The 246,582-nt window shown below is 40.3% G+C and overlaps 11 protein-coding genes across 18 annotated transcripts; 8 read left to right on the top strand and 3 right to left on the bottom strand.

Moving 5' to 3' along the window:
- Positions 1-5,203: 5,203 nt before the first annotated feature.
- On the bottom strand, positions 5,204-22,401 carry LOC115780684 (uncharacterized). 2 transcript variants are annotated; one of them, XM_030730018.1, is made up of 4 exons: positions 22,166-22,401; positions 9,747-9,937; positions 9,026-9,175; positions 5,204-6,734 (listed from the first exon to the last, which is right to left on the bottom strand). In XM_030730018.1, the coding sequence occupies exons 3-4, from the start codon at positions 9,171-9,173 to the stop codon at positions 5,647-5,649; spliced, it is 1,236 nt and encodes a 411-aa protein (XP_030585878.1). In that variant the 5' UTR covers positions 9,174-9,175; positions 9,747-9,937; positions 22,166-22,401; the 3' UTR covers positions 5,204-5,646. The 2 variants fall into 2 exon arrangements, with proteins under 2 accessions (XP_030585878.1, XP_030585879.1); XM_030730019.1 differs by having other exon boundaries at positions 9,747-9,899.
- Positions 19,000-36,553, top strand: znf362a (zinc finger protein 362a). Of its 3 annotated transcripts, none has more exons than XM_030730015.1 (9): positions 19,000-19,104; positions 22,303-22,366; positions 25,393-25,633; positions 25,902-26,027; positions 29,896-30,220; positions 30,448-30,672; positions 34,182-34,260; positions 34,359-34,517; positions 34,610-36,553. In XM_030730015.1, the coding sequence occupies exons 2-9, from the start codon at positions 22,304-22,306 to the stop codon at positions 34,727-34,729; spliced, it is 1,338 nt and encodes a 445-aa protein (XP_030585875.1). In that variant the 5' UTR covers positions 19,000-19,104; position 22,303; the 3' UTR covers positions 34,730-36,553. The 3 variants fall into 3 exon arrangements, with proteins under 3 accessions (XP_030585875.1, XP_030585877.1, XP_030585876.1); XM_030730017.1 differs by lacking the exon at positions 19,000-19,104 and adding an exon at positions 19,641-19,804; XM_030730016.1 differs by lacking the exon at positions 19,000-19,104 and having other exon boundaries at positions 22,340-22,379.
- Positions 36,554-58,081: 21,528 nt separating this feature from the next.
- Positions 58,082-64,200, top strand: LOC115780765 (N-acetyllactosaminide alpha-1,3-galactosyltransferase-like). Its single transcript, XM_030730164.1, has 4 exons — positions 58,082-58,089; positions 58,533-58,628; positions 63,235-63,372; positions 63,516-64,200. Exons 2-4 carry the CDS (start codon positions 58,555-58,557, stop codon positions 64,198-64,200), a joined length of 897 nt encoding a protein of 298 aa, XP_030586024.1. The 5' UTR covers positions 58,082-58,089; positions 58,533-58,554.
- Positions 64,201-66,238: 2,038 nt separating this feature from the next.
- Positions 66,239-89,170, bottom strand: LOC115780768 (coiled-coil domain-containing protein 30). The gene is made up of 19 exons (XM_030730169.1): positions 88,828-89,170; positions 84,869-85,042; positions 84,657-84,777; positions 84,243-84,454; positions 84,053-84,148; positions 83,487-83,652; positions 79,308-79,379; positions 75,903-76,018; positions 74,866-74,970; positions 74,113-74,211; positions 72,091-72,201; positions 68,924-69,021; positions 68,693-68,819; positions 68,414-68,526; positions 68,018-68,159; positions 67,682-67,818; positions 67,480-67,597; positions 66,632-66,693; positions 66,239-66,548 (listed from the first exon to the last, which is right to left on the bottom strand). The coding sequence occupies exons 1-19, from the start codon at positions 88,840-88,842 to the stop codon at positions 66,332-66,334; spliced, it is 2,301 nt and encodes a 766-aa protein (XP_030586029.1). The 5' UTR covers positions 88,843-89,170; the 3' UTR covers positions 66,239-66,331.
- emp3a (epithelial membrane protein 3a (MAM blood group)) lies at positions 87,916-103,722 on the top strand. 2 transcript variants are annotated; one of them, XM_030730168.1, is made up of 6 exons: positions 87,916-88,140; positions 98,993-99,103; positions 100,328-100,444; positions 100,731-100,833; positions 100,965-101,105; positions 102,472-103,722. In XM_030730168.1, the coding sequence occupies exons 3-6, from the start codon at positions 100,367-100,369 to the stop codon at positions 102,645-102,647; spliced, it is 498 nt and encodes a 165-aa protein (XP_030586028.1). In that variant the 5' UTR covers positions 87,916-88,140; positions 98,993-99,103; positions 100,328-100,366; the 3' UTR covers positions 102,648-103,722. The 2 variants fall into 2 exon arrangements, with proteins under 2 accessions (XP_030586028.1, XP_030586026.1); XM_030730166.1 differs by lacking the exon at positions 87,916-88,140 and having other exon boundaries at positions 98,950-99,103.
- fam83e (family with sequence similarity 83 member E) lies at positions 103,671-106,114 on the top strand. The gene is made up of 4 exons (XM_030730165.1): positions 103,671-103,692; positions 103,772-104,495; positions 104,820-104,966; positions 105,986-106,114. The coding sequence occupies exons 2-4, from the start codon at positions 104,034-104,036 to the stop codon at positions 106,112-106,114; spliced, it is 738 nt and encodes a 245-aa protein (XP_030586025.1). The 5' UTR covers positions 103,671-103,692; positions 103,772-104,033.
- Positions 106,115-106,491: 377 nt separating this feature from the next.
- Positions 106,492-110,728, top strand: LOC115779953 (uncharacterized). Its single transcript, XM_030728860.1, has 12 exons — positions 106,492-106,624; positions 106,913-106,972; positions 107,078-107,128; positions 107,205-107,264; positions 107,364-107,414; positions 107,616-107,675; positions 107,775-107,825; positions 108,481-108,540; positions 108,646-108,696; positions 109,085-109,271; positions 109,362-109,568; positions 110,381-110,728. The coding sequence occupies exons 1-12, from the start codon at positions 106,527-106,529 to the stop codon at positions 110,546-110,548; spliced, it is 1,104 nt and encodes a 367-aa protein (XP_030584720.1). The 5' UTR covers positions 106,492-106,526; the 3' UTR covers positions 110,549-110,728.
- A 2,148-nt stretch (positions 110,729-112,876) lies between these two features.
- On the top strand, positions 112,877-120,508 carry utp3 (UTP3 small subunit processome component). The gene is made up of 16 exons (XM_030730110.1): positions 112,877-113,055; positions 113,312-113,399; positions 114,884-114,940; positions 115,032-115,088; positions 115,182-115,302; positions 115,403-115,471; positions 115,557-115,678; positions 115,788-115,940; positions 116,038-116,109; positions 116,520-116,560; positions 116,640-116,736; positions 117,456-117,593; positions 117,701-117,837; positions 119,393-119,456; positions 119,968-120,075; positions 120,243-120,508. Exons 1-16 carry the CDS (start codon positions 113,039-113,041, stop codon positions 120,330-120,332), a joined length of 1,431 nt encoding a protein of 476 aa, XP_030585970.1. The 5' UTR covers positions 112,877-113,038; the 3' UTR covers positions 120,333-120,508.
- On the bottom strand, positions 120,381-131,006 carry ppcs (phosphopantothenoylcysteine synthetase). 2 transcript variants are annotated; one of them, XM_030730111.1, is made up of 4 exons: positions 123,873-124,012; positions 122,284-122,824; positions 122,102-122,205; positions 120,381-121,075 (listed from the first exon to the last, which is right to left on the bottom strand). In XM_030730111.1, the coding sequence occupies exons 2-4, from the start codon at positions 122,819-122,821 to the stop codon at positions 120,746-120,748; spliced, it is 972 nt and encodes a 323-aa protein (XP_030585971.1). In that variant the 5' UTR covers positions 122,822-122,824; positions 123,873-124,012; the 3' UTR covers positions 120,381-120,745. The 2 variants fall into 2 exon arrangements, with proteins under 2 accessions (XP_030585971.1, XP_030585972.1); XM_030730112.1 differs by lacking the exon at positions 123,873-124,012 and adding an exon at positions 130,881-131,006 and having other exon boundaries at positions 120,500-121,075.
- On the top strand, positions 130,075-212,048 carry foxj3 (forkhead box J3). Its single transcript, XM_030730109.1, has 12 exons — positions 130,075-130,294; positions 162,857-163,355; positions 192,698-192,772; positions 195,879-195,965; positions 197,457-197,558; positions 201,240-201,368; positions 204,383-204,557; positions 206,399-206,902; positions 208,273-208,374; positions 208,949-209,140; positions 211,252-211,350; positions 211,473-212,048. Exons 2-12 carry the CDS (start codon positions 163,035-163,037, stop codon positions 211,583-211,585), a joined length of 1,899 nt encoding a protein of 632 aa, XP_030585969.1. The 5' UTR covers positions 130,075-130,294; positions 162,857-163,034; the 3' UTR covers positions 211,586-212,048.
- An 11,402-nt stretch (positions 212,049-223,450) lies between these two features.
- Positions 223,451-238,532, top strand: prdm2b (PR domain containing 2, with ZNF domain b). Of its 3 annotated transcripts, XM_030730108.1 has the most exons (9): positions 223,451-223,565; positions 225,434-225,551; positions 226,414-226,517; positions 226,786-226,938; positions 229,333-229,459; positions 229,905-229,907; positions 231,578-231,682; positions 231,799-236,309; positions 236,771-238,532. In XM_030730108.1, exons 2-9 carry the CDS (start codon positions 225,437-225,439, stop codon positions 236,786-236,788), a joined length of 5,136 nt encoding a protein of 1,711 aa, XP_030585968.1. In that variant the 5' UTR covers positions 223,451-223,565; positions 225,434-225,436; the 3' UTR covers positions 236,789-238,532. The 3 variants fall into 3 exon arrangements, with proteins under 3 accessions (XP_030585968.1, XP_030585966.1, XP_030585967.1); XM_030730106.1 differs by lacking the exons at positions 223,451-223,565; positions 225,434-225,551; positions 226,414-226,517; positions 226,786-226,938; positions 229,905-229,907 and having other exon boundaries at positions 229,335-229,459; XM_030730107.1 differs by lacking the exons at positions 223,451-223,565; positions 225,434-225,551; positions 226,414-226,517; positions 226,786-226,938; positions 229,333-229,459 and having other exon boundaries at positions 229,593-230,164.
- The last annotated feature ends 8,050 nt before the right edge of the window (positions 238,533-246,582 follow it).

Here is a 246,582-nt window from a genome sequence, read left to right as displayed (position 1 = left end):
CGCTCTTTTTCATTACCGTTCCCTATTTTGACTGTGTCTGAGACTCAGGCGTGTGACATGATGAATAAAAAAGCTGTCTGCTGGAGTTCAGTGTTCCCTCACCGCGGGTGAGCCACCGTTTTCAATGCATCCTGTTCGTCTGCCATCTGTGATGCATCTGAATGATGCATCGTTAAACAGCAGAGAAGAAACAGTCATGTAGGCTTTTTTTTTTTTTTTTTTTTAAATCTCGACCAAAAAAAAAAAGTTTACATCTGAGTAACATTCTGCGTCAAAAACCCAGGAAAAAGTTATTTTTGTTTATGACTTTGTGCCTTTGTCCTTTCTTCTTTCACACTCCAAAGCAATTGAGTGTTGTTTCCTCAACAAACGGTGCAGTTTGAAGCGGTGCCATTGATTCAGAGCAGACCCTCAGGACAAGAGGCTTCATATTCTCAGCTTTGACTCTGGGTACTTTTCTCAGCTCACTCCTGTGATTAAAGACATTTTTATCCGAGGAGAAGGTGTCCAACCCGTAATAGACATTTTTCCCAGAGGGGAAAGTGTCCATTAAAAAGTCACTGAGCTCTCCTTTGAGAGACCCGTATCTGATTCCAGTCTGATGTGGCCCTCCTGAGGCAGGAGTGTAGGGTTTTTAATCTTCTAAGTGATGGGGAAAGCAGAAATGGAGGCTCACTTCTGTCATCATTTTTTCCCTCCCCACTGAAGAACAAGAGCTTTAGCCATAATGCTGGTGGCATGAACAGATCCATCATCCATGTTATTATGCAGTTCATGTTCATGGATTATGTGCAGTATTAGGTTAAATAGGACTCTGGGATCATGATTGTGCTGTAAAAATTAAAACAGCCACAGGATTTTACACCATCTCACTGCTGAAGGGATTAGTTCAACATCTATTTTGTTAATTGATTAATCACTGAGGTCATTTATCAAGCAGGAATGCCAACCATTGTCTGCTTCCTGTTTCTCAAATGTGTGGATTTCTTTTCTCCTGTTTAGAGGTGTGATTGTTAAAGTATTTTTTGCATTTTGGACACAATTCTCCCATACTGGCTTCTCTTCACCAGCTCCCTCTTACATCCAGAATTGAATTTAAAATCCTTCTCCTCACACGCAGTACAAGGTCTTGAATAATCAGACCCCATCATATCTTAAAATCCTCATAGTACGTTATTATCCTAATGGAGCAGTTCGCTCTCAGACTCTCAGCGGTTCCCAGAGTTTCTTAAAGTAGAATGAAAGGCAGAGCCTTCAGCTTTCAGGCCCATCTCCTGTGGAACCAGCTCCCAGTTTGGATTTAGGAGACAGACACCCTCTCTACTTTTAAGATTAGTTTTAAAACTTTCCTTATAGTTAAGAGTGGATCAGGTGACCCTGAACCTTCCCTTAGTTATGCTGCTGTAAGTTCAGACTGCTGCGGACTTCAGGTGATGATTCTTGTCTATATACTACCCCAGCACATCACTGAACTATTGTCTTCTCTTCCCCTTAGTCTGTGTTTTGTCCTACTCCCCCCCCCCCCCAAAAAAAATCCCCCTCAAACAGTCATAGCAGCCCCCCCCCCCCCCGATATTTTGGGTGGTTTTCTTCCTGTTAAAAGGGAGTTTTTGTTTCCCACCGTCACAAAGTGCTTACTCATAATGAGTTGTTTGATTGTTGGGGTTTTCTCAAGCATTCTGTCAGGTCTTTACCTAAGTTAAAGTTCCTTGAGGCATCTGTTGTTTTGATTTGGTGTGATATAAATAAACTTAAATTAAATTGAACTGAAGTAATAAGTAATAAAAAAAAAAAATCTTTGCTGTGCAACTTGGGAAACATCAAAATGTTGCATGTGCCTTCATCGTGCCTCAGAAACCGAAAACAGAAAAGGAAAAAAAGTTGTGTAGGTGAAGCAGAGGATTACTCATCTACAGTAGCTGTGAGCAGATAAATCACTTGTGGGTGTCTTGTTAAGGCAATAAATGGTTGTGCCATTAGAAAGAAAATTATCTCAAGTCTTGTATAACAATATGGTATATTAATCTTTTTTTTTTCTCCTCACAGATCACAGTTTCAGGGCTGAGGAAATTCTATATGAATTTTCCTCAGAATTTACCCACCCACTTATATAAAATAAAATCCTCACTCACTCACACTCTCTCTGACACACACACACACACTTTAACCAAGAGAGAAATTGACCTTGTATAATCTTGCAAGAGTCAAGTGCATTTGTCTGCACGTCTCACAAGGACCTTGAAAGAAGCAGTGTGAAGGCCTCTGGCTCAATCAAAGGTGAGACAATCTGATACCCCTTCATCCAGAGTCCTCCTCCATGCCTCTCCTGTTACATGCTGAGGCACTGAACATGGCAAGGTCTTGTTGGCTCTTGTTGTTGTAACAGAGTGCCCTCTGGTGTTGGCTCGTGGCCCCACTCTTCATGTTTCGGCCACCAACTGGTTGGAACAGAGACCTGATTCAGCAGGATGTTACATAGAAGCAAAGCAATAGTAAGAATACCAAAGAAAAAAAAAATTTTTTTTTAGCCTGTTACATCTCCTCTTGAGAAGAAGTCTAGAACCCATAGACATCACCCAATGCTGCATTTCCTCCCTCGAGATGCTCTGTTAGGCCTTTTCAGCAGCCACCCTCAGTTGTTGCATGTTTGTGGGTTTCTCTGCATCAATTTTTGTATTTAATGAATTAAAAGCTGCTCTGTTGGATTGAGATCAGGTGACTGACTTGGCCATTACAGAATATCCCAGTTCTATGCCTTGCTTTTGCAGTATACCTTGGGTCATTAGCCATTTGCACTGTGAAGCACTCAGCATTTGGCTGAATCTGTGCAGAGTATAGCCCTGCACACTTCAGATGTGATGATGTGACTGTCGCATAATCATCAAGCAACATTAATGACCTGGTTTCACTGGCAGCCATACATGCCCGTGCCATAACATTGCCTCCATCATGTGTGACATTCTGTTGCTTCAGATGAGCCATTTCTCTCCTCCTCCTTATTTTTCACTTCCCATCTTGGTTTGATCTCTCCAAAGAACAGACACTCTTGTTCTTGAGTGTAACCAGTCGTTTGCAGCTTCTTGTAAACCTTCTATATTTCCATTCACAAAGGTGTCTCTTGATGCTATGAAGAGATTTTCTTAAGCATGGAAATAATTCTGTCTTCATCCACTTTAGCTGTCTTCTGTGGTATTTCAGGTCTTTTGGTGTTGCTGAGCTGGCCAGCGCATTCCTTTTAAGAATGTGCCAGATTGTTAATTTGGAAACTCAAAGTTTTTCTGATCCCTCTGATAGATTTTTTTTTTCTCAAGCTGATAATGGCATCCTTCACTTTCACTGACGTCTTTTGGACTCCATGGTGAAAAGTGAAAAGCTTCCAAACGCAAGATAAACACTTGAAATCAACTCCAGATCTTTATCTGCTTCATTTGTCATGAAATAACAAGGGCCCCTGGCCATGAAACCGCCTGCTAATCAATTATCCAATTCTTTCTGAGCCTCTGTAAATGGGAGACTGTATATAAAATTGCCTGCAATTCCTAAAACAGTTCATGCAATACTTTTGTTAAATCCCTTGAATTAAAGCTGAAAGTCTGCGCTTCAGGGATATATTGATGATATGGGTAAATATGATGGGAAACAAAGTGTGATTTTTGTTTTTGTTTTTTATTCCACTAAAATTCAGCTTGGAAGCTTTTAGCTATTATTAATCACCAATGAAATTAGTGGGGTGGACATAATTAATTTAATTTTGGTAACTGAAGGGGGCACGCCAGAAAAAAATGAGTGAAATTTTGAACTAAAGTGGCTCTATTTGTGAAACCGGTCCTAGGGTTTATGTTCGTTTTTTTTTTAGAAATATGCTTACTCTGGACAGGAAAACCCTCTGACCTTTTCTGTCGAGATTTAGCTACGTGAGCAGTCAGATGCATGCCTGTTAAATATGAAGATACAGCCAGAGGACTGAGGTGGTTTTCTTTCTAAAGCAGGGGTGTCAAGTATACAGCCTGCAGGTCAGAACCAGCAGACAAAGAGGACCCATGAACATAAAGGAGTTTGACACCACTTGTTTAAAAGAAACAAAATCTGCTTGTCAATTATGCCTAAAAGACACTAATAGCACCTTACATTTTGTTTGTTTAGCTAATCCACACAAAAGAAGATTCTTCAGTAGAATCACTGACTTGAGCCAGGTTTTAGTTTTTGCAGTGACTTGTTGCCAGACAACCAGATGAAAGTCAAACAGATCACAGACAGCAGAAACAGACAACACAGGAACAATGTCAGGTGTTAATCGGAGAGCTTAAGAGGGGCTGGCTGGCAGTCTTCTTTGGACAGGTCGCCAGCCTATTGCAGACTAACACAGACAGACAACTATTCACACTCACATTCATATCTATGGGCAATTTAGAATAACCAGTAACCTAACCCCAGTAACTGCATGTCTTTGGACTGTGGGAGGAAACCGGAGTACCCGGAGAAAACCCACACAGACACGAGGAGAACATGCAGACTAGACACAGAAAGACCCCGGCCAAGGTACAATCGAACCCAGACCTTCTGGCAAATTCTGATCTGAATGTTTCAACAGATATTGAGACTCATGAGACCAGGGAACATTCATTTCAAATCTTCTATTGGCCAATTTTGTTGAGCTGGTGTGAACTGTAGAATCAGTCTCCTGTTCCTAGCTGACAGGAATGGAAACATGTGGTCTTCCGCCGCTGTTATCCATCTGCAGCAAGGTCCAGAAAGAGAAGCTCTTCTGCATACCTTGGTTACAACATTCTTTGAGTGTTATCCACCAGCTTGAAGCAGTTTGGTCATTCTCCTCTGACCTCTGGCATCAAAAAGAGAACTGCTGCTCACTGGATATTTTCTCTTTTTCAGATCATTCTCTGTAAAATCCTGGAGATGAGTGTGTGGGAAAATCCCACACTCAGAAACCACAGGTTCAATGCTACACAGTGATTTTATAAAGTAACTGTAATATACAGTTTATATTACGGTTATAAAAGTTATAAAAGTAATTGTAACATAAAGCATAAAGTGGTTGTAACTTCTGAGTAACTAAACTGCAGTACTTGAGTTCACATACTTCAACTTTAGTTTAACTCCTCTGGAACCAGCTGATTGATGAGCAGAAACAAAACTACAAAGAAAACTAGAAGAATTCATGGTGTGCCCTCAAACATTTATTGTATTTATATATATATATATACAGCTTTAAACAGGCATTATGTGATGCAGTATCAACAGAGTCACATTAATTCATTCTATTCATAACTTTCAAAAACAGCATTTGCTCTTGGATTAGTCTTATTTAAACTGGAGTAGCTTGTTCTGTAATGATAAATAGCTGCAGATCCCAAAGCTCTGAATAGTAAAGAAAGGCCTTCAAGCCATCTGTTCCAGTCATGGTTTTGAGAGTCTTTCTACCAAGCACGCCTTGACCTGCCTGCTCAGCTCCTTTCAGCAGTTTCCACATATTACTCCTCACATGTGAATAGCTGCTCATAAATGTGTATTTGCACTCCATTCAAGCCAGTGTTAACAGGTAGACCAGCTGTCTGCACGCATGTAATCTGATGACTGTGTCGCCAACTGCCGCCAATCAGGTTCTCTTTTTTCCTCATTTCGCTGGTGTTAAATTAGTGTTTCAGCACCAGGGGTGGATGTGTTTCTTGTGCATGTTGCAGACGAAAGTAAAGATTCGATACACAGCTCCAGCAGTGTCTCTATAGTCCTGATCAGAAGAATATTCACGCTCAGGTTGAGAGGTAGGGTAAAGATGGAGAGCACACATACCAACCCTGTTATTACATTCACCCTGAGGCACGGAAAACCCCACTGTTGCCATCCACACTGGCTCCTACATTGTGAGTCCACGTGTTCTTCTGTGATAAATGTCAGATATATACCTCTCTTTGGCCTTTCCTGCTCATGTCCTCCCCTCTTTCCAGAAAAACACATTGAAGAAATAAGGACAAAGTCTCCATGGTTGCAAACTGTCATCTGCCAACTGGTCCAGGCCCTATGAACAGTGCAGCTGCTCTCTGTTTTCTCTGGGTCAACATGCTGTGCTGGCTCAGGCACTGACAGCCCAAGTTTTATAGGCTTTAAGGGTGCAGACAACTCTGGAACAAGATCTTGGCAGCGACAGTCACCTTTATTGCTGACTCTGGACGTCTGCGCATGGGCTCGGTGTCTTCTTTGAAGGCCTGTGCTGCTGGTGGTCAGAAGGAGCAGGAGGAAAAGGAAGGCCATGGCCCAGCACAGATTCAAGGTGCTGGGAATCGGGCTGAACAAGTTGGGCAGACATCTCACAAGGGAACTGGTTGTGTGGAGACAGGCAGCAGCCCACACTTCTTCCAGCTTCCATTGCTGCCTGACATTGAGGGCGACAATGACCCACACTGACAGGCAGCAGAGGTAGCCGACAACATGAGACAGCCTGTCTTGATCTGAGCTGTTGCTGTCTTCCTCTCCTTGCTCCTCTGCATCACAACACTGTCCATCAGACACTGCCTTCTGCCTCACTGTCCTGCGAGGGATGGCAACATGAGGCCACAGTAGTCTGATCACAGTCTCCACAGTAATTAGAGGCACAATCAGGAGCAACACCCCTCCATAGATTTGGCTGACAAAGAGCAAGAAGTGCAGGGCAATAAAATCACCTGATGTGGTCAGTTCAGCCAGCCAAGACTCAAAGATGCAGAGGCAACTCAGAAAGACTGCGAAAAACACAAAACACAAAGCAAAAGTGTCAGCGTTAATGAGTTAGATAATTGGATCAGATTAGAGCAGCCATTTGTGAGTAGACCAGCTAACTGGATATTAGAAACAAACAGAAACTAAAGGGTTGCTTTAATAAAGTTGCTTGAAATCATATTCTGTCCCTTTATTAAAGGTGAAGCACCAAGAGAACCCTTCATCCTAAATTATGGATAATGCAAAAGCCCACACCCACTGACCAAACAACAAACACAGGCACCAAGCCTAAACCAAACATGTTTTCACACATGCACTGCAGCCATGAACCTTTCAAAACATTGCGCAGTGGAGCTGCATGTGAAAACTCAAATGTCCAAATTAGCCAAACTGGAATTAAATGGGTTTTATTCTAAAAGCTCCCCCGACACAAAAACAGTTTGAGCCCATGTGAGAATAACTCAGTTAAGTGCCCTGCCTTCTGTATGTTCTCCCAGTGCACCAGCCAAAACCAAATGGAGTACTTAACCTAATCAGAAGGCATCTGATGTAAAGCATCTCCTATCGTTTGCTACAGGTAAATAAAGTGACTGGTTCTCCCAACATTTCACAATGTGAAATTATCTCCACGCAGTTCCAGCATCGCTGCTTATTGCATAACTGCAATTTGCATTCAGTTTTATTATAATGAAAATTGCACATTTTATTCTCGATCTGCCAGAAAACTGTGAAAGTGTTTGTCATAAGTTCCAAAAAGTAAAATAGCAGCAAATCCAAACCCCAAGATTACATTAATTATTTCATCAGTTACTATCATACAAGATGAAGAGTTAATAAACACCACTGAGTTCATTTGCTTAGCTACTGTACATACTGTGCGACACTGGGCTTCTTTCCTTGAATACTTTTTATATCTTTTTTATATCTCTTTTTTTTAAATGTATACTTCTGCAGAGATACATGTGCATTTATTTGTTTAGTAGATAAAGATGCTTTGATATTACAGTATGAATCACCTCATGAAATATAAACCATTATTACAGATTAAAGGCCCCAAATCACCCTACGTGGTGGCTTTGGTTGTTCCAGCTGATTAGACCTGCTCAGGTTGGAGTTGTGAAACCACTGCTTGTATTTACCTAAGATCTCTTTGTACTAAAGAATGAGTTGTAACTTGTCTGTTAGGAAGCACCAGCTCCCTTTCTTAATACATACAGAGGGTCTTTTGCATTTGTTCAGTAAAAGCAAATTCAAATAGATTCACCTGTCAAAGTTTGGGTTTCTTGTGGTGGGTGAGTAGGCAGGTTCTCCAATTTGATTGGAAAAATATGAGAAAATATTTTATTTATTTCAAATGTGCAGTATTTATAATGTGTCAATCTATGAATTGAGACACTGTTGCTGGGAACATTTGAAGAAGTTGTTTATAAGTTTGTCAAGTGTTGCATAACTTTGAGTTCAACGGTAAATAAACATATTAAAAGTAATTTTAGGGCAAAAATTTCCTCCATTGTTCCATTTTTTTTTTTTTTCTGGAGGAAAAAAATGACATTTTCATACCTCCTGCTCACTTCTGCCAGCATAATGCCCCCCCCCCCCCCCCCCCCCCCCCCCCCCCCCCCCCATGCTTCAAAATGCTCCCTTAGTGCTCACTGTCTAACAGTTTCATCAGAAACCTAATAGAAATTTTTTCTTCTAACAACAGAGACATCAACAGTCAACCACAAATGCTGCTGAAGCCTGAGCAATAATCATGTTCCCAGCCAGCAGATCCCAGGCAGAACAGCAGCAGCTGTGATCAAAGCCTGTGGCTACATACTGTCACATCGCAGCCTTTGGCCATGAATGTATCATGTGAAGCTTCAGCATCTCTCCTTTCTGTGGAGTCTGCAGAGCATTTATTATAGAAAGCACAGTATATTACAACTGAACTGGATCAACACACCACCTGTCCCTGTAAGGCACATTTCAAGCCTAAATGGGATGTGGTCAGAAATGTGCATTGCCGCACCTGTACCCACACCCAGCAGTGACGTCAGAAAGACCTCTGGTACACCTGTGAATCACTGCTGCAGGGTGAGTACTTAAACCACTGGAGGTCAGTAAAACCAAGATTCTCCAGGGAACTTGGGTTACTTTAAAAAAAATTATGTCTAATTAGTACTCTTACTTGGAAACTTGATGTGAGTTGTTGGGAACACCTTCTGATATTTTTAGTTAAAGGGTTAAAGCAACTCTCAACTTGTGTAAGAGAGCTGTGGGGGTACTTTAAATACTGGCTTAGAGCCCTGCAGTGACTTTATCTAACCCTCACCTGTGACCAAGAAGTCTGTGAAGATGAGGAGGCAGCAGCAGCAGAAACTGACTGGGCTGTAGGAGTCAGACAATGAGGGCAGGAAGAGAAGACTGCAGGCCAGTTTACATACACACAACACCACTGCTCCTTCCAACACACCCTCCATGGCTGCAACAAAACAGCACACATGAGTTAACACATAAACGGGTTTTTTTTCATGCCCCAGGAAGGGAGAGCTCAGGAATGGCAAGTATTCTCAAGACAGTGCTAAATACTTCTGTAGCTCCTGTAACATTTTATATTAATTAATATTTTACATGTTCGTTCTGGTTATTCCACCTCCAGTGTTTTGGCTCAGTGCGCCACGATCAATATTTTTCCTGTTTACATTAGCAGTGAACTCTGGAACTAAAAGCTGTTTACAAATGATTGAAAGGAAAAATCTAGGTATAAGTTCATGTCATGTCGTGGGTAAATATGCATACTTAAAAATGTATCCAAAAAATGCTAAACACCAGGAAGAGATAAAATAAATGCAGTGGAGCTTCTCTGTAATATGAACAACTGAAAATGCACAATAAACTTTGCTATGACCTGAGTGGCAACATATCCACTTCCTGAGCATGAAACTGTTTCATCCTGTATAAACACGTCCACCACCTCTACCACATGGCCACAGAAAAAAATCTAAATGACAAGCAGATAGTATAAATGCACCGTGAAGTTCATTAGCTCTTACCTGTGCACACAGGAGCCGACAGAGCTGCATGTCAATATGAGCTTCAAATTCTTCATCCGCTTTCTTCACCTCCCCCTTTGCTCCACCCTCACGGGGATAATGAGCCTCCTCCTTCCTCCCTCCCCTTCACCTCCCCCTCTGTTATCCCTGCACCTGCACAGTGGAGGTGAGAGGACTGTGAGGGTGTGGCTCTGTATGCGCAGACAAAAAAAACCTGTTGAACTTCTAAGTAACCAGCAGCGTTCGATGCAAAGTGCACGTCCGTGTTTACATATAAAAAAAAAGTTTATATAAACAGGCTGTCTGTGTAGATTCTCAGTCATCCAGGTCATAGTAGTCTTTGGAGCTTGAAAAAGGCGACTGGACTTCTTTTTGTTTCTTGAAGACGTTTCACCTCTCATCCGAAAGGCTTCTTCAGTTCTCAACCAAAAGGTGGAGAGACCCAGGTATTGAAACCCCTGTGGGCGTAGTCCCCTGGAGGTGGTTATGACCCTCTATTGATCATGTGCGTGAACACATGTGCCCAGGTGTGAAGGGGGCGTGGGTCATATTTAATCAGTGGTTTCAGTTGAAACCAATTTAGGACTCCGCTCCATTGTTTCCTGTGGCCTATTGAGGTCACTGGACCAAAGGTGTGAATGGGGGTTGAGACGTCTGGGAAGGGAGCTCAGGACAGCACTGTAAGCGGGGGAAAGTTGGTGACGTAATCCACCTCCTCTGTTCAATGATGGTTGTTCACAGTGGACAAAGATGGCTTCTTTCACTCCTCTTTCAAACCATCTGTTTTCCCTGTCCAAAATGTGAACATTGGCATCCTCAAAAGAGTGCCCTTTTTCCTTCAGATGCAGATGTACGGCTGAATCTTGTCCTGTCGAGGTGGCTCTTCTATGTTGTGCCATTCGTTTGTGAAGAGGCTGTTTGGTTTCACCAATGTAGAGGTCCGAGCACTCTTCACTGCACTGAACAGCATACACTACATCGCTGATCTTGTGTTTGGCGGGTTTGTCCTTGGGATGAACCAGTTTTTGTCTTAGGGTGTGACTTGGTTTGAAGTATACTGGGATGTCATGCTTGGAGAAAATTCTTCTGAGTTTCTCTGACAAGCCTGACACATATGGGATGACAATGTTGTTCCTCTTGTCCTTCCTATTCTCTGTAGTTTGTGTTTGGCCTTCATTCCTGTGCATCTTAGCTGATTTGATGAAGGCCCAGTTGGGGTAACCGCATGTTTTGAGGGCTTTCTCAATGTGTGTGTGTTCCTTATGCTTCCCTTCTGCCTTAGAGGGAACACTTTCCGCACGGTGTTGTAGGGTCCTGATCACCCCAAGTTTGTGTTCCAGAGGGTGGTGGGAGTCAAAGAGGAGATACTGGTCTGTGTGTGTGGGCTTCCGGTAAACTTCAATGTTGAGGCTTACATCTTCCTCGATAAGCACCACACAGTCCAGGAATGGTAACTTGTTATCTCTGGTGTCCTCCCTGGTAAAACGTATGTATTTATCCACTGAGTTAATGTGACGAGTGAAGGCTTCTACTTCTTGGGTTTTGATTTTGACCCAGGTGTCATCTACATATCTGTACCAGTGGCTAGGTGCCATCCCTTTGAAAGAACCAAGAGCTTTACTTTCCACTTCCTCCATGTAAAGGTTGGCTACAATGGGAGACACTGGGGAGCCCATGGCACATCCATGCTTCTGTCTGTAGAATCCATCATTGTATTTAAAATATGTTGTGGTAAGGCAGAGATCTAAAAGTGCACAAATCTGATCTGGGGTGAAGCTGGTTCTGTTCAGTAAGGAATCGTCTTCCTGTAGTCGTCTTCTGACGGTCTCCACTGCCTCAGTTGTGGGTATGCAAGTGAAAAGTGAAACCACATCAAAGGACACCATGGTTTCATCTGGATCCTGTACAAGATTCTGGACCTTGTTAGTAAAATCTGTAGAGTTTTCAATGTGGTGGGGTGTGATGCCAACAAGCGGTGATAAGATGGTGGCGAGGTGTTTGGAAATGTTGTAGGTGACCGAGTTTATACTGCTGATAATGGGTCGAAGTGGGACTCCTTCTTTGTGGATCTTTGGGAGTCCATAAATGCATGGAGTGGCTTCTCCAGGGTACAGGCGGTAGTAAGTGGGGCGGTCAATGGCTTTTTCCTTTTCAAGTTGTTGCAGGCAGCAAACAACTTTTTTTCTTGTAGTTGCTTGTGGGATCACGTCTCAAGACCTCATAAGTATTGTTGTCACTGAGGAGTGTAGTAATTTTGTTGTGGTAATCCGATGAATTCAGCACAACCGTGCACCTCCCCTTGTCGGCTGGCAGTATGGTGATGTTTTGATCCTTGCTTAGGGCTGTGATGGCCTTCTTCTCCTGAATGGTGAGGTTGGATGGAGGAAGTCTTGCACTGGAGAGAGTGGCTGAAACTTTCATCCTGATCTGTTCTGCTTCAGGATGAGAAAGTTTGGTATTTCTTATAGCGGTTTCTGTTGCTGTGATGAGGTCTACTATAGGAAGCTGTTGTGGGGCTATGGCAAAGTTGAGTCCTTTGGCTAGCACATTTTCTTCTGGTTTGGTGAGGACCCTGTCTGATAGGTTCTTCACCCACTTTCCTTGGTTTCCATTGCTTATCGTGTCGTCCTGTTTGTTAACAGATGAATGGTATGCCTTGGTATGCCTAGAGGGTCATAACCACCTCCAGGGGACTACGCCCACAGGGGTTTAAATACCTGGGTCTCTCCACCTTTTGGTTGAGAACTGAAGAAGCCTTTCGGATGAGAGGTGAAACGTCTTCAAGAAACAAAAAGAAGTCCAGTCGCCTTTTTCAAGCTCCAGAGACATATAAACAGGCTGTTTATATACTGTTTATATAAACAGTATATAAACAGCCCTGCATTATACCCAGCCTGTTCGTACTGTAGTATACTAGTTATAGTCAATTCTGTTTTATTTATATAGCACCACATCACAGGAACAGTAGCCTCAAGGTGCTTTATATTGTAAGGTAAAGACCTTATAATAACACAGAGAAAATCCCAACAATCAGACAACCTCCTATGAGCAAACACTTGGTGACGGTGGGAAAGAAAAATCCCCTTTTAACAGGAAGAAACCTCCGGGAAGCGCAGCCATCTGCCGTGAGGGGAGGGAGACGGGATAAAAGACACACTGTGGAGTAGAGCCAGAGTTTAATAACAATGATTAAATTCAGAGTGGCGTATAATCACAGAGTGAAAAAAAAAAAGGTAAGTGAAGAAGACACACTCATATTGTCACATATTTTGGGAAGCCCCCAAATCCAAACTGGGAGCTCATTCTACAGAAGAGGGACCTGAAAGCTGAAGGATCTGCTCCCACTCTACTTTTCAAAGGGTACTCTAAACGCCTACATGCAGCATGTCTTAGAAAGTTGGATTAAACTCCAGATCACAGAGAATACAAATAAGATTTATTATGCCTTTCAATGCTTTTTTTTAATCACTTGATCCTAGTCATGCATCACAAGTGATTAGTTATTAAATCAGTTTTCAGTAATAGTCTGTTTGGGGAAACAGGATGGTCTTCTAGAACCAACAGAAAGACCTTGAACAGTACATTATTTATCTATAACGCCTAAACTGCCTAATTACCTCTGCTCTCTGATAGAGAAAACTGTCACAATGAAGTAGCATCTGACATCAGATGCTACACTTAGCTTTTCAAGCACATCAAGATGAATACTCTAAAACACAACACAGCTATCTTTAGTTATATAGAAATCCACTCGTTGAAGTATGCAGCACAATGATACTTTCTCATCAGCTACTGCATCTTTTTCTTATCTGTGAAACCAATGAGGTCATTTTTATAAATAAGCTCTAAATGTTCTGGATAGGAATCCCGAACACAGTATCAGCACTGTGATATCCTTAGTAAAAACAAAACGTTTACTTTTCAGAAGCTCATCTTGTACCCAGATGTTCATCTTGTCTTTAAAATAGCCCACAACACTGCACCACTAAAAAGATTTGTACAGCTTTGTTCTGAACAGATAAGCAGAGCTTGAAACACTCGGGTTGAGTGTGGATTGTCCCAAAAGAAGCTCGCAGAGAGTTTAAAACATGCATAGATTCATTTACAGGTTTTTATTTTTCCTGGTGCAAAAACAGATTTTTTTTTCAGCATTGAACAAATGCAGGATTTTAACCTCTATCACCCTGATTTGTATTAAGATATTACTGAGGGGGTCTTGTTATTGAAGGGGATAACATATGAAGGTTTTACACTGGGTGGGAATGGTGCTGGAGTGTTTTCGTACGCATACATACATATGCATGCCTGATTATATTATTCTATGCAGCTCTAGTATCTCAGATATGCTTTGTATTTCATAGTCTGTTTAAAATTGACAGCATACAGCAATAGGATGATTTAAACTACTACTACTACTACTACTACTACTACTATAGAGCCTGAGGAGATGGGCTAAAACCTGAAGGGAAAAAAGTTCAGAATTCACCAAATTAAAACTAAAATAGAATTAAAATGAACAATAAAAACTTTGATATTTTCTGAGATTGAAGTGAAAAATTTCCATGAAAAAATTCATCACAGCACAGACACCAGCAGATGGCCAAAGATTATAGTTGGATTTAACCCTTAATCAGGCGAGGAACCACATTGGGTTTGATTTGCAACACAACAATAAAAATTTTTGGAAAAACAGTTACAAAAGTAAAAAAAAAAGAAAAAAAAAAAGTCTTATAATATCTTTCAATGGCAGAGTAGAGTTGAAATTTCAGTGTTTCAGTGGGTGCCTGATAAACAGTTGAAGAAAAACTTGTCATCCCCATATTATAGGAACCATCTAAACTTACAGAAGCAACAAACAAACAAAAAACAGCTTATACAGAAGAAAACCACACCAACAATAATGCCTTAGACTTATATAGCGCTTTTCAAGGTACTCAAAGACCCTTTACAATTCCATGCACTATTCATTTGCGCCTCAATCATACTTGGTGGTGGTACACTACTAATGTAGTCACAGCTGCCCTGGGGCAGTCTGACAGAAGCATGGCTGCCAATTTGTGCCTACAGCCCCTCTGACCACCACCGTGTCTTAGATGAGACCATGTCTTCCATGAGATAGTCTTAAACTGCAGTGAAATGTAAATCTAGATTAAAAATAAATAAATAAAACTAAGTTTAGTAGTTATTAACTGTGCTTACAGGAGCATACAGAGGAACAATGTGATCAATGTGAGCTTCAAATGTCTCATCGGCTTTCTTCACCTCATTGATTTCTGCTCTGTAACTCTACTGGAAGAACTCAACAGTCAATTTTTCCTCATATTTTTTAAAATCTGTGGATTTCCTGAGTTTTGGAGGCCCTAACAACAGATTCATCTGACCTTGTGAAAGACCACAAGAAGCTGCAGCACTCCATTTACAATTCATTTCAGTTAAATGTGATTTTAAAGACTGTGGTGAAGTGACTGTCTCGCAGTTTTCTTTCCTATGATTACACTATGCAACTCAATTTTTGTTTTGAAAGTATTATATCATAATTATTTAAAGCTAAGAGAAACAGAATATTATTCTTTTCAAACTGTGCTTTTGTGACCAGAACAATGACATTTGGAAATTTTATTATTTCCCATAATGAATCAGCAACACATTTCCAAAAATTAATGTTGATTTATACTTTGATTTTTGCTTAATTTAAATTTAAATATGATGAAATGAGCCACTTGAGATGGTTTGAGCATCTGACTAGGATGTCTCGTGGGAGACTCCTAGGTGAGGGGCTTCAGGCATGTGAGATTACATTTCTCAGGTGGCTTGGGAATAGCTCGGTGTCCCCCAGAAGAGTGGGAGGAGGTGGCGGGGAGAGGAGTGTCATGGGTGCCTCGGCTCAGACTCCTACCCCCATGACATGAACCTGGGTAAGTTGCAGAAAATGGATGTGTAGGTGGATGGCTGGATGCATGAACAGTGTAAATTTATTCTTCCCTCAAAATAACTCAATATACAGCCAATGTCTAAACCAGCGGCAACAAAAGTGAGTACACCCATAAGAGACTACACCTGTAAATGTCCAAATTGAGCACTGCTTGTCATTTCCCCTCCAAAATGTCATGTGACTCGTTAGTGTTACTAGGTCTCAGGTGTGCATAGGGAGCAGGTGTGTTCAATTTTGTAGTACAGCTCTCACACTCTCTCATACTGGTCATTGAAAGTTCCAACATGGCACCTCATGGCAAAGAACTCTCTGAGGACCTTAAAAGACTAATTGTTGCTCTACATGAAGACTGTTATATAAGCTGCACACAGACTACTTTTCATTGTGTCAAAGTATCATTTTTTCAGTGTTGTCCCATGAAAAGATATACTTAAATATATGCAGACATGTGAGGGGTGTACTCACTTTTGTGATACACTGTATGTGCTCCCCCTCTGTATTTACCAGCAGTCAGTTCATTTGAATGTGCTTTGTTTTCCTCTGGTTCATTTCAAAGATAAAAGAGGTGGCGTCCTCTTGACATATGCATTTTACATAGATTTGAATGTTTATATGTTTGTGCGTATGCTAAGCGCAAATATATGTTTTAGGAAAGACAGCGCCTATGTTAAGAAATGAAACACATAAAATAAAGAATAATTTAACATTTTTCTTAAGCTTTAAAAAAAACCAAAACTTCAGTTTCAAGTATTTTGCTTGAAATGGTGGATTAAAGAAAATGATTAACTAACACTGCTAGTTTAGAGGTAAAAACAAAACGCAGTAATATAAAAATCCTGTCATAAATCATACCTCATCATCTTATTAAAGCTCAATTTTATGTTGCTGGATATTATTAAATTATCACCCAACATTCACCCTACTTTTTACTAGCAAAGACAAAAAGCTTGAAGCATTGCCTGCAGCACAGTGATTCAAATAAATAATGCTCCCCTGTAGACAGCAGAAAAGGTAAGAAACACATTCTGCTGTGTACACAATCTTATCACAAAGTAAACAACTACTGATGGCGTGGTATTGGCACCTTTAAACAGTGTACAGTCATTAAGGATATGAGGATATGTGCTTTCAAAGAGTGTTTGTCAAATATGATGCAGAAATTTAGAGATTTTCGTATCTAAAGCTCAGCTTACAGCATGAAGTATATGTTAGACCCACCACAGACCATCACATTCAAGCTCAGGAACAAATGTAGCTTTTGTAACTGTTCTACACAGGTTATCAAATTTGATTTGTTTGACCCTGTTGCAGGAACAAAGGTAACACTAAAGGCTGTGACAGTGTGTGGTGTGATGGGCTGGAAAAAGTCAAAGCAATATGGACAAAATTCTGCATGTAGTGAAAGCTAACAGTGATTATGCAGCTAAAGAAAATCATTAATGTTTTATAAAAAAAATACGCCTCAAAAATTTCATTAAAATTCTACAAAAAAGCATGGCTCTCACAGCTGCTCTGACAGGTGTGTTTCAGTGGGGCAGGTAGAAGCACAAAGAATAAGTAAATAGTACAGTATGTGGTACAAGTATAACTACACAGTATACTATCACCAAAAAAACAAAACAAAAAAAAACAGGCCAATGCTTATCAGCTGTAATTCTTTGTTAGAGTCTTCCAAACCTCTATATGTCTGGCTGTCCACAAACTCCTCCTACACAAACAGGATGCCACCAAATATGGCTCACGGGTACATTTTAGGCCCCTAAATTGATATCACATTTCATGACTTCCTCAGGTGCCCCAGAAACCACCTATGAATGGGCTAAAATGACACCTAGCTCCTAAGACACGTTATAAAAGCATCACAATAACATCTAATCTATATCCACAAAACATGAACTACATATGATATATTATGAGATGCCCAGCAATCACCTAACAGCAAACTAAAACCACAGACCAAACAATACAGTAACACGGGCATGAACTGGTAAACTTAAATTATTTTATCAGTATATCAGTTATACTTGCAGCACATAGCAATGAGCAAGTCTTCTTGGATTTTGTTCTTTTTAAAATGTATTTTACACATTTTGTTTGAGTGACATGACAGATATGTAATGCTTTACAGAGACTCTTTTTTTCTCAACTAAAATCCAAACTCACTATCTTTGAACTGGTCTCCCTAAAACTCATTTCTGCTTAGTGATGTCACTTAAAGGAACAGTACAGCATCTTGGTCCAAAGAATCCATGGACTTCACAGGGTGGACCATGATCCTGGAGCCTATCCCAGCTGTTATAGGGCAAGAGGCAGCAATTAACCTAACCCCACTACGTGCATGCCTTTGGACTGTGGGAGGAAAACGGAGTACCCAGAGAAACCCACGCAGACATGGGGACAACATGCAAACTCCACACAGAAAGAACTTGGCCAAGAACTTAAAATATTTCTTTTTAAAAACTGATTGGCCAATTCCCAATGAAGCGGAATGCATTTATGCTCAAAAAGTCTGAGATTATTGCAATATTTGCATAGTATTACATCAAATGGATGTAATAAATGGTCAGTGTGCTTGAAAATATTTAAAATGCAAATTTTTAATTTTAATTATTTAAAATAAAATACCTCTGAAATAGTTCTTAAGTCAGTGAAAACCACATTGACATTTTTATACTGCTTCAGTTTGTCCTTTAAATATTGAACTGTTACTGTCACAGACAGCAACTTCCATTATCTCCACTAATAAATGACTAATAAATGACTGATAAGTGAGTATGGAGCACCTTCACCTTCACCATCAGCTGAAGCTCTCTCGCTCTCTCTGTGGCAGCAGTGCCATCTCCTGCTGAGCTAAGCACAGAGCATATTAGCAGCCTGTCATACTGCTGAGAGGATTACACTTCATGTGTGTGCATGACCATCATGATCTCCTACACACAGGCAGCAGCTTTTACAGACCATGAAACAGATTACACCTGCACAGAACAAATCCCACAGTTAGGCTGCACACCTACTACTCCACCTCTGCCTCTGTGACGGAAATCAATAAAACACAAATCGAGCTGTTTTATTATTTGTGTGCAAGACTCACCACAGTATATTCACATGCAAAAAAGAAAAAGACAAAAAGGAAAAAAGAAAAAAAAAGGAGTATGACTACAACAATCACTGTACAGTTAAATATGAACTTTCCGAGGTGTATCTAACGCTACGACGCAAATGCGAACACATCTGCAAGGAAGTCAGATGCCAGAAAATGGGTTAAAAAATCTGTTTGAGCGCAGTGTTTTTACACTGAACAATTCCTCGCCTGCAGCACCCAGAAGTGAACAGCAGGCGACCCGGAAGATTTGAAGCCCGACTGAGAGCGAGCAGAAAGAAGAGTCTAATCCTTTTTTAAAAATATTTCCTCCCTCGCTGGTTCAGGTATGTTGGCCGCTCGATGCATTTTCTCTGCCTCTTTTTTGCTTTTTTTTCCCCCCCTCTCTCACACGCAGTTGCTCCGTGTCGCTTCGTCACCGTTGCTATTTAAGTCATGCAAAAGTTAGAATTAAAAAAAAGAGCATTTGCAGCGCATTAATGGCAAATAATCACTCCATTTCGGCTCCGGTGCAACTAAAAGCTTTCACGGCGCGTCAGGATTATCATCAATGTTTGGATTTATGGCTCAGCAGCTGCAGAGCGTTTGACCAAAGGCATGATGATTGTTGTAGGAAGTGTCAGGGTTTTTTTTTTTTTTTTCCTCCTCCTCGAGCCGGGCTATTCAAACCTGCAAATCAAAGTAAACAATCATTCGTACGCTTAATGCAAACATGCCACTTGCAGATGCGTCGCAGCAGCGTTTAATCACATCCGGAGAATTATCTGCTTATAATATTCGGATCTGCAGAATATGGCGTCCAGTGCTTATAAAAATAAGACTGGGCTGCCATTTTTGTTTTCCTTTTGTCTGAAATTTTTTAATAAACTGTCTGAGAATGTGGGAGAGGCGGCGGACAGACCGAGGCAGCGCAGGATCGTTTCTCTCTGGAGGAAAAAGGCTCGTATTTAAAGCTGCTCAGGTTAAGATTTGCACAGCATTTGGCTCGCTTTTTGTTTTTATCGGAGGAATAAATCAGCCGAGCGGGTACAGAAAGGGGAAAGTTAATGCCAAGTTTTGTTTATGGGAGAAGTTAGATTTCATTTTAGAAGCAATCTCACAGTCTGGTGTCTGTTTAAAGCTGAAATAATGCGGTTTAAAGGTAGTTTTCTGGATGCAAATGACGCCACTGTGGCACCACCTCACTCTCACTGACTAACCAACTGTAGGATTGTTAGGATCTAACAACATATGCAGCTATATTTGTGTATTTACGTAATAACAATTCATGCAGAATTAACAGCATGAGGCATCTTATTGTTTTCTGGACCCTTAATAAAGCTTTTAAAGTTGAAATAAACTGTTATTGAGCCTAATTAATAATCCACTCATTGTTTATATTATATAAGCCACTAATAAAAGCTGCATGATTTCTGTTTTTTTTTAGCTTATATTCACCACCTTTTTCTCTTATTAATTATGCTAATTGCTTACTAAATAATCATGAATTTCACTTGTTTTAATAAGTATCCAGGTATAAATGTTAATAAGCCCATAATAAGGAATTTGAATCTGCCAGGTCTGCAGCTGTAAATATTAATATGTTTAAGTTTTAATAACCTCGTAAATGTCAGAAAGTGACAGCCCAGATCTTATTATATTTAAGGACTTTTAGCTGCTCTGTAGTTAGTTAAGTACCACATTAACCTATAAGGGTCACTGTGATGTGCAGAATTTTGTGTCCAAGTGCATCATTTCTGCTGAATAAATTTGACAAATAATTTTATAACATTACTTATTAAGTTTCATTTTCGCTATTTTCTTCAAACCCATTCATTCATCAATCAAGAGAGACTGCAGGACTTAACGTGTGCACAAGAACTTCTTTCCCAAGCACCTGCATAACTTGGATGTGCGAGTCGTTTTCCTACCAACTGGAAATAATTACAACTCTAACATGCCTTACTGAAATACTATTTTAAAAAATGAAACTATTGTGGCCAAAATTGGCACAGTCAGCCCTTAAGTAAAGCACTGCAATCCTGACTTTACAGGATGTAAAAATTAACCTACTGACTGACTGCTGACGACGGAGTATCTCGCTGCCATAGCGCACGTTTTCAGTGTGTATGTAGTATGAAGTATGTCACTTCAGAAAGTGACACAAAGATGTCCAGTGCCAGACAGACACCCAAGTTGAGGCTGCTGTCTTAAGACAGAAATGGTCCAGGAAGTGAAATGTATCCCCACTGGCATCATTAGAGAAATATTTTGCGGGGTGCACTGTACGCTCATACCCCTGAACATATCAGCTTTGTTTCTCTTGGCTCGCAGATGTGGACTGTGTTCTGCCTCTGCTAAGCCAAACAGACTTAGGAATGGGGATGCGTGCCAAAGCATGCAATGCGAAATGTTTTAAAAAGAACTTCATACAGGGTTGAAAAGAGAAGTTATGGAAAGAAAGGCCTTCGGGTCACAACTTGAGCAGTTAGTAACTTTCTCTGCCTCAAAAATAGGAGTGATTTCTCTCCACCTGGTCAAACAAGCTACTCAATAAAGCAGTGTGCTTATTTTCAAGCCTTTGCAAATCAGGTTTATGCCCACACTGTGCCATCATAATCAGACAGGAAAGAAAACAATTGAGGTTAACAGCTGGGTCATTATCAAATGAGTGTAGAATGTGGTGTCCATGCAGCAATAAAAGTATTCTGTGTTTATAGTTGGATTACTGACCGTTCTGGTTTAGGCAGTGGCTGCCTTTTGGGTCTTGCTGTACTCTGTGTTGAGAATGTGCAAACTTTGCTCTGTTGCCCATCAGACCCTTAACCAGCCGGGGCCCCATGTGTCAAGGAGGAGACGGAGAGAGAGAGAGATTGTGATCTGAGCCACTTTGCTTCTACCATTTCTGTTTTCTCTGATAACTGTTCCTCTAGCTAGCTGTTGTAATCGTGTGCGAGCCTCTCTCTTGGGCAGCATGCCCATCATGCACACTTGTGCTTGCAGATCTTAATGAAAACTCTGACATCACTCACAAAAAAGCATGTCTAACTCACTGACTGCTACTGGAAAGCATCCTCCCTGCTATCGGTGATGAAGAGAAAGCATGAGAAAACAACATTTTCTCACACACTTTTCAGGAAGCAGGAGGACTAATACAGGATTTCTTTGAAAATGCTGTCACAAGACTGAAAAAGGAGTATCTCAAATTATCTCATCTAACAGTCAGCTGCAGCTTGGGTGGAGAGCTGCTGACAAATGTTTTAACCGCTGTTTGCTACACTAACGACAGGCCCACACATAAATATATAGGACATTGTTTTACAGGGATTCTCACAACAATGGTTTCAAACAAGGCAAATCTGAGGAGCCCTAAATTGATTATCTTAAAAAAAAAAAAAAAACACTCACCTGTGGAACCAGGGATAAGGTATCAAGTAGACCTGAAAATCCTTGTCTTACAAGTCTGACTACAGATATGTCCTTAGTACTGATCAGCATTTAGAGCAACCTTCACGTTTTTTATAACCCGTGTGTATTTATTTCAGGATGGCTGAACCCCGCTTTAACAACCCCTATTTTTGGCCTCCCCCTCCTACCATGCCTGGCCAGGTGAGTGACTATGGTATTTGCACTTGTTTCTGCACACTTTAACACCAGACCGTAAATCATTGTCATTTTTTAATTCTTAGAACATTTTTGCTTTCATTTAAATTTTTTTTTAAAGATATAAATAAAATCCAGTACTCTGCAAAAGCCACCCTTCATTTCTTTATATTTTGCTTCCAAGGAGCAGACTTTCTAGGAATCAAGTGGTCTTGATCAATAGTTCTCCAGGCTTTCTGAAGGTCTTTCAGATTTTTTTTCCCCTTTGGATATTGGCTACTTTTTTAGTCCAGTCCAGTCCAGTTAACAATGATCTATGAATCAATTAAAAATAAAAAATGCACCTAACTCAGGGGATGAGCCAGTGTTGTGTCTACACATAACAGACAACTTAGCAAAGAACCAATTTTAAAATGTATCTTTAAGCTACTGGTTGCAAAAATAGATGATGTGGTCCCTTTTCTTTAGATGACTCTAAGAAAAGTGCCAAAGATAATCAGTTTGACAGGCGAAGAAGCCTTTCTTAAGGAGGAGAATTAGGGAGAAAAGGCTGAGGGATGCCAAATTACACAAGAACTAGACTGAAAATCAGTGGCAAGGTCTTATGGAGTGACCATTGAATTTTTGGTTCAATCAGAGGAGAGAAGGTCAAGAGAGCGGTACAACAATTAGTGTCTACAGCCATCTGTAAACCACGACAGAGGCTCTGTCATTGTTTGGGTCTGCATTTCAGCCAGTGGTGTTGGAGACTTTGTCAAAATTGATGGACTTATGAACACAGAAAAGTACTACCAGATTTCATTCCACCATACAATACCATCTGGAAAGCATCTGATTGGCAACAGCTTCATTTTTCAGCATGATAATGATCCCAAACACATTGCCAATGCAGTAAAATGAGAAAAACACACAGTAGAACGCCATCAGTCATGGATTGGCCTCCCCAGAACCTGGACCACAACATTATTGAAGCAGTGGTACCGACTTTACAGAAAAATGGACCAAAAGGTAGCTAATATCCAAAGAAGAGTTTTAAATGTCTTTCAAAAAAAACCTGGCAAACTATTCCTGAAGACTATTTAAAGAAATGAAAAGAAAGCTCAACTAAGGAAGTTAGTTTTGAAAAGTGAAGGCGATCACAACAAATACTGACAAGCTTGTTACAATTGTAGAAAATATGTTTTCAGTTTATATACTATATATACATGTATACTTACACACGTTTCAATAAGTCACTCCACCTATCACATTTTGTTTTTCTTACATAGTTAGAATAGTTTTGAATATTTGTTTAATAAATATGGTACTAAAACCAGAAACTATTTAGCTTAGCCTACCATAACAATTTAACAAGCAGGCAAAAATAGCTAATTAATCTGTGTCCAAGGGTTTAAAAAATAAAAAATACACCAGCACATCTAAATCCTTAACTGGAGACATCTAGTTAAGCTAACCTGATAAAAAGGGGACATTTAAAAGCACAAGTTTTGGTTTTAAAGATGGTTAGCACTAGGGCTGCAACGATTCATCGACGTAATCGATGACGTCGACTACAAAAATTTGTCGACTTGGAATTTCATCATCGAAGCGTCGTACTTTGTAATTGCAATACACTAGATGAAGATATGGGGGCAGTATTGCCTCCATTGTCTGCCAGCAACAACAATACCAACGAAGAAGAACATAACGAACAAAGTAACACTGGTGGAAAAGAGAGGAGGGTGGAGAAAATTAAAGAAAATGGAGACAGACTGTCAAAGGTGTGGGAGCATTTGACAGAAAACAGAAATAAAGCTGAATGCAGACTGTGCAAAGCAGAGCTTTCCTTCCACGGCAGCATCGCTGCAGTGCTGAGCGTTTAAAACGCCGGCACCCTGGAGCTGTGACGTCGTTAGTGCGTCGTTGATACCTGTTAATGTTTTTACAGTAATGTTTCTGTTTACCTGTCGGAAACAAGCTCTCATGGATAATGTTTGCTAAGCACCGCCATTTCAGTTATGTTGGCTACCGAGTGAAGGACAATAGGAGCAGCAACGTTGGCTCCTATTTTTTTTCTCATTAATATCAGCGTTCATTCTGAATAGTAAACCTCTGTATGAACTGAATCGTCTGTAAACTTTTCAGCTGTTTTGGATGGAAAAATCTTTTTGATTTAATTTGAAGCCTTATTTGAACTTTTGGACAGAGGCCATTTTTATTTATTTGCACATGATATTTCATTTAAAAATAAAAATTGCATTTAGTTTAATATGCATTTTTTATTTGATATTTATTGTGATGGTCACATTAATGTTAAAAATAAATTTGATTAGTTTCAAACTCGTATTTTTATGGGTCATTATTTTAATTGTGAGAAGAGAACAAGGTGATGTTAACAGGTGGGCAGGCTTGAACAGGTGAGTTAAGACTGAAATAATCGTCGCCTAATCGATAACAAAAATGACAGATAATTTGACTACCAAAACAATCTTTAGTTGCAGCCCTAGTTAGCACTGAACCATTTTATAGCTTAGCATTGTAAAACCATAATCTGCTTTATTTACACAGGTTTTTCTTTATTTGTTTATTGTAGTTAAACGGGTTTGACATGCTAGAGAAAGGCTCTTTTCTTCTAATTTGGACAGAGATAGCTTTTATAACAGTCTGTTAGCTCTGTCTACATTGTTAGCATACAGGGACCAGTCTCCATACCTGAATACTGACAATAAAATGGCTAAAATGAAAGAGTGTATCTCTGAATGACTCAATGTGAATGAATGTTACAAACCTTTGATCGAAGTGGTTCGAAGAGGGAGTCACTTAATATTTGATTTTTTCAATTATTTTTTTCTGCTATTTTCTGTTGCTTCTACCTATTCAGGCCTCTAGATATTCCTAAAGTCTTATATTTTCTGGTATCTAAAAGTCATTACAAGGCTGGAAACCACAGTCATGTAATATCAAGTATTAGCCATAAGAGGGAACCATTTCCTCATGAAATGACTGAACTGATGGCTGTTCTCTTGTCACAAATGTTGTTTTCTGGCTGTCAGCTGGATAACCTAGTATTGATCAATAAAATCAAGGAGCAGCTGATGGCGGAGAAGATCAGACCGCCTCATCTGCCCCCTGCTTCAGCCCCTTCCCAGCAGCCCCTGCTGGCTACTTCTAGCCAGCCTGAAGGCGGCCAGCACGGGATATCCAAAGCCCAGCAGATGCCGGTTCTCCATAACCACAGCCCCTCTCAGCCTGATATCGCCCTGCACGCCCGCCCTGCCTCCAGCTCAGTTACAGGTAGTCCAATTATAAGTTCACATCAGCTTCCACAACCTTAAGCAAAACATCAGTGGACTGTTGTAACATGCTTTACGTAAAGGGAAGTTTTTTTAATTCTATCTGCACTGAGTTTGAGATACTGTCCATCAAAGACTTCTGTATAGTTAGTAATGAAAAGTCCATCCACATATCTAAATGTCAGGAAATTACAGGTAAGACTGTACTTACACAGCCTTATGATGATTACTGTCATTATATTTTGTGTCTGTTTGTACATGTTTTTCAGGTCGTATTCTTGGAGATGTAAACTTGAATCTAGATGACAAGGCAGCTATAAAAGCCAGAGGGTTATGGGAAGACTGGCATCTGCGTCAACTCATAGATCATCCTTCCAGGACAAACCATGTCTCAGGTAACCATGCAGATTGTTGCAAGCTTTATTGTTGATTTAGAATTTGTATTGCCAAAAGCATTTGCTCGTCTGCCTTCACACGCATATGAACTTGAGTGACATCCCATCCTTAATCCATAGGGTTTGATGTCAGCCCACCATTTGCACCTATAACAGCTTCAACTCTTCTGGGAAGGTTTTCAGCAAGGTTTAGGAGTGTGTTTATGGGAATTTTTTGACTATCCTTCCAGAAGCGCATTTGTGAAGTCAGACACTGCACTCATGTTGGATGAGAAGGCCTGGCTCGCAGTGTCTGCTCTAATTCATCCCAAAGATGTTCTGTTGGGTTGAGGTCAGGACTCTGTGCAGGCCAGTCAAGTTCTTCCACACCAAACTTGCTCATTCATGTCTTTATGGACCTTGCTTTGTGCGCATCCCCAAACTGTTCCCACAAACTTTGAAGCATAAAATTATCCCAAATGTCTTGGTATGCTGAGCATTAAGAGTTCCTTTCACTGGAGCTAAGGGGGCGAGCCTTAACCTGACCCCTGAAAAACAACCCAACAATCTGCACGCCTAGGTGCTTGGTTTTATGCATCTGTGGCCATGGAAGTGATTGGAACACCCGAATTCAATTATTTGGATGGGTGAGTGAATACAAGTGTGTTTACAACGTTACAATACTTTTGGCAATATAGTGTATATTCTCTATGTAGAAAGCTAAATCTAAACACTGAGACTGCGCAGCTTAATTGGATAAGTTGTGTTTTAAGACTGAAGATGGGAAGATGGGTCATCAGTTACAGTTCTCCCAGTTTATTACAGGGGGAACGGTATCTAATGGCTTTATGTCACCCATCAGATACCGTTCCCCCTATAATAAACTGGGGGAACTGTAACTGATAACCGAATGACAGCCATCAGATACCGATTTTTGCCGCGTGAGCGGCGCGGAGCAGCAAGGAGACGGCGGGGAAACAGTATCTGATGGGGAAACGCGACTCGACGGAACACCGGCGTGCAGCCACTATGTAAAGCGCAACTTCCTCTTTCCGGTCTCCGAGCGAGCGTTGCAGGAGCCTCTCTCCCTCTACCGTGTGGGGTGTCTGGTCCCTCCCACCCTGTTGTTGCGACTTCCAAGAAAAAACCGCTTACAATCAAAAGCCGGCTCCCGCACTGACCGGAAATGCAAACGTTTCTCAGACGCATTAAACCTAAACGAGCTTGTTTTGAAAATGTAAGAAGTAGAAAGTACAGATACTTGTGTAAAAATGTAGTGAGTAAAAGTAAAAAGTTGTCAGAAAAATAAATACTCAAGTAAAGTACAGATACCTGAAAAATCTACTTAAGTACAGTAACAAAGTATTTGTACTTCGTTACTGTCCACCACTGGTGATACTCAAACACAGTATTTCAGCATAAACACCTCATACCAACTGTCAAGCATGGTGGTGGAGGGGTTATGATTTGGGCTTGTTTTGCAGGCACAGAACCTGAGCACCTTACAGCCTTTGGGTCATCCGTGAACTCCTCTGTATACCAAAGTATTCTAGAGTCATGCAGCAGGACAATCACCCTGAGCATGCCAGCAAATGTACAACAGAATGGCTGAAAAAGAAAAGAATCAAGGTGTTGCAAAGTCCAGACCTCAAAATGCTGTGCTGTGCAGTGTTAATTTTGACAGAAATTTTTGATTTAGTTTTAGTCATAGTCTTTTGACAAAAATATAATTAAGTTTTAGTCATAATTTAGTCATCTGAATAGTTTAAGTTTTAGTCAACGAAATTATCGTAAGAATATAGTCGACTAAATCTACAGTCGATTTAGTCAACTAAAATATAAAATGTAAATGCTTTTTCTTCAGGTCTCTTGAATTAGTCATTATATACACTTACACAACATTAAACGTTTTTTAAAAGTTATGTAATATTATTATTAATATTAAGATTCACCTGCTTCCCACACACCTGATCATTAACACCACCTTACTGAGATAATACGAGCGTTTTACAGCAGGACACGCTCTGAAAGGTACAAGGCTAATCACCACGGTGTGGACATTTTATCTAAACGCAAACGCTAAACTGGGAAAAAAAACACTTTACCCTGCATGACATTAAAATGCTTACATTTGCATGGAGATATGCGTGACTGGTTTGCAGATGTTGTTTAAGATTTGTCGTGTTTTTACCCGAGATAGTCGCTCCACATGGTTTACACATTGTTTTGTTTGTCATGGCATCAAAGGACAAATGTGTCCATACATCGGCTCTTGTCTTTCTCCCTGCTGACATTGTTTACATAACTTAGTTCTATCGGAAGAAAGGACAAATCACAGGCTTGTTTGGTTTAGAGCAAATTTGTGCAACTGTGTGTTTGACTGGATGTTTTCCTAACTTGTCCCGCCCTGTCACAAAATTAAATCAGTTCTGATTGGATGCCTTCCTAACTTGCCTTCCTGCCCTTTCACAAAATTAAATAAGTGAAAGTGATTGGATGTCCTCCCGCCAAGCATTTTCGTCTCGTTTTTATTCGTTGACGAAAGTGTCAATTAATTTTTTTTAAAAATCATTTTAAGTACTTTTTATTTAGTTATTGTCTCGTTATCGTTATGAAAAAAAGGGTCGTCGACAAAAACCATGACGAAAATATTTCGACGAATGCCTGCACACCTCAATGAACTGAAGACACAATGCAAAGAAGGCGCTTTATATTGTAAGGTAAAGACCCTACAATAATTACAGAGAAAACCCAACAGTCAAAACGACCCCCTATGAGCAAGCATTTGACAACAATGGGAAGAAAAAAAAACTCCCTTTTTTTTTTTTTTTTTTTTTTTTTTTTTTTTTTTAAAAACTCCCTTTTAACAGGAAGAAACCTCCGGCAGAACCAGGCTCAGGGAGGGGCAGTCGTCTGCCACGACTGGTTGGGCCTGAGGGGAGAGAGACAGGACAAAAGACACACTGTGGAAGAGAGCCAGAGATTAATAACAAATGATTAAATGCAGTGTGGAGTGGAGTATAAGCAGAGTAAAAAGGGATGAATGAAAAGAACACTCAGTGCATCATAAGAACACCCCAGCAGCTTAGGCCTATGCAGCATAACTAAGGAATGGTTCAGGGTCACCTGATCCAGCCCTAACTATAAGCTTTCCTTTTCAAAAAGGAAAGTTTTAAGTCTAATCTTAAAAATAAAGAGGGAGTCTGTCTCCCGAATCCAAAGTGGAAGCTCGTTCCACAGAAGTGGGGCCGAAAGCTGAAGGTTCTGCTCCCATTCTACTCTTAAGTATCCTAGGAACCACAAGTAAGCCAGCAGTCTGAGAACAAAGTGCTCTGTTGGGGTGATACAGTACTATAAGGTCTTTAAGATAATATGGGACCTGATTATTCAAGACCTTGTATGTGAGGAGAATATTTTTAAATTCAATTCTGGATTTAACAGGGAGCCAATGAAGAGAAGCCAATATGGGAGATATGATCTCTCATTCCAGTCCCTGTCAGTACTCTAGCTGCAGCATTTTGTATCAGCTGAAGGCTTTTCAGGGAGCTTTCAGGACAGCCTGATAATAACGAATTAAATTATCCAGCCTAGAAGTAATAAATGCATGAATTAGCTTTTCAGCATCACTCTGAGAAAGGATGTTTCTAATTATTGCACAAATGTAAAAAAGCGGTCCTACATATTTGTTTATTTAATATATATATATTTAATATATTTAAACTTAAAATGCTGGCATACACAGACCTGATGATGAAATATTAAATTAAAAAAAATTATACCCTTCTGTGGTGTTATTACAAAATATATTATTGATTTTTATCCTCTCTGGATTTATATCAGCTTAAAGGCAATAACTTTGCAGTCCTGTCTTCACTGTGCCTCCCATTAGGTGTGGCGCTGGCATCCAGAACAGGCAACCTCAGCACCTCAGAGATCATTACCCCCACCACGCCCACTTCAAGCAGCCACAGCCGGCTGGGTGGAGCTCCCTCCCCTCACCTCATCTCAGGGTTGACCGGCCATGGGATGGAGCCTATGAAAAACAGTGGTGGACTTGTGGGACTTCTCGGTCCTCCACCAAAGGAGGAAAGAGGACGTAAGAAAATAAAGGCAGAGAATGGGTCCTCTCTTTTGGTGGTGCCCTACCCATTCCTAGCCTCAGGCAATGACCAGTCCTGCGTCACCATCACTGCCAAAGAGGGAAAAACCTACAGGTGGGAAAGGACATATTTTTACAACAGCTTGTTTCATCTCAGCAATAATATAAAATTGAATTTTCTTATAGCTTTAACATTCAGAGCAACTTTGGTAAACTCAATTGACTTTTACTTTAAGTAGTTACGATTACTTTTGGTAATCTCACTTTTGCTGGAAAAATATTGAATACTGGATCTCTGTCTCATCTTCGTGTGTTCTATTTGTCCCTGTGTTTTTGATACAGGTGTAAAATCTGTCCACTGACCTTCTTCTCTAAGTCAGACATGCAGATTCACTCCAAAACACACACAGAGGCGAAGGCTCACAAGTGTCCTCACTGCACTAAGTCCTTTGCAAACGCGTCCTACCTAGCCCAGCACCTGCGCATACACCTGGGTGTCAAACCTTACCGCTGCACCTACTGTGAGAAATGTTTTCGCCAGCTCTCCCACCTGCAGCAGCACACCAGGTCTGACCCTTGAAAAAAGTTACAGTGTGTGTGTGCGTGTATGTGTGTGTGTGTGTGAGAGAGAGAGAGAGACAGCTGGTCTTGTAATTATGTTGTTATCCACTAAAAACATAGAGAACATATATTCTGTTTTGCAGCATCAGTCCTCTTAATAAGACAGCTGGATCTGTCCCCTACAATTTACTGTTTCTTAATTAGCATAGCTAAGCTAACAAAATGTAAATGATGTTAGAGAAAATATATACTTGAACTTGACATATTATTTTGTGCTTAGGGTGAACTGACTTTAAATAGTGAGCAGGAGCTGACATTTGAGGCTTTTGTACAACCCAGTATTCAGAAAAGTTGTGATGTCCTGTAAAATGTACAAGTATACACTCACTTTATTAGGTACGCCTCTTCAGTTACTTGTAACATAAATATCTAAAACGAAGCACTCCTGGAGTGCAAATCTCTGCTGCTCTCTGGGCAGTATTTACTTTTAAGGGAATAGTATTGTATTTTGTATATATTCATTTTGCTTTCTGTGTTTGTTTTAAACATACTTACATATTAAAAATCAGATAAGGGTAGCATGACTTTGATTACACAAACATTATTATCTACTCCTACATAATCGTACTGATTTGTAAATAACTGGACATGAAAAACTTGAGCTTATTATATATTATACTACAGTATATTTCTAATTAGGCTGCTCATTCTCTTTCTCTTAACAATACTTTGTTTAAAAATATCTTCCAAAATGAGCTCTATAGATTCTCTTTAGGCCCCCTTGTTAATATTTTTGCTTTTATTTTATTTATTTATTTGTGTTATTTTTCATCCATCCATCCATTCGTTTCCACTTATCCTGAACAGGGTCACAGGGGGCCTGGAGCCTATCCCAGCTGACATAGGGCGAAAGGCCTGTACAGGTCGCGAGCCTGTCGCAGGGCCAACACAGAGAGACAGACAACATCCACACTCACATTCATGCTGTCATTCACACCTATGGGCAATTTAGAGTAGCCAATTAACCTAACCCCAGTAAGTGCATGCCTTTGAACCAGAGTACCCGGAGGAAACCCACGCAGACATGGGGAGAACATGCAAACTCCACACAGGGGGAGTTTGCACCTTGCTACGGGGGGCAAGGTGGAATTGAAGTTGCCCGAGAACTGCCTGACACCCAGCAAAGTTGTGTGTGAGTCTAGGGTGCTGTTAAAATTGAGGGGACGGATGTGACATGAGCACCCAACCACTGGTCATCAGTGCTCATCCACACCGACCCCCCTTGAAGCAGATGGGCGAAGACCACACCAGGTCCACTCCTGTCAGCCAAGAGCAGGAAACTGAAATTACAATTTGCATAGGCTCACCAAAATTGGGCAAGAGAAAACTGGAAAAATGTTGCCTGTTCTGATGAGTCTTGAATTCTGCTGCCACATTTGGATGGTAGGGACAGAATATGGCATAAACAACATGAAAGCATGGATCCATCTTGCCAACAGTTCAGGCTGGTAGTGGTGTAATGATGTGGGAGACAGTTTCTTAGCACGCTTTTGGCCCCTTAGGATCATCTTCTGATGGCTGCTTCCAGCAGGATAACACATGTCAAAAACCTCAAATCATCTCAAACTGGTTTCTTAAACATGACAAAGGCAAAAGGGGGTCCAACCAGGTGCTAGCAAAGTATACATAATACAGTGGTTGCTGTGTGTATATACAAAGAAAATGCATTGTTTTTCAAATCATTAAGCAAATGTCTTTAGTTCCAAGACAACAGGTTGAGACTGAGATTTTTTTTTAATGTTCATTCTGAATTCGATGCACGCATCAAAAGACTGAAAGGATGTGTAATGCTAAAAATTAATCACCTCCTGGAAAATCTCAAAACTAATTAGGTTTATTGGCAATGAGTCATGAACACGATTACATAAAGAGCATTCTCGAGAGGCCGAACTATCACAGTTCCACAGGGGGTTTAGCACAAAGTGAGAATAACAGGTTAGCGAGGTGTGTTGAGCATGGAGTTTTAATGTCATAAAGGCAGTTTAATTTTTAACCTTGAGAGATAATTGTACAAACTTATACTGAATACGTTCCCTGGACCAGAGAAAGTTATGTTCAGTTTCTGTGTACAGGCAGCTTTAAAACCACCGAATTAGCAGCAGTTCTTTATGAGCGGTATAGATTTTCTGCTGAGGGAAGAGGTTTTATATATGCAAATCTGCTGAGTTGTATAGTTACTGTGCAGTTACTGTAGCCCAAACACTGTTTATTTATATTTATAATACTATACAATGGGGGAAATAATTATTTGATGCCCTGCTGAATTTCTAAGTTTGCTCACTTACAAAAAAATGACCAGTCTCTAATTTTTAAGGATGCTTAATGGTGAGAGAGAATATCAGCCAAAAATGAGGGAAAAAAAAACACATTACATAAAGGTTGCTCTGCCTTCTTGAGCAGGAGGACCTTACAGTTGCTGCAAGATTTCAGTCACAAGCACCTCCCATGTAGTTTTGGGTTGATCCACCACTTTTCTCATGATCATCCTCACCCCATGAGGCAAGATCTTGCATAAAGCAAATTTTATATTTCTTCCATTTCCGAATTATTGCACCAACAGTTGTCACCTCCTCACCACGGTTCTTACTGATGGTCTTGTACCCCATTCCAGCCTTGAGCAGGTCCACGGTCTTGTCCCTGATGTCCTTTGACAGCACTTTGGCCTCGTAGGGAGTAGGGAATATCTGTAATTGACCGATTGATTGATTGTAAAGTCTGTGTTAAAATAAAACTACCATAAAAATTAGAAACTGTTTATTTCTTTAGAATAGAATAGAATAGAATAGAATAGAATAGAATAGAATAGAATAGAACTTTATTGTCATTGTACATACAACAAAATTAATCATTATACAACATATTATATAACGACATTCCATCATAATATAACGAAATTGCATTCGGAACAACCATCCAGAGAAGAACAGACAAGACTAACATAGGGGAGATGGGTGTTCGCAGCCGCTGCCACTCTCTTTGTAAGTGAGCAAACATACAAATTCAGCAGGGGATCAAATAATTGTATCCCCCACTGTAAGTTATGTCCATTTTGATTTTTACAAATGCTAAAGTAACATATATGACTCCTTTATTTTACTGTCAAATCCGAGTGCACTTGAGTATCATGTTGAAGTGTTTCAGTTTACAGTTTAAGAGCTCTTTCATGCAGCTGTTGCATTAAAAATAAATGGCAACATTAAAAGCAGTATAATGAATATATAAACAAGATTGATCATCTTCTTTGGCATTTGTGTTTTGCTGTCATTTTTCCCTACTCCCTACCAGGCTAATCTGACTGCAGTAGGTGGCACTCGATCAGTCTATTTTTGTGCAGAAGAATCAAATGCAGATGTCCTTGTAACTTGAGCAGTCATGTGAATTCATTCATAATTAATTTCCTTGCGCATATCCCCAAACTTTCTGTCTGACCTGCTGGCTCATTGTGTTAATTCCAGAATCCATACAGGGGACCGGCCTTATAAATGTGCTCATCCTGGATGTGAAAAAGCATTTACTCAACTGTCTAATCTGCAGGTAAACATGAAATTCAACAGACAGTAAGGTGCTCCCTTTTTCAAACATGTCTAACAACCGTTTTTGTGTGTATATTTGCTTTGCTTTTCTTTCTGAAGTCTCACCAGAGGCAGCACAACAAAGACAAGCCCTTCAAATGTTCCAATTGCTACCGTGCCTATTCAGACTCTGCCTCGCTTCAAATCCACTTGTCTGCACATGCCATCAAAAATGCCAAGGCCTACTGCTGCAGTATGTGCGGCAGGTCGTACACCTCTGTGAGTTTCACTCCCCACCCCCGAGTCATATTTTTAAGTCTTAATTAACGAGCAGTAGCCATACCTAAAGGCTTTCATCTGCTTCTTTTCAGGAGACCTATCTTATGAAGCACATGTCTAAACACACAGTGGTGGAGCATGTGGTATCTCATCACTCCCCTCATCACAGGACAGACTCTCCCACCATCCCTATACGGATCTCCCTCATCTGAGCCTTTCACACGACTCCTGCCCTCCAGTTTTCTGTGACATTGTCACTTTGGTCCTCTGATGAACCACACAACCCATTAACAGGATCCAAAAATGTGCCAGATTGCCAGTATTTTGTGAAGAGGTGCTCTTTTAATGAGTATATCCTCCTGTCCTTCCTTGCTGACCAGATAGTATTATCGGGGGGGGGGTATCCAAAGATGATTTCTCAGCACTTTCAGGCCTGAAAATGACAGGCCTAAAATTTCATTTTTCTATGTGACTTCACGGGAAAAAAAAAATGCTCCAGGCAGCTACATGGAAAATCTTTTTAACCTTTTTTTGTGTTTAACAGATTTGTCTTTTTTATACAGTCCTTTAATTTCTTTACTCGAATCTTTACAAAATAAATATATTTGCATCAGAAATAGTCTTCCATTAGCTGGGCGGCCAAGTTAACATAAAAGTGGATGCTTATATAATGTGTAGCTGTTAATGTATATCATGCCACATGACCATAATACACACATTAATAATGTGTTAACATTTTTATGTCATTTTCAGCCTGCTGCCAAGTTCAACCTGACCTGCTCATTAGCAGATTTAATTTTAATTTAGATTTTTTTTGCAGAGTTAAAATATGCTCAAGGCAATCCTGGAGAACTCAGTTTAATCTGGTAAAGGTTTAAAAGTCCCAAATGATGAGCACTATTATGAAGTGTGTCATATAAAGGCACTAAATAAACCTCCATGCCACTGAAAAATGAAATATAAACCGTTGTGCGAGGGATGGATGAGGTTCTGCCTTCAGTAGTGTTACAAGTATGAGGAGCAATGTTTTTTACTCCACCTGTAAAAAAGCAAAAAACCTCACCTGATTTAAATTTGGTCACTGTCACCTTCAAGGTTATCTTCTTATTCACATCAAGGCCACTTCCTATGCTCCTGCTAACTTTGGATTGCTCCCTCTAAGTACTCATATGTTTCCAGTACCACAGTTTAGGTTACTACCAATACCTGGATGACTGAGACCCAACACACACACACATATACACAGTTCAGATTGTTTACAGCGAATGTTTTCTTTAGACCTCTCAGAAAATCACAGCAAAACGCCAGTGAACGTGTGAAATAGATGAGTATACTCATGCTCTGAACCTGTTGCACTACCTTGGGGTTTGAATGCTTCCATTAAAGACTAACAATTCTCAACATGAAGGTCCATTTGACATGTATAATATCTGTGGCGTTGATGGGCATTGCTGATGGTCAGAACAGGGCTTGCAGGCCAAAATGGAAGTAGTGCCGTACTTTACAAGTAGATAAAGAACACAGTGGCCAAATTTAAAAGAAGATAGGCTTTTGCTTCATATGGGCAGAGTTATAAAATCTCATGATCACACATTGTAACCCAAAAATGTGTTACTCTCATTTTAAGTTAAAATATGCCTGTATAATCACTTATCTTGCCAAATCTATATTTGTGTTTTTTTTTTTTTTCTATTGTGTGCACTTTGTTTTTTCAGTTTTGTATTGATCTGGTTTTACAATGAACAAATGTAGTGGCAAGACTTACACCACCATTGTGCTGCAGAGAGATTTTTTTTTTTACTTTCCAGAAAAACATTGGTTTTAAGCTTCTTCCTTTTGGTTGTGTAATGCAAGCATCGATTTATTTGAACATGAATTTTTCCATTGATTTATGAATGAATATTTTGTCATTTTATATCCATCTAAGCCTTAACTTTGTTACAATTCTACATTTCATTTTGCTGTTCGTTTTACATTTGCCTTTTATCTTATAGCATGACATATACTGTAAATAAACTATACCTACTGTCAACCCATTTTATAGTAAATAGTTGCATAAGTCTTTTTTTTTCCCTTAACTTTTGTGGTTGCATGCAATCGACCAAAATAAATCAGGTCAGAATAACAGAGTTGCAGTCTTACATGCCTCTCTGCAGCTTCTCTCTTCCTGTGCATACTGCATAGTCTGCACAGTCTACATTGTCTGGTTCGAGAGGAGTGGTAGACATGCGTCGTGTGATGGGAGTCACTTAGTCTTGATCTCAAGCAGTTCTTGTTTAAGTTCAGAAGAGAGAAAGTCTGCACACACAAATATGTGGAGTCAAACAAGCTGAACATTTTCTTTGCAAATGTTTGTATCTCTGGAAACTTGATGTTATCCAGCTGCTGGTGTTGTGCCAAAAGGTGATTTCCAAGGTTTCTATGTGGCTTCTTTATGTATAATATATTTGCCTAAAAAGGTATATTGGGCTCTTTAAAAAAACAACAACTTTATTTTAAAAGGTAAAATGTTTGAGATAGGTCCGCGACACATGAACATAAACATATAAACATACCAAGGAAAAAATAAAAGTCGCATATTAACGTGGAGCATGTATGTAAATAATGAGAACAAAATAAGAAGTAGGAGTAAGAAATAGAATAGGTGAGTTAGCATTAGAGGGAGAGTGTAACGTGTGATTGTACGCATGTATGAATATATGTATGCTTAAGTGTGTATGAATTATAGGAGAAAGTGTGTGTGTGTGTGTGTGTGTGTGTGTGTGTGTGTGTGTGTGTGTGTGTGTGTGTGTGTGTGTGTGTGTGTGTGTGCGCGCGTGTGTGCGTGCATGTGTATGTGTGTGTGAATGTATGTTAGTCTGATTTGGGGTGATCAGCAAGAGCAACAATCAACCATACTATGGGATTAAATTTGTCTCATTATTATTCAAACAAAAAATCTCAATCAAAAAAAAAAAATTGTGGGCAAAACTTTCAGAAATGTAATGAAATATTTCTTTTGTAAAACTTTTTTTTTTTTTAATTCAAATTACAAAAGTTTTGTCTTAAAACTATTTTTTTTTTATTCAAATGACTAATTTTTTTCTCATGAAAAAAAAAGTTATTTGCAAAACCTAAACTTTTATTTGCGCATGTCAGAAATCTTTGGTTACGACTCTCTAACTTTTGGTTTTGATGGTCCCTTTTTTTGGTTGTGGTGAGTGTTTTTTGAACTCTCGGAACGTGAACATCCTGGGGCGGGCTTCCATAAATGTTCGCCTGTCTTTATGTTGAATCCGTTAACTAGTGCACCTTTGTCGAGTTGCATTAAGTGTGGCAAAATACCAAATATATGCCATGCTGTCACTGCATTAAGCAAACAGGACCCCCCCTAAAAAAAAAAAGCTAAAATATACAGTGTGTCGGGTCGTGGTGCGGCTCTCTCCCGCTGCCCCTCTTACCAGGCGGAAGTGAGACCAATGAAAACCAGTGCACCTTGATAGTAATTCCACACTTTACAAAAACTCACTGGAGATGAGCAGGTTTCGTTTCCAGGATTTATTGAAGCACAAAGTTAAACAAAGCACAAGAAAGCCAAAAGCCCTCCCGAGAGTGTGTGCCTTGGTGCCGTTGCAAGGGTGGCAGAGGAACAGCAGAAAAGTAGAAGTCCAGAGTTTAACAGAGTATAAGAAAGCAAAGAAGCCCTCCCGGGAGTAAGTGCCTTGGAGCCGCTGCAAAAGGGGAGAGAGGAAGAGCAAAAAGTGCGCTAAAAAAGAGAGCTAAAAGAGCTAAAAAAGGGCCTAGAAGAGCTCTCTCCCAACTTTGCCTCTGCCTTTTATTGCCCATACTCACACCTCCCCCTGCTGTTATCAGGAACAATGGGCATAGAAGGATGCTCCCAATCCACTCTGAGTTTGATCCTCATGCAATGGCTCCAAGACTGTTCTCCGGGCTGTCATAAACAAACAACTGTTCCCACGTGAAAATACCTCCCATCGGAGCACTACCCCGCCCTTCTATCCATATTTTCACAAACTTGAAACACTTTTAGGGCGGTCTTATCTCAATACTCCCTTACATTATTACAGTAGCTTAGGTGGAACTTCAACCCCCCTTTTCAGGACACACACTCCCCGCTACTTGACCTTCACTCTGGCAATACTGTGTCAAAAGTGCACTGTGTACAAAGGTGAGCCTCTAAATATGAATGAGTGCAGTACTACTAGTGGAAAAAACCCAAGGTCCTGGCTTAGGAGGCCTCAGTCCTTCCCACTCACCTAAAGCATGCAGTGTTCCAGTGTGTGAGTGACAATATAAGTGACAAATAATATATAGTGTGACCATTAATCCAGTGTGTGTGATTAATATATGTGACAAATAATATATATAGTGTGACCATTAATTCGGTGTGTGTGATTAATATATGTAACATTACATGATATAAAAATATTGATAGAAAATACTGATGTTGAATGATAAAAATACACCACAAGTGCTGCAACGTTAAAAGGTTTACTGTCTATATTAATGTCAAATAACTGACATCTTCCAACAGTTGTTTAGAATAGTGTTTTAAATACTGACTTAAAAGCTATATGCCAACCCATTTCCATGTTATGTGATTCAGTTTTCTTTTTGCTTTCTACTTGTGTCCATCTTTCTCAGCAGCAGCCCACCTAACAAGCATGGCACAGTCATCAAGACATTGCAGTGTGCCATGCTGTTCCAGTAATAAACAAAAACTCTGTATTTGAGTTCTCACGATTTTCCAGTGGACGCAGAAATATGTGTCTGTTGGGGGAGAGCGATCATGGGCCAAGTTTTAAAATCTTCTGTGGAAGCACCCACGTATGCAGTCAGCACTTTTCCCCAGAGGATCTAGATACATCAGCCAGTGGAGAACCTGGATTAGACAAGCAGCCGTGCCATCTAGATTTTGCTGGAATGATTGGGGTAAAGTGAGGAGGACAGTGTGTGACAGTGTCTAAAAGGAGACAAACCAGTTCAGAGCCTCCCTGACCTTTAAACTCACACTGGATGGACATTCATTACTGCAAGCGGCTGTTATAAATGAAATCTCTATATATCTATCCTGTGCTCTTTTTAATAGCTATTAATGAATGAATTGATGTGAAGGATTCTGTAAAATGTTTTGAAAATAGCTTGTCTTGAGTGATATGCATATGTACATCTTTTACATTTAAATTGCATATTTTTGTACATTTTACACATCTGACAATGGAGCATGTGGAGGAGAAGAAATGCTCAAATTAAAGCTTCAATTGTGGAACAAAGAAACAAGGTTTGTGGCAGTTTCTTGCAAACATTTAATAATTATATTAAACACTGTACATGGAGCAATGATGGTGAAAAATGTGTGATCACAGGTAATTATCACAGTTCGCAATTTAGGTCCATTTTGCATTGTCAGAGAAAATGTATTTACAAAAGGCATATCAAACTCATTTCAACATTAAACTAGATTCCTCAGGGTTTACAACTTAAGAAGACATCCATGTAGATGTCATGATAGAAATGATCAAGCCTCTGTCTCATTGAGAGGATATGCTCCTCATCCCCCCTCACGTTCTGAGAGTTCAAAAAACACTCACCTCAACCAAAAGAAGGGAACATCAAAACCAAAGAGAATTGTAACCAAAGATTTCTGACATGCGCAAATAAAAGTTTAGGTTTTGCAAATAACTTAAATTAAAAAAAATAGTTTTAAGACAAAACTTTTGTAACTTGAATAAAAAAAAAATAGTTTTACAAAAAAAAATATTTCATTACAATTCTGAAAGTTTTGCCCACAATTTTTTTTTTTTTTTTGATTGAGATTAGTTTTTTTTTTTGTTTGAATAATATTGAGACAAATTTAATTCCATATGGTTGGGGTCTCCCTCCTTCCTCCTCTGGGGTGTGTGCGCAGTTGCCATCGGGATGTGTGGCCTCCTGTCTTCTGAGCTCCTAGTGGGCCGAGGACAGGCCGCGTCCCCTGGGTCCTTCCCTGTTCGCCTCTGGATCACGGGGGGTGTGGTTGCAGTTTCTTGCCCCCACTGAGTACGTTCCATGACAGAGGCACATACACACATTATTTGCAAGCAACAGCAGGATTGTTTGTGTGTGTGTGTGTGTGTGTGTATATGTATGTGCATGTGTATAGATGTGTGGATGTGTGTATGTATGTATGTATATCATTCTTTGATTATTCTTTTCTCCCGTTTGTTTTTTTTCTTTCTTTTTTTTTCTCTTTCTCACTCTTTTTTTCCTACCCTTTCCTTTCTACCTGTCAGGCCTGGTGTAAATAAATAAAATTAAATTAAAATACAAACACTACGCTGCAGTGGTTTGAATCATATTTATCTAATAGACTCCAGTTTGTTCATGTAAATGGGGAGTCTTCTTCGTACTCTAAGGTTAATTATGGAGTTCCACAGGGTTCTGTGCTAGGACCAATTTTATTTACACTATACATGCTTCCCTTTGGTAGTATTATTAGAAAGCATTGCATACATTTTCATTGTTATGCAGTGTTAGGATGACCGTAGCGGCTGAATTAAAATAGGAGGCTTGAGGCAGAGGTGACGTGCTGACCCACACCAACATTTATACCAGAAAACGTAACAAAACTAAAACCAAACAGTGCAGCACAATGGTGGGCAGGGTTCCAACAACAGTCTGATCTTAACTGGCAGCCTTTTATAGACTACTGCTAATTCACCACTTGAGCCTAACCATTCTCTGGGGTACACAAAAAACTACACTAACAAACTAAACACACAACTTAACTAGTTAACTTTATTAACATCAAAACCATACTACAAAACACAAAATCTATTAAATAAAATACTCCTCCAATAGACCCACCATGCAAAATATACAACTAAATTGGTAATTGCTTATTCAATCCCCTTTTCAATTCCTTGGTATAACCTGGAACCTTTAAAAGGCTCTCAGGAACCTGGGGGCTCTTTTGGGCGGAACACCTTTTGGAGAGAGCACAGGTAAGCATCTCATAATTTAAATGTTTACCATTTAAAAAAAAAAAAAATCAATAAATGCTAGTGACGCCCAAATGAAGCAATAAAGCAGTACTGAACCACTTTGCCAATTGTATTGAACATGGGTTAATTCATTCAAAGGTTCATTTCAGTGACATCTAGTGGTGAAATAGTAGACAACAAACACTGTCAATATATGTTCAGCTGATTCAGTAGACATGTTGACTAGTATCTGGGATTGAGATTGGGTATGCTTTAGGAAACAAAGTAGGTGCAGGGAAGGTGGGTTGTGCTTGTATAACTCAGACAGTCATGAAATTTGGGGATGGGAATTCAGAGGTTTTTATTTAGGAATAAGAGTTTCTCCACTGATTTTGGACTGATTTTGCTGACAGCTTCTCCAGCTTTAGAAATATCATGTTTGAGGTTGCACATTATGACCAAATATCATATCAGGTTCTATTACAAATAAAGATGGATGACTGTGTATGGTGTGTTACTGAGCAGAGTGCTGGGAAAACATGGCATTAACTGGGTGTGCTTGTGTAACTACCGCTTTTGCGTTAATCTTGATACGACAGCGTCCGTCATCACGTTGAAAGAACGAGCCAGCAAAGGTTGTGTTTAATTCATAACTCAGCAGTAACTGATGGCCATAACAACGCTAAAACTGCGCGAGTATGAACCTGGCTGGCTGTCTCGCTCTCGCTCCTTCACTCGTAACCAGCGAATCACCTGAACCAGTCAGCTGATTCACTCCGAGAACGAAGCAGTTGCTGCTTCGGACGTCATATGTCACGTGATTTTTTTCATCCTGAAGCAAGCTTCGAAGCAGTGGTTCTATGGAGTTGGATGCCCAGGGTTCGAAGCACGGTATCAAAGCTTCGGATTCACTCATCACTAATAAATGCCAACCATTAAAACATTAATTCTATAAAGGTTAAGATGTAGTTCCTATTTTACCAAACCTGCCAAAGTAAAACATTTGTTCCTAGGCAGACCTTCACCAGTACCAGATGGGAGACTGCCAACAGGAATCTACAGCACAAATAAAACATGTTAAACCTTTAATGTGGCTGCATTCCTTTACTTGTATGCTAAAACCATTTGTGCATATTCCACCCTAAACATGTAATGAAGACCTTCATTACATGCAAATAATACCCAGCTTTATCTATCCATGAAGCCAGATGACACACATTAATTAGTTAATTAGTTAGCAGGAATGTCTTAATGACATAGAGACCTGGATGACCTAATTTCCTGCTTCTAAATTCAGATAAAACTGAAGTTCTTGTACTCGGCCCCACAAATCTTAGAAACATATCTAACCAGATACTTATGCTAGATAACATTACCTTGGCTTCCAGTAACACTGAGAAATCTTGGAGTCATTTTTGACCAGGATATGTCCTTCGATGCACATATGTAGGACCGCTTTTTTGCATTTGCCAATATTTCTAAAATTAGAATCATCCTTTCTCAGAGTGATGCTGAAAAGCCAATTCATGCATTTATTACTTCTAGGGTGGACTATTGTAATTCATTATTTTCAGGCTGTCCTAAAAGTGCCCTAAAAAGCCTTCAGCTGATACAAAATGCTGCAGCTAGAGTATTGATGGGGATTAGAAAGACCCATATTGACTTTCCTTCATTGGCTCCCTGTTAAATAGAATTTTAAATTTTAAATTCTTCTCACATACAAGGTCTTGAATAACAGGCTCACACTTTCTAAAATATAAAACAGAACTTCTAAAAATATACAGAAAATAAAATAGAATGTATAAAAAATACATACATTGTTAAAAAAAAAGTATATAATGTATTTTGCGGACCATAAGGCGCACCGCATTATAAGGCGCAATATCAATGAACGGGTCTATTTTCATACATAAGGCGCAGCGGGTTCATAAGGCGCCAACAGGCGCATGATAAAACATATGTAGAGCAAAACAAAAGCATCAGGTAAGTCGAACTTGATTCAACTCATTCACAATAACTTAGAATATTGTTCAGTTGTAACAAATACAGAAAAATACACTCACATTTTAAATCATTCATCTTCCACAAATCCATCAAATTCCTCATCTTCAGAGTCTGAGTTGAACAGTTCGGCATCAAGCATGCCGGGTTCCCTCTCGTCATTATCCGAGTCAGTCTCGTTGTTACTGTTTTGTTTTGGTTGCGTCACACAGCAACCATTTAATTTTTAATAAAAGGGGAACTTTTGCTGGCAATCTCTTGCCTTCTTCTTCAACATCTTAACAGATGCTACAATATATTCTTTATTAATGAGGGTAAGAACAAGTCATTTCTTCATTTTTTTATATAAGCCCTTCATAAATCCTGTGCACCATTATATTTACTGATATAAGCAAAGAAAAAACATTAAAAAATGGAAATCCCTTTTTGACACAACACCAGAAACCTGAAAACTCCGCTGTCACTGTGTTTTGTATACATACAGCGCTCGTACGCTTTGGCATCGAGGAGGACAGCACACTCACCCAGACCTCGATTCGTTCTTTGGCAACTTTTCAGACAGCCGACAGCGAGTTTTGTAACACAAAAGTTGGCAACAGCGCCGATCGCCAGATTACGCACAAATATACGGGCCAGCATAGATGAAAACAGGCCGGGAACATGTAGAATAAAATCCATCATCTGCGGTTTCTGCGGTTTACTGCATACGGTTTCCATTTTTGAAACAATGCTTCCACTTCTTGCTGAATTTATCTCCGGCGGCTTTGGCTGCTTTCCACACCTGCCGTGCTGCACTCACAGCTTGTTCCTGTCTAATTTCGTCAATAGTGTCATTTTGTGAATCGATGATGGCCTGTTTTAGAGAATTCAATGAGGTCTTTGAACTGATACGCCAGACCTGAGGCCTTATCGCTGACAGGTAAACAGGTTGTTTATGAAGGAAGACACCTGAAACACTTGAATTACAAAAGTAAGCATTTTACTGAGGGTGCTATGAAGGATCATTGATTCTTTCAGTTCTCAACACAAACAGACACAAGCTATTTTCTTGGGGTTGCTACAGGGGTGCTATAACTTTTTCCAGGGGGAGCTATACCACAAACCTAGCGCCCCCCGGCCCGCCACTGAGACCACGGAATGGTGCAGTGGTGTGGATGCCTCGGCCATCGGCGGTCAGACGGCAGGACTCAAATTAAACAGACCAATCGACATTTTCTAACTATTTGAAAAGTGTACGGTCATTTACACTCTGGAAAATGTCAATATTTGTTAAGCGTCCCTTACCAAAGTCCCACTAAAACATTTTGACAGATTTTTGAGCACAGTGTACCACATAAAATTGGTTCAAGGTCAGTAAGCGTAACAAGAATTCATACATAAGGTGCACCGGATTATAAGGAGCACTGCCGATTTTTGAGAAAATTTAAGGATTTTAAGTGCGCCTTATAGTCTGAAAAATACGGTACATATAATAATAAAGATACGGCACTTGGTGAGTGAATATTGGATATTACACATTATATGGGTGATATATATTGTCTTTAGTATTAATGATATAAATATTGCACAGAGCTGTGGGTATTGCACAGTTAAAGAGGGTGTGTGTGTAATTTCTGGTGGTGATTGCTTTGGCAAAGAAAGTGTTCTTGAGTCTGTCTGTTCTGGCTATGATGCACCTGTAGCGCCTGTCAGAGGGCAGCAGGTCAAACAGTTCAAAGGCAAGAAAGACCTCATAGTACCATATCACCCCCAAAAAGCACTTCCTTTTCAGACTGCTGGCTTACTTCTGGTTCCAAGGATACTAGAATGGGCAGCAGAGCCTTCAGCTTTCAGGCTCCTCTTCTGTGGACCCAGCTCCCAATTTGGATTTGGAAGATTTGGATTCTGGCTCTCTTCCACTGTGTATCCTTTGTCCAGTTTCCCTCCCCTCATCCCCAACCAGTCACTGCAGATGACTGCCCCTCTCTGAGCCTGGCTCTGCTGGAGGTTTCTACTTGTTAAGTCAAAGTCAAAATTCTTTATTTGTCTCCCTTGGGAGAAATTTATCTTGGTTTAAAAAGAAGAAGAAGAGGGTACCCCTGCACAACAGAACAAAACCAACCACTCAATCTCATAAATACAAAAAAAAAAAAAAAAAACAGAATAATTTACATAAAAAAAATAGAACTGTAAATATAAAACCAATATACATTTTAATCAATATACAATTTAAGAACCTATACAATTTGCTATGTGTACTTCATCATGTTAGCTCATTGATTGCCTTAATTGATAGGGGTATAAATGAATGTTTGTACCTGTTGTATTTACATAGAGGAACCCTGTACCTCCTACCTGAATTCAGCAGCACATACTCTGTGTGCAGAACATGGGAGCTATCAGTCAAGATGCTATTTGCTATTGCTGTTCTTATTAGATTATGGATTTGCGTTTTGGATTTGACTGTTAGATTTCCAAACCAGCTAGTTAGACTGTACCGGAGTACTGACTCTATTGTTGCTCTATAGAAAATTACCATTATGTTTTTGCAAACTCCAAATAGATGGAGTCTGCGCAGAAAATGAAGACGCTGATGAATGCTGGCAGACACCGTGGCAATATGTGTCCGCCAGCTCAGGTCACTATCAATGTGAACACCAAGGTATTTGTATGAGGTCACCTGTTTAATGGCTTTATTGTGTATGATCACGGGGTTCTGGTCACTAGCTGATCTGGGATCCAACAGCATCTCAACAGTCTTGCAGATGTTTATGTGAAGTTTATGTTTATCACACCAGGTCACAAACCTTTCCATGGCAGCTCTGTGGGTGGAGTCACTGGAATCCTTGGTGAGCAGACTGAGAATGACAGTGTCATCGTAAAACTTCACAATGTGCTGATTTAACATAGAACTGACAGTCATTTGTGTACAGGGTAAATAAGAATGGTGAACTGATGCATCCCTGGGGGGCGCCAGTGCTGCTTACCAATGTATCTGAAAAAGTAGAATTGAATTTGACTTTCTGTGGCCTGTTGGTAAGGAAAGAGTGGTACCACCTGATTAAAAAGGGGTTTACATTCATCTGCACCAACTTTTCAAGGAGCATGTGCGGCTGAATTGAGTTAAAAGCTGAGCTAAAATCAACAAACAACATTCTAGCATATGTACCGGGCTTTTCAAGGTGCTTTAGAATAAAATGCATTAATGTTAACATGGCATCATTAGTACTACTTTTTTGTGTATGCAAACTGATACCTGTCTAACAGTGGCCCTACGTCAGTTCTGAGTTCATTTATCATGAGTCTCTCTAATGATTTAGAAACATTTGAGGTAAGTGCGACAGGCCTATAGTCATTGTCCTCCTGAGGACATGCTTTTTTTGGGAGTTTTTCCTTCCCACTGTCGCCAAACGCTTGCTCACAGGGGGTTGTTTTGACTGTTTGGTTCTCTCTCTAATTATTGTAGGGTCTTTACCTTACAATATAAAGTGACTTGAGACAACTGTTTGTTGTGATTTGGCGTTATATAAATAAAATTGAATTGAAAAATTGACTTCAGACAGATCAGTACTGTTTAGATAATCTCCTTTAAAGAACAAACGGTTTAGGGTTGGTTAAAAACCGCAGATGATTCTTTTTAGTGACTATTACCATTACTGGATCAGTAAATTACTGATCATAGCTCTGGTTTTACTTGGTCTATCAACACAATTTGAAAACTGGTAAGTAGTTTGAAGCGTGCACTTTTGATACAAGTTGAAATGGAGATTCACTGATGCTGCATCCTGCTGCAATATCATCTTAAATACACAATGTCATTTGGATGTACTAGCATGTCCAAAGACTCCAGAGGACCAAGGACAGGGATTTTTCTTTTTTTTCTTTTTTTTTTACCTTGATCCTAGAATCAGGTGATCCAGGGGTCACTGGCCATCTTTGAACTGGTAGTTTTGCAGCAACTTTGTTAGCAAATAGACAAACACAAAACAATAACCCACTCCCCTCCAGGGGCAGGGTAATTAGGGAGAGTGGAGACAGCTGCGGAGAACAGATCAACTGAATCTAATTATCAAGGCAAGGAAAGTAAATCTGAACATAACACACACAAGACGAGACTAAACAGGAAGTAACTAAACAAAGGAACATCTAACATAGAGCTGTAAATATGACATGAAGGGAAATGACCTCGGGGAACTAACTATGAATGATAATAATTACAAATAAAGAAAACATGAGTGACATCATTGAAAACAAAATAGGCTAAACTAAGGCTAAAATACAAAAAATCTAAATAATACAAATAAGGAACAAAGTAAGCAGAAAATAATAAATCAAACTAAACTCAGAATGCAGGGTCAAAAACCCCAGATCATGACAGCACAGTTAGGGGTGGGAAGGCAGCTGTTGATCTAGTGAAACTGTTTGAAGATGAATACAGCTGCCTTGCTGAACCACAGTTCTCTTTGTTGCTATAACTTGATTTTTTTTTTTTTTTTTTGGCCACAGCGGCTTTTATTGACAGTAGAGAGTGACAGAAAATGGGGGAAAGATACAGGGGAAGACACGTGGGCAAATTGGCAATGTCCGGGACACGAACCCCCGCCGCCCACACCACAACACGGCATATGTATGTGGTCCCCAGCTTCACCACTAAGCCACCCAGATGCCTTTTTTTTTTTTTTTCCAATTTCGGAGCTCATTTATTTATTTTAGAATTACATTGGAAACAAAAGTTTTCGTATGTATTAACAGCATTACTGTCATAGTCCTCCTGTGCTGGTTTGTCTTTTTTTTTTTTCTTTGGAGTCTCTAATTCTCCTTCAGTCCAGGATTAGGTGAGAATCAAATTTATGTGCCTTCTGGGTGGAGCTGGATTTCCACACCACGATCACCTGCTTTTTATCAGTCTTGTTAATGACCTGCATTTAAGGACCAACTCAATCACCCAGTTTCTGCCAGATTCTCTGCTTCCTTTGTGTGGCAGTCTGCAGTGTTATAATAGTTTTGGATTTTATAATTTAGTTTTATTTTGTTATAACTTTTTTCTCTAATTCAGTTATTTTTAATTAGTTTTTAAAGTGGTTTTGCTAGTTAATGCTTAGTTTCAGTTTTCTTTAGTTTTAGTTTTTCATACTTTGTCAGGTGCAAAATTCAAGGTACAAGACTAACTATTGTGTAAGAAGATCTCAAGCTATACCATTAAAAAGAAATTGTATTCAACAACTAACTGTTCCCATTATTTGCGTGTAATGTGTGCTCCCAGCACAAGGGTAAAGGATGAGAGTCTACAGCAATAATGTTTAAGCACAAACTGGCAGGTTTTATTATGGTTAAATAAACAAAGCATTTGGAGGTACTGCTGTAGCGGTGTTAAAGTATGAAAACTGTACTATTTTTACTATTGTTTGCTCTGTCAAACCTGGACACAAGCACAAGCACTTCGAGGCTTGAATTCTTGATGCAGCCAACAAAATAATCCCCACATGGATCTCTCTATCTCTCTTGTTTCCTGCACTCTTTGGTGTGAGTGTCTGGTTTCACACACTGTGTCTGCTGGGAGGGGGACAGAACAGAATAATCCGAGCATGACAAAGTTTAGAGGAGCCAAGCTTGTGCTACGGCTCATGGTGCAACAATCTGGTGTCGAATTGGGAGAAGCTCCAGCCTCTTATAGTGAGGATTGAATTAGCACAACAGCAAACAGGTAAGTAATTAGGTGCAGGACCACAGGTGCTTGATTAAAGGGGTGAAAAACCTTTTGCGTTCCCTGTCTCTGGGACACAAAGCAAAATCTCCATTCACACATCCACACTCACACAGATAGATGAGGAAAGAAAGCAAAAGATGGGGAGAAAGAAAGAGAAAGGGGCAGGCCAGGAGGACAGAGGACCCTGACATCATTTAAGTTCAGTTTAGTTATTTATAACTGTTACAATTCATTATGAAAATTTAGTCATCAAAAAAAAAAAAGAAAAAAAAAACACAAGATGCTGAAGCCTATCTGCTATACAGCAGTTCATAGTAAATTTGCTTCTATGACATTTTGACATACAGGTGCAATGCTACTTTTTTTTTTTTTAAGTACTACGCTACCATCATGATGATGATGAAAGAGGTTTCTCTCAATCCTTTGTGTTCAGGGAAAAAGCTAAATGGCTATACACAATGCTCCATACTGTTAGTTACCTGCCTGCCTCTGGGTTTTTGTTTACAATAAGCAAAAACAGTGCAGCATTACAAACCACCTTGCAGGTGGTCTTTTTCCTCCAAGCTCAGGTCCTTTACCAGAGGCCTGGGAGCTCGAGGATCCTGCGCAGTATCTTAGCTGTTCCTAGGACTGTGCTCGGATGCTGTTCCTGGAATCGGCTGGAGCTGCAATCCCAGTTTGGGGGGCCACTGCCCCGAGTGTTCTGATTACCACAGGGGCCGCTGTTACCTTTTACCATTTTTTCCTGATATTGGCCACTCATTCTATCTGCCAGCGGCACATGCCGTGCAGAGGCCTGTCCTTCCATGAGGGTTCTTGTTCTTGCTCCTCTTGCCTCAGGCAGTTTCTGCTGCCCAAGGAATTAACTAAACACCTGATCAGTTGTAGTCATCTTCTAAGCAGTATCCTTCCTACTGCTTAGTATACAGTCTCGGGGTGCATGGAGGTAAAATCCTCCATGCATCATCAGGAGCTTTCTTGTCTTGATGTCAGTGGCTTCACCAGCAGGGTATATGATGACAAGCAGAGCATATGTGTTGATTGCCCAGATCTTGTTCTTCCCATTCAGCCATCTCCTCAGGACTTGTCTTACCATCTGCAGGTACTTGGCAGTTGCAGCTTTCCTAGCAGCATCGTCATGGCTCCCCTTTGCCTGTGAGATTCCAAGGTACTCGTAGCTATCCTAAATGTCTACAATGTTGCCTTCTCTGTATTGTATGTATTGAGCTATGTGCCTGTTCACCTTAGCTGTTATGATGCCTGACGGGAGCTTCCATGTTGTACCGAGGCAGGTTATTGGCTGGTAGTTGGATGGGACTGGTCTGTAGATTTCAGGAAAACTCCATGCTGGCAGTTTGGGACAAATTTCACACAAACTGACACATATGCAAACACACACACACAAACATGCATATATATAGAGAGAGAGAAAGAGCTCATTAAACAAAAACACTTGTGGCAGCTTTTCTTTGTTCATAAATTAATGCTCCTTTGAACTTTAAATAATTTTTCAAATCTTCAAAATATCACTTTTGTTAATTGAAAATGTGCATGCACATGTGCAATTATTGTCCCATTTCTTGTACTCATGCATCTTGTCTTTCAGTTCTAAAATTAAGAATTAGTGTGGGTTACAAAATGATTTAAGGACATTTTTCAAATAAAAGATGTGCTACATTAAAAACACATCAGAAGCTGAGAGGTACCCTTCATTTAGTTACTAGCATACACTTCCAAAACATGCATTGGTGCATGCTCACATATCTGTAAAGGCTCCAAAAACACTGAACAATATATGTAGACATGAAAGTATTTTCATGTTTTATGATATTGGCAGCAGTGATGGCATAGTTACCTTGAAAAAGTAATCTGATTACTGTTTATTCCTTTAAAAAGTAACTTAGTTACTTTACTGATTACTTAATTTTAAAAGTAACTAAATTAAATTACAAGTTACTTTATTAGTTACATTCAACAGCTACCAGTATTTGCCAAAAAATGATCATCTGTATTTAAACAGCTGTAAATGACTTGTTGACCTATAATCTGTGAAACATGTGTCAAACATATTTCTTATGAATGATATCAGGTCATTTTGAGTGAGAAACAGCATTTCTATCACTAGGTAGATGTTGCAATCAGTTTTCAGCAAAGTTACTTTTATATATTTGGTTTTTATTAAGGTAAAAACTGTCATTGACATTAAAAATATCTTTTTAAACAGAAATCTGGCTAAGAAGACTGCAGAAATTGCAACAAATATAACATCACAGTTCTTTAAAGATATTTTAAGTGGCCAAAAAGCCCTGGATTATGTAGGTACAATAACACAGACTCCTAAAGATTCTTGCAAAACAGGTTATTTCTTCATTTTATATATAAGCCCTTCATAAATCATGTTGACTGCACTCTATTTACCAATATAAGCAAAGACATTACACAGAAAAGCACATAGAAACAGGATCACTTTTTGGCACAACTCCCTTTGCCGTGTTTTCAGGATGGAAACTGAAGCATAAAGCTAAAAAAACAAAAAACTAAACAAAACCACATTTTATAACACGGTTAATTAAAATTAACAAAAGCTTTCCAGCAACGGAAGCGTCTGCGTGCAAAACGAAAGTTTTACGCACAGTAGTGTCTGTGTCTTATACAGTTAAACAACCAAAATTAAAACAGTAATACCATAGAAAGTATATATACTTACATCAGCCTTTGTTCTTCATAGTTTTGGATAGCCAGAGGATAACAAAATTATATAAATGAATCCGAACTCTCCGGCAGCATGTGTCAGCTGACCAAACCATAAGTTTCGCGTAAAAAAAAAAACCAAAAACCAAAAAAAACTAGGAGCACCAGCACACTCTACATATAAAAACGCCCCCAAAAAGAAATTGCAAATTTTAACCGAGTTTTTAAAAATCAGAAAAGCTGAAAGGATGCAATTTCAGGCCATAAATTCTTGCCATGAAAATAAAATCGTACTAAGACTGAGACCTTCATCTCGTTCGCACATGACAATTACATTTAAAAAACACAAATGCTACATAGCTGTGCTGATGTTGTAAGCGCAACATTTTTAGATCTAATTTAATTAAAAATCTCACTAGTAACACCTTTTGGTTTTAAACTAAATTAAACCAAATTTAAAAAAAATTAAACAATTAAGTCGCCAAAAGTGATACGACTACTTCTCTCTTTGAGCATTTCGGGTTATTATTTCATCCGCTTTTGTATCTTAAAATTCGTCATCCATCCTTATCCTGCTCGGGGTCGCGGGGTGGGGTATCCCAGATGGAATCGAACCACCTTCACTTTTTTGTTTTTAACATAAAACATACATAAAAGACTGATGATTATATAATTATTCATCTTCATTCAAACCCATTCCCTCGCTCATTCAGTTACAGACACTCAAACACAAAGATATCTTATTACACGACTGTCAGCCAGTCACTGTCATCAGCATTTCCTGTTATGCCTAAAACTACAGGAAAACCCTGCTCTACGCTCTTTATTTTAATAGTTGTTACTTTGTTTAAAAAATTGCAACAGATTAGATTCCTGAATTCAGGTAGTGACCCCAGTAAATTCAGCTGGTGACCCTGAATTGGATAAGCGGTAGAAAATGGATGGATGGATAGATATTAACTGTATTTAGCCTGACAGAGAGACTAATCTGCAAGGTAAAGAGAAAATCCAACGTGCGAAAAACAAACAAGACATAAAACGCACGAGAAAGCTGTTTCTAACATTAGGTCGTCATAAAAATACCACCCTTTACTTCTTTAATGTTTCCGATAACGATTAGATCGTGTTGAATTCACGATAACAGCCAACATAAGCGCCGCAGCCGTGCGAAGCGACTCTTCAGTGGGAAGTTTTTAGTTTTATTGTGGGCCCACGCTGGGGAAAACAACAACAAAATAAAATAAAATAAACAAAAACAAAAACAAAAAACGAGCGATTGCTTGTCACAACCGCGTTAGATCTTCTAATGATATTTCTGCTTATAGAAGAAGGGCGTGATCACATGTTCCGACGAATCACTGCTGTGTGGGAGTCACACTTGCGAAGGAAAAAAAAAAAAAAAAAGAAAAACACTGAGCAACCTGTGGACGCAGGCTCACCCAAAGCTTTTTTTTTTTACTCTGGAGAAAAGAAATATGTGCATATTACTCTCTTCGTATCAATAAAGTTCAGTGGCGCATTTATGGTGAGGCTTAAAAATATGAAAGTTTGTTTCCACCACTGACGGACAGAATGGCATCCAAATAACAACAGCTCTTTTTTTCTGGTGGCGGAAATATTATACACTTTGCACCTATCTTTGAAATGTGCAGTTTTAAACCTAATTACAACTCATTTAATACAGCCTATATAATTTTAAATTAAATTTTATTTGTTTTCTCTTCTGTATTGAAACACACAGATCACGGACAGCGGAGACTTGCAGCACGGCTCACACCGCTGTTTTACCGCTTAGGGTTTCTGTTATAGCGGCTGGTTTTGAAGCAGGTGAGTCCATTAGTGTACAGCGGAAGACATGTTCTCTTCCTTGAAACTCAGCCATTCCCTCAGGCAATTAGTTCTACCTGCAAACGGAGTGGGTCTGCAGTTTGTCACTGCGACACTGAATCTTCTAAATAGATAGTTTTCTGAATACATGCATACTTTAAGGTAACAGCAACTCACAGGTGGGTTATTAACACATTTTATCTCAGTATCTTTTGGGATTTATTAGTTCACACTGCGGTAACTTAACAGCGATGTGGATGTTTAAGTTTTTCATTACCAAAGTCTATGAATTGGTGTAATTTAGAGTTGAAATATCAGCAGAATTATGCTGAGGGGGTGCAGTGACCGTTTTGGACTTGCCTGGACCCTGAGGCCCAGCTGCAAGGCTGACTGTCGTCTGCATTTAACTACAAGTTCAACTCTGTTTGAAACGTATGGAAATTCCCAGGCCCCTAGATGCATCAGCAGTACTGAGAATGGTGTGTATGTATATATTAGTGGAAGAGGCTTTGATAATAAAATGCCATAAATCAATGAAAGCGGTTGAGTCAACAGTCCTCCAAGCTGTATATGCACTTAATGTACTGTTGGTTAGATAAAAATTGTGCTAGTCGTTTTAACCCTGCCCCCTCTGTCTTCTTTCCGGCTTCTTGATGGCAGACACTGTGCTCATTGTGAGTTGGAGATTTTCTAGTTGCATCCGATTTTTGCAGTGCAATTTTTAGGGTGAGTGGTAATTTTAATAGTACTTAACACTGTGCTGCAACCTCCATCTGACCCCTTGTTTCCTTACCAAATCCCTACTAGGACCTGTGGATGTTTCTTTGGTAATTGGTTTCTGTATAATCAATAAAGCTGCTTCTAACAGCGCTTGTACTGGACATTTTTGACTGTTGTCTGTGTAGATTCTCAGTCATCCAGGTCATAGTAGTCTCTGGAGCTTGAAAAAGGCGACTGGACTTCTTTTTGTTTCTTGAAGACGTTTCACCTCTCATCCGAAAGGCTTCTTCAGTTCTCAACCAAATGGTGGAGAGACCCAGGTATTTAAACCCCTGTGGGCGTAGTCCCCTGGAGGGAGGCTTCACAAACGAATGGCACAACATAGAAGAGCCACCTCGACAGGACAAGATTCAGCAGTACATCTGCATCTGAAGGAAAAAGGGCACTCTTTTGAGGATGCCAATGTCCACATTTTGGACAGGGAAAACAGATGGTTTGAAAGAGGAGTGAAAGAAGCCATCTATGTCCACTGTGAACAACCATCATTGAACAGAGGAGGTGGATTACGTCACCAACTTTCCCCCGCTTACAGTGCTGTCCTGAGCTCCCTTCCCAGACGTCTCAACCCCCATTCACACCTTTGTTCCAGTGACCTCAATAGGCCACAGGAAACAATGGAGCGGAGTCCTAAATTGGTTTCAACTGAAACCACTGATTAAATATGACCCACGCCCCCTTTACACCTGGGCACATGTGTTCAAGCACATGATCAATAGAGGGTCATAACCACCTCCAGGGGACTACGCCCACAGGGGTTTAAATACCTGGGTCTCTCCACCATTTGGTTGAGAACTGAAGAAGCCTTTCGGATGAGAGGTGAAACGTCTTCAAGAAACAAAAAGAAGTCCAGTCGCCTTTTTCAAGCTCCAGAGACTATTTTTGACTGTTTAAAATTTTTTTAAGTAATGGCCACCTCCTGTGTTTTATTTATATAGCCCAAAATCAAAACAGTTCAAGAAGATCAAACTCCGGTTTGGCAGATGATCTGCTGCGACAACTCCTAAAGGGAGCAGCTGAAAGACGACAAACATTTTGGTCTCTATGGACAGATCTTCCCTTCATTACAAATCTGGGCTTTTTTTTGTTTTGTTTTTTGGATAAATTCTTCCATCTGGATACAGGAGTTAGGGGTGTTGTCATGTGTCCTGACATAGGCGTGAGTAGATGGTGTCTGCTAATCCTCCCCTCTGCTAACTCAACTGGATCTCTCTACCATGGTTGTAGTGTTGGTGCTGTTTGAAGCATTTTAATGGACTTATCTGACAAATATTATGGTCTAGTCCTTGAACTTTGTGCTTCAGGTTTGTTGAGTATGCTATATGTGCCTTTTCATTGTACCTGTGCATCTTGCAAATCACACTTGTAGTGCTAGTTTGTAACTTGGAAATGCCACTCTTATGTCCACATATGGTAAATTCTGCTGGTATGTGTGTTGTTGACTGTCCTGTATATGGGCTTTTCTGGTGCAAGGGAGGTTACTCAGTGTGGGACTCAGGTCATTTTAGGTTATGAAATAGCTGGTGCTGAAATGTGGGGAACTCACCCACGCCACTGATGGATTTTGCTTCATCTGTTGATGAGGGTAAGGCCCCAGTCACACAGGCCTAGAGACTGACACCCTGGCAACCTATAGTCACTAGGCACCCTCCTTGAATGGTTACCAAGTGATTGTTGGAGGTTGCTGGCAGCCGCTGGGTGGTATCGGTAGCAACGAGACACTGCAATTGCTGTGGTTCCTAGCAGGTTGCAGTGGTTGCCCAAAGTCTGCATGAAAGGCAGCAACTTGTCTCACCAAGCAATAGTGACTTTTGAGTTTCACTATTGTTCAGGTCACAGGTAAGTGTCTCCTCTAGTGACTGGAGGTTGCCAGGGGGTGACCGATGTCTCTAGGCCAGTGTGACTGAGGCCTAAGGTGGACCAAACCCAGATGCAAAGTTCTCAAGTGTGTATGTTACCAAAAACATCAAAGTTCCCAAATGGCTCAAAATTCACACCCATCATTCACACCACTGGATAGAGCCTTTAAATAAAAACAAAATGACACCATCCCTGTTAAAATTGGTTTACAAAGGAAGGAGTTATGGAAGGAAGTTATGACATGACAGAAAGTAATTTTCTTCTCTTATTTTATTGCTTAACTGAAGAAAGTCTGTGAGCTCTAGAAAGCCAAATGGCCATAACTTCCATATTTCCCAAAAGAATCAAATGAAATTTGGAATGTAATTAGTTTTTAGTAAGGACATGTCAGTACAATTTTCAGATTAATCATAAAATATCCTTACAAAAATCACAGATCATCAAGCATAAAATGCATTAAAATTTATAAATTAAATTATAATTGTCAATTTAAGATGTTTTTACAGCATGATGATGCAATATATAGGAGATTTCATGATTACGTGTTGGTTTAATTAGGCAGAAATTGTGCATTTTTCATTGATTTTTCTGGCAGCCATGAACCAGCCGGTCAGGCCTCCTAAATTCCGGCACTCCAAAAGCCACTTTCGCATCTACTGTATAGATTTTAATGGAACTTCATTAAGAGAAGGAAAAAAGGCCGGATTAAATTCCTACATAGCTTTGAATAAATCCCATATGTCTGAAGTGTGACTTTGTCGACTGAATGGGAGCCAAATCTTCGATGGGACCAAGCGGACTGAAATCTTAAACTGAACAAACTAAAATGAAAAACGAGGCAGAAGTGGAGGAATTCCTCTACGTAATACCAGAAATTCAAAGGAAATAACCCCTCGCAATCCAGTCAAAACCCTAATTACAGAGAGACCCCTGTGCCGTAGTTGAACGCTGTGCGCGCAGGCGGGTTGGAAAAACCAACTGAGCGCATAATCGGGGATTGTAACACACCTACATTTATGTTTAAGCACATGGGTGCAAAGTCCTGTGGATTCCCAGTCAGAAAATCCTGTAGATGCAACCACTAAACCGACTAAACCATCCCAGGTGTGGTTTCCTCTACCTCACTTTTCATTATGTCACTCATAGCAGCAGGTGTCCCCAAGCTGATGAGTTGATGCTGACCATGGGTGTTTCTTAGAGGGTCTGCTGGTGAGGAAATGTGTTCCTCATCTAGTTTGATGCTGTTTTTCCAGGTTGTAGTTCCAGCAAAGCTTAAGAATAATGTAGACTAATCATGATGCTGTGGCTAGACACTTAGGTGTATGGAAGTAACTGGGTGATCACTGGAGCTAATTCTTCGGTGTTTGTAATTACCCCAGCATGCTCTAGTTTGCTGAAAATTACCTTGATTAAAAATGATATGTATATATATAATATATATAAATTTTTTTTTTTCCTCAGAGTTTCTAATTCAATGAAACCCACAGCTACTTTATTTTGTCACTTCTCAGGTTATTTCTTAGTGTTGTCTGCTGAAGTTGAAGTGCTGTCAACTATGAGGTAACTTGAGCAAAAAAGATTTTGTTTACCATTTGTGTGTTTGCCTGTTAAGAAACATTTCTGCCCAGCTAATGGAATAAATGTGTTTGTGGTTAATCTCTTGGCTTTGTGCCTGCAGATGCATCCAGATGACAAAATGCACTTTCAAACGTTTGCTTTGGTTTCCAGTTGCACTTTGTGTTCTCTACTTCATGTCTCCACCTTGGCAGTGAGTACATTCAAAAATAAGAATCTGTGTTTTAAATTTTGAGAAATTTCTCATATACTCAGCTGCCATTTTAATGCAGTCAAAAACGGCACTCCTACAACACAACCACATGGATCCAACAGGTGGGATCATTTTCAGAGAATGCAGAATGTGTTGCTTTTGACTATTATTGTCCACTCTGTTTGTATCACTTTTGTTAGGTAAATTACAGAAATACTACTACACATTACAATGAAATATCCTCCAAACTGTTCAACAGGCCTTAATCTTAATCCTGTTTTTAACTCCAAATAGGTAATTGGACTAGATGACATTAATTTCAACAAGGTGCACTTGGTACATTTTTAACTCAGCACAGATCTATTTGTTAGGATTAAAATATTAACTTATTAATTATTGTGATGGCATATTTTTCCCCTACTATAATATGCTTTTGATATCAGGTTACTCACGCGTTTCCTGCCTATGAGCAAATGCTCTCTGGAAAATGCAAAGATGCTAATCCAGGACAACAGCGTTGATGCCAGCCTTGACCTTTGGTAAGACAATTGGGGCATACAGCACTACTGTTTCCTCACTTATCCTTATTCTTTCCAGCCTCACAAACTACTATAGATGTCTGCTGATATGTTGTAAAGCTACACGTAAATGGCAAAACTCCACCTTGGGTATTTGCTTTCTTTTAGTAGATAAAACCATAATCTCTTCAAGATACCTGCTTAGCTATTTGCAAAACACCCACAACCATCCTATCCTTACCGTTTTTGTCAAACAGGTCTCGCTCTTCCCACAGGCAGTAATACAAATTCAGACTCCATGTCACATTCATCCCTGAGAAACTGTATGCTTATACAAAATTTTCCTTACACATATAAGTGAACTTTGGCTTTTTAATGAACATTGGAGTGCAGCAGTGTCTCAGGGCATAAAATGTGCTTGTGTTCTTCATATATTCTGTGCTGACACATTTTTGAAATAATAAAAATGTATCTACTTTTAGCCAATGTATATTTATGTCCTTTTTCTTTTTTGTTTTTTTTTAACTCCCAAAAACTTAACTGCATCATGCGTTGTGGAGATGAAGACCCGAGTACTATATATTAGTGTTGTAGTCAAGACCACCTAACCCGAGACCGAGACAAGCCCAAGACCAGAGGGTATCGAGACCGAGACAAGACCAAGACTTTTAGGGCCCAAGACCAGTCGAGACTAAGACCAAGGGAGGGCGAGACCGAGATAAGACCAAGACCAGTGCCTGACGCTGCATGACCCAATAAAATGTGAAACATGATCAAAATCACTTCTCAAATTGATCTGAAAGATCCACATTCCCATAAAATCATCCTGATAATAAACACTCACAGCTCAAATAAATATAACCATCTTTATTTAATACTCCTGGGTGACTTCCATCATTTATCACAGAATGTAAAACAAATATTCATATAGTTCATCACAATAGTCATAACTTTTCTCTGCCTTTCATAAACAATGCATAAAGTTGTGTTGTTTTTAAACCAACAATCTTTGTAAAAATGGGTGCTTTTTCAAAACCACATAGCTAAATGTGTAAAACTGAAAAAATGGCAAACACTCATCGACAGTAAGAACTAAAGCCTTTAATCTTATACAGATTAAAGCTGCAGGATGTAACTTTTATAAAAAATCTGGTTTTTACATGTTTGTTAAAACTGTCACCATGTCACGACAGTATGAGACCGATAATCTGCGGAAAAAATGGAGCTCCTCCACCTCCTCCCTGAACCGCTCCCAGTCAAAAACAACCAATCAGAGCCAGGAGGAGGGTCTTACCACTGTCAATCACTCCTCGTGTATGCTGCTCAATGTAGTTGTGTGCGATACTTCAAGATTTGGTATCGATCCTATGCCAAGTAAACACAGGGCCATTTCACCGATACTGATACCAATACTTTTTAATAATTATGAAGAATTTCCATGAAGTTTTAACTGGTTTGAGATTTTTTTCCTTTGGATCATTAATTAGTTAAAACCCAGGATAGAATTGGGCAAAGTTTATATGTAAGTAGAAAATACTTTATCAAAATAAAAGTTATTGTTCTGAAACAATAGAATATTAACAAAACAATTTTCCCCATACATTGATGTCTGGATTTTTTTTTTTTCATAAATTAAGTGTACAAAGTCATCACTCAAGAACAAATGCAAACTTTTTTCCAGGTAGATCGTTCAGAAAGTATTATAAAAAAATTTAATAAAAAATGTCCATTCACTAATTTTCTACAAATTTAAATTTTAATTTGATTTAAATGTTTCATAGCAAAATCCCCCCCCCCCCCCCCCCCCCCCCCCAAATAAAATATGTTATATGTTATGTGTCACATGCCAGTATAACAAAACACTGTGGGCAGGGGAGGAGCAAAGTGTGCCTGCTCTGTGCTGTGACAGGAGCGACACTTAGACAGTCAGCTCGCATCTTTGATGAAACCGCAGCACTGCATACAGGAGAGAAACTGGAACCAAAGCATCGATCTCATTACACTGATATTGATCAATACCAATACCAACGTTGGCATCCATATTATCGATATTAGGATCAATCTGCCCACCACTAGCTCAACGTACTAATGGCGGAGAAACAACTTACTTATTCTCTGCCGTTACCATTGGTGGTGGCCATGGTAACTTCAGGGTTCTAGCAAGAAATATTTCTCACCCTAGCGCTAACGCTAATGCTAATTAGTAAGCTAATGCTAACCGCTAAATGCCGCTCCCACTTGTTAATTGAATGATGGGGCCTAAGATGTAACTGGAAAGCAGTAATCAGTAATGTTTGTTCTGTTTGTCTTCTTGGATGGGTGTTCTGTTAACTGTAATTTCCCCATTGTGGGATCAATAAAGTATCATCATCATCATCATCAGTTTTTTTGGACGTGTAGTTACATTTCTTGAGGTGCATGTCAGGTTTGGTTCAGAGAGGATTTTCAGTTATGCACAAAGGACCTCTAAAGAACTCTAAATCAGGCCTTATTAGATCGATAGAATGATAATTTTTGCATATAATCCAGAAAAGTTACATTTATATATCAAGCATTTAATGTGTCCCAGAGTGCCGTTTCCTTCCACTGTGTTTGCAGAAATCACATAAAAAAACATACACAACAAAAACATAATCCAGATTCCTCAGCTGCTAAAAGCATTTCCTACATTTGAATATCAGCCACCATGTTGTGAGCATAAACTATCACGTTTTTAATGCAACAATAGGAAGTGACATCATCTTGCTGGAAATTTTGTTATTTTATTCTTGAAGGCCTCTCATAGCTTTACTGGTGCTGAAAACTAATGTTTGACTATGGCTTTCTGAATACAAGTAGGGCTGCAACTGTCAATTATTTTAGTAATCAAGTATTCAATTGATTACTCCGTCAATTAATCAAGTAATTGGATAAGAAATAATTTTTCATTTTAACAATTCATCAGCATACTTTAATTTCCGTACTGCAGATGTTTTCTCTGTGTGAAACAAACAGGGTGGATGGAGCAGCTACAAAGTTCTCTGTTGCTGATCAGGTGGTTGATAAATAACATTTTGACGGATCCCCTCTGTACTGAAGGGGGTGGGGGGTGCACCGAACGATTGCTAGTGCTAATGGCAGCCCCCCTTTCCCCAGTACACTGTGGTTATAGATCTGTTCTAGTGGCTACAGCTGACGTAAAGAGAAAATAACAGCTGACATCCTCTGCACAACACACGCGCGCACATTCAAATATGCGCACTCACAGCACAGAGAAGTGGGGGCGTGGAAAAACATCTCAGCTCCACTCGTGTTAAAGGGTCGTTTTTGTTTTTGTTCTTTTCCAAATGACGGAAATCTGTTACAGTGATGGAGAACTAATGTGGAGGAAATGCTCCGCTTACACGGAGACACCTGAGCTGCAGAGTTGAAACGAAACATCAAAGCAACAAATTTGTGTCGAGGATTTTTAATAATCAAATTGCGTTACTCCAAGAATCGTTGCAGCCCTAAAACTTGCATTACATTTTTAGTTTGTGTATCAAAATACATGAAGGTTGGTATTTACCTTTCATGCTGGGATTTTTTTGTTGAATCGGAAGCCTGAAATTTTCCTTTGATCTTCATTTTCCCTCTTACTTCTCTTCATGTTCATGCCGGTTGTTATTTCGATTTATGCAGCACACGCATGACCATAGTGAGATCAAACGTGCACATTGTGAATGAAACTGTCCGTGCTCTGTGGTAGATTGCAAACTGAGGTGAAATGATACAGGCGTAAGCAGCGATAATAGCAGCGACCTAGCCGGGGCGGAGTCTCTGCTATTATAAGTGATCAAATATATAAACACAAAGAAGGGAATTGGGGAAGACACTGGTGAACTAAATCACAGAAGACAACACACATGAGGCAAATCAAAGGAACATTAACTCTCAAAATAAAGCAGGAAGTGCAAAAGTTAAATGGGAAAACACCAACGCTTGAATAAACTTAACGAGACTTTACACAAGAGGAAGGAATACTGGGAGGAATCAAACTCTAAAGCTACTCAGAAAGAAGAACCCGGGCTAAATACAGTAAAGGGAAAACACACGAAATATTAAATAACCCTGAAATCACACAGAAATTTTAAATAAAATTACAAAGTCCAAAAAGTTTTAACACTGGGAGCTGACCCAGGACCATGACGAGTAAATGTGCTAGTTTAATGGGTCTAACTTGAACAGTATGCATCAATGGTGTGACTTTGAACATCCTAAGTTAGATTATTGAGTTATTGCATTCATGAGATTTTCAGAAAACTTGACCTATGACCTTTATCTTCAGTTCAAGATCACAGAGATTCAATCTCATCTGAGATTTTTGGTAGATGCATTTATGGTATGAATTTGAACACTCTAGGTCACATCATTCTCGAGTTATGGCCAACATTAAGTTTTTGTAGAACAGATGCAACCAACCCCAAAGCTATGACAATAGCTTGACTTTTTCTTTTAAACAATTAAGCTAAAAACTGTTAAAACCAAGTGATAATGAATACAAAACAAATTCAACAAAAGAAAAATTCCAGAAAATTGGGTACAACCAGTACAGGAAGTCTTTGTTTAAAACTGATACATCTGTTTAAATGGTGTCTTTCTACTTCAGGTCTCGAAGTGACGTTCAAACGTGCACAACTTGGAAAGCTCCCATTATCTGGAAGGGGATGTTTAACCCTGATCTTTATGACCAGACCCACAAGAAGGAAGGGTCATCTGTTGCTCTAACGGTGTTTGCCGTGGGAAGGTTTGTTTTCATATTACTATGACTGTTTGAAAATACATCCTGGTCTCCTAATTGCCATTTATTTAGTATATTTGAGCCTAACTCTTAACTGTTAAGACTGTGAAGTAAAGCATCAACAACTTTTGTCTCCACTACCACCAAAGGTACCTGGATGAATACCTCAAGACCTTTCTGAAGTCCTCGGAAAATCACTTTATGTTGGGTTTGCCCGTGTCATACTATGTATTTACTGACATGCCAGAGAAGGTGCCACACATCAATCTTGGTCCTCAGCGAACCCTGAAAGTGATCAAAGTGCACAAGCACTCCAGGTGGCAGGACATCTCAATGATGCGAATGAAGACGATCACAGATGTCATAGAGTCGGATATTCGCCACCACTGCACGCATGTCTTCTGCTTTGATGTAGATCAGGTGTTTGTTGGGAGATTTGGCTCCGAAGCCCTTGGAGAGTCCGTAGCTCTGCTCCATGCCTACTTCTACCGCTTTCCAAAGAGTTTCTTTTCTTATGACCGCAACCCAAACTCCAAGGCTTACATGGAAACTGGGGATTTCTACTATCACGCCGCTGTCTTTGGAGGCACATGGAAAAGTGTAAAAGCTCTGGCTGAGGCCTGCTACCAAAGCATCATGGAGGATAAAAAAAATAATGTGGAGGCTTTGTGGCATGATGAAAGTCATCTAAACAAATACTTGTGGATGCACAAACCCAGCAGGGTGCTTTCTCCAGAGTACTGCTGGGATATCCAAATTGGCTACCGGAGTGACATTCAAGTCACCCGACTTCTATGGGCACCAAAGCAGTATGATAAACTACGCACACCTTAGTATGTATTGGAATTACACACAGACACATGCAAAATCAGCAATTGTAATAACATGAAAACTATATGAAGAAAATGTTTGACGTACTCATGCTTCCTGAATCACACGCAAGTGACTTTATTCACCATATCAATTTAAAAGCAAATGGCTAAGTAAGAACCAGGGCTAAAAAAAGGTAAACTGATACTAAATGTAAACCACAGAGAATACAGTCACTTTCTGTGATTGGTATTATTATGGTAAAAAAAAAAATGGCTGAAAAATGGTCACCTACCCAGTAGTATAATGACAATATGGAGGAAAAATGATCTAAAGAATTTTCTTAAATTTCATTCTTCCTCTTTACACCGACCAACCACCCTTCAGGATACGTTTGCTTATGAGAACTCAGGTCAATGTTGATGCAGATCTGTTTATTTATAATCAGTGAGTCCAACACTACCCTTAAAAATTACTGAAAAGTAAAACAAAGGAATTGTATATACATTTTCATGTCTTTTTTTTTTTTTTCTAAATTATAAACCTGCTCCATCAATAACTTTCTACATCTGTATGTCTTTTTTTTTTGTTTGTTTGTTTTCCCAGCTTCCTGTCTTTGTGTTTATGTTTGGTTTTGTGTGTGTGTGTTTTTTTTGTTTGTTTTTTGGGTTTTTTTTCTTTTTTGGGGGCACAAACTTTGGGATTTTTTTTTTTTTTAATAAATTAGTCATATGATTTGTCCGTATTTACTTTTCACTACTGATGTCACATTCATTATGTAAGCTGCATTTAGTGTCCATAAAAGTATTAAGTACCTTATTTAATCCCGTAGTTGTATATTATTTCCCTTTGGTAGGTCTGTGCTCTGAATAATATAGTTACAGTTTTTAAAAATAATCTGTAAAACATGAACTGTGAATCAAAGGTTGAAGATTTATCAGCTTGTTACAAGTGTACTATTAATTGGTGTTAAAAATGCTGGAAAATGACTGCCCTATTTTCTATTTTTATACTGTCAGCTGCATATGAAGTTCTTTTGTACTTCATTAGAATTACATTTACAGGATGTGGCACTCTGTAAGGATACCATATTTCAAAAAGCTGTTTGAGACATGTTTGTTTCTGTATGTAGATTGCCCTTCTGCAAAAGTAATGGCTGGTTGCATTTTTTTAATTAAAATATAATAAAATGAATATTTGTAGGAATTTGTTTTTTGTTTTTTAAAGAGAAATATACCAGGACCACAATCCTGAGCCTTCTTGAAGGAAAGTTGCATGTGGAAAAAATAAAGGTTACAATTTAGTGAAGTTGATACTATCACTGGAAAGACTGAGATTCTATAACTTTACATTATACAATTTTCAGGTTAGACCAGTATGATGTACTATGACCTCATTAGAATCCTCTATTGCTGTTGCTCAGTGCAAACATATCACTAGCTTTGTGCAAGTTGTTGGTTGTCCAAAGTGAACTTCAGAAACTCTGAAACTGAAGTCAGGAGCATTTCATTTCCTCCTATTGGCAAATACTGTTTATCTGATCATAAGTCTAACATTTCTAAACTGTGCACTAGTGATGATAGATAAATTTGAGCACTATAATTTTAATTCTTATGAATTTACTTCTCATTATATAACTTTACAGTTTAAAATGGAGGTGAAGTGTGAAACTGTTGCTCTTTGATGTAAAAATCCACAGGATTTAGCAATAGATATGAATTCAGACTGATTTACTTGAATGAATTTCAAACTAAGTTTAATTGTTTCTTCTATCCATCCATTTTCTTCTGTTTATCTGGGGCCAGGTTGCGGGGGCAGCAGCCTAAGCAGAGTAGCCCAGACCTCCCTAACCACCTCCACCAGCTCATCTGGAGGGACGCCAAGGCGTTCCCAGGCCCACCGAGAGATCTAATCTCTCCAGTGTGTCCTGGGTCTGACCTGGGGGCCTCCTCCTGGTAGGACATGCCCAGAACACCTCACCCAAGAGGCGCCCAGAAGGCATCCTAGTTAGCTGGCTCCTTTCGATGTGGAGGAGCAGCGGCTCTACTTTGAGCCCCTCCTGAATGGCTGCACTCCTCACCCTGTTTGCTTCTTGTTATTTATTAATTTAACTTACAAATAAAAATGTTTATGATCACACTCTAGAATGAAAACCTTAAGAATGCAGACTGCTGAGGGCAGCCAGGGGAGCTGGGTGGTCCAACTGGTGCTTCTGTGTGGAGGTCAGGTTCAGGTAGCCCATCTCTGCCGATCGACACAAAGGCTCAGACGCACAACTGTGAGGGTAAGAAGTCACAGCTATGTGCTTGGAGTGACTGCCATGTATGCCATCCAACAAGCCCCGAGCTTCAGACAGCTCCGGTGAACTCATACTGTGGACGCAAAGTTCAGACATTTTATAACGTTTTATTTTTTCAAACAAATGATTTTGATCCAAGTTCTGAATCAGACCTACCTTAAAGACTGCTGAGGAAGAGACGTATAAATCTTCTGGTGATTTGGCATTTTCTTTAGTTTCTAATCAAAAGAAGAATACTGCAGATAAATATTAAATTATTTTAAATATAAGAGAAGCTTTCTCTATGAAGACGCAGGACACAGTGAAGCTGTAGTAGTGAGGACTGGTCACTGTCAAACACTCCAATATTGGATTATATTCCAATTAAATGTAAAACTACCAAGGCCCATATCATAACTTTAGTGAGCTTTATGATACAATCTCTCTAAAACTAATGGATATTTTCTGTCAGCTTTTAATTTTGGATTATAATGATAATTTAAACACAAAGCAGTCCAGATTGTACTGCAGGGTGCGATCTTGCAAAGTTGCATCTGAACATCCAGTCAGTGAGTCGACTATAAACTCCTCTGTATATTAAAGTATTTTAGAGTCAGATGTGAGGCCATCTGTCCAACAACTAAAGCTTAGCCAAAACTGGATCGTGCTATAGGACAATGATACTAAGCACATCAGCAAGTGTACATCAGAATGGCTGAAAAAGAAAAGAATCAAGGTGTTGCAATGGGTGAGTCAAAGTCCTTAAGAGTGAGTGGGGCTTTTTACCTATCTATCTATCTATCTATCTATCTATCTATCTATCTATCTATCTATCTATCTATCTATCTATCTATCTATCTATCTATCTATCTATCTATCTATCTATCTATCTATCTAATCAGAGAGCTTCATGGATCTGCCTTATGGCAGTCAAATGGAAACCATGAAAATAATAACAAGAGCATTGGTAAATACTCACTGTGGCATGTATATAAAATAAAAGCAGATTCAAGTGTGAGTGATACCTCAGCAAAGTGAAGCAACTGCACATTCTGCAGACTGCGTTCCAGGACAGCTAGCTGGTTGGACATTTGGAATATTTGGCTTCCAAGTTTCTTGTTTTCCATCTCTAAAAATTCCACCCTTAAGATCAGAACAAACATCACATAACATAAGGCATAGACCGGATGATTTATGATTATCAGTGAATTTCAGTAGTTGCAGCACCTGCATTTGGATAAAGAAGCTTTCAGATTACTGTCCTTCTTGTTGTGCTCCTCCTCATTCAGCTGTTGTAGCAGCTTCCTCCTCTCAGACAGTAGTTTTTCATTCTCCTCAGTTATGCTTATGACAAGCTCCTTCTCCTGAACATGAAGAGATAAAAAAGATTTAATCATGTTTCTTAGTCACTGAACCAATATAACAACAAACAGGACACAGACAGAAGTTAATTATTTAGAGAACATAAAACATATATTAAGACACTGTAAAAAGAAACGCACTGAATATTACCGCCCCACCAAAAAAATACTGATTTGTTTTGTGAGTATAGTCTGGATTCACCTTTGCCAGCGAATGGGAGCACAAAGACAATTCTCTCTCCAGACATTTTATCTTCTCATCGCGCCATGTGGTTTCATATTCTAATTTCTGCTTGGCTCGACAAAGTTTGGCTTTGTGTTTTTGCTTCATCTCATGGAATTTACTGAAGAAAAAAAAAAACAAAGGTTGGTTTCATAATGACAAAAGATCCCTACGTGTTTTACTGTGCACAGTATACTTTGCTAGAAGCGACACCGTCATATATTGTCGTAAGCGGTCCCAAGTATTAGTGTTCCTACAGGCTGAAAAGTCTTTGTTTGCTCAAACATACATATTTATCATAATTATATATAATTAAACTAATTTTATAAAACAGAATTTTGAATGTATTGTTCACAATGATATAAGTCAGATCACCTGCGCTCTTCATCAAGGCATTTCAGGGTTTCACAGATCTCCTTCTTAAGTCCCTCACACTCGTCTTGGGTGGACAGGAGAATTTTCATTGCTTTTTGACTATCAGGACATGCCTACAGTCCAAAATAAAAGCATCAGCACAGACAGAAACTGCTGTTCATCTACAGCTTGCTGTTCGGACTGAACACACTAAAGGCAACAGTTTCTTCCCTTTAGTAGTGGGGAGTAGTTATAATGAAATGAAAGCAGGCTTAAATATATAAGAAGACCTGGTAGTACCTCTTGTAGTGTGTCTTCTCTGTATGCCATTGTCTGTAGCTCTGTATCCTCTGTCATAAAGGAGTCATGTGAGCTGGAGTAAATGTTTACAAAAACAAGGTGATCTTCTATTTCTTGCTTCAGCAGCCTTCAAACACAAACATGGACACACATCAAACTTAAACCTTCACTTGCAGGACTGTTCTACTGAAAAACCTGAGAGCTAGAAGGTACATGAACTGAATATTCTACTTTTGATCCTGGAGGTTGTGTTCATTGGTGCTGATTTTTGCTGTAAGGTTATCCACATTGTTTTGGGAACTATCAAGGTGCTGCTGAAGTGAACGTATCTAAAAGGAGAAAAAAACAAACAAAACAAAGGCTTTTTTTAATTTAAAAATGACTGACTCCTTATCTGAATCCTCTCTATATTCTCTGAATATGTTGATTCAGTCACTACCGGGTCCTTCTCCAAAAGGCAACCCATGTGAGCACTGATCATATTTTGAAATCTCTGTAGGTCTGAAACAACTCACTCACCCTGGACTGGACACATAAAAAGGTTCAGGCCCCCGAGAATGGCTGCGACCACCTGGCAACCACCAGTCACTATTCCCTGACCAGTTGCGGGTGGTTGCTGGCAGTCGCAGTGAAATCGGTAGCTAAAGCTGCAGTCATGCATGCCTAGAGGCTGGGCAGCAACCCCCTGATAACCACATTTGCCAGGGAAAAATGTGTATTCCCTGATCGGTTGGTGAATGGTTGCTGGAGGTTGCTTGTTGTCACAATTTACACTAGCGACAGCATTGTTGCACTGAAAACCTCCTTGTGATTGCTTTTGTTGCTAGCAGATTGCAGTGGTGACCTGTTTGTCTGTTTTGTTTTGGGTTTTGATTGCGGGTTTGGTTATGTTTTGCTTTCTAGTTCCTTATGTTCTCCCGGTGTCAAGTCTGCGTCTTTGTTTCCCTCTCCGGTCTTCCTGTTTTACTTTGATAGTTGTCTGGTCCCTGTCTGTTGTATTCAGTTTTGTTTCCCCTGGTCTCGTCTTGGTAATCAGCGTCACCTGTGCTCCCACCTGTTTCCTCTTCCCTCATCAGTCCCCCGTGTATTTAAGTCCAGTGTTTTCAGTACCTGTTGTCGTCATCATCTAATGTTTTCCTTGCTGTGTGTTTTCTGGAGATTCAAGTTAAGTTTAATTTTGTTATACATTCTGTGCCTCTGGTCCTGTCCAACCCTGCCCTTAGTTTGCTCTGCCAGCCAATAAAGCTGAGTTGTTATTTACTTCCGTCTTGTGTATCCTGCATTGGGGTCCTCCTTCCTGCCTGCCACACAGACGTTACATGACACTTGTATATTATATTCATTAATTACACACAGACTGATATATTTCAAATGTTTGTTCTTTTTAATTTTGATGATTATAACTGACAACTAATGAAAACCCCAAATTCAGTATCTCAGAAAATTAGAATATTACTTAATAACAATACAAAAAAAGGATTTTTAGAAATGTTGACCAAATGAAAAGTATGAACATGAAAAGCACTCAATACTTAGTTGGGGCTCCTTTTGCCTGGATTACTGCAGCATTGCAGCGTGGCATGGAGTCGATCAGTCTGTGGCACTGCTCAGGCGTTATGAGAGCCCAGGTTGCTCTGATAGTGACCTTCAGCTCTTCTGAATAGTTGAGGCTGGCGTATCGCATCTTCCTCTTCACAATAGCCCATAGATTTTCTATGGAGTTAAGGTCAGGCAAGTTTGCTGGCCAATAAAGAACAGGGATACCATGGTCCTTAAACCAGGTACTGGTAGCTCTGGCACTGTGTGCAGGTGCCAAGTCCTGTTGGAAAATGAAATTTGCTTCTCCATGAAGTTGGTCAGCAGCAGGAAGCATGAAGTGTTCTAAAACTTCCTGGTTTTTATGTATATGTGTATAGTGTTTTTCTATTTTATTTTATTCTATTCTATTTTTAGTTTTCTGTACTGAGCTGCTGTAATGCGCAAATTTCCCCGTCGTGGGATCATTAAAGTTTTATCTTATCTTATCTTATCTCTTAGACGGCTGCGTTGACCTTGGACCTCAGAAAACACAGTGGACCAACACCAGCAGATGACATGGCACCCCAAACCATCACAGACTGTGGAAACTTTGCACTGGACCTCAAGCAACGTGGATTCTGTGCCTCTCCTCTCTTCCTCCAGACTCTGGGACCTTGATTTCCAAAGGAAATGCAAAATTTACTTTGATCAGAGAACATAACTTTGGAGCACTCAGCAGCAGTCCAGTCCTTTTTGTTTTTAGCCCAGGTGAGACGCTTTTGACGCCGTCTCTTGTTCAAGAGTGGCTTGACACAAGGACTGTGACAGCTGAAACCCATGTTTTGCATACGTTGGTGTATGGTGGTTCTTGAAGCACTGACTCCAGCTGCAGTCCACTCTTTGTGAATCTCCCCCACATTTTTGAATGGGTTTTGTTTCACAATCCTCTCCAGGGTGCAGTTATTCCTACTGCTTGTACACTTTTTCTACCACATCTTTTCCTTCCCTTCTCTATTAATGTGCTTGGACACAGAGCTCTCTGAACAGCCAGCCTCTTTAGCAATGACCTTTTGTGTCTTGCCCTCCTTGTTCAAAGTGTCAAGGGTCGTCTTTTGGACAACTGTCAAGTCAGCAGTCTTCCCCATGATTGTTTAGCCTACAGAACTAGACTGAGAGACCATTTAAAGGCCTTTGCAGGTGTTTTGAGTTAATTAGCTGATTAGAGTGTGGCACCAATATTCAATATTGAACCTTTTCACAATATTCTAATTTTCTGAGATACTGAATTTGGAGTTTTCATTAGTTGTCAGTTATAATCATCAAAATTAAAAGAAACAAACATTTGAAATATATCAGTCTGTGTGTAATGAATGAATATAATATACAAGTTTCACTTTTTGAATGGAATTACTGAAATAAATCAACTTTTTCATGATATTCTAATTTTATGACCAGCACCTGTAGTAGTGCTCAGAGCAATCACAAGAAGATTTTCATTCCAAGACCATATACCTTTTTGGAAACACTTTCACCCAGTGACTGAAAGCAACCTACAGCAATCACTCATCAACTATTAGGGAATACATATTTCAAATGAAGGTTGCTGGGGGTCACTGACTAGTCTCTATGCCTGTGTGACTGAGGCTTCAGACATGTACTGACTACAGCTTCTTTTCCTTTAATTTTAACACAAAAATGAACAAGATAAAAAAATGTATAAACCACTATAAGCATATAATGAGCATATAATATAAGCCATATAATTCTGTTCAGAGAAAATAAATATTCTGCTATGTTCTGCTATGTTTGGTTTTTCGATTTTTTGAATAGAGAGGTAGTCTTCTAACATAATGCTCACAGACCTGCAGTGTGGGACTCACTTTAGCTAACTCCTTTGCTTTGTCGGCTTGAAGCTGCAGAGCGATGAGCTGCTGCTGTTGCTCCTTCAGGGCTGACTGCAGCTGCGCCACCTCCTTCTGCAGAGACTCAATCTAAGATATAACGCAGATCACTATAGTCACTATAGGCACATTGTCTACAATCATGTAATGCATTTTAGAGGTCTGATTAGAAGTTATTATTTGATTATAATAATACAGACACCAAGGCTTTCTGAGGTTGCTCAATTCACCTTGGTGTAGGTGTGTTTTCAGTGCTGCTTGTTGTCTGTCAGCAAGATTACAATGGATAGATGATGAATAACCCCAGGTATTTTAACTCATCCACCTTCAGTACTGCAACTCCTTCTATCTTCACTGTTACACCTGTCTCCCTCTCATTCACACACATGTACTCTGTCTTGCTTCTACTGACTTTCATTCCTCTTCTCCCCAGAATGTTCCTCCACCTCTCCCTGCTCTCTTCCACCTGCTCCCTACTCTCTCACCCATAAACATCATAGTCCATGGAGATGGCTGCCTGACCTCATCAGTCCATCATCACTGCAAACAAGAAGGGGCTTAGAGCAGATCTCTGACATAATCCTACCCCCACCTTGAACCCAACTCCTATAGCATGCCTCACATACTTCTCTGCCACTCCTGACTTTCTCACCACAGTTCAACCACAGTTCCTTTCTTGGCACCCTATCATATGCTTTCTCTAGATCCATAGAAGCACTCCTTCTGACCTTCTCTGTACTTCTCCATCAACACTCTCAAAGCAAACATCACATCCACACTGCTCTTTCTCAGCATGAAGCCATACTGCTTTCAACAGCTCTTTCCCATATCTTCATGTTATGGATCATAAACTTTATCCCTCTATAGTTACTTTCCCTCTTTTAGTTACATCTCTCTCTTGAAATGCTATATGATAAAGTTCGCTGTATTCCCGTCAAAGTCTGCTCTGCGGTTTGTAGTGTTGAGGTGTGTTGAGAAACCAAAGTGCAGAACACAAGCAGTACAGATAGAGTAACAAAAGACAGTTTTAACAGTTGATACATAGTCTCTGGATCTTGAAAAGCAACATTGTCATCCCTTATGTGGCAGGCTTGTCAGAGAAACCCAGAAAATTCTTCTCCAAGCATGACATCCCAGTATGCTTCAAACCCAGTCACACTGTAAGGCAAAAAAAAAAAAAGGACAAAACCCCCAAACACATGATAAGCAATATAGTGTATGCTGTCCAGTACAGTGAAGCGTGCTCGAACCGCTACACTGGAGAAGCAGACAGCCTCTTCAAAAGCAAATGGTACAGCATAGAAGAGCCACCTCAACAGGACAAGACAACAGGGCGCTCGTCTGAGGATAACAATCTTCACATTTTGGACAGATGGTTTGAAATAGGAGTAAAAGAAGCCATCTATGTCCACTGAACAACCATCATTGAGCAGAGGAGGATTACGTCAGTAACTTTACCCCACTTACAATGCTGTCCTGAGCTCCCTCCCCAGGCGCCTCAACCCCCATTTCCTTTGTTCAGGTGACTTCAGTAGGTCACTTGATACAATGGAGCAAAGTCCCACATTGGTTTCACCTGAAACCACTGATTGTAATGACCCACACCTCCTTTCACACCTTTGTGTATGTGTGAACAATAGTGGGTTACAACCACCTCCAGGGGACTACGCCCACTGGGGTTTAAATACCTGGGTCTCTCCACCTTTTGGTTTGAGAACTGAAGAAGCCTTTCGGATGAGAGGTAAAATGTCTTCAAGAAACAAAAAAGAAGTCCAGTCGCCCTTTTTTCAAGCTCCAGAGACTACTATGACCTGGATGACTGAGAACCTACCCAGACAGTTGATACATAAAAGGTAAAAAAGGGGCACACTGTCTGTAAGCCTGTGTGACTGGGGTCTTATTCACTAGATCTTACATTGTCACCATGATTGTCACAGATCCAAAATTGGCTGACTAGTTAATGGTCACATGTCTGCAAAACCTCAATTTGTATTTACTTACAGTTTCCTCTTTTTCCAGAAGGTTTCTTTTCTCTGTAGTGAGATTCTCTTGTAAAAGTGTGCAGGTCTTGTTGCTCTTTGCCAACGCTGCTGTTTGAGCCTGAAAAAGATGACAAAACAAAACTGTACGTTTGAAGTGAAAAAACAGAGGCCTCTACTGACAAGAGACCACTGTGGAAAAAATCTCTTTTATCCAACCAGTCTGTACTGTGTGTTGTAGGCTGACTGTACTAGGATGGGCAGATATAATATTATTCATGTATTTATACATTTAACTTACTTTGGCTAATTCATTGGCCTGGTTGGCCTGAACTTGCACAGCCAGGAGCAGCTGCTGCTGCTGCTGTAGGGCGGACTCCAGTCTTTCTGCCTTCTTCTTTAGAGACACAACCTGATAAAATGTATGTAATGTGTGATCCGCGAGCAAGAGCTACATAAATAAAACTGCTAAATGTATACTCACTGCTCACTTTATTAGGTACACTTATTAAATTGCTTGTTAACACAAGCAATAAACAGTCAATCACATCGCAGCAACTCAGTGCATTTAGGCATGTAGACATGGGCAAGATGACCTGCTTAAGTTCAAACCAGGCATCAGAATGGAGATGAAAGGTGATTTGAATGATTTTGAATGTGGCTGTTTGTATGACACTGGCTGGTCTGGGATTTTCAGGTAAGAAGCAAACTCCACTGTAGTTCCTGAATACAGGGCCCCTCTGTTACACTGCTAGGTTTAAACAACGAGACTTACATCAGTCACCTCCTGTTTGGCTGGAAGCTGTTTAGTCAGGAACTGCTGTTGCTGCTCCTGTAGGTCTGCCTTCAGCTGCACTGCCTCATCCTGCAGAGACACCACCTGAGACAAACACACAGACAGTACAGTACGCCTCCAACAAATGCTTATTTTCACTGTTCATTATTTCTGAATTATTTTATTTTTAAAGAATCAATTACTCTATCTACAAAATATGATGGAGTGACAAAAATTGGATTTAAAAACCTCCTATTCATAAAGGCTTTCATGCTGCATTATCATGCCAGAGCCAGCTACTGTAAACACAGCACTGACATTTGTACAATGCTTGTTGTATGCACTGTAGTTTATTCACAGCTTAATCTGCAAAGTCAAAATGACAACTGAGAACATTGCGACTTGTTTTTCTTTAACTTACACACATTTTACTGTACAAATGAATAACAGCAAATAAATATGAGCTGTGCATTAAACAGATTTACACATAACAGACAAGCAAAGAACCAGTTGTAAGATATATCTTTGCTACTAGCAGCACGTCACAAAAACATATCATTTGTTACCATTTATTTAAGCTGAATCTACAAAAAAAAGATGCCAAAGATAACAGTTTGACAGGCATAAAAAGTATTTTTGCACCAACAAGATGATTCCCAAAGTGCTATTAACTGAAAACTTGGCATATGTCATATATGTAGATCTTTCCACCATGCAGTACCATCTGAAAAGAGTCTGATTGCCAGTGATCCCAAACACAGTACCAGTGCAGTAAAAATTGGGGGATAACACACACAATTACTGTCAAATGAGAACAAAAACAGCCACATTCCATATAAGTCATAAAGACCCATCAAATTAAAGCATCAGTTACAGTGAAGTCTGTGTTTTGTTTTGCTTTGTTTTTTTTTGTGAACCAGTAAATGTAATCCAGTGCTCTTCTATCAAATTCAAAAGATATTTATCTGAAATTGTGGATGATGAAAAATTCTTCCTTGTATTTTCTGTAAATTACTTTCTTCTAGCAGGTAACTTACTGTCTGCTGCAGAGAAGTTTTCTCAGCATCCAAGTAGCGAACCCTGTTCCTCAAGGCTCTGATCTCAAGGTCCAGACGGTCATTCAGCTCTTTGGTCTTTCGCAGTTCCACCATTTCTTTAAAAAAAAAAAAGAACAGTCATTTACTCATTAGATAATAATAACACATGCTTTGACTGTTTTCATACATTCTTGTCAGTGTAACTATGATAATTTTTTCAAGCTTTATTTTTATATATATATATGATTAAAGATGAATTTGCATTTTTTTCAAGCCTGTACTACCTGTTGTGATCATTCCTTCTTTAAAGATAACTAAAATGGTTCCTGTGGAAATGAAGGAAGCAAAATCCTCCCAGTCCACATGTTGCACAAACCGATATTTTCAAAGTATTTCATGCTGGTAACGGCAACACGCAAGCAGCAGTTGAGTGTCAGCGTGTACGTGTAAATGTGAACTTCATGTTGTTTTGTATTTTTTTTATTATTATTATTCACCTGTTTAGTCTCTAGCGAGGGAAGCAAGAATGAGTCACTTTTGAGTGGGTTTTTACTTCTCCTGGTTGTTTTATGCCACTTTTTCTGCAGGCTCTGAGCACCAGGTGCCTATGGTCGTGATTTCCTCTTACTCCTGCGTGACTCCAGTAAGGGCACCGTGGATTCTGCAGTTGTCCTGCTGATAACACACTGAAGAATTGCAGACCGGACCATCGTTGGATACCTCTCCCTACGGTCATCCTAGTCAACGTCTAGTCTCTCCGCAATAAAATGGATGTGCTTCAAGCCAACGTCAAGTTCCTGGTGGAGTATAAAACATCGTCTCCTTGCCTTCACTGAGACATGGCTGAAAGAGCACGATCCACCTTCTGAAGTGGAGCTGGATGGATTCAGCATTTCCTTTCATGTAAACAGAGACCCCACGGTGACCAGGAAGTCACTCGGTGGTGGTGGTGGTGGTGGTGGTGGTCTCTATGTCAACAAAAGTTGGTGCAACACAGTTGTCATCAGAGTCACTGTGTACCTCTGATATTGAACTTTTATCAGTTTCCTTATGCCCCTTCTATTTGCCAAGGGAATTTCCACAAATATTTGTAACTGTTGTCCTTAAGGCTGATGTGGACACTGCGACTATAGTCAATACAGTGAACCAGCTTCAGGGAATTTCACCGGACACGCCAAACTTTATAATGGGCGTCTTTAATCATTGTAAACTGGGAAAGTCCCTGTGTAACTTTTATCAATTTATCACCTGCCTGACACGACTCACTTGATGCCTTGTTCTTTGTTACGGCTCAGAGAAAGGAGCTTATAAATCCCTGTAGAGAGCTCCGCTCGGTGCGTCCGGCCACTACAGTGTTTACTTGGTCCTGAGGAAACACAAGACTGGGACATTTTTACACATTCTTGCAAAGATTTGGATACACTCACAGAGACAGTGTCTGCTTACATTAAGTTCTGTGAAGAGTTGATTATTCCTCAGAAGTGCATTGTTGTTTATCCAAACAATAAGCCATGGGTCTCCAAATCTCTTAAGAGGGCCATTAATCTATGTAATATTATTTTCAATCTAGGTGATGAAACCCAGTACAAAAAATTACAAAACCAAGTGGAAAGGGAAATTAAAATTGTCAAGAAAAATTATAAGGTCAAAGTTGATTGCGTGCTCAAAGCGGGTAAATCTCGGCTTCAGTGAAAACTGATGCTGAGCTGTCAGCTGAATTAAATCATTTTTAGAATCATTTTAATCTCAACGATTTTAGCGATGAGCTGGAAGTTTTTAGGAATGGTGTTCTTTTTAATGAAAATTCTGATTTTTAGCCAGATCACAAGTAAGGTAAACAGGAACAAAGTTGCAAAAGTTTCTCGTGACACGAAAGGAAAGGAAGAAAGGAAAGGAAGCGTCCTGGTCCTGATGGGATTGGAGTTTGGATCCTTAAGAACTGCTCTGAGCAGTTGGCAGATATTTTTTGTTTGACTTTTTCAGCATCCCTTCAGCTCCACAGTGTCCCTCGCATTTGGAAGGACAAATTAATCGTAATTAAGTTAATGCTCCAAGATCACTAAACAACTACAGACCAGTTACACACACTTCACTTGTTATGAAAGCATTTCAAAGATTTGTAAAGGAAGCACTGTTGACTGTAGTTCAGGCTGAGCTGGATCCCTTATAGTTTGCTATTTATTGACTTTTCATCCGCTTTTAATTGTAGTCAGCCTCATATTTTAGCACAGAGGTTGAAGACCCATAACATCAGTCCCAGACTAATACGTTGGTTGGTGGACTTTTTAACAAATAGGTCACAACATGTAAGGGTTAATGGTGTTTTATCAAATGCACTCCCCTCAAGGTTGTTTTATCACCTCTTTTATTTGTTTTATACATAAATGGTTGACTCTGTCATCCTCTCTTTAGTGAGCAATGGAGACCCTGACCATGACCCGGTGGTTGATGGTGTCATACAGTGGTGTAAGTCTTCTTTCCTTGATATTAATGTCAGGAAAACAAAGGAGATTATTTTAAATTTTGGTTAAAATCCAGTCATCATTTCTCCTGTAACCATTAACAATCAAATAGTTGAGGTGGTTAGTCAGTATAAGTACCTTGGCACTCTGATTGATGATAAACTCACGTGCAAGAAAGCACATCAGAGACTATATTTTTATTGTAAGCTTTGAAATTTTAATGTTGACCATACTTTTACGAGACTGTTTTATAGAATCTCTTTTAACTTTTTCTTTTATGTCTTGGTGTGGGCTTTTAAAGGCTTTGAGGAACAGAAATTGTCTCCAGGGAATTGTTAAACTTTGCAGAAAGATTGTGGGTTTTTCCCTGAACAACCTGAGGGATGTGTACAAAGTCAGGATCTTAAGAAAAGCCCGCTCCATCCAGGCTGATTCCAGCCACCGTCTTCATGGCCACTTCAAGGTTACTGCCCTCAGGCCACAGATACAGTGTATCACAAAAGTGAGTACACCCCTCACATGTCTGCATATATTTATATCTTTTCATGGGACAACACTGACAAAATGACACTTAGACTACTTTTCATTGTGTCAAAGTGTCATTTTGTCAGTGTTGTCCCATGAAAAGATATACTTAAATATATGCAGACATGTGAGGGGTGTACTCACTTTTGTGATACACTGTATGTGGTGCCACGGTCAAGGACCAAGAAGTTCAAAAACTCTTTTGTTACTATGGAAATAAGTTTATTAAATAGCATGCAGTGATTATTTATTTATTCTTATATCTGTGAGATTGCAGTTGTGTTTTGTTGTTGTTTTACTGTCACTGTTAGCTGCAAAACTATTTGCCCCCCTGGGGACAATAAAGATTTCTTTGACCTTTGATACTCAATACTTTGAAAACTGTTTTTCAGAATACAAATTAAAAAACAATTCTCACCATATTTCTTCAGCTTTGCTACCTCCTGTCGCAGCTGCTCCACCTCCTGCTGTGCTGACTGCAGCTCAGGCTCTGAAAAACACATCAGCTAGAGTAATCGCACAGTTCTCTTTGCAAAGTTAAGTTTTTATTAGAGCGGTGTAAAACTTCAGTTTTATTTCTGAGTCTACTTAGGTAAATATATGAATAACACTGATATACAGTACCAGGATTGGTTGAGGGTCTGTGGTGTTTTTTAGCAATCATGGCTGATTGGTTTTAGGATAAAAGAAAATAGGGCAGAATTATCACCTCATGGTTGCATGCTTGCACCAACAAGATTGGTTCCAGTTTACATCCCTGTATATCGAGATGCAGATAATCCATATCAAGTCCAATCCACACACCACAAGGGAACAAGCTTCACCTGGCCATGAAATGGCTTGTTAGCCAATTGTCCAGTAACTTTTGAGCCTCTGAAAATGGGGGGCAGTGTATAAACATGGCTGTAATTCCTAAACAGTTAATGCAACACTTTTGTTAAACCCCATGAATTAAAACTTAAAGTCTGTACTTTCATCACATCTTGATTGCCTGATTTAAAATCCATTGTGGTGGTGTATAAATGCAAAATTGTTTAAAAAAAGGGGGGGGTCAGTGTCCAAATACTCGACTGTATAAAGTCAAGACTTAGATGGCACCTCCTGGTGTTAAATGATGCCCAGAAATGGGCTTTTAAAGTACACTACAATGTCACAGAGAGGTGATATTTTGACTGTTTACATAGGAATTTTATTACCTGTCTAATTAGACATTAATTAGAAATTGAGTTACAGCCAAAAACATGATTTACACTGTTGGAGTTGTTACAAGAAGTAATGTATCACGCATTACTTGTTAATTTTTTTTGTGTTGCATTACGTAATTATTCCCTGGACAGAGTAACTTCTAAGAATTTGTTCAATTAGTTTTGCATGAGATGAGCTGTCACGTAATTACTAGTAAACTATTAAGCATAGGTGAAACCTTTCCCCGCATGAGGAAATACAGGATTTCTCTGTTAATGTTTAATTACTAACACAAAGCTGACTTAAAACACTGCACACATTGTGATGATTCACTTTGGGCTATTTAATTGCCAGAACTATTTTTTTTTAATTTTTCAGACACCTCCCCCCAGATATTTTTCCGTTGCCTAGAGTCAACGTTGTGCAACAATGGTATAAAACTGCAGAGAAAATTATTAACTCATAGATCATAACACAAGTGTTACAGAGCAATAAAAACACCAGAAGTGTTTCCAAACATATCAACAAATGATGAAACAAAGAACTGAAAAACACTTGAAACATATTTCCATATGATTTGATATAGGCTCAGGTTCGTATGGCCCATTGTCATGTCATGTTGATTCTCATGTTGTGAGACATTGCTGTCATTCTGTGTGTGAACCTTCACAAAACAGTTCTTGTATGCTGTAAAACAGAGGTGCACAATATATTTTATACAGATTGCTTTTAGTGTTCTTGTGCACCCAGGAACTCTCCATCTTCCTTTGTTCTCACATATTGTTGGCCATTGTGATGTACTGTCCAAGTGGATATCATGACTAGGAATGGGGGCCATGGGTCCCTGCTACTTCCTCTTCTCCTCATACTTTTGAGATATCCCACCTCTTGCTTTTATTTTTTTGATTTGCACAGACTTTGCACAGAATTGCACACACTTTGTGCAATTTGGGATTTGAATCCATACACATGCATGCAGTCACTTTTTGTCATCCCTTTCTCAGTGCAGTCCAGTCTAAAGAGCAGCCAGCATGTCACCACTGCCGTGTATATCAAAGTAAAGGCAGTGGTACCACTTTTTTGAATGTTAGGGTTACCTTACCTTACCTAAGGTGCCCTAAGTCTAAGCCTATAAGTCTCCCTCTAGAAGTACCCCTTACTGCGCAACGTTTCTGAAAATGCTAAATAAAAAAAAATCATAAAACCTGACAAAATCCCTCTCTACAACTTCATAAACACTCCTGTATTTTTTTAAATTTAGGTTTTATGTCATTTTAAATGATTACTAGGGCAATTATTCTTACCTTCTTCTCACACCATGTGCTGCTCAGACAGTGTGTCAGAAAAGGATGTCCCACATTCAAATCATGCTTGATAGTGACTCCAACATGTTGGACTGAAATTTAATCCTTTTTAAAACATTCTGATTGGTTTGCATCATTTAAGTTCACATGTACTGGGCATTTGGCTTAGAAAAACATTCTGTTACCCCAGGGCAACGCTGTGCTGTAGAGGGCTAAGTTAAGCAATGTCAATGAGCTCAAGTAGCTCATAAATGTCAAGTAGCTCATCCGGCTCAATGATGCAATCGCTCATCCGGCTCAGGATCCATCACAGCTGACAGGTTACTGACCTCGACCGTGCGGACTCATTGGGCACCACTGTGTCAAGGTTTGATCAAATTGTGTCCAGTACTCTTGGAATTGCAATTCTTGTGAATTGTGGAGGGCCAGGCAGACAGACGAAGGACGACGAACCCGTCGCCATGGCATAAACTCGTTGGTCCTTCAGCAGGATGAGCTAAAAACCCACCCCAAAATGCATTTCACATAAAAATGTTGCAGCCACAACCATTAACATCACTTTGGGGATTTGGTAGTTGTGTGCGATACTGCAAATTTTGGTATCAATCTGATACCAAGTAAATACAGGACCTGGATTGCCTATACCAATACCGATACCAATATTTTTAACTTATAAAAGGTAGCTTATATAGGATTTATGAGATGAATCAGGGTTCTAGCTAGTGGTTGATCACCCGGTGCTACACCTGGCTGAGGTACACTCATGCTAGGAAGAGAATTTCATCTGTTAGAACAGATCACTATTGTCACAGTTAGCTAGCGGGCACTGCCATTAGCACTAGCAAGCAGTCTTTTGGTAATATTTGAATGTCTGAACATAGTCTATAGAAAACGAGTCTGCTGAAGTAACGCCTAAGACAACCAATAACACTTTACGTTAACTAATGCTGAAAAACCGAGGAGTCACAAATGAAACATGACTTTCACCACTATATGATCTACCTGGTTATTCTTTGCCTCTCTGAAAGGACTGTGACAATGGGTTCTGTCTCTGAGATGTGGGTCTGTGTCTGTTTTTTTTTTTTGTGGTATTTCATGTTGCCACAGTAGAGAACGTCCTTCCAAAATGCAACACTATTGTTTTCATTTACAACTGTAAAGTTCCTCTATACAATGCTCCACTTTCTCACTGGGTCACATGACCAAAAGACAACTAAATACAGCAGAGCATGGAGGAAGTGGCAGAGCAAAGTGTGCCTGCAGGAGACCAGGTGTCTACACAGAAATGTCTTCCTTATGATGAGCGAGAGCAACGTACTGAACTTACAGGAGACAAACTAAAGCATAGATCCCATCATGCTAATATCAATCCGATAGCAATACCAGCATTGGTATCAATACTATCCATATTTGGATCAATCCACCCACCCCCTAGGTCTTGGCTACAGGCTTTCAGTTAGCATGCTGTCTGTGCAGACACTTGTCAAGAGTCAGTATCATGTTAGCAGCAGTGGGCAGCTGTTTCTGACTTTGGTGCAGTTTGTACTTGTCTGTCATATTCTTGTCCTTTCATGCAATACTAAACAAAGTAATGTCTCCAGCCTTCAAAAGGTGTAGACTATTACAGTATTTTCCTCTAGCCTGCACAAGAGCTGAAGCCAGCTTATTTTAGTATAAGCGTGCAGGAAAACATGCGGTTTTTTTTCTATTTGCCCATCCTGCAGATAACTGAAGAAGGCATGTAACCCTAGTAATAACATAGTTGCTTGATTAGTTATTGTAGTGTGATTACTGAATTTAGTAATGCTTTAGATTACTGCATTACAGAAAAATTAAATACAGTAACTTTACTTGGGAATGCCTTTTACCAAACACTGGTGTATTGTAAGGTCAAGATAATCACCTCAGTATTTAGTTAAAGTAAATGTCTGCCCTCAAGGCATCCCTGAGATACTGCATTTCCATGATGGGGCGGACATAGTGATCCAGCCACAACTGTACTTAGCAGACCCATAAAAAACACAGAGACAGCAAGCCACTATGTAATCTCCATGAGAAATCACTTTGAGAATGACAGCCTCCTTATATGACTGATTAATATCTCTTACCATACGCTTTCTGGGTCAAATGAGCAGACTCCAGCTCATCAGTCAAACGCCGGATCTCACTGTGCGCCATTGCCAGCCGGCGGGAGCCCTCCTCCAGGTCTCGCTGCAGGCGGGAGCACTCCCTCCCTAAACTGCTTTCCTGGCCAGCCAAAAATCTGGCCTCAGCCTGGTAATACAACGCACATCAACTTACCACATGACCAATACAACAATAACTGACATGGTCTAAAAGGAACTAAGCAGAAGCAGGAACATCAGCATAAATGTTTAGAAGTACATGCAAGAACAGGACACCTTGAGAAGTGCAGTGGGTCAAGGCGCATCAGTCGAGTAGTACCTTGAAATTCTTCTGTCATGCAAATTGCCTAACCTCTGCTGAGAACAGAGCTAAATAACACTGGAACAAAAAATAGAGTTTGTGGTTAATGTGGATGCTGGTGAATGGATAACATGCAAAATCCTCATGTTTATACAATATACAAAAACTAAAGTCAGCATCAGTTCATAAGTGCAATTTTAGTGTTTGTTAGTATTTAAGGGAATGTCCTAACCAATGTCATACGTACAGGAATGAAAGTATGTTTGCTCTGTGAAGATTTGTGAAGCCCAAAGAGTTTTTTCCATGAGCTCCGCCCATGACGTGGTGCCCCCTTGTGGGTAGCCTGTGGAATAACAGTGGAAGACAGTATCATAGTCTAAGAAAACAATACGCATGTTGGCCATATGAAACTGAATTTGTGATGTTCTTCCTCTAACCTGGAGTATGGTGGTGCTCATCACCTGTGCTCCTGTCCCTGCTTGGTTGGCTGTGTTTCCATCACCCATCTCCTTGTCTGTAAATTCACTTGTCTCAAGCAGGGAAGCCCTTTCCACCAGGAGGTAAGCCACCTGCTCACTAGGAGTGCTGTGAATCAACTCTGTGAGACCCTGCTGGTATAGCATTTTAGCCACCTCGCTTATCTGGGCATCTGATAGAGGAAACAAGGGAACGTAAGGATGTTTAAGATGATAAAAGAATAAGGACACAAAGAGTCCTTTAACATGTCAGACAAAAACATATATATGGCTGATAGCATGCAATAAAGTGAAAACTCTACATTAACAAAGAATTTTGCCAATGGTCTTGGAGTACTCTACTCTGTATATTGTGTAGGTAAACAATTTTCCCACCTTGAAGTGATATTAGGCGCCGCAGCTGCTCCTTAAGATGATCGTTCTCATCTTGTATTTCCTGAGCCAAAACATCTTTGTGCTCTGTAAAGAATCGGATCTGCTCCAACGACTTGCGTACCTTACAGATAGAAAGAAAGACAACCCTTTGGTAGATAACAGACTTTCTCTCTTACTGTCAAACCCTGATGTCCTCAGTAGTGATACCTTACCTCTGTCATCTCTGCAAAGTGCTGAGAGCGGTGGGTTTCCAGGTCTCTGGTCACTTTGCTCAGATGGCTTCTCGTGTGCTGAAGGGCACGCCATAGCAAACACAGCTGAGCCTCCTTTGAGGAGTCAGGAGCAAGGCCCTCCTCTATACACCAAGTGGAGATCTGCTCCAGCTCCTATTAGTGACAGTAAAGGTGACATGGGACTGAGGTTACTTAAAACCACCTTATATATATATATATATATATATATATATATATATATATATATATATATATATATATATATATATATATATATATATATATATATATATATATATATATATATATATATATATATATACACCATGCTCTGGAAGATTTTTACTGTCTCTTGCTACTTGGATTGTAGTAAGAGGTTTGGTAAATACAGTCATGTAAAACAGAAAGTTTTTCCAGGACTCTAAACAATCCAGTGAAAAACTAAATACACACCCCGTGGTTCAGCAGCTTGTAGAACCGACTTTAACAGTAATAACTTGAACTAACTGTTTTCTGTGTAACTTTATCAGTCTCTCACATTGTTGTGGGGGAATTTTGGTGCACTATTCTTTACAGTGTTGATACTTTGAGGTCTGCAGGTATTTGTTTATGCAAATGAAGATGCCATAACGCACAGCACCAAAACATGGTGCTGTGCGTTATGGCCAAACGTCTTCAATGGGAAGAAATATATTTCATTTTTCCCAAAGAGGAAAATACAGCATTTTGCTAATGAAAAAAGGCAAACACAATGGGAAAGTATAATTAAAAATAAAAATAGTGAACAACCCTGTAGGAACTTAATGTATACATTCAAGACACTTACATTCAAATTTACTAAACCTGAAAACAAACCTTGCCTTGGTTAAATAACACTTTACGCAAATGAATGAGGGAAAGGGAAATCTCTGAAATCAGAATCACCCCCCAAAAATTTATCCATACAGCTTAAAGTAAACAGGACCATGCAAGATGGCAGTTTCATTGTGGCAAATAGTTTTAATGATTATTATATTAATTTTGCCCTGAGCTGCAGAAATCTATTCACCTTTGGTTTTAATCAGTTAAAGTACTTTAACCCTTAATCACATAGATGATGAGAAACTAAGTAAAATGATCTCAGCATTATCAAACTCAAGTGCAAAAGATATCTTGCGGCGTGACACTTTTTCCTAAATAAATATAAGGACATTTTAACTACTTTGATTACATTATAAATCAATCACTGCATGAGGGAATATTCCCTTAAAAACTGCCATTATATATCCTATTCATAAATTAGGTGACAGACAGGAAGTTAGTAACTACAGACCAATCAGTATACTACCCACCATTTCAAAACTGGTTGAAAAGGTTTTAGCTGAATAAGTGATGGCACACCTACAGTAAATGAAGTAAATCTATTGCATCTCATGCAGTTTGGTTTCAGAGCTAACCACTCAACAGAAAGCATGCTGCGACTTTATCAAAATCATTAAGGCAAGTCTTGATAAGGGAGTGGTGGTGGGTGCAGTTTTTTTGGACCTGCATAAATTTGTACAGACATGCTCTGAACAAACGAGTAGTAACCAGGTCCACCACAACAGGTTACTTTAGTGTGCTTAAGCTATAAACCAATTAAAGCCTGTAATGTGCTTCCAAAGAATTAGAGAATTTGTATCAATTATCTTATCTTCTCTTGTGATGTGAAAAAAAAATGATTTTGAGGACTCAGCCTTGTGAGCATTTAATCTCATTATAATTAGTTTTTTGTTCTATGGAACTCCATTTATATGCAATTAAATGGAGTTATATTTGTGTTAATCTTTTGTTATCATGTGCCATATATGTGAGTATGTGTATCTGTGTTTCACTGATTGATCTTAACTGTTTTCTACCTGCCCATGAACTACAGATGGAAACTAGCTCATAACTAAATCTGGTACATTTTCCTTTTATGTGATTGTGTATATAATCTATAGCAGGGCTCTTCAACTCCAGGCCTCGAGAGCCCCTGTGCTGCAGGTTTTAGATGTATCCCTAATCCAACACAGCTGAATCACCTCCTCAGTATGCAGTCAAGTTCTCCAGAGTCCTGCTAATGACTTCTATATTTAACTCAGGTGTGTTGAAGCAGAGACATATCTAAAACCTGCAGGACAGGGACTCTCGAGGCCTGGAGTTGAAGAGCCCTGATCTATAGACAGAAGAGGTTTCCTCCTTTCAACCCTTCCAAATAAGCCATAGTTATTCAGTCTTTTTCCACCTTTCATGACCTTTAACATTTAACATGCTAGCTGTAGCATCTGGCATGTAGTGCTTGTGTTTTTGCAGTTTCTCTGAACACTGCACAGTCTGACCTTGGGGTGAATTTGCTGGCATGTCCATTGCTACAAAGACTGTGGCATTGTGTTACCACACACATGAATTCTCCAGACCAGCAAACTGATAAAGCTTCTGCTTTTAAAGAGGTGCTCACACTTGCGGATGATTAATTAATCAAGTGCATTTGATTAGCAGCACCTGGCTGCTACTTGCTCTTAACTCCTATGGAAGCAGTAAGGATGTACCTATTTTTAACTGGATGGATATCTGTGGAAACTGTCTTTTTCACACGACTGTATTAACTTTACTCAACAGTATTTTCAGCTTCAATTCAGTTCAATTTTATTTACATAGCCAAATCACAACAGTCACCTCAAGCCATTTTATATTGAAAGGTAAAGACCATACAATAATTACAGAGAAAATCCAGCAATCAAAACAACCCCCTATGAGCAAGCACTTAGTGACAGTGGGAAGGAAAAACTCCCTTTTAACTGGAATAAAACCTCCGACAGGGCTTTATAATGCAATTGTGATATTACAGAAGTATTTGCAGTAAACATCAATCAATTATCAGGGTTCAGGGGTATCAGGGTTCTAGCCAGCAGTTGATTGCCCGGTGCTGCCATGCTGAGGACGTCTTGCGCTGGGCTGAGAATACCAGACTCTCTCTTACTTGATCCCTCCATTATAGGTGGACCTACCACCGGGCACGGCCAAATTCGTTCACAGTGTGCACATGCGATCATGCTAGTCCTGTTCACGCTTGATTTCGCTGGTGTGCAGAAAGCAAAATGGCTAGCGTGAACGCGAGGGCGAAGAAGAGGAAAAGGGGAGCTTAAAGGACAATTTCAGGCTTCCTATTTAACATAAAACCCCAGGAGCTGTGAGAGGCCTTAGAGAAAAAGGTCAGGCTGACACAGCCCGCAAGGATTGTGAGTTCAGAGGTGAGTTCCGGTTATGGTAAGACCCGCATAGACCCTACGCAGAAGTCTAATTCCAGCCTAATTCAGGCCTAACTGTTCACCATCACTAGCATTAGCAAACTAATTAGCATTGGCTTATAGGTAAAACCAGCTAGAACCAGTTTTTGGCAAAGTGACGTTTATATATCCTTTATTTCTCCAGAAACATCGGCAGTCATTTTTTGACATGACCATCCTTCATGCTTTCATTTAAAAGAAACTGATGACACAAGCTGCTGTGTGGAAACGCTAACCAATAATGTTTTGAAGCAGTCAGATGTTTATGTTCCTTCACAAAATCAGCTGTCTTCTCTCTGTGCTCAGTTGTCCTCAGCTGTTTTATCCTGTGGAGACAGCTGGCATTAACCAGCGTGTTTGTTGAGCTGCTGCTTCTTCGTCGTCTTCTTGGTCTAAAACGTGGCATAACTTGACAACAAAACAGAAAAATAACTTACTTTATATGTGCGTTAATAGCTCTTTACATACCCCTTTCAGACACTTTTTTTCTACAAGGGAACTCAATGGGAATTCAATGATGCCTAAAGTATCTACAACTTTTGCAGTTGTGGGATGCTGCAGCCATATGAAAACAAGCTGGTGGTATTTTATTTTCTGTTGGTATTTTCGCTAGCTAGCCTTGTAGTCGCTGCGAAGAAAAGTTAATGATACCTCCGCTTGATCCATTTGTCCTTCGGTGACGGAAAACAAAGCTCAGTCTCACGTTTTAGCCTTCATTTTTTGGCCGCAGTTGTTTCAAACTGTCTCTGAAAATCCGCTCTCACTGGTACCGAGACAGACGGTAACAGCGTGAACACGCGTCGTTTTCTTCCCGTTGTTGTAACGGTATGCCGCGAAGACAGAGGAGAGCCCCTCAGACAAAGTCCGGGATTTAAAAAAAACACACACACGCTAGCGACTTTCACGATGTTTTACACACGTAAACATAATGTGGGTGAATGCTGGAGGGATGTGCTGACCAATATCACCTTCCGCAGCGTCTGTAAGTAAATGCGGGTGGGTGGTAATATCTTACTGCAGTGGTTCCGAAAGTGTGGGTCGTGGCCCAAGATACTGCAGGCGGGCCGCAGTAATAACAGAAATGCATCTTGAAATTACTCACAACTATGCATAGTTGCATATTTATATAAATGTATTTATTTAAAAAAAAGATTCAAAACTGGTAATAAGATGTGGTTAGTTTGTGATATTATTCATTACTCTGACCTAAATTTACTGCTCTATTGAAGTTTGTGTTCCAGTGGCAAGTGGGTCACATATTGGCATTATCACTTTATATATGAGTTTTTTAAGTGGGCCCCAGCATTCCTGATTTTGGGAACCACTGCCTTATTGTAATAACTCTCTGTAATCCTGGGTTTTCCATGGGTGCCTGAAGGCATCAGGACAAATCTTTACCAACATGAGTAGTTCAATGTCACTGCTAAATATCAGTACAAACATGTAAGAATACATTTTATACTTTTCATTTAACATGTTTGTTGTTCAAGTCAATTACATTAAGATTTAATTAATACTTCACACTAGTGATGAGAAAATGAAGTTTTTGTGAAAAACCACTTGAATCAGTTGTTTCAAAAATGGGTTCATTACTCAAAGCTTCAATTATAGCGCCCTCTCCTGGAAAAGTGAAATGCTTTTAATTACACATAGGCATGCACACACGCACGCACCTCAATGATCTGAAGCATCTTTGCATTGTTTGAGGCATGCACGTTATGGCTGAATATCATGATATCAGGTTCTATTTACAAATAAAGATGAATGAATGTGTGTGTTGTGTTATTGAGTGCTTATGTCCGCCAAGATCTTCAAGGTCAACTTAATGATTTATTGATTGAAAATTGACAAAAAAAAAAAAACCTTATAACTTAAAAACTATAATTCTTAAAGTGTAGTGTGTATTGTCAACATATGGGAAGTACCGTATAAAGATTTAAAATATCATGTCACATTTGACCTCTGACATCTCCTTCATGGTCAACAGATTGATCTGAAGGTCAAAGCAATAATAATACTATATAGAGCTATTTAAAACTCTTTATTATGCATTTACAACATATAGGTAATGATATATGAGGATTCTAAATATCACATTACTTTGGACCTCTGACCTCTTCTTCAAGGTCAAACTTTCATTCTTTTATCTTTAAAACTATTAAAATTCTCCTGCCTGTGTTTTTACTGGCACCATTTAGGAAATGATGCTGGTATATGGGGATTCTAAATATCACAATATAGTTTGCATCCTAATGTTACATTTGACCTCTGAACTCACTTTGACATCTTCTTTTCTTTCAAGTTGACCCCAAAATGTGTTATGTCTCTAAAGAAAAGTATTGTCAAGAGAAAGAGAATGAGCTGCCTGGTTAGTTAGAAATATACTGAAGTATAATATTATAATATAAGCTCAAGTTATTCATGGCCAGTTATTTAATACCTATTATCCATGACCTTCTGTGACATGATCTTTTTGGAATCTGATTTTTATTACACTACAAACTTCTTAAAGCATGTTCAAAAAGAACAAAGAAAACAAAATGAACATATTGTAGTGCTATCAACACTGATGGCATAATTCACTTTTGTATACATGTCCGGTTATGGTTATGGTTAGGTTGTTTGTTCACCGTCTTTAATGTTGTGATTCATGTAATGGTCGCGGTCTCTTTAAGAGTCCCGATGACGTTTTTTGCTGTTGGTGTTTTTTTTGGCTAGCTGTTTTTCCGGTGTTAATAAACACGACTCACGGAGTCTTAAAGTGAGAAGTTTCCCGTTCGTTTTTCCACGCAAGGTTAACTTCCACACTGGTGACCCCGACGTTTGTTACTGGACGTATCCAGATCACCATGACCGCCAACGCTGTGTCTCTCAAGCTACCCGAATTCTGGGAATCGTCTGCTTCAGCCTGGTTTGCTCAGACTGAGGCACAGTTTGCCTTACGCCAGATAACCGCCGACGAAACTAAATACTACTACGTGGTATCGGCCCTGGGCAGTTCTACGGCATCGAGAGTGGTGAGCCTTCTGACTCACCCTCCTCCAACAAGAAAGTATGAAACTCTGAAGGAATACTTACTGCAAACATTCGGACTGTCCGACGCAGAGAGGGCCAATAGGCTTTTTTCTCTTCAAGGGCTCGGTGACAGCAAGCCCTCGGAGCTCATGGACCGCATGCTCGCTCTGCTCGGTGACAATAAGCCGGATTTCCTTTTCGTACACCTTTTCCTGCGCCAACTGCCTGCCTACGTGAGAGCCGCTTTAGCCAACACTGTCAGCACTGATTGCAGAGAACTGGCTGCGGAAGCCGACAAGTGCTTCCTGGCTAGTCCGCAGCCTTGCGCGGCTGCCTCCCTCCCTGCCGGTGATTTCTCCGAAGTACGGGATGATCACACGCTCGTCGCAGCAGCAGCCCCGCGTCGGCAGCCGTCTTCCGGTTTGTGCTACTACCATGCCAGGTTTGGCTCCAAGGCCAAACGATGCCGCTCTCCCTGCAGCTTCAGCGGGGTGGGAAACGCCAAGGCCGGCGCTCGTTAGTGGCCGTGAGCGTCGGCCATGTCGGCAGGCTGCCCTTCATCCACGACTCCATTTCCGGCCGGCGTTTCCTCTGCGACACAGGGGCGCAGCGCAGTCTCCTGCCTGCTTCACAAGTGGACGTTGTAGCTGACACCCACGGCCCCCCCATGGAAGCCGCTAATGGCAGCCCCATCCGTACGTACGGCACAAGACATGTTGAACTGTGTTTTGGGGGGCAACGCTTTGGCTGGGACTTTGTGACTGCCAAAGTCGCTGTTCCCCTCTTAGGGGCAGATTTTTTGTGTGCATATGGGCTGTTGGTCGACGTTAAATATCAGCGCTTGATCAACGCCGTTACCTTCTGCTCTTATGCATGCACGCTCGGAGCCTCTGACGCAGTACACCTCTCCAGCCTGCTCTCTGTCACGGACAGTTTCCAGCATCTACTTGCTGAGTTTCCAGCACTCACACAGCCCACCTTCTCCTCTTCCACAGCCAAGCACGGTGTCGAGCATCACATTGACACCACTGGCCCGCCTGTATACGCTCGTGCTCGGCGCCTCGAGCCAAGCAAGCTTGCCGTGGCCAGGGCGGAGTTCGAGTCCATGGAGCGTATGGGGATTGTTCGACGCTCCAACAGCCCTTGGGCCTCCCCCCTTCACCTCGTCCCTAAACCCGGAGGGGGCTGGCGTCCTTGCGGGGACTACCGACGGCTCAACGACGCGACAACGCCTGACCGCTACCCAGTGCCACACATCCAGGATTTTTCAGCGCACCTGGCCGGTACGGTCATTTTTTCAAAGGTGGACCTGATCAGAGGATACCATCAGGTGCCCGTACACCCTCTCGACATCCCAAAAACCGCTGTAATCACACCGTTTGGATTATTTGAGTTCCTGCGCACACCATTCGGCCTCAAGAATGCTGCTCAGACTTTCCAGCGGCTCATGGACTCTGTGCTACGAGATCTCCCTTTCCTGTTTGTGTACCTGGATGACATCCTGGTGGCCAGTTCATCACCTTCAGAGCACCTTGTGCACCTTCGCACGTTGTTCGAGCGGCTGACCGAGCACGGGCTCATCATCAATCCAGCCAAGTGCGAGTTTGGCCTGTCCACCATAGACTTTCTGGGGCACAGAGTCACGAAGGAGGGGGTCGTTCCTCTTCCGTCAAAAGTCGAGGCCATCACCACTTTTCCACGCCCAGTCACTGTCAAAGCCCTGCAGGAGTTTCTAGGCATGGTTAATTTCTACCACCGTTTTCTCCCTGGGGCCGCCCAAACCATGCGACCCTTATACGAGGCCCTGAAAGGCAGCACACCCAGACAGCCTGTGGGCTGGAGCCCGGAAAGAGACAAGGCTTTTGTCGACGCTAAGTCAGCCTTGGCTAAGGCCGCCATGTTGGCCCATCCAGCCTCCTCCGCCCCAATCGCACTTACCACGGATGCCTCGGACTACGCAGTCGGGGCGGTTTACGAACAGTGGGTGGGTGATGCTTGGCAGCCCCTTGCCTTTTTCAGCAGGCAATTGCGCCCCAGCGAACGGAAGTATAGCACCTTCGACCGGGAGCTCCTTGGTGTATACCTCGCCATCCGACACTTTCGTTCGCTGCTGGAGGGACGCCAGTTCACCGTTTTTGTGGACCACAAGCCTCTGACCTTCGCCATGTCCAAAGTCACTCAGCCATGGTCTGGCAGGCAGCAACGGCAGCTGACTTACATTTCGGAATTCACAACGGACATTGCACACCTTTCCGGAAAGAACAACCATGTCGCAGACTGCCTCTCCCGTGCTATCGCAGGGGCGGTGCACCTCGGTTTGGATTATGGCAGCATGGCAGCTGACCAGGCCACAGACACGGAAGTGCAGGCTTGCCGTTCATCCAATACTGGGCTGCGCCTACAAGATGTGACATTCGACGAGGCTGGCACCACTCTGCTTTGCGACATCTCCATGGGCCCTCCTAGGCCTGTGGTGCCTGCGAAATGGAGGCGACCCGTTTTTGATGCCATCCACGGCCTCTCGCATCCTGGAACCAAGGCCTCACAACGGCTGGTGGCAGCCAAGTTTGTGTGGCATGGACTTAAAAAGGACGTGAGGGACTGGGCAAACACCTGTGTGGCATGCCAACGTGCCAAAGTACACCGCCACACTAAAGCGCCACTGGAACAGTTTCGAGTGCCGGAACGGCGGTTCGACCACGTCAACATCGACCTAGTCGGCCCACTTCCACCCTCGCAGGGTTACACCCATGTGCTCACTATGGTCGACAGGACCACACGGTGGGCGGAGGCTGTTCCTCTCTCATCCATAACATCAGCGGATGTGGCACGGGCATTTATTGGCACCTGGGTGTCCCGTTTTGGCACCCCTGCAGACATTTCCTCAGACCGTGGCGTTCAGTTTACCTCTGAACTTTGGAACGCTGTTGCAGCGAGCTTGGGGGTTAAACTCCACCGCACCACGGCCTACCACCCCCAGAGTAATGGCCTCTGTGAACGTTTTCACAGGTCGATGAAAGCCTCCTTGCGGGCCAGCCTGACGGACAGTTCCTGGGCGGACAAACTCCCATGGGTCATGCTGGGCATCCGGACAGCACCTAAGGAAGACCTCCAGGCCTCCTCCGCGGAGCTGGTCTATGGCCAGCCGCTGCGGGTCCCTGGGGATTTCGTCCGCAGCACCACGACCCCTTGGTCAGCTGCACTCCAGCGCTCCAGCCTGTTGGACAATGCCAGACGGTTTGCTCCACTTCCTACTTCCTGCCATGGTTTGCCGAACTCTCACGTCCCCAGGGGCCTGCAGTCTACGGGCTACGTTTTCATTCGAGTAGATGGTCGCCGCGGACCCCTCCGGCCGCCTTATGAGGGCCCCTTCCGTGTCATGGGCACTGGAGACAAGCACTTTGTGGTGGACGTGGGGGGCAAAGCGGAGACTATATCCGTGGACCGCCTTAAACCAGCTCACCTAGATCCGGCTGGGCCGGTCGAGTTGGCGCTGCCCCCAAAACGAGGTCGGCCCCTGACTAGGCCCCCTTTTCCCGTTCCGCCTGCCCCTCAACCATGCCGCAGCAGAGCCCCTCAGCCGGCCGCTGAGGACGCGGTTCTGCCTCCTCCCGTTCGGCGGAGCCGTGCCGGGCGTTTGCTTCGCCCACCACGCCGTTGATGTTTTCTTTTTCAGGTTTTCTGTTGTAGTGAATTCTGGGGGGGCATGTGTAGTGCTATCAACACTGATGGCATAATTCACTTTTGTATACATGTCCGGTTATGGTTATGGTTATGGTTAGGTTGTTTGTTCACCGTCTTTAATGTTGTGATTCATGTAATGGTCGCGGTCTCTTTAAGAGTCCCGATGACGTTTTTTGCTGTTGGTGTTTTTTTTGGCTAGCTGTTTTTCCGGTGTTAATAAACACGACTCACGGAGTCTTAAAGTGAGAAGTTTCCCGTTCGTTTTTCCACGCAAGGTTAACTTCCACAATATACAAAATACAATACTATTGCCTTAAAAGTAAACAATTCCCTTTAATGCACTTTAGTTTTCATTTTCATTTTATTTAACTAAAATGTGTTTTCACATCTAGTTGTAGTTTTCAGTTTAGTTTTAGTTAACTGTGATGACCTTGGTCACATCCAGATGTGATCAAATGCTAATAAAACTTTGAAGATATAGTTTGTGTTCTTACCTTGACTGTGACACGCTTGCATTTTTTACAGCGTGCTTTAATGCTGTCGTTCTGAGTCTGAGATATAAACATACATTTACTTCCCTGTAATGCCAGAGCAGGGGAAGAACGGTGTGCAAGACAAACAATTCAAACTCCTGACAGTCTAACTGCACAGTGAAGTGTACTAATGTAAACAGTCACACAGCATACAGACTTATAAGGTTACATGTAGCACCTGTTTTTTAAAATTGTGTAAATAATCAGTTTAAATATTTTTGTCTCATCTTTTGGTTAGCAAAAATTAAACACATTTAATTTCCCCAATTTCTGATTTACAAAAGTAGAAAAACAGCAGTTAAAGGAGAGTTCCAAATGTAGTTTGAAGGCTTAATAGAAAAAAAAAAAATCATCATTTACTAATTTTTTCCAGCTGTGTTAGTGAACTGAAACTAAAGAGTTTTACTCAGTGATGTAAGTTCCACTTCGAGCTTCCTGAATGTTTCAGATTAAGAAATCATAAGTATTTGGCTCAGGATAGTTTATTTTCCTATCTTATGTTACTGTAGTGACTGTTATTTGTTATGCAGATGAGGGATTATTTTTTGTTTGTTTATTAGAGCCACTTAGCACTGATGTGTGAATCATTCAAGCATAAAAAAGGCACCTAACTCAAGGGATGAATCTGTGCTTTTGTCTACGCATAACATACAGCTTAGCAATGAACCAGTTGTAAAGTACATATATCTGCCAAGTAAGCACTTTGTTACTAGCAGCCTGTCACAAAAACATTTCATTTGTCCCCATTTATTTAGTTGAATCTACCAACTATGCCAAAGATAACACAGTTTGACAGGCATAAAAAGTATTTTTGCACCAACAAGGTGATTCGCAAAGTGCTATTAGCTGAAAACCTGGCATTTCTCAGCATGGTGAGCAGTGTATCCTACAATTTGAAAACCCAGATATGTGGCCTTTCAGTAGATCTTTGCTGAAGCCTCATCAGAAATGGCCTCAGTGGAATGGTGGCTGACAAGAAGCCATTCTTAAGGAAGGGATACCGTGAGAAAAGACTGAGGTATACCAAATTACACAAGAACTGGACTGAAAGTCAGTGGCAGCAGGTATTACAGGTCAGGTTCCAGTCATTGTCAGCATGTATGAAGGAGGTCAGGAGAGTGGTCCAACAGTGAGTGTCTACAGCCATTGGTGGAGGCTCTGTCATGGTTTGGGGCTGCATTTCAGTCAGTGGTGTTGGGGATCTTGTCAAAAGTAACAACTTAATTTGCCAGCATGACAATGATACCACACAAACTGCCAGTACAGTAAAAGAATACCCAGATAGAGAAACAGTCAATGCAGCACTATGAGTCAAAGATTGGCTTCCTCAAAGCCTCAGAGTCAAAATTATTGAAGCAGTGTGGGATCATCTTGAGAGAGAACAGAAGAAAAAACAGCCAACATCTAAAGAAGACCTTTGAATGTCCTTCAAGAAGTCTGGAGAGCTACTCATTAAGAAATTAGAAGAAACATTGCCTAAGAGAGTTCAGACTGTGTTAAAGAATTCAGTTCAATTCAGGTTTATCTATATAGCACCAAATCACAACAACAGTCACCACAAGGTGCTTTATACTGTAAGGTAAAGACCTTACAGTATTCCGGAGAAAACCCAAACAATCAAACGACCCCCTAAGAGCAAGAACTTGGCAAGGGTGGGAAGGTAAAACTCCTTTTTAACTGGAAGAAACTCTGTTGAATCATGCTCAGGGAGAGGCAACCATCTGCATAGACTGGTTGGGGGATGAGGGATAAATAGAAGAGAAAAGAGAACATAAGGAGACAGGACAAAACACAGACTGAAGGAGAGAGAAGACAAGGATTTAATGACATGCTGCAGTGGTGTATAAACACCTGGGGAGTGAAAAGAAGTAAATGGAGGAGAAGTGCTCAGTGCAGCACATGACGTCTAAGCCTCTGGCAGTATAACTAAGGGATAGCTCAGTGTCACCTGTCCCAGCCCTAATTATAAGCTTTATCAAAAAGGAAAGTTTTGAGTCTAAGCTTAAAACTAGAGAAAATGTCTCTCTCCCAAATCTAAACTGAGAGCTCATTCGACAGGAGAGGGGCCCGAAGGCTGAAGGCTCTGCCTCCCATTCGACTTTTCAAAACTCTGGGAACCACAGGTAAGTCTGCAGCCTGGGAGCATAAAGATGGTCATACCAAGCACTGACATTCAAGCTTATTAGAATTACACAAACTCTGTTTTTGCCTTGTATACTGTATTTCCATGTGTGTTTGCACATGTTTCAGTAAATTGCTACACCTGTCTCTTATTTTTTTACCAAAATCTAAAGAAATGAAGAGGGACTCAAGACCTTTGCACAGTGCTGTACTTTAAACATTAGGATTTTACTTTCACAGACTATGATGTCCTTAATATATTAAGATGGTGCTGTAATTAACAGCACCTCAATGAACCACAGCAGTGAATTCCTACACATTAGTACAACAGTAAAAATAATCCATCACTTTTTTTTTAATGTATTTGGGATTTTTACTCTTGATACTACTTTAGATACACAGACGAAATAATACTCAATGCAGATAATATCTCTAAGTAAATATTGAGTTTTGGCCTTCTACTTAGAATCAGGTGTATGATGGTAGTGACAAGTCTAAATACTTCCTCCACCACATATAGGTCATGAAATAATACTTACAGTTTGTTATAGGCATCTATTATTTCTCCAGTTTACTAACCACTAACAATTTTGATAACAGGTGACAATACACTAACAATCAATGTAATGAACAAACAGATTTTGATTTAAAAACAAGCTTTTTTTTTTTAAGCCATGGTAACAGGATGAGGCAGGGAGTCCAAGTGTCAGCTGTACAGTTGGAGGACAATTCCTTCTGTCACTAGAGTCACAGATGCCCCAACAGCTACAGATGAATTGTTATGTGTGTTGTGTATTCTTTTATTATAATGCTTTTAAAACAGTGTCCCATCAGTGACGCAAAGTCTGTTTCCTGGCAGGGCAATTAAGTAAACTTTTACCACAAATGACGTCACTTATAATGAAGAAGAGTTTAAGCGCAAATTATTATTGCCTCTAGGGATTTAATTTAGGATGAAACACAGTGTGTTTTATCCCGGGTGGTCTGAGATTTCCTGTACATTCACAATCAAAAGTGGGCAGCAATCAGCCCTTATTTCCTGTCCTTCAATCACCTCACGTAGGAAGTAATGTAGTGGTGTTCATGGCAAGCTGCTCAGCTGAATGAACACCACGAGCAAAAATGCAGCTCTGGGACACAAATCTGGCTTTAAGAATAAAACGATGTGCCGCCCACACAAACGCTGTGCAATCTTTGTCATTCTTCAGTACACCCTCTAATGACCGTAGTGTTGTTGTTATTGCGTCTCTTATTTTCAGTGCATATGGGATGTCTGCAGAAAGCTGTGGAGAATATGCTCTGTGTTTGCACGGGTCCGCAGGAATGTTATTTTTGGTGCTGAGTTGGTCCTGACCACAGATTTGAGGGGGAGGGCAGGGAAAGTTTGGAGGAAATGGCTGTTCAGAACTCCTCCTATATCAAACTCCACATTCCTCATCTGTGCCCTTCTCTCCTCCGTGTAGGAGAGCTAAAACTTCTGCACGAAAAGAAAAAAGCAGAGATTGAGGATAGCAGCCCCTGAGGAAACAATCAGAGGATCTCTGAAGGTTCCAGACTCTAACGCTTTGAAACGGGTAAGAAACAAACCTCTGTTAAGTTGGATTACGCAGAAATTACTGTCTGACACATGCAGCTATAGTATGATGAGACTTTTTATCTTACCATGTCTTGTGATATGCTTGTGTTTTGTACTTTACTGCTGTCGTTCTGAAATATGAGCACAACATTCATTTCCCAATATGACCTCCTGACAGTCTAACTTCACAGTGAAGTGAACTAATGTAAACAGTCAAGCGATGTACAGGCTTTTAAGGTTGCTGTATATAGCGCCTACTTTTCAAAATTGTGCAAATGCATCAGTTTTAGTATTTTTGTCTCCACTTTTGGTTAAAAAAGTGAAACATATTTAATTTCCTCTATTTCTAATTTACAAAAATAGAAAAAAAAAACAGCAGTCAAAGGAGAAATTCTAATGTAGTTTGCAGGCTTAATGACATTATTTAGTCATTCTATCCAGCTGCATTGGTGAACTGAAACTGAAGAGAATAACTTTATGATGTGACTTCCTCTTTGAGCTTCCCAAATGTTTCAGATTAAGCAATCTTAAGTATTTGATGGATCAGGATAGTGTTTGTTTTTCTCTCTTCTGTTGCCGTAGTGACTGTTATTTGTTATGCAGACGACAGACTTGATTTAAAGATTTGATAAATTCAGTGAGTCATTAAAAAAAATTTTGCCTGTTTTATTTGTTTTGAGCCATTCCCATGTGACTCACTAAAAAAGCCTTTAGTGGCAATAATCATTTGAGAAAGTGTTAAAAACTTTATACATTCATTTGATTTTCATACTTTGTGCATATCCAGATTTTTTAAAAGGGGGACAGTATTAGACCATGAGCATCAGGGCTTCATGTGACACATTTGTTTACAGATGTTACGGGGTGCAGATGTTTTGATGTACTCCTCAGAGACTGGATAGAGTCTAAAGATACAGCATAACTCCCCTACATCCACTCCCTTCTGTGTGGTGTGCTTGTTCCTTGATAAATGGGCGGCGATTGTCAGTCCAGATGCAGAGATGGATGATGAAAGCACTCAGAGTTTCCTCAAGTGGCAGACAAAGAGTCCAGTGTTTTAGGCCACAGAAATCTGCTGGTCTTTTTAAATTATATAAAAAGAAAGGAGGGTGTTTAGTAATGGTGAAAAGTATGGCAATTTAAATAGGATCGCAGTAATCTGTTTATTGACTAGTTATAAAATCTGTTATGAACTAATCATTTTACTTCACAAACTTCACAGGGTTAGTTGCTCGGCTCTTCCTCACATCTCAGAATAGCCATGGTCTTTCTGCTCATCTCCCTAATCGTGCTGCACCTGGTCTCCTTGGCCATGCTCCTCATTGCCACCCTGGAGAAGGTGAGACGTGGAAAATGGTGTTAAATCATGCTTCCCCTCTTCTATCAATAGATGTCGCTGTTACTTTGTGTTTTCTATGAAGAGAACCAAACAAAAAGTGGTGCATATCAACACACCAGCTGTGGGTTTGTGCAATGTGCCTTTCTGAGTAAATGTCTTTGAAGCCATCAATACTAAATTAATTGGGTGACTCTGCATACTTTTAACTGATGTCTGTTTGTCTTTCTTTCTTTCTTTCCTTCTTCCTTCCTTCCTTCCTTTCTCACCTACCCATCCCTCCCTTTAGTCCTGGTGGGTTTGGACCGAATCAGAAATCACCGACCTCTGGTACAACTGCCTTTATGATAATGCCACAGAAACGTGGGTGTGTGCTACTACTGATGAAAGCGGTATGAAAGTATTTCTCACTTGTTTTCCTGGAGCCATGCTACAGTTAGCTCACATTTTTCATTTCTGCATGATTGGATATTGCATGAAAGTTCAAATTGCACCATGCTCTTCTTTTAACTTGTTCTTTCAGACTGGCTGCAGTCTGTCCAGGCCCTCATGGTCCTCTCTGTGGTCTTCTCCTCACTCTCCTTCCTGGTTTTTCTGGGTCAGCTGTTCACCGTTTCCAGGGGAGGCCTCTTCTACTTCACAGGCCTTTGTCAGGCCTTTGCAGGTTTTTGAAGACTTATTCTTTCTTTTGCAAGGATAACCTGTGAGAATTTAACATTTTCACTCTCTTATGGCAATGACAGCTTAGCTAAACTTACACTTATATTAATTGGACTGGACACTTGATTAATTAAAACAGCTGTTTTGTTATGCCTTCTTATTTTTAATACTTTGTCCATCATGTTTTTCCTCCCCTACATGTGGCAGTTTCAGTTTAACCAAGATAACAGTTTTCTTATCATCAAACCTTTTTCTTATCTGATCAGCTCTCCAAAACATCAATGAACTGGTCTGGCAACCGTTTCCGCAGCCAGATGGTTGCCATAACTATAAAAACACTTGTATGACCCACACTGTTAAAGCATAATCCTGCTACTGAAAGCATTCACTAAAGCATCAATGTGCATTAAACCACAGTTGGAAATACAGTAGTCCTTAACAAAGTCAGTATTAGCTCCTGTCTTAGTATCATTTGTTTAAAACTTAAGAGTGTCCAGCTTTTTTTTTTTTTTTAAGTGCTTTTGGCCTTTAAAAATCAACTTATTACCCTTTCCCATATTTGTTAGTTTCATGATGTTGCAGGTCTGGATGCTTATGGCCAAAGTTTCAAATAATGAAGTTAATATATGTGCAAATAATTCCCACAAGCCTCGATTTCAGATAATTGCTCAATTTCAGACTTTTTTTTTCCCTCTGTGTTTAGCACTTAAACAGTGAGATTTTAGTTTGAGACAGGCAACCAGTCCAAACAGCACATAGACAGAGACATTGCACAAAGGTCCCGTGTAAGATAAATAAGGATTATTTTGATTTGTGAATCACACAATGCTACTCTAGTATGAATTAAAGCTGGTAAAGCTGGTAATGAGAAAGATTGGTTCACTTTTTTCTGGCCTTCTTTCAGAGATCTATGCTACGTCTTTAGGAACCAGTGAGTGTGAGGCAGCTCAGGAAGGCTGGAAAGCACTGAGATAACACATCTAACATATCTAGTCCTATCATGGACTATCTTAATAAAAAAAAAAAAAATGAGACAAAGAGTACTATTTCTAAAAATAAAAATGTTGTACTGATATTTCTTGGAGTCATTAGAAATGTGCATTAAAGTAATATTAAATGTTCCTCTTTCCTCTGCCTACCTCCCACCCCACCACCCACCCCACCACCCACCACCACCACCACCACCCTCACTGAGTCTTTAGGACTTTTGCTTTCAGTACTGCCAGAAAAACGCATACCAGTAGCAATGACAATAATAACAGATGACTACATTAGTGTGAAAAAAAACGTATAAGTAAAGGATCATTGCAGTGTTTAAAATGTGATTTATTTATTTGCTTACTCACTTATTTTACTTGTGACTTTTGCAGGTTTCACAGACTTTGCCGCTTGCCTCATCTTCACCTTCCACAGAAAGGAGATTTTAAATGACCCCAGAGACTTGAGCAAAGGACAATTTGGCTACTGTTTCATCCTGGCGTGGGTGTGTGTCCCCCTGCTTGTCATAAGTGGAGTGCTATACGTCCACCTGCGCAAGAAGCAGTGAGGCGGGAGGAAGCAGTAATGAAGGCATCTTATTTGGAGTGTGATGCCCCTTATATCTCTCTCGCCATCTGCTTTCCAACAGTAAGCACACATGAGGAAATAAGATGACTGAGAATGATGCGCTTCTTTAAATGACGCTGCTCTGTTTTCTTACCCCTGCTTAACTATGTGGTATGTTGGACTTCGAGGAAACAAATTGGTTTTTGACGTAGAAACACAAGGAAATAAATGCATGAATTGTTGGGTTTATTCTTTTATTTTTAATATTTTGTATGCAGCCACTTATTAAAAAGAAAACACACTCAGTGTTGTCACTTGTGAAGCTGTGCTAAAGAGCATTCCTGCATTTAAAGGGTTAAAGTTGTGCAAGCCGTCTTTTGTTTCTAAGTAAGTGCTTTGCATGTAATTCAGAAAAGGTGACATAATGTTTGAACGCTCACCAATGTGTGGCATTCACTGTTTATCTTGCTGAAGAAATCTCAGCCAACTTTCTACAGAACAGAAGAGGAACATCTCAAAAATTCAATGATAATCCTTCTCGGTGCTATCATGTTTCACAAACACAAACAACTTTGTAAAAGTACTTCCAAAGAAATAAAAATGAAACTGCTTGGATTGCACCAGACGCCGTTTGATGCGGCTTCAGATACAGTTTTACACACTGCCGATAAACTTACCCATCAGGCTGAACCGGTCCAGAAAGAAAACTGTGAGGCGTAGAGCAGCCTCTCAAATAAAGAATGCATGGCACTATAATCCATCACACGCCTCACACACGTAGATGCATATTGTTTAGGATCTGTAACGAGCAACACGAGTCTATGTATAATCCAGCGTATGACAGGGAGATAAAGAAAAGTCTTGAGTGAGCATCTGTGCACCAAAGCAATCTGTCAGCTGCACAGAATGTCTGGAATCTGAGAATTATGTCAGCAACAAGGAGTGGAAGGGTTAATTTAAATTAGATGACATGTAGGGGAGGTGACGCATGAAGAACCACAGCTTAGGCACGATACTTGAATCTAAGAGCCTGAACTATCCAGGAGGTGAGTGTCACAGCGCGTTAATTTATTTTTTAAGCTGATGCACAATCAAACATATCAACCTGTTTCTTTTGTTTTTAAGGAATAAAAGTACAAAATTTACTCGTGTTTTTTCCTGATTGAGTGGAGACTGTGAGCAACATCAAGATATCTGTGTACTGGAATGCTTTTGCCAAAATGGAAAAAGAGTGACTTTTTCTCCCGCCGAGGAGTGAATGAAAATATCCGTTTAACTTGACTGAAGGGCAACATGAGTTGTTCTGGGATGGTCTTCTCAGCATACATCTACAAACAGTAGTGGGGACTTTGAAAGGTAACACTTATTCCAAGGCAAGACTGCGGTCATGTCAAACAACGAGCAGAGTCTGGATGAGGATGCAGTTTTCCTGCCAGTGGACGAGTCCTCCCCAGAGTTCCTCTATTGTGAGAGGGAACGAGGAGCAGTGGAGAAGCTCCTGAGTGAGGGACCAGAGGCCTTCTACTCCTCACTTATCAAAGAGCGCTCGGGCTGCTTCTTATCATCTGAAGAGGTCAGCCAGTTACCTAGGTGGGTTCAGAACTATCATTTTAATGAGCCACAGGTACAACAGGAGAATGGAGTGAAGAGCATCTCAGAGATCGAGGACTTTTGTTCCAGCTACTTTCCTTGCCACTCAGACCTGCCAGTCCCAGACCTGGAGTTGGGCTGGCCTGAAAAATTCCCCCTGGTGGAAATACCAAGTGTCACAGTCCACATCAGCCCTCCTGCGGAAGGAGAACCGTCTGTCAGAGAGATCATCAGACGGCACTTACAAAAAGCCAGACAAGTACGCAAATATTAACTGGATTAAGTTTTTATGGATAAACACAACTCATCTTTTCACATGAGTAGAGATGAAGTACTCAATACATCCAAGAGGAAACTTTACTTTTTACTGACTTACTTAGTTGTATAACACTCAAATCTGCACTAACAATTTTACACTTTAAGCCAGTATGATTTTATGGCTTCAGTTTTACTTATTTTAGTGCCTGAACACTTGTCCACCACATTTTCCATTTGATTGTCAGTGAAAAAAGCGGAATAAAGAAGGCTTTAGTTAAAAAACAGGCTACTTATTTTTTTTTTTTTTTTTTTTTGTACCATGCAGCTAATTGCCATTGTGACAGATGGATTGACAGATGGTGCAATAATTGGAGATTTACACGGTGCTGCCTCTCGGGGCGTCTCTGTCTACATCATCCTGAACCAAAGGTCCATTCAGGAGAAGTTCTTGCTCAACAGGCTCCAGCAACAAGTGAGTCAACACCTATAAATCAGCACACACCTAGCAGCCATCCTCAGCACATGGCAATAAAGAAAACATAGATTTCAGTCAGACAGCGCGGCCCGTTGTGGAATAGGATATTTTCATTTGCTGTTTCAACAGAGTCTTCAGTTATTATTACCTCTCTGTTCATTCATCCAATATTTTTCACTATAATGTACTATAATGCAGGCAGCTGTCTCATACTGACATCCTGACTCCTTATGCTTAATGTGTTGACAAATTTGACCAAGCTGACAGAGAAAGAAACTAAAAACAATTCCTATCTATCTGATGCTACTTTTGTTCGATGTGTAAGCACACAGTATTTATATAATTAGTTTGCCCTAAAGTCTAGTTTTTGCTTTTTTTTTTTTTTTCTTCAGCTAACAAATATTTCTCACATTTAATTTTATCATTTAGGTTGAGTTGCTTCATATGCTGCACACATGCTGTAGCTCACAAGCTGCAAGTGTGTCCTTTTGTTTTGGCAAGCTGTTGGTGGGAATGTAACATTGAGCCGCACAGCTAAACTGGTTGTACAGCATTCAGTGGCATCTGTGCGTTTCTTTCAAGTAATGACAACATTTCCATTAACGACGAGCCAAAGGCAAAATTCAAGGCAAATTTTAGTCACGTCTACTAGCTAAAAAATGGTTTTAGAAATAGTAATGCTGGTTGGCTGGTCCAGGTTAAGACCCTGTTTACACTTCTGTGTAGTGCTCTCCACAAAACCCATTTAAATCCAAGTGTAAACACGGTCTTAATGGACCCCCGCTGCATATAATTTATACATTCATTCATGCATCCTCAGAGGACAAAGCCTACATTTGTTTGCATAGATTATCTCACCTTAGAACTCAAAGCACCTGTTAACTACGTCAAGATCTCGGTCTTGTTTACATATTGTACCTGCAGTACTTATTACACACCTGTTCACATCAATGTAATGATTAAGATGTTGTCAGAGTCACAGTTTTCAGTGATATACAACTCTTGTGATTTGGCAGAACATACGGGTCCGAGTTATTGGTGGGAGAAGTTTTGGTTTGAGGGATGGAAGAAAGGTGGTTGGAGAAATGAAAGAAAAATTCCTTCTGCTGGATTTAGAGACAGTGATTCATGGCAGCTACAGGTAAACACACTTGGCATCCATCTGTTTATATGTAAAACACACACACCCACACACACTTGAAAGAGACTTAAAACATTGTTGCTGAACTCTGCAGCTTTACATGGACAGATGCCCGTCTGCACCGGCAGCTGATCACTGTTCTGAAGGGACCGGTTGTCGACTCATTTGACAGGGAGTTCAGGACCCTGTATGGTAATTCATTCCCAGTCCCTACTGCTGTTAGTCATGTGAACTGCTACCATCACCAAAAAGACATTTCAGCTCATAGACTCCAGAAAAAGACCTCTGTGGGTCCCGAGATTACCGACCCTCCATCCCCAACTGCTGATTCCCCTCTGGACTGGGAAGTACTGGGTTTTTTTCCAGAAGACACCAGTTTGCCAGCCAGTTCTCTTTGTTTCCATGAGGAAATTGGGATGCAAGAGATGCCACTACAGAACAGCATGCTTGCTAAAAATACGGCTTTTATGGATGGATTCACTAACAACCAGAACCATTCTGTGGATGAAAGAAGGTATTGTTAACTAAACCAGCCTCAACACCATTACTGAGTCCTAGAATAAATATATCAGGATACAGCAGACACATTTAAAATTCTCATGGCTAAAATCTTTGTTGCGGCCCTTAACCAAAACTTTAGTTGGTTTTCATGCTTCATCTTTTACTGAACCTTATATTACAGATTTTTAATCCTTATCCTTATCCTTTCGTATGATTCTTGGAATAATTTCCAGAATGGGAAACAGCATATTTTCAATATTTTGTGCTACAGGATGTTTTTAAAAACATTTATATTTGACAGGTTATATGAGAACCTCTCTCCAGTGCCAAACGAAGTTGTAGAAAAATCACCAGTTTTCTTGTGAGTGTTATTAAAAGCTATGCTATGATTAAAGCTATTAGCTGTCTATGTTCTTTTCATGCTGATATTTTACACAAACTTTTGGGACTGTGATTATTTTCATAGGAACACAGAACCTTTGTCAGTGGAGCCAGCTACTTCAGAGAGAACAAAAAGGTAAGATTTACAAGACACTGAAAAAAAATATTTATGCTATTTTTAGGATGTTGTTACAGATTTTTGTTTTTGACAGGATCAAAGAAAACCTCTCTTCAATGGCAAACAAAGTTGTAGATAATTCAACAACTTTCCAGTGAGTCTTATTACAACCTATGTTATGATTAAGATTATTAGTTGATGTTTCCGTGCTGATCACTTACACAAACATTTGGACTCCTGATTATTTTCACAGGAACACAGAACCTTTGTCAGTGGAGAAAGCTACTTCAGAGAGAACAAAAAGGTAAGATCAAGAAAACATACAGAAAAATAATTACTTTTAAAATGTCATTTCCATATATATGAACATGATAGATAGATAGATAGATAGATAGATAGCTAGATAGATAGATAGATAGATAGATAGATAGATAGATAGATAGATAGATAGATAGATAGATAGATAGATAGATTAGAATATTTACAGATGTTTTGTATTTGACAGAATCAAAGAAAACCTCTCTCCAGTGCCAAATGAAGTTGTAGAAAAATCGACAATTTTCAGGTGAGTGTTATTAAAAGCTATGTTATGATTAAGACTGTTAGCTGTCTGTGTTCTTTCCATGCTGATTATTTACACAGACATTCTTGATTATTTTCAAAGGAACACCCAAACTTTGTCAGTGGAGCCAGCTACGTCAGAGAGAACAAAAAGGTAAGATCATCAAGGCACAGGGAACTATCACGGTTAGCTGTGTGGTGGGCAGGAGATGGACCCACGATGCAGGACTCAGAAACAGAACTCAATGTCAGCTTTATTGCCGAGAACAGGATTTACTAAGCTGGACGGGGCCAGCAGCACAAACTAGAACACGGCTCAAAAACTGGATTCCACAGGAGAGCACACAGTGGGCAGGCAGCCACAGACAACAATGCAACAAGGAACAAAGGGAAAAGCAAACAAGATATATTCAGGGAATAATGAGGGAACAGGCAGCAGGTGGGGAGCACAGCTGCGGGTAATCCCAAAGACAAGACAAAGAATAAAACTAAACACAGAGAACAAGAGACAAAGACTGACAAAGTCAAACAGGAAACATTTAACAGAGTCACAGACTTGGCGAAAGCTGAGGGGAGGCAGGAACAAATGAAGATACAAATACACAGAGATCCAGACAGGACATCTGAACAGGATACAGACAGATAATAACTCAACTGGAAAGCCAGGGTAAAAACTTCAGAACAGACAAAATCATAATAAAGAACTCAAACCCATGACAGGGAACAATATTTACATTATTTTCAAAATGTCATCTATACATACATATGCACATATTAGTATTTTCTACAGATGTGTTTGTATTTGACAGGATCAAAGAAAACCTCTCTCCCGTGCCAAATGAAGTTGTAGAAAAATCGACAATTTTCAGGTGAGTGTTATTAAAAGTTATGTTATGGTTAAGACTTTTAGCTGTCTCTGTTCTTTTCATGCTGATTATTTACACAAACATTTGGAATCTTGATTATTTTCACAGGAACACAGAGACTTTGTCAGAGGAGCCAGCCACTTCAGAGAGAACAAAAAGGTAAGATCATCAAATGTGTATACTATTTTTAAAATGGCATGTCTAATTATATTATATTAATATATTATATATATTACCTGTCTAAGCTTTTCATCCATGCTAAGGTTTTATACACAAGCATTTATATATATATATATATATATATATATATATACAATGTCATATATTATATATATAATCACGTATTGGTTATTTATTTTGTAATTACTGATGATTGCATTGTGTGTGTGTGTGTGTGTGTGTGTGTGTGTGTGTGTGTGTGTGTGTGTGTGTGTGTGTGTGTGTGTGTGTTGTCCTTACATTGTTTTTTAAAATTACATTTCTGTTCTTTTATATTCAAATGGACTAAAATGTCTGAAATAACATTTCTCATTTTTAATTCCTGCAGGATGGACCACCACCCCATAGAGAGGAGCAAATTGTTACATGGCAAAAGTACAAACAGAACTGGCAATAAAGCAAAAGCACCAACACACAGACGTGACTCTCTTAAGACAAGAGAGCCTCCTACTGCAGAAGAGGACAGTAGAACAGATCATGTCATGCCAAAAGTGGAGAACAAGCCATCTTCTAGAGTGAGTAACGGGCTTTTTGTTTTCAAAACTCTCAAGATCACCTTGATATCAAACTTCTGGCAAAACTGAGATACATTTCTCTCCTGTCAGATGCCAATAATCTTGAGTGTGCAGAGAACTGAGAGCTACAGCTCTCTGAGTGACATCCTGAAGAATATTTCACGGACCAGTTCAGGACTGTTTAAGAGAGACTCAAATACTATACATGCCCAGTCCATGTGGGATCTGAGCCAGCAAAGCACAGCTACAAGTCATGATAAGACAGAAGTCCCAGTGCCGAGGTATTCCAGGACCAGTGTAAGTGTTTAGATTTGGTGTATTTCTCACAATTTACAGAGATATTTAATGCATATAAGTAATTATAAAGGGTTGTTTCACCCAAATTACGTGTTACAATGTAAAACTTCATCAGTGGCAGAAGAAATAATTTGTTTAATATATAACAGTATGCATCCCTTTTGCCTGTTCATAGTGCCATATTATACCAAAAGAGCATTTCTCAGACTGTAGATGTAGTTGTGGTTCCCAGAGTTTCTTAAGTAAAGTGAGAGGCAGTTCCTTCAGCTATCAGGCCCCTGGTATATGGGACCAGCTCCCAGTTTGGATTCGGGACACAGACACCCTCTCTGCTCTATAGATTAGACTGAAAACTTTCCTTTTTGATGCATTTCTGCTCCGCTCACCTCTTTCACTCCACAGGTTTTTATACCACCGCTGCAGGCCATTAAAGTTTCTCATCCCTCTCCCTTACTCTGTGTTCTCCTTTTTCCTTCCCTTCAACCCCAGCTGGTCCTGGCAGAGCTCTGCCCCTCACTGAGACAACAAGGTGCTTTATTATTTACAAAATAAAGCACCTTGTTGTTGTGATTTGGGGCTATATAAATAAATTGAACTGCAACTTCCAGTGGTTTTTGTATTAAAAGCCATCATCTTGAAATTGGTAATAAGCAACACTGAAACATACTGAAACATCTGTATTGAGGTTTTTATCGCTGTAATAATTACCCCCAGGTTGGGAAACACTGTAGCATTAATTTTCAATTAATTGATCTGTGACAAGTCAGTAATTGCTGCTCATACTTTATTTTGTCAATCTGTTTCCTTGACAGTTTTACACAGATCCAATGACACCCGCTCTTGCTCTGATGGAAAAGAGGAATGATAAGGTGAAGGCGACATTAATGCCCAAAGAGAGGCCTCGCAGCTACAGTCATCTCACTGTGGACTGGAGGAAGCCACTGTTTAAAAAGGATGGAGGAACAAGAGAAAAACATTAGTGATATTTTGTGGCATGTTCTGTCACAAAGCAAAGGCACCCGCCAGCAGTGGATGGTTATGACATTTGCAGTGTTAATTACTTAAACTGTAAGCCAAAACAGACAGTGACTCCAATGAAAAGCATTATTAACGGGTACAGTGTGCACATGTTTTAGCTTTCCCACTAAATCTGATCACAGGTAAGATGTTTTACATGTGCAGTGACTTATTAACATGTAAAATATATTATTGCTGTTCACCATTAAAAGATGTCAACTGTGTTATTTGCTAAATGTCTGTTTTGATTAAAATGTCTATAAAAGCTGATTTTACTGAGCCCCCAATCATATGCACTCACCGCCACTTCATTAGTTACAGCTTGCTAGAGCAGGGTTGGACCCCCTTTTGCCTTCAGAGCTGCTTTAATTCTTTGTGGAATAGATTTAACAAGGAGCTGGGACATTTCTCAGAGAATCTCCCGTTCGACCACATCCCAGAGGTGCTCTGTTGGATTGAGATCTAGTGACTGTGGAGTTTAAACGATGTTCAGTTGGTACCAAGGGCCCCAAGAATGTATCCACCACCATTACACCACTGACACGAGGCAGGATGGATCCATGTCTTTATGTTGTTTACTCCAAATTCTGACCTCACTATCCATATAGTGCAGCAGAAATTGAGACTTGTTAGGCCAGACAACATTTTTCAATGTTTTATTGTTTAGTTTTAGTGAGTCTGTGTGAATTGAGCTCACTTTTCTGTTCTTAGCTGACCAGAGTGATACCTGGTGTCGTCTCCTGCTGCTATAGCCCAAACTCAGAGTCACCTAAATCACCTTTATTCCTCATTCCTGAGGGTCAGTTTAAACTTCAGCGGGTTGTCTTGACCATGTCTACATGCCGAAAGCAGGTGTACGTAATAGAGTGTACATATAAGAGTGGAAGTAAAGTAATTTAGAAATAGAGAGTGACTCATAGGTGACAAAATCACAAAGGCAGAAATATGGGGTAGATTTTGGGTTGAATTATTTTCCACATTAAGGTTAGGAGTTGATGCAATTTTATAAAAGTAAATCATGAAAAAGAAATGTGAGATGAAAATAAGGTCTATGAGTGGCATGTTAAACGTGCTGATCAGATTTATAAAGGTTCAGTGTAGAAAGAGACAGGAGGGGTGCGTAGGGCGGGTTTGCTCTTTTGTTTTTTGTTTTTTTGTTGTTGGTGCTTTTTTCATGGGATTACAGTACTTGACCCAAAGCTTAGTTCTTAAAGATAAAAAAAAAAAAAATTTTACAATTTTTTTTTTTTGTTTTCCATTGCTTTGTTTTATTATATTTTGCTGTTTTCACTGCCTTAAGGCATTGTAAACCTGCATGGGTTTTCCTGTTTTTATCCTCTGTGTTAAACACACTGAGTTTGGATGTAATGAAATGTGCTATGTAAATAAAATTGCTGTTACAGGCTTTAAGGTAGCACAGGATAACAGAAACTATGCAGAATTACATGAAGGTTGCTATAAGAAAAACTTTATATATTTATTTATCTTTTTTAAATAAATCCCACAATATTATTTGGACTTATTGGGGGACAACAATGAGAAATTTGTATTTGAACATCTTTAAGGAAAAAAAAAAAGAAATGCACACAAATCACCTCTTTAGACATCCTCACCATCAAATACAGATTCAATATTTTCAATCTTTTTAACAGTTGTTTTATGTCTGGTCATATTGATTGTTTGTTTTCATTCACTGTAAATTCCAGTAGCTTTCCTTAGACTTGTATAAATGTGTTAACTTTACTTGGAAATTAAGAATGTTTGCTTTTTACTAGTTTTTATTAAGTTACTGTCAATTTTATGGTGAAAATAACAGTTTCCATGAGAAACCAAATTATGCTGTGTGACTTTTTATATGCAAGCAATGTTAGCTTGGCAGACTAAACCTGTTGACACCATGTTCACGAAATGATGTTACCAAAAAATGTTACACATATGTCATACTGAACTTCTACCTCCAGTGGTGTAAAGTACATTTTCAGATGAGCAGTGTCAGGTGTTTTAGAAAGGAGAGAAATAAATAAGCACATTACTCTACTTTGAATTGTGTTGTTACCTTTATGTTTGTCATGGACCTGATTTTAATTTTTCTCTGTGCTGAACACAGAGGCACAAGTACAAAAATGCACTATCGGCTTAGTCAGTTCATCAACCTTGTAAAGATGGTGTAAAATCTAACAATAAAAAGGCAGATATTTTAGACAGAATAAAGAGAAAGATGACTCTCTGGCTGGAGATGCTCCAGGACAGCAGGGGGCGGTAGGTGTCTTTCATGTGACCTCTTAGACTCCCGTTTAAACCAAAGAGGATGAAGACGTTTCCCGTAGCACGTGGTGTCCTGTGTAGAAATTAGATGTCTGCAGCTTAACAGCTTTCTTCAGTTTTAGTCTGCAGTTATACGCACAGAGACGTTGTGCAGTGGTCGTTGTGTGTGTAGCTAGTTGTGGTTCATCATGGTTCGAGCAAAACGGTGAGTTTGGCTAAAGTGTATCTGCGTGTTAGCTTGTTTTTATATCCTCTGCTCTGTTTCTCTGGGTTTTCGTGGGGTCATAAATAGTGCATTGCGTTGTAGTGAGCATTATGTCCTCTGATAAGTTGTTAGTTTTGGCTCATAAACCTGCAGATACATGATTTTTTTACTCCGGTCTGCGGTGATACGGGGAAATAATTCTGGTATTTGAGCACAAATTTGAACTTTTCTCTGTTTCCTTTCTTTTGCTGTTTAGGGGTAAACAAGCACAGAGGCCAGAGAAGACAGATGTCTATGATGAAGACGACCCTGAAGCCTACAAGGACATGCCTGTCCCTGATAAGGTAAGACATGCAGTGGCCAGATGTTTACAGACACTTATGGGTATGAATGTCAAGGTAATTTGGGGATTTTAATCATTTTTTGAACTGTTCCTTTTCCAGGGTGTAATGATATTAGCATATATATACAGCATAGATCTTTTATGACTTTAAAAAATAAGAATTGGCTGCACAAGTTTGAATTTATTCAGGGTTTTTTTTCTAATCCACATAGGGTCAACAGTATGCTTACATCCCATTAATATTTGGTTAAATGTCCGTCAGCAAGTTGCACCTTGTCCTGACACTTGTGACTGTGGCTCGTATTAAAAGGTGCTTTGAGTGTTCAGATGGAGTAGGAAGGTGCTATATGAATACCAGCACATTTAAAAGTGTAAGCCAGATGTGACTTTTTAGAAATTCTTTCAGCTCACCCGCTTACTTTTTTAAAATTATTGTAAGTGACCCAGAAAATCTTCCAGTTGTTTTCTACTTTAAAATGAATACTGTAAAGGATTTTGACTTTTACTATAGTATTGACATTTATTACTGTGTAACAGAACTAAATGGAAATGGACTGTATTTATGCTCAATTTGAGCATTCAAAATACTTTCTTACTGCAATCCTCATTCACCCATTCACATACACACTGATACAAGTACTTTTATGTAGACTAGGTGAGCCAGGGATCGAACCAGTGATCTTTCAATTAGTAGACAACACGGTCTACCTCCTGAGCCCCAACTACAGCACCCAAGCATACTGTACAAAAGTCTTGAGCTACCTCTTACCTCTTTATATTTTGCTTTGAAGGAGCCAGGCCTTGGAGCTTTTTAAAGTGGTCTTGAGCAATAGTTCTCCAGGCTTTTTCAGGGTTTTTCAGAGTTTTTCTTTGGATATTGGCTGCTCTTCCACAACCACAGGATATGTTTTATTACATGGCTGTTTAATGGTTGCATCAGTTCAGGTTAAATAACCTGTTGGCAGCTGCAACATATTAATCAGTAATTATCCAGTGGATGGCTCTTGCCTTGTTGCTTAATTCTATCCCGGTGGTGACTTTTTTTCTTTTGTTGGCCAGGCAGCCTGTTTTTAAAATATCAAATTTGATCAAGTATATAAGTGAATTGTATACTTAACATAAGTCAGTGTGGCCCTCAGAGGAATAAAAGGTTGCTGTCCCCTAAATTACAGGATGGCTGGTGGGAGTTTAAAAGGGGGGAAAAAAAAATATTAATCTGCAAATAAGACAGTTAAAAATTAAACTGTCAAATGATAAAAAGATTTAAAATCTTTCTCTGAACAACAGTTTGATAATACCTATGCTGAGCCGAAGAACTGTGACCAATGAAGGATAAAGTAAATAATGTCGAAGGCCCCTGCGATCTCACATTGTGACTTTAACATGACTGTTCATCTCCCAGCTCTGCACCAGAAAAGCCTCTCGCACATCAACTCTGCTCTGTTGATTTTTGTTCTCAGTGATGTCTTCTCTCTTCTGTTCCAGAAATCTGCGACGTACACAAAAGACAAGATCGATGAGTTCCACGATGAGAAGATAGCAGTGAGTTCCACTCTTTAGTCGTTGTGTGGTAGATGTGCGGTGCAACAGTTATGTTCTGTAACATTTTCGTGCTCCGGTGTCTTCGCCACAGAAACTTCTTGCTCGGGGTGTTCAAATGGAGAGTGACCAGGAGGACGTGGACGATGAGGTAACGTCTTACGTGTTTGTTTAAATTTAACTGCAGGTGAAAAAAAAAAAATGTTCAATAGAGAACAAACTTCAGATAATTGGATTTTCACAGGAGGAAGTGATGCCCCTGGATGTTTCTGAGTCAGAAGAAGAAGAAGAGGAGGAGGAAGAAGAAGAAAATGAGGAGGATGGGACAGATATGGAGAGTGATTTAGATGGGAAAAATGAGGAAGGTAAAGATGAAATTACTTCTTTCTTCTTTTTTTTTTTTTTTTTTTTTAATGCTCATTTCATTTTGAGCCTGTCTCACTGTGTTTATGATGTCTGCCGCAGAGCTCCCTAATGAAATGGCCTGGGGCAAGAAGAAAAAAATGTTCTACGATTCGGATTACGTGACCCCAAGTAAGCACCTTTTAATGTCCAGCCATATTATTTGTAGGATTGTATTATATTTTATCATGCGACATTTTGATTACTATTATTACAGAAGGGAAATCACAAGAAGAGTTGGAGGCTGAGGAACAAGAGGAAGAAGAGGAGGCCAAAAACATCCAAAAACGTTTAGCTGCAAATCTGAGTGAGGAGGATTATGATTTGAACTTTTTTCAGGTATTTGTACTTTAAATCTCACCTGTTGGCCTAACAGAGATGATGATGATGATGATAGAAATGTCTTTTCTAATGATTTTTCTTGTTATATGTGTTTGCCTGAATGAAGGGATTTGCTGTGGAGAAGGATGAAAGCAAGACTGAGGAGAAAGAGGAGAGGATTGTGAAAGACCTGAAGCAGATGTCTCAGAAAGAAAAAATGAAGCTTTTGAAGAAGGAGTCACCGGAGCTGCTTGAGCTTATTCAGGACTTCAAGGCAAAGGTGAGACATAAACAGAAAAGGCACAGTGTCAGATTTAACAAGCCCTTAAATTTTAAAACATGCAGTTGACGTGAATTCTTCCTGTTTCTTTGTGCAGCTTACTGAGCTAAAGAATGAGCTGCAGCCTCTCATGCAAATGGTTAAGGACGGAAAGATCCCTGCAGGGAAGGTGAGTGCACTTAGATACATTTCTCTCATAGTGTTGCTTTTAGCTGTTAGAGGAAACTGTTTGCAGTGAGAAAACTCTTCCAAAAAAAAAAAAACTCAGCTCCAAACAGCAGACAGATGTGAGAGGCGAGCTGACAAACATGAAGCGAGCTCAGGGGTCCCCTAGGAGATGGTAGAGACTAAAATTGAGCTAACAGTGATTAGTTCAGTAAGACTGACGTCACAGTCTGTTGAGTGATCGTATAATATTTTGGTCTGTACAGTATGCTAATAGTTAATCCTCATTTTTCTTCTGTGTTGGCGTAAAATATTTGAACATTTGGTGTAGACGTGTGTTTGAGTACAGAAGAACATGTCATCAAGGTCATGTGGTTATAAAAATCTAATAATAAAAATCTTTTTCTCCTAAAGGGTGCCGACTATCTCAAGACAAAGCAGCAACTTTATCTGAAGTAAGTTGTGATTAGATTGCAGACCCGTATGACAGACTGTCTCGGCCTGTCGCTGAATGATGTTTCTCTCCCGCCGCAGTTACTGCACAAACATCAGCTTCTACTTGGTGCTGAAAGCAAAACGAATACCTGCTCACAACCACCCTGTGATTGAAAGACTGCTCACCTACAGAAATGTAAGTCCACATGCTGATATTAACTCCTGGGTCCATTCTGTCTTGGTGTACATTGATAAAAACTGAACAACTTCTCCAAGATTTGGTACTAAAGATGCAAGCACAGTAAATAAATATAAGCACAAGTACAACCATCAGGATTTGTAGGCTTAAGTATGAACTCTCACAGCATTTGTGAGCCCTGGAGCCTAACCCAAGAGGCACGTTTAACAACCCCGAAGTCGATTAACTTTGGTGTGGGGAAACTCAGTTTTCTGATTAGAATTGCTCTCTTGATGCAAATATCTGCAGGTAATCCACTCTGATATGCACTTTGATGTTAATTAAATGATCAGCATCAGACAGATACTTCAGGCTCAGCAGGAGGGGAAGGAGACAGAGCAAAACCCAGTTTTTGTCTAAGAAAATCTGCATGTGAGGAGTTCAGGTTCACAAAGAAGGAAGTCAGGGGTTAAAACAATTGCTGTTTTCGCAACTGATCAACCAAGAATTTCCCTAAATTCTTCTTTTACCCTGTTTATAGACTAGTTAACAGAATGTGCTCATTGCGTTCGTTAGCATCCATTTATTTCGTGATATTTCACTACATTAACACTCAAAAGCAGCATCAGGAAGAACACGATCACGAAGTATCTTCAGGCACACATACTAGAAAACTAATCACAAAACTTCCACAAAATGCAAAAATGTCTTACCGAGTCTTTAATACCTGCCTACAGCTCATCAATGAACTAGGTGAGGTAGATGCTCGGCTTGCTCCAGAGTTTCGGCAGCTACTAGCTGGGGGAGAGAAAACTAAGGCCACGGGCAAACAAGCTGAAGGCAAGAAGTCCAAAGTCTCAAATAGGAAGGAAAAGGTGAGAGCACTACATTAATAAGCTTAAAGGACTTCCTCGGATTACCCCTAGTGCTGATGTTTAACTTGGACCTTGATCGCTAATGAGTGTGTGCACACTGGATACAGGAGTCTGGGGAAGCTGTGCATGAAGGTGAGGAGGAGTCAGACTCTGACCTGGATGAGGAAGAAGCTTTGAGGTTCTACAGAGAAGCAGAGGAACGGTTGACACTGAAGAGGAAGAGCAATAAACCACAAGATGAAATGTAAGTATACACTTTGAACTTTGACCCTCTTATATATCTGAAGTATAATGTACAGGAAGTGTACTCATGAGATGTATCGTTTGATGTGCAGAGGACTGTGGGTCAGAATAAAAAGATACCATGCTCACTTGCATGTTGCAGAATGTGACCCAGTGCAATAGGTAGATATCCTGGCGTGGCACATTTGCCATACTGCGTACTGAGAAATGCTATACCAGATTTCCTAAGCAGGGGCGACTGGAATGGAAAGTTCTCCAGATGATCTACCAACAACCCAGTTCATCAACAAAGACACAACCAGTTTATTTCAGTAATGACCAGCATTAAAGGAGCACAGATTAGCATGTTTAAAAATGATCAGATCTGATGGAGTGAGTAATGTACTGACAAATATAATCGCGTGCTCTGGATTTACACGTGTTTCTCTCTGAAACCAGAGTGACAGTTCAGATAAATGAGAGGCAGCTGAAGGAGAATCAATATGTTTGTGATATAAAGGCGAATTCTTCTGTTAGAAACTGCTGGGCACTGAAAGATCCTGAAGACTGAGACTCAGGTGGAGCAAAGATTTATCCAGAGGAGAGCTGTGTCATTACAAACTATTCCACTATACACACCTGAAATCTTTGTAACAGCTGGCCTGTACAGTGTTTAGATGAATACAGAGTATTATTTACTGTCAGCCCCCAAGCTCTTTGTGTATCACTAAACCTAATGTTTTCTTTTCTGCAGACTGAGTGAGGCTGTAGGTACTTAATTAAAGTCAATACTAGATATTGTAGCACTCAGATATTAACACGTGCCCATTAATAGCTGCATTTTGACAGACATTTCAGTTTAGAGGCAAAGCTGAGATGGTTTGGACATGTGCAGAGGAGGGATCGTGGATATATTGGACAAAGGATGTTGAATATGCAGTTGCCTGGCAGGAGGAAAAGAGGAAGACCACAGAGAAGATTCATGAATGTAGTGAAGGAGGACATGCAGAGGGTTGGTGTGGCAGAGGGACAGCATGAGATGGTGGCAGTTAATCCGCTGTGGCGACCCCCTAAAGGCAGCAGCCGCAAGAATGTAATATTGCCAACAGAGAGAAGAAAAAAGAATAAACTACATGAAAGTCACTGCACACACTGCTAAAAGACATTTTCATTGTGTGCGTAGAAATGCAACTAAAAGCCTGAAATGCTGCAAACCACTCTACTCACTCTCAAAGATGTCTGTATCCCTTCGACGCAACACGTTCAATTCAGTTCTGCTGTTTCATCAAAACACCAGTATTATAATATGTGCAGAAATATGTGGGGCTTGGCTCTAAACATGCAGGGTGAGGGAAATGTTCTCTGGAAGGTAAACTCTATTACATATTCAATAAGCCATAGAAATACCCCTGTCCACACCTTTCAGCACCAAAATGACACAGTTCCTCTGTAGTAAATTCCGACAGGCATATTAAATTGTATGGTATGCACCAGGGTACTGGAATACACCCTATGATTCAAGCTTTTAACAGGTAAAATCAACCATAGAACTAAAAAAATAAAACAATGTGTTGCAGGATGGAAGAAAATGAAGATGAGGAAGAAACTGATCCAAACGCAAAGAGAGGAATCACTTACCAGGTACTGAAAGACACACATGAAACAGGAGTACATACAGTGGATCACCCAACTGATAAGTGTAGCATAACACCACAGTGAACTGTTGACTGTTTTTGCTAAATGCTGAATTAGTAATATAAAGGATTGTTTTTTTTTATAAACAGTTAAATTTAGCAGGAGCATAAGTCTTTGCATGTGGACTAACTTGTTCACACATGTAGGAAGAAATGTCTGAGGGTAAATTGTACAATGTAATTAATAATGGAGCGCTACCTGCTGGGCAACCTCAGTAGTACATGAAAGATATTGTATCCATCTGTAGTACAAGAAAGTAGATTGCAGTCTGTGTGTGTATCAAGTTGTTTCACTACAGCTTTAGAGTGTTTCCCTCAAACTTGCTTGTTTGCATCTCTGGGTTTTACTGCTTTGAGTTTCTGGAACCATTTCTAGATCCATCTGTTAGATGTTTTGTTCAATGCACAGTTCATTTCTGAACTGCAGTACTAATTATGTTTGTCTAATAATTCCACAGATGGCCAAGAACAAGGGGCTCACACCAAAGAGGAAGAAAATTGACCGTAATCCCAGAGTCAAGCATAGAGAGAAGTTCAGAAAGGCTAAAATCCGCAGAAAGGGCCAGGTTTGTATTCCACACACAGAAATGACCGTATTTATTACATTGTTGAAGTGCATCACAAGGATTACAGCCACTGTCTGTACTCATCAGTCTGAATCAGGAGGATATGCTGGAATGTCTCACACATTTCTGTGATGAGTGTTAAAAATTGTTGCTTATCGTTTTACCAGGTCCGCGAGGTTCGTCATGAGACGACGAGATACAGCGGGGAGCTGTCTGGTATTCGTGCTGGTGTCAAGAAGAGTGTCAAACTCAAGTAACCGAGACCAAAATATGCTGAGACAGAAAAAGTACCAGTGAACTGGAATTTTCAATGTTTATTGTTGGGGAGCCTTGCCGGTAAAGAACATAATTATCTAACTGTCAGTCATTGTTTGAAAATCTTGAAATATTGTTCTGATTACTAGAAAGTGTGAATAAACATTTTAAAACCTGAATATCCTTCCTGTACAGAGACAGCATGTCATGCTTCAAGGCTCATTCTTAGAGCACACAAAAAACAAACTAGGAAGACATGACTTACAGTCACTGCTAAGGTTTTGCAACAGTACAGCATACTGAATATACAGTAACGTCAGCAGAACAAGCAGGTATGAATTATAGCCGAACACAAGCCTAGGATCAGGTAAGAACACAGTCACAACTTAAAGCTGCTCAGACGTGCAGATAATTTCTATAAAACTACTTGTTGCGTTATGAACTTCTTGTGTGCTGATGTCAGGTTGCTCACTATCCTCGCCTCTATCTCCACCTCATTCTTCACATCCTCCTCAGTGAGAATCAGCTCAGCCTGACTCTCAGGGGTCACCACCACCACATAACCCCGCCTAGAGTCCAGTACGTTGGCCACCACTGCTTGGTGCCTGTAGGTTTCCAGAGCTCGTCGAGCCTTGTCTAGCAGGATGGTCGCATCTGTCTCGAGCTTGAAGGATGTGACAAATGCCTGAGGTGCCCAGTCTTTCACCAGTGGTGACAATATCTTGGGGACCATCTTCATGCTCAGCTGAAGGGCAGAAGAAATATTCTCATTACTGACATATACACAAGATTAAATTCAGCAACTCAGAGAAGCAAAGGCAAGCAAAATTAATACGTGAAACAAGAACTTATAGATTTAAACCAATCTCAGTTTAAGGGGCCTGAAGTAAAAGCCAGTAGGGACAAGGTAAATTTTTAACTGACAGCAAGATTGGAACTCTACCAAAGGGTCTGCAAGCAGAACCTGGAGTGTCAAACTCTGAGCTTCAAAAACAACAGGCGACAAGCTTATTGCTTTATATGTGGGCAGAGCTGCTGGTCTGGAGTCCACCAGAGGCTCTGTGTGGCTGTGCTTGAAGCAAAGTGTGAATTAATGCATGCTGTTTTAGGTGGGCATGTTTGCCACATTCACCAAGATAAATATTTGACCTAATACATTCTTGAAAGGGAAATGAATATGTACTAAACTAATGTGTACTCATTTAGCTCTGTTTCTTGTTTGAGGGATCACCATTAAAACTTGGGCTTATTCCCTAGTGTAAATAGACTGACATTCACACACACACACACACACACACACACTCACACAGTGGGTACCTCCTGAGCCACAGCCACCCATGTTTGGGGTCCAGACATCTCAACGACAAATTAACTGATTTCCTGTTGAGATGTTTCAGCCTGCGCCCTGTACTACGAAGTGAGTTCAGCATACCCAGGGTATCTTTCTCTTATCTGGATTCACTTACCCTAACATCAGCAATCAAAGTGAGCGGTCACACAAAGCTGGTTATCAGCTCGCTAAGTTAACCCAGAATTTCCCCTGCACTGGCAGCATCCGACCAATCACAATTATGGATACATGTGCTGACAGCAGAGTGGCTGATTTTACAAAGGAAGATTAAACTATATTATGGGAAAAATATGAAACGGTTAAACACATAATATAGACTGAAAGCAACACAGCTGCTGCAGAAAAACCAGCAGGGTTTGTGTGTATGTCAGAGGAAATGCAGGCCACTAGCAGCATTCACTGTCATTTTTTAAAACTCACTTGAAGAGGTCCGTTGGTAGACTGGATTTTGTGTTCAGGCATCTCAGACGCTGGGATGTAGAAATCAGACACTGCTGCAGCCAAGTAAAACATGGCCTTTGATCCTAAGAGCAGAATAAATATTTGTGAGCATGTTTTGAACACTGACAGAGCCACAACTTAAAACTCTTAATTCCTGTTACCTATTGTGCTGAGTGCCTGGGCTGCTGCTTTGAGTAGGTGCAGATACTCTGACAGAGTGTTGAACTCAATGGGCAGAAGTAGTCTTCCTTCTTTCACCTCATGGTATCGCTTCAGCACTTGGGCAATGTTCGGAAGCACCTGCTGATTAACCACCACTTCACCAGCATTACCTGGTGCTCCTCCATCTCCACCTTGGAACTCCAGGGCATCCAGCATGTTTATGGTTAAGAACATTCGTGTGTAGGGATAGAGCGAGCGATGCCTGTGTAGGAAAATGACTGCATAGCCGGAATCTATGAAATACTCTGCAGAGGAGGCTCCTCGTCTGCCGCTGCTGAAGTTATCGAGGAAGCGAACAGTGCGGGACTCCAAGGGAACCTTGGTGCCTCCTGAAGTGATGAGAACCACCTTGCGGCCTGCTTTTGCATGAAAACTGGCAAAAGTAGCCATCTTCTCTTTGACCTCCTCCACGTGGGAGGGAACAGCAAATTCTTCTGCTAACTTCCCATCAATAGACGATATTCTGGGTTCAGCCATCACCTGACGAGAGAAGGAGGCATCATTAAGAATGATTCAGATGGAGACCAGCAGTCAGTGCGCCAGGTCTGTTTTCAAAGGGAACTGCAGACTCACAATTTTATGGATGTGCAATTCTAATTCACACTGGGCTTACTTGAATAAAGCTGACTGGAACATAATGCAGATATGTACAGTGGTTAACAAAGTTATCAGAGCACTTTTCATAAAAACAAAATACAAATATTTTAGAAATCTGTCAAAAATTTGTTTAAAACTAAAAATTAGATTATTATTAGTCAGATAAACTGAATTCACATTTTTATACACAAATTTGAGTTGGCACACTGACTTCTCTGAGAGGTAAGAAAGTAATCAAGTGCAACATTCAATCACCAAAACTATTTTTTTCTGTTCAAAAATACAAGTAAATAACTGTAATTTGGCAGCTTAATAAAAAAAAATAATAATAATAATAAGTAGGTACACCTTACTTGCACTAATGGAACAAGTTATGCAATTGTGATGGTTTAAATACTCATTTTTTTGTCATTTAAGTTTTATCTGGGGGTCAATAAACACTCATCATCTCCACCCGCTGACTCTGCAGGTCTCTGTTCCCCAAAGAGCTCTGCTTAGTTCCTCGGGGCTGAAAGTGTTTAAAGATGAGTGCAATAACTTTCAGTGTAACATTTTACAATCTGTTTTCATACTGTTATAGTCTATAGTCACTATATTTCTTATCCTGTGACTTATCTTATATTAATGTATTTCTTACTAATTCTGCTATATTGTCTATGTATAAAGGTGTTTGTCCCATATTCTGTGGTTTCCAAAGGTCACACCTGACTAATGAGACGAAATAAACCCACAACTCTCTGAAAGTCTTACGAGGACTGTTTGCTTCGTTCAGTCACCTGTATATAGGTTTTTACTAATACTAACAGGGTAATGTTGCATTAATACATATTCAAATATCATGAGGCGTATGGGTGAACTTCAAAGCTGAACACTGAAGAAAACACAGTCAGGAGTTCAGATATTTAAAAAAGATGACACGACGTAACGTTACCTGCTGCCTGTCGGTAATTTGCCACTGTGGTAATACCTTAAATAAAACAAAAACGGCGTCACAGACTTTCACAGAAAATTTAAAATAGCCCACTCTGGATATTCGACACCCCTAGACAACTTGAGGACTTCCTGAAACCACCGAGGCCAACTCTTTGGTGTTTATTAATATAGCACAACTCCTCTAGCTCCCCTAGCGGCTATTCGCGGCACTGCATTAAACAAACGAATGGTAGTCTACTTTTGAGTCAGCAGTGCGTCAATTATTTTTCCCTCTTGCATGAAGTGTCAGACTGTATGAAACCTGAGCATCAACAGAGAGGACAAGGGGAATTTCTCTCAAAAAGGGGATCTTTTTGCACTGGACTGTCCCACTGAATCAGCAGATGCAGTCGACGAGCAAAGAGCAATGTTAAATTGACCTTTGTGTGTCACTAGTTTTACAGTGAACAGCATCACTGAAAGCTCCTTTTCTTTGGATATGGGTGCGCATTTGCTGATCTAATTTATGGTGAGTTTTGATCAAGTTTTAAATATGTGCTTTCTGGTAGGAGAAAAACACATTTACTGGAATTTCTGAAAGATGTGTTTTCATATTATGTGGAACTTGTTTCTTACAAAATTATTCACCTGTAGGTCTTATTGGTGTTTAAATCTGAGATAAAGATGAATATAAATAATAATTTAAACCAAAAACAAAGGCATTATATATCTGGAGTGTTTTTTATTGTTATTTTAAGTTTTAGAAAACACAGATATGTTCTTATAGTTTAAGTGAAAAGTCTGCTTTGGTGAATGGATTTTTTTTTTTTTAGTTTTAGAAATCACAGGCTACATTAGACTTACAGAAAATGTGCAGAAATGTTGGTTTTATTTTGTGTTTTAAAAGTACTTCATAGTATTAATGCCATCCGAGATCATTTGGATTTAAAATAAATTTAAAATAAATTATTGTATGTATTTCACCCCTAAAATGTTTGAATGGTTTCATTATGAACTCGGTGACAAAAATAGCATTTGCCTATCACATGTCATTGATTGTATCTAATGTGGGTTTCTTTTAAACCCCCACAAGAAATATAAGCAACATTTCCATCCTCTGTAGAAGATGTAAGTACAGAATAACCAACAGTCAGTCATATAGTTGTAAAAACTGATGCTTTCATAGACTATTTTGTCAAACGTGTAATGGCAGACATGTAATCCTGGCTTCATTTACATGGTTAAAAAGAATAGTTCATCAAAATGTTCTCAAGTTGTTTTGGTTTTTTTTTAGCAATAAAAATGACAAGTGACAGGACTGACATTCATGGATTGTGTTGATGCAAGAAAAATTATGTTTTGTTTTCTTTCTTTTATTTATTCTGGTATTTCTATTTCTATTTCTTATTATGACTTCAATGTTAATACAATATTAGACAAATGTGGTCAGTTTAAGCCAAATGCAAAACAAAAAAAAAGGACCTAAATCAATAAAATAATTTTACAACTGATATAGTCCAACATTTAAAATGTCAATCTCAAAATTTTTATTTAACAATTCATTAAAAAATAAATAAATAAATAAATCATTCAACAATTACATGGCCAGATACAGTATTTAATAATAATTACTGAATCTCAGTTGGGTAGAAAGCACCTGCAATCAAAGCTGTTGTCTATGAATAACAAGTAGAATGGGAGGCAGAGGCTTCAGCTTTCAGGCCCCTCCTCTGTGGAACCAGCTCCCAGTGTGGATTGGGGAAACGGAGACCCTCTCGATTTTCAAGATTTAGACTTAGAACTTTCCTTTTTGCTCAAACTTATAGTTAGGGCTGGCTCAGGTAACCCTGAACCCTCCTTTAGCCTCACTGCAATAGGCCTGGGCTGCTACAGGGTTCCCATAATGCACACACATCTGCATGTTTAAACACCACTCTGCATTTAATCATTAGTTTTTATTAATCTCTGACTCTCTTCCACAGCATGTCTTTTGTCCTGTCTCCCTCCCTTCATCCTCAAACAATCGCAGCAGATGGCTGCTCCTCCCTGAGCCTGGTTCTGCTGGAGGTTTCTTCCTGTTAAAAGGGAGATTTTCCTTCCCACTATCCTGCTTCCTCACAGGGAAGGGGGGGGGGGGGGGGTCATTTGATTGGTGGGTTTTCTCTGTAATTATTGAAGGGTCTTTACCTTTCAATGTAAGGCGCCTTGAGGTGACTGCTTATTGTTTTTTGTCGCTATATAAATAAAATAAAATAAAATTGAACTGAATTGAATTGAAAGATCCAAATTTACAGTGTAGTATCTATTTGTATGTCTGTCTCAAACAATACTTTGCTATGCCATGCAGTACAGTCAAAGATGTAGACACAGTCACTCACACTTACACATATAAGCGGGTGAGTGTGTCTAATTTTTGTCTGTCTGTATTATGTGTAATAAAAACAATACAGGTAATAAAAAGGAATAATGCCATTCATCTGTATGGCCCTGTCAGTGGACTGTGACAGGACTCCATGAGACAGGGCCTCAAAGTCAAACTGCCATTACTCAGCCTGTTAGCATGCTAGCATCAAAACTCTCAACATGCAATAAAAAATAACATATATTATCACTCAATATCCTGTTTTACCTCGGACATGAGAACAGCCACAGTGATTTAAATATATTTTATTGAATGTGTAAATGACATGAACACTGTGGAATTGCTGGGACTTCTTATATAACCATGTATAACTATTACAACCGTTAAACACTGTCCTTTCTGCTATATCATAATCATCATAATTACCATTATTAGATGGTGGTGGAATGGTGGGTGGAGTTAGCAAGTTCCTGACAGTTCTCCGGCAGTCCAAAGACATGCATTTTAGGTTAATTGGTGATTCCAAATTGTCCATGGATGTGAGGCAGATAAAATGCTTGAAGTGTGTAGAATAAAAGCATTGTACGAATGTATGGTTAAAAAATGTGACTTGTAGTTAAAGGACTTTAAGTGGTCAGACTAGCACAGCACTATATAAATGCAAGTGTTACACTGTGACCCTCCCAACCCCTCTTTTAATCTCAGTTTGCTTTGAGCTAGTTTAAGCTCATTTATCTCAGAATTAAAATGTTCTGTTTATTTTTGGATTATTTAATTGTATTGATGGGCAGCATGGTGGCACTGTTGCACTGTTGCCTCACAGCTAGAAGGTCTGGGTTTTAATCCACCTTGACGTGGGCCTTTCTGTGTGGAGTTTGCATGTTCTCTCTGTGTCTGCGTGGATTTTCTCCGGGTACTCTGGTTTCCTCCCACAGTCCAAAGACATGTACATAGTGGGGTTAGGTTAACTGGTGATTCTAGATTGCCCATAGGTGTGAATGTGAGTGTGAATGGTTGTCTGTCTCTCTGTGTTAGCCCTGTGGCAGGCTGGCGACCTGTACAGGGTGTCTCCCTGCCTCTCACCCTATGACAGCTGGGATAGGCTCCAGCCCCCCCCCACCTCCTGTTTCAAAGATCAGCAAGTGCCTGTCTCTGTGGGAACCTGGGCAAATGTGGTGGGAACACAGATAGGATTTCATGACATTGTCAAGGTCCCCCATGAATTCTGCCACCAGTGTCCCATAAAAAGTACACACAACAGACAAGGTATGACAGATTCACAGTTTCAAGACTCCCTAAAACCACCATTTCCTTGATTTTATCCACATTGGTGGGTCAGTTTCAGTGCACAAAGATTGGTAGCACCTGTACAACAGTATACATTTTTAAAAATGTTTTAAATATTTTTGTGTTTGTTGGGTCACTTTAGAAAAAAAAGTCCAGGCTAAGAAAAATATTTAGGAATTTTTTAACTGCTGTCAAATGTCTAAACTGGCCAAACCGTATGTAAGGGTTAAAAGTGTATTGCACTTTTTTAATGGAATATTTTATGTAACTTTGACAGAACAATTTATTTTAAGAAACTGAGTATAAATTCTTAATTTTATTCAAGTGATGTGAATGATAGCAACTTGTATTTGGTGGGTTTTTTCTTTTTTTTGTTTTTTTTTTAAATAAAAAACTGTTTTAATATAACCAAACCAGGACAGGCACCCTTTGTTAAAATATCCAGTTTTGTTTGAGCCTAAAGCGGCAGATCATAAGCTGCAGAAGGGCAGGGTAAGTCTTTGTTTCTATAAAGCTTTTCTTTTAATGATTATCAATCTCTTATCGATTGCCTTGTCCCACGTTTTTAAGATTTATTAGCGACAGTCCCGTGATCGACCCGCAAGAGGCGCTGCTGCACCGCTGAAAGGACAATTACAGTACTTCGGCTTCTACCTTTACGTGCGTATTTGATTGCATTGTTTTTTCCTTATCAGTTTAAGCGCCCGTCATGCACGTTTGTAAAAACGAAATATCAACTCTCTTACTAGATAAGAATCAAGACTCAGGCAGGTCGTTTGCATAGCTAACAGAATATAACAGTATTTTGTAGGTGAAAATAACTGAGAATAACATTATATAAAAAAAAAAGAAAAAAGTAAAACAAATAAATAGCTGATATTTTACATTTTACATTTTTTTAAAACCCAAACAAGCAAACAGACAAACAAAAAACAAAACACACATACACACAAACCAAATTGATGTAGGGGTTATTTTTTTTTTTTTGCACTGAAGATGCCATGCTGATATTTCTCCTTTGATTGTCTCTGCAAGCCTGCACGTTGAAGTAATCGAGCCTTGTGAATGGAGTTAGAGGACATCAGTTATTAGAGAGCATAAACCCGTCACAGTAATTAACTTATTGCAACACTTTGGGATAAGAACTTACAAAACAAGCTAGAAAGACAACTAAATTCTTTACATACAACAACTACACCTTACACATTCCCAGTTTTTTTTTTTTTTTAATTTCTCCAGTATGAAAGTCAACAAGAGACATGAATGAAAATTAAGACAATGCCATAATAAACATCTCCTTCTGGGGCTAAAATACTGGATATGAGGGCTTTGAAGCGATTGAGGACACTGAGGTCATTGAGCACATCAGTGTCATGTTATTGCTGGCATTTTTCTCTTGGAATTTATGGTGCAGTTTACATTGTGCAATAGACATTATAAATAGTTTTTTTTTTTAGCTCGCTATATTTAAATAGGCGTGGACCACTTCCAGGTGCTCACATTCTGCTGCAGTTAAAGTGTGATTCAGTACAGGATTAAGATTAGTAACACCAGTGTGTTGTTTTTAGGTCACTTTTTTCTTTTTCAGCTGTGGTCCAGAGCTAAACATGTGCACCTTGTGCGTAGATTATTCTGTCTCATGCCGATTCAAAACACTAATGCTTCTTTCAAACCTGACTTTATCATTTCTCTGAAACACCTACCCCTAAAAGATACATATTTTAATTAAACCCTTTCATCTGACTTTTGATCTATAATTCCTGTGGGTATCACTTCCTAAAAAGGTATGCTTTATACAGGTTTCGCAAGCAGTAACCAACTGCAGTTTCAGCAGTTAATAATTACTTCATGTTTTAGAGATAAATCAATAATAAGAGTAACTTTAAAAAAAAAAAATCTTCCAAGAGGCGTTTCTCCTGCAGTATGAGTTTGTATTGATCAGAGAGACTATTCTTTGAAATAATCTCCTGGTGATTTGAACCGAAATATTTCTATTAACAACTTATTAACGTGTGAGCTACCTGCAGACTTGACGGCTGCCAAAATTTATAACCCATTTACTACAATAAAGGCAGCATACACCCATTAAATAGACCTGGAAACCCGTTAGAGTTCGCGGTCGATGAGTAGGCTATAGTTTTAATAAGTGATTTAACCTTTAAATAAGTATAAATAAAGCCACTCGTTACTACTCACACCGTTTATTAAAGGTGACGTGCGGGACCATGTGCACTGTATTCTACGTTTATTCTGTGATGTTGCCCTGTGCTCTTTCAGTCTCTTGCCATTACATTAGAGCACACTTTGAATTGCATTTACTCCCAGTGCGCTTATCACTGATCATTTTATTGATTGAAGTGCGTTCGTGTGTGCGGGAGCTTTTTCCATTGCGGGCGTGTACATTTAACCGCGCGCTAGTTTCTGTGGCGGCAGGGGTGGGGAAAGACAGGGAAAAAAGAGAACCTCATGTGAGCTGTCTATGTGAAGTAGTTCCGGGCACTTAACCCAAAGAGGGGAGAGTCCCGGATGTTGGCTCGGCCGCCGAGAGAAAGGCGAACGGGTGAAGGCGGAGGAGAAGCTGAAGAGGGACGCACGGCACCGCAGGCAACCGGCGAAGCCACGGGTCACAGCGGCTCTTCGCACAGGACGATAGCGTCAGGAGCGCAGGACATCCCCAAGGGGGAGGGCAACCCGCTATCCGAAGAAGAGGAGGCGAAGGAAGGGGAGACAGTTACTCTGAAAACTACCGTGAGGATTACAGAGAGCCACCGTCACAGCAGCTTTCACCCAGAGTAAGTGAGCTACACGGGCATGGAAGTTGAACTAAGGCCCACGAAATGGACGACTTTAACGGGGAAGTAAGCTGCACTGAAGTTGTGGGGATTGCGCCCGGTGAACAGGCCCCGACACACGGCTCTCCACTCGCTGTGTCGGGGCGTGAGGGGACTCCTTTTTTTTTCTTCTTCTTCTCAGGGAGCCAGTCAGTGTTTCCCCCGTGGTCAGTGTCAGTACACCCCGGCCGTGCTGCTGCAACTCTCCAAGTTGACAGCTCTTGCGTTAGCCTGCTAACACCGCCGTGCAACCGGTGACAACTGCCAGGGTAACTTTGACAGCTAGCCAGTTTTGGTAGCCAGCTAACTTTAGCAGAGCGTTGTGGGCGCTTTCTCCGTGGCCAGGGGTAGGTGTGTTTGTGTGTGTGTGTTTTTCCTCGCTTTAGGTGGCTGTATAACGACCTACCCCCCCCTCCCCAGCCCTCCACAGCTATCGTTAGCTAGCTGTTTGGTATGTGAGACGATGTGTGTCCAGCATGGAGTGAGTGTGTGCATGAGCCCCAGTGTCATTTGGCTTTCCTGCGTGCTCTGACGGTATTTGACTCACAGCTGTTGCAGTGTGTTTTCTCGTCTGTCAATCGTCTGCTTCTCGGGCGAGGTAATAAATTCCTCCAGGAAAATAATGATCCTCGCATGAAACCCTTCCCCAACTAGTTGACCTGTGTAAGAAGGGCGCAGGATTGTCGTGTGGCTGGGCAATCAACAAGTGCAAAGCGTGTTTCAGGTGCATTTTTATGCCTCTGATTTTGATCTCCAGTCTCTGTGCCGCTCTGTCCTGAGATGGCTCAGACGGCGTTGCGGTAAGTCTTGGGTTCTGTGTGCAGGAAATTTCTCAGGGCATGCTTTTTCTTATCCTTTTTTGTTCTAGTACTGAGTTTGTGATTGTTCAGAAAAGACACAGAAACAAACAGCTGTGACATTTGCCTGCAGTTGTGTATAAAAACGGCGCCTTTCCCTTTTATCCTGACTACCTTTATTAAAAGATGGATGACTGAACTCTTAATTTGCCCCGCTGTCAATTTGTGCAGGCTTTTTCAACGAATTCAGTGTGTGTTATTGCAGAGATGGGCTTGCAATGAGGTGCAAATTACTACTGCGCTAATCATCATATATTCTCAATTTAATTTGCCATAAAGTCAGCAAAAAAGGTTAAAATTTATGACTAAAACCAAGCATTATAACCCCAACCCTGCCAGTCCTTATGCTTCAACTAACAAAATGCCCATAGCGTTAGTCAGCACCCACAATCAAAGGTCAGACCTGGTTTGCTTTCTTAATCACCCATCCTTTAAATAGCAGGCCCACAGAGCTGTCTGGATTGAGGCTATCGTGCATGCAGCTCTATAAGAGACGTGGTGTTTAAGTGTACATGGTGTTTGATGTTGTTCCATCCAGGTCAGTAAGCCAGATTAGTTTCAATAAGGATATTGTCTAGAAATGAGCATGCATATTTAACCCATCATCTTTATCATTAAAGTTTCAAGGAAATGACCACTAAAGAGCATGGTGGAAAGTCTTAAGTTATAGAAGTCAGCGTGATGCTGAAACTATACTTTGGCGCTTGGTGCAATTCATTAAAGTCAGATTTTTACAAACGGTGTTGATTTTTATAAGCAAGATCTGTCAGTGAGCTGTGTGGCACCGGTAGTTTTTAGCTGACTTGAGAAAGACATGAAGTACGGCTAATGCATGCTTTTTACTGAGTGCTTGCAAAAGTGTGCACTACAGCGCGCACACATACACCTAAAAGTCGCTCCTTAAAGCACTGCTCTAACATCCATTTAATTTCCTCTAAGTTTGTAAGCAATGCTTTGTTCGCCTCTGTTTAAAGCTGAAAATGCTGGGCAGGCTCAGACTTGGGAGGTTCCTGCATGTACATTATGGTTTAGTGGTTTGACTTTATTTGCAATTTGACATTAAACTGAGCCTGGTTTTGGGAGTTTTATTCATCATATTTAAAAAAAAAAAAACAGCCCTCCATCTTTTGCTGAATTGATTGACTAGTTTGGGAGAAAGTGCAGAGCACATTACACACTTTAACATAACCATTTTTAAATGTGCATGGGAGGATGAGATTGAGGTTCATGGGTTTTTTTTTTTGGTTTTTTTTTGGAAGTGTCTTGCCTAATGGTTAAAAAAAAAAAGACACCTACATCAACAAGGTCTTCTGCTTGTGCGTGTGTTTGTGAGAGATGACATCTATCATCTCTGAAGAAAAATTAATTTGTCCTCATCTGCAGAAGACAAGGAACATAAACGTAAAATATTGTATTGCAGATGCTGTTCTGCTTGGAGGTGTATAATTTAATAGACTAACTATAATAATGACATGATATTGGGATAATTTTGATATATGTCAGGGGTCAGAAAGCCAGGATTGTACTTTGAATTTAGAACAGCTTTTTACTTTTTTGAATACAAGCTCATTTGGTATTCAGTATGTGGCCCTGTGCCTAGCTGGTCTCATTGAGAGGCTTTTTAATTTCTCCCCTTGTTGAAGTGATTATTCAAATGGCCATCCGTGAGGTGCAGTTATCAGACTCCTGGTGCTAGTTGAGCCTGTGGCAACATGAAGGCCCATCACAGCCCCCCCCCCCCCGCCCTGTGTAGTTGGACAGCACCCAACAGGTACCCTCTGTTGCAACCCCTATTAGATGGTCACATCTTCCCCCTCAGGCTGAAAACCTTTTGTGTTATGCGATTGGCAGATGGCAATTTATTCATGAGGACTGCTGGTGCTGTGGGTCAGAGGGCTCTGTTTAGTATTTTTACAATGACTTAGCTTTGGTCTGAATCCAAAGTGGGCTTGTTTCAGTCTCTCTCTGCTCTGGAATGTGAAGTTATTTTAGGTTGGAGATTTTTTTTTTTCCCTTCTCTCCTCACTTCATCGCCCATCATCTTGTCCTTCAGCGTGTTTTTCTCCTTGAATGAGCGAAAAAACAGGATCTTCCTTCTCGTTTCAACAGCTGTTTGCTCTGCATGGAGGCCGGGCTCAGATGAACTGACTGGACGGTTTTTGTTGGAAAAATTCTTCCCGTGCTCTGCTTATATCCGGCGTTGAAGTTTCGCTCTCATGGAAGCCGTGCTGGTGAGAAGAGACTGGCTCAGTCTTCATTAGCAGAGCCGTGCATCACTAGAATGCAGATGAGCTATGAAGCCATTCATCTGCTGGAAATGCCTCCCTGATTCCAATTTGAATCTTGTTTGCAGTCACATTGTGTGAGCCCACTTCTCCATGTTAAAGAAGTCTCTTTATGTGAGAGATCAGAGGGGGATAATTGCACTTAAGTGAACCTCATTTAGTGCTGGCCAGAGCAATTACAGTAACTGCAGTTCTAGGCATTTTTGGGGCCTGGAGCAGCTGTCATTGAGTCTCTGTAGCTGAGATATCAAATGGTGAATAGAATGGCATTGGCATGGCATCATGGGAATGCCATATCCTTGGATGGATTTTAATTAGTTTTTGCAGGTTTTTGCTCAGTGCTTTTTTTTTTTTTTTTTTTTTTTTTTTCCATCTGAAGAAAAGCATAATTAAAAATGACAATTAGAAATGCATTATTTTAGTAATGATTGAAAATAAATTATTCTCAAGGTGCTGTAAGGTGAAAAAAGCCAGCAATGTTTCTTCAGGCAAAACCCCCTGGGCTTGAGGGAAATGTTTTATCATTAATGTTATTCAGGAGCCAAATTTTGAGTTTTGCTCAGCTGGGTGCTTTAATCTATTTTTGCTGTAAATTAATGAATTTTTAAAGAGCCCCTCGCTGGATATGGGTGGATGTGGGAATGCAGCACTGGTTCAGTTTTCAAACAAGCCTCTCCTCCACCACCGTTACCCCCACCCCACCCCTTCACCACCCACCCTCCTCACGGGATGGAGAGAACGAATTTACTGAAGCACTACACTTTTCATTTTTTATTCATCCAGCAATCCACTGTCTAGTTCTCCTCATCCCACCTCCTCCCCGTCTATTGAGTTGAATTTGTCAGTGAACTAGTCCTGTATGCTCCAATTCATGTCCTGGAGTTGGGTGTAGATGTGAATCAGCGAGGGAGGCATGAAATACTTAAAAAACTGGCTCGTTGCCTCATGTTATCAGTACATTTGCTCAGATACATGTTTTATCTGAAAGTGTTTATCCGTTTATTTCCCCTCTCTGACTAATCAGGGACCGTGTCTTTGCAGGGGAACTACAGTAACTACCCACACTAGCGCTTGCTGGGTAAGTTTAGAAAGTGGAGGAGAAATGGGTGGGGTGGGTGGGGGGTTGGTGGCTGGTGGCTGTTTCTGTGAGTCATTATAGCCTTGTGTTAGCAAGAAAGATGTGTGTCACACACAATACACACCACACAATACACAACACACACAAAAAAAAAAAAAAAAATATATAATATATAATATATATCTCTCTCTATCTCTCTCTCTCTCTCTCTCTCTCTCTCTCTCTCTCTCCTCTTCTCCTACTCTCTCTCTCTCTCTCTCTCTCCCTCCTTCCCCCCTGTCTGTGTGTTTGTTTTGTTTTGTGGCAAATGTGTGGTGTCTGTGTGTTTTTTTTGTTTATTTATTTTGCAGATTTACTAGAAATGTTAATCTGATCTTATCTTTGCATTGGGTTTGGTTCATGACCAAGTGTTACGAAAATATGTTAGACAGTTGTACTTCACTAGATGTGCAAAGGAAATGGGGGACTGCAAGTCATAATGACATGTAAAACAAAATATTTCTGAGTAAACGCAGTGTGTGTAGTAGCTGTGCCTTTTGAGATTTTACTTACATGAGTGCTAATGAATAGCCAAATCCTAAATGAGTAAGATGGGCCTCAGTTTTCAGTTCCTTGATGGATTTAATAATTCATCATATTGTTTGCTTTGTCCTTGAGTTTTAATAGGCCCTCGGTATCAGTGTAGGTTTTTTTTTTTTTTTTTTCTTCCCTTTTTTGCTGGTTGCTTAGTAGAAGGAGTTGATATATGATTCACACTCTTAGGAGACCTTCGCGCTTTGTGCGGGAAGGAGAGCTCGCTAAGCCGACACAGCTTAAGTAATAAGAGTGGAGCTTTCATCCTAGTATTTTGGTATCTGTTTTAATCATTACATTGGCTCATGTGGCAGATATAAAATCCAATTTTAGGCAGAATTCCTAGAGAACAGGGAAATTTTTAAACTTAATACGGTAGCGCCTACAGCTGACTAAACAATGCAGCTTTTCCTGCATATGAGTTGCCACAGAACTTTCATTTATGACATAGCATACGAATGGCGGCAATAACTGCTGCACTAAAAAGTCTCTTCAAGAAATGACACTTTAATAACATGGTATTCCCAGATGTTACCTTCAACTCTTGTCTGTGGACTGCATGCATGACATGGCAATTTACAGGTGATAGCACAGCAATAATACATGGAGAGCATAACATAAACCAGACTTGATTGAATATGATAATCTGTCTGCTGTGCGAGGCAGCATCTGGTTCACAGGCACAAGCATACATAAACCACTTAAGATCTACAAATTTACAGCCAAGGTGTGTTAGCTTGCTAAAAAATGGTCAGCAGTGTCCTGTGCATAGTACTTGTTTGTTTACTCGACAGTATTAATGTCTTGCAATGCAAGTTGCAATTCTATCTGCCCTCATAGGTTTATTGGCTTTATTGCATGATGTGTGTTAATGCCATAGTAACAATAGAAGAAAAAATATTTTCCGTGAGGGTGAACACCAGTCTGCAGACTGCAAGAGGAAGAGTCAGAAAAGGTCAGTTTTAATTTGGTGCACAATCCTAAGCTTGATTGGTAAAGTTGAATGGTGAGGGCTTGCCACATCACTTAGGTTTGTACTCTGCCAACAGTAAGCTGGTGGGTGATGGATCATGAAATCACAAGACAGAACGTGTTTCAGCAGTCTATTTTTTTTTTTTTTAACCAGACCTGAAGGTTGTGTTTAGCTTCTTCATTTTCTGTGTTGTGATTTCTGACATTGTTGAAGTGTTCTTGTCCAGAAATAGCTTAATGCAGAAGTTGGAGACCGTGTGTGATGTGGTGTGTGAGGCTCATGATCTGTAAGGACCAGTGCCAAATTCTGCAGATGTGGTGTGTTAGTTGGGGAGGAACTGCGGTGGATCTGTTAGATTCGATGATTTAACACTTCTTCATACCTCTTGCTTGTGCCTCATTATCATCTGCATGCTCAGCAGAAGTGCACGTCAAAACCTCTCTGCTATCATCATTTGTTGCTCTTTTTTTCTGTGTGAAATCTGATGGATTAGCCTTAGTACTTGGAGCTTCCATCTGTGATTCAGAAAACCCCTAACAGAAGCCAAGGATTCTCTCTGTGGAGTTGGAGGAAATGTTGATCTGTGTGTGGACCAGGAAAGCCACACATGATGACTTGCTCTTGCCCCATCGTTCCCTCCTTCTTGCTCTCACACGTAGCCTGGGTCTTGATTATGGTTTCATTTTGTGTCTTCCCTTCTTTTTCTCTCTCTGTGCCATACTCTCCTGTGCTCTTCACTTAGCAAACAACACGTCTGCAGAGAATTCAGAAGAATGCATCTTGTTACTAGATGAGTCATACTTCCTCTGGCCTGCATGCCTCTCCCTCAGGGTGGATGAATGAGAGGGCGGAGAGGTTAGCCGGAGGAGGGGCTCAGTGGCTGAAGCAACATGGTCTGTGCCAGTTGTCCAATGTAATTAAGAAGGTATCAATGCATTGGTCACAGGACTATGAGGAGCCTACATCAGTGCTGTCTCAAAAAAGCAGTTGTCCCGAGGTGGCTACGTGACTGACACCTTTGACCAGGCTGAATCACTGCCTTCAAAAAGTAGTTGTTTGGAAATCTCAAGCTCAGACCCCCATAAGTTGGCCATTCTGCCAAGGTGCTGTGGCCCTGGGAGAAGAGCCCGGGGCCTCAGTTCTGGAGAGAAACAAGACTGCACCTGCAATTTGAGAAATCTGTCTCTGGTTTACTGAAGGAAATTTATATGGTAGAGTGAGAAGACTGTAGACGAGTTTGCATGCAGTTACTAGGCTTTAATGTTCCTCAGGAGGCTTGACTATGGGATAATTCTTTTTGGTGTAAATTTCAGATGCAGTTAAGTGTCTAACACTGGTTTACTGGTTTTAATTTACTAAACATATGCTTTCAATTTGGCTTAATATCACTTTGTATCACAAAATGCAAAAAACTGAAAATAACTTTGATTATCTGTATAAAACTGATGAAACTATCAGTATTCCATTAGGCCTCTCCCAGCTCTTGCTCTCTCTCCCATACCTGCTCTTCTTGGTCCCCTGCCAAAACCTGTGACTCACAGGAGACTGAGTGACCTACTTTTTTTTTTGTCTTCTAGGAGTGCCAGGAGATCTTTCTTATTTGTGAGACAATACACTGGGTAAATATAAGTCAATTAAAATGCACTTAATACACCCATTTTTGGATTTAAGCACCTAAAGGCTGTGTCAGCATGGTGGCCACCTCAGAGAATCCCTTTCACTATTACAAGCAAAAAAGAAACGTAGTAAACAGTCAAGCTTTGATATCTCATTAGAAGCAAACTGAGTTTAAGGCCACACTGGCGCCCATCAAGCTAATTTAAAATATAACTCATTTAAGTGCTCTCATAATCCTGCTGTATCTGTGTGCTTTTATATTGCTCATTCCCAGTTTATCCAGGTTGTCAGAGATTATGGTTTCTACATGTAGACAAAGCATTTATACAAAATCAGTGAAAGCTGTCTCAAGGCCTAGTCAGTTTATTTTAGTAATGATAGAGTTTTAGCTGTACTGTAAAGGTAAAGTTTGAACAGTTGCTTTTTATATATTCCACTGATTAGGCAGGAGATAAAAAGTTTGGGTACAGACACATTCTCTCAAATGCCTGGTTTACAGTTTGCCCACCTCTGAAAAAGAAAACAAGGATGGGATCAAAAGCCATAGGATCACTGAGATGGCTTGAGCTGGTTTTTTTGGAAAAATATGCCGCTTTGCACCAGATGGAATTTCCACTTTAATCGCTAATTGCCGTTTTTTGGTCGTGTTGTCTCTCATTGATGCAGAAACAAGCTGTGCAGTTGAATGTGCTGTCTTGGCTGCTCTTTTTCCCTTCTACAAGGCTTGGCTTCTTTGATATGTCAGTTTTGTGTTAGTCTGGCCGCCTTCGTCTTGACACGATTGGCCCCGCTTGCTCCGACCTCCTGGAAACCCCCCAGCATGCCCGCCCCAGGGTGTGTGTTCATGTCGTGTCATTTTTTCGGCTTCCTCTAAAAGACTGCCATGCCTTCACTTCCCTTCTAGTTTCCCTCCTCTTATTAAGATGCATAAGGCAGAGCAGTGTTTGGTCTGAAAGGCTTAGTGCTGGGGAGTTACTGGTGTGTACAGTGGGGGGTCAGGGAGGGACAGTAGGCATGGGGACTTCAATTACTTAATGTGTGCTGTATGGCCTGGCCAAACTCATGCTAAGTTCTGCAGACAGCTCACACTACTCTGATTTATGCCTTTTTGTGCGAGTCTATTCACAGAAAGTCAAAATGATGCTCTGACAAAAGTGACTATAATTGGAGGGGAAGAAAATTATGAAGTCTTTGGTTAATGCAGATTGCTGCTTGAGTTTATGCCTGATAATCCCTATTTAGTCATCTGAAATGACTGCCTTTTTGAAACCTCATTTTTTTTTTTTTTATCTTGTCTTTTCTCCAATGAATTTTGTCACACATTTTCTTCTTTCTTTGAGGTCCCAGTGGTGAACCACTTTGATAAAGCAAAGAACAGATCAACATGCCCGACTGATGGTCAAACATTTTACTCTCTGTGAAATCCTCCAGGCGCCTTTATAAAGCCCAAGCCTAGAATTTCTCAGTCCAGTGGCACACCTACAGTTACCCATTTACTTCAGTATATAATCAGCCTGCTATAAAAGCATGACCTTGTATTTGCTGGTTGTGTGGGTCACTAGAATATTGCTAACAAACCAATAAGCATGGCTCAGAATTGACACTAGTGGTACTGGTTAGGGGTGGGTGTAACCCACAATACAAAAAATTACAATACATTGGTCTCTAACAATAGTATCATAACTCAGGGATTTTTGCAGGGACATCTGTGTAACCAAAGCACAAAAAAAACCCTAAAAAAAGGCAAAAAGTATAAAGCAGGTATTCATTCACTGCCATTTGGTATCACTCTGTGTATACGCTTATGGCCACTTTATTAGGTACACCATGCTAGTACTGGATTGGACCCCATTTTGCCTTCAAAACTGCCTTAATTCTTCATGGCATAGATTTAGTAAGATGCTGGAAACATTCCTCAGATATTCTGACCCTAGCAGGACTTGACACTCATTAGACCAGGTAACATTTTTCCTGCATTCTATTGTCCAAAATTGGTTAGTCTGTGTGAATTGTAGCCTCAATTTCCTGTTCTCAGCTGACATGAGCAGCACCTGGTGTGGTCTTCTGCTGCTGTAGCCTATCTGCTTCATGTTTTGATGTGCTGTGCATGCACAGATGCTCTTCAGTATACCTTGCGTTGTAATGAGTGGTTATTTAAGTTATTGTTGCCTTCGTATCAGCTCTAAGCAATCTGGTCATTCTCCTCTGACATCAAGACATTTTCACCCTGAGAACTGCCACTCACTGGATATTTACTCTTTTTCAGATCGTTTTCTGTAAACTCTAGTTGTGTGGGGAAAATCCCAGTAGATCAGCAGTTTCTGAATAACTCAGACCAGCCCTTCTGGCACCAGTAACTGTGCCACGCTCAGAGCCACTTAAAACACATTTCTTTCGCATTCTGATGCTCGGTTTGAATTTGAGCAGGTTGTCTTGACTAGGGATGTATGTGACTAGATGACTAATTGTCGCTGTTGTCACTAGTTGGTACTAGGGCTGCAACTAAAGATTATTTTGGTAGTCGAATAATCTGTCAGTTTTTTAATCGATTAGTCCATTAGTCAACGATTATTTGAATCTTACCTCACCTGTTCAAGCCTGTGCACCTGTTAACATCACCTCGTTGTCTCTTCTCACAATTAAAATAATGACCCATAAAAATACGAGTTTGAAACTAATCCAATGTATTTTTAACATTAATGTGACCATCACAATAAATAGCAGATAAACAATGCATAGTAAAGAAAATGCAATTTTTATTTTTAAATGAAAATATAATGTGCAAATGAATAAAAATGGCCTCTCTCCAAACGTTCAAATAAGGCTTCAAATTAAATCAAAAAGATTTTTCCGTGCAAAACTGAAAAGTTTACAGATGATTCAGTTCATGAAGAGGTTTACTATTCAGAATGAACGCTGATATTAATGCGAGGAAAAAAAAATAGACAATGTGACTGCTGCTATTGTCCTTCACTCTTTAGCTAACATAACTGAAATGGTGTTGCTTCGCAAACATCATCCATGAGACCTTGTTTCTGACAGAAACATTACTGTACAAACATTAACAGGGTATCAGTGCCAGACATGACAGGCTTTAAAAAAAAAAAAACAAAAAAAAAACAGGTGATCAACGATGCACTAAAATGTACCCATCCAGAGCTGACGTCACAGCTCCAGGGTGCCAGCGTTTTAAATGCTCACGCGTTAGAGGAAAAAAGATTTTTCCATGTAAAACAACAAAAAAGTTTAGACGATTCGGTTCATGAAGAGGTTTACTAGATTTCCTATTCAGAATGAGTGCTGATATTAATGAGAGGAAAAAATAATAGTACATGTACATTAATTCTACATGTTCCTGATATGTTTTCATCTATACTGGCCCGTATATTGTGTGTAATCTGGTGATTGGCAGCCACCACTTTTGCCAACTTTTGTGTAAGAAAAATTGCTGTTGACTGTCTCAAAAGTCGCTAAAGTCTCTAATGGATGGATCCAGTTTGGGGTGTGATCCACACCCCACCCCCCAGTGCCGAAGCGAGGTCTGGGCGATGCCATGGCGTACGACGGGACGCAGTACGAGTGCTGTATATACACAAAACACGACAACAGAGGAGGATTTGAGGTTTATGGCTCTCTCTCAAAAGTCACCAACGTTATCAGAAAAAGTCGCTAAATTTATAATTAGTTGCTTTTTGGGGGGGGGGGGGGGGCTCTCTAGAGGGTCTGAAAAGTCGCTAAATCCAGCAACAAAGTCGCTAAGTTGGCACACTGGCAACCGGTGTTGTCAAAAACTGCAGCTTTTACCATCAGAACATGAGAATGTTCTTTATGACTCAAAAGGAATTGATATTCATGAGATAATGTTTAAGATATGCTTGACAGATTATAGGTCAACACGTCACTTACAACAATATACATACCAGCAATATTTTTTATTTTTTGGCAAATGCCGGAAAACACTTTTGGCAGAATACTGTCTATTCAGTTGACAAATTGCTTCACTGCCACTGTGTACAGTGTGGCGGCATGTACATTTTTAAAATTCAAATTCAAAGCAGTTTATTGCGCCCGATTAAATTCTAACATATAGGTATATCTGTTGTATCTGTAGTGCAGCAATAGTGTTTTTCTTTTTAATGGAAAGGAAACGTTTTTCTAGCATCCAAAGCAGCAGCGCTTGTTCATGTAACTGGGAAACAGCTGGAGGAGCCCTTCATTAACCACGTGATCAGCAAGTGTCAACATGAAGAAAAGAGAACTTCCGCTCCATCCACCGTAGTTTGTTTCACACAGCAAAAGATCCGCAGTAAAATCTATGGAAGTTAAAATATGCAGATGAACTGTTAATAAGACAAAAGTATTATCCGATTAATCGATGGAATAATCGATTTGAATACTCGATTACTATAATAATCGATAGTTGCAGCCTTAAACTTGATATAACACATTTTTGGCTTTACTAGTTAGATCAGTCTTCACTGGTCATCTTTTTAGTTATGAAGTAAACAGATTTATTTCAGGCTTTAAAGATTCTCTAGGACCTAAATATCAGTTGGTTTGCATTGCATTACTCTATCTATCTTTGACTACTGAGACAACATGATCGTGTAAGTGAACAACATAGAGGATGTGGCACTACATGCCACAACAGAAACTGACACGTGGCAGAGAAGTCATCAGATGTCACTTGATTTGCATGTTAGAGGGGACCATTGAGCATTTTGGTGGCACTTTTCCTGCTCAGTAAAAACACAGTATTTGCACGAGAGCAGTCACCAGATTAACTTAAAACAAATTTCAATGAACTAGGGGTTTGAAGGGGTTTGCTTTACCTTATTTTGACTATGCCACATTTTGCCCCCCCAGCCCCATCTCAGGTATACAGTTCTGCCCTGCAATAAGGCCCAGTACAAGATAAATAACTATTAATTTGAACTATGACTCATACAGAGCTATTCCAGTATAGTCCAAGGATTGAAAACATGGAGTTGAATGTTAAAAAATAAAGATTAAAAAAGCCCCTCTAGTCTATTAATTATGCATTATACAGATTCTATTTTTTAATCTCAAAAATGGTGTAGGTTGATAGTGTGCAGCTAATAATAAATTTAACTTTTATTTATTTTTTTAATTTATTTTTTAATTGAGTATTAGGTTGTTAGATATTTTGTTATGAGCTTTTTGTTGTCATGGTTGCAGCAGGGTGCTTATGACGTCACCGTTGTCGCTCTGGGACAGTATAAAACACCGCAGTAAACGCTCTCAAACTGAAACACTGATTTGTCATGTCTGATCTGTCATTTATTTTCTGCATGCAGATTTTGGTTACACAGCCAAATCACCCTGCTGTTAAAAAGTGTCACAGCTGTTATTTAAGTATTAAATGTTGTAATAAATGTGTTTCTGTAAACACACCCTTCTTAGTCCTTTGGCTAACTTTGCCATAAGTCAGGGTTAAAATATAATAATATATAATATAAATGGACTATACAGGGAGTTAGTAACTGGCTGTTTTGTGTTGGGGCCTTCAATCAGCAGTTCTAATCCTTATTTGGCAATCAGATTTCCCTTTTCTTTTCTTTCTTTATAATTATCATTTTACATGTTTGCAGACTGGCAGGTGATGTCAGTTGTATTTTAAACATGCATCTATTTTTTGTCCAAATAAGAATATGGATATGAAAGTCTTGAAACATAAATAATTTCCCCAGTTCTCATTTTTAATTCTCCTTATTTTATTTATGTGCTTAGTAAGCCATCATATACTTATGAGTCAGAGCGGACTGAGTAGGATTTTCCTTGTCGTCGTCGCTCAAAACGACAAAATTAGACAGTTCATCTTTGTTAGCTTTTGTTAAACATGTTAAAATATGAAAATGATTCTGATAAGTCAGACTTTTTTTTTTTTTTTTTTGAATGGCTTTTGCATTCAGTGTTTTGTTGTTGCGGTTGTTGCAGTTGTTTTTAAATAACTGCATTGACTTCTTTGGTTGGTGGAAAGCCATGCAGGTCAGATCTGGAGCTTGCATGCTATAGGACTGTCTGCCCTTCTCTCTCTCACTGACTCATGTTGCATGGCACATGATTCACCACTTTCGCCAAGTGAGTCATCCTGAACAAAAGCACCTAATTTTAAGGGGCCCACAGGCAAAATATGGATCTTTGCTGGTACCATTTTTTTTTTTTTTTTAAATAGTAAAGTATGTAATATTTGTTCATTGCTGCTGACCAAGATGTTTGCAAACTTGTTGATTTGCAGCAATAATTGGTATGATGGCAGTGTTTAGTCTTTGCTTTATTGAGCACTACCTTTCCAATATCAAATAAGACAAATGGATAATCAGTATTTTTTTTTTTTTTCAATGGAAAAGTTTAATTTTGCAGCTTTAATAGTCCAAAACTGAGGAATGTGTTTGTAGATTTAATGCATAAAATAGATTTATTAGGAAAGAGAAATTGAGGTGCAACAGTTTAAGAAGGAGCATGTCTTATTTTTTCATCATCCAGGTTGGGTTTAGCTGTGAGACCTAATGGACAAATTGGTATCCCATAATGATCATATTTAAGCTAATTTGTAATCCTGTATATTGGCTGAACATGGTTTTTGGTCTGTTGGCAACGAAGTTGCTCTGCAGTGGAAGTTGTTTCTTGGTAGTTGCTTTAATTTTGCGCTGGCACCAAAAGACAAGTCAAGAATAAAAACATAATAAGCAAATAAAAACATTTGTGTCTGGCACATTTGTTAGTATAAATTGCAGTGTTTTTCCATAACTTAGCCTGTTTCTGTGGTGGTGCATGGACATGTGTAAAAATACATTTATTGGGTGCTCCTCTTCATATACTTTAATAAGAATAATAGGTTACTATAAGTGGCTGTCTCTCCAGTGAGATTCTCATCCCATGGATGGACTCCATTTCCACTGTCTTGGATCGCTGCTAGCGATGGTAGTACTTGTTCTGTTCTGCAGCCTCAGTGCGCACAACCGGTTTTGCTTAGAGTGGCCCTGCAGCTTGGAGTGTACCTCCAGAGCAGGACAAAGACTCCTGTCACCAGCTGCAGCCCAAAATGCTACAGGCCATCCGAATGCGGGACGAGACACTCACTGGAGAAGCAGTTGTGTGATATTGAGGACCACCAAATGGGCGGGAAGGACTAGGGATAGCACCCCCCCCCCCTTTTTTTTTTTTCTTTTTTCTTAAAGCACGGATAGTGTTTTCTCTGAGGGGATTAAAATTAAAGCGCTAAAATGAATTGCCAAATGTTCAGCAGCTAATATACCTGGATGGCCCGCCCAAATAAAGTCTGTGTGGAAACACTCCATCGTTCTTAGATGTGTGATCTCTCAGTGGGATAGGAGACTGACTGCACAATAACACAACTCTTCCTTCCAAGTTTAGCAGCCTTGAGGTAGACATTTTTATTTTTTCAACTTAACTCCTGCATATAGATATATTTAAAACTGAATACTGTGGAATGTACATTCTTTCTGGGGAGTATCTCTGAGTTTGTTTGCGTATAAGCATGCTTATGGCCCCTTTAAGAAGCCTGCGTTTGTTTGCTGACTGTGTCTGGGGCCCAAACTGGAGCTCTTTCTGTCAGATGAGTGAAGCACTGCAGAGGCAGCCACTGGGAGTTCTGTTTCATCTCCTCTCATACTGATCTGGAGCAGACATGCAATCCGCTGTAATGAGCGCAGCCTGTGTGGTGGTGGTAGTGGGGGGGCGAGGAAAGGGGGGATGAACTCAGGAATTTAAGCTGGAGAAAGGGAAGGTGGAGGGAAAAAAGGTGAACCACAGACAGCTCTGCCAGATAGCAGAACATGAGAATTTAAGAGCTTTCAACGAGAGTAATGTCAGGAGCGTTGGAAGTGACAGAAAGTCTTCCCGCTCAAATCAACATTCATTAGCCTGCTGTGGCTGCACTCTTCCCTTTGGTGTTGAAACACGAGGTAAAGATGCAAATGGTGCCATGTTAATTAGCCTTATCTTTTACAACCAGCAAGACATGGTGTGAAGAGAAAAAAACCCAAAACGCTTCATCATCACCACCATTAGCAAATGTAATGAGGCTTTTATATAGATTCTGCTTAAAGTTTAGCTTCCTACAGTGCTTGTAGTGGATGTGATCTTCTGGTTTCCAGATTTCTAGGGATTTTCAGTTTACTAAAAAGAGACAAACATTTAACTTAACACAACAACAACCATTTGAGTGAGGAGTATCTTGTGATTAGAAGAATAACACTAATAGCTTCAAGATAAAATCACATGATTGGACAAAGCACTTTCCCTCTGTAGATTCTTTAACTATCCACAAGCTGAATGCTATATCTAATGATTTATGAAGTTAAATACACTGCTGTTGACTGATGTGCATTAGGAATATTTCAGCTGCCATCCTCACTGCAGTCTGTAAAGTGCATCATAAACCTCATTAGTCTGTGCTGGGCTGTCCAATAGCTCCTTGAATGTAATTTTATTCACTCATAAAGAGGTAAATCTCTGGTCAATGTTGGGGTGCTTTGGCCTGTCCTCCATCCAATAATGTAAAGCACTGAAGACTTAATGAGCTCTGCAGATCAATCAGAGGTTACAGGCCCTTCACATAAACTGAGGCCTACTATATGATATAGTTTTTAACATCCGTATAACTCTTTCTGGCTTTCAGATCCTAATACACCAAAAAACTAAATTCTAAGATCTTCAGTTGAAAACTGGGGAAGTAAAGGGCTGTTCCACATTTCAAGAAACATGAAGATTAGGCAAATTAGACAGATAATGGATTAAGGCTTTGTCTGAGAAAACAGTGTGGTGGTGGTGTTTCTTGTAACGCATGGTTGTATAACACGTCAGAAAGGAGACGTGCAGACTTTGAAAGAGAGAGACACATGAAAAACTAGGCTTTTTTTTTGTAATTCTGAAATTCTGTTGCCAATAATCAGTGTTTCCTACAGAATTGGATTATATTTGTGGCAGTTGAGGGACAAGGCACACTCGCACACAAAAGCACGTGCACTTTGCGACAGGAATAAAATGGCACAATGATCAGCTGCCTATCCAGTAAGTTCCTCATCCTGTTAGTGAACTCTTAAGTTTGCTGACCTCTAACTTCACTGACTAAGATTGCATCTGGTGATAGTGTCTTCCTGCCTTGCAGCCAAGGTGAGGTTAGAGTAGCTGGACCAGCTCTCCACCTGCTTCAGGTTCAGCTCACAGTGGGTCTCCAGAGCAGAACAAGCAATATCATCACCAAATGCAGTCCAAGATGGTGGAATTGGGAGTCCATCTGACAGCTGAATGACACCGAAGGCTGCCACAGCAATGACCTGGCCATAGGGGAACACTAGACGGGAAGTTAGCTGGTTAGCAGTGACTGACCTTTCAAAATAAGAGCATGGAGACTGTCCAGTAATTAATCACAATGTTCTTTGACAGATGAAGAACTAAAAAAAAAGTTGCAGTCAGTATCTCTGAGTGGCCCAGCCAAGTATAGTTAGTGTGTGGAAACAATGAATAAGTTGAAATTTGTTTCTCTCTCTCGCTCTATTTGGCTCATCGTCTTTTAAACTCAGATTAAAAGTCAGTCCCATACAGCTAATTGTTGTTTAAACAGTACTAATGTAGATTTACCTATCTAGTAATTGTACTGATTCAGCCAGGCATTTTTATTGTAGTCAGAATGACAGTGCTATATTTTCTGAGGTTTTTGTTTTACTCCTACTAGCATTTACTTGTCAGTGCTGCTCCTGAACTCCAGGTGTTAAGTTGTTTGCCCACTGGAAAGTAGAGCTTTAGGAAAACAGATTCTGTGGGAACTTCACTGTGTACTGCAGTTAATTTGCACCTCAGTTTCTCAAGAAAAGCTGCAGCTAAGAAGGCCTGCATCTGTGGGATTAAGGTTTTTCTTTTTTTTTTTTTGTTTTTTGTTTTGTTTTTGTGTGTGTTATACATGACACATAGAATCAATAGACAGACTAGGGAGTTCACTGATCAGTAGTGCTAATAAACGCTTGTTTCTGAGGTATTTGGCGTACAACATTAGTATGGAAAGAAGTCTCCCCACACATACCTTCCTCCACTAAAATGAAGAGTTCCTCATTGGAAACACCACAGCCAATTTCACAATAGTAGAAGAGTTACTCCTTTTGGCTCTCCTGTGTGACAACACTCTCAAATTGTTGTCTGACGACTTCTTCTCACTGGAGGGAGTTCCTGTGTTGCAGGGGGTTGGGCTATCAGAGGGAGCATTGGGTGGGGACAAAGTCAGAGTTCCTGAGGGTGTTTGAGGCAGCTGTGGCCTGTATTCGTGTCACTGGCTGACTTAGCAGGAGGACCATTGCTCGTCCTGTAGTTTGACTGGTTAAGGGAAAATAAATTTGCCTGTGTGCAACATTTGGGCTCAGGCTGATGTGTGACTCAGAGTTGCAACTTGTGTAATGATATTCAGTGTCTTCAATAGCGTCTTGTATGTTGTAACCAGTGCCGTTGATTTGAAAAGTGTGATTACATCGGGCATTCATCTGCCTGTGAGAAATGTCCTTTTGTTCATACTGTAGAGTTGAGTCAGCTGCTTAACAACATCCTGTCTGAGGAGTTACTTTATGATGGCTATGTTAATCAGCGAATGAATGGAACTTTTTAAGTATCATGCCATCTTGTGGACTGTTGCTCAGGGGGATCATAACATACCTTTGCAGAGTAAGTGCCAGTAGAGTTTACAGTGCACCACTTTCCTTCATGCAAACACAACTTCGACTCATACAACAGTCCAAGTACTTATCTAGCTTCCTGGTTGTGTGGGTTAAGTGTTAAAATTTATCATTTAGATTTATCCTCTGCTAAACTGTTTGACTCTATTAGGTTGTTCTTAGTTTTCCTTTTCCAGTTGCTCCAACAGCAATTTCACCATAACCACAATTAAATTATCAGTTAGTTTTGTCATTCATCTATATATAGAAAAATGTTTAAATTTAAACAAACTACACAATAGATGTCTATTTTAAGGCTATAAATTGTCATAATGTACACACATCAACCTCAGATGAGTCACATCTTTGCTTTATTTTGGTTTCTCTGTTGTATCAGATTGCCAAGATGTGCTGTTAGCTTACTTGTGCCCAGACAAATGCAAGTAGCAAATCCATTATTTGCCTAAAAGCTTTTATTCAAAGGCACCAGAGGCTGAGTGCCAATATAATGAGTTACCATCAGATCTCTTCTTGTCAGGTAAGAAGTGGAAGCCAAATACTTTTGACTCTAGCCTAACTCACGTGTCTGCTGTTTATAGCGTAAATCCACTGGTTTTGTGATGACTGTTGTGGCCTCTTGTAAGGCAGTAACCTACATCCATTTCTTTGCCAGTAGGTGTTTTGACTGCAGAGCTTAAACCAACAATGACTGCTGTTACCTTCTCCACGTTGCCCACACCCAGATAAATAGCAACATTGTCTCCAGGAAACCAAATTAATTGAAATGATCTGGAACGCAGCAGAGTGAAGAGAACAGGTATAGACACCGACTGCTGTCTGATTCACATGAAAACAAATTCCTGGTCCACTCATTCCTGGTCCGGCTGCAGTCTCAGTTTCATGTTTTAATCTGCTGCACTCGCCTTAATCATCGGTAGACACAAACTAAGCTGGGTCCAAATTATCGTGGAAGTTATCTGGAGAATGCCCAAGGAATTTATTGGCTTGTTTAAACACAGACAAGCCCCGGTGATGCAAGACACAGCTGATTACACTGCTTTCATACTGTATTCTGCAACAGTGGCTAATCTGTTTCTGTTGTACATGTATGTGATGATTATGATCAGGGTTTAACTTGACTGCATGATTTTATGTGGGGGAAAATAAAAGCTCGTTAATATGTGTGACCTGTATATTATGTATTTGACAGAGAGATTCCCGAGTCTGCAGATATATAAACCTTCAGTATGTTGGTGGCTAAAATGTCTTGGTAATGCTGAAGATAGAGAGTGAAGAAAATATGAAACTATTGACCCATGACTTCTCAGCCTGCTAATATGTTGTGGTGTTGTGCAACTTCCAATGCAGTGTGCATTATCACTCAGGGGAAAGGGCACAGATTTATGGCAGGTGGCTGCCTCTCAGCAGTATGGCCTGAAAACCTCAATCGGAGTTTGCTTTTATTTCCTGTGAAGCTTTTTCACTTGGTGTACTTGCGAAAGCCTTAGATTTGTAACATACACATTCACTCATGTAAGTGTTTACATGCTAAAAGCCATGTCTCAGTATGAGTGGGAGAGTATATATGCTATATGTTATCACTGGGCCGTGTTATTATCTGCAGGTACAGCATAACTCCAGGAGCATTTTAAAGAGCCTGTACGGAGGCGCAGTAAACCAGTGAAATGGGACATGAGGAGTCAAAGAGCAGTGCCTTCAACAGCTTAATGATGTAGAGGCATCCAGCTCTGTCAGGCAGTAAACTCTTTAATATGCTGTTAATTATTTCTGAGAGATTGAATATTGATTAAAAAGCAAAATGGTTTTAATTATAACCCCCAGTTCTAGTGGCATCCTAAATGAAGACGATTTTTAGGCTTTACGTGAGAGGAACATCTAACAGATCAAGCAAACCGCAAGCTATTTCAGCTTTATTTGATTTCTTTTTTTTCTTTCACTTTGTACTCTGAGTTTGAAAGAAAATTCTGTCTCAGTATAACTAATGTTACAGCTCCTTCAGTCAGCTCCAGCTTTAGAGCTGCCAATGCTCATCCACTGTCTTTTGAATTTGAAATTCATGACCTCATTCCTGCTCTTTGTTGCGTACGGAGAACACGCATTGCCCACACAGGTAATTCCTTTAAATCATGCTTGGGTTAATCTAGCATGCTTTCTCTTTTAACATTTCTTCGTCACTCTTGAAAGTGTGCTCCTAGACATGTTTCACTTTTATCCATGATATATGTCCGAGCTGAATAAGTGGGTAACAAAAAAAAGAGGGGGGGGGGGGGGGCTCGAAAGAATCATTGTATACTTGGCAGACAATTAAATGTGTGCTAATCTTTAGACCTAATAATCTTTTGTAATTTTCATCATATTGGAAATACTTGACCATGCCTGTTGTCCAGGGTTAATTTCTATTATTGATCACTGTAACAGTTTTTCATTATAAATTGATAATTATGTTAAATTATAATCTAATAGATTGACTCGCAAAACTGTCCATACAGTTAACTGTCACATAAGATAAAGAAAGGTGCAACTTCCTCACAATTAAGAAGCTCAAAATCAGTGATTTTTGTGATATTTTTTATTTATATTTTATTTTATTTTAAATTTTATTTTTATTTATTTTATTTTGCTATAAAAACAGGTTAATTGATTATTGAATCAGCAGTCAGTTGATTTAATGAATTTTAAGTCATTAATCATTCTTGACCGTCCTACCTTTCTTCGCCTAACTCCTAAAGAAAACCTACTCAGGTGGTCCAAATCTTTTCTGTGGACAGCTTATAGCTTTCTGATCCCATGCAGACAGAGCTCACTGCTCGCCTCAGAGACTGGTTCATCAACACAGAACAGGATGTAGCCAATACTTGACGAGGATAGGCCCTCAAGATTGCCACCAAGTGCTTGGCCTGCCAGCGCCTTAAGTGGTCTATTTGTGACTCAGCAGCAGAATCTTGCTGGCTGCCATGCTGGCATAGAGTCAACCTCTCGAGGGGGGGGCTGTGTTAATGTGGGCCCCCAGGCCGTGGGACTGGGGTAATTGGGCCCGGATGGTCAGTGTCAGGGCACCCCTTCCACCTACAAAACAAAGGCCACCTCCCAGGCAAGCTGTTAAGGACAGAGAGACAAATCCCTCCTGATCACTGCTCTGATTCATTGGATGGCCTTATTCAATTACTGGAACATTTTATGTTTTTTATATTGACCTGCAGTTTGCACAATGAACTTGAATCTTGTGCTTGTGTGCTCTCCCTTTATCTGCCCATATCTCTCTATCCTTTTATCTGTCTTTTTGTCTACATGTCCATCTGTGCACGATGGCAACCACCAGTTCTATCACTTAGTGGATATAGGCTGTTAACTGATAAATTGGAACGGGCGTGTGTGCTTTTCCATTCTCTCCTTTTTTTTTTTTTTTCCTTCTCTCCTTCTTCATCTTAATATCACATCACATACAAAAGTAACCTTGGAGAAATTTGGAAATGGTGTCAACTAGTTTGTCCTGAAGAGCGGCTTCAGCTCCAGTCTTCTGTGAAATCTATTAAACAATGTCCCATAATTTTTCCCTTCTGAGTAACTCCAACATATGATAGATATATGTGCATATAAACATATAAAGATGCTTGGCCAATATTGGAATGTTTTTGCTCTGTAAATATCAAATCTGTTGGGCTCTAATCTAAATAAATCCAATCTAGCAAACCCACATTAACATGGAACGTCATGGTTGACTGCTGAGAAGCTGAGGACAGACAGCCAGAAGCAGCTCTCTTGATCCCCAAACAACTCCCAGATCTTTGACTACTATGATCCTCTATCCCTTTGCCTGACTTGACTGTCTTTCTGTCAGTTTGCAGCAGCTGGATACCTCCTTTTCTTTACCACATATTTAGAATTCCTTCCTTTATTTGACACTGTCTAATAAGACAAAGGTATCTCTTGCCTTTTTAAGGTTTGGTGGGTTTAAAGGATCTTGAGGTTTAGCTTTGCTTTGTTGACAACTCTCTCTCCTTGGCGTTTAACTGCCCCACAGCCACAGTTGCGCTCCCCATTGATTGGCAGAATAATTATGGACTTGATTTGTTCAACCACAGGCGAAGTGGGATTGAGGGAGTAGGGGAGCAGAAAGAGCATGTATACCATTTTTCTTTTTTAAGAGCACAGCAGAGAGGTCTGCTCGCCTGCATCTTAAAAACCAACTTGAACAAAACGTAACCTACTAATATAACTGACACGTAGATTGCACTGTAAAACACACACGCTTGTGCACAGCGTTGAGAGACCTCAGTTGGCGACTGGCTCTGCTGTAGGCTGCAATAAGCTGAATAATGTGCTCAGCCGTGTGAGCAGTGAAGCGATAATTGACACATCCTAAAAATGCAAGTAAGGACTGGGTTATTAATGCTTTCTTCCTGGGGGTGGTTTCAGCGGAACCATTAAGCCTTTAATTGAGAAGGAAGACTGACATTAAAAGCTGTTGCCTTGGCATTGCTGGTACCTACTTTTTGTTTTTTAATGAAGATGAGGCTTAGGGTGGTTCGCTGCATGATTACAGAGCTCACGTGCAATCACAATACTCAGAGACACTGCTATTTTAGTTTGAAAGATCCTTAAAATAACTCCCTAAGTCCTTTGCCTCCAGGGATGGAAAAAGTGAGGAGTCTCTCTTTGACTGAAGGGCAGGTGAGCAGAGAATTCCCACCCCTCCCTGTTTATCCCCCCTGCAATCGCTAGGAAAACAAGAGCTTCTCCCACGCTGGATATAAAGCCGTTGATATGGAAGGTATGACCCGGGTTTCGGTCGAGAGTACACATGCCAAAGTCTTGTTACCAGGTTACATCACTGTTGTTGTTGTGAGTGCTTGTGCCAAATCTTCAGGCATAACAGAGGGAGCACACTTAGCGATTCCCCCTCCCTTTTGCCAAGTTACCATCACACTACGGGAAGATTCTTGTCATAATGAACACTCTCTCTCACTTTCCCTCGTCTCTCCCTGTCTCGTGCACGCTCTCTCAAAACATGCCAAAGTCAGGGCAGCATCTAACAATAAGTGGTGTAAATATTTATTGTAATTTGTTTGAATCCTAGTGACATTGTTTTTAATGCTGCATTCATCATGCTTCCAGTTCTAAGGTAGCACGTACAGCAGCACAGTCATCACAGGCCTTAATGGTTGTGTCTGTAGCTGAGCAGACACATGCTGTTGGAGTGTTAGCTGTGACGGATGCATGACTGCAGTAAAAGGGGATTAATCGCGGAAATTGCAGATAAGTGCAGGAGAGCGCTGGTCTGGTGCCTATCAACAGTCTTCTGTCTGCAAGTGAGAGTCAGAATGTGAGCAGAATAGCCTACTCTTTTCTCAGAGAGGAAATGATGACAGTAATGCACAGGTATTTGAGGGGAAGTAGTTCTCAGTAGGCAGCCCGGTGTTCTAGGTAGAAAATAAAATGGGCTGACTGTGGTGTAGCCTTATTATATAATAGGAAAAAGTGTATTTTTTTTATTAGTGCACGCATTTGTCATTCTATAGAAACTCAAGAGGAAATGGCAAACTGAAAACTTATAATGGCAAAGCACAGCCTACAAAGGAAGTTAAACATTTTAATACTTTAATGCAGCACTTTAATACAGCCTATTTTGTATCACTTATGTATATTTACATATTTCTAATGCTTACCAGTGACCTGAATAACCTGTGATTATTAGAAAAAAAATGTTTTTCATTGGTGAAAATCTTTAAGTTGTACAGTTGGTAGTCACTACCAGTACCACTAAATTCTCAAAAAAACAAAAAAAAAAACAAAGCAAAATATTTCAAGAGTAACTTTTGCTCAAACACACTGCTGCACACAGTGTCCTGAAAATGCACCAGCAGCTATGTTACGTTATATTTTGAGAGACTGAGTCATACAGTCATAGCAGCAGTTATGACCTGATGCTGCATTAGCCTAAACAAGTTTAAATTGTCCTAATAAACTTGCTATAACAGTTAGGACTATCACAATTCACAAACAGCAATGCCAGCAAACAGGGTTTTTAACTGCACAATGGACCAAGTCTGAGCACATTTCCGCACCAATGCCGATCCATAAATGCACAGAAGGCCCAGTTTGCATGCCTTTAGTTGTTGAAGGTGCATACAGAACTCTCCAGAAACACCATATGCCTTTTGTGTTGAGTTGGAGTTTTTCATTCACTGTCATCTACAATTTCATGCCATTTATGGTTAAGTCTTAACTGCATTGAGGGGTCAGGCTAATGAGATTCATTGTTAATTAATGTAATCCGAGTTCTGACAAAATGTTAACAGGAGCTGAAGTTTGTTGCTTCCAGCTGTTTCTAGAAGCCTTTCTTCTGAGTTTATTGCACACTCGCAACACAAAACAGCATCACAGTCCACCTGTAAGCCTCTCCAAAGCCAAAGAGTTCTGCCCATTTATACACATGGCACAACAGTGGTAACCTCATTATGTATAAATATCCCTGACAAAGAGATGGGATTGATCTACCAGCAAATTACATTGTGATCTGCACTTCAGGTGCCGTTTACACGAGACCGTTTTCATTTTGAAACGGTGTCGTTTTGATGCGTTTCGGCCTTGCGTTTACACGACAACGGTGTCGTTTTGATGCGTTTCGCCCTTCTGTTTACACGACAACAGAGTGAAAACGATGTGTTTCAGAAACGGGGTCCAGAGTGGAGCGTTTCAGAAACGCACCGGCTTGCGTTTTCGTGTAAACACTTGAAACCGGGGTGATTTGAAAACGCTCGACTCGCACATGCGCACTATGGTTGCGACGGCCAGTTTTCGCGCACGCGCAAACTGATAAACAGTACTCGCGGATTCACGAGTGCTTCTTATGCTTTTCCTGTGTTTTTACCGTTTTGTAATTCAGCGTTGTGTGCAGCAGCGATCCAACCTCATCATCGGTCCACACAAAACCTCTCACATTGGCCGTTTTGTAAGTAATGAACAATTTGCCGCACTACCTACTGTGTCACTCCACGCATGCGCGTCTTGCGTAAACAAACTGCAAAGAGAAAACCAACGCCAACTTGTGGCCTGGCATGGGAACTACATCGTTTTCATCGTTTCACATGTCCTCGTGTAAACGCGGATCGTTTCTGAAACGCCATCGTGTAAACGAAAGGCTGAAACGCATCAAAACGACACCGTTTCCAGTGAAAACGGCTTCGTGTAAACGGCACCTCAGACTGGTGAGCTGTTTGCAAGCTACAGTTTAACAATCGTCTCATTTGTTTACTAAACTTTATTAAAGTATTTACAAATGCGTTCCCATGACTACATGGCTTCAGTTATCAAAAATAATATCAAAATATAGTCACTAAGTTCAGAGAACTCTGACATAATGCATTATATATCTCTGATGTACTGTCAGATATCTCACTGTACATAATATCACACTAGTGCTGTGGCTCCTTCTGTCAGTGTTGTGGGAATGTTTGAATGAAGCCCTGAGGAGCATTAATATAAAGGCAGTGATAGCTCCATGCATCTGAAACAGGTTGTGGTTTCGACAAAGTTGAACAGACTGAAAGGAATCAGCTAAGGTTTTTGAAATGTAACCTCTCCAATTCACCCCAAACTCCAGACAACATTAATTAATGGGCTTTAGAGTGGTTGGTAAGTCCATCCCCCAGACTGTGCGCTAAGCTAGGCTAATTGCTGATTGGTAGAACCACCCATAGATATTTTAGAGTGGTATTGAGCAAGTGACCATAGGTCCCAAGTTTATAGCTTTAATTGTACAGGATTTATGTACCACATTCACCTCAAAGAGGACAGTATAGAGTCACATCTTAGCATGTTTTTTACTCAAATACTAAAATTATAGCCTTTTGTCCTCAGTTCCTGCAGTAAGCACAGACATGGTGACAGATCCTGCTTTTGATATACACACTCACAGGTAAATGATATGCCATTTGTTCAGCCACACATAGTAACCTTTTATTTTTCAGATTTATTGACCTTGATTTAATAAGAGAAATGACAGATGACAAACCTGCATGGTGTTTCAGTTAGAGTAGTTGTTCTTTATTTGCATTGCTTGTGGTGTGCGTGTCAGTTTTAAGTGCTGCTTCCTACAGTAAATCCACACTAAACTGTATTTTTTTTTTTAATGCTTTTTTCTCGATAGGAAAAAATAACTGTAATTCAAATAGTAAAACTCATTTTAATTCACGTTCTGCCTACTTCCCTTTAGTGTGCATGCAACACTTCTGCTTCAGTTAGTACTTCCCCTTTTTTGCTGAATGTCCTGCCTGAGTTTCATTCATTGGCACTGATGCAGTGTGTGTGACAAGAGCACAGTGACCTTATTATAGGATATTTTGTGGGTAGGTTTTTTTTTTTTCCTTTTCCCCCTCAAAATGTCAGTTCAGTCTTATTAATCTAGTACCAAATTACAACAGTGGTGATCTTGACTCTTTGTATTTTAAGGGAAAGACCTTACACTATATTTTTTTTAGTTTGAATTTGACACTTGTCTTTCAGGAATCGTTCATACTTGTTGCAGTTGTTGAAACTGAGGTTGTAATTGCTGTTAAAGCTCTTTGCTGAGTAGGGACACAGCCTGAATCTTTGTATGTGGGTCGTCTCAGTTTCAGAACTGTTTAGCCCCTAGAGTACTGGTCACAAAAGTGAAGCAGAAATGGTTGTCACATTGACATGGTTGTTCAGGGTCCTTTCTTGTCTCATATTTATTGACACAAATCTCAGTTTGTATGCCTGTACAAATATAATTATTACCTCTATGTAAGGCTTTACTTAATAGGCTGGTTAGGAATTATTGGATGACATTAAACAAGTAACAGTTACTCAGATGAGACCAAAGCTGCCATATAAACATCCTGTTGCCACTGTTACTGACCTCTCATTACATTATCAATAGAGGACATATTAGAGAAGAGGCATTGTGTGAAGTGCAGCATCCCAGCACATAAATGTAAATGTAGTAAGACAGCTGAAGCTTACTGCACAGACCTTACTGTTATGTTAGCCAAGCTCTGTGCTGAAATACAGTTTAAACTTTTTTTTTTTTTTTGTAAACTCAGAGCTTATTTTGTGTTGGTGCAAATAGCTTTTGTGTAAATATAGGTTTAGGAATGCGGGTTAGAAATAGTTTGGGTAGTATTTGGATGTAATCTGATGCAAATTAGCCATGTGCTCATGTAGCTTATGCTAATTAGCCTTAAGGAGCTATGGTGAGTTATGCTTGGTAAAAACACACTGGTGTGTACGCTCTAAAGATTTAGTAAAGAGTGAACTGGGACTGTATCCAGATATTGGAGGTTTTTTTTTTTTTGTTGTTTTTTTTTTCTTTTCACAATCCAGTATAATCTGTGCTGATTGGTTCGTGCATTGTGTGTTTTGACCACATCTTAAGACACAACTGTTTACAGTTTTTTTGTTGTTGTTGTGTGTTTTTTAAGAAGCCTGCAGTGAAATGTGCTTGTGGTTCAGAGAGTGCCCAGTTTTGAAACAAGTTCAAATATTCCATATTTTCTTACCCTCACATTCTCATATCTGATCATTTGCTGCGTAATGTGGTAGAGTATGGAATTGCCTATATTGGAAAAATACAGTGTATCCCCACATCTGATTTTGGAGAGAGACGATTGTTTAACTGTCCCAGCAAACACTTGTATGAAGTGTATTAACATCATTACAGATGCGTATTTACAGACACGCGCTCATTTATCAATGCTCCTCACTTTCTAACTTGCAATTAAATACATGCTTACTGTCATTGTGAAAAATGTTGGAAGATGTTTAAGTGCCATTCACTGTAGTAATATCACAGTTGAAATATTAATTTCACCCTGGGCCATGCCATTGTTAGGGTGGTACTAAAATTTTGAGTGCTTGCTAAGTGCAGACATGATTTTGCAATAGTGGTGATGGGAGTACAGCACTGATTTTTCATGACGCAGTTGCTGACTGGCAACCCGGTACATGCTTGCCTAACATGCTGAAGTTGACGTAATCTGCTGTGTTATGTTGAGTAAACCCTGGTTGTTAGTCAGCTTGTTGCCTCATTGGGGATTCTTGAATAAAAGAGATCCTGGCACATGTATAATAGCCATGCTGTCAGTCTGATTGAGGCACTTCAGTCTTTGTAGCTGAGACACCAAACACGATCACTGATTTGCTGGTCAGCGCTCTGCTGGCAGCAGGACTGTTGATAAGTCTGTCAAGAAGTTGGTAAAATTAAGATGTTTCAAATACGCTTTCAATTTTCCATTCAGAACTAATCTGCCATTAATCCCTGGAGGATAAAGAAGTGTTGAATAGAGAATAGATTTGACCATCCATTTCTCCCTCTCAGCGTTTAAAAAAAAAAAAAAAAAAAAATACTCTTGGCACTCCATTCTAAAAACAAATTGAAGTTGAGAGAGGGAGAAAGAAGTTTGCTTTTTTCTTCTCGGTGATGACAGTGACAGAACCTCATTTTCCTACAGCCAGATCAAAGTGGCTCCATTGTGTGGCATTGCAGCCTGTTCCCTTGGGCTCTTAAGGATACAGACTGAACTCAAAGACCCCTTGGATGCAGAACCATTTGCCCTTTCCACTCTGTACCAGGCCGATGCCATCTAGGTTGTGCCCTTCACGCCCACCCCCAGTGTTACACGTCCTCTGGCTTTTCTTGTCTTCCCCGCCTCCTAACCACTCCTCTGGCCACCCACAAATCTGTTAGTGTACGTAATCAGACAGTCCTCCATGATGCAGCAGTGGGCTCGGGCACATCCCTGCTTTGACTGTCCCACTGCCTGGATAATGAAGGCAGCTGGGTGCCCTTCTTACTGCCTTCTTGTGTTGCGCTTCATCATTCCTGCCACAGCACAAGGTTTTCTAATTAAGTCACCATCTTGGCCCTGCAGATTATGTAGCAGCTGGATCATTAGCGTGGAGGGTCAAATGGCATGTGTCTCCATGTATCGGGCGGAGCACTTTTCATCAACCCTTGTCTCAGTCTCCTCACCTCTGCTGGCCAACAGAAGGCTCAGGCTGCTTCTTCCGTACTAGTCCCACTCATACTGAGTATTTTGTGAAAACATTTACATTTTCATCACAATGATGCATCAGGCTGCAAATTCATCAGTTATACCTAAATCTTCCTGTATTTTTTTTTTTTTAACTGCATCTTCTGCAGACTTTTAGAAATATTCTATAACATCGTTCTAATACAACAGTAGATGTGCATGAGCATTATTTGTTGTTTCTCTTCTCTTCTTATTTTTTTTTTTTAGGGTTACTTACTATTATACACAAAATCAGTTTTTGTTTGCAAAATCAGAAGTTAAAAACCCAAAGCTGGCGCACAGGTACCTCTTAGATGCATCTAAAGGTTCTTATTTGTTAAGGCATCGCCATGTTGCCTAGCAACCACCTACAAACGGGCTAAAACGACTCATTTGTAGTATTTATGCACTTCCAACACCTTTTGAAAGCATTGTATCATTTTAATCTCAGGACAGTAACATCTAGTTTGTATCAACAAAACTTTCATTACGCGTGACATATTGTGATGTCACCGTGTTGCCTAGCAACCACCTAACAACAGCCTAAAATCACAGGCTAAACAATACTGCAGCACAGGCATTTTGAATGTTCTTTATTATTTGTGTTGAACTGACACTTGACAGTTAATCAAATAGTGGATCGGCAGAAAAGTAGTGAGGTGTTTTGACAATTAATTGTTTTAAATTCCTTCATAGGAGAAATTGTAAGATGATGTAGTTTTATCTCATCATTCATGTGTGTTTTGTGCCTTCTTCCATTTCAGCATTATAAGCAGAATATCTGTTACAGGGCAAAGCATGACATGATGAAAGCTAAGTATATGGGTCCGGTTAATCTGTAAAGGAAATACTTGTCAGATTGATTGATGATTAAAATAATAGTTGCAGACCTACTTAACAGTGTGAATGTCAATTAAATGGGCTATTGACTGAACTGAGATCAGCTTAACAATACCACATAGTATTTCAAAATGGACTGGTTATAGAGATGGCACGGCACTGATGTAAAATCTGAACCCGAGGCCCAGTACGATGTATGTGTAGATTAATTTTAAAATCTAATCAGTTTTATATTTCAGTGGGCTTCTACTCAAAGAGGGAAAATTACTGTCAGCAGCCTGAGAGTCACCTGCAGTTCAGTTACAGGGTGGAGATGCCTTATATTTGTTTGTATGATGAGGAACTGTTATTCACCATTAGTCTGACTCACCTGTCAGCATAGTCAGTCAGCAAGCCTCCTCATTTATCAGTTCACTCATGACTGCAGAGGTTGGGAGAGAAGTTTTCAGTTCTCCTGTGTTTTTTATTAAGGCTCTTATCCATTATTCTGAACATTCATGATGTAAGTGCTAATAAAGAATAAAAAGAACAGATTAAAACAGATTAAATTGAAACTCTATTCAAAATATGTTTGAGTAAGGTGACAGTGTCAAGGGGAGAACAAAGTATCAAAACATCATCTTAAACTTTTCAATCTCCAACAAAATGCTTCGTTGTGTTCCTTCATGCTCTCTGTGTTACAAATGCTCAAGAGTTTGGCTACACACACTTTGTTTCAGAGCCAAAAAAAGGCTCAATCAAAAGTAGCTTCTTCAGTCATACTTTTGAAATAAACTAGCATAAATTCAGGGTAAGCCGCTGTTCTGTCAGATCGACCTGCCCCCCCCCCCCCCCCCCCCCCCCCCCCCCCCCCCCCCCCCCCCCCCCCCCCCCCCCCCCCCCCCCCCCCCCCCCCCCCCCCCCCCCCCCCCCCCCCCCCCCCCCCCCCCCCCCCCCCCCCCCCCCCCCCCGAAAATAAAAAAGTTTTTGTTACTCAAAGCATCCTTAATAGGAATAATATCAGTTTAATAGCAGGCGAGAAATGGAAAGAATACATTTTTTAATGCATTTTGCTTAGAAAAACTTGGATTAGAAACTTTACAGTGGCTGATGAAACCTGACTCTGATTATACTAAGGGAAGATTAAGACCCAGTCCCCCAATCCATTAATGATCTCCCGCAGACGGTTTTGGTTTTTCCTTTCTCCGAATTCTGTTTGGATGTGAGGAAATGCCTTCATCATCTGCTCTGCCTGTCTGTACTGATAGCAGATATTGAATTGGCTGCTGGGCACTAGCTAACCCCCACTGTGAGAGATCAATTGAAAGGGACAGCCATATACTGCTTCTCACAAAACTGCCGCCCAATTTGGGAATTTCGTACTCTTCCTGTTGCATTTCAGATGGTAAGCAGACCAGCATATAAATTATGTTTTTTGTATGTGTGTGTATCTTGCCATGTTTTTTGACTCGCTCATTAAGTAAATGGATATAAAACAAATCTGAGATTTCAAAAGATCAATGTCACTAATGGAGTAGATATTTTAATACTTCTAAAATTCCATTCAGACAAAGTGAGATTCCCTTTTAAAGAACGTTTTGATAAAGACAGGTTAATATAAAATGTGTAAGTTTGATTAATTATATTTAGCAAAATTATTAAAAATATGTTGTCAAATATGTTTAAAAGTTTTTGAAAAACTGGTTGGTCTGGTATCACAAGGGTGCGTGCCCATACTGCACAACCAGTGTTTCTTTTGGTTTTTTTTTTTTTTTTTTTTTGGAAAGATACAATATTTGACCTATTAAGTGTTGTCAAGACTGTTATTTTCCAGCCTGACATGCACTCAGACTCTCACATGCTCTCTCACACTAACACAAACACAGTTGTGTGAGCGTGCTTCGTCAAGAGAAAATCCCACAAGTTGGTGAGGATTCCTTGTTCTCCAGATTGCTTTTCCCTCAGCCAGATTGCAGCTTCATTCTGTTCATTTTCCCCCCTCCCTACAGATATACCCCCTTTCACCTATCTTTGTAACTTTAGGCTGTTCAACTCTGTCCCTCTATTTTAAGACGGAGAGGGCAGTGTGCCGAGAGGGACTGGGAGACGGGTTGTTACGGGCTGCGTGACATGCACAGTGACGAGGACCGTTTGCAAGATGACACTAGCTGGCCTGTTTACCGCAGAGGCTCGATTCTGGGGGAGGAAGGGGCGGCAGGGAAGGAGGCAGACAGGGAAGAACAGAGAGGGGGTTTACTACCCTCAAGAGAGTCGGAATTCCTCCTGAGCCATTCCCCCATTTGGCTGGCAGTTGTGAAAACAATTGCCTGGCATTTACACTCTCTGTGCAGATGGAGTCCCAGCTATGAGTCAGCTTTCAGAGCAGCAAGTGGTGGAGAAAGTGGTTGGCTTGTGATCTCCTGCCACAGTGAATATAAGCATGCTTTACAAAGGCACTTGGTTTTTATATTGGGCAAACTCCACAGAGCTGTTTTCTTCTTTGCATTTCCAGTGTTTATTTTCTCCCTTTAACACAGACTGGTTGACTAATTTAAGCATGTCTGTTTGTTGTTTCTCTATAGCTGTGATCTCCAGAAGATGGTATGCTGATGTCCTGAGCTGAGGGAGCCTTGACTTCATCCCCCGCTCGCCTTTGTTATTCCACACCTGGTCTGCTCTCCATCAGTCACAGAACACCAAAAGCAATCACCAGCACCTTCTCATTTTCCCCACCCCCCTTCCGTCCAGCCGGTCGTCACCATGACGTCGGAGCTGGAAAGCAGCCTGACCTCCATGGATTGGCTCCCTCAGCTGACCATGCAGGCGGCCATTCGCAAGGCTGATGCCCAGAATGCCCACGGGCCAGGCATGGGAAAGAAGAGTGCCCTGCTCGATCCTAACACCACGCTGGACCAGGAGGAGGTGCAGCAGCACAAGGACGGCAAGCCGCCCTACAGCTATGCCAGCCTAATCACATTTGCTATCAACAGCTCGCCAAAGAAGAAGATGACACTGAGCGAGATCTACCAGTGGATCTGTGATAACTTTCCCTACTACAGGGAGGCGGGCAGTGGCTGGAAGGTGAGGAAAAAGAAACTTTTACTCTTAATTTTATGGAGGTGGAAAATGCCGTAATTCTGGTTTTAGCTGTATTTTTAATTCTTGGACTAAAGACACTGCTAGTTATTTAGAGCTCTACTTTTTTTTTTTGGTCGTTTCCTCACATTTGTTGACTTTGATACATTTAGAAAACCAGGTAGAGTATCATTTAACAGACATTCCAATTTGATATAAACATATTAATTCATTTGGCTGACCATTTGATTTATCTCACTTTCTTAGATTCTCCTTTGACCTTACATTTTCAGAGAAGCTGTTGACATCATTTGGTAGAAGAAATTATTTGTCTTAAATTGTTTGGTGGGATCTGAGCAACTTAAACAAAGTGAGATTCCACTGGTAATCACCATTGTCACTTCTGAGAAAGCTTAGAGAGAAACTATGAGTGTGCCAAATCACACTAAGTGCCTCAGTCCTCTGGATGAAAAATGGTGCAGCCCTGAGAGAACCATATGAAGTGTAAAACCCTGGATTAATATTCAGGGAAGTGGCCCCTATCTGTGCGAACACAGACTAAATAGCCTATTCATGGGTGGTATTATTCATTGCAGATGCCTTGATAGGAGAAGGCCATTATGCAGAAGGAGAGAGCCAGTGCTGTGTCATCATCTCAAGGAGCCCATGATATACCGAGATGAAGCTATGCTGATTGCCTTTTAAAGGGCCCAGATGGAAATTGATATTAGAATGAGTTTTCCAATCAGTCGACGTTTATTGGAAATAGAATCTTAGGCACTGCTTTATTGCAGTCAGACAAGATGTATGAAGCCCATTTCCTGGGGCGACAAGATCTGGCATGTGTACAGGCTGCACTGAGGTGTGTGTGTGCGTGCATGTGTATGTGTATGCGTGTAGGTGAGGGGGAGATGAGAAAGCATGTGTTATTATAAATGGATTGATTTTAGCTTTTGTGGCAAGGCCCCTTTTGTAAGGAAATGAATTGTTTTATTTTGCAGCCTTTGTTTCCTCTTTTACCTTCATCATCCCTTATTTAGTTGTCAGCAGCACAGCAGCGCATATGTTCTGTCAGACTGCATGTGTTCCTGCATTGAGTTACAGGCATTTTCACCAAACACTGATATCAGCTCTGCATTTTGTATACCACCTACCTCTGTGTGCAGTGAAATGTTAAATTCATTGCCAAATGATTTTTCACTAGACATTGGGGTAAGGTTGCGGCTGCATTTTCAGCCTTCTTTTTGGACTGTGAACAAATCCAGTTGCAGAACATGTTGCGCTCTTTGTCTAGTCTGTGTCCATTAAGATACTTTAAATGCTACTTTCTTATTCAGAGCTGCAATGAGTAGATGATCATTTAGGTGGGTTGTAGTGGACTTGGTGAACTCCTACATATCCACAGACTTTATTGCTCAGAAATGTGAGGGTGTGACAGACTAGCCTAGCTAAAATAACTGTAGATAAGACATAGCATGTAGTTGACACTTATCCCAAGCACTGTGAATGCACACACTTTTTATACATTTTAGAGTGGGTGGCCTCAGTGGGAATCAAACTGATGCTGCTGGCAGGGTTGACGCTTTGGTCTACCCACTGAGTTACAGTTCCACTGTAGTTACAGCAGAAAAGAAGAAATTATATTAATTTACTCAAATGTTTTTTCTGCTAATTTGTCTTTTGGTTCTTTTGTTGTGAAGTGTGGCTTTTTCCCACAGCCAGTGAAAACAGGACTGTTATGTAAACTTGTTTCAAAAAGCCTACACTGTAAATAAGTATCATTAAAAATTTGGTTATGGCATAAATTTGTAACTCATGCCAGTGTTTTTTATCGATTTCAAAACATCAAAATGGGTATCATACTGATGGTTTAGATGAGGGGTGTAGTGGTAACTCTGTTACTATCATGACATCCTGTCTGCCTTAATGATGCTTATCGTGATGCAGTGACTGTAATACCATGCAAGACAATTATCTACTATGTTTTTAACTTACAAAGAAAATATCCCTAAAATGCAGGATTTAGGCATTTTATTCAGTGTATTATGGTGTCAGTTTGTGTCTTGTCATCATCTAATCATACCAATCTGTCAGCTTAATTAATTAAATCTGATTCAGTTTCACCAGTGGTCAACAATTACACCCCTGTGTACACCACTAGCATTTTAAACTATTTTAACTATTGTGGCTGGCATATAAAACATCAGGACATGACCACAGGATAATTAACACATATAACACCTCGCAAGCGTATGAATGCTGATAACTGTGTTGCCACTTACTGTAAGTGGGTTACAAAGATTCACCACTGAAGTCTAAATCAGTTGTAATGCTACAGTCCTACCAGGGCAAACAGGGGGTGGGGACCATGGCAGGACAAAAATGGTTGCATTGCACACAGTTGCAGTCTCATTTCCTTTGAAATGGTTGCTTTGAAGACTGGGACCAGGTTGAATGGGGTCCAACTGGCAATCACAGGCAGTCCGTTTGTGATGCGATGATTAACTGTCGCAATTTTGTTGCATGTTGCAAATCTGGTATCTACACGCACAGAAATTTGCATTAACTTCTATATTCAGAGTCCAGCCAGAACCACATAGATTTGAAACAGAAATTTAGAAAGAGTAATTGCAGTCAGTGTGAGTCAGACCATTATTGTTGGTGGTAGGCAACCTGTGCAATCGCCTTGTGATTGAAAAGTGGTTGCCTAGAGGTTGAGGGTGTTGCTCAACATCAGTGCATCTAGTTTGTCTCTGCAACTACTTGCGGTTGGTCACTGACTGAAAAAATTTTCAATGCAATTTCTAGGTGGAAGGTTGCCATTTTTGCTCTAGCATGACTGAGCCATATTATGCAGCAATGTTTCTGTACGTCATGTTTCTGTGTAAGTGCCTCTATCACCTGTTTGGGAGCGAACATCGAATTGAGTTCTCAGTTCTGCTTGAGATAAACTGGTCCAATCAAATCTCCAATATGGGAAGTAAACATACAATATCAACCAGTTGACTTTAAATTCAAAACTGCGAGGCAAAATAAAATAAAGGCAAAATAAAAATAAAGATTTTTTTAAAAAAGATTGTGCTTATGGTAGGCAAGGCAAGAGTTGGTGCACAACAAAAGTTCACTATCACACAATTTGTAAATGTTCATATGCTTTATCAGTATTGTGTAATTTTAAAATTAAAATTTGAAACAATTGCACGTAAATTGTAAGTTTCAGAAACCTATTCACTTTTAACTAGTAATCAGTATTTTATCTCTCAATTACTACTTTTAGATTTCCTAAAATATGCTGGCACTTGTTAAATTTTTTTTCTTTGATATATTCAAAACCACAGTGAGCTGTATTGAAGTTGTTGGAACGAAGGGTTTCTTTCAGAGTCAGGTTTAAAATAGATTTGACGTAACTGGAATGATGTCTTCAATACGAGAGCAAGTTATTAAATTAGTCAGCGCTGATGACGATTGACGCTTTTCAAGTGTTTTCTAGTTTACTAAAGGCTTGCATAGATCGACAGATTCTGACCTAAATGTGGGCTGCAACTGTAGAAATACCCCTCACATTTAAGTGTGAAAAACCACATCACTCTAACCAGGATGCTGTACTGCACAGGAAACACTGAAAAAGTGGTTTGAAGATGTGCTCATGGGCTAAAGCCTGCGTCACAATTTTTTTCTCCCCCCCCCCCCCTCTCTCAATTCTTGTTAATAAGGTGTTTTCCCTGTCATAGATTTTCTCAGAATCTAAACAACAAGAATAATGCACATGGAATATGTATAAATCTCTTATTGCATAAGACATTTGAATGAAATCCAATATAACTGTTTCCGTGCCCGGGGCTTTTGAACAAGCTCCAGTAGCCTTAGGTTTGTTTCTAATGTTTTTGTGCTTGGAGAATTTTCACATCCCATCACACAAATGATATTTTCATCCAAGCTTGTGCAAAAGCCTTGGGAAAGGTTCCTCTCCCAATCACCAGGAGGTCACTTGCAGCTTTCACGCTTGTAAAGGTTTTTTGGCTTTAAAATCCAAACAGATACTTTAAAGATTTGGAAGTAACAAAATGGCTAATTGAAATTGTATGATTTCTGTAATATGCATGCAATTCTCCCTGTACTGTGACTGTTACAATATGAATCCACCTATAGTGTGACTGAGTATGTTTGTGTGTGTAATTAGTTGGAAGCAAGCATGCCGGGGTGGGGTGAATGTAGGTCGGATGTAGTCATCGCTCCTCTGTTCCCCTGGAGATGTCAGTCGCAGGAATTTGGGACTCGGCACACGCATGCGTCTGTTCTGTATGATAGTGCAAGCTGTGCCTGAGACATGAGACCTGGCTAATCTGGGCACCAGCAACTCATTTAATCATCTCAATAAAACTCCATTAGCCTGCGCTTTTAAGAAATATCAATAAGTGCTGTCAATAAAAACAGATAATTCATCAAGGTCAAAAAAAAAAAAAAAAAAGTGAGCGCTGCCTTCAAGAGTGCAGAATATGTGCTCGGCATCTATGAGCAAGCAATTAGTTGGTGATTTTCTTAACACCCTCTCTGGCTCTCAGAGGCATTTTTGATTCATGCTTTGCGGGTTTGTCTAAGCATTCGTGTGCATGATTCAGCTCATACACTGTAGCTTCTGCATCCTTCTGTTCGTTGTATGCAAAGAACTGCTTTGTGAAGATCGATTAGATTGCTTTGAAGGCATTTCCTAAACCTGTATCTAAAAGAGAGTTCTTTACTGTTATGTTATACTATGTCCTCTTTGCCATGAAGCATATTTATTGCTTAATCCCTTTGATTTCAAAGCCATCACAGACAATGTCAGCTGGCCCAGATAACTTCTGAGATTAAAACAGAAATGCGAATAGTCCTCAGCCACAAGGTCAGAAGACCGTGTTTGTCTCCCTGTCAGTACTGCTTAGCAAAGATGATTTGCATTTTTATAAAGATTTAACTTTTGTATTTATTCAGTATTTTAGATCATACACTACTAAGTCATAAAAAATAAATAAGGACTAAATGTCAAGATAAGTGTTTGAATGAAATTTTCAAGTCTGACACAAGTGCTCGAATCAGCTCTTTCTGTGCACGGATGCTGTGTTGCGTGTCATGAAAGGCAAATCAGCGTTCTCTCACTTTCGCTACGACCGTTTGTGGGGCAAATGTTGCATAAATGATTTGCAGACGCGTGGCTTCTAGACACCTGAAGGAGATGGCTGCATGACGGGGTATTCCCCTCATAAACTGTACTTTGTAGAAAGGCGGTATTATAGAAGACTACTGGAGCAGGCTGTCCTTACAGTCATTTCTAAATTTCATTGAAATCACTTTTATCAAATTGGTTTTGACAAATATTTCCTTAAACTATAAGAAACTACTAATGAAAAAGAGATGTCGTGGGTTTTTTTTTTTTTTTTTTTTTTTTTTACTGTTGCAGAAGTATTATTGTACATGCTTGAAATTCAGGAACTTAGAGGGCCCTACATAGTACAAGAATTACATATGCATATAAAGATGTGGTTATAGTTTTCTTGGTACATTAAAATATTTACTGCATATATTAATATTTGCAAATAATTTAATTACAACATGGAACAACAGTCTCTCAGGTTACACTAATACTGGATTGGCTAATTTGAGCAAAGAACTCTTTTATTTCAGTGGACTTCTTTGCCGCCTCTGTGTGCAAATCCTACTTTGTCTGAAAATATCGGACTCTGCTCACTTCAGCTCAGCCATAGACAGAGTGACAGTATTTTTGATTTCTTTTTGGGTCTATTTTTTCCCTTTTTTTTTTTTTTTCTTTTTTTTTTTTTTTTTTAAACTGAAATGTTGACCTGTATGTTCATCTCAAACCTTCTCCCGGCTCGTTGTAGGCTTACTTCAGGCAAAGTGCGTAAATTCCCCTCTGCATTTCTTCCAGGTGAAAAATGCCAGCGAAATTCAGGAGCAATTCTCAACCAGTTTAAAAATGCTTGAAACGTTCGCTCTTGAACTTTAACTGCAGAGGAGATTGTTGCTACTGGCATGATTTTATTTTATTTTTTTTCCTCTTCTACACCTGTGTACAGGAAAAGAAAATTAGTTGGAAGAGAATGAAAGCTACTGCTGATTGCCTAATGTTTCCCACTGCATTTTCACTGGTCCATAGCTCTTACATGATCTTGTTAACAGGGAAATATAACTTTGGTCTGTAAATCCTTGAGTGTGGAGAGATGGGGCATGGAGCTGCCTTCTGCAGGGGCCCTGGACCTTGCTTTGATCTCATTATAAAATGCAAATACACAGTACCCTAAACAGATCAAAGGTTCAACTTCCCATTGGATCTGAGGCTTAATAATAGCAGCCTGGAGCAGTTTACTATTTTTTAAAGAAGCGATTTGGGTAGCCACTGGTCCTCCAGGACATTATTTACTCTGGAGATAATGTTCCTGCTTCTGACTAGTGACTAGCCACAGCTCAGAAAATCCTTGCTCCTGTTGCTTATTTAAATAAGATCGGTCAGGTATGAGCATTCGTGCTTCCTGGTCCTATCTCTCACCTCAAGCTTAGGTTTACAGGGGCTGAAATCTGAAAGTGGAAAATTGCTTTGGTGCTAGACTCTGATACCTTCTTCTACTTTCTTAGCTTGTATGATCATTACTGTGTAAAGCAAGCATTTACATTTTAAGGACTTGATGCATACTAAATTTTCAGCAGCACGAATGCATATTTAGTGATACTCTCTTCCTTTTGTAACACGTGCACTCCAATTCCGAAGTTATCTTTGTTTTCTTTCTTCAGAAAGTCTCATGTTAACCTTGGCTTCGATGCAGTGTGATACATGATGAGTTTGTGCAGCAGTATTTTTAGTGCCTTACACTGGCTTTCTTGTTAATTGTAGAGACAGGAAAAAGTGGCTGCATGCTGGCCCGGCGTTGACTTTTTCAGGCTGTGGGAGGGGTAGTGATTCACTCGGCAGCCAGTTTGATCCTGCTGTGAGGCGGGTTCCCGTGTCAGGAAGCTCCAGCCTGGCCACCCGCCCACCAGCCTCACCTTGCACCCGCCTACCGGCGCCCCACCGCTCACGCTCTGGCCCTTAGAGTGGGCGGGGAGAGCAAGCTGGCAGGCCTTGGCATGGATACATTTTGGCAGGAGCTGCTGTCCCCACACTCCACTGAGTGAAGTGCTGACTGCAGTGCAGAACATAAAAGGCCCGAGGCTTCTATCTCTTCCTCTTGTGGCCTGCAGGCCTGTGTAGTGATGTTGGCTTCAAATTTTTTTATTTTTTTTTTAAACTGTTGCTGTCTTTTTGACAGTCTCTGCCATGGTCTCACAGTTCATCCACGATATACATGACTTCTGTTATCATTTTACACAGTCATTAACCCTTAGCAGCTCCCTCCCATCTGCTCTTTCTGCTCAGTAAGATGTGATACAACAGCTAGTTACAAAAGCTGTTGACCATGGTTATCAATTGATCCAGTGAACTTCCTTCTCTGTGATAATGAAGTCGATATGTAACACACACAGACGGGAACAAATAATTTGTTTTGCAGCTTTTTCCCTCCTGCTAAGAGTGATTTATAATGCAGAGGAGAGCACTGGACACTGATTTGCTGTTGATCCCTACAAGCATTATTTGCCACAGGTTTGTCCTTTTAAAATTAATTAATTAAAAAAAAAAATCAGGTAACGTAGTTTTTATTTTTATTTATTTTTACCTCTGTGTCCCACCACTGTGGACTTAAAATGAATCAAAGATGTTATATGACAAAAGAATATTGCATTAACAATTTAGGAATTGCCTCTCACTTCCCCTTAATTGGACTGTGCAGTTTCATGGCCACATTTGGCCTATTTCCTAATTACTTTATGATGAACTAAGAAAATAAAAGATCTTGAGTTGTCTCAAAGTGTTGTTGAAACAGCAGGTTTGGAAATATCGGCAACCTGTGACAAAATACTGTCAAAGTTGCAGCCACAGGAATGTTTTTGGTGTCATGAGAAATGGATTGTATATCCTTTCTCTTGCCAGGTATTTTTTGGATGTGTGTGCCTGTGAGCACCTTTTTATCCATAATTTTGCAGACAAAAAGAGCATGAATAGTCTCCAACATAAGTAGCTACATTGACTGCCTTCTACCTTCAGAGCTCCTCAGACTCAGGTTAGTGGTTTCTCGGTATGTGGTCCACAGATATGTCTATACAAATGGAGCGGGTCACTCTTAGGTTTAAAAACAAAACAGATTTGTCATGTAGAGACAGTGGAAACTTTAGATAAAGCCAAACAACAATGTAGTACATTGTTGAGGATTGCACTGGTGAGCTCCGCACCACCAAAAGAAAACCCTTTCATATTATTTAGCCAAAAACCATCTGAAGGTAGTATATTTTTGTCAGTCTACAATTGAGAGAGAGCTTCATGAATCTACAAGATACAATCTAAAAGCACAACCCAAAGCTAAATTTTAAATTTGGCTGCTATACCCGTAAATAAGATTTGTCTCGATTTAAAAACACTGCACCGCTTTTAGCACTTCAACTAATTTTGATTGCTTTAAGTCCCATCCTGACCATTTGCAATTTTACCAAGATTACGCAAAAACAACCAAACTGATATTCATGAAACTTTTTGGTGAATCAGTGTTATGGATCCTTATCGCTTTTGTTAAAACGTGCAAAATAGGCTGTTGCTTTTGGTGGAGGATATGCTGTCCAAGTGCCCTTCTAGTTGCTGATGTGATTGCTGATGGAAGTAGCAGGATGAAATCTGGAATATTTAGAGCTATACTTTAAGCTCAGATTCAGTCACATGCTGCTGGACTGGTGGGATGACATTTCAAACTACTGTTATTATGATACAATACAGTAGCTCTTATGACCCTCAGGGCAGAATTTGTTTTGGTTTCAAATGCTGCACACTTACCATCTCCATAGGATTGGGGGGGGGGGGGGGGGCAGCAGAACCAGGCACCACATTATGTGGCAAATAACAACCACAAATTAAACATACTGGATATATTACACAACCAGTGACAGAATATGGAAACACCATGTAGCCTAGTCTACATGGTTAAGCTTTCTTTTCATTTTAATTGAAGTAGGCACCAAATGAATTTTTGTGTTTACATTGAGGTATTCTGTCTTCTACTAGAGTGTAAGCACTCAAACTATAACTATGGGATAGGTCATGCAAGTTTTTGTTTTTTTTTCCCTGCATGCCAAAGAAAAGGCTCCTCATATATTTTACTGGAAGGACTTGTCTTCATTCCTCCCCATAATCTTCATGGCAGTTTGTACCAGACAAGCAAGTTTAGTTTTTAAATGTGCTTTGAGGATGCCGTACTAAGCTGAAATCCTATTGTTGAATACAGTGTATTTTCTTTTTTTTGGGGGGGGGGGTCCACTCTGTGCACCCTGTGCACCCTGTGTCCCCTGTGTCTACACAGTGTCTACATAACATAAAATCTCTGCTGTCAACGAGAACACAAACTGTCCATGTCGGCTTTCCAGCTAAAGGTGTTGTCCAAATGAATGTCAATTTACCTGTATCAGCAGACATGGTTGATTGGTTCATTGTGTATAACCATTGGACTGTGAATCCCTGCTGACCTCAGGTCCAGAACAACTTCTTCATTCTTTTTTTTTTTTTTTGTTCCATTTAAAATGAGATGGTTGGTATCACACCACAGATCCAAACTTTCCAGTTCAGTGAAAAACGGAGGAGGATAGCAGTGTCATATAAGAATTTAACTCCAATGGTGACTGTAAGAATAATGAGCATAAGGTTAAAAGATATGGAGTGCTGACACTAAGCTCAGGGGTAGGAGTGCTTATTGATCTCAATTCTGAAAGGGGTACTGATCACCCTGACGTACTAGATTCATTTGGTCAAAAAGAAATATGCCACTTTCATAAAATAAAAGAACATTTATCTGTTTCAGTTTTGATATTATAAAATATGAGATCCACTGTCAATGAAAAAGAGGCGTGCAGAGGTCTTAGGTTCTTCCAGGTGCTTAACAGGCAAATTGATGACGCTGTTAGCAGTATCATCAGTACCCCACCCTTCCCTATTGGCAAATTGGAATAGATCCAGTACAAAATTGACCTTCGCCTTGAGTACAGACACTGTGTATTTTTCAAAGTATTTCATCACAATATAAGTCAGAGCCACATGTCTATAATCATTATTTTCAGCTGGACAAGGTTTCTTTGGAACTGGAATAATGACTTTTTTTTTTTTTTTTCCCCTCCCAGAGGGTAGTGTGAGTCCACTGCTGGAAAATGGGGCACCATAATGGGGTGAGTCCTGCTGCACAGGACTTTGAGAGGAGCAGAGGTGCCGTCTGAGCCTGATGATTTCTTTGCGTATACATGTCTAAAATGTTCAAATCTGTAGTTAAAATGGTCTCCAGTGAGGTTAGAACCTTGTATAGAGGTTATTCAGTTCATTGGTTTTTGCAAATCATCTTTAGTGACATGGCACTTTGTTTTCATATTGGTTAGAACTTACTGGTTGAGGCTCATGGTGTTTTAGAGTCAACTGAAACAAAATAATTCAGCTCTATAATCTCACTGTGTTGCTTTCTGATATCCTCCCAACATCTGATCAAATTTCTTTTGCATTATTTTCAAACTTGCTCTGCCCTGAGTTTAAAAAAATAAGAGAGAAGTAATGAGCCTTATTTATTTAAAGGCCAATTGTTGCCTGACATGTAAGGTGGTGTGTATTGTGGTAACTACACTTACAAAAAATTGCAAAAATTGCATTGTGACAACAAACTATATGAAATTTATGCAATTCATCAAGTGTCTTTGTTTATTCTCAGCCATGTAATCACTGTTTTTGTCTGTGCATTACTTCTGTTAAATATAATATTGTAAACTGGATTCAAGTAGACTACATAAAACTGTAATTTGACAGGGGGCATTTGATTTACACACCCCCCCCCCCCCCCAAAAAAAAAAAAAAAAACCATTGACTAAAACTTTCTCATATGCAACACTTAACCCACATGCATACATACTGTATGTAGAATCAAAGTAGATTCTTATTCTGTGCATTGCAGTTGTTGGTGAACACAGTCTTATATTTGAGCTTCAGGTCTTGCAGCATTACTACTAAGAGGAAAATGCCACTTGCGGATTATATTGTTCACAAACTCCCCTTGGCAGATAAAAAGGTCCCAGGGATGGGTGCACCAGTTCAGCTTCAGTGCTGCATACAGTCTCACTCATAGTATACTGTCTGCAACAGCTGTCACTGACAAACAAATGCTGCCCCCTCGATTTTGCCCTGTTGAATGAGTAAGAAATCCTCCAACTCCTCTGAAGCAAAGTCTCTGTAAACGCCTCCATTTTGCTTCTCAGTGACTCTGTGTTGCGGCAGTGATCCGTGGTCTCTCCTCCTTTGCTGTCTGTTGTAGAACACCTGGGCTTGGGCAGATCCTCAGGTGGAGTAATTCCTGCACAGCAGAGGAACAGTAGTGCATCTCTGGTGCAACAGAGTAGCAACTCATTTTCTTTGTGTGTAATTTATTTATTTGTATTTTGTGTTTCCAAATGATCACACTGATACAGCCCTACCACACAGCCATTAAAAATGGTCTGTATGTGCTAATTTACGCAATAAAAAGATTCGGCAAAGCTACAGCAGATGAGTCTGGGTCACGAGAAGTGAACGTGATCCAAAACATACTGCAAAAGCTGCCAAAGAGGCTAAAAAAACTGAACGTCCTTAAATGTGAGTCATTCACCTAAACCTTAAACCATCTGAACATGCTTTTACTTACTAAGAAAAAACAGAGGACAGAAAGGCCCACAACCACCAACTGATGTATTAAAAATAATCTTTATAATTATGTTAGTTTGTCCTCTTCCTTTTTGGCCTGTAAAAATGGAGGCTCTCTGTAATGAATGGTTAATGCTAAATTTCTGTTTATCCTCTAATGCTGAAAGTATTTATTTTAATCATGTCTTGACTGCTTCATTTCATATCTGTTGTGGTGGTCTGTGGAGGAAAAATCAGGACAATTCTGTGACTGTCTATATATATATATATATATATATATATATATATATATATATATATATATATATATATATATATAATTTTGTGAAGAGTATAAAAATAAGGTGAATCATATGCTATATACTATGGCCTCTGCTGTCACCAGATTTCAACCCAAATAAACACCTAAGAGAGTTTTTGAAGCATAGGGCATATCTTTTTGAGCAATGGATTTCCTTCCAGAACACTTTCAGAGATTTGAAGCTATTGTGCCTCAACAACTTACAAAGGCCCCTCAGTCACACAGGCCTACAAACCGGTTAGCGAAGACCGATCCGCCCCCGGCAACCACAGGTCACTAGGGATAAATGTTTTATACTGGGGGTCTTGCTTTTGCTCTACATGTATGTGCATAGAAGGTCTCTGAGGTCCAAGCACAGAGCCGTACACCCAATTATAAATTACTGCAGGTGGAGATAACAGTTGTCTTTTGATTATAATGCTCCTAACTGAACTGTAGGTTTTCTAAATTCAGCTGGCTGGCATTAATGAGACTGGAATTTTTAATAACTGAGGAAAGGGTTAGGGTCTGGATTTCTGTGTCTTTTTCAAATATGTCCATTTATGTCGTGATTGAGAATGGGATCTCCTGCAGGTCAACTAGAAAATTATCCCCAGCCTCACGGTTGAAGTTATGAATTGAAGCACATTTCAACTCATAACTGGAAAAATTATCACTGGTTCTTGGATATTTCAGAGATAAAAGGCAATAGGGAGCTGCTTAGAGGATCTGTGGTCAGCCTTGTGTGGCTACAAGGATTTGGACAATAATGGCACTAATGTTTTCCAAGTATTTTAACTTGGGTTTACCGTCATTCATTTTTTGACTTGGTTGGCTGTCATGTTTGTGTTGTGCAGAGTATACACAATAAAAGCTTGGTGTTGGTGAAAATGCCAGTTACTTCTAGTGGCATCAGTTTTTCAAACGATGATTCAGGGTTGCTAGTGTTTTAATCTTTTTTTTTTTTTTTTTTTTTTATGCTGTTAATTTTTAATTATTGAATTTGCAATTAAGCTCAAAATCTTTAAGCAATTTTGAACAAACTAAGTTCAAAATTCATTTAGATTTATACTTCATCTGATTATAATGGTAAAATTGAAAAAAGGTTAAAAAAAAAACACTTTTTATTTATTCTCTTACAGAATGGTGGTGTTGTCATTAGTCAGCTGTTACAAAGACAAACTAAGTGGAAGAATTTGAAAATAATTCAGGTTAACAGTTTAATCGCTGCTGCTACTCAGGTTGCTAAAAGGTGCGGTACACATAAGCCTTCAATAAATTGCCTGAGTGTCTAATAATAAAAGCTTTGTTTCTGGCATAATTGTCCATATTAGAGCAGCAAGAATGCTTCTTTGCTCTATTCTGTTATTAGCAATATTTTAGTTATTAGTCTTTTGTCTTTGCTCAATTTGTATTGTCAGTATCCAGTGCCACTATTTCTAGTTTACTAACTATATGAATTAGCTTGAATCATTAGTGTAGTGATTGATTAGGGTGAACTCAAATCCTTCCCTCCAGAAAACTGCTAATTGATGCTCACTGAATAATGGCGTCGTAGCATAGCAGCTATTCACTGAATATCAGGCTACCTTTTGTTTGCATTGGGATCACAGATGGTGCCTTTTAACATAATCTCTTGTATGCACCCTGTCTTTTTTTTTTTTTTTTTTTTGCCCTGACAAGGAGGAGCAGAAAGGAGAGTGGTAAGCTGATGAATGCTATAAATAGAGATCAGCCCATGGAATCTGCCTTTAACACTGAATATGCCCTGTTAAATTAATCGAAGCTGGGTTAGAGCGGCCATTGCTTCCACTGGCTCCATCTGGATACAGAATATATTATATAATCCAGATTTCTGTGACTGTAGTCTCCAGCTCGACTGATCAATTGGTTGGCTGATATTGCCTCATCCATCCAAATTCTTATTGGTCGGACAGTCACTGTTACAGTCATAAAGAGATAAGCAGTACATCAGTAGACTTCCAGGATTAATAGTTATTTTTGACAGCAGGAACAGCAGGCGGCCGATTAGAACACCCCATTCTTCAGGACTTGAAGCACTTCCTGCATAATAGAAACTGCTAACTTATTAAAAGGTTACTTTTACTCAACCCCAGGCTGAAAAGTGGTCAGTGTCAAGTGTAAACTTTGTCTAACGTTTTCTAAAGACAGTAGTTTGACTAGTCTGTTTTAGGATGATCTTAATCATGAAAATCTTTAGATGCACACTTGGTTGGCTTGAGTCTCTTCTTGTCATTTTATTATAAATAAGTAGCATAAAGTAACTAGTTTAAAACCATTTTAGCCCTACAATTTTCAGAGTTATTCCAAATAAACAATGTTTTACCTATTATCAGTGTGAGGATGATTTTATTTTTTTTAAATCTTATATTTTACTTGCTTTTAAAAAATGCAATTAATTCATAATTAAGGTAGCCTGCTCTCCCTAAAGAATGGCTTCCTCATGTTAAGCTTGCAGCTAATTTGTCTGCCAGCACTGTACAGTAGCCTCCACACCACATTTCCTTTTTGGAAATGAAACGGAAGGAGGCTGTAGGACTAATTAGCAGAGGCTAGAGAAGGAACCTTTTAAAAAATCTAAATCAACCTGAGACTGCTGATATGGTCAAAGGTCTGTAGCCTGACTTGAGGTAAGCGCTCCACTGAACATCCATTTAAAGCAACTGGGAGCTCAGCTGCAGTGTCTTACATCCAAACTGTAGGTCATTCACATCTGATAGGAATTTTAAGAAAGTAGACCAATCCAGATGATTGGCATGTTGATAAAATCTCTGTGGCAAGTAATTATCATGGGAATACGTCTGGCCACTGTTGCTCCGTTTCATATTTGTTTTCACCCACCCTCTGTCTTCTCTAGCAATTATTTAACCCTTGTCACCTTCTGTGCCAATCTCCCGCAGCTAATGGCTTCACTTTGCTCTTCACAGTCCCTGCTTTTGTAGAATGAAAGGCAAGCGTCACGTGTCTTTACATGACTCTGCTGCCTGTTATTAACAGCTGCTTATTGATAAAGATGTCACTGTGGCATAGAATGTATAGGAAAGGGTTTTTTTTTTTTTTTTTTGTCCCTTGCCTTGTCAGTGAAGCTGGGTGGCTGTCTCTTATCCCGCAGCGATATTTGATCATCCTGCTGGTGCGTCCTCAGTCAGGTCAGCGGTCTGTGAGAGGGGGACAGTGACACAGCTGTGGCAGCCGAGTGGAACCAGTGATGGATGGCATGCCAGAATGAGCTGTGCCGCCTTCACGGGCGCCTGTATTGACAGGCACAGCTCTTGCATCTAACATTCAGCATCAGCAAGGCTAATCGTGGGTCATGCCGGCCACAAATGGGACACGTGAATATCGCGCCTGTAATTGCTCATTTGTCAACGTCACATCTGAAAGAGCAAGTTTCCGCAGCCACATTATTGAATGAAACTTGCTGTAATGGACAAACGTACAAAGGAAAGCAATGAAATGAAGTCACAACACAGGGCAGTGTAAGCAATTCACGCTTTGTCGTCTCGTGCATATTTGCCATAAGGAAGGTCCTTGCAGAATAAAAGCCCTGCTGGTGTGGCCAGAATATTTCTGTATTAACAGCAGATCATTCTATATAAAAGGGATAGCTTTGCTTTGGATATATTAAATAGAAAAAGCTACACTGTGTTTTGCTAATTGTGTTGGCTCCTTTCAAAATTGTTTTGTAAATGTGTGTGTTCATGTGTGTGCTCACAGTGATTATAATCCAAGCCCTGGCTCTAAGCCCTTCAGCTTGTGCTCCACCAGCCGCAAGGCCACAGCCTCTCCCCACCAGTTAATTGCATCTGAATTAGTCCATTAATGTGGCCGTGTAGAGGGATGAAGGGGTGCACGGAGGTGTCTGGCCTCTTTTGACCACTGCAATGTATTATTAATGGGTCAGCAAGTCTGGCAGCTCTGCATTAACTTGGCTAATGGACTGTAGGGTGGGTCTGTGATTCCCTTTCAGAAGGAAATAAAATCTGATACATATTGCAGAGAAAAGGCTTTTCTTAGGCTTTTTTTTTTCTTTTTCTTTTTTCCCTCTCAGTTTGTTAGCAAGAGTGGTTCTTTAAAATAAGCCTTGGTTTTTGCTGTTCCTTTGCAGATTTGCTCCATGCTAATAGGTTACTATGGTGAGAGTCCAAGGATACACTGAGTCGTCACCCTGTCTGTGTCATGAACATGTATCGTAATGTACTCTGCTATAAAAAACAAAACAACATCTAAGAATCGCATCACACTATGGATGATGGTGAATGGCATACTTCTTTCTCCTGGTTTGCAGTAGCCTTCAGGCCAAGTGTACACAAATGTTTGAGGATGACTTGAGCAAATGTAATTATAAGTTGCATGACATAGCATATAAGAAAACGAAGCACTAGAGCATGAAATGAATGGCGTAGCCACTTGGGATGTAAATGCTGCAATACCAAAAATATGGAGTCATCAAACAGAGGGGCTCATATCGACTAAGTTGTTTTCATCCAACCATTTTCTTAACTGCTAATCCAACTTTGGGTCAGAGCTGTCATAGGGTGAGAGGCGGAGTACTCCCTGGACAGGTCGCTGGCCCGTCACAGGGCCATCAAAGGCAGACAGTCGTGTTGGTGTATAATAAAGGTACAGGGAGAACATGCAAACTCCACATCAGGAACTTTTTTACTGTAAGGCAACTGCATCAACATGTTGCCCCCAGTTTCCTCCTTATATGCCTTTTTAACTGTACTATAAGCCACTGGATGGCTGCATTTGAATTGAAAGTGTTATATTTTTACAGAAGAATATGTCTACATTTAAGGGACTTTATTTTGTAGTCTGATAGAAACTTGCATATTGAGCAGCTGCATAAGCTGTATAATGTTTGCACAGACATGTAGGAACAGTGAAAGGTCAAAATGTCTTTTGCTTTTTTTTTTTTTTTTTTTTTTTCCTTAGCTTGATATAATGTGTTTTTAGTAGGATGTCTGTTTTGCATTTTATCTTCCAAACATCACATTTTGCAGTCTATAGTTTCAGATGGAAAAATCTGCTAGCTTTCTACATCAGCCTATAAAGAAAATAACATACACTGAAGTAACGGGACAGAAAAAGGCTTTCTGTGCTGTTACTTAATTTGTCTAACTCTTAAGAGGACAGTTGGCACTACCCCGTCACCATTAGTAGCTGCAGTCAGTTCTTCATTGTTAGTGGGCACTGTAGTCAGCAGGCTGCTGTGAGCCATTGTCAGAGGATAGCATCAGAGGCTCTTCTTCTGGCTGATAATTAAGTGGCGTACTGACAAACGGCTTTCATCAGATCCCTCATGTGGAACTGAGAGCATGCGAAGGCTTTCAGGGAGGATAAACCGGAGGACGTCACTTTGCCTCCAATCTTTCATGGCCTTGTGCTGCCTCTGCAGTGGAGGAGGAAGAGAGGAAAAAAAAAAAAAGCGCCCTGTGTAGCACAGGAGAAAAGCACAAGCCATTGTCGCTCAGAAAACTACACTCAATTTACAGTATCGAGCAAGGCGGCTGTCTTTGCTGATGTTGTCAGGCTGTACTGTACCGGTTTCCTCATTTTGTCTCGAGTGACCACGCTTACAGTTATGTGCTACATCTCTTCCCCATTTGAGAATCTGCCAATTATTATTTATTTGTTTATTTATTTTTTTTGTTTCCTCAAGGCTGGGCATAATTTGTGATGACTTTAGACAGAAAGTGTACGAGAGTCAATAGACAAGGTTAGAGCCGGATGGTACCAATGAGTTTAAAATGACCCTTCCCAAACTTCCCAACATCTCCTTTTAATTTTCATTTTTATCATTTTTATTCATAAATTTGCCTTGGTAGGAAATCAAACTGTCATCTGTTACCAGCAAACGTCTGCTTGCTAGAGCAGAGATGGATTAGATTTATCTAATATCTTTATCTTTAATTATCAACTGTAACTTTCCAGCAGTAACCATACTTAGAAAGCTATAAAGGAAATACAATTAAATATAATTCACATTTGAATGTAATTAGTGATTTGAATGGGTCACTGCAAGAATCAAACTAGAATGCCTGTAATACTTAAATGTGAGCTACATTTGTTTTTTTGAGATGTGCACAACTAATCTAAAATATTTATCATATTTAAGTCTTGGTCAAGCAAAGCGATCATCATATTTTTATTCCATTTCTCATTGTTCACTATATTAAAATACAAAATAAGTACACCATATTAGAGCATGGCTAATATCATTCTTTTATTACATTTTTTTTAATCACTTTAATAATAATTTTATCTAGTGTAGAGGACAGTGACACTCCTATAAAACTAATGAACCCATTTGATTGCCTCTTAGACAGTCCAGGCTCAAATACTAGTCTGACTCCTGATTTCTTTCTGTAGATTTTGCATAATTTGATTTCTTGGCATGCTTTTACTCTTGTCATGTCTCAAACTTTCTTTTTTGAGCCTAATCTTGTGTGTTGTATTGACTGGTTTACTGTTGAACACTGTTTACTATCACTCCTTCCTGCCAATTTCCAAAGGGGTCTGACCCATCTATCATTTTTTCATAATTCTTCCTGGTTCATTGCCAATGACAACCCTGTCGAAGGTCAGAGATGTTCTCAAATAATCCACTTAATGGAATCATGCTACATTTCTGCACTGTGCAGTAGTGTAGCAAGTGCAGCAACACTAGAGGTTGTGCAAAGCGTTTTGACAGTGTGCGGTTGGGTTTTGAGCACGCGAGAGAGAGAGAGAACCGGGGGGGGGGACAAATATCATCTGAAAAAAGAAAGTGAGACAAAGACAGATAGCTCTCTGAGGGACTGTGATCAAATAGGCCTCATATGAGTGGCTCAGGGTTTTTGTTGTAGTGTGACCTGCCATTCAGTGTTGCATTAAGTGAATTTTTTCCCTCACAGCTTTTCGAATCTGCAGTGACCGCCTCCCAATTTATAAGGGGAATGCTCGAATTTCAAACGCAGCATTCAAGCCAGGCCTGTAACCTTGAGTGCACCTAGAAAATAATGCAGAAGTTTTTTTTTTTTTTTTTCTCCTTTAATTTCTGTAGGTCCATTCCAAGGTTAGCCTTAAAGGGAACAAACACACACACATACAGAGTCAGAAAAGGGAATGTGGGTGCAAGTGCCTGAGTGAGATTGAGTTCAGAACATTTATATTGGAGCTTTTGGTCTCTAACCCCTCTGCGTCTGTTGAAAAGGGAACATCCTTGGTGCAGCATTCATAAACTTCTTATATGCCACTGGAGAACTATGGGGGTTTTGTGTTGGCTCAGCCTATTGTCTGAGCTCTATAGGATGCAGTATCCTTGGATTACCCTCAGCAAAATTACTTGGCAGATAAAGTTGGATTGCTTTGCTTACTTGGTGTTGTGGATGAATCCACACTATCAGAATAGGCAGGTAAGCTTAAGGTCTGCTTTTTCTATGTGTAAATTTCTTTAGCTGCTCTGTATCCAGCAGTGGTTAATATGTATCGTAGACATCTGCATCTAATATGGTCTTGCGTAGGCTAATGTTGCTGTAGACATAGGTGTGCTCGCTTGCGGATCTTTCTGAGATCCTTCTGATGACGAAGAGCCTCTTCTGTCTTTACCCTTTAATCTGCCTGCAGTTTGAATGTATGGCGCTAGCCTCTGGAAACGATATACCTGTGGAGGCTGATGCAAACCAGTGATCTGTGTTGTCATCTCAGTTGACTCCCTGCAGTTGCAGCTGGACTTTACCAGCCTTGATTTGCCTAACCCCCCCCCCCCCCCCCCCTGTTTTTATTACTACCTTCATTAATTGTGTTTCAAATCCCACTGAAGTCCAAGCATCTTCCTGTAACAAATCTTCTGAAGGATTTTTTTAATTTTTTTTATTTTTGGCTGTCATTGTTCTCACCACTCCTGGAGCATGTCCTTTTTGAGTCCACACGTGTAATTGCTTATCAAGCTAATTTCTTTCTTGCATGTATTGCCCTCATTATATGAGTCTGCCAATGAAAAATGAGTTTAATTTAGCCAAATGCTCACTGTTATGGAGGGGAGGGAGAAAAATACTATTTCCCCATAGTGTCATCTCATTCTGCAGAAGTGGCTGTTGAGTTTTAATTACTATAATACCTCAGTGTGCCACAGTAGATGACCTGGGTATAGATAGCAAAAGTTAGTCATCATTTAGATTGTTTTTGTGTCTTTTTTCCCCCCCTTTTGTCTTTGCGTTATGGACAAAGGCTTGAATTGCTCTCTTACCACTATATAACAGGTTATTATATTTATGACAGATCTCACCTTGGCATGTATTTTTCTGTGGCAAGTGAGCACACTCTTCATGTTTTATTAAAAGTACATACAAGTGAGTAAAGATCAGAGACTAAGGGATTTAAAGCCCAGCATGCCAACACATTACTACTAGATGCCAAGGGAGGCAGATCAAATGCCTTTGAAGATGGGTTTTTAAAAAAATGAGTTGAAAATCGTTATAGTTGACTTCATTGGTATTTGAGCATGGGCTTTAGGTCTCTCGGTAGCTTTACTAGATTGGAGAGAGCTTCGCAGTGTGTTGGGCGACGTGTGTTGGCAGACTTCTTGAGTCTGACAGTATAGTGTCGGCGAGGGAGGGGTCACTGTACTCAGCGAGGCTTTAGGTAGCGCTAAATAGAATTAATGTGTCTGTAGTAGGTGCTTAATGAAAATACTTTTGTCACTGAAGCCAAAGACCCAACTTCACAGCCACTAGCAAGTAAATATTTATCTAATTTCTTATTCTTTGAGGGTCTGGGGGGGAAAACAGGAGGGGGGCAGTGGTTTTAATGTTCCGAACACTGAAAGTGAAGAATACTGTATCCTCCTTTGTCATCACATAGCAGGTTTTCATCAAATCAATCACAAGAGCCTCGTTTCAACATCCTCAAGGCTACAGCTCTCCTACTGTAGCTAGCTGATTCATCTGGTGCACCTGGACGAACCTACCTTCTTCTACCTGTGTATGTGTGTCCGAGCATGTTTTTTTTTTAAATTTTTTTTATTTTTTGTAAGCATTTTTTTTAGCAGTGCCTTGCTGAGCAAATGCTGTGGCATCCCACATGCCTTCCCACACCCACTACAAATAGACAGCAAAGGTGCTACATTCGTGGCCTTGGTGCAGATCCCCGAGGCTGAGGAGTACGTTCTGTGTTGGTGGGCATGTCACAGGGTCCATATGAAATAACAAAGGCCTAAAAATACAGTAATCTACCTGTGTGCATGCGTGCATGATTGTGCGTGAGTGTGTTACTCTTTCTGTACAGATTCACTTCCCATGTTCTTCCTTTTGAGCTGTGCTATCGCTTCTTACTGCTTCTTGTCGTCACCCATTTTCTTTCTTTTTCCTTCCTGCCTGCCTGCCTTCCCTCCCTCCTTCCTTCATTCCCTCCTGTTCAGTGCTCTCTTCTAAACACAAGTAGTAAAATCTGCCACAGCATATATTATGTTATATACAATACTTGCATGTTGTATTTTTTTTTTTTTTAAAAACATCCATTTATATTAGGTTATTTGACTAAAGTAGAATTAAAACTATATAATAAAATCTACTTCAGATTCCTCCCTTGTCACAAGGGGTCACCACAGCGGGTAGCTCCACATATTTGATTTGGCAGATTTTTATGTCAGATGCAATTCCTGACACAACCCCAAAGGGATTTGTGTCCTCCTGGGATTGAACCAGGGTTCTTTTGCTTGTTAGGCAATTGTGTAAACCACTACAACAATTTATATAATAATAGCACTTAAATGAAGTGTTATTGTTGCCTGATATTTATCTGATACAGGAGTCAGCAACCTTCACTATCAGTAGAGTCACCTTTAAGCTATTTTTATTTATTTATTTAAATATACAAATCTGTATAGAGTGGCAAACATTTCAGCCTTATTATGAAAGTGACACATTTTTACAGTTATGAAATTATAGAACTAAAATAATGAAAATTTTGGCCTTTATATTTTATGACAAAATACAGCAAAAGTCAACAATTGTGAAATGGATAGTATAAATATAAGCCTATATAGGCCTACTTTGAAACAGACTGGTAACAGAAAAAAGTAGACTGTCAAGTGCACTATGCACTTGATAATAAATAAAACAATTATTAACCTAATAGCTTTAAAATAGTAAAAAATAAAAAGTAAAATAAAAATGGCAGTTTCACTTTAATTTTGGCAAAAGTCTGGCTGCAGATCAAGAATGCAGGAAGCCACGAGGATTGGCAGTGAATGCAGAGAAATCTGTCTACACTCCATTTCCTCTCATTTTTCTGCATCCCCTTTCTTTTTGTCAATATGAAATCCATAGCTAGTGCAACTCAGTTCATTTCTATGCATGCATTCATGCACTGCCACTGAGGCTCAGCAAAATTAATAGAATGAGGCACCAAGTGACAGACTTTGGCTATGACTCACACACAGTTGGTAAAACAATAAAAACATATTTTTATAAATTCAGTATATAGACTGCTTGTTTTTAGAAAAGGAGAATGTAACCAATTACTTGGAATAAAAATTGGCTAAAAATTTTTTAATAGTTTGTTTCCTTTTACTACATACTTACAAATGGTGAATTCCCTTTACAACAATATATTTCTAGATTTTAATATTGTTTTATTTCATTAACCTTAAAAAGGATAGGCAGTTTGCAGAAGTTGCCATATATGGATGACAGAAACAAACTGCTTTTGCATTTGAAAAGTTGTTACCTTTTCTTCATTTCTGTTTAAAAAATAAATAAATAAATAAAAATTTCAGTACTCCTCGTTAGAAATGTTTTTGGGATTCTGACTCAGGGTCTAATTCTGTTAGACATTAAGGCTGGAATTTGTTTTTATTTTTTTAAATGTCATATGTATTTTTAATCCTTTTCATCTTCAGCAGAATTGGCTCTCCCACAACTTATTTGCGTAGTCAGTCATTTTGCTGATATTGAGTGGAGAAATTGTGTTCATACAGCAAATGCTGGAACATTGAATAATATACACAGTTATTAAATTTTGCCGATTTACTGCTGTCTAGCATGGCATCGGCCTCTCGTTTCAGCAAAAGCTCTCGTTCATCCAGCTGTACACACAAACTCGCAAACATGTATTCAGCTATAAGGTCTATCTTTAAGTCTCTTCTTTCTGTTGTTTTACTCAGTCATCCACTCAATGACCAGTTATTTCCCTTCCTCTTACAGTTCATTCACCCAAGAGATCTTATTTCTCTATTTCTGAACAGATCTGAAGCATCCATCTCGGCAAAGTCTTTTGTATTGGTCTCTCATTCAGACTTGCCGACAGGTCAGTCAGAGGTTGAGGTCCTATCTTTCTAGCAGTAGTACTTGCAATGGTGTTTGCTTTGGTTTGTCTGATTTGTCATTCTCCTCTCCCTCTTCTGCACAGATGCTTCATACAAGATATTAAGTGTGGCAACAGGCTTGAATAGTATTTTTACATGGCTGTTTTTTTTTTCCTTTTCTAAAAGCCCTGTGGTACATTCTGTCTTCTTTTTCATTGTTAATGTGAAAAGACATGTTGATTTTGTACAAAATGGGATAAACTTACAATGGAAGGATGCTGTGAATGCATAGGCAATGTCACCTGAACTAACCTTTCCTTACATTCAGCTTGAAACTGCATCCTTTCACTTTTCTCTGAAGACCTGCTCTTTTTTAGAAATGTAAATTGAACTCCGGAATAATTTACAGCCAGTATTATGGAGGTCACTGTAATGTTTAGCCACTGGTTCCTGACAACGTTTACCCCCACTTATTTTCCCACACACTGCATTGCTACGGAGAACACTTTGATCACAAAGGCAGCAAATCCAGCAGCATTTAAGTTTCTTTCCAATGGAGTTTAATCGAAACACTTTAAGAGCACCTGTAGGTCATCTTAACTCACTTGGTCTCAGGAATGCTTCAAAATAAACTTAGAAATAGACTAATACATCTTTGTTGCCTTTTGTTAGTTGTGGGAAATTGTGGGCAGGGTGTTGGTTGGTTAGAGCCGCCGCACAGCTCATTTTTCCTTCTTTTTTTTTCTTCTCTTTTTTCCTTTTTTTCTTTTTTAAAGTTTTTTCTAGAGGCTTAAAGTTGCAGAAAGATGGTTTGAAAGTAGTAAGGCCCATACATTGTCATCGATTTATCGACACTGGAGCATAGTATGACTCTTCCTCTCCCTCTGTGTTCGTCCCTATGTCATAACTGGTATGTGTGCATACGCATGTCTGTCCCAGCATGCCGAGTTCGCTCCCTTGGGTCCCTGACCATGTGCACAGGGTGGCTCCTCCTCCCCAGCTGTGAGGAGCAGGGCTCTGACATGGCCTGTCCCTTTAGCTCACTTTGAACGTTTGACACGCCAGGCACAGAGGTCAGCCTGACCTACTTTCCCCTGGCGGTCCTTTCTGCTGAGCTGCAGAGCTCCTCAGCAGGGGGGACAGCGAGGGCGGAGCTGCTTACGCCTCCACTGCTGTCCTGGTGTGTTAAATCACCGCCATTTGTTAGGAGACACGTTCCACTGTGTGTGTGTGTGTGTGTGTGTGTGTGTGTGTGTGTGTGTGTGTGTGTGTGTGTGTGTGTGTGTGTGTGTGCGTTTTATTTTGTTTTTTTAAAGGTGTGTAGGAGGCATCCCACATGCATGGACACACACACAGAGGTTTGTACTGAGGTTGGATATGAAGTGCTCTGTGAGGGCTGCAGGTAGATGCTGGGCAGCACTTGGGCAGGACCCCTGCAGTGAGCTCTGTCTGACTCATTTTGTGTACAACTGTTAACACCCTCTGACCTCTTCCACCTACTTCATTTCCCTCTGCTGTTGAGCCACTTATGCCTTTATACCAACTTGTAGCCCGGTGTCTAAGCAAAGACCTGGATGGTAAATCACTGACATACTGTTTATATACATAGTGGTAATTGGCCTTAATTTTTCATCAGCCTGTATTTGTCTTTCTCCTCACTTTCTCTCCCACTTAGCAAAGTAGCTATGATCTGTCAGATACCGTAGCTGTTGCTGTTGCTGTCTATCTCTCACCTACATATGACCCACAGCCTGTTGTTTCTGTTTTAGACAAATGTGTCTAAAACAGTTCATTAAAAAGTAAACTTCTGATGTAGCAGCAGGCCTTGAATGCTTGACTGTATCAATGATTTAGGCCCAGTAGAAGGTCCTTAATGCTCTGTTGTGCGAGTTCGGCTGCTTCTGTCTCCTTGGCATCATCTCTCTCTCTCTCTGTCTCTCTCTCCCTCGTCCTCTCTCTCTCTCTGTCTCTCCGTCTCTCTCTCTCTCTGTCTCTCTCTCTCTCTCTCTGTCTCTGCTTCTCTCTCTGCTCTCTCTCTCCGTCTCTGTCCCTCTCTCTCTCTCTCTCTGTCTCTCTCTCTCTCTTCTCTCTTCTGTCTCTCTCTCTCTCGCTCTCGTCTCTCTCTCTCTCTCGTCTCTCTCTCTCGCTCTTCTGTCTCTCTCTCTTCTCTCTCCTCTGTCTCTCTCTCCTCCTCTCTCTCTTCTCTCCCTTCTCTCTCCTGTCTCTCCCTCTCTCCTCCTCTCTCTCCTCCTCTCTCCCTTCTTCTTCTCTCTCTCCTGTCTCTCTCCTCTCTTTCTCTCTCTCCATCTCTCTCCTCTCTCTCTCTCTCGTCTCTCTCTCTCTGTCTCTGCTCTCTCTCTCTCGTCTCTCTCTCTCTCTCTCTCCTCTCTGTCTCGTCTCTCTCTCTCTCGTCTCTCTCTCTGTCTCTCTCTCTCTCTGTCTCTCTCTCTCTGTCTCTCTCTCTCTCTTCTCTCTCTCTCTCTCTCTCTCTCTCTGTCTCTCTCTCTGTGTCTCTCTCTGTCTCTCTCACACAGACACAGAGGCTGTGAAGAAAAAATGGTTTTAAGTACTTAATGGTGTATCACATTCTGCAGCTTGCATCATACACGTCCCTGCTCAGACGCTTCCTTGTTGAACATGTCTCAGGGTTTTAACGTAGCATGTGCCGGCTAAATTGAGAACCTCTTTTTTCTGTTTGTCACCGTCCACTATGCATGCACATTGTTTTATTCATCCTGACTCATGTTGAAATATGAAAAGGCAAGGGACAAATTGCAGCCAAAAGGGCAAGGCCTTTATAATGTTGCTGTCACTTACAGCCTGTGCTGCGATGAGCACCTGAGAGTAGAAAGTGTCTCTAAACATGAATCAAGGTCATTCAGTAAAACCTCTGCTGGCCATCAGGCCACTCTTACTGCTGCACAGCATACGTGGGAAGTCAGTCGAGTCTGTGTGACTTTTTCAATCTGATTCTTAAGATTAGGTTCTCCTGCATCATAACAGTGCACGTTTGTGTTGCACGCAACTGGATTTTACTCAGACCACATATTGGGTCTGATGATGGTGAAACCCTGAATGCTTCTGTATATCTAGTTTTGAAGACCTGATAAAAGCATGACCACAAGATATTGTGGTTTGAGAGGTTTCCTTTAATTTAATTTAGTGTGTGAGAGCAGTTAAATGATACTATATTATTGTAGTATAGATACTATAGTAAAAATGTTGGGTAATGAATCAGTAAAGTAAAATTTTTCACATTGAATGATTTTAGTAAATCTTAATATTGTCAAATATTTTGTTTCCATTGTCTACAGTTTTCATCTTTTCTGTGTTTGATATATTTCCGGACCTGGGGGTGGGGTTTAGGGGTGAATAGATAAAAACTCATAGATCATGAAAATAATATAAAAGAAAAGAAGAGAAGAAGAAAGAGAATAATATCCAAAAGAGAATACACAGTTTTTACACTTGATAGTCTCTTGTTTTGAGTTTTTGGTTAACAGTCTTGTATGGGAGTGTGGGACAGCCTGCCTGTGTATGATATGTGTATCTTATTACCATTGTATTCTGTACTGCTGCTTTTTGTCTCTGGAGTTTCAGTTTCCTTCAGGTATTTGGGTGATACTCCACCCGCACTCGTATTTCAGACACTGTCCTATAGTCGGACTGTTCTCTTGCTCCTTCAAAGAGATGAACACTATCTTGAATTTGTCTCAGCTATATTGAACTGAAAGACAAAATGTGTCAATAACTTCAGTGTAATGGTGTTTTTGCCTGACCATCCTCATGCTCAGTTTGTTACAGTCAAATATTGTCAGTGAGGCTTTTCACGCAGATTTGAGTTCAGTTTTCCACTTTTAGGAAAAGCAATATGGATACATGGAAGAAGCCTTTTAGGCACATTTTAGTGAAACCAGGCCTGTTTGGAATATGCTGTATGACCAGAGGTGCAGCATAGAAGAGGATTATAATACTGTTGTGCTAAGGGAGTACATTGCACATTTGTCTGACGAGATTTATAGTAAATACACAAGATTGGTATGTCATCATAAATTTGAAGTGCAGTGTGTAGTGCTACAGCACAAGCATGTTAAAAAAAAAAAAAAGTCATAAGTGTCAAGATGTAATCTGGAAAGTTCTCATTCAGCCTGTGGCAGAGTAAGGGCTTTGACTCTGCTGTCCTGACTTAAGTGGGAAATTTATTCCTCCAGTGTAGGGTCAGAAAAGTGTTAAACCTTGACTATGGCTATGAGATGTTTAACCACAGGGTGCTTGGCATGATGGACCAGCTAGTGGTGCAAAGGGAGCAGAGCTCAGCTCAGAGTTTAGAGTTTGACACTGGCTCAGAGTTACAAAGGAGCTTTACCTGCCCTAAAGGCTAGGCCCGACATTACTTGTGGATGGCATAATAGCAGAATTATTTTCACTTCACTGCCAGTTTTCCTACGTATATTTTCTTTTAGAGAAAAGTATTAAAATTCTCCTGGATTGCACTGGCATTTCAGGATTATTTAACGAGTGAGATTGGCAGCATTACAACCAGCCTGCCATTATCATCCCTCCTGTGGTATAATTGCCTTTAGTGTTGAACAAGCAGCTCCCATCTTTTGCATTTAGGGGTCTTTTCACACTCTGTCTCTGCCTGTGCCCCTCTCTCTGCTTATCTCCTGCATCCGCTAAACTCAGCAGAGAATCCTACAGCTTTTTAGTGTGACCATCTGTCAATACCACTCCATAAAGTGGAGTGGAGAAACGTGTGCATCCATTGGCTCTTGTAAGCCCTCAGCTGGTTTAGCTCCAGCTGGATGTGAAGGCCTTACTGTTGGTGGTTAACCCAGGCCTGAAGCATCGCTCTCTAGCCCTTGTGGCTACTTCAGCCCACCTCGCCTCCCCTATCAGGCAGCTGGATGAACCTCCCTCTTCACCACTGTGGAGTAGCTTGTAACACTGTAATGAGTTAACTTTCAGAATGATCTACATAATTTATTTCCTGCCCCCACAGGAGCCCGCTGAAGCATTAATTAATATCAGGCACTGCTATCAGCAACCATCCCAGTGTGGGATTCCTTCTGGCTCCTATTTTTGGCACCGGTGGAATTTGATATGTTGTGCAACCATAATGCAGTTTGTTGGACAGTGATGAAAGATAGGATGTCCTGGTGGCTTTGTACATAAATTTGATCTCCTGTACATGAATCCACACATACACTATATGGCCAAAAGTATTCACTCATCCATCCAAATCATTGAATTCAGGTGTTCCAATCATTTCCATGGCCTTAGGTTCCTAAAACTACAAGCATTTGTAAAAGAATGGGTTGCTCTCAGGAGCCCAGTGAATTCCAGCATGTTGCCACCTATGCAACAAGTCCAGTTGGAAAATTTCCTCACTACTAAAAATTCCACAATTTCACACTCCCAACTTTGTGGGAACAGTTCGGGGATGGCCCCTTCCTGTTCCACCATGACTGTGCACCAGTGCACAAAGTCCATAGAACACCTTTGGGATAAGTTAGACTGGAGACTGTGAGCCGGGCCTTCTCATCAAACATCAATGTCTGACCTCAGCAATGCACTTCTGGAAGAATGGTCAAAAATTCCCATAAACACACTCCTAAACCTTATGGAAAGCCTTTTGAGAAGTTGAAACTGTTATAGCTCCAAAGGGTGGGCCAACAACATCCTCTGCAGCCTATGAATTAAGAATAGGATGTCACTCAAGTTCATGTGTGTGTGAAGGCAGACAAGTGAATATTTTTGGCAATACGGTGTAGTTGTGAACCAGATCTGATGGCATTGAAACAACAGCAGGTGTGGTGACCAAACCTTAATGGTTCATAACAAGAAGTTGCTTTTTGCTGCTACAAGTGATGTTCTTCACATTTAGATAGTTAAGACTTAATGTGATCTGATTTTTTTTTTTTTTTCTTCATACTTTAACTCACCTCACCTTTTTGCTTTCTCTCTCTCCCCCCCTGCAGAACTCAATACGGCACAATCTGTCATTGAACAAGTGTTTTCTCAAAGTGCCTCGCTCCAAAGATGACCCAGGAAAGGTGAGCCTTAAAAACATCATATGTAATTGCAGACACATAGTTGCATGTAACTGCAAACCAAACATATACAGTATTTTAAATTTCAAGTCAATCCCTTAAGTTTAAAGCATTCACTATTACAGCATTTTTCTAGTGTCTATCGTGCTATCTCTGGTAGAAAAATGTTACCTTTGAATTGCTGCCAGGACTCTTGACAGTCTGGAAATGCATGGAATGCTTGTAATCTATTATGAACCTCCCACCCCCACAGAACTGTATTTCAAATGTAAGGGGAGGCTAGTTTTTTTTGGACTGGCACAGACAGCAGATGTGGGTGAGGAGAAGTAGTCAGACTGGTAGAGATGGGGCCGTACAAGGGTACAAGTTAGGCCATTCCCAGAATCTGCCATCCATCAAGTGTTTACTCAAGGTGAGCCTGAACCTACTGGGGGTGGGGGTGGGGAATCAGGCTTCTGTCTTTTGGTTTTGTTTTCTGTAAGAAGGAGATTTATTCCAGGTTAATCTGACATTTTATTCATAGAAGGACCACCCACACTTTCAACTTACTTCTCTTCACAATTTCTCGTAACATCAACCTGATAACTTTGTTGTTCATGAAGAGTGAGCGTTGAGGCCTAAATTTACTATGAAGGTGTGCATAGGTGTAGCCATATGCGGCGTAACCCAGATCATCCTGGAAATGTCAGAGCGTGCGGTACATATGCTTCAAGAACCACGCAAATAATTACACTCACACACGCGCATGCACACACAAACGTGCATGAAGAGCTATGCCTAGCTGTGTAGAGGATGGGGACTGAATGCTAATTTCGTGTTTTGCTGTAATCCTCTGATATTGACACTCCTGGGAGCTGCTCCACTAAATACAAAATAATCTATTGCTGTATGGATCCCATTCCAAATGCATGGCCAACATGCACGCATCTTTAATGTTTAATTTGGAATTTTCCTCACTCCCTTCCCCCCCGAAGACAACTTCAAAGGGGCGCTAGCCGCTCTTGATATGTTGCATCAATATTGTAATGTGGCAGGAATATGAGAACTGCTGGTTGGATGAGATAGGAGAGTCATGTCGCTCTCTGTCTGTCTCTGAGATGCTGTAAGAGATGACAGTTGTTGTTGTACATACACACACCCCGTCTACCTCAGAGGTAGAAATATAGCCTGCTGTTAGTAGTCTTCCTTTTAATTGGTCTTATGTCTCGGCCTGGAGTTGCAAGGATCGTGGCTGTACTTTCTTTGTTTGTCTTTCCTATATTTACATACAAAAGGGGAAGCAGGTGACATAATTTATGGTGATGTATGAAAATAAGCTGCGTCATTGAGTGGAAGAGAACAGGTAGTGTGCCTCTGTTATCAGGATTCTTGTTTTTTTAAATCTTTACAGCTGCCTTTGTTTTATGGCTGCAGGAATAGTGTGGCTTTCTTCTGTTGTTGCCCCAGACTCAAAAGATCCACTTCACTTGGCATTGCTACATTTTTTTTTATTTTATTTTTTTTTGGGGGGGGGGGGGTATATTTGTGAATAATTTAATGAGTCTTTATATGTGTTTTTTTTTTTGTTTTTTTTTTTATATCCTTCCCTGCCAAGTCTCAGGGGGGTGGGTGTTGGAAAATGCAGCAACTCCCACCCCATGAGGGTTAACTTAAAGTCCCCACCACCACCAAATTAAGAGCAACACTACAGAGCTTGGCTTTGTCTGACACTTAATTTTGAAACATCTTTATCTGTACTTTTAAGAGAGAGAGCTCATGTATAGAGACAATCTCACCTTTACATTCTTTTAGTACTAAAAACACAAATATATAACAAGGTTTTTGCTGCATTTTGCTGCAGCCTGTGTCACTATGTGGTGGTTCAACATCTTATGTTGTTTGTTCTGTGAATTATTCCTCCCCCTGAGTAAATTCTAATGGACCCCCAAAGCCTCACACACACATATGAAGAGTTATAATTTTAACCCCTGATGAATATAGGCCAAGCCTGGATTTTCATTTTAACAACTGCAGCAGCGATTTATGTGAAAATGACAGATTTGCTAAATTTAACAAGAGGAGACTATTGTGTATGTTGCAGTATTGTAAAGATACTTGTGATACAGCTTGTTCCATGGCCTCTCCTGTTGTTTAGAGAATTTTTTTATAGAAATATCAATTATTCTCTTTGCTAAGGAAGTAATTTTAAAGGTCCTGATCTCACTTTCTCTTGACAATTGAGATTTTATCGGGGGTCATATGAAATATTAAAAACAAATTCAGAACTTGTGGGGCCTTAGGGTAAAAATCTCATTTTTAACAACTGCAAGCAGCATTGCTGTTGGCTTCGAGGAGGAACACCATTGAAAAAATAAATTAAATGGGGCCAAATGCAAAGATAAATAATGCAGCCTGGTTGTGGAATTACTAGCTGCAGCCCCAGAGCCAGCCCCAACTGTTCTCTCCTCGATTAGCCTTTTGTAGACCTTAGAAGAAAGCAACACGGCAGGACTAACGCTGCCTCCATTCCTGGGCTGAGACTGGATCCTTCATCCTTGGCAGCAGCGTTCTGACTTCACTACCTGAGGCTGAGGAAGTACAGCTTCAGGAAAGGCTTAGCATTTCACCACCACCAGCTGCCCTCACCAGCCTCTCATTGAGGAGCAGCCTCAGAGGAGGAAAAGCTGAGGCTTTCTTGCTAACAAAGCCCACCCACACACCACTCAAACTCTTAACACATAGCTATCAACTCAAATAAAGGCTTCGGCTGATAGGACAGATTTTAACAGAGCATATGAGGCCTCTGAGTTCTAAATGTGCGGGTATATTTCAGTGCCAAAAAAATGTTTGTGATTTCAGAGTAGAAATGTCTTAATCCTGATTTTATTTATTTATTTATTTTTTTAACCTGCCTTGTTTTGTTTTTTTCTGGGTATTTGGCAGTTAAGAGGTACACAGAAAAAAAAAAATGATATGGGTTGATGTGCAAGAGCAGTCTCAGGCCAGACTCAGACCATCAAAGTTGCATACCCTGTAACCATTAAGCCAAAAAAACGTATGGGAATTTCTGGGATATCATGTGAGAAAGTAATGTGTTTTATCAGCTCACAGGTCTTTCTTCTGTCTGCAGGGCTCTTACTGGGCTATCGATACCAACCCAAAGGACGATAATTTGCCTACTACACGGCCAAAGAAGAGGCCGCGGTCTGGAGAGCGGGTGAGTTTGATCAGAGAATCTTTACGTATCTACAAGAATACACATTTCTATACATACATATACTCTTATACTGCTTCCTTTTGAAGCTTCTGATTTAATGTCTACGTAGTTCAGTGTTTTTTTTTTTTGTTTTTTTTTTGGTGTCTTCACCTCTCTATATCTGCCTCAGTGTTGTTTTCCTTTTGCCCTTCTTTCTCTACCACTTGCAGACATACACACACAAACACACACCCAGAGACTCAGTAGGAGTTCATATCCAGACTTTATGTAACTACCTCTTCATGCTGCTTTGCTAGCCTGTCATGAAGTCAGCTCCTTATTAATAAACTATGCCTTAGGCAACCATTACATACATTACATTTTGCACTCACTTTTTTTTAACAAACATCAATTAATGCAGAACTGTGCACAGCGGCTATTCTGAGCGGGAGCTTTTGTCTTTAATTATGCATGAGCTTCATCCACCGTTACGTACGGCTGTACAGGTTTTTAGTGAGCTGCTCAGATTGACCTGGCCCTTGGGCATCCCAACACAAGGGGCTCTTGTCTCTTCCTTCCCCACAATGTGGCTGACCAGAGGCTATGGTGAAGAAAAATTCTCCCAAGCTGGCCAGGGAAACTCATATGCACACACACACACACACACATGCACACACACACACACACGCCATTTTCTCAACCAAACACATACACTAGCACACAGACAGCATAAAACTTAAAATGCTGTTTATGTAGTTGCCTCACGGCATCGATATACTATCAGATTCATTCAACAAACTGCTGTCTTGCAGGTGTGTGATTTTTGCATACAGCAGATACAGAGTACCTTGTTTTTTAATATACATTTCTAACAGCAGTTTAAACCACAGCTTTCTTCATGCACTTCTGTTCATTTGAGTCTGACACAAAAAATACACAAAGCGAAGAGAAGTGCATTTTCTGTAGCACACATACACTGTGCGTACAGCTCCCCGACCTTGTCTACAAGGGTTTCCATTAAGAGTCTCAGACATTGAAATTGACAGTTTATGAAATCTCATTTATGTTTAGCATGAATTAAAAATGGTATTGTTGGCAGCCAATCCTCTTACTGTAAGCACTTTTAGGAGACAGGCATGGCAGAGGTATCTCTCCCAACACTGTACCTATAGTGCAAGACAAGGGGTTGCGTGTGTGCATAAATATGGTCTGTGTGTTCAGGTGGGAGGTGATGGTGGGTTGTGGGCTGTTTCCATGTTTTCTGACCTATTTTTTGAGTCCTAAATAAAGAGTTGTTCCTCTGACATATCACAGCAGCAGCTCTGTTGGTTTATTTATTTTTTTCAGATCTTGCAGATGGATATGAATGCGATAGGCGGATGAAATTTGTTACCACCTTAATACAGGTTGCTCCGTGCAACCTGCAGTAGTGGGATCTCGTATGTTTAATAATTGGATTACGTTGACTTCTTTTTTGTTCTGCCTCCACTCCCTGCCCCCCAACCCCCACAGGCTTCCACGCCGTACAGCCTGGAGTCAGAGTCTTTGGGGATGGAGTGTATGATCTCTGGAAGTGCCTCTCCAACGCTGGCAATCAACACTGTGACTAACAAGGTACTACAGCCAGCAATCCAGCCTCCAGCTCCAACACACACCTGGCTACACGGCTGCACCCTGACCCCACCCACTTCTCCAACCACCTACAGCACTATTCCCCACAGAGAGAGGAGCACTTTTGTGAAGGGGAGATGCAGGCGCACACACACACACTCGCACACAAGCATATGCTCATGTGCCTAAAGCTTCTCTTCATCACAACCCACACCAAAATACACAACTATGTGCCCTGCTGTACCTTTCCCTCTACAACAACAGGCAGCAGGCTCTTGTTATCTTTAGTGCGGAAATATGATGCTCACACCGATGCTTGCCTTTGCAACCTGAGACTGTACACAGTCTTGTGCACACTTGGAAACAGAATACTCCCCATGCTGCATGGAGTTTCTGTATTCACACCTGTAGTGCAGGTTGATACCCAGAGATGTGTTTTCTCATTGAGTGACCACACTACAGGTGACCACCCCTGCTGCTGGCTCAGTCTGCTCTGTGCCTTTTTTTTTAATTTTTTTTTTTTTTTTTTTTTTGTATCTGTGAAAACGTGGAAACACTTGTACATCATAGAGCAAAGCTACAGGGACTGCTAGCTGTTAGCTCTGAGTGTGCTGCTCACTCTGAAATTTAAATAGGCTTTTTAACCTTAAGCTCTCATCCTCTGAGCCCAGTGGGGGCAGCTCTCGGGAGTACTTTTAAAAAGCCTACAAGAGTCGCTTATTCATTTGCTGCAAGCATTACAAAAAAATATGGATTAATGTGAACAGGGTGTTCACAGAAAACATGAGTTAGTGCTTCAAGTTAAAGGTAAAAGTCTGAGCATATGTCTGCATGTGTGCACATGTATGTTAAAGAGTGCTTCTGCTTGTTTTGAGGAGTGTGTCAGTGATGACTAGTGACGAGCTGTGTCTGTGGAGAACAGAAACAGCAGTTTCATTTTTTTCCGCTTTTCTATAGTAGACAGAATCATGGTCCAAAGTGTGGAGACAGATGACCCTTTTTCCTGTTTGATTGCTGTAGACAAGCACTTTCCACCAATCTCCACCACCAGCCGCTGCATAATAAGGACCTAATGTTAAGAGCTGACAGTTAAATCTGGATCTCTGCCATTAAATACCTCCAGCCAAATAACTTAGGCGAGTAATAACCGACACGCATTAAAACAACACAAAAAACATCTACTGAGCAATTTCAAGGCAGTTTTGTCTCCTTTTGTTCATTTGATCGTGACAAAAAGTGTTATGGTGGTAAAGTAAGCAGAAGACAAAGTGGAATAGCAACAGATCTGAGGCCTGAACTCCTCAGAGAGAGCTTGTTTCTCACTGTCTTACACTGTAAACACACGACAGGCCACGCCTCTTTCGGTGCACTGTGCCAAGCCACAGGAATTCCCTCTCTGTTTTCTTTTTTTTTCTCTCTCTCTTTCTATTCTAGTCTCTCTCCCTCATTCCCGCCTTCTCACGTAGACCAATGGGAGAAGCTGGCAGGACGACTACTGAACCAGCAAGAATCTTCTGTCTGACATTCCAATCACACGATTGTACTCCCTCTGTCTTTTTGTGTCTTTCTCACATATACTCAGACTTTGTGTTCTGAGATGGTCCTAAACACTGTGCATGAAAGTGACAAAACTTTGGCACTAAAGTGCAATGATGGAGAGGAAAAAGGGATTGTTGGAATTTTGCTTGCTAATGAATAGTCCTTTTTTTTTTTTTTTTTTTTTTTTTCTTCTCTCCTCTTCTGTGCATCTCATAGCCTTTTTGTGTCTCTTCCTCTGTTTCTGTGCGTCTGTGCAATGCTGCATGCAGGAATTGTGCCGAACATTGGCTGGCATTGTTGGAGACACCTGGGCTTTGATTTCATAATCCATGTCTCATGCTCCAGATTAGGCCCCCGTGTAAAAGACACCTCTGGCTTTTTACTTAATTCACTGCTAAGAATAGAACTCTGACTCGCTTGCCTGCTAGCCGTACACAGTATTTACTGTGGAGCTGCTCCTGCCTGTATGAACATGCTTGCCTCTGTCTGTGTGTATTTATGTGTGCTGTTCTACCTTTGTGCATATCCGTTGCTGTAGCAATGTATGTCTATTATATGCTGCGTGTTTCTGTGTATGTGGGTGCGATGCGACTGGGTGTTAGCCTGTAACGGTGCGTGTTTGAGTAGGCGTCTTCACTCAGGAGACTTGGGGTCTGGGTAAACCACAGAGCAGTGAGGTTTTGAAATCATCACACTTTATGGTTGAATAGTGTAAAAATAGATTGTGGTGAGAGACCTAAGGCTAAAAGCTTGTTTTATGACTTCATTACACATAACATTTATATATTTGTGACACGCTGTTTTTGATTAGCATTGTAGGGCTGATTTTTGTAGACGTGCTTAAGCCTTCAGTCTTAGCTGTTCATTGAGCTCCCTTTCACGCTAATGAACGCTGGAGCCAGGCCCACACTGAGTGGAAGAAGGCTAGAGTTGCCTAATGAGCTTCTCTTACCACCCCCCTGTTGTCCTTTCCCTCTGCCTCACCCCTCTTCCTCGAACAATGTTCTCTGGATTCAGCATTTGGAATTTTTTTTATTCTTTTTTAAATTGCGCTATTTCTATCTCATTTTACCAGTGCATAAGCCAAGCTCTATATTAAAGGCTTAATATGATCTGAAGCTCTTGCTCTGTGTTCTGGATTCGCACCAACATATTAGTCAGCCGGCCAGTCAGTCAGTCAGAGAAGAGAAGGCGGTCAGGGCTGCCTGAGTTTCCTCACCTCCTTGGAGCCGCTGTGGTGCCACACTGTGGCTCAACAGAAAGACAAGAGGCTTCAATCCATTGCTGCTGCTACTGAGAGGCAGGGTTCTGGAAAAGGCCAGACCAATCTGCCTGCCTGAAGGCTACTACAACTGCTGTTTCATTGTGCTCAGCACAGAGCCCACTCTGTTGAGCAGCAGTGATGAGCAGAAGCCACCATGCTGCACTCACACATGGACAGGCACAAACACACATGAACACACACAAATCTTAGAATACCATGCCTTCTTCTGCTGCAACACCACCAGCGCATTGCTGCCATTCCTTTCTCACCAAACAAAACTCAGCACATGGGATGGTCTCTGTGGGTGTCATTATATTCATTATCTGGATTATTTTTCTTACCACTGTCTTAATTGTCTGATGGCACACTTTATTTGGGAATGGCAGGAGGACTAAACCTTGTTGGATGATAATTAAGATTGTCGTCCTGAAGTGCCTCAGCTAGTTTTGCTCCTACATTGAAAGGTCAGTGTCTCGGCTGCACTGAAATCCTTTGTTAGCTGTCCCAAACGGATTTGCGCTTGGTGAGCAGATGTGGCTGACATCGCCAGTAGCATGACCTTTAGTGATGGGAATGTCTCAGCTGTCTCCAGACCCCTTAACACATTCAGATGGAACCCCTTAGTGACTGTGGAGGGTGTTGAGCAGCACCCTGTCTCCCATACACATTCAGTAAAATGAAAAACTGTTCTGCAATTATGACATGCTGTTGCATGCTGCACACACACATTTGCTGGCTTCACATTCTCCACACTTATATCATTTAACTGCACACGAACATTACCTTTCACACCAATTTTCTTCAAGGAATACTGACAGTAAGAGTGCATTTATGTGTGTTTTTAAGAAATGAAAGCTATTGCACATGTGTTTGCGTTTCAGGTGGCGTTGTACAACACAGACCAGGAAGGGAGCGATAGTCCAAGAAGCAGCCTTAACAACAGCCTGTCTGATCAGAGTCTGGCCTCCGTCAATCTCAACAGCGTGGGCAGTGTGCACAGTTATACACCGGTAAGAACAGGAATGAATCTTGAGTTGTTTATAACGCTACAATGATGAGGGTATTTTAGTCATTTTTATGGATTCAGAACCCTTAGCTTCATCTTAAGTCATACCCAGTTACAACATTGCAGAATTTAGCTTTCACAATATCCAATCCAGAAGTGCACTGAAGTTGGTCACGATCTGCTCCAAAAAATCCTCTAAAGATGCACAGTATTGCCAAAAGTATTCATTCACCCATCCAAACCATTGAATTCAGGTGTTTCGGTCACTTCCATGGCTACAGGTGTATAAAACCAAGCACCCAGGTATGCAAACATTTGGGAAATAATGGGTCACTCTCAGGACTTCTGTGAATTCCAGCGTAGTACTGTGATAGGATGCCTCCTTTGCAACAAGCCCAGTCGTGAAATTTTGTCACTACTAAATATTTCACAGTGAGCTGTTAGTGTTGTTATAACAAAGTGGAAGCCATTGGGAATCACAGCAACTCAGCCACGATGTGGTAAGCTAGGTAAAATCACAGAACGGGATCAGCGGATGCTCAGGTTCATAGTGCACAGAGGTCACCAACTTTCTGCCGAGTTAATCGCAACACACCTCCAATCTCCAAACTCTAGAGCAGTGGAGATGTGTTCTCTGGAGTCACAAATCATGCATCTCCATCTGGCAATCCAATGGACCAATCTGGGTTTGGTGGTTGCCAGGAGAACGGTACTTGTCTGACTGCAATGTGCCAAGTGTAAAGTTTGGTGGAGGGAGGAATAATGGTGTGAGGTTGTTTTCCAGGAGTTGGGCCCAGCCCCTTAGTTCCAGTGAAAGGGAATCTTAAAGCTCCAGCATACCAAGACATTTTGGACAATTTCACGCTCCCAACTTTGTGGGAACGGTTTCAGAATGGCCCCTTCCTGTTCCAACATGACTGCGCACCAGTGCACAAAGCAAGGTCCATAAAGACATGGATGAGGAAGGTTGGTGTGGAAGAACTTGACTGGCCTGCACAGAGTCCTGACCTCAACCCGATAGAACACCTTTGGAATGAATTAGAGCGGAAGCTGTGAGCCAGGCTTTCTCGTCCAACATCAGTGTCTGACTTCACAAATACATCTGGAAGAATAGTCAAAAATTCCCATAAACACACTCCTAGATCTTGTGGAAAGCCTTCCAGAAGAGTTGAAGCTGTTATAGCTGCAAAGGGTGGGTGGACATCATATTAAACCCTAAGGATTATGAATGGGATGTCACTCAAGTTCATGTGCGTGTGAAGGCAGACAAGCGAATATTTTTGGCAATATAGTGTAATCAGCTGGTTGACTCAAACAGCTATAAAACAAGTGGAAACACCTTCACCTGCAGCAGTGTTTTTAAAAAAAAAAAAAAAAAACGCTTTGGAAAAATACAGCAGCAATATATGATTCCCTGCACTGTACAGTTCAAACATTGAGCCCCAAATGCATTTTTCTTCTGTGGTGATTATGAAGCACTACATGATCACCAAAGACCTGCAACAAAAGAATAGGTTCCTACCTCAGCCAATTAGATTTAATATACGTTGGACATGGGCTGTGTCTTGGTTAGGCTGCCCTAAATGGAGCCATAAAGACCTCAGGTTTATTTGCAGCTATTAATCTCCATCGTTCACTGGTACAAAGACAAAATAAAGGTGCCAAGGCAGGTTGTCCCTGCTGTTCTGTGAAGAGTCAGTAGTGTGGAACAGTGGGATTTTTTTGGTTTCTATCGCTTACTGAATATTTATAACATCATATTTATATAAATTTGGTGTAATTGTTGTTTTTGAGCACTAAGCACTACAGCCAAATGATAAATTGTCATTATGTTCATATTTTTCCAAGCTGTAGAGATCCACAGTCACTAAATGAATGAAAATGAAACATTGCCAGGCTTAGAAAGTGTACTGTATCCCATATTTTATCTGCTCAGAAAGCCCCAGGAGGCTCTCTTCAGAGGAGCCAGCCGTAGACAGTAATAGACCGAGGTTCAGGGTGGACATGAGCTGGAGTACAACATCAGGAAGGGGGTTAAGGGAAACAGAGAAAAATGTGCACGCTCCTGGAACCCAGACAAAGAGAAGTGCTTCCTCTGATGTCCTCCCACCAGAGATGCCCCCTCTTTGGTGTGGTCCTCCTGCATCCTAGAGCGCTCCGTGCTCCAGGCGCTGGGCATCGATCGGCTCAGCCTGATGGATGTGCGCTCTCTCTGTGTGTGTGCGCGCGCGCGCGCGCACACACACACACACACACACACACACACACACACACACACACACACACACACACACACACACAGCCAAAGCAGCAGCTCGCAGTAAACACTCCGGCTTTATTATCACCTCTTCACTCTTAGCCTTGCCAGTCTGTGAGCCATGCGCTTCAGCAGCGTGCCCACATATTGGAAGAGGAAGATGTTATGATCAAAAATTGGACGTGAACTCTCTTGTAGTGCTAGCCCACAGTGGTAACAGGTCAGGTCCTACTTTGTGAAATGGTGATGGTTTTGTATTGCTGCCCTTGCTGTGGTGAATCTCATAGATAAATTCTTTGCTGAAGGGAACAGTGCTTGCCGTCTCACACCCAGGGGCAGTGCATAACATTGACTGCCCACACAAATACATGGATAAAATGGCTGCTTATTTGTACAAGGTATTGCTATTGATTTTGTTTTAAATACATTTTGCTTAGCCACCTGAGTATTGGCTTTGTGTCCATTTGAGTTGCTCTCTTAATGTTGTGTGAGCCAAGGCAGTAAGCACTGACCTAGATTGTTGTGCTTCACGTAATTGTTCTTTATATGTAACATTGTAGCCGTCACTCCTCAGAACAATTAAACCATCCTTGTTTGACAACTGCTTTGTATTTAATATGTCTCCATGATAAGGTGAACATGATGGGTATCTTTGAAGAGTACAAGTAGTCCCGGTGGCCTTTACCTTAACCAGTCAAACATTAAACGCAGTGTTGGTCACTTTTGTAACTCTTGTGTCCTTTATCTCTTCATTTGTCCAGGTGACCAGTCACCCAGAGCCTGTTTCCCAATCTATGAGCCTCCAGCAGCCCCCCCAGTCCCAGTACAACATGCCAGACAGGGACAAGCAGCTCTTGTTCTCAGAATTTGAAGATCTCAGTGCCTCTTTCCGCAGCCTTTACAAGTCTGTTTTTGAGCAGTCCTTCAGCCAACAAGGTAAGTGGCCTCACGGGAGCATCAAGTGGAAACCTAATAGAGGGCCTAAGCTTCAATCATCAAGGAACAGGATGATTCTCAGAACGATTTTCCTAATGCGGGTTTGTTCTTAACAGCTGGGGCTATAGAGAGTATTTAGGCACTAATGAGGTTTACAAAGAATTGAGCAGGTTTTCAAACAGGCTGACGAGCCTATAGTGGAAATCTATACTGAGTATTTTCACGATCTTCTACCAGAGAAATGTAAAAAAAAAAAAGGCCTCATTTTACTGAGAATCTGAGAGTCTGTGTATTTCATTAACCAATGTATGGTTAATTATCTACATTATATTTTTCACATTAGATAAATGCTATTTGCATCTTGTAATGTGTAAAGGTTTTTTCATGTAGGCTATGTTTCATGAGAAGAGTGGAAGAGGTTACAGGCAGGTTAAGTCCACAGCCGATCTGTTGGATTTGAGGTTAATTTGTCATAATGATGGGGAATCTGTATCATATAATACATAGTGTTGGATAGAACAGAGCTTTCCAAATGGTTGTGATTCCCTACAGAACAAAAAGCAGTTTTGCTTGTAATCTGATTGACTGATAAACATGGAGCACTTGACAAGCGAGTTATGAGCAAAGTAGACTGAGCTTTCTGTGTATAACCTACTTTCACAAATCAAATGCATTTCATGCTAATGTTTTCAAAGAGTTCCTCTCCTTTAATCTATCATCTATGTTTCATTAGTTGAAAGTTGTAACCTTTTTTTATGCGCATAAAAGTGAAATCTCTTAGTCAGACAAGCTCTAGCAATTAAAAAGCGTAAATAATCGAGCTAGAGGATTTCACACTCTGCCGCTGTAGACAGTGAGCTAATTCACTGGCTTTGATAATAGGTAATGAGCTCGCATTATTATTCTGGTGCCGCGTTAATTGCTTTCTGTATTTCCCTCGTTGGACAATGGGCTTTCTGTGCCGATAAGAGATGCACCTTTGTCACCCCTGCAGTGAGTGTTACGTGCCGATTGTGGAGGTGCAGGGCTGGAGTCAGCTCTAAAAGCACTCCAGTGAAATAGGTTTACTGTGCCAAAGCTGTGAAGGACAGTGCCTCTTACGACCACTCCCCGCCACTCAGATGATTGCAGTTGGGTATACAGATGTTCATGCTCCAGTCATGTCTGTGCAGCAGCACAACGAATCTGTAAAAGACAGTGTAGTGGAGAAGAGGGACCACGGCACCTCGCGACAGTGAACCTCACTCTGCAATGCTGAGTCATTCCCTGACACGATAAAATGGTACCTGGTCTGTCTCAAGTGTAGAACTATTTAAATGTCCCCTTACTGTAAGATGCCAAGACTGATAATCTCAAGTAACTGTTTTTAAACATGAGATGACCCCCAACTCTGTATTTGTGCTCAAGTTACTTGACACATATTGAATCCTGAAACTGTGTGAGTGCATTTGTTTGGGAAATTAGTGTTCTCTCTATCTAGCAGCTGGAGCTGCAGCTAAATATAGTTTTATTATCAATTAATTTGCCATTATTTTTAGATTTAGTGATTCCCAGGGGCCAGGGTGATGTCTACAAATTGCTTTTGCTGTAATAGAAAAAGGTACAAAATATAGATGTAGTGATGAGAAACAGATGAAAGCAACAAATCAAATCAAAAATTGAGAAGCTGAAACAAGTGACTAAGCAAAAGTCAAATTACATTAACAGTTAATTGTTGGATAATTTTTTTTACTGAAAAACTCAAAGCTGTTCCCTTGATCCTGCACGGTTTCTGTTTTATTGTAACTAAAAACGATTTGTATTAATAATTATTCACTTTATTGCTTTATTTTGTTTCTCAGGTCTGATGGGCATACCGTCAGATTCCTCCCAGCAGACTCACACCTCCTGCTCCTATCAGCACTCCCCCAGTGGCACCATTAGCACTCAGAACAGCCTCTCAAACAACCAGTCTAACAACCACCCCAACAGCCACTCCACCAACAGTGGCCAGGTTCCCCTGTCCCATCCTGCCCAAGGCCACCCTGGCCACGGCTCACCCCACGCACAGCACCTCTCGCAGCATGGGGGCCCTCACAACCAACACAGCCAACATGCCCAGCACAGCCAACACAGTCAGCACCCACAGCACCAACAGCACTCCCAGCATCCCCAGCATGCTGCGCACTCCCAGCATGGGCAGCATCCATCGCAGCACCAGTCCCATAGCCAGCACCCGCAGCAACACACGCCACACCCCTCTCAACACACGCAGCATAGCCAGCACCCTTCTCAACACGGACAGCAGCACCAGAGCCTCTCCCACCAGCCCCATCCTACCCAGCAACAAATGGCCTGCAACACAGGTAAGACCTTCTTCTGTCTGTCACTTGTTTGTGGACCCAGCGTCGCCTCGTGTTGTTCGCTCTTCATCCTGTCCATCACGCAAACACATGTAGAGCAAAGATGGTGTGCTTACAGCTGAATTGGATTTCTTATCAGTCTTCAATATTTTTTAAGTAATAAAACACTGAGAAATTGTTTTAGGTGCTAAACAGTAAATTATCTCCTGATTTATTATCTGTGCTGTTGAGAACAAAGCAGAGCTGAAGCCAGTGACTTCTGCAGCCTTTACAGTCACCTGGCTCCTCCTAGTGGCCACACCACTGCACTGAGCTGTTTGTAAAAAGCTGTTTTATTTGGCATTGCCTTCTTATTCGTTTGGTGGCAGGACTGCTTGAAAAGCAGAAAATGTGACTAAAATGACCCGACCTTTATGTGTAGGCGTTATTGTTCTGTTTTCAGGAAATAATGGCTTGCCATTGCCAAACAAAAGCTGTTTTCACACATGCAATGCACCCTTGAACTTTTTTCAACATTATCCAACAGAGCTCCATTTGAGACTGAAAATGTCTAATACTGTCTGATCAGACACTAAATGGTCTTTGGGGTGTTTTAGCCTTTGATAGGACAGTGGAACGAAGACAGGAAATCTGGATGAAAGACCTGGGGTAAGACATGCAGTAAATGGGCTCGGGACAGATTCAAACCTGGGCCTCTGCATTAGTCTTACAGCATATGGATCACCTGCTCAACCTACTCCCCAGATGCTAAATGTTTTTTAACCTGCCAGGTCCTTATTGTGATATCCCTGTGGTATAGCAGGTAGTTATCCTGAAAATTCTAAGTGAGATCATGTTTGCCGCCTCATGTATGCTTTACACAGGCCACACCCTGTCCTAAGCCAAACAGAAGGGAGAATCTTGTGATATGTGCTCAGATAGTGCTCGGTGCTCATTCTTCCGATATGGTCTATAGTTCACGTGTGAAAACGGCTCAATCATCAAATGTAAAATTGTAAACTCAAAGTTGATGTTTAAATTCCAAGGGGCATTAGTAAGACTAGAATGTTCCTAACTGAATAAATCTACAACAAATCAGCACTAAAATGTGTAGTGTAGCCCTAAATGATGGGGGGGCAAACTTCAGTGTGCAGAGATTTCAGTTCTCATAGAATATGGGCCCATATTAAATGGTTTCAACTGGCCCAGCACGGCAAGGGGGAACTCTTTTGAACTGGAGGGGGGGCCAGACCCTTTCTGTCAGAGCAAGTGCTTCTGTAATTATGACTGAAATTGTTTTTGTCCCAGGAGTGAACTTGGCATTGGAACCAAAATTACCTGATTTTCATCTCTTATCTTGTAATGTTACACATAGTATGCTGTGTGTGTTGCAGGTTTACTGTCTGACTGGTACCCAAATCTGGATGCACTGAAAGAAAGCTGTCGTATTGCTAGCAGCTATAACTGGGCTGATGTCGACCTTTCACCTTTCCAAGGTGCGGTTTGGTCATTACAAGGAGATCTTAATTCCATTTGCAGTTATTAAAATTGATAAGTCAAGAATTTGTCAAAACATTTTTACAAGATTTCATGTTTGCCTGTCAGATTTACCTCCGGTCTACATGTATACAATCAGAAGATTTAAAGCTAGAAGCTGACAGTATAGTACTGCCCCAGCTTTTGATTGAGTGCTGAAATGTTGACTCTGTGGAGTTGATTACCAGTTTAATTAAACTGAGCTCTTCAATTAAATAACACTGCCTTCAAGTTTAATTACCAAAACACCAAGCTCAGCAGGTCAGTTTATCCAATTACAGTCTAGGATTGCAAGGTAGGATGTTTTTAAATATCACCCACTGAAGGTTACTGACATAATGAATATATATTGCAACAAAGTTTTTGCTACTTGTTTGTAAATTAGTTTGTCATTTACTAAATTTATATTCTGTGCAAAGTCAACTATTTCATACATTTCATTCTCACACAATTTTATTTTAGCTCAGCAGGATAAGTCCAGTGGCACCTGTTTTTTTTTTTTGTGTGCTGAAATGTGTGCTTTATGTTCCCAAGGACTGAGAGAGAGCATGAGACAAGCAGAATTGAACAACTGGTCTCTGGAACCCACCCAGATCGCAGACCTCTGCTCGTCCATCAACCAGTTTTTTGCCCGCACCGGCGTGATCCAGCCACAAGGGACAGTGCAGCCTCCTGTTTGCCACGGCTCCATGCATGCCAACAAACCCAGCCAGCACCTCAACACAGGTTAAACAGCTGCTTCTTAACCCTTCAGTCCTAATCAGATGTCAGTGTTGGAATGTAAATGTGTGTGTTTGTGGGTTTGAAATGAGGATCACTTATCACAGAGTCAATAGTTTGTATTTTTCTTTTGTTTGGGAATCCAGTAATCTGTGCAATATATCTTGAAATATTCAGGTAATTAGATTTGGACCCTTTTGCCTTATTTTCTTGATTAGCTTAGTTTTTATTTTATTATACAATTTATGAATGCCTAATTGCCTAAACATCAGCTTTTATGAGGAGGCCTCTCTTTGACTCTACACATTAACATGTTTATCTGTAAGATTTTTAATTTTCACCAGGTCAAGCTTACTTACAGTTTGCCTGCCTTTAAGGTCAAACATATTTTTGTTAGCTTTTTCTACACTGAAAATAAATGTTTACATCTAATGTTTAGTGCAACAGATAACATTACAGGGAAATCACTCACAAGTGGATACAAGTACCAAAATTGGGACACATACTCTGGTATGATTACTGGTTTGATTAAGCTCATTAGCCATGTGAAAATCCCACGATGGTGGCCATTTTTGTGATGACTGTTGCCAAAGGCAAGAAATTCTATTTTTTTTTTCCTCTCTTTCTCTCTCTCCCAGATAAAGTAACAAACAAGATTTGCCTTTTTTAATGTTCTTTTAATCAAATCATACTCATTCAACCATGTGGGAGTTGACTTTGGAAGTCTGAAATTACTCAGCAGTTCTTTTTTTTTTTTAACAATTTGCAAACAGGGGTGTGGGGTGTAAATAATACTATTTGTTTCAGTCACATCTCCTAGATGGACCTTTTACACTCCTCATTGGTTATGCAGTTCTCACCTGTGGCCCTTCAAAAATATTTTGTTTATAGTGGTTCAGAATTTAGAGCCTGTACAAAGACGTGCTTGTCAAGTTAACTGGTGAGATATACTGCTAAATGTCTGAGCCTAGTTAGATAAGGAGAGATTATTTGGAAGAACTGAACTTGATTTATTGAGAGAGAGAATTCGATTAATATGTTATTTGGCAATTAAACTTTAATGAATCATTCAAGGTTCTTTATTGTCATTTGCATCACATTTGCATGCAGTGGAACAAATTCTGTCCTCAGGTCCCAGTGTTGTCATTGGAAAAGTTATGACAGTTATTCAAGTATGTTAAAGAAGAATAAATATAAAGTAACAATAATATAAAAAGAAAAAATATATAAATGGAATAAATCTAAAAATAAACAAATGTAAAATAAACAGTTAAAGATGTGGAGTAAAGGTAGTGACATGTGGTGCCATAGCAGAATGGGGTCCTAGCAATTGGGAGGATCAGGACTCCCTCAGAATCTAGACACCAGTGGTGCTGGAGATGAAGATGAAGGCTTGGATGGGGCTGTGAATGACCAGGGTGAGGCGGAGATGAGGAGGCGGCGGGTTGAAAGGCAGAATGACAGAAGAGCAACTGAGATTTGAGGCACATGGAAGAGAGGCTGATTGGCTTGCAGAAGGGGGGGAATGATTGGACTATTGGGAAAAAGCATGGGAAAGAGAAAGTGATGTAAAGAATAGATTTAGAAACACAGAGGAAAGCAGGCAGATGAGTGATTAATGATCTTCCTCCTCAAACTTGTGCGTAAGCTTCATTTGTATGTGTCATAGTGCTTTCAGAGGAGTGAAAGGGTATCAGACCACTGGAGCAGCATGTAACTTATCTGCCATTCAAATTTAGTTTTATTTGAAACAAAGAAGCTCTGAAGAAGTTTGAAGTTGTGAATTTGAATTATAGTCAAAACTTCTGAAATGGATCCACTGGTAGAAATTCTGTAGAAAGTTGACTGTTACGGAAATGATGTCCAAATTGGGAAATTTTGAAAATTCAAGTGGCTAACTGGATTTTTCAAATTAATAGCTCCAGGGTGACAAACATGCACATTTGGAGCCTTGTATCCACTTTTGAAAGATTGTTTCCATTTCTACTGCACTGCTGTATCATTTCCACCCAGACATCTCTTCTTGTCCTTATTTAATATAAATAATTTTAGGGGCTTGAATAAACAGGTCCTGGATTAAAAAAGCTTTTAAATGAAGCTGTGATTTTTCTCAACAGGAAATCTGTACATGGACTCCAGACAAAGTATGTCCATGATGGTTCCTCCAGCATATCCCCACATGCCCCCCATGAGCAGTGCAGGACCCACCATGACAGGTGACATACAGCCACAGGAGAAACATGAAAGAATTTATTCTTTATAGCCAATCTGCTAACTCAATTTGAATGGATTTTTTTATTTAGCATAAACAAACTCTTCCTCTGCTCTTGCTCTCCAGGACACCATGCACAGATGAACCAGCAGCACATGATACCTACCAGAAACTTCCAGATGCATCGCATGCAAGCTGACGATATCCAGGATGATTTTGATTGGGACTCCATTGTCTAGCTGCTAGAACTGCTTCTCGCAAATAAATGGGAGCGAGGAGAGGAGATGGACGCCAGGCTGAGCTGAAAGGCCACAGGTGGAGGAGGCCACTGTGGGTGGACTGCAGAAGAACATTTAAGAAGCTTTGGAGAGATGCAGAATTCAGACTTCACAGTCCTGACGGTTTAAAAAAAAAGAAAAAGGAAAAAAAAAAAAGAAAAACATAACTAGAAAATGTTACTTTGAAGACAATCATATTTAGTCGGACATTTTAAAGTGATTGCTTACAAACTTGTGTAAAACCAAGTTGAACACATTCACGTCTGAACCACATGCTCCTCAGCCAGCCCTCTCCCCGTCCCTAGAGAGCAGCCTTCCAGAGTCTGAACCCCTCCCCCTCCCCTGCCTCCTGCTCCGTAACTGTTATGTGATTTGAGCGACGTGTTCAGCTTGTAATTCTTCTCGTGTTGACCTTGGCCTCAGCTGCCTCTTGGATGAGTTTCTCTCTTTCTTTTTTTTTTGTTTTTTTTTTTTTTTAAATTGTTTTTTTGTTTTGTTTTTTTTTAAATGAAACACAGGCCATCGCTGTGAGTGATGTCATGGTGCTCGTTGGTCACTTTTTGGAGAAAGTTGGCCCGTTGTGGTTGAATTGGTGGTAAAGTTAGGTTTACAAAAAAAAAACAGGGTTTTAAATGTGTAAGCAGGCTCGAGGTTAAACGAACCAGAAGAGAAAATGAGAGGGCGATCACAGAAAGGATCGTGATTTATTTTTTATTTTTTAAATTAAAGCCAGCCAATGTGATGAGCCTCACTGCATTAGACCGGTTATGGGAGTTCAGCAACTGTCTTTCTTTAGTTCTCTGTTCGATGCACTTCAAGTTAAATGAGTAGAAGATGATAGCAGAGAGAAGTCAGATATTAGTCATTTTAAAATCCATTCACCACAAAGTAGGTTTAAGCTCTCCATTTGCATCATGTTGGTTCATATTTACTCTTCCTTTCTCATTAAACAGGTTTTAGGCTTCAAGTTTTAATAGCATTTTCAGGCAAGCAGCCTGTTGCTCACTAAACATTCACTCCAACTTATTAAAGAATATTACTGCTAACAGTATTTGCATGTTGGTCAGATAACAAGGCTGCAGTACAGTAACGTTAGACATGTTTGAGGTAAATGTGTGAACGCTAATGCGTCCAATTCAGTAAATATCGTTTTTTGTTTTTTTAAATTTTTTAAAGGGAAAGTGAAATGTCCATTAGTCTTGTAAACAAGACATAAGCTGAAGTCTTTAAATGAAACACTTCTAGTCAGGAGGATGTAATTATTCATTTTCTTCCTGAGAGTTAGTTGAGAATATTGTTGCTTTAATGTAAGTAAGAGAATGCAAGGAAAATATTAGCCCAGCTCTGTCTAAAAGGTACAAAGTCAGTCACTACTTAACACATTACAATGATGATCAGTCATTAGTCAACACTTTACCTTCAAATTTTGTGCTGCAAAAAACAACAAATTGTGTTTTTATTTAGTCTTTCTTGTTTAGTTCTTTTGTTTGCTTGTTTTTAGCAGGTTATGTTCTAGAGTTATGATGTGCTAATTAGTGACTTTTAGAGGTACCGGTAGGTCAGTTTTTTCTTTTGGAGAGAGCTGAGTTAGGTCTCAGTTACACAGGCCTTAAGACCGATCATTAAGGAAGAAGAAATATGTGTTCCCCAACTGGTTGGCAAACAGTTGCTTGCTGTTGCTAAGTTAAACTGGTCGCAAAGACGTATATGGTGCTGCACTGAAAACCTCCTTGTTTTGTCACTAGCTCCGGTTGCCCATTGTTTATATGCAAGACTCCAACTACTCTCTACGCGGTAGTGAAACTGAACAGTGTGACACAAACCGGCAATGGAGACCATTCATGTTAGTAGTAGAAGTCTTATGAAATATGTTAGTATAGCCTTTGAAGGCGGACATTCTCTCTTGCAAACTACGGGAGACTGGCAATCTGATAACGACCAAAGCAATGTTGTTTGATTGTTTTTGGTGCAGCAACCTGGCAACAGCCAGCAACCACTTGCCAACCAGTTGGGGAATTCACATTTTTCCCTAGTGCATGGTAGTTGCCAGGTGGTCATTGACTGGTTTCTAGGCCTGTGCAACTGAGGCCTTAATGTTAAGCTGCTGGAAGTGGGTTCATATTTACTGCATACACATAAGAATGGAGGAGTTCAATTTTTTCATCCAGTTCTGGCAGTAGGATATTTCCTAAATTTTGGAACTGTTCCTTTAGGAATTACTTTTTAAAACATGTCCAAATGGTAGATGAAATGTTTTGTAATAGTAATAAGTAAACTGTAAAGAGTCCAAATGTAATTGGAATTCTAATTGTTTAAAGTCCTTGCTGACTTGCTAGTAAAGTTAAAAAAAAAAAAAAAGTATTTAGAAAAGGAAACAATAGAAATGTAACAGCCTTCTCAAAGAGAAGCAAATCTGATCAACAGAGCAGACATCACTTTTTCATCTTTTATTTCTTTATTGTCAATTCTGGCATTTAAATGTTTGACAGTAGATACCTATACTTTTTTTTAACTATCCACTGTGTTCTGATGGAGAAAGATTTTACTGCTATACAATCTTGACACAACAAGAAATGTGACTCATACAGCAGTGTGTGTGTGTGTGTGTGTGTGTGTTTTGGTTTTATTGTAACTTTAGGGCTATGATTGATTACTGCAATCATCTCTATGCTATCTATGAGCACAAAAGCAGAGGCACACAGTGCTTAAAGACTAGATTTGAGGCTTTTTGTGGAAAGGGTTTCTGAAGCACAGAACAGGGAACTCATTGGTTCTGGAAACCTGTTGTCTGTGTCCTGTAACAAGTGGCTCCTTAATCAGACAGGTGCTGAACTTTAGAGACACTATTTTTTTTTTTTTTAAAGCCCTTTGCACACGTTTTGTTTACTCATCCAATTTAAGCTGCAAAGCACCGCCTGGATCTAATCATTCTTATCAATTCAGTCATTCATTCACCTATCCATCAGTTCCCTGTTGGACTATCTCACACCTAGAAACAATTAACAGGATTATTTTCACTTCTCTACATCTATGACACTATATTTTGGGAAGTGTTTGCTTTCAGAAAGACTCAGATGTGAAACCAATCTCATGTCAGTATGGAAATGTGAAGCTATAGAGACACAGAAAGGCTAATAATTAACACAATATGTGTTGTTTTTGAAAATATATTCCCAGCTTAAGGAGTTCAGAATAACAGCTGCAGTTGTTTTGTACCAAAAGAAAATTTGTGCAGCAACCTTTTTGGAAACTCGTCATTACCTTCTGTCTCCCCCTGGGTTTTTTATTTGCGAGATCATTCGTTGCTGATTTAATCTTTTTTGTTTTTTTGTTTTTTTTTGTTTTTTGTTTTTTTTTTAAATCATCAAAACAAGCTCTTGGCTGAAGCTACAATCTACTGTCCTTTAAACATAAAGGAGCCACGTGTTAAATCCTCCAGTCTGGCTTCATATTTATCATATGAACACGAGAGGCGTTGATCTTCTCATCCAACCCGGCTAGAAAGCAAAAGATCTCAAAATACCCAAAATTTCAAATTATTTCATTAAGACAACTTGGCTAGAAGACTCCAGTAGTAGGCGTAGTTTTGATTTTATACTTGGAAGACAATCATGGATTCTTTTTTTTTAATGATTTTTTAATATTGCAAAATGTTTTGTGTAAAAAGGCACTTTCAAGTCTCATGTGGTTTTGGTTGTTTTCTTATTTTAATTGGAAGATATAGAATTGTGCTTCTGAATACTTACAAGGGTTTTTTTTATTTTAAACTATAACCAGCCTGGTTTTATACTGGTAGAGTTTCTGCTAAACTGACCAGGGCTGCACTGTGCAGAAGAACTGAAGTTCTTTTCTTTGAAGTGATGATACTGCCATAATTTTTTTAAGCTGTTTTTTGTTTTGATTGTTTTTTTTTCCCTCTCCTGCCAGTGACACCCGTCTACTTTTGCATTATTCTTGCCTTGTTCTTTTCTCTCTTTGTTTATCTGATGTCTGCTGATTGTGGAGGATTGTTTCACCTGTGGATTTCAACATTGACTTTAAGTTTCATTCAACTGCCAGGATTTCGTAATTAGGACTCAGACAGGACACTTTAGTCGCCTGAGTTAACTAAATCATGACTCTTTTGGGTGAGTGTGGGCCAAAGGACTGCAACTGAAGACAGCAGCAACAAAACAAGGAGAATTGTGTGTTTTCTTTGGGGCTTTTATGGACCTGAAATGGAGAACATCCAGCGAGTTGTTGAAGTGTTTCATTTCTTCCAGGTGAAGACGGTAAACATGCAAGCTACTTATATAAGCACATCATCCAACAGGAAAAAGTAAAAGATTTGATGAGTAGATGCAGCTGAAAGGGGGGAAAAGGTGATGACAATGACTGGATCACAATCACAGTTTTTACATTATGTCTGTGTGAGTGTGTTTGCTTGTGGGAGTTTAGTTTTTTTTTTTTTTTTTTTTTCCTTCCAGATGATGATTTAAGTTTTTAAATACCGCTGGACATGTACCTGCCAGAGAGATTATTATTATTGGGGGAAAAAAGATAATTAAAAAAAAAAGCCTTGTTACAAAATGGGAGAGAACTGCCAACATCTACTGCTGATTGGGGCCTGTTTTATTCAGTGCTGGTGTTGTTGTGCTTGTACATATGTCTTTTCAATCATCCCTCTTTTTTTCCTCTTGGGGGTGGGGTATCAAGGCAGAGGGTGGGCCTTATTCATGAAAGAGGACGGGAGAAGAATAGAGTATTTTGTTATTGTCCAATCAGAGGGTGACAGTATGTATATATCTATATTGTATATATGTGATGAAAATGCGTTGGCTTTTTGTGTGACACTACCTTTTATCTGTACTATGGTTCTACATTCAGTGTTTCAGTGTTGATAATATATATTTGGTTTGTGTTTTTATTTTTCCGTTTTTTTGATTTTTGTCTCTGTCATTTCTTGTAATTTTTTTTTTCCTCCTATATTTGTCTTCGTTTTGTTTATTGCACGGTTTATTACTTTTGTTGTCCAATGAGGTGACACAGCTACTCTTTGTATTCGTTTAGTGCTGTAAAATAACTCAAGTGTTATTAGAATTGTCGATACCACCGCCCACCCCACCCCCTTCCCCAATATGCATGAATGGCACTTAAAGAAATAAAATATGGTAACTTCACTGTGGAATAATGTGCTGTTTGAGCTTTTTCTGAAATCTAAAGGCCATAGGAAATTATTTATTATAAATAACTTATCTATAGAGATGAATTTTGCTCAGTGCTACCGCATCATAATTTGAGCAACTCATCTGACAAAAATGCAGTTAATACACGACTCAAAAAAATTAAAGGAACACTTTGAAAACGCATCCAAATCCTGCTGGATATCTATACTGATATGAACTGGATAATGGGTTAGGAATGAAAGGATTCCACATTGTTTGATGGAAATGCCCAGGACACTCTTGAAAAAGGGATTTTAATCTCAATGTGTTTTTCCTGGTTAAATAAAGGTTAAATGTAAAATTAAAAAATTTAAATTATCAACATATAGAAGGCTACATTAAAAAAAAAAAAAAAGGTGCAGCAGGCTAGTCCATTTTGCCAAAATTTCTATCACTTTAATTTTTTGAGCAGTGTACAAATGAGTAACAAACACACGATATGCACAAAACAGACTATGATTAAAATTTTGTTTTCTGACACTTTACTCTTTTAATCCTTTGATTTTCTTTTATCTACAAAAATAATAATATCTGACCTTTAAAAATAACCAGTGGTTCTTCTAGGAAATAGAAACTGCTTTTTAGCTGTGATAGTCATAAGTATGACACAGGCATCAAGAGATAAACAGCCAAAACAAAACAAAACAAAAAAAACAAGGAAGCACTTGACCATCACAGTATAGCACAAAGTCAGGTGAATTTCAGGGATATCAGTTTGCCCAGTTAGGAAGCCTAAACCATCGTGAAGGTTTTGCAGGTGGTTGCTATACACCATCTCTCTTTGACTTTTCTCTAGTGTTTTTTTTTTTTTTTTAACCCCTTGCTAGTGTCTTTGTCACTACTGGTAGCATGAGATGGTACCGACAGCCTGTTTTGGTTGCACAGGTAGATGAGAACAGGTTTCCTGTGTTCACACTGAGGACATGTGACATATGCAAAAGAAGGCTGGTCACTGTGGTAAACATGCTGCCTGCACAGCAAACTTCCTTGAGCCTGCATATATGTTTGTGCTATCCTGGAGGAGCTGATCTTCCTGTGCAATCCAAACAGGCTGCAGGTACAATCTCACGTTACTAGCAGTGACAAGGATGCTAGTCAAAAGCAGCACTAGAGGAAATATCTATAAAGATGGCTAATTAGAGATCAATGGTCTGTGGACACCACCTGCAAAACCATCATTTTGTTTTTAGTGCACCTATAATGTACCTATATTGGCATCCATACAGTGCTTTATTCTATACACTTCAGGCCAGTTCCAGTCCCCAAATAACCCAACATGCATGTCTTTGGGAAGGAAGGTCAAGTACCTGGAGGAAACCCACACAGGCACAGGGAGAACATGCAAACCACACAGAAAGGTTCTAGCTGGGGTTCGAACAAGGAACCTTCTGTGAAGCGACAGTGGTAACCACTGCATCACCATTGCCACCCTGTTGTCACTTCCTTTTGCATCAAAGCAGATGAAATGGATAGTTTATGCTTCCTAACTGGATAGAGTGATATCCCTGTAGTTTATCTGACTTAGTGAGGATCAAATATTTCTTTAATTAATTAATTAATTTTTTTTAGCAGTGTATAAGCTATAATAAAAGCGATACACATGAGAACAACTTTCAAACCCACAGAAACTTCTTAGCATTCCTAAAACAGAGCTGACAGTGTGCAGAGGCCATTGGATTAATTTGATATAAATGTGAGGAGCAGAATGTGCTCATTGCTCATCAAAGTTTGATACATTTTCAAGCTCTATTTCACATTAAAAGAATTTTAAAGGATGATAGATCCTGACATCAAAATGATGGAAATGACTATAATTTAAAAAAATTAAAAAGTTGTAGGATTGGATGAGCAGGAAGAAAGACCTTCAGTGTAAACAGAGAAACAAAGTGAAATACAGTAATGAAAACTTTCATTTTATATGAAATGTTGTAAGGGAATTTTACAGTTTCTATACAAGTTTTTTTTTTTCTTTAAATGTAACCTGAATTCAGTTTCTTGTCTTCTTTAACTGTGACAAAATATCAGCTTTGCTGCAATTCATCTACATATGCACCCCACCTTTACAGACGTGCTGGTGCATCATGAAGGTGAATGTTGGCGGGTTAAAACACTGGAAACCATGTAACACATCCACACCAAAGTCTAAACACAACATAACATTGCAGCAAATCCAAATTGATGATTTGAAAATTAATCTTTTGGACCTAAACATTTCAATTTCCATGGAGTTTTTACACTTTCATACCACAAGAAACTCAGTAGAATACTGTTTTCTCCTCAAAGGCATCCGCATTTATAGTTTTTAAACTGTGTTCACAATGAAAGGTACATTACTTTATAAAATCACAAGTGTGTGAAGTTTGATGGGTCCAGCATGCATCTATGGTGTGAATTTGAGCATTCTAGGTCACATTGTTCTTGAGTTATCGCGTTCACAAGATTTTCAGAAATCTTGACCTCTGACCTTTACCTTCAGGTCAAGGTCGCCAAGATTTGAACTCATCTGAGATTTTTAGTAGATGCACCTATGGTGTGAATTTGAACATCCTAGGTAAGATGGTCCTCGAGGTATCACCAACCTTAAAATTGCCTTCTCCAAGACCACAACAATAGCTCGACTTGTTCTGGCTAAAAATGAGGCCCAGTGTGGTTCTAATGACCTTTATATGATGTGAAAAGGTTTCAAAGCCACCGTACTGTCTTAGTGAGGAACTGAGTCTCTGAGAAATATTATACGCATAAAACTATGTAAATGTAAAATACTCCTAAAATAAATCCCTGATGGTGCATATTATTATTCAGTTCTCTGCTGTTGTTATTCCAGTTCCTGGTTAGTGAGGGCAAACCTGTGTTTGATGTTACATAACAGGTAGATTGTGAGTCAACAGAATCTCAGGCAGGAAAAGGCAAGAGCTCCTTTAGGTATTACCTACCTATGAATAATAAAAAATAATATGCAATTGGAAGCTTGCCTCAGCCAGCGCCATAAATTGAGAATAAAACCTCCAGCAAAAGCAGACACACTTTCACACAACACACGTGAGGAAAACACTTTTCACTGCCAGTAAGTATGTAAAAAATAATGAAAATAAATAATTACGCAGCAGAACGACGCATTAATGTGTTAGCACCGTTTTCTGGTCGATTGAAGTGGGGATTATTTAACTATTACAAAATTGTATAACTTCATAAAAGCTATTGGGCAGTTTAAACTGGAACATGCATAATATTTAATGGAGCAACTACAAGTTTTTAATAAAACTGTAATTTATATAGCTGTGTGATAAATGCAGTTAAGCAAAAAATACAATATTTTCCTCTGAAATATGGAGTAGTAGAAGAATTTGTTGGATAATAGAAATAATAATGTAAAATGCATCCAAATTGTGCTTCAGCTGTCTTTCGATCACTGTGTCTGAATCAAATTTTGGCTGCTGGCTATTATAAGCAGAGATCATGGATGTGAACAGGAGATAACACTCTGTATTAAACCATCTGGATATATCAGAATTATGTAGAGGTGTAGGTAAATGTGAACAGTCAGTAAGACTTCATGAATATTTTTATTCATGTATGCAGATGAAATTTAAAGCTGAAGACAGATTTGCTCTTGCGACTTGTTAACAGCGAGTATGCCACGCTGCATGCCAGCATGGCTCAACATGCAAACAGTAAAAAATTTTAACATGGTGAGGGTGGGGGGGGGGGTGGGGGGGGGGGGGCACGTTGTTCCAAATGAATGTTTTAAACTTGTTCCAAATTAAAACTTCATCCAATTATTGTACTTGTTTTGAAGCCCCTGTATAAAGTCAGTTCTTATTTACAAGACCGGAGGGTTTTGGCTCTTACAGAATATATATATTTAAACCTTTACTAGATTATAACAAGTACTGTGGCCTTCACCTGCTTCAGAAGCCTTGGTATGTCAGATATTAGTTTTTATTAATTAGCTTTTATTTATCCTCAAAGTTACAGTGAGATCAGTCTTCTTTACAGAAGTGATCTGAGAACAAATTACATTTATATAACAAAAGAAGATTTCCTGAAACAAAGGAGTTAGCAGACACAGTTACAAAGATTTCCTGTAATGTCAGAAAGTTAAACTTTTTTGCAGGAAGCAGAGCCACACTGTTGATGAGGTAGGGTGATTTCAGCTCTTGAGGATAAGCTGCAGTTTGCAGTTTTTCTGCAGGACCCTGTGCAGTCTGACAAGTTGCTGTTGCATGGGAATAAAGTTCTTGGTGGGCATTTTGTGCTGTGACTGTTGGTGTTTTTATCTTTTTAATATCAGAATCAGAATACTTTATTGATCCCAGAGGGAAATATATATATATGTATATATATATATGGTGTATATATAATATATATATGGTGAATTATTATTACTTTTTAAAATCTTGATATATGTGCATCAGATGTTGGAATATAATAAGAAATGTTACATGCTGTCTTTCACTTTATCATGATTAATTAAAACTGACCACAAAACCTTTAAAAACTGGAATCCATCCAAATGTTTCTAAATGCATGCTCTGTCTGCTGTGCTGTATGTGATCAACATAACTGTGGTAGGTTTGCTGTAGACAATCAGGATGTTTTTATTTGTTTTTTAGTTATTGTCAGCGTGTATGTAAACGTCACTGTAGCTGTAGCGATAGGCCCTTTGAAATTCAGTCTCAGATTTCTGTTTTCGTAGATCATTACTTACAATAAACTGAAACTGACAGTTTATCCAGTTCTTTGTCAGTAATGATATCTCCCCGTAGTGTTGGCCAAGTGACAGCTTCCTCAGTTTATTTAAAAGGTAAATGTTTCTGTTGTTAAAGTTGATTAAATCTGGCATGATTTGTTCAAGAACACTGGAAGATGATGGACACCATGACTGAAAGATGTCATAAAACGCATAAGGAGCGGCGACAGCTGTCAGCCTGGTGGACATGGGAAGGTCATCGGAGTGGTGCGGGAGGGATCTGTGGAGTGGTGGACGTGAAACCTTGTCAAAAAAGAAAACTTGAATCAGCGCATCTGCATATGGCATGGTGACCATAGTTTCAGAAGCAGGTGAAGTGAGGACATGGATGACTCACGGTGTGCTTCCCCTTGTGTAATGGCTTTTCTGAGATATTTTAGAATGGATACAAATGTAACAGGAAGTGCTGGTTAAAATAGAAACCCTGGCTGAGTGCCCTGAGGTGAACTGAATGATCAAGTAAAAGCTTGGCAATTATGTGCAGCAATAGGGCATGAAGTCACACCTTAAGAAGCTGTTACACAGACGCTCTAATGATCATTAACAGTAGGAACAGTGTTACCTGATATTCCTAGCACACTTTAAACTAGACACAGACATGTGCCACGGTGCGGAGAGAGGTGTTAAGTCTTGCTACACACCTGATCACAAGTGTTACAACTCAGCCAGCGCTTGTAATTTAAAGTGCTGCTCTAACACCATCCACCACAGTCACAGTTCACAAGTCTGCAGGCTTCCACATGATCGGACACTGGACAAGCAGTGTGCAGTAGCACAGCAGCCTCTAGTGGCCACATGCACCTCCTGTGATGAGAAATGTCACCTAATTTGCTCCTTAAGAACCAAAACAGTCACTTTATGTGTGAAGCTACACTACAGCCTAACAGGAACTCTAATGAGGGGAGCTGTGTTGTTTGTTGCAGCTGTTTATGCTTTTCTGTGTTAAAATATAAAGACAGCAGATCAGGTTTGTGTGAACTGCTCTTGTGCTTAGAGTGATTATTAATTTGAGACCATTGTGGACAATTAAGAAGGCTGTTTATTTATTTATTTTTATTATTGTATTCTGGTGATGGAGCCTTTTGATTATGAAGTGTTACATTATTTAAAAACAGGTTGTTTTTCTGTATTTTACTCCTTATCAGATTGACTGCATGAACCGTGCAATGTAAAATCATTTGTATAATTATACTGATACTGCTGTTTCTATCCAAATAAAACCTGCCATTGTAAGGCCTTGTTTCCAAATTGAAGTCGACTTTTATTTTGTAGTTTTCACTCAGCTCTGATGCTGAATTAGAGTTCTTGCAGTAAAAGCACAGTAGTAGTAAAAGCTTTCACCATCCTTGTGCTTTTATCTCCATTATTTCACTTAAAAAAAAAATCTTAACAGTGTGTAATTAAACACTCAAAATAAATTAATTTACATGTAAATCCTAAAATATTGCCTCATTAGTTTTAGAATGTCTGTAAAAGAGAAATGGCAACAAGAAAGCAACTGTTCAGTTACTTAAAATAAAAAATAAATCAAAGCAGAGGACGTTTTTGACACCCAGTAGCACCCTTCTGCCTGCATTTCCCCTGCTTTCACTGAGTTCCTCTCAGCTATTCATGGATGCACAGATGGTACCAGCCTACAGGCCCATTATGCTCACAGATGAATCTAAGCAAGGTACTTAATTGGCATGGTTTCATGTTAGGCGGCAGTGTGGACAGGACTTGGACCACTGCTTGCAGGAGAGGCGAGCAAAGGAGCCTCTTGTCGTCTACAAACTCCCCCCCTGCTTGCTCGCAGGCTGACTTGAGAATTATATTTGCCCCATCGCTGTGTGTGAGCACGGGTCTGAGAGGCTGCCTCTCCCAACTACACTACACCACGATCCGAGTCACTGAAAAGGCTTTCGACTCAAGCCTCCATCCGCCATTTTCAGCAGATTGACAGCAGGTAGAGCACAAAAATCACAAGTTCCCGGTGAAATAAAAGCAGGTAAGTGCGCGTATGAGTATCCTAAACCCAACAAACACCTTACGACAGGAAATATTGAGGGAGAAAAACCGCTCCAACCATCTTACTCCGGCCAGCATCGGGAAGAATAAGGGGAGCGGACGGTTTGCCTACAAGGGTAACAATAAACTGCATCCTTCAGGCGCTTTAGTGTAAGGCTTTCAGGCTGTTTTATTTGTTTGGATCAACTTTTTTTTCTTTTCTTTTTTTTTTTTTTTTTTTTTGGACGAACTGAGACCAAAACGCTTTAAAATGCGCTTTACGCACGCACACGTGCACACGCCCCAATTAAAATCTCTTGCTGTTTGTTGCTTGAACTTCAGCTAGGAGGGATTTAAACATGTCTGATCTCAACTCCAGGAACGCCGGTGGGTTTTTAAAAAAAATATAATAAATCTAAATGAACAGGCCAATAAAAAGTTAAGCATTTTAGCCTTTATTTTAAAGGGTCATCAGTAGCCTAAGCACGAGTGCCTCAAAAGGAGACAGCGGGGTTTATTGTCTCAGCTATGCCATTTATCTGCCATTGAGATAATGTAACCTCATCATTATGTCGTTGAGGTCAAAATTTCTGCTAGTGAAGTGCTCGGGATTTATATATTTTTATTGTATTGAGTGTAACAGTGTGTACGCCCAGTCCACAACGCCACACATGGGTCAGCAGCTTATTGTTACAAATGTCTTTTCTGCCAGTCGAGATACAAAGCAAGAGACTAAAGCTCAGTATGTGCTTGTGATGGAAACATTTCTAGGATTAATTTGCTGAGCTGAAAATTAATTGCGTGATTATTTAATAGATAGAGGAGAGGGAAAAAAACCTCTAAAACCAACAAACAAAAGATTATTTTTGCTCCCTCCCCCTTCTCTTTCATGAGTATAAATTGAAAAGTTTTTAACTTACACAACATATGCATGTTTGTGACATTTTACAAGTGGCACTTTCTGCCCACTGATACTGAAAGTATGTTGGGACATGGGACAAAATGTAGAAAGAGCAATGCAGGCAGGCAGGCAGGCAGGTGCTCAAAGTGGACCAACCTGAGCGACTTCTCTAGGTGATGCTTAATGAATGGAAGTTAACCAGCTTGTGCTGAAGAAAAATGTCTAGCAGGAGAGGAATGACAAAAGGCAGGGAAAGTTAAATCCACGAGCCACATTATTAAACTGAAAAGAAATAATATTACACACGCACACTATTTCTGCCTTTTGCCTCTTTATGAGTATTTTTTTCTGCCTCAGTTACACATATATCGAAGTGTAGACGATTGCTTTATATACACAATATACTGCTGTATCGTGTATTGCGGTATCACATTGTGACTCGTACTGTATAATTCCTGTAAATCAGCCTGACTGAATCCACAGCCCGAGCTTTTTATCTGCTGTGTGTCTGTCTATATATTTAAAATGGCTCCATCATTATTCAGAGCCACAAAAAACAAACAAAACAAACAAACACACACACAAAAACAGGGCTGTAACAGAAGCTGAGAAGGAAATATCTTCGAAATGCTGTCTACCTGTGGTTAGATTTGCATGTTGCAACTTCCATTTCAGTCAGGATGAGAAAGGGTAACAGCGGTTTCTTTTCAAGAACATGGGCAGGAAATGGATCACTATAGATAATAAGCCATTGTGAGTTTTGTTTTTATCTGGTGTTGGAGCTCGGTTTTATGCAAAAACAAAAATGGAGCATTTCATATGAATGCTCACATGCTGGTAGTAAATTCAGTTTGAGAGCATACCCTGAAGTGAGGCACAGTGTTATAATAAATTTGAATATAACTGCAGATGTTTAATGAGCTGAATACTTTTGATAATCTATAGGTGTTGCATGATATTTATTGCAGGTCATGGCTATTACTGGAGGTACGGTGGAGTCTCTGGATGAAATTCCAGCTCATGTTTGGAAAGGTTTGCCTGACTGTCTGAATCTGGGACCTTCTGCTATAAATCAGAGCCGCATTGGTGAGTAGCCGGTCTCATTTCATAACTGTAGCAACTTCTGTTAAGACTGGCAACATGTTGAATTCCATTTGCATGTCACGGCTATTTAGCCTTGAAAATGACTTCCAGCAACCAGTGATTGGGGAGCGCAGTGAGACCAGGCTGGGCTGAAAAATGAAACTTGAAAATGATAACCAAATCATCGTTTAAACAAACGCAAACCTCAGTGCAAGTCATGTCTCTGATTTAAAGGCTTTCGGTGTTTTTCTAACATGCCTGCATACATGCTTACTCCTTTAAGGAGTCTATTAGATGCATAAGCATCTGGTACTTCTAAACACCAGCACTTTATATCTACTTTATACCAGCATGACAGATGCATTATAGGGACATGTAAACATGCATTAAATATAAAGGTGAGGGGTGTATTGATCTGTATTTGAAATCAAAGTGAGGGAATGCAGTAAAATAATAATGAAGAAAGTGATCAAAGAGGCGAAAAATCAAAGCAAGGACAAACTAGGATGTGATACTTCTCACCTTGATCTCCTATCAGACATAAAATACACTGGGTTGAAATATAGTTGCATAAATACAGGATCTCCCACTGCTGCTGATTTATTCTGTGCACAAAGTTAGTTTTCAAACATCTGAATTGGTCCTAAAATGAACCCACATGACTACACTGAGGTTTATTACACAGTGTATCCATGCTTATCTACAGACTCTAAGGTTTACCACAATATATCACTTGTGGCACTATTTTAAAAATATATTAACAAATTCCTAATGCTAAATGCAATAATATGTCTCTAATGTGGCAGGGGTTAGATGTTTTTGCTTTAATTATTATTATTTATTTATTTTTAATTATTATTTTCAGGCGTTTGGTCAACACGAGTGATCCCTAAAGGCAAGAGGTTTGGTCCATTTGTTGGAGAGAAGAAAAAAAGGTCCCAGGTGACCAGCAATGTTTACATGTGGGAGGTATGTTGCAGAATGCCTCTGTTGGCTCCTTTTCCCTAAAAATGTGCATACCCACCTTTTTTGTAGCACTCCCTGCATAGCTAAAACAGGCCCGGCTACATTCTTTATCAAGCACCGCAGCAGTTGCACAGTATAAACATTTGGAATTTTCCAAGGCACAAAATTAAAAAAGCTCCTTATAGCATCTCAAATGTCTCAGTTTCCGCTTTGATTTTTTTTTTTTTCTTTTTCTATTTTAAAACCTCTTCTTCCTGCTTGTGTTCTGTAGGTTTATTTCCCAACACGGGGGTGGATGTGTATCGATGCCACAGACCCCATGAAGGGGAACTGGCTGCGATATGTTAACTGGGCTCGCTCCAGTGAAGAGCAGAATCTTTTCCCCCTGGAAATCAACAGAGCCATTTACTACAAAGTATTACGGGTAGGTTAAACACATTCACGTGTCAGCAGGCTGCACATGCGTCTATGGATATATGAATATATGGATGATTAACATCTTCTGGGGTGGATGGTTTTCAACTTGAGAAACTTGGGAACATTGCTTTTGGTCTTCTTGGTCTCTGCAGAGTTAATGTAACATGCCACTTAACAGCTGTTGTTAATCATCAACCACCAATATAGGCAGAGATGTAACTGATTTCCTTGTCTTTGCTTGATGATTTCTGCTGAAGTGTAGCAGCTCACTTTGGTGCCTCCTGAGCTGTCCAGATGTTTCTGTGAAGAATTAGAAATAACAGTACAAAAAAAAACTTAACAAACTGAGTGTATTCATTTGTTACAGCAACCTGAAAACAACCTCCGTCTGAGACAATAGCAGTGCAATTTGTGGGGGCAAAAATAGCTCCTGTAAAGATATCATGACATGCTAATATCACTTTTCTGCATTTCAGTTATGACATAAAGGATGTATTTATATGTATATTTCTTTCATACTGATGCATAAGTATTGACGGTCTAATGTAGCATGCACTCACCAGGTGCTTCATTAGATATGCCTTGCTAGTACCAGGTTGGACCCCCTTTCGTCCTCAGACCTGTCCTAATTCTTCATGGCACAGATTCAACAAGGTGCAGGAAACGTTCCTCACAGATTTTGCTCCACGTTGACATGATAGCATCACACAATTTCTGCAGATCTGTCGATCGCACATCCATGAGAATCTCCAGTTCCACCACATCCCATATTGGATTGAAATCTGATGTCTGTGGAGGCTATTTGAGTACAGTAAATTCAATGTCATGTTTAGGAAAATAGTTTGAGATTTGAACTTTGACATGATGTGTTACCCTGGAAGCAGCCTTCAGAAGATGCGTACACTGTGGTCATAAAGGGATGGACATGGTCAGCAGGAATACTCAGGTAGGCTGTGGTGTTTAAACAATGATCATTTGGTACTGAGGGGCCCAAAGTGTGCCAAGAAAATATCCCTCATGCCATTACTTCACCAATAGCACCCTGAACTGTTGATACAAGGCAGGATGGATCAATGGATCATGTTTACGCCAAATTCTGACCCTGCCATCTGAATGTCCAAGGTTGAGACTCATCAGACCAGGTAACATTTTTTCCAGTTGTCCAATTTTGGTAAGCCTGTGCAAACTGTAGCGTGAGTTTCCTGTTCTTGGCTGACAGGAGTGGCACCTGGCGTGGTCCTCTGCTGCTGTAGCCCATCTGCTTCAATTTTTTATGTGTTGTGTGTTCGGAAATGCTCTTCTGCATACCTTGGATTATAACGAGTGATTATTTGAGTTACTGTTACCTTCCTATCACCTGAAAGCAATATGGCCATTTTCCTGTGACATCAACAAGGAATTTTCATGCAGAGAACTGTTGCTCATAAGATATTTTCTTTTTTCTTTCTTTCTTTTTTTAATCCTAGAGATGGTTGTACGGGAACGACCACCAACAACATGCCACCTTCAGAGTCACTTAAATCACCTTTCTTCCCCATTCTGATGCTCAGTTTGAACTTCAGAAGACTTTCTACATATCTAAATGCAATGTGTTGCTGCCATATGATTATTATTTTTTTACACTAACAAGCAGTTCAATAGATAGACCTAATAAAGTGGCCGGTGGATGTGTATAATCCCAATAAATCTTGCACAGGGACTATTTCCCAGCAGAACAAGTGCTTCTCCTTTTAAAAGTTTAAATCCTGACAATAATATTTTACTTAAATCATTGTGATATAATGCAATCCAGTCTGATATTACTGCAAAGCACTAACTCAGTCAGTTGTTTTGGATTCTACGGGGGTGCTGTTCCTATTTAATGAGCCTACCTGGTATTAACTTGTCTATCTGCCACAATCGCTGGTGATCAAAATGCTGATATTACTTAATATTTTGATTAAAACCAAATTTAGGATGTTGCTTGGCTTATTTACAGTGCCTGGGTGTAGCTCAGCTGCCAGTTTAGTATACTAAACTGGCAGCTGAGCTAGTTATTAACTAGTCATATACTTCTGTCCTACGCTCATGTCGGCCCCAGGTGACAGTAAACACCTGTAATTACAAGGTAACCACAAACATCCTCTAAGATGCCCCTTAAAACAAAAAATGAATACGAGACTTTTTGATGTATTATTTATGTGCACGTAATAAAGTGGTAATTAAGTGTACAGGATATGCATCAGTTTGAAATGACAAACTTTATATGTTGCATGCTTATTCCCCTTGAAATTAATCTTAAAACATTGCCAAATACCCTAAGTCTTTAGACAGATTAGATGCACAGTAGCCCAAACATCCCTGTTGCCTCTCAGCAAACCGGGCTGTGATTGGTAGGCGACCTCATCTCTCATTGTTGCAGCCTATCGGGCCGGGAGAGGAGCTGCTGGTGTGGTACACTGTGGAAGACAACCCTGAGATAACAGCTGCACTGGAGGAAGAAAGGGCCAGCAGTCTGAGCAGGAAAAATTCAACCAGGGCGAAGCGAGGTGAGGCCTTTACTCCTTAATCATGATGACATTTGAGCTCTTTGTTTCTCCCCGAATTGTGCGCGCTGTAGCAGATACGGAACTTAGCCAGGGATTGTTTTTCTATGCAGCCCAGTCGAAGTTGTAAGTGGCGAGCTAGCAAGCTACAAATGAAGGAAAGCTAGTGGAAGCTAACGTTAACGGTCGCGATGTACGGGGTTTTTCTTTACTTTAGTACCCGACTTTAAACTCGCCCCTACCTGCCGATATGGCTCTAAACACCGACCGAGTGGCTATGAGCGGGCCGTGAGATGCCTTGTTTAGCTTTCAAACGAGACTCCGAGCAACTTTTTAGTAGCTTTTCCTCATCTGGGTCCTGACGTTGTCGAGGATGTGACCTTCCTTGAGTTCCTAAAGCATGAAAGCCATCCATCGGTGAGCCTCTCGTCTTGATGATGGCCTATAGCAGGTTAGCTAACTAGCAAGCTTCCTTGTCCAAACGGAGGCTGATCGGGGGACCCCCTCCCCCAAAGTACCGGATAACAGGCTGAAATACAGCGGCTGTATTTTTGTATATAGTGTTTGAAATCGGGCAATACATCGCTGGGGTCCAGAATAACCAGTTCATCGAGTTGTCATACTTGGTGTTGCGTGCTAGCATTAGGCTAAACGGCTAGGTGTGATCGCAGGGACATCGGGTGGCAGGAACAGAAAGGAAACTGTGAGGTGAGTAATTTTATTATTAAAAACGCATCGCTGACAGTGATTAAACAGGCAGCCTATATTAAAGGTCGATGTCGTGTTATATTCCGGGTTGGTGGACAGAAACTTTCCGTGACACTAAAAACATCAAAGCATAACCAAAGAGGAACACCACACAAAAGTGTTTTTGTGCCCTTTTTTTTCCCTCCCCCTTCCTTGAAATAAATAACTAATAAAAGCGTTAAAGTAAGGGGAGTACCATCTGCTGAGCACTCATTTCAAGAAACAGTAACCTTGGCTGGTGTAACATTTCCATTTATCCGCATTGGACTTTGAACGTGTTATTTCCATAAAAGACAGCAAGCCCTTGCTTTGTAATAGGATGATTAGGAGAGAACTCAATGTAGAAAAGAAGACACATTGTTTCAAATTAAATATATACCCAGTCTGTGATGTCAAAAAACATTTGGTGTGGTCTGTTTTGTTTTATTTTCTGTTGTAAATGTGTAATATTCCAACAGTACAATACAATATTGTATTGTACACTTGTCTGCATTACATATCTAGTCTTTATAAATGTCTTGACTCTTAACATGTAATTAATAGCTGCATACAGAAAGACAAATCCTTCATTATAACATCAGACAATTCTAAATTAAGATGTGAAAACAAAATTTGAACCTCAGTAAGTTAACTATTCTGCCTCAGGATCAAAAATCATCCATGTAGCCTAATCTGTGTATGTGAGAGCTGGGGTGCCTGTGCAGTGACTGCTGGATTTAAAAAAAAAAATGAAGGATCTTCACACAAATTATATTAAAGTTAAATTATAGAAAAGTTTGGGTAGTAGTGAGGTATGCCTCTGGCCACGATGGTCAGATGACTGACCTGGAGCATGTGTTTCTGTGGTATGAACTGGGCTTTGTAGGCCAGGTCAGATGACCTTTTGGCACATTTCAGTGACGAGGAGGTGCAGGTGAAACTCCTGAGATAAACTAGGCTTAGATATTGGAATCATGTCAGGCATAGTGCGAGCCTCTATTAACTAATAATTGGCCTACTTAAATGAGTGATATTTCATATGAGCCCATAATTAGGAATAAAATTTAAGCCTGTTTAAATGTAGTGTGCATGCTTGTCATAAGCCTGTCAATTGTAATGCTATTAGTGTGCAAACTCAGATTTGTTGTAGTGAATTGAGCAATATCTGTGGAAATATTTTCTTTGGTGTAGAATTAGTCGGTTGAATACAACAGATAAGTAATCTTCCAGCAAAAATATAGTAAGATGAAAGAATATAATGAGATAAAAATATAAATTTTCTTTGCTTTTTACACCTGTTAAAGTGATCAAACTTTATATAAAGTGATGTTGTGTATGTGTGTGTGTGTGTGTGTGTGTGTGTGTGTGTGTGTGTGTGTGTGTGTGTACTTGCAGCCAGAAGAAAGCTGTTGGAGAAAGCCAGACAGGCTGGTTTGGGTGGATTCAAGAAAACAAGTGGAACCAAACCTACTGTCAAGGACATGTGGGATGGGGAAGCAGGTAAGTTTGCTTATTGCAAAGCAGTCGGTTTAATGTTTTTTTTGTTTTTTTTTAATCTTTAAGTACTATCAGTTTGTCTGAATTAAAAACTTATATGACCTTTGATATGTTTGCAGGTGTGAAGGAGACTGAGGAGGATGAGACGCCACTATCCACGCAGGAACTCAAGACAGCCCATCCACTGGGGAGCACTGACCATAAAGATGTGCAGGACATGTCAACAGCATTAACAGATAGGGGAGGTATGGAGGAGGCAGAGGAGGAAGAGGAGGATGATGAAGTAGAAGAAGAAGGAGAGGAGGAGGAGGAGGATGGTGGTGATGTGGAAGATTCACTTGAAATAAAGCACCAAACTGCTCAGCATTCAACTGTGACTGATTCCATGCTTAACAAGCTAACCTGTGGTGAAGACAGCCACAGGGATTCACAGGTCAAGTCGGAGTGTTCCTCCCTAGCAGGGCGAGAACCAGAGGTTGATCTTGATCTTGACCCTGATGGTGACCTTGAGGGTGATCCACAAGGAGAGCCCTATCCCTGTCAGCACTGTGAGCGCCACTTCTCCACCAGACAGGGCCTGGAGCGTCACATACACATTCATACCATGAGCAACCAGCAAGCACAACTTTTCAAGTGCCGCTACTGCAATAAATCCTTTGGCTCACAGGTGGGACGGCGGCGGCACGAGAGACGGCATGAAAACGGATCTAAGAAAAGGCCTGGCTCCCTGGCTGGACCCGCCAGTCCTGTGGTGCAGACCGATTCAAGCCCTGACTGCACCAGCCCAACTTCTCACTATATAGCCATAGGCTCCCAGTTTACAGGAGGACAGCTGCACAACTCTGAGATGCAGAGAAAGGAGTCAGGGCCTCATGTTGATCGGCCCTTCATGTTGGATGAAAATGGGGAGTCAAAGGAACTCCATCCCTGCAAGTACTGTAATAAAGCTTTTGGCACACACACTAACATGCGCAGACACCAACGGAGAATACATGAACGACACTTGTTACCAAAAGGAGTTCGCAAGAAAGCCATGCTGCAGCAAGAGGCAGTGCAACAGCCTGATGGGTCCCCCGGCACTAGCCCTCCAACCATCTACGTGCCCAGTGCAGACACAGAAGACGAGGCGGACAGGGATGATTATGCAGTTGACATATCCAAAAACATCTCTGAGAACTTGAGTTTTTACATCGATGGCAAGATTGTGTCCACCAGTACAGTGAGTACTTGTGAGGTGATAGAAGTGGACTCGAGATCTGCGGCTCTGTTTGGTCTGGACACCGTCATCCTCAACCCAACTCAGATCAGCCAAGCTCTGAAGGTGGAGGCTAGAACAAGTGGCGCAAAGCAAGTCTCCAACACTGGGCAGCCAGCAGCGAAAAGGAGAACATCTACACCCCCGCTTATTCCCAACCTTAAAGTGGAGACAGAAACGTCAGCATCATCTTCATCATCATCCTCCACATCGTCCTCATCGAACTTCTTAGTGGGAGGACTGTTCCAGCAGGCCACTGATTCATCGGCATTTCAGCGAGAGAAAACCGTTTACCTCTCGCCTAAGCTCAAACAGCTTCTTCAGACGCAAGACATTCAGAAATCAGTAACTTTGATAACAGAAAGCCATAAACTGGCCTCACCGCTGTCGGTCATGCCGCTGCAAGGGTCTTCGGGGAAGTTTAAAAGAAGAACGGGCTCTCCTCCGTCATCTCCGCAGCTCAGCCCTGGGAGTAAAACGGAGAGCGCTAAAGCTGAAGTGGCGAGCTCATACACTCTTAAGGTGCCAAAGCTGGAAAGCCAGAGCACGTCACCTTCTGAGAGCCTGATGGACAAAGATGACAGGGAAACCCTGAGCCCTTCTGTGATCCATAACCAACCTTCCTCTAGTAGCGGAGGAAATTCCTGTAATCAGCAGCCCTTGGATTTGTCAAACTCTCTCAGTAAGAGGAGCGACAGTTTGAACAAGGTGCTCGGGGATTCAGCTCTTGATTTAAGCTTGCATCGGAAGACTGCTGTCGAGCCCGAATCCAAGGGAAATTCAGCACCACAGCCTCTAACAAAAAAGAAAAAGCCTAACACCAGTATGCTTGAAAAGGTGCTAATGAATGAGTATGTTGGTCTAACTTTGCCAGAAGAGGGTCCCTCAACTTTGGCAAACTCAACTTCTCTGCATTCTCCCTCTCCAAATGTTGCATCCGAGTCAGCCAACTCGTCTCCGCCATCTTTGACCCCTGTCACCATGAATCCCTCTTCACCCGGTACCTCTAGTGTCACATCCCCAACACCACCTCCACCTGTACTTCCCACCATACCGTCTCCACCATCTATGCCTAGTTCTCCTCTCTCTCAGCCTTCGGACTCATCTGCGCCACCTCTTCCTGTGCTCTCGCCAAAAATGTCTCCAAGATCACTTGAACAGAAATCCCACTCGGAGGAAAACTTCTTAGCTGAGGAAAACAAAGATGAGGAGGAGAAGCACATCTCTGAGCCACTGGATTCCCCAGACACGCCACTTAAAAGTCCCCCTAATGGTTCAACTACACCGAGCCCTCCGGAGCCTGAATCGGTCAATCTGCCCACTACAGAAGATGATATCCCTCAGACTGAAATTTGCAACAATCTGCTTAATGGTAATCAGAACCAAGACACTGTCCCTGAAACAGAGAAACCTGACTTTGCTGCTGTCTCATCCCAACCAGAATCTCCCTCAACATCTCCTGCTCCTGTGTCACATGATTCATCCCCATCCCTAGCTTCACAGTCTTCCCTTCGGATTAAAATAAAAGAAGAACCTCAGCACAGTGTAGATGAGTTATCGGATACTAATCATGCCTCTCCGGATGGTGTTGACGCGTCTCCTCAGCCTGCTGCTGCTGTTTCTCCTGAACCGGCTGATAAAACTGCTGAGCACGAGGAAGTTGACATGACGTACTGCAAGACATTTGTGTGTAATGTCTGTGAAGAGCCGTTCGGCTCAATCAAAGAACTCAGTGGACATATCACAGAGCATGCTGCAGACTGGCCTTTCAAGTGCGAGTTTTGTGTTCAGCTGTTTGGTGACGCTCCTGCCCTGCTTACTCACCGGACTACACTACATGGAGTGGGCCAGATCTTTGTATGCTCCATTTGTTCCAAAGAGTTTGCCTTTCTCTGTAACCTCCAGCAGCATCAGAATGATCTGCATCCAAATGAAGCATGCTCACATACTACTGTAGAGAGTGGGAAACTTAGGCCACAAAATTACACTGATCCTTCTAGAGCCAAAGAGGAAAGCTGTCCCTCAACACCAGGGCCAGAGATGACTGATGAAAATACTCCACCCAGTGACTCTCATTTAGCAAAAGAAGAGCCGGATGTTAATGGAAATCATGCAGAGGAAGGGGCAGAGGACCCCAACGAGGAGCTGTACACTACAATAAAGATCATGGCTTCAGAAGGAGGGAAACCTAAAGGCCCTGACGTCCGCCTTGGCATTAATCAGCACTACCCCAGTTATAAACCACCCCCATTTCCTTATCATAGCCGTTCCCATGCTGGTTCTGTGGCCTCGGCTACAAACTTCACTACCCACAACATACCACAGACTTTTAGCACTGCCATTCGCTGCACCAAGTGTGGCAACAGCTTTGACAACATGCCTGAACTGCACAAACACATACTGGCCTGTGCCAGCGCTAGTGATAAAAAGCGTTACACTCCCAAGAAAAACCCCATCCCTCTCAAGCAAATAGTGAAGAGTCCGAATGGAGTGGTGTCCCCCACAGTAGCTGCTGCAGGCCAGAGTCCTTTCCGTAGAATGGGTCAGCCAAAGAGACTAAACTTTAATCAAGACACTGGTAAAACAAAAATGAGCGCCCTCAGTAAGAAGAAAAACCAGCTGGTGCAGAGGGCAATTTCACAGAAAAATAAAATTGCCACAAATGCAAAGAAGGCCACCATCAAAGTCGAAGAAGAGCATGCCTCTAATGTCTGTCCCCACTGCAGTCGGGTGTTTACCTATACTGCGAGTCTGACTAAACATATGGTGGTCAGCTGCCCCATGAAGCCTGTCGTTAAAAAGGGCAAAAGAGGTCTAGCGGAGGTGAAAAAAGAGGCAGGGTCTGTGGTAGATAAAAACACAAGTTATAGGAAAAAGGCGCCTGACAGCGAAGCGCAGACAGAGACTGAGTCTAAACCTTTGGGAAAGACCAGAGCTCGTAGCTCTGGTGGAGCAGACCCTGAAACTCTCCAGGCAAGCAAAGGAAAAACCCCTGCTGCAGTGGGTCGACCAAAGAGGCCCGCCGCTTTCCCAGCTCCGGTTCTTGCAAGCAAAAAAACTAAGAAGGTCCAAGCTCAGTCTTTACCTCCCACCCTTTCACTGCCGGACACTCCGAGTGAGGCTGCACAGCGGCCAGCCATGAGAATGCAGCGTATGGGCAAAGAGGCAGCACCCAAGAGATTAGCAGAGGTCAAATCATCCCCACCACTACAGCAGCAGCAGCAACAGCAAGTGAAGAAAGAGGAGCGATTCTCTCTTCGAACAAGGGAGAGAGTGGGTGGTCCAGTTACCAGGAGCTTACAGATGGCCAGCACAGCTCCTACTGCTGAGGAGAAGACTGATGAGCCACCAGTTCAAGAGCCAAAAGACACTCAGGTGAGCTAACCACTGGCTTATTGCAGTTTTATTGACTTTGTTTCGTCCACTGTGTGACATTTGACTGCAATAAAAAGCCCAAATTGTTAAGTGTCTTCATTAGAGCCAAATGTGCTTTGTTTTTCTTATCATTGGTGTCCAGTAACAACTTTTTGCCTCCAAAATCAGTGGATTTGTCAGGAAAAAAAAAAGCCCTTTCATGAAGCTGAGAACAAAGTTGTTCTTGAGATAACTTAATGGAAGAATATTAAAGTGAGTTAATATGTAGGATTTTTAAAAATTATTTTTAACTTGAGCAGCTGTCTCTAACATGATTGTGTTTTTCTGTTTGCATTTTAAATTTGTTATTGAACATTTTGTCAATCAATACGTCCGTTTAGGAAAAAAAAAAAAGTCAAACAGTTCAAATAACTGACCAATCGTTGCTCTTTTTTCCCCTCTCTTCCCTCTGTTTGCTGAAGGAGGTGCTGATGAAATGAGCCATGTGACATTATTGAGCTCCCTCTGTTCAACCTATCAGGCAGCACTCTGGACTCATCGAAGAACCGAGGACAACCTTCCTGGTGTTTTTGCTCCTTTCCTTTCTTTCTTTTTTTTTTTTCTACTCAAAACATGTCAAGCTTATCTCAGCTGCCTTTGTTGGATTTAAAGGAGGGCACTCTTTATCTTCCATCCATCTTATGAACTGAACTGAGCCTCGATTTCTAGCCAGCCTTGCAAAAAAAAACAAAAAAAGGAAACTGTAAATGACAGTGAGTTAATATATTCAATGGTGTGTCATTACTTGACCCAAAACAGTAAGATTAGGGCTCCGTTGTTTTGGAAAGCTGACATATTGCAAATGGCAATCATGCATCAGTTAGTGTTAGGGAAACTAGTTTATTCTTTTTTCCGTATTTTCCCCTTTTGGTTTATTATTTTTTTTTTTTTTTTTTTAGTTTTATTTGGATGTCTCCAGAGTCTCTTAATGCATGAGCTGTATAGAGTAAAAAGCTAGATTAAACCCATGCCTAATCCAGTGGGCACCTACTTCAGTTTATACATGATTTGCAAAGTATGTATGTTCTGATTTAAATTTTTTTGTAGTTGTTATATTGTAGAATATATCTTATTTGTTTGGGAAACAAAAATGAAAATGGGCAGTAGTTTACTGCAACAATTGGTCCTCAGGAACACTGTATATGCGTGTGGTAAGTATGTGTATGGTTATGGTTGGATGTGCAGCCTGACAGCTATTTCTTAGGTCTGAATCTCATCTATGTGTCATGTTTTACTTGCTTCCTCTTCTGTTCATTTGGTGTTGGCAGGTAATTCCAGTTGTAAAATGTGATGGGACTGATGTTGGAGTCTCCTTAAAACAATGAAAATCATTTTAATATCACACATTAAGCCCAGTGTTCTTACAGCACTTTAAAAAAAAACTGCCAAAATTTCAAGCTGGATTGGTAAGCTTCTTTAAAAAAAAAAAAAAAAAAAAAAATGTGCATAATGGAATGTATTCAGGTCTGCTGCACTTTCCAGACACTGATAATTTCTCCCAAAGGGCAGAAAATGATTCTTCCAATCTCAGATATTTACCCTTTGAAGCCTTTCTGTAAAGAAGTCTCCAAACTGCTTGTCGTCATTAAGAAGTTTGACACAGGAAAATGACACATGAACCAACTTTTTTTTTTTTTTTTTTTTAATGCCAAAATGCATGATATTAATCTTTAAATAAGACAAAACACAGCAGTGTTTTTTGTAAGTGGACATGTGTGAAGTTGCTTCATGTGTTGTTTCTCATCTGAAAGTCACAGAAATGGAGCTGAAGGTTTTTTTTGTTTTGTTTTGTTTTGTTTTTTTAATTTTTTTTATTTTAAGGACGGTGCCATTTTTGTTTCAGTGAGTTAATGTATTTGGTAAACCTGTATTTGATGAGAATGTCATCAAGGCCCTACCAGTGAAAACTTTATTTTTAACTTTGTTTCTCCAGTGTTCGACCCACTTTTTCTACTCCCATCCAGTTTATCTGACGGCAAACACGCAGGCAGTGCTTAAACACTTGTAGCATGTTCTGGGAAAGTAAATTGAACAATATGATTAAAAGCTAATTTATATTTCCATGAGAAATCTGTTTTGCCTTTCAGCATCACGATTATGTATTTAAGGATGAACAAAGACAAAGATCCCAAATGACCTCATGTAAAACGTTGCTGTAATTGACAATTAAAATAAGTTTTTCAATTTGTGTAAAACTTTAATTGTTTTTGCTTATGGGACTCCCAGATATATGCAGCTTTTTTTGAGAGTTGGGCGCAGGAGAGGCTAGAAATTTCATGGTTCGAAATATCTCCTTTAGCACTAGGTTGGAAAAAATGTACTTCTGATTATCATGGTATCCTGGTTATGTAAAAAAAAAATCAATTTGGGAATGAAGACAGAAAAGATTTGATTAACTGCACACATAAGCGGGTCTGAATCTTTTTATATATTGAGACCATTTTCTCCTTTTTTTTTTTTTTTTTTTAAACATAATAGATGTCCCTGCCATTGGAGCTGTAATAAAGTCTTTCACATTACATTTACTGATTACCTTTCCCACTTAGAGTTTGGCAGGGACTTTTCCCAATTATGAAAAATGAATTTAAGTTTTCATTTAATTTGACTTTGATAGAAGGTAAGACCTTGCATCAATCATTTGAAGTCGCTACCTTTGCGCCACAGGTTGGCAGACTTTGACTGGGGGTGGGAGTGGGGACCCCGGACCTTGTCAGCTTGCTAGTTGTGGTATCTATTTTGGGAGCAGTTTGCTTGTCAGGTGGCTGATGTGTGAGTCATACATTACCTTAAACTCTTACCTCTGTGGTGTGGGTCGGAATAGAAATGGGAAGCAAATGGTAAAATGGATGAAAGATTTATGATTTGAAGCTCTATTAGATGGAGTGCACATTAAAATATGGGTTTGAGTTAATCTAGAATGTCAGTTTTCTAATCTTAATTAGATTAAAAGTTCAACTTAATCATAAAATATAACGTTTTGTGTAAATTACGTCAGGCTTGGTTATCTATCGAGATCTGTATATTCTAACAATGTATATGGTCACTGATAAATAAGTCAAATTCTAGCAGGGCTGATGCCACTCAAGCAATGCCCACACAAACTATGATAAATAATTCAATGTGGTGCATATTTGTGATATTTCTGTCACTGGCACATTGCTGTTTTTTGTGTATTGTAACAATAAACACCAAAAAAACAAAACAAAAATAGCTCAACTGTTATCACAGAAAACCAAACAAATGTAACCTTTCAAATTCCCATATTAGGGGGGAAAAAAAAAATTCTGTCGCAGAGCATAATCATCATGTTAAGTACACTCACCCGTCACTTTGTTAGGTACCTCTCTTCAGCTGCTTGTTAACACATATTTCTAGCCCAGCCAATACACATGGCAGCAGCTCAGTGCATTCAGGCATGTAGACCCGGTCAAGATGACCTGCTGAAGTTCAAACTGAACATCAGAATGGAGAGGAAAGGTGATTTAAGAGACTTTGAATGTGGCATGGTTGTTGCTGCCAGATGCGCTGGTCTGAGTGTTTCAGAAACTGCTGATCTACTGGGATTTTTAATCATCTCTAGGGTTTACAGAGAAGGGTCCAAGAAAAAAAGAGAGCAGCAGTTCTCAGGGAGAAAATGGCTTGTTGATGTTAAAAGTCAGAAGAGAATGCTTCAAGCTGACAGTAAGGCAACAGCCAAGGTATGCAGAAGAACATCTCTGAAAACACAACATCTTCAATTCTTGAAGCAGATGGGATACAGTAGCAGAAGACCACACTGGGCGCCTTTCAGCTATGAGCAGGAATCTGATGCTTCGGTTTGTACAGGCTCACCAAAATGGGAAAATAGAAGATTGTAAAAACGTTGTCTGGTATGATGAGTATAGATTTCTATTGCAGCATTCAGATGGTGAGGTCAGAATTTGATCTAAACAGCATGAGAGCATGGATCCATCCTGTCTGCATCAGTAGTTCAGACTGCTGGTGGTGTAATGCTGTGGATGAGGTTTTCTTGGCACACTTTGGGCCCCTTAGCACCTACTGCAAATAGTTTAAACCCCACAGCCTACCTGTGTATTTTTGCTGAACATGTCTGCTCTTTATGACCACAGTGTATCCATCCTCTGATGGCTGCTTCCAGCAGGATAACACTGGAATGTTTCCAGCACTTTGAATCTATGCTATTAAGAATTAAAGCAGTTCTGAAGGCAACAGGGGGTCCAACCTGGCACTAGCAACGTGTACCTAAGAGGTCTATATTACAGTAAAGCTGACATTTTGGATATGCCCTTAGTTTATTTTTCCAGCTGGACATGTGCTTGAAATAAAGTCATATTTCTCCCGAGTTCATGAGGGTTTTTTCCCCGAAAAAGTAATTTGTGAGGTCACAGTGACCTTTGACCTTTCACCACCAAATTGGAATCAGTTCATTCCTGAGTCCAAGTGCACGTTTTTACCAAACGCCTTAATGAAATTTCTTCATTCCTGAGATGCCGTGTTCAGGAGACCATAATTTACATATTCAGTGGCCAAACTATAAGCGTTTAATAAAGTGCTTGTTTATAACACACTGAACTACAGTGAACATCATTCATTTTTTTAAGGGTTTTTAAAAAAAATATTGTTTCTGTCTGTGAAGTATTCTTCCAAAATAAACAGGATAAATTAATATTCAAGGAATCTATCTCAGGAACTCTAAAAATAATAATAAAAAAGTTCCACCACCAAAATCACAAGGTTATTAATAGAAGCTTTGTTCAGCACAGCCAAGACAAAGGCCCTATATCAACCTGGATGGAAGACCAAAGCTTCTCAGTACCTCTGTGGGTGTGTGTGTGTGTGTAGCCATGAAATGCTTCCAAGGTCTCGTCTGGCTTGTGTGCTTCTGAGGAGCTTATTTTTGGACAGACCTCATCAGTCACACTCATGTAGTCTAATACTTAATACCTAATGAGCTATAAAAGCCGGCCAGAAGAGAGTGTGCTCCAAAACCCACCATAGAACTGTGGTATGGACCAGATCCTCACAGAGCACATCCTGATGGATGGGGTTACGAATTAAATGCAATCTGTATGTTGGATTTGATCCACAGGCTGGATCCCTTTATTCAGGGGGATGTGGAGATGTGTTTATTTGCCCCAGTGCCATGATGGCATAGTTTATGGCTGGATGTAGTTTATGGATCCATATGTGGGTGGAGCGGTGGGCACTTGGAAGAGTTCTGCACCATACCCATGCTGTCAGAGTGAAATATTGCTGCACTCTCTCTTGATTGCTGTGTACGGTGCTTCAGCCCTATTCATAAAAATGCAATTCCATGCAGCACTGTGCCCGACTTGACAAAATGAACTACGACATCCCAGAGAGGCAGATTTAAGATGTAAAAGAGCAGAATGATTACCCGTCTCAACCCCTCAATTACACCACGCATACAATTCAGGACAAGCATCTAATTTGAAAAAAATAAATAAACAAACAGCTCAATTGAAAATCAAATCAAATCAAATATTTCAGTTCGTACATTGATAAATACATTCCAGGGATGGCTGCCTCTTAGGGAAAATTACGAATATTTAATCTGAACGATTTTAAAATCTGCAGTTGTGAGGTTGCCTCTGAGGCTGTGTGAAGAGACAGGTCATTCCATTGTTGATGTTATGAAAAGTTAACCCAGCACCCTTCCAGCTAATCAAAATGCAGACTTTTTGCAGCTGTGAGATAAACAAGTGTAATATTTATCCGGTATTTTTTTAAATATATACTTTTGTGTGCTTAGTTAAGTCTCACAACATGCCATGATTCAGCTGTTAGTGCAGCAGTGGGAATGTTGTTATTGTTGAAGTGGGAAGAGTTGAAATTTTGACCTAATGCGGGAAGAGCCAAAGATTCCCCCTGAGGGAGGCATAAACGTCTGTGCAAATATTTCAGCCTGGACCAGTGCGGTGGATGGATCGAACAACATGCTGACACGAGCAACCACAGACCCACTAGCATAGCTGAAAATGTCAAAGAGATGAGAGCGAGGCTGAAAAGATGAAAACTTTCATTGCACGTACGCAGCACAATAACTTTGCTGAAGTGCTTCCTGTAAGGCAAGAAAAAAGATTTAAGTTAAAAATAAACATCTCTGCCTCACAGTGTGGATGGATGGATTTTCCTATTTCTCTAACATAACATACAGTTGAACATTAAAAATCTGGATTCAACTGGATTAACTGCATTAAAATATATGCTTATATGTCCTCTGGAGAAAGAAAATTGCCAGTAACAGGATACATAGTGGGAGGGAATGACAGCTGCTCATACACAATGATTTACAGCCCCCTAAAAAAAACCTCACTATGCCCCTATTTCCTGTTCAAAGAGAATAGCATTAAAGCTGATGAAGGTGGAGAGGAGATGTATTCTGCAGGGCATTAGTCTCTCCGACTTGAAAGTGAAGGCGTGCCTCTCGTCTTCTCATTGTTTATGAAATGCCAGTGTTCACTTTGACCTCAGCATTTTGCAGATTTTGGTTGCGTTTGCGTGCAGCCGCATGCTGTTTGCTGCTACTTCTCTTTGAATTGCTACCCTTTCTTAACCTACAAACTACTGTCATTTGCTTCCACGCTTCCAATGCAGGACTTTTTTTTTTTTTTTTTTTTTAAACCTGCAGAAGCACCTGCTTAAACTGGCCCACTGCAGTCCACTGAGCTTCCCGTCATTTCCTTTCAAAACAGGAGGATGTGATGCAAGGATGTGAGTGCTGTGGTCAGGTCCCTGGTGAGCTCTCCTTGCAGAGCAATGGTGTGAGAGATGGCTCCATGACAATGCTGCTTCCTGGCAAAGTTTTTTTTTTTTTTTTAGCTGTGCTCAGGAGGAAATTGGCTGTTTAACACCAGTTTACAGGCTGCAGAGGGGTTAGACAGCGCAAAGACGGCCTGAGTGTGATAATGTGCTGGAACAACTGCTCCTGTCTCGTCTGTGGTCGAGGTCTCCATGCCAACCGCTGCACACTGGGTACAATTGTGCCTCCAAGGTCTGGGAGGGTATTTTAAGATCTCATAACATATGCCCATTTGTTCCTGTGGCATTGTTAATATTTATTACAACACCTTCATTTAGCTCTGCAGCGTGTGGAAGATGATTTCATTTTTTACTACTCCACCACAGGTGCTTTGCTACATAGTGAGACAAGTATAAGTTTATAGGAGGTACATTTTCGGTAGAGTAGGAGCTAATTTTTATTTTATACTCAGCAGTTTTCTACAATTCCTTTTCAAGATGAAGCCTCTGGATACTACCAGCTGTACCAGTCCTACTTTTCACTTTTATACAACCTCTCCACTTTCTCATCCTCCTTTTTTTTTTTCCTCCCTCAGCACTGGGGGAAGATGAAGCACTCGAGTTTGCTCGAATCTGTTTCCCAGCAGCGGCCCTAGCTTTAAGATGGATCGAGGGGATTTGCATGGGGTGGGGTGGAGAGAGTATGAGATGTGAGAGAGAACAGGAGTGCGAGAGAGAGAAATGTTACTGCTGAGACGCAGCAAATGAGGGCTGTAGAGAGGAGAGGAGAGGAGAGGAGAGGATGAGAAGAGGGGTGGGAGGAATGAAAAGGGGGCACACTCACACAGATCAAAAAACAACAGTCCTGTCCTATGCCCAGAGGACAGACGCTGCCATCTACTTAGACTGAGAGTGAGAGGGGAAGAGGGAGGATTGACTTTTACCTGATGTAGAACCTACACTCACCCCGCGTCTCCCCTCTCTTTTGCTCTTCTCTTCTACCCAGCCTGTCTGGAGCCGCAGAGGACTGTCAGCCTGTACAGACGAAGCACAAGATCAGAGTGCTGGCAGAGCAAGTGTGCCTACAGCTCTGCTACCTGCTTTACCACCCTGCATCGCTCTCTCTCCCCCAACATGCACACATTCACAGAACTTTCTCTTACATGCTGACAAGCAGGCAGGCACACCCCCCCCCCCCCCCCCCTCCCATTATTATCTGTGCGGCGAACAGTTCTGCTCATATTGGTGCGAGCAGTGAGGGGCTGCATTTTGCTCCCCAGCAGCAGCAGCAGTAGTAACAGCAGCAGCAGCAACAACACAGGACGGGTCCAGAGGAGAGCAGTGATCATCAGAAATCAAACACCAGCTTCTACAACTGAAGGCAAGCCTCTTTACTCTTGTTCTCCTTGTTCTCTTTCCCTCTTTTTCCCATCTGGATGTGACGCAGTGTTGCTGACCTTCCCTTTCCCCATTCTCCCCTCTCTCTATCTCCTCAGCGCGTGCCAGTGGGACAGCCATGGAGGACACCCTCACCTGCAGCCATGCCACTTTCTCCCAGGTGTTTGGACGCCAGGGACAGCTCATGCAAGCCAGTGCGGGCCCCCCCCCCTCCCTCCACCCAAATAAAAAAAAAAAATTTAATCACATGCATGCCTTGCATGTCAGCATAACTGATCTCCACCCTCAGCGTTTCGGCACGATCACATCCTCAGTCTTATTGCTGTTTTAATTCAGCTGACCCTCGGAGGTGTAACAATAAGATTGTGTTATCACAGCTTAAATCTCGACAAAGCACAGAGTTTGCAAAGAAATTCCAAAAAAAAAAAAATTAATAAATAAAAACAGGGTTAGCTTTTCATGTGTGTGCTTATATAAAGGGAAAGAAGCATTCTGAAGATTTTTCTTTTTGCTCCTTGACAAACTGCGTGACTGTCGCTGTGGTTGTGCACAAGTTTCTTTTGAACAGTTTGGATGGATTAACTTGTCCACTATTGTGTTTTAAGGAGGCAGCTTCAAAAGCTTTTTGGACGGCACTCAGGATTAACCTGGGGCTGTGGCTCAGCTGTGCTCGGAGTTACACTTTAGTAAAATGGCACTTTAAAGGGACTTGAACACAAAGATGGAAACGGACTGCTGGCAAATATTTCTGCATGTTTTTAGTCATTTCAGTGGTTTCTAAAGTAGCAGATCTGGATGCGTACTTTGTAGCACAGTATTATTCACATTATTATTGAGATTGAGTCTGTCAGGCTGAGACACTATTTGAAAGGCTCACATAGCTCAGACTGATAGCTAAATTATTAAAAATGGATTCTATCAAGATTTTCAGGAGTGTAAAGATACTGAACACAACCTTGGAGTACTGCATATAAGGCATAATCAAGTGATGTCTTATTATGTAATGCACATGGTCAGAATACATATTTCCCCCAAGAGGAAAAATAGAGCAGAGATTGACCTGTCTCCAGAATCAAAGTGTCAGCTGCATCCTCCCTCAACTGGCCTGCTATTTCTCCTCATGGAGTCATGCAGTGAGAACTTAGTCAGTGCCTTTGATGCCTTCACTTGTCCTTAAATGCAAAGTGATTCTTCACACGATGTTATGAAGGATAATGAGGAGAGCCCGGGTGGATTTCAAAACAGATGTGCCTTTATCCAATATATTGAGTTTGCCACATCAATTTTAAATGCCTTTGTTTCTCATCATTACCACCTGCAGAGAGGAGTGTCTGATTAGAGTTTCAAAGCAAGTGTTATTAACACCAACACAGCTAAGACGGCACTTAGTGGAGCTAATAATGGAAACACATCAGTCATTTTCCTGTGCTGTAAAATTCATGCTTCTTGACACGTGTTACTTAATTAAACCGTGTTTCCGGATTTCTTCTGTTGGGATTTTGAATCATGGAGTTATTTGGGAAGATAAATGTGTAGATGTGGTGCAGTGAATTGTAGTTGTCTTTACACAAGAGCACTCTTTTATAAATAATGCACTTTGTTTGAATGCATCTATGGGCTTGTGTTGATATGAACATATTACTGTTAAAGGGTTGCAGGGTCCTTATTAATATTTTTCTTCAAACAGGCAGGATGCTGAAAGCATCTTTACTAAATGAGTGGTTTTAAGAGCCACTGAGCTGCTGGTCGTCTCTCTGGTTTCAGGTTTTTATGGCAAGCAGAGAACGCACTGGATTAGTGTGCAAACAGTGTGTACAAAACACTGTATGATGAAAGAAACATGTGCTCAAATGTATGCAGAATACAAATGTTTCATAGCACTGAATCAGTGGATTATCTGGAGGGTATCTCAGTATAAAGGGATGTAAACAAGAAGAGGGTGTGTCAGTGCTGAAGAGACTTATCACATTGCATCATAGAAGACAGCTAGATGAGCCAAACCTTCACAATACGGTTTTGTAGTATTTATCCCCCCTAATCAGAATACACAGTGAAAAATGAAATAATGAAAACC

The sequence above is a fragment of the Archocentrus centrarchus genome, chromosome 5 (genome assembly GCF_007364275.1).
Source record: "Archocentrus centrarchus isolate MPI-CPG fArcCen1 chromosome 5, fArcCen1, whole genome shotgun sequence".
Taxonomy (NCBI): Eukaryota; Metazoa; Chordata; class Actinopteri; order Cichliformes; family Cichlidae; genus Archocentrus; species Archocentrus centrarchus.
This window is presented reverse-complemented; position numbering and strand designations above follow the sequence as displayed.

Bases quoted from the DNA above. Each gene is read 5' to 3' on its own strand.
- LOC115780684 (XM_030730018.1), bottom strand. From the start codon at position 9,173: ATGGAGGGTGTGTTGGAAGGAGCAGTGGTGTTGTGTGTATGTAAACTG. The intron at 6,735-9,025 runs GTGAGGGTTAGA...TGTTTTTCGCAG, and splicing joins CACAGACTTCTTGGTCACAG to TCTTTCTGAGTTGCCTCTGC.
- znf362a (XM_030730017.1), top strand. From the start codon at position 19,656: ATGTGGGAGAGGCGGCGGACAGACCGAGGCAGCGCAGGATCGTTTCTC. The intron at 22,367-25,392 runs GTGAGTGACTAT...TCTGGCTGTCAG, and splicing joins CTCCTACCATGCCTGGCCAG to CTGGATAACCTAGTATTGAT. The intron at 25,634-25,901 runs GTAGTCCAATTA...CATGTTTTTCAG, and splicing joins TGCCTCCAGCTCAGTTACAG to GTCGTATTCTTGGAGATGTA.
- LOC115780765 (XM_030730164.1), top strand. From the start codon at position 58,555: ATGAGCAAATGCTCTCTGGAAAATGCAAAGATGCTAATCCAGGACAAC. The intron at 58,629-63,234 runs GTAAGACAATTG...TTTCTACTTCAG, and splicing joins GATGCCAGCCTTGACCTTTG to GTCTCGAAGTGACGTTCAAA. The intron at 63,373-63,515 runs GTTTGTTTTCAT...CTACCACCAAAG, and splicing joins ACGGTGTTTGCCGTGGGAAG to GTACCTGGATGAATACCTCA.
- LOC115780768 (XM_030730169.1), bottom strand. The intron at 84,455-84,656 runs GTGGGAAAATTG...TTCCTCTATCAG, and splicing joins GCGCCTAATATCACTTCAAG to ATGCCCAGATAAGCGAGGTG. The intron at 68,820-68,923 runs GTAGAATATTCA...TTGTGTTTGAAG, and splicing joins CACAACCTCCAGGATCAAAA to GCTGCTGAAGCAAGAAATAG.
- emp3a (XM_030730168.1), top strand. From the start codon at position 100,367: ATGGTCTTTCTGCTCATCTCCCTAATCGTGCTGCACCTGGTCTCCTTG. The intron at 100,445-100,730 runs GTGAGACGTGGA...CCCTCCCTTTAG, and splicing joins TCATTGCCACCCTGGAGAAG to TCCTGGTGGGTTTGGACCGA. The intron at 101,106-102,471 runs GTTTTTGAAGAC...TGACTTTTGCAG, and splicing joins CCTTTGTCAGGCCTTTGCAG to GTTTCACAGACTTTGCCGCT.
- fam83e (XM_030730165.1), top strand. From the start codon at position 104,034: ATGTCAAACAACGAGCAGAGTCTGGATGAGGATGCAGTTTTCCTGCCA. The intron at 104,496-104,819 runs GTACGCAAATAT...TGTACCATGCAG, and splicing joins ACTTACAAAAAGCCAGACAA to CTAATTGCCATTGTGACAGA. The intron at 104,967-105,985 runs GTGAGTCAACAC...GTGATTTGGCAG, and splicing joins TCAACAGGCTCCAGCAACAA to AACATACGGGTCCGAGTTAT.
- LOC115779953 (XM_030728860.1), top strand. From the start codon at position 106,527: ATGCAAGAGATGCCACTACAGAACAGCATGCTTGCTAAAAATACGGCT. The intron at 107,676-107,774 runs GTGAGTGTTATT...TTATTTTCAAAG, and splicing joins GAAAAATCGACAATTTTCAG to GAACACCCAAACTTTGTCAG. The intron at 107,826-108,480 runs GTAAGATCATCA...TGTATTTGACAG, and splicing joins ACGTCAGAGAGAACAAAAAG to GATCAAAGAAAACCTCTCTC.
- utp3 (XM_030730110.1), top strand. The intron at 115,472-115,556 runs GTAAGCACCTTT...CTATTATTACAG, and splicing joins TTCGGATTACGTGACCCCAA to AAGGGAAATCACAAGAAGAG. The intron at 117,594-117,700 runs GTGAGAGCACTA...CACTGGATACAG, and splicing joins TCTCAAATAGGAAGGAAAAG to GAGTCTGGGGAAGCTGTGCA.
- ppcs (XM_030730112.1), bottom strand. From the start codon at position 122,821: ATGGCTGAACCCAGAATATCGTCTATTGATGGGAAGTTAGCAGAAGAA. The intron at 122,206-122,283 runs GTAACAGGAATT...TTCTGCTCTTAG, and splicing joins CCAGGCACTCAGCACAATAG to GATCAAAGGCCATGTTTTAC. The intron at 121,076-122,101 runs GTGAGTTTTAAA...TCTGCCCTTCAG, and splicing joins CTACCAACGGACCTCTTCAA to CTGAGCATGAAGATGGTCCC.
- foxj3 (XM_030730109.1), top strand. From the start codon at position 163,035: ATGACGTCGGAGCTGGAAAGCAGCCTGACCTCCATGGATTGGCTCCCT. The intron at 163,356-192,697 runs GTGAGGAAAAAG...CCCCCCCTGCAG, and splicing joins AGGCGGGCAGTGGCTGGAAG to AACTCAATACGGCACAATCT. The intron at 192,773-195,878 runs GTGAGCCTTAAA...TTCTGTCTGCAG, and splicing joins CCAAAGATGACCCAGGAAAG to GGCTCTTACTGGGCTATCGA.
- prdm2b (XM_030730108.1), top strand. From the start codon at position 225,437: ATGGCTATTACTGGAGGTACGGTGGAGTCTCTGGATGAAATTCCAGCT. The intron at 225,552-226,413 runs GTGAGTAGCCGG...TATTATTTTCAG, and splicing joins TATAAATCAGAGCCGCATTG to GCGTTTGGTCAACACGAGTG. The intron at 226,939-229,332 runs GTAGGTTAAACA...TCATTGTTGCAG, and splicing joins TTTACTACAAAGTATTACGG to CCTATCGGGCCGGGAGAGGA.